The sequence below is a fragment of the Oncorhynchus keta genome, chromosome 7 (assembly GCF_023373465.1).
Source record: "Oncorhynchus keta strain PuntledgeMale-10-30-2019 chromosome 7, Oket_V2, whole genome shotgun sequence".
Classification (NCBI taxonomy): domain Eukaryota; kingdom Metazoa; phylum Chordata; class Actinopteri; order Salmoniformes; family Salmonidae; genus Oncorhynchus; species Oncorhynchus keta.
Window position 1 is genome coordinate 36,165,050 of NC_068427.1, and position 288,358 is coordinate 36,453,407.

Here is a 288,358-nt window from a genome sequence, read left to right on the forward strand (position 1 = left end):
GATGGCGCTCAGAGGTACACAACATTTCTCCGTCATGTTGGAATCAACAGAAATACAAAATTACATCATAAATATTAACTTACCTTTGATGATCTTTCATCAGAATGCAATGCCAGGAATCGTAGTTCTGCAATAAATCGTTGTTTTGTTCGATAATGTCCATTACTAGTGTCCAATTAGCTACTTTTGCTAGCACGTTTAGTTCACATGTCCAAACGCTGGCGCCAGCCCAGGTGAAATCGGAGGAAAACTTCAAAAAGTTATATTCCATATCTACTGTCTATTTTATATTATGACATTTCAACTAGATCTACTGTCTCTATTATATTATGACAGACCAGCTAGATCTACTGTCTTTATTATATTACAACAGACCAGCTGTATCTACTATCTCCATTTCACTTTGGCCATTGTTGTGGGCCTGCCCTCCCCTCAACTGCCTCAACATTACATTACATTTAAGTCATTTAGCAGACGCTCTTAAATAGGCTATTTCATGTGGGGGTGGGATGGGGTGAAGCGGCAGACACACGCATCTCGGCTATGCTCCCTCTAATCTACAATATGTATATATACACACACAAACCTAGGCAATGGGTCATAAACATACATACAAACATACCCCACCCATAATGTATAGCCAATGTGTACTTTACACATTTCATTACATTTTTATATATTGCCACTAAAAAAATAAAAAATCACAAATAATATTTTATATTATTAATTTCAAACAATGGCATTAGCATGAGAAGAACTTACCAGTCCAAAACGAAATCCTCTCAGTTCAAAAAAGATTTAAAAAATATACCTCCATTTGGGAATCGCTAAATGAATCGTCCTCCAACAATCTCTGTCTCACAATTTCTTCTAAAATTGTGTGTACATCTGTATATCTAGACTTAGATTTAGTTTTCCCTGACTTAGTCACCATACTGATTGATATATAAACAGCTGAAGACGCGCTTTACCAAAACAATGCTGTGCGTAACATGCGTGGCTCCTTCCGGTATGAATCTTCAATGGCGAACGACCCGCTTTACGCCGGAGTTCACTACATGGGTTGGACTTCCAAAACATAAACATTACATATTGCCATTTACCTCAGCTCATTGGCTATCTACCCAGCTAGATTTCAAGACGATCAGTGGTCATTGGGTTAAAATAAAGTCTATCAACGAAACAGCGGTAATATCATTGGTGCACAATGATGTCATTACTTGTTGTCTTCAAATCGGTTTCTTTCAGTCAATACGTCCCATCAGGTTTGGTTGTGTTACAAACAAACCAGTCGATTGCAATGAAACCAAACATGACTGGAAAAGTCACGTTTAGTGTGTGTATTTACATCGAATGTGTCGTCGAAAATGGATTGAGACGGAATTCACGGCACAAGCGGTTCACAAAATGTTTTGTGTTAGGTATAAAATGGATTTTAGCAAACAAAAAAACATTCATTGTGTAACAATGAGAATTGGGATTGCAAACAGAGGAAGATCGTCAAAGGTAAACCATTTATTTTATTGCAATTTGTGATGTTGTTACGCCTGTGCTGGTTGAAATAGTTTTTTTTATGGGGCTTTGTTCTCAGATCATTGCATCATATTCTTTCGCAGTAAATCCTTTTTTGAATCTAACAACGCAGTTGGATTAGCAAGATTCTAGGCTTTCGACCCATGTGAGACACTTGTATTTTCATGAATGTTTAATATGACTATTTATGTAGCGATCACCGTATGTTGTCGAATTTAATCCCGCTAACGGGTTCGGTGCGCAGAGGTTAAATCTTAATTGCAATGATAAACAAGGAATAATAAAGGTTTGATATCCTTTCCTAATCTGTCCAGAACTCTTATTAATTTTACCAGGGGTTTACATGTTATATTTTTTTAAAGCAAAATAATGATTCCTTTTCTCTCTCCCAAACCAAATCCATCCCTCTCCCCCACCACCAGCTGTTCTTCCCCCTTTATCCCACCCAAGCCAAGCTTATCCCCACCTCCCATCTTTACTCCCCCTTGCCCCTCAAGCCAAGCTTATCCCCACCTCCCATCTTTACTCCCCCTTGCCCCCCAAGCCAAGCTTATTCCCCACCTCCCATCTTTACTCCCCCTTTCCCCCCAAGCCAAGCTTATCCCCAGCTCCCATATTTACCCAACCTTGCCCCCCCTAGCTAAGCTTATAACCACCTCCCCCCCTTCGCCCGCTCAGGCCCTGTTTATCCCAATCTCCGTCTTTTCCCCTTCCCCTCTTCTCATACACATCTACACCCCTCTACACATCCACCTACTCATCCATTCACACACAACATACACTCCACGCTTCAGCACACCCATCTTCTCCCGCCCAACCCACCCTCCCACACACATCCCCATTTCACCTCCCTCACTCTCCACTCATATGCACAGACTCATAACCACACATACACTCACTCACAGCCTCTTGTCCACACACACACACACACACACACACACACACACACACACACACACACACACACACACACACACACACACACACACACACACACACACACACACACACATCCATAGAACAATCACTAAAAATGATTGACTTACATTCTATATTTGCTCTTTTATATTGTCCTTTCAGCGTCCATGTATCTCATTGGTATCGGCTAATTCTATTGTTACTTCCTAGAGAAGAACAGTTACTTGGGCACAGTAGAGATTGTATTGGAGGGACGGGGAAGGAATATTGTCTCAACTTACGATAAGCTGGTCTTAGGCAACACTATATGTAGCCTAGTGTGCTTCTCTGTTTTTTACGCTTCTGCCTCTCCTCAGGGCACTGGGCTCTCTTTCAACTGGAAAGGTTTCCTGCAGCCTGTTCAGGGCTTCATCGGAGCTTGTGAACTCCATTCTCTGTGTTCGCTTCCATACCCACAGTACTGCCGGGAATCGGAGTTGGATTTGATTCCTTTTTACTCAAGTGACTGTCCGATCGGAGTGAATTGCTGCCATTTTTTCCACAGTCTGGCAGACAGGTCCTGGACGAATCGAATTAACTGGCCCTGGACCTTGATCCCCTTCACCCCATGCCCTCAGAGTATTGTCTTGGTCAGACAGTTCCACAGCTTAACAATTACAGTGCAAAAGCATTTAGCATTCTCTGCTTCACATCAATCCAATGTCATTGCCTCAGATTCTCCCGCACCATGTCTCTGTCACTAACAAATACAGTCACGCTACAATTCACTCAAAAGCTTAAGCACCCTGATATATTCAAATAAGGTTTTACACTAAACAGTGTGTTAATTTAACCCTAGTTCCATTGTGCATATGGTCCCACTCTTTCAGTGTTGATTTAAAACGGGAAAATTTGCTGTGTAGCTCTGTATAGAGACTACTGATTTGTACCCTTCAACAGGAACGCCTTCCGTTCCATTGGACGATAGTCTAGCATAGCATTATGCTCACTCTGATAGATAGCATCTAATTTCATCTAATTAGCCCCTGAAGGCAACCTTTCTGATCTCATTAGATTTAATTAGGGAAACATTACTGTTCCTGTCCTGTGCCGTGAAACATATAACCTTAGCCCAGCTTGGTAAAAGGGGCTATACATTTCTAACAACCTTGAGCTGTTTGTATGTAGTGATGGTTATCTAGTATGGCGGTCAGCACATGAGATCAAGGGTACTGTGATAAAATAAAAGCCGGTTGGTTTGGGCCGTAGCTACCTCAACTCTCATCATATCATTGTGTCTGCTCAGTGTTGTACTGCTACCCCCTGGCTGCTGTGCTCAATGCAGGATGGCATGGACTGATTTAAGAAAAAGTACAATATCATAAAAAGGGTGCTTAAATACTGTATTGTACATTTCTCAAGCCGAATACTTACAGGGAAGTCCTTGGTTTTATTCTGAGGGAAACCATTAGCCAACAGTAATTTAAAATCAAAACTTAACACCCAAATGACTTTACCAGTATCTGCTATTTTGCCCAGGCATGCTGAAGGTCTATAAAATCCAAAATGTCATGTTATCTTGACTTCTTTATGAACAGGTTCCTCCATCTCTCCCATGAATAATTTGTTTCTACAGAAGTTCTACCAGACCAGTTCATAGTTTATTTTTAAGAAGCAACCTGGATTTCACTCTAGCTATTCTAATGGCCGTATCCAAATATATCTGATATCATCTGTGCGCATAATTAAGAAATAAGGCATGAGAACCCTGGTATTATCGCGTGATAACGCCTGACTAAGGGCTGTTCTTAGGCCCAAGGTGAAGCCCGCTTATCAACCAATCAGCATCCAGGATCCAAACAACCAGTTTTATAAGAAGATTTAATGTGCAGACCTGAAGAAAATGAACCTCTGTAGAAAAGGTGGTCAATATCGCATTTCTACAGAGTACTCAAATGTATGGTGAAATACATTAAATTCTCAGCAAAAACGTTTTAGATAAGCGTGTGAGTCAGACCTGGATTAAAATACTATTTAGGGTATTTCCAGTACATTCAAGATATATATGCATTTAGATACGTTTTATTTGAAAAGAAAAGTAGTTGGATTTGGAAATACACCTGGAAATCATTTGAAAATACTCAAATACTCTCTAACTCAAATACACTTCCATGCAACCCAGGTATTTGAAAATAGTATTTTAAATAACAGAGAAAATAAGTATTTAAATAACAAATAATGAAATCCGTGTGTGTGCGTGCGCGTCGCTCAGTTGGTAGGGTAGGGCACTTGCATCGCCAGGGTTGTGGGTTCGATTCTCATGGAGAGCAGTACAAATGAAAATCTATGGTATTGCCACTGTAAGTTGCTCTGGATAAGAGCATCTGCTAAATTATGTGTGTGTATACATGTGCTCAGATTGAATGTCTTTTTTTATTGAATTGTACAGAAATCCATGCCAAAATTAATGCGCACTTGAAACACCATGCGAACTTACAAAGCCTATAACACCAATTTCCTTACTTTGATTTGAGATGCCTGAGTCATAGCAGCAGCGCAATGCTGACAAAACACAAACTCAAGGCTCTCTTTGCATTTCAGGTGGTTTGTCTGAGCAGGAGGGCGTCCACCGGGAGTTGGAGCTTCAATTTAATCGTTTCATTTCAAAGACTAAAGTAAACATTGTTTCTCTCACCTTCTGTTATTACTGTAGTTTCCATGGTATTCACGCTCTGTTGGGTGTATTTGATTACGTGTTCTATATTTCTATTGCCTACCTCTCAACACAGCAACTAGAGCAACAAAGTAAAACATAAGATGAGCTGAAAGGTACATTTTATATCTTAGAGAGCATCAAAACGATCTTATTTATCAGCTGATTTATGGAAGGGGGGCATCCCAAATCCACTCTCCAATTAATTCACTTTCCACAATAATTTCCCAATTTATACCACTTCTGCACACACCCCATTTGTAACAACCCCACAAAGAAACGCAACATTTATGTAGGCTACTTCATGCCAATAAAAGGCGTCTGCTCTTGAAAAGTCTCATATCATGTTGAATAAACCGTGCGCGTGTCACTGCATCCCATGTTGCGGTTGTCACCTGCTGCATTCTACACCCTAAAACACAAGGCTCCACGGTCCACTCACAATATTCCATGAACTATGATCTAGTCTACTTATGCGTCTAAAATTCAGAGTAAATCCAGTATTAAGTTATATTACTTCATCATTCTGAATAGAAATACACCATACACAATTACAATCATTTTGACTAAATGAGTCCGGTGTCAAAAAATGGGGATGAATCCATTCCATTCACATTTGCACCTTCGCCAGAACCATAGTGGGCAATTTGTAAATTAGGCATCAATGATACTGACTAGCAAAGGGCGAATAAAGGGAACATTATGTTAAAATGTTATAATGGTAGATAACTGAATTATTCCGGTAGCATGCATCGGTAGCCTATGGGTAAAGCATGAACCAGGCAAGTTTGATCGGACTGCGCATCTCTTACGCCCCTGTCTCCCTGCTTCTCTTACCTTGCTCTGCATTAACGGCTGTCAGGGTCTTCACGCTCGAAAATAATCCCGATATGGTGAGAAAGGCGCTTATAAATTCGGACATCGTTGCGGAGTGTGGATTGAACAGCCACAGCACTTCTATCACGAGAGTCTGGGAGAGCCCCCTTAATCGAACGTCGTTCTTCTGGGATGCAAGAGGAATATGCAGAACGGATCAGCAACACTTCCTCACTCCGTACATTCACATAGATCTGTAGTTATCTGCTAGGTGTTCAGCTAAACAGACGTACGGGAGACAGTATATGAGAGAGAGGCAAATAATGGGAGGCGGGGGGTGGGAGTGTGGGAGGATACATAATGCTGCACGTCTTGGCTTATTTAAACACATAGTATTGTGTTAAATTACATAGAGGCGTTGGAAGATGGGAATCCGTTAAAGGTCCCGTGCACTCATTCCGATTCCCATGTAAAATAGCCCTTTGAGTGACTAAAATATAACCCATAATATTTTTCCATTATAAAAACGCTCAAAATTTGAGAAAAATCACTTTTCCTCTCATGTCAAATTACCAAGAAGTCTGGAAAGACAGACTGAGTGGATGGCTGGCTGGCTGGCTGGATGGATGGATGGATGGATGGATGGATGGATGGATGGATGGATGGAGAGCTCACCTTGACTGGCGGTTCTTTGACATCACCTATGTCAAGCAACATGGATGCAGTGGGCAGTGTTGCAGGGAAATCATCAACTCACAAAGCAACTTAAACACCGTACATCACATGGTTTCACAAATTATTTGTTTATCCTGTTTGGTTATTTTAACGTAATCAATATCGCCACGTTAGCTATTTAATTTAGCCCTAATAACGTTGTCAGCACTGTTTATCAAGCTAGCTAGATAAGTAATCTTAGATCATTTCAGTTTAAACTTTACAGGGTGAGGTCAGGGTACTTTTCATTAAATATACAGCTCAGGAAAAAATTAAGAGAACACTGCAAAATTATTAGTTTCTCTGGTTTTACTATTTATAGGTATGTGTTTGGGTAAATTACTTTTTCTGTTTTATTCTATAAAATACTGACAGTATTTCTCCAAAATTCAAAATAGAAATATAGTCAGTTAGAGCATTTATTTGCAGAAAATGACACCTGATCAAAATAAATAAAAATATGCTGTGTTGTCAGACCTCAAATAAGTGCTCTAACTGACTATATTTTTATTTTGAATTTGGGAGAAATATTGTAAGAAAATAAGATCCTATTAATTTTTAAACACAATACTAATGTTTTAACTTAGGTAGAGTTCAGAAATCAATATTTGGTGGAATAACCCTGATTTTCTATCACAGGTTTCATGCATTTGGGCATGCTCTCCACCAGTCTTTCACATTGATGTTAGGTGACTTTATACCACTCCTGGTGCAAAAATTCAAGCAGCTCGGCCTTGTTTGATGGCTTGTGACCATCCATCTTACTCTTGATCAAATTCCAGAGGATTTCAATGGGGTTCAGGTCTGGAGATTGGGTTTGCCATGACAGAGTCTTGATCTGGTGGTCCTCCAGCCACACCTTGATTGACCTGGCTGTGTGGCATGGAGCATTGTCCTGCTGGAAAAACCAATCCTCAGAGTTGGAGAACATTGTCAGAGTAAAAGGAAGCAAGTTTTCTTCCAGGACAACATTGTACGTGGCTTGATTCATGTGTACTTCATATAGACAAATCTGCCTGATTCCAGCCTTGCTGAAGCACCCCCAGCTCATCACCGATCCTCCACCAAATGTCACAGTGGGTGTAAGACACTGGCTTGTAGGCCTCTACAGGTCTCGCACCCATTGTGGAATTTGGTGGAGGATCGGTGATGATCTGTGGGTGCTTTAAAAAAAAATATTTAAAAAAATCTCCAGCAGGACAGTGCTCCATGCCTCACAGCCAGGTCAGTCAAGGTGTGGCTGGAGGACCACCCCAATCTCCAGACCTGAACCCCATTAAAAACCTCTGGAATGTGATCAAGAGGAAGATGGATGGTCACAATCCATCAAACAAAGCGGAGCTGTTTTTACTTTTTGTGCCAGGAGTGGCATAAAGTCACCCAACATCAATGTGAAAGACTGGTGGTGTCACGCCTTGGTCTTAGTATTTTGTGTTTTCTTTATATAGTTAGTCAGGCCAGGGTGTGACATGGGTTATTGTGGTGTGTTTTTTGTCTTGGGGTTTTAGACGTAGTCTATGGCTGCCTGAGGCGGTTCTCAATCAGAGTCAGGTGATTCTTGTTGTCTCTGATTGGGAACCATATTTAGGCAGCCATATTCTGTGAGTGTTTTCGTGGGGGATTGTTCCTGTCTCTGTGTAGTTGTTCACCAGACAGGCTGTATAGGTTTTCTCGTTCCGTTTGTTGTTTTGTAATATTATAAGTTATTTCATGTCTCGTTCACTTTCATTAAAGAACATGAGTAACCACCACGCTGCATTTTGGTCCGCTTCTCCTTCAACAGACGAACGCCATTACAGGTGGAGAACATGCCAAGACGCATGAAAGCTATGATTGTAAATCAGGGTTATTCCACCAAATATTGAACTCTGAACTCTTCCTAAGTTAAAACATTAGTATCGTGTTGTTTAAAAATGAATATAAACTGATTTTCTTTGCATTATTCGACGTCTGACAACACTGCATCTTTTTTGTTATTTTTCCAGTTGTTATTTTATGCAAATAAATGCTGAAAATGACTAGATTTTTTCATTTGGAATTTGGGAGAAATGTTGACAGTATTTTATAGAATAAAACAAAAGTGTTAATTTTACCCAAACACACAACTATAAATAGTAAAACCAGAGAAACTAATATTTTTGCAGTGGTCTCTTCATTTTTTTTCCAGAGCTGTCTATACTTATTAGACATTGTTTAAACATACATCTATCTATCTCTCTATCTCTCTGACTATCAATGACATCAAGAAAGCTGAATTAATTTTCCATTCGGTATGTCTGTGTATGTAATGACATGACAACTGCGTCAGCATTTAGGGTATCCCTTCCCCTACTTTTGTTCCATGCTGGCTGAAGACCCAGCTACCCAGTTACTAGCTCAAACAGACACATATGAAAGCAGAAACATATAAGAATCTTTGCCTTAGATCGGTTATTCCCAAACTGGGGTACGGGTACGCGCAATGCCGTCGGAATTATGCCAAATAAAAATGTGATTCACATTTTCAAACAGTCCGTTTAGATTTTCCAAAGGGGCTATACATTTGGGTGATGTTTTTTCTCACCTGAGTAGCCTCGTTTCACTGACAAAATCAAATGAAACCATATAGGGTTCACCGAAATAACAAAACAATAAAAAATACAGGTAGCCTAGTCAAATAATTAACATCCAATCACATTAATCGTTACTCTCTCGTGGGAAAGCTTCACTCTTGCGCAGACATGTAGAAATGAAACATGACCATTTGAAAAATAAGCCACAGAAGTTTTTTGAGTGAAAATGAATAAGACTTTTGAGCAGTAAGACGTGTAAAAGTATCAGATACCATTAATAAGAAAGGGTTAGAAGTGTCTTATATGGCTGAGGCTGAGACAATGCTGGGGGAATAGGACAAAAAAACTATACAGACAATCACTTCATCAAACAACATTGTTTCACAACGCATCATTGACATGGCAGGAGATGTTTTGAAACAATTACTGCTTCGCATACAAGCCAGTGAATTCTATGCATTACAGCTAGATGAGTCAACAGAGGTGGTGGGCCTGGCACAGCTCCTGGTATATGTCCGTTACGTTTATGGGGGGTCAATTAAGGAATACACCCTCTTCTCCAAACCACTGGAAACAATTATGGCAAAAAACAACATTTGAGAGTGTGCTGACCCTGGTGCTAGAGGGGGTATGCAGCTGGAGGTTTGAGAACCACTGCCTTAGATGAATAGGTGAAACAAATAATCTTTGTTGACACACTGCAGTCAAATTTTGGCACCAGTAGACAAGCTACCTAACTATTTAAACCACACCCCTTTGTTAACATGACTTCTGCGATACTGGTTACAAGGCAGTGCTTATTTTAATTAGGGAGGAGAATAAGACCTTACCATTGGTGTGTTCAAAAGTTGCTGTAACTTTACAATCAAACTTTACCAATACTGAAGCAAAAGTAATTTTCATACTTTGATCATCTTACTTTGATCTGGTTTCATCAAAATATCAAATTTCAAAAGAAAACATGACTTTGACTGTTCGGGACCTTTAATTTCTCATGGTTAGTAACTGTAAGACGTTTCTGTAATTTCAACAGTAAAACACTAGAATGCACAGCAGAATACAGTAAATGTGTTTTACATAATTCATGATGGTGCATTGTGGGAAAATATTGTGTGCGGAGAAAAAGTACCTGTCTAATTAACATATTCTAAGATGTGCCTTGTAAGAGGCTATATTTGTTGTACCCATGAGTGAGAATGTTTTACTACCACACAATACAGTAATATATTGTATTTTATGTATTCCACAAGCCTTGTCCTGAAAATCTAAAGAAACCTAATGGCCAATTGCTGCCAGTAATTCAAAAGAAAGAACCATACTTAATTTTTGGAGCACCAAAAACCATTTGAACACTAAAGGGGTTATCATGAATTTGACAATTTACAGCGTACTCAGTGGAAAGTAAAATTCCGTATTTAATATTACAGTACACCAACTGTAATATAAATACTGTGAAAAAGGTTGACCTGTTTTGCGTGTAATTCTATCATTAATTTGTGTCACATATCAGTTTAGCAAACAATGTAAAAAGAATAATCCTTGAGTTAAATAAAGCAACATACCAGATGGTGTCTTTCTTTGAGTAAGGTAGCTCCAAAATGCAGGTGTTTCAGCCTAGCTCAGTGCTTTCTGTGTTGGAGTGGCAGCCAGAGAAAGCACAGAACGTAGGTAATCTTTTTTGGTTGCACCGTGATTGGCTCAGGGTTCTGTCACTCATGGGGACACGACTTCACCACATCATTTACGGGAGAGCTAAGCAGGTCAAGCTCCCCTTGGGTGCTGTCAAACAGTGGAAGTGGTCGTTTACAGTAGAATTGCCCATCCAAAATGGCACAAGATCATTGGCCACAGATAAAATTACTTCAAATCATATTATACACTATATACTGTATACCAAAGTATGTGGACACCCCTTCAAATTCGTAGATCTGGCTATTTCAGCCACACACTTTGCTGACAGGTGTGTCAATTCGAGCAAACAGCTATGCAATCTCCATAGACAAACATTGGCAGTAGCATGGCCTTACTGAAGAGCTCAGTGACTTTCAACGTGGCACTGTCATAGGATGCCCACTTTCCAACAAATCAGTTTGTCAAAATTTTGACCTGCTAGAGCTGCCACAGTCAACTGTAAGTGCTGTTATTGTGAAGTGGAAACGTCTAGGAGCAACAATGGCTAAGCCGTGACGTGGTAGGCCACACAAGCTCACAGAGCTAGACCGCAGAGTGCTGAAGCGCATAGCGCATAAAAATCGTCTGTCCTCGGTTGCAACACTCACTACCGAGTTCCAAACTGCCTCTGGAAGCAAGGTCAGCACAATAACTTTTTGTCAGGAACTTCATGAAATTGGTTTCCAAGGCAGAGGAGCCGAACACAAGTCTAAGATCACCATGTGCAATGCCAAACGTTGACTAGAGTGGTGTAAAGTTAGCCAACATTGGACTCAGTGGAGCAGTGGAAACATGTTCTCTGGAGTGATGAATCATGATTCACAATCTGGCAGCCGGAATGACGAATCTGGATTTGCCAGATGCCAGGAAAACACTACCAATGCATAGTGCCAACTGTAAAGTTGGTGGATGAGTAATAATGTTCTGTGGCTGTTTTTTATGGGTTGGGCTAGGCCCCTTAGTTCCAGTGAATGGAAATCTTAACATTACAGCATACATTCTACACAATTCTGTGCTTCCAACTTTGTGGTAACAGTTTGGGACAGCATGACAATGCCCCATTGTGCACAATGTGAGGTCGATACAGAAGTGGTGTGTCAAGATTGGTGTGGAAGAACTTGACTGACCTGCACAGAGCCCTGACCTCAACACCATCAAACACCTTTGGGATGAATTGGAACGCTGACTGCGAGCCAGGCCTAATCGTCCAACATCAGTGCCCGACCTCACAAATGTTCTTGTGGCTGAATGGAAGCGATGTACTGATCATGTCAACATCATACTTTCAAGCTAGCTAGCTAGATAAGCAGTCATCATCCTGAATCATGTCATCAATCTACTGGCAAATCCATTCAATCCTTGTGATATGAAGAGAAGTTAGAGATAAAACATCTCGATGATCTTCCGTCATTGGACAAACATAACACAGAAAGTTGGAAATCGCAAATTAAACATTGAGTGATTTGGAAGGAAGCCGTGGCTAACTGTGAGCGTCGCAAATCAATCACTATTTTGCTTTCCCTGCCTGCTAGGTATTTTCAGGTGTATTTTTGAGACCATTCATGAAGGAGATGACAGACTACAAAGGCATTATGACGACCAACACCTTTGCGAGGGCAGCCTACATCAAGCATGATCCAAAACAAACACCCTTAAAATGATAAAAACCTTCACACGCAGCACCATGGACTAGAATAGGTTGAACGCATTGGCCATGATGTCAATCCAGCATGACTTCAAATTCATCCAGAGAATGCCAAAGTAATGCCAAAGTAATTGAGAATTTGTCCACAAGAAGGACCTTGGCTCCACCTTCCTGTTCAAGTGAGCACAGCTCAACAATGGTGAGTCAAAAAACATGTCTTCTATGCTGCTGCATGTGTTATGTAATTTGCCTGGGAGATTTGTATACTGCAAGCTGTGTCTCACCCTAACAATTTGGTCCTGGTACCCCTCAGAACATAACCTACTGTTCTGACTTGGTAGTGCACATGTCGCCTAGAGAAATGTCAACATCGAATATTGTAAGAGCTTTAATTGCCTGCTTATGTGCCCCCGTTTAATTGGCCTACTGTTCTGCCTTGCCTTGGTGTACAGGCAGAATACTGTGAGAATGGCCCATGTTCTGAATTCTGTTGTGGTCCATTTCAAAAGGGCTGAAGGAATAGGCGTATAGGCTACGTCCGTCTCAGCTCACTCATGTCTTATTCGAAATTACGGCTTGCCATTTATCCACTCATCGTTCACACCATAGTTTACATCTCCATTGTTAGAGTATATTGCTATCGCATTAGTATCTTATTCATAATTTTAGGCAATGTTAGATTGATGGTGATAATTGCTTACTTTTTGTATTACAGTTAGCTCATGTGCTTTTCTCCACAAGGAGCAGCTACTACAGTGCCCTCTGTAATTATTGGGATAGTGAAGCTTTTTTTAAATTATTTTGGCGCTATACACCAAGAGTTTGGATTTGAAATCAAATAATGACTATAGGGATAAAATGCAGACTGTCAGCTTTAATTTGAGGGTATTTCCATCCATATGGGGTGAATGATTTAGAAAATTACAACACTTATTGTACTTAGGCCCCCCATTTTAGGGGACCAAAATAATTGTGACAACTTCACTTATATGTATATTAAAGTAGTAAAAGTTAAGTATTTGGTCCCATATTTATAGCATGCAATGACTACATTAAGCGTGTTACTCTACACATGTTTTAATGCATTTGCTGTTTGTTTTGGTTGTGTTTCAGATGATGATAGAAATGAATGGTAAATAATGTATTGTCATTTTGGAGTCAATTTTATTGTAAATAAGCATATAATTTGTTTCAAAACACTTCTATATTAATGTCGGATAATCCTGAATAATGATGAGTGAGACGGCAAATATCATACCCCCAAGACATGCTAACCTCTCACCATTACAATAACAGGGCAGGTTAGCATTTTATATCATACTCCCAATACATGCTAACCTCTCACCATTACAATAACAGGGCAGGTTAGCATTTTATATCATACTCCCAATACATGCTAACCTCTCACCATTACAATAACAGGGCAGGTTAGCATTTTATATCATACCCCCAATACATGCTAACCTCTCACCATTACAATAACAGGGCAGGTTAGCATTTTATATCATACCCCCAATACATGCTAACCTCTCACCATTACAATAACAGGGCAGGTTAGCATTTTATATCATACTCCCAATACATGCTAACCTCTCACCATTACAATAACAGGGCAGGTTAGTTTTTTTTGTAATTTTGCGGGGTATGACATTTGTGCTTCTGTATCCTCTGGAATATAGAGTCAATAGTAGAAGAAAAGTGTCCCTGTCCCAATAATTACGGATGGCACTGTGTATAATGTTGTTGGGTCTGTAACCATGTTTGCCAGTGACAGTCTTCCCCTTAATATTTTTTTGTTACAGAAAAAGTTCAGTAATAGTTCATATTGTGAGGGTTGTTTTGTTTGCTCAATGTGCTGTCTGTGCGTCGGTATATTGTGGATCCTCGTAATTTTATTTTCCTTCCTTTGTTAGACCACATAATAAAATACTTCAAATTGAGGGCTGTCTCTCCCTCTCGCTTTCTCTCGCTTACCCTGTGGTGACTTAAAGAGAGGTAAAGATACAGCCTTTCTGAATTTATATGAACTAACATCGATCTGTGTTTCTGTCGCTTCTGCCGCTGTCCATTTTGAAAGTGCTGAACGAATGGGCCTATCTCATCGCAGCTCATTTGCTTGCACTTGCTTATACATAGAGCTAAGTGTTGATGATGTTTGAACAAACATGAATTTACAGAACATAAATGTAATAATGTTTGTGTATGGTTCAAAATGTTTTACATTGTATTGTACATCACATATAATATTATTTTTGTGCATTAATTTGTTTCCTGACAACTACATTTTCTAAAGACATGTTGTGCAAGTACTCTTTCCCAGCATTGACACTGGTGACCAGTGACCACCATTGAGAGACCCTCATTATTTCAGAGATCACCTCGTGCGTATTAATCATTTCCCTACTAGAGAAAACAGTGCAACGAACTCTATCTGCCTGTCGTGTCAGCCCTAGATCCTAATTACCAACACTGTAACACCTATAGAATCATGTCAGCTTAGACATAAATCCCTTATGCTAATAATGATGGCAGTCATGTCCTGGGAGAGCTTGCATCAGTCAATAAGTGTAAGGCAGGCAGGCAGGCAGGCAGACAGGCAGACAGACAGACATAAGCATACATGCACGACACACACAACACACACGCACGCATGCACTCACACACTGGACCTGGCGGCCTTGCTTTTAGAACTAGGCTTCAAGGACACAATAATCTTCCCCTCATGCATCACGTCACTCACTTGTCCTCCACCGACACACACAGGGAGATGCACACAATCATGCAAACAACATGCCCCAAGGTCATAAATGATGGGGTTCACATAGAGATTAGTTATGAGTGGTTTCCAGTGCCTTTCTCCGGTGTCTTGAGGAATGTGCTGTATGCCATACCAAGACAACAGAACTTATTTTATGTAATGCGAATACTCATCTAACCTCTCACCCTTACCCAATAGAGTAGGCTAAACATAATTTGAGTCAGCAAAGTAACTTACAACATGAGTAGCTATTTACCCTTGACCTCTCCTGTCCTGGTTGTCTCCTGGTCTGGTTCATCATTGCCAGATTGCTATTCAGCCCAATTCTGCTCTTTTAAAATAACTGGGGTTAAAAAAAATAGCATTTAAGTTTGCAGAACAAAAATGAACATAACATTTTTGAAATTGTTTCTTGTTTATGTTGACACACATTTGATGGAAGAGGAGAGCATGAAATGAATGGGCAAGCAGGGTTCCAACGGTACCAAGGCAAGTGTTGTTGTGCTGTGCACAACAGTCCTACTGTAGATGGCAAAAAGTCCAGCATCCCACAGAAACAGAGAGACCGAGAGAGACATAGCGAGAGTGTCCTGACCTCACTCATGTCAGATTGAAATTAATTGGTATTTTGTGGCCAATACAAAACAACAGAGCAGGGCCTGGTTGGCAACGCAAAAATGTTGAGAACAAAAGCAACGTCTCCATCGCCCTTTCAGTCATGCTTAAAAAATGCTTGTTTTTGTGTGTGTGTGTGTGTGTGTGTGTGTGTGTGTGTGTGTGTGTTTGTGTGTGTATGTGCGCACACGGTGGGGATAAGCCACTATCAAAATGATTTAAGGGTCTACACCCACACAGTCAGCCATAATTATATATATTTTTCATGTTCTCTCCAACATAGAAGTCTTGTTGAGGTGTCTTTGATTTTACAGTTTTGAAATGGAAAGCCGTCCACAGCAATCCATTTTGATACAATCATCATATTCAAAAAATACATAAATTAATTTGACAATTGCCTGACATTTTCCATTAATATTGTCATCAAAGGAATTACATATGATGACATTTTATTACAAAATACTAATCTAATTTGCATAATTTGCAAAGCCTGGTGCAGTTGTTTTAAAACACAAAGCAATCTCAAGTTAATTAGATTGGTTTTAACAGAATAAGATGACAACCTCTCAATTTATTCAGGGAATGAGCAATAATATGTGTTTGGCAAGCAGAGCATACAGTATAAAGGGTTTGCCATGAATGTGACCTTCATCTTACAGATTAATACTGTAATATCAGTATGGTATGAAAGCAAGCACTGTGTAATGACACACAGTACAATACCGAACAATTGACTGTATGAAACTGTAAAAACGTCAATGCTACCGTAATTGAATGAATGAATGAATGAATGAATGAATGAATGAAAGGATGAATGAATGAAATTCATTTAGGGGGTTTTGTATTTCACAGTATTTTACTGTAATTACAAGGGATTGGTGTAAGCATGTTGGCTTCTAGATGTTTACACATTACAGTATATTAATGAATATTGGATGATTTGATTAATATATCTTACATTTCCAAAGGCCTTAATAACAAAAGTTTCCAAACTAGAAGCAAGAGACAGAATGGACATGGCAAAATGCTCAACCATTAAAGATCCACCATAAATGTTATCATAATGGTAAACTATAACCACATTAAGTTAAATTGGTGCAGCATTCTCACTCACGGGTCCAACAAACATAGCCTCTTACAAAGCATGCTTCAAAATATGATAATGAGCCAGAAACAACAATACCATGCACCCACTAGAGGTCAAAGGGTTTTTGGCACTTCAAAGATACGGTTTGGTATTGTATTCTGTGGGTTGGAATTACAGTACCATTCCAAATACAGCAATTTCCCCGCAATGCACCATAATTTACAGTATGCTGCAGTAAAATATTTTACAGTATGCTGCAGATAATACCTAAGATTACTGTATAAATTACATTTTTCCATCACTGTAATGTAATATCAAACGACTGGAGCGCTACAGTACAACGGAACACCGTCTCGCTCTTCTGAGTTAAGCCTTCACCTTTGAATACTTAAGCAATACTGCCATGGCACATGCCCTCGATAAAAGATACGTACTGTACTACACGCATGCTTGTACTACACGCATGTGTGTGTTTGTGTGCGTGCATGCGTGTGCGTACGCATGTGTGTGTTTGTGTTCATAAACACACAGAAGCTCCAACACATGTGTACGCACACGCATGCACGCACACAAACACACACACACACACCACACACACACTTGTTGCATGATTGGAAATGCACTGTGATATGTTTAACTTACTACTGCGATCTAGAGAACAAGAGATTTGCTTATTTGCAGCTCCTTATAATTATTTTAACATTAATGGTGGGGAATAAATTATTGTGCTAACAATAACAGTGACCCCCACAATTTTTTTGTAATTTTGTATTTGATATATTTGGAAAATAGATGACCAAAGATAGAGTAACATATTGAATTACCCTATGGTATACTGTATGAAGTTTGTTTGACTCTGAAAAGACAACGACACATTGTTATACTTACTACCTACAGTATATCCACATGTTTTGAGAACAAAACCAATGACTCTTTCCCTGCCTGGCTGGATCAGTTTAGGTCCCTTTCCCTCTCTCTCTCCCTCTCCAATAAGCCACCTGGGTCCCAGAAGAGCAGAGAACCAGAGGAGCAGAGCTTGCACAGATGGAGCTTCAAATACAGCTCATTGTGGGGACACACTCTGACCAAATAATGAACACCATCTTAGCTCTGTCCTGCGGGGGTGGATGAGAGTTGGGAAGTGAGGGGGAGTGGAAGTGAGGGAGTGGATGGATCGGCCGCAGACACACACTGAGGCACATAGACACACGGACACACAGAAACAGACGCACCCAGCGCAAGCACACATACAGACAGGCACACACACACATACACACCCTGGGCGTTAGAGACCCTGCTGATTGACTTAAGAGAAGAGGAGTGATGCCGGGGGCTGAGAGGAGCAGGTTGCTGGAGTGATATCCTGGTAGGCAGGTTGCTCAGTGACCTCAGGGGGCCGTGATTGTGTGTGTGTGTGTGTGTGTGTGTGTGTGTGTGTGTGTGTGTGTGTGTGTGTGTGTGTGTGTGTGTGTGTGTGTGTGTGTGTGTGTGTGTGTGTGTGTGTGTGTGTGTGTTTACTGGGTCGAGACCAGAAGAGCAGATAGAAGAGGAGGGGAGTGTATAGCCTCTGGACACCTATCTTATGAGTAATGACCACTGAGTTGAGATTAAGCACTACTGATTGGCTTAGCTGGAGGTGTCAGCATCAGCACTGACAGTAAGTCAACCAACCAACCAACAAACCAACACTCCCCAGACCACAACCCTCTACACTGTTAAACCATGTAACATGTGACAGGTTTATAACCTAAACGTCAGTATTTAAAACATTAGGCGTTTAGATTTGCCAGTAAGTTTTCTCATCTTAAACACAGGTGTTTAGAATGCAAGATTAAACATGATAGTCCGTATAGTAATTAGAATTTGATGTGACTTTACATGCCTTTTATTCAGATCAGTGTTAGGAATGTCTGTCACCTTACATACATTTCAGCACAACTGAACAGGACATTTGATTCAAGAAATCTTTCAGTCGTGTGGTGTTGTTGGTCGACTGTGTTGAGTTCATTTCAACTCTGAGTGAAAAAGAAGCGTGAGGGGCCTCATATTTCCCAGCATGCTTTGTTGCAGGTTTCCTCATGCACATTGACTGATTAACTGATCGTATACTATACAAAGATAATTAACTTATCGGGTTTGGACCTCTTTTTACCAGTTTAGATGGTTTAGGTGATCTTGTTTGTTCAGTTCTTCACCCTATCAGACATTCATGGTGCAGATTGTGGGTGATAAAATATTGAAATGGTTGAATATGGTCCACCTGGCTGGATTCCGATAGGAATTATTAATAATTTTACAAACCAGCGTATTATGAATTGCAGGTCTGATGTGGCTAATGAGCTAGGTTTTTCAGACCACTGCAAGTTAAAATGTTCTGGTGTTTACAATCTTAACAATGTGACAATGCAATCATCAGTATAACATAATGTATTTTTCCGAAAATACCAGGTAGTTACTCAGGAAGTACGTGGTAAAAAGATAATGGCACATTAATAACCTACATGAACTACTTGTTTCTTTCTTTAGGAACAATTAAGTATTACCTGTCACATTATGCTGGCTTGTGAAGTAATGTGTAATCCCTATTGAAATCCAGTCTAGGTGGGAATATCTAACCTTCAGAATGTTTTATTATCCACAACCTGCATTGAGATAGTCTGCCAGGGTTTGCCCCCGGGCCAATGTATAGTATGGTTTCATGTGTTATTTGTTCATTTTCTCCAGTTAGGAGGCATCCACTGTCTCTATCTCTCACACACACACGTGTGCGCACACGCACACACACACACCATGTCCAACTCATACTGACAGACCTCCTTCATGGAGCTGCCTTTCAGAGGGTGTGGCAGACGGTCAATTCCAACACACGCAAACACACAGACACGCAAAAACACACACATACACGCGAGCGCAAACACACACACACACACACACACACACACACACACACACACACACACACACACACACACACACACACACACACACACACACACACACACACACACACACACACACACACGCACGCACGCACGCACACACACACACACACACACACAGGGCTCTTCACCAGCAACGAGGCTAGCTGTCTGGTTGAGATCTAAATAGGTAATTATCTGACTTGTGTGAGCCGGAGAGAGGCAGGAAGGCCCACGTGACCAGCCTTAAACTAAACCCTCCTCTCGGCACAGGAATATTAATTGCCTTTCCAAGTCAACAGCCGTTTTGAGAGTATAACATTTGTCCATACCCATTTTACCCTCAACAAGCCGCAATATTTTCTAGCAAATTAAATTTTGGATAGATACTTACTGCAGTCTACTTGTTGTAGAGAACACAGTCAGTAATGCCTAACTGAAATGCACAATTCACTGTCTGTGTCTCTTTGGAGGTTATGTGTTTGCAGTACTTGGAATTGTGCCATTCTGAGAGAGAAAGAGAAAGAGAGAGTTAAAGAGAGCTAAAGAAAGAGAAAGAGAGAGAAATATATAGAAAAGAGAAAGAGCTAATTGTATTAGGTTTTTCCAAAATTGTAGATTTTTTTCAACCAATCAAATCAGTTAATAATCAAGTTCAAATATTGTTTCAAACAATCTAAAGATTTTAAAAAATGCATTAACAAAATCTATCCTCATCATATGGCTGGCTTTATCATGTACGGTGTGAAAGGTCTGAAATTGTTTTTCCATGATCACTAAGAAGTAATTGTTTTTCCATGATCAAGTGCATATGTTAGATAGAGATCTGGCCATTTCTACCACACAGCAAATTCCCCAGAGTTAAATTAACACTGAATGTGTGGACCCGTATAGACACTGAACAGTCGTGAATTAACACATTACAATGTATTTCATAATGCCTTATATTGACAGCTTACACTCCAAAAAATACTGGGTTGTTTGGATGACCTAACTACTGGGTTGCAGGAATTTTTTTAAAGAGCAAGTTGTTGATGCTAGGTTATTGCGATAAGAGAGAAAAGATGACTGGAGGCTTGGTTAGCTAGGGACGTGGTGTAACGCCCTGACCATAGAGAGCCTTTGTTTCTCTATGGTGTAGTAGTCCCACTCCTAGGCAGGAGCCTTCCTCAGCGCCGGTGACCAGTCCAGGCATGGAGACCAGCCCAGCTCCAAGGCCGGAACCTCCCGCTGCACCGGTGCCCAGTTCAACCCAGTTCCAAGGCCGGAGCCCTTCTCTGTGCCGATACCCAGTACGGGCACGTCGTTCAGCCCAGCGCAATGGTTGGTCAGAAGGCTCTGGAGGTCCTTGTACCAGTCTGTCTCTGTAACGCCTGGAGTGAGACAGATAGAGGTAGTGGTGAGTGTGCTTGAAAGAGAAAGCCCTCACCCCTGACCCTCCACTAGTCCAGGGCCTCACAGTCTCTCTGGCAGGTAGTTACTGTTGGTTTTGTCTTATTAGTTTCACCTGTGTGTATTTTGGTTTAATTAGCTTCCCTATATGTAGTAGTTTGACCCGCCCTTGTTTTGTGCGGGATTGTCTTTATGTTACTTGTGTGCATGTTAGGTAGTGGGGTATTTTATTTTATTTACTTGACACCCTGTGGTTTTTGGGTGGTCTTGTATATGCGTCCTGTATTGTGTTGGGCCTATTATTTTGGTGTGCAAGAGTAAAGCACTTTACTCAGTTACTCTCTCTCTCTCTGCGTCTGATTCCTGCACCCACCTAGTCCCGCGTGACACCTAACCTAAACACACTGATAACCTTATACCTAACATTAAATTAAGACCAAAGCAAAAGTTTGTTTTCATTTCATTTTCATTGACCAATTTTGACTTTGTGGCTCTGGTAAATAGTGGAAACCCAACAGAGCTGACAAAAAAAATATGAACAACAAATTACATGGGATCCATGTGAATTTGTAGCTAAGCTATTATTTATATTAACGGCACCGTATATCATTTCACTAACAATTGCTACCTCGACTTACTCCATCATGACATCAGCGACATCATGCTCCTTATTTGACTGTATCAGATGCAGCCTGTGATTGAGCCAAACTGCTTCAAATAGGGTGATTAGCCTAGGTAGCTAGCTAGCTAAATGATAACCCTATTAATTCTAAAAGTATCGACTATTGTTTAATTCGAAAGTAGGCTTCACCTCTGAGTTACATCTGTACGTATTATCTTGCTAGATAGCTAACATGATCTAGCTACGGTGAGCTAGCTAGCCAACATGTATTGTATGCAATAATCCTGTTTACTTTACATCTGACAGATATTTAGCTACTGTAGCTACTAATAATGGTTTATGATAATTGCTATTAGTTTATTATCTAGCTAGCTAACTATACTGAACAAAAATAAAAACGCAACGTGTAAAGTGTTGGTCCCATGTTTCATGAGCTGAAAGAAAATCTCCCAGAAATGTTCCATATGCACAAAAAGCTGATTTCTCTCAAATGTTGTGCAAAAACTTGTTTACGTCCCTGTTAGTGAGCATTTCTCCTTTGCCAAGATAATCCATCCACCTGACAGGTGTGGTTTATCAAGAAGCTGATTAAACAGCATGGTCAGTACACAGGTGCACCTTGTGCTAGGGACAATACAAGGTCACACTAAAATGTGCAGTTTTGTCACACAACAAAATGCCACAGATGTCTCAAGTTTTGACGGGTCCCCAATATCCACCAGAGCTGTTGCCAGAAAATGTAATGTTTATTTCTCTACCACAAGCCACATTCAAGGTTGTTATAGAAAATTAGGCAGTAATTCCAACAGGCCTCACAACTGCAGACCATGTGTAACCACGACAAGTCAGGACCTACACATCTGGATTCTTCACCTGTAGATGTCTGATAATGAGGAGTAATTATGTCTGTAATAAAGCATTTTTGTAGGGAAAAACTCATTTTGATTGGCTAGGCCTGGCTCCCCAGAGAAGGCCCAAATTGTTGCATGTTGTATTTACATTTTTCTTCAGTATATATAGCTATGTGTAAAACGCAGCTAGCTAGCTAAACGACTAGGCAGTTATCAAAGACACTCACTCGGTAATATGCCGTACTTTTCTGACCAACTAGACATTACGACTCCTTCTTGCCTAATCCCATCTGTAGGTCTTCCAGTTTCAAAACAATATGGCTGCAGTCAGGTGCTTCATTGTCAAAATAAACCTACTCGTACACTGCCATCTGGTGCAGCCTGGCGGTCAATGACTCAGCTTTCCAAAAGTATTCACCTGAATCTAACCCTGTACAATGTTTTATTTAATATTTTTTATGGCGCACGTGCAGTATATAATAGAACATATCTCCGATTTACAATGTTGGATTGAAAAGAAAAGGTGACATATCAGATTCATACATACAGTTGAAGTTGGAAGTTTATATACACTTAGGTTGGAGTCATTAAAACTCGTTCGTCAACCGCTCCACAAATTTCTTGCTAACAAACTATAGTTTTGGCATCTCGGTTAGGACATCTACTTTGTGCATGACACAAGTAATTTTTCCAACAATTGTTAACATAAATATTATTTAACTTTTAATTCATTGTATCACAATTCTAGTGGGTCAGAAGTTTACATACAGATTGACTGATACATTGACTGTGCCTTTAAACAGCTTAGAAAATTCCAGAAAATGATGTCATGGCTTTAGAAGCTTTTGACATATTTTGAGTCAGTTGGAGGTGAACATGTGGATGTATTTCAAGGCTTACCTTCAAACTCAGGGCCTCTTTGCTGACATTATGGGAAAATCAAAAGAAATCAGCCAAGACCTCAGAAAAAAATAGTAGACCTCCAGAAGTCTGGTTTATCCTTGGGAGCAATTTCCAAACGCCTGAAGGTACCACGTTCATCTGTACAAACAATAGTACACAAGTTTAAACACCATGGTACCACGCAGCCATCAAACCGCTCAGAGATTAATGTACTTTGGTGCGAATAGTGCAAATCAATCCCAGAACAAAAGCAAAGGACGTTGTGAAGATGCTGGAGGAAACAGGTACAAAAGTATCTATAGCCACCGTAAAACAAGTCCAATATCGATATAACCTGAAAGGCTGCTCAGCAAGGACAAAGCCACTGCTCCAAAATCGCCATAAAAAAGCCAGACTACGGTTTGCAACTGCACATGGGGACAAAGATCATACTTTTTGGAGAAATGTCCTCTGATCTGATGAAACAAAAATAGAACTGTTTGACCATAATGACCATTATTATGTTTGGAGGAAAAAGGAGGGGGCTTACAAGCCGAACATCATCCCAACAGTGAAGCACGAGGGTGGCAGCATCATGTTGAGGGTGGCAGAAACATGTTGTGGGGGTGCTCTGCTACAGGAGGGACTGGTGCCCTTCACAAAATAGATGGCTTCATGAGGTAGGAAATTTATGTGGATATATTGAAGCAACATCTCAAGACATCAGTCAGGAAGTTAAAACTTGGTCACATATGAGTCTTCCAAATGGACAATGATGCCAAGCATATTTTCAAAGTTGTGGCAAAATGGCTTAAGGACAACAAAGTCAAGGTATTGGAGTGGCCATTACAAAACCCTGAACTCAATCCTACAGAAAATTTACGGGCAGAACTGAAAAAGTGTGTGTGAGCAAGGAGGCCTACAAATCTGACTCAGTTACACCAGCTCTGTCAGGAGGAATGGGCCACAATTCACCCAACTTATTGTGGGAAGCTTATGGAAGGCTACTCAAAATGTTTCACCCAAGTTTACCAATTTAAAGGCAATGCTACCAAATACTAATTGAGTGTATGTAAACTTCTGACCCACCGGGAATGTGCTGAAAGAAATAAAGCTGAAATAAAACATTCTCTCTAATATTATTCTGACATTTGACATTCTTAAAGTAAAGTGGTGATCCTAAATGACCTAAGACAGGCACTTTTTACTAGGATTAAGTGTCAGGAATTGTGAAAAACTGAGTTTAAATGTATTTGGCTAAGGTGTATGTAAACTGTATATACCATTTTTTCCAAAGAGAGGAACCACACAGAATCAAATAATATACATTTTATTTTTCTGCCTGCAAGCAGTGGATGTGACACTGTTTTGATCTCGATGTCGCTGTATTAATATGCAATGAGGGTTTACATTGATGACTGCTTGCAGCTAGCAATCAATTCTGAAATCAACTTCACCTAAACTACATTTTGGGAAATTGGTGTGTGTGTGTGTGTGTGTGTGTGTGTGTGTGTGTGTGTGTGTGTGTGTGTGTGTGTGTGTGTGTGTGTGTGTGTGTGTGTGTGTGTGTGTGTGTGTGTGTGTGTGTGTGTGTGTGTGTTTGCGTACTTGAGTCTGCATGGATGTGTGTGATCAAGCCGATAAATGCTGTAAAGCAAGATGAAAATAAGGGAAGGGAATGTATGAATACAGAGCATTTCCTTCACGTCCTCATTGCAGTCCCTGATAGACAAATATCCCTGATATACAAAGGAGCTTTCACCTGATCAGTAAATATACATCTTTTGATTTCACAGAACTTAGTTTTGAGCAAAATAGTCTGAGCATGATCCCACACTGGAGATACCACAATCCTGGCATGAAGAGTCAGTATTAGTACCACAGCCTGTGGTGTGAGTCGAGTCAGGGAGAGTCAATGTTTTTACATATAGGGCATGGCCACTGATTCTGCTTGCCAAATTTAGCTTGTCCATCAACTACTGTACTGTACCTACTGTACGGTAACACCGGCTCAGCCTTCCCAGCCTGCTCAATGTTCATCCCCTTCTTTCTTCTATCCACAGTTTATCTCCTGCTCATGAATAGGACAGATAGTGTTTACGTAACCTGACACTTTGTGGTCGTAGCGTGCCACCCCTCTCATCTCGATGGCCTGTTATGATGGATGGAGTGAGGTTACAGAGTGGACTGTTTTTCTTCTCCTCTGTCCCGGTCTCACCGTAAGCAGCAATAACTCTCCTACATACAGTGTGTAATGTTGTCGGCTCCAAAACAGCATTTGATGAATAATGTATTCCAGTATATGTTCAATTTTCCAGCCCAGTCAGACTTCAATGTTGCAGGAGAGGTTGGTTGTGTGTTACAGTATGTGTGTTTAAGCACACTGTAGAATCCATCATGTAGCATAACTGTACGTAAGAAAGGTAACCTGCAAGAATATAACTTTTCCTCAAAGATATTGCTCCCCTATCTCTTTCGGTTATCAACTAGTATATTCACAGTCCATAAACCTGATACTCTCCCTCCATCAGACTGTCAGGTAGGTAAACAAACACACACACATATTTTCCTTCTGTGTCAGTGTGGTGTAGAGACACTGACTGACTGGCAACAATTTATCCTGCTCCAGGCAGCTCAGCTCAGCTCACTGCAGCAGCAACACAGCTGAAATAGCCTGCAAACACCCAGTGGCAGCATGGCTGCTATTCAAATAGATTACTGTTCAGTTACAGTGGAGGGAGACAACTTTAAGATAGATTTCCTCTGTCATTCTCCACGCAGGCATAGTTTCCACTTCCAGCTTCCACTAGAAAAGGTTTCACTGTAACTGTAAGTTTGCTAATTAAGCATGTACTATATGCTGTTGTTGTCAAAGATGCTAGTGAGGCGGCATAACCACCTGTCTAACAGCTCACTGTGAATCTCTTCTTAGGTGTTGTTGGAACAGCATAATTAGCCAGCTAGAGTAAACAGTTGTGGCATTTGAAGTATGAAGTTCGTTGATGGGGAGGGGGAAGGGGGGGGAGTAGAAAATATTCATCCGATGTATTACTATTAGTATCACTGTAAAATGGCACATATTGTTATCATACTTTTTGTAACACAGTCCTTCATGAACAAGGGATGGGATATTTTCTTAGTGTTAAGAGCGATTTTCAATTCAGGTGCTGGTAGTCAGCGGTAGAAGTGCAGAGAGTGTTCCCACTAGTGGCATTTTAGCATGTAAATCTTGATGGGGCAAACTTCCCAAATTTTGGGGGATGCATGCCTGCAAAGCCACTACAAAACACTAAACAATACATTAATTGCACTATAACGGTGACAAACGGTGCCCAAAAACTGTTAGGGCCAGCAACAAGCTGTCCCAAAGGAGACATGGAGTGGATCCTTACCACCGCTACACCTGGCTAAGAAGAGCCTTGTCTGGCAGCGAAACAGTTCATTCAGCCTCATTTACTGCCTTTTAAAAAACATAGTTGATATGGCTGACTTTCTTAAACAAGTGTGGTTTATACTGACAATTAAAGATGTACAAACTATGGCATAAGGGGACGACGAACAGATAAGAGGCAATCTGTAATTTCGATTAAGACATTAATGAGCGAACTAGGACGGACATAGTCAATATAACTATTTCTTAATCACTTTTGAAATGTACAGTGACAGAATTCAGAACATGGGCAGTTCTTACAGTATTCTCCCTGTACACCAAGTCAGAACCGTAGGATAAATAAAATGGGCATATAAGCATTCAATGAAACCTGTTACAATATTCAATGATTACATTTCTCTAAAACAGGCACCACCAAGTCAGAACAGTAGGCTAAGTAATTAGAGTGGTAAAGGGACCAAATTATTAGGGCACATGGGCAACTAACAGCTCACTAAACAACATACACTTGGTATTACTTTCTTAGCTACAGTATACATACAGTGCCTTGCGAAAGTATTGGGCCCCCTTGAACTTTGCGACCTTTTGCCACATTTCAGGCTTCAAACATAAAGATATAAAACTGTATTTTTTGTGAGGAATCAACAACAAGTGGGACACAATCATGAAGTGGAACGACATTTATTGGATATTTCAAACTTTTTTAACAAATCAAAAACTGAAAAATTGTGCGTGCAAAATTAGTCAGCCCCCTTAAGTTAATACTTTGTAGCGCCACCTTTTGCTGCGATTACAGCTGTAAGTCGCTTGGGGTATGTCTCTATCACTTTTGCACATCGAGAGACTGACATTTTTTCCCATTCCTCCTTGAAAAACAGCTCGAGCTCAGTGAGGTTGGATGGAGAGCATTTGTGAACAGCAGTTTTCAGTTCTTTCCACAGATTCTCGATTGGATTCAGGTCTGGACTTTGACTTGGCCATTCTAACACCTGGATATGTTTATTTTTGAACCATTTCATTGTAGATTTTGCTTTATGTTTTGGATCATTGTCTTGTTGGAAGACAAATCTCCATCCCAGTCTCAGGTCTTTTGCAGACTCCATCAGGTTTTCTTCCAGAATGGTCCTGTATTTGGCTCCATCCATCTTCCCATCAATTTTAACCATCTTCCCTGTCCCTGCTGAAGAAAAGCAGGCCCAAACCATGATGCTGCCACTACCATGTTTGACAGTGGGGATGGTGTGTTCAGGGTGATGAGCTGTGTTGCTTTTACGCCAAACATAAAGTTTTGCATTGTTGCCAAAAAGTTCAATTTTGGTTTCATCTGACCAGAGCACCTTCTTCCACATGTTTGGTGTGTCTCCCTGGCTTGTGGCAAACTTTAAACAACACTTTAATGGATATCTTTAAGAAATGGCTTTCTTCTTGCCACTCTTCCATAAAGGCCAGATTTGTGCAATATACGACTGATTGTTGTCCTATGGACAGAGTCTCCCACCTCAGCTGTAGATCTCTGCAGTTCATCCAGAGTGATCATGGGCCTCTTGACTGCATCTCTGATCATTCTTCTCCTTGTATGAGCTGAAAGTTTAGAGGGACGGCCAGGTCTTGGTAGATTTGCAGTGGTCTGATACTCCTTCCATTTCAATATTATCGCTTGCACAGTGCTCCTTGGGATGTTTAAAGCTTGGGAAATCTTTTGTATCCAAATCCGGCTTTAAACTTCTTCACAACAGTATCTCGGACCTGCCTGGTGTGTTCCTTGTTCTTCATGATGCTCTCTGCGCTTTTAACGGACCTCTGAGACTATCACAGTGCAGGTGCATTTATACGGAGACTTGATTACACACAGGTGGATTGTATTTATCATCATTAGTCATTTAGGTCAACATTGGATCATTCAGAGATCCTCACTGAACTTCTGGAGAGAGTTTGCTGCACTGAAAGTAAAGGAGCTGAATAATTTTGCACGCCCAATTTTCAGTTTTTGATTTGTTAAAAAAGTTTGAAATATCCAATAAATGTCGTTCCACTTCATGATTGTGTCCCACTTGTTGTTGATTCTTCACAAAAAATACCGTTTTATATCTTTATGTTTGAAGCCTGAAATGTGGCAAAAGGTCGCAAAGTTCAAGGGGGCCGAATACTTTCCCAAGGCACTGTATCTCCCTGGCATATTACATTATTTTTTACAGCAGCATAGCAGACAATGTTGGACTCACCTTATCGAGCTGTGCTCACTTGAACAGGAATGTGGCTTCTTGTGGGCAAATTTTGTCATCAAAGTCTGGCATTGTCTGGATTTGTGGTGCTTTAAATCAGTGATTTTCAGGTCTGAGCTCTAGAAAGAGGCCAGAGATCCTGACTTGGAATTCCGAGTTGGATGACCGTTCAAAACGTATTTTCCCAGTTGTGTTGAACTCACTGAAGTCTGAGACATCCCAGTTCCGACTTTCCAGTTGTTGGATTGACAGCAGGGCCAATGTATTCAACCTTTTCTGGCCCACTGTGTTGAATGATTATCATTTTAAGCTTGGAAAAGTGACCCTTAAACCCAGACTTGGACCATACACCCACTCCACTGAATAGCAGGATAGTGATTGCTTTGCAACGCTCTCAGTTAGCCACTTATTCCTTCCAAACAAACCACTTATTGTTTAATTTACTATTTCCCACTTTTTGTGTAATGTTTATGTCCAATGGCCGATGAGCACCTATACGTTTTATCTATAATTTATCTTCATATGACAAGGAGTGAAAAGGATTTGCCAGTAGATTGTCGACTTGATTCATAATGATGCCTGGTTGTCTAGCTTTCTAGCTAAGATTTTAAAAGTATTATGTTGACATGATCAGTCCAATCAAAGCTACGGTAGACATAACGTTATTTGACAAAATTTTATCTGTGGCCAGTGAGCCTTCTTGGATGGGCACTTCTAATGTAACTCTAATGCAGCTTCCAAGGGGCTTGAATTTTCGAGCTCTCCCCGTAGATTTTGCGACGACGTAGTGTCCCCATGAGTGACACAACACTGAGGCAATCACGGAGCAACTAGAGAACATTACCAACCCCTACGCTCCATATTTTCCACTCGCTGCCACACCACCACAGAAAGCACTGAGCTAGGCTGACAAACCTGCATTCTGGAGCTGCTTTACTCAAGAAAGCAAAAGCGAGACCATATTTTTGTATACAGCTTTATTAACTCAAAGATGATACTTTTTTTTACATTGTTTGCAAACTGATGTGTGACACGTATTCCTGCCAAAATAACATTTTTTTGCTATACAAATTACTGAATGACGGGTCGCCACTGGTCCCCACAAGGAGAGAGACACCAGATAAGTACATCTCTGATGATTAAGAGCTGCATCTTTCCCCAGGTGACTCTCTCTGTCTTCAGAGACATCATCTTCCTGATCATTTCCAAGGTATTTTTAACACTGTTGCTGTTGACAGAGAGAGGGAGAGAGAGCGTGACAGGGAGAGAGTGACAGAGAGAGAGAGAGTGACAGAGAGAGAGGGAGAGAGAGAAAGGGAGAGAAAGAGAGAGAGAAAGAGACCAGGTATCTCTGGATGGATCTGGGGTTATTTATCTTATAGATGAGTCAATCCTAAAGCCTCTAGTCTAGATGTCTAACTGTGAAGAAGTAAGATGGAGGGAGCTGCTGAGGTACTGACAGGCAGCTTCAGCTTCATAGCCATGTTCTCTTCATAGCCCTGTTCGTGCACATACACTTAGTTCACAAAGACAGGTCCTCTACTGTCTACACCTTCTGTTTCCCTCTTGGCAATATTTTCAGCTTCACACCATTATGATGTATGATAAAGTGTGAGCTGTACTGTTGGGGTTTTCCAGTTGAATATAAAACAATTAAAATGAGGTTCAAACATTCTGGAGCTCTCTGGTGAACCACCTGTGCATTGTTTCATAATGAATTAGCTAATTCAATATTTTTTTTTAAAGAGAACCAGAGGCTTCCTGTAGTTTGATACTCCGAGGCATGTGTTGAAATCGCTAAGCAGTTAACTTCGAAGCTTGTATAACTGTATCAGAAGCACATGATCAATGACATCCAATGCTTTGTTCCGTTGAACAACCTGATTGTTTTGGTATTGGTTTTGGTAGAAGACAAAAAATCTACACTGTGCACGCACTAAGTGTGGGACATAATCTATAATAATTTGTTAGCTCTAAATTATTTTGACCAGCAGGTGCCACTAGTGTACAGTGTGTAGATCAAAGCCTCGAACAATGAACCTATTTTCACACTTATGGCTGGTAAACATTAATGCTTCAGGAAGCTGTTTCCCCATCACTAGTTTGTAAAACGAACTATCTGAGCTGTTGTTCCAGGCAAACCTTGGAACCACAAGACATAATTAAGAATGCATGCCGTAATTTTTTTTGTCAAAAAAATAATTTTGTACAAATATTAAAATCCTTTCCATTTGAGCTTGATCTTAGGCTCTCCACCAGGCCTGCAAAATGTGAATATGTCAGTATAGCCCTGGGACAGTTGTCAGAACAAAATGGTTTAATGTAAAATAGATGCATCCCCTATGGTTTTGTTTAAAATAGAGGCAAACACCATTACCACAGCAGCTAGGGTTCAGTTCAGGAGCCAAGCCAACCTAAGATCAAGGGAGTTAGCTAAGTTATCATCCATGCACTGACTGGCTGCATTCTCTCTGCATTAAATACACATGAGGCATGAACTAGCACTACCCAGTCCCATTGAAATACAGCATACTGAATAAAGGCAATTTGATGTGGACAAATTAAATATTGATTTGTCATTGAGATCCAGGTTGCCTGTGTTATTTCTGAGTTCTGCACGATGTAGGATGCAGACCTGGCATTCCAACTGATGATAAGCTACTAAAGCCAAAGACTTACCGCGCCACAGAGTTCTGATAATCACACACACCACTACAATCGACCATGTCCATTTGGTCTGTTTTACCCTGTAGTCACTGCCAGTTTGTAAGACTTTTTTAAGGCCTCTAGAAGTGGTGAGGTTCATTGGACTGAAAAGGGATGAATGCCACATAAATGTCTCTGTCACTAACATATACAATCGTGGGTGGAAACTAAAAAAAATACTCACAGACAAAGCACTCTGGGAAATATGTGAATAAGGTTTTACACCAGTGGTCACCAACCTTTTCTGAGTCAAGATCACTTTCTGATTCAAAATGCATGCTAAGATCTATCGCTCTGATTTTTTATTAACATGACTTAAAAAAGTAAGCCTATGCAACATTAACCAATTACAAACAGTACTGTAGCAAAGAGGTTTGTGCAGAAAGCTATATGCCCAGTACATTATCACCGCATCCTGGCTTTGCTTGAATATATCTGCCAATGCATTGTTGTTCGGGACATTTAAAAAAAAAATGATATTTCAAAATTTGAGGAGATACACTTTCCTACTATATGATCACACCGGTAATAGATCCATTGTAGTATTACTTGTGAGGCACGGCTGAGTGGGCATACCTTTAAATAAATAATTAGCTTTTTATTTTACTGGGCTGATGGTGCCTGCATCTGATGTTCAGTCTCAGCGGAGGGAGAGAGCAGCAGACTGAGGGTCGGTCACTCAACATCCCTCCACTCTCCCTTTCCTCCACTGACACTGACCAAAAAGGGACTCGAAACTCGAGTCGCACCGCATTATTTCTGCCTCATGCACAAATTCATGTTGTTACTCCTATGAACAGAGAAAGTGAAATATTCCTTGATATTAAAAAGAACCAAGCCGCTAATAATAACAACAATGCAATCCTAAAGATACACTTTCCTACTCATTCATTACTGCTGCACTGATTGTTGTTGTAGCGCTGAGTGGAAATAGGAGGAACGCACATTTTACGGCTTATAAAAGTGTTGAATACAAAGTGTTGAATACAAAGTGTTGACAGTGCTGAGTAAGAACTTAAACATGAACTCAGTCATAAAAGCATCAGTTCTTTGCTGTATCCATCTCTCTCTAGTCATGGATTTAAATGTTTTGAAATCTCACAGTATCAATTTTGCCATATCTTTCTTTTATGCTTGCTACGTTACAGCAGACTCAGTCATCTGAGCGATCTGATTGGCCAGCGGTAGAATAGTACACTTGATTACCTCTCCATGCCCACCGGAAAGGCCAAGTGTGTGCCTTCAGACAGATGGAATAGCAACAGTTTGCCTACCCGGCCCGCAGCACAGCTGGGCACCTGCCACCAACAGCCAGAGACTAATAAAAAAAAATAGGAATACAAGGATTTATCGTTGGGTTTTTTACAGAAATGTTTGGCAATCGACTAGAAATGCTTTGGAGATCGACAAGTTGATCGCGATCGACCGGTTGGTGACCACTGATTTACACTAAGCAGTGTGTTATTATAACACTGTTCCGGTGTCTATATTGGCCCACAGACTCAACACTTTCACTGTTGATTTAACACTCTGTGTTAAGAGTTTTTTTCACACTGGAGAATTTGCTGTGAATAATTTCCACCGAGCTGCCAGTAAGCTACTGTCAAATTCATGGTAACCCCTTTACAGTGCATTCATAGTACCTTTAATCATTATCAGGGTTGCTGAGACAGCAAATTATGCTGTGCTCATTAACACATGACATTGTCCTGATTTCTATCCTGATTCGCAGGGAATGCACATAGGTATGGCATTGGACCAGCCTCTTATAGCACATTGCAGTTCATCTATTCTACAAACAATATTTGATTTTCAACTACAGAATGCATTAAGGATCCCACCCACTCTAATTACTGTAAATACAATAATGAATTATAAAGAAAAATGTTGCAACTTAATGTATATAATTAGCTAACTGGAAGCACCTGCTTCCTTGTGTATGAAGAGGGGCCTTCAAGGTCAACAGCCTATATCACTTCTAATCCCAGAGTGACCCCTACAGCTACCCGTAAAGCACTTGAGGGATCTCACTACAATGGAAGCAATTTGTCATGTTCACGAAGTAACTCTACAATTACCCTGGTTACATATAGGTATTATGCATCATTGACTTCAAGAAACCAATGCAAGAACCTCACGGTCTCCAAAAATTACAAAATTCAGACTAGAGAAACACTGGGAATTTGACCTCAAATATGTAATTATTTATAGAAAGCCAATGAGGAATCAGGTGAGAACTACAAAGCTCAGGCAGGTGTACTCTCTCGCTTCATACCTAAAGCATATCCTTGATTATATTAAATAGTGCACTCAGCAACTTTATGATTATTCTCTTCATGTACAACAGTATTTTCATCCATTATTTGGTAATTCTGTAGGGTCAACAGAGAGCCTAGAGACAGCTTAAAGTGAGACAGACCATGATTGTGGTTGTCACAGTCTGCAAATACAGCTGACAACACTAGCCCAGCATGAACTCCTTACTGAACTATAAACTGGTGGCTTAGAAACAGGGAAAAATAATGAGAAAGAGAGAATGATGTACTTTACGTGTTAATCCTTTGACAATAAACTGTAGCAATTAAACGAAGTAGAAAAATCCACAGAAGCTTCCATTTATGCCTTCTCCCTCTCTCTCATCTCTCCCAGTTTCTAACATTTTGGCTCAGACCTGGGTTCAAATATTATTTGCTTTTTAGCATTTGCTTTTGCCTGCTTGAAGTGCCAGATGGGCAGGGTTTGCTATTGTGTGAATATTCTATTGGTTCCAGACAAGCTCAATCAATGTTTTCAAGTAGTGTTTGAACCCAGGACTGCTTTGGCTCTTCAACATTCATCACATCACACATCACCATGATATACACCATCAAGGTGTTCCTCTGTCCAGTGTCTGTGTTCTTTTGCCCATCTTAATATTTTATTTTTAATGGCCAGTCTGAGATATGGCTTTTTCCTTGCAACTCTTCCTAGAAGGCGAGCATCTCGGAATTGCCTCTTCACTGTTGACGTTGAGACTGGTGTTTTGCGGGTACTGTTGAATGTAGCTGCCAGTTGAGGACTGTGACGTGTCTGCTTCTCAAACTAGACACTCTAATGTACTTGTCCTCTTGCTCAGTTTTGCACTGGGGCCTCCCACTCCTTTTTCTATTCTGATTAGAGCCAGTTTGCTCTGTTCTGTGAAGGAGTAGTATACAACGTTGTACGAGATCTTCAGTTCCTTGGCAATTCCTCGCATGGAATAGCCTTAATTTCTCAGAACAAGAATAGACTGACCAGTTATTTGTTTCTGGCCATTTAGAGCCTGTAATCAAACCCACAAATGCTGATGCTCCAGATACTCAACTGGTCCAACGAAGGCCAGTTTAATTGCTTCTTTAATCAGAACAACAGTGTTCAGCTTTGCTAACATAATTGCAAAAGTTTTTTTAATGATAAATTAGCCTTTTAAAATGATTAACTTGAATTAGCTAACACAACATGCCATTGGAACAAAGGAGTGATGGTTGCTGATAATGAGCCTACATACTCCTATATAGATATTCCATTAAAAAGTCAACCGTTTCCAGGTACACTAGTAATTTACAATATTAACCATGTCTACACTGTATTTCTGATCAATTTGATGCTATTTTAATGGACAAAAAAATGTGCTTTTCTTTAAAAAAAATAAAAAACAAGGTTGTTTCTAAGTGAACTTTTTATCGGTAGTGTACAGTTGAAGTCGGAAGTTTACATACACCTTAGCCAAATACATTTAAACTCAGTTTTTCACAATTCCTGACATTTAATCTTAGAGAATTCCCGGTCTTAGGTCAGTTAGGATCCCCACTTATTTTAAGAATGTGAAATGTCAGAATAATAATAGAGAGAATGATTTATTTCAGGTTCTTTCTTTCATCACATTCCCAGTGGTCAGAAGTTGACATACACTCAATTAGTATCTGGTAGCATTGCCTTTAAATTGTTTAACTTGGGTCAAATGTTTCGGGCAGCCTTCCACAAGCTTCCCACAATAAGTTGGATGAATTTTGGCCCATTCCTTCAGACAGAGTTGCTGTAACTGAGTCAGGTTTGTAGGCCTCCTTGCCCTCACATGCATTTAACTTTCTGACTGTCTTGAGATGTTGCTTCAATATATCCACATCATTTTCCTTTCTCGATGCCATCTATTTTGTGAAGTGCACCAGTCCCTCCTGCAGCAGAGCACCCCCACAACATGATGCTGCCACCCTCGTGCTTCACGGTTGGGATGGTGTTCTTCAGCTTGCAAGCATCCCCCTTTTCCCTCCAAACATAATGATGGTCATTATGGCCAAACAGTTATATTTTTGTTTCATCAGACCAGAGGACATTTCTCCAAAAAGTATGATCTTTGTCCCCATGTGCAGTTGCAAACCATAGTCTGGCTTTTTATGGCGGTTTTGGAGCAGTTTCTTGCTGAGCAGCCTTTCAGGTTATGTCGATGTTGGACTCGTTTTACTGTGGATATAGATACTTTTGTACCTGTTTCCTCCAGTATCTTCACAAGGTCCTTTGCTGTTGTTCTGGGATTGGTTTTCACTTTTCGCAGTAAAGTTCGTTCATCTCTAGGAGACAGAACAAGTCTCCTTCCTGAGCGGTTTGACGACTGCGTGGTCCCACGGTGTTTGAACTTGCGTACTATTGTTTGTACAGATGAGCGTGGTACCTTCACACGTTTGGAAATTGGTCCCAAGGATGAAGCAGACTTGCAAAGGCCTACAATTGTTTTTCTGAGGTCTTTGCTGATTTGTTTTGATTTTCCCATGATGTCAAGCAAAGAGGCACTGAGTTTGAAGGTAGGCCTTGAAATAGATCCACAGGTACACCTCCAATTTACTCAAATTATATCAATTAGCCTAACAGAAGCTTCTAAAGCCATGACATCATTTTCTGGAATTTTCCAAGCTGTTTAAAGGCACAGTCAACTTAGTGTATGTAAACTTTTGACCCATGGAGTTGTGATACAGTGAATTATAAGTGAAGTAATCTAAACAATTGTTGGAAAAATTACTTGTCATGAACAAAGTAGATGTCCTAACTGACTTGCCAAAACTATAGTTTGTTATCAAGAAATTTGTGGAGTGGTTGAAACACTTAGGTTAGAGTCATTAAAACTTGTTTATGTAATCTTCCAATTTCAACTGTATGTCTAAAGTGGGAGGGCCCCAACTGCCCTTGTTGCCACATTGCTCAATGAAACACAGTCTCCATTTTCATCATTGTGTCTAAGTTCTTTGTTTTCCAGCCACGGTATTATCTCCCAAACAATGGCATATCCACAAATATTTCCACGGGTCTCGACTAGCGGGTGGGTGTTTGCATTTGCATGGATTGGATATAGTACCTGGCTGCAAACACAGGCTTAGCGTCTGTAAGATGATTCACAAGTTGGCCTGTAATTCAGATTGCTTTGTTTGTTGGTGATTTTTTAAAAATCCTGAAATGATATAACCGCTTTCTCGCTCTAGAAGAAAATGGCATGTTATTGATTCCAAGGTCTTGCATATGATGTAGCACATCTTGATAACATTTAAGAATATTTTACTAACAATCAGGCCTTTTAAATTGTATGCAATAAAAATCAACTACAACATATGACAGGTACAGGGGCAGACCTGGACCAGAAATCAGCCCCAGGCATTTGTAAAACACACAAAAAAACAAGTTAGACAGACCCACTGGGCTAAAAATGGACCAGCCCATCTAGCATTTGCACGAACTGCCAGATGGCCAGTCCGCCACTGGACAGGTTAGTGCAACTGAACAATATACTCTCCATCCAGTTCCAAGCCCCAGAAACCCACAATGACTATGCCCTTCCTTTTTGTATTGACAATGGTTATGCTGAATTTAATGCTAAAAGAAGAAGCTGACTTGATTTCAATTGCAAATGTTCAACAGATTGTTCTGAATGCATTCATTACAAAAACCGACTACTTTCTCTGAAAGGAATGGACTACATAAACCATTTTTTTTGTTGCAGTTACAGTGCATGTATTAAAACTTTTCTGAGGACAAACTCCCCGACAGCCTGTCTAGTAAAGTAAATAGATGACTTTAATCCTGACTTTACTCTGCATCACTTCACCATTATCTTGCTGAGACAACATCAACTTCAAAGAGAAACCATTGAACAATATGGATATGCATACTGTCAAGGACATGTATTTGTCTCTTCCTCCATGTAGGACTACAGACTTATCTCAATAGATGTTCAGGACTAAACAGTGTGACACCTCTCTCTCTAGCTCAGGGGTCTTGTTTTCTCCATGCACACTTCACAGGAGGGTACTTGTCTCCTTCCTGAAACACTTCCCAGGATGTGACACGGGCCCTTTCTCCAGGACAGGGAGCCAATCAGATCCACAGGGGGAGACTCACCCCGAGGCCGGATTTATAACAGACATCTCATGATGCAATGGTAATACTTCTATACAATATCCTCCTCCAGTGAAGTGAATGCTTCCATGGGCAGTAGTTTGTCAACAAAGACACTGTTCTTCAGCATTGTTATGGCAGGTGATGTTTGATTGAATCTAGCCCCTAGAGAGAATAGCTAGACCAAACATTTTGAAAAGGATAGAGGCATCTTTCCAAATAAATACATGTATTTTGACCACCTTATAACAACTGGCTCCTGGTGACCTTTATCTGGTCACACTAATAAATAGCCTAAAGTCAGAGTTAACCTTTCTGGATGAAAACATGACACGATTCAAATAGTTATATATTTCCCTAAATGGTGTCTGGGACACAGACAGATCTGTCCAAAGCTTTTCAGAGTTGACACTTTCTCTCGGGCACTGTGCGTTCGGTTGACAGTTTATCAAAATGCTGTCTGAGACAATACAATCCTCCTCTTTCAGACTTGTCAGAACATGGTAAGTCGACCCTGTCCTGTTCTGTGTTTTGTTTTATCTAAAGCCTTGATCTATTTTCAGAGGAGCTCAAAGCCTTGATTTTTCATCTCTGGACTGTCAAGATACTGAGGGAAAATCATTTCAGTTGATGTAAGTATTGCAGAAATAATTGGAAAGAAAAGTTGGATGAAGAATATCTTAGTTGAATAATAACTGCATTGAGCGTCTCCCCTCTCTTAGATGAACAATCCCACTCTCTACATAGGCTACTGCAGTTGCATAGTGTCATTTCTTTCAACAGGTGGGGCTATTGTCAACACAACACAGGCACTGCTTACAAATATTGCTAGCATACGCCCACATTTCCAAACGAAATAGCCTAACTCCTGTAATTATTCAACCTCAAAAGATATTGACTATACTCACAAGCATGTGGGAATGGATGTTAACAGAGGAAAACTGGTACCAGTTTCTATTTTAGCCAACATTAGTCAAGAGCTGTGCTGAAACAGCTGATGGCCTCGGCACTGAGATGAGTTGGTTGGGCCTTTGATTTCCAAAGGCAGGCAGGTTTTTTTCACGGGACCTCCTATGTGTGCACTTGCTTTCATGTTCACAATTTTTTAATGGGTGTAATAGTAAATAAAATAGGTATCTCATGAGTTTCAAGTTTGTGGAAGCTTACAATTTATCCTACCATTTTTACCGATCTGCATGCCAGTTACGAATATTTTTAAATGCGCATTTTGGAGGAACAGTTTTATTTTAATAATATTGTTTTTGTTCCTCAAAATCATTGTCATGTTGTTAGTTAATAATTGTACTTGAGATGTTATGACTATGCTATGTGGACACATTCATACACTGTGATCTATTGAAGGCTAAAGGAATGAGAGCTTAGAAATAAGAGATACCCTATAGGCCAATGCAGCAGTTGACTGGAGGAGTTGCTTAGTAGGGGTTTAGCTTTTTTTTTTTAAACATTTGGCCACCTGTGAGAGTAAATTTAATTCCAGTTCATGTTCTGTTGTATTGTCATTAGATGTTGAGTACTGAGATGTGTGTTTTATAATGCTTACACAAGTGTTAATGCATATCCCAATGTTGGGAGAGTTACTTTCTGTCCTGTTCCAACTGGCTGAATCAAAACATTCCAACGTGTGTTCTGTTCAACATTTACCCAAATTGGGTTGTTTTTATCCAAGCATTTTTTTTGTGTGAATACGTATTTCATCATGTTTAATTTTGAGGGCTTAGTTTTACGCAGTACAGGGGCCTAAAACTCACATCTCTTTTAACCAAAATCATGCCCATCATTATGATAGTTCCCAGCAGGCTCTTTAGCAGGTAGATCTTTTGAATTGTTTATTTCAATATCTATGTTTGTGCACATTGATTGATTCATTTTATGCTCCACTAAGGTAAATAGCATACATTTCTAATTTAATCCAATCAGTTAGATTTTATTGTTACTGAAATGTTTGTTCCGGTTTAAATGCCTTAGATCATTTTCATCCACACAGTTTATATTATAACTCCATTGTTATTCAATTTCCAAAGTCCTATGAAACAACAATGTTGCTATTGTAATAATCAAAGTTACTACACATGTGTAAGAACTTTATGTCAAGTGTTACTGCATTACCTTATGTCTCACTTATTACTATAATATATGTTTTATGTAATTTTGAAGCTGCGAAAGTGGTCTACTCTAATGTTGAGATGAGTCCACGTCCCTAGTATTTAATTTCAAATATCAAAGAAAATAGTTGCCTTTTAGTAAACTCTATATAAACTATATTCAACTACCTTGAGTATTTGAAAAGTTTACATTTTCAAATAAACTACAAAATACAACTATTTTCTGCCCAGGTCTACTAGGATGGGGCATAAACATGTTTAGTACTTTTTTTATTATGAACGTTGAACTTTTCTGAAATGTTGACCCTAAGCCTGCTGGATACGTTATTTATTGATTTGACGAATTCCTCCTTTTTAGAAAACAGTAAAACCGATCAACTTATGTTTAGAAATGACATGTCTCCTCCACAACCCCATAACACTAGCTGTTAGTGAAGGGATACAGTGGGTCACTACAGTATTAATGTTTGGATCACTGTCTACAAGGGTCTTGTTTTAGGGACAGCCACTTAATTCAAATTTTAGAGAGAAGTGTGAACGAAGTTAGTTGATTCTAAGCTAACTGAAGAACCGTTGAACATTTGAATATTTTACATATTTTGACCTCACCTTATAAGTACTGTATGTAAATTAAGTCATCCATAAAAGGCAACTCAGTAAGTAATCTTGAGAGCACAGAAAGCTAATCATAGTATCAAAAGATATACCTGGGGGGAGGGGAGCAGGTTGCGGGAGCGACATCCATATTTAATAGTGATTGTACAATATTTATTCATTCTGATAGAAGATTAAGATACTATTAACATGACAAGTGGTTAGCTGAAACAGCAAGATTATTTTCCGTCAAACATTGTTTTTAACTATGCTTTAGCAGAATGCATGAGACACTGATCTATTCCAGTTTGATTATTCTGAGTCATTCTCTGTCCTCTTCCTCTCTCTCTCTCTGTCACTCTCTATCTGTCAATATGAGTTGTGTCTTCTGAACTTCTCATCCTCATCGTAATGACCCCCTCAGGGACTTGCGGAGCTGTCTGTCTGTCTGTCTGTCTGTCTGTCTGTCTGTCTGTCTGTCTGTCTGTCTGTAATGCTGCTGGCCTGTTTGCTGGAGGAGGAGTTCACCACTTCATGTCGAACACTAAAGGATTGTAACATGGTGGAGTATGCTGACTGACCAGCCCCTTGTTAAAATCCCTGATCTCACAACAGAGACCTCCACATTAGGATACATTATTACAAAAACCCTGTACACTGGATGGATAGCAGGACACATATCTGACAGTACTGTTTCCACACTGTAAAATGTGTCTGGTTCACAACTTAAATATTTCAGTATTACAATTTTGGAATATATCATTAGTCACCAAAACCGAGGGAAGTCCAAGGGCACATGCACCATTCCACAGATGATAAAACAATAGACCTGATAAATATGCATTGTACACATCGAGCTTCAGCCTCTCTCGTTCTGAGCACACGTGAATCAAGAGGGACAATTTGTGACATGAAGCTTTTAGTTATCCAGCAGTCCTGAGAACCACTGTATCCTCCAGTAATGATATGTCACACACCACATGAGAGACACTTCTTGAGAGACAGATTATATTAAACACTGATGACTGAAACAGAACTGCATCCTACAGTTCCTCTCCTCTCCTCTCCTCTCCTCTCCTCTCCTCTCCTCTCCTCTCCTCTCCTCTCCTCTCCTCTACTCTCCTCTACTCTCCTCTACTCTCCTCTCCCCGCCCCTCTCCTCTCCTCTCCTCTCCTCTCCTCTCCTCTCCTCTACTCTCCTCTACTCTCCTCTACTCTCCTCTACTCTCCTCTCCCCCGTCCCTCTCCTCTCCTCTCCTCTCCTCTCCTCTCCTCTCCTCTCCTCTCCTCTCCTCTACTCTCCTCTCCCCGCCCCTCTCTTCTCCCCACCCCTCCCCTCTCCTCTCCTCTCTGTGGATTTCCATGTTGATTAAAACCACATCTAACAGAGTCATTGGAAACCATTAGAATAATGTCTGTCCTGTCATCTGTCTGCCTCTTGTAAACCCCCTCTGACATCCCTCCAGATTGGATAGTTTACATTATGGTAATAGAGTCATCTTGTTCAGTATAAGGTTATTACTAAAACTAGTCATTACTGTTCTATCAACAGAATCATGACATGGTATCATATTTTTGCTTTGAGATACAGATCCTGTCCACATAAGAGATAAATAAATACAGAGATAATACACAAGATGCTGTGGTATATGTATTGCAAATATTTAGCCTCATGCCAGGCAACTCCCCTAGCTATGACAGCATTCATGAAATACAGTACAACAGCCTTTTACTTCTTCTTTTTTTGAACCTTTATTTAACTAGGCAAGTCAGTGAAGAAGAAATTCTTATTTTACACTGACGGCCTACCCCGGCCAAACCCTTCCCTAATCCGGATGACCCTGGGCCAATTGTGTGCTGCCCTATGAGATTCCAGATCGCGGGCCGGTTGTGATACAGCCCAGGATCGAAAGAGGGTCTGTAGTGACGCCTCTATCACTGTAGTGCCTTAGACCGCTGCGCCACTCAGGAGTCTCAAGTGCATGCAGCCTCAATGTCCACTGTATTTTCATCACAGAAAGTGTAATTTTGCAATATAATTTTGATTGTTATGGGTCATTTTGTCTAGCAATATTGAATCAACGGCATATTCACTGTGGGTTTGATATTCACCACCAACTAACTTCACTATTCACTGTACCATTGGATCAACACCGTCTATATTTCAAGGTCATTACTATGGTAATACACCTGAACTTATGACTTTCATCCTATATTAGAGGATTCCTGCTTGGACAATTATTCCTCATAATTACCAGTGCATCTCTAGTATGCCTCTAGTGCACCACTATGGATAGATGAACAGGGCTGAGCTCCCAGAGCTGTAATCAGGATGTTACTCTCTTAGTTGTCCCAACAAAAGAGGACAGGATCATGAATATGCAGCAGTAGGATGAGAGAATCCCCTCCAGCCCAGAAAAAAGACACCATAAACTCTGATAATCTTTTTCTGCTCAGACCAATAGACAGACATAATCACATTATATAATATGTTCTATATCATCCCACATAAAAACATAGTAGATTTTACTATAGAATACTACAGTAATTACTATAGAATTTTGTAGTATACTGTAGAATACTGTACTACACACTGTAGTATCCCTCAATCATGTAGCGCTTACTATAAAGTGTTGTAGTATACTATAATAAATACACATTTTATCCGAGGGAAAAAACACTGTAGTAAATATTTCAGTAATGTCTGCCAAAACACTACAGTCTGTAAAAATACTACACATTTTTTAAATATTGTAAATACTACAGTATATCCTTGGGGTCCCATTCCAAGAAAACATGTCTGGGAGTGCCCACATAGAGTGCCTGGAGAAGGGGGGAAGGAAGCAAAGGAGGAGACACGCCCGGATCAACCATCAGAGTGTACCAGAGCTACATCCAGACGCTCTGAGTCTTCTATAATATGCTATATTGATGGCTAGTTAAGCTCTTTTTACTGACTCGGATCGTTTCGACTGGTTCAGTAAAAATAACAAATCTTTCAACTCACTTCGTTCATTTGACTCAGTAACGCCCAAAGCACGCAGGACCCCCTACCAGCAAACGATGAACTGAAAACTTGAGAGTCATGATTCTACAAGCCTCTTATTCACATGATATTCACCATGAGAGGCTTATTGGAGCTTTCATTTGTGACTGATACTTGTAAATGTGTTTTTTATACAATGTAGCCTACATGTCTTAATTGCTAGGCATACAAATGAGATTATTTCATGATACATTTGAAATGAGGTCTTGTCGTGGTCGCAACCAGACTAGATTGTGAATGACCTCTTGGCGGAATGCATGCTTGACTTCTGTGAGGGTGATAAGCACAATATCGTTCACCAATTGCATCACCCCAAATGATTAGTTTGAGTAAAAAAAAATTGAGCAGAGACTGAGTGTATGTTTTGATAATACAAAGCTGTGTCCATCATAACATTCAATAATCAATTGAATTGCATTTACTCTTGCACAATGCAATTCATCAATGAACAGTTGTAGAAATGTATTTTTCTTCTTTATGCTGTTAGTGGTTGGTCTGAGCACCTCTCTGGAGCCGCTGTGCCGGAGGAACCTGTACTAAAAGCCAATGTGGTTAGGAGGCTCAGTACAGAGGGTGTGGAGCCTCTGGAAACCTGCTGAGGCCAAATCGAGCACCGTACAATGTGCCGTGTGTAACAGTGTTGCTTCCGTCCCTCTCCTCGCCCCTACCTGGGCTCAAACCAGGGACACTGCACACATCGACCACCATCACCCTCGAAGCACCATTACCCATCGCTCAACAAAAGCTGAGGCTCTTGCAGAGCAAAGGAAACAACTACTTCAAGGTCTCAGAGCACGTGACATCACTGAATGAAATGCTAACTATTTCACACTTTACACTCACCCCGCTTTTGACCTCCTTTTCCGCAGCAACCAGTGATCCGGGTCAACAGCATCAATGTAACAGTCTTGCTTCCCTCTCCTCACCCCTACCTGGGCTCGAACCAGGGACCCTCTGCACACATCAACTGACACCCTCAAAGCATCAGTTACCTATTGTGCCACAAAAGCCACGGCCCTTGCAGAGTAAGGGAAACTACTTAGTCTCACAGCGAGTGACATCACCGAATGAAATACTATTAGCACACACCCCGCTAACTAGCTAGCCATTTCACACTGGCTACACATGCACCTCCCAAATTGTGTAACAACATGGAGGGCTCCGCATAGCTCCATATAGCTCTGCATTGACGATACAGTACATACTGTATAAACACAAACGCACTTCCTTGATATCAAACGTGGAGAATTTTGAGAAAAGGAAGAAATTCACAAAACATTTATGATACCTTGTGTAGGGATAAAGACACTCCTGGAAAAGAGATTGGGGCAGTAATGGGGATAGAAGAGGTAAAGAGGTCAATGGAATGCAAACCATGGGGGATAGAAGGATGATGGATTGAAGCACATTCAACTAATCTAATCTAACAATTGATGATTTCTAACAGGCCCACAATGTGGTTATTAAAATCCAATTCGGTATCAGGTATGACCCAGACACAGACAGTGTTGAAGAAACAAATGTTGATTTATAGTACATGGGCAGGAAAACAACAGGTCAAAGGCAGGCAGAGGTCAGTAATCCAGAGAGGTTGTAAAAGGTCCAGAACGGCAGGCAGTCTCAAGGTCAGGGCAGGCAGGGGTCAATAATCCAGTGAGGTGGGGTAAGGTATAGAACGGCAGGCCGGCTCAGGGCAGGCAGAACGGTCAAAACCGGGAAGGACTAGAAATCAGGAGCAGGGGCACAAACGCTGGAAGGAGTTACGAAACAAAACAAACTGGCAGACAAACCGAACCCAAGTGCAAATACACAGGGGATTATGGGGAGGATGGGTGACACCTGGGGGGGACAAGCACAGAGACAGGTGAAACAGATCAGGGCGTGACATTTGGGTACTGTTGGCTGTGTTCGCTGCATAACATTTCAAAGTTGTCTATTTGGAAATGTCAGGATTAGATGAGTGCTAAATGCTTACTCAAATCAAATTTCAAATCAAATCAAATGTATTTATATAGCCCTTCGTACATCAGCTGATATCTCAAAGTGCTGTACAGAAACCCAGCCCAAAACCCCAAACAGCAAGCAATGCAGGTGTTGAAGCACGTTGGCTAGGAAAAACTCTCTAGAAAGGCCAAAACCTAGGAAGAAACCTTGAGAGGAACCAGGCTATGAAGGGTGGCCAGTCCTCTTCTGGCTGTGCCGGTTGAAGATTATAACAGAACATGGCCAAGATGTTCAAATGTTCATAAATGACCAGCATGGTCAAATAATAATAATCACAGTGGGTGTCGAGGGTGCAGCAAGTCGGCACCTCAGGAGTAAATGTCAGTTGGCTTTTCATAGCCGATCATTAAGAGTATCTCTACTGCTCCTGCTGTCTCTAGATAGTTTAAATCAAATCAAATCAAATCAAATAAAAAAAACAGCAGGTCTGGGACAGGTAGCACGTCCGGTGAACAGGTCTCATTGCCGCAGGCAGAACAGTTGAAACTGGAGCAGCAGCATGGCCAGGTGGACTGGGGACAGCAAGGAGTCATCATGCCAGGTAGTCTTTTAGGCATGGCCCTGGGGCTCAGATCCTCAGAGAGAGAGAAAGAAAGAGAGAAAGAGAGAATTAGAGAGAGCATGCTTAAATTTACACAGGACACCGGATAAGACAGGAGAAGTACTCCAGATATAACAAACTGACCCTAGACCCCCGACACAAACTACTGCAGCATAAATACTGGAGGCTGAGACAGGAGGGGTAGGGAGATACAGTGGCCCCATCCGATGATACCCCCGGACAGGGCCAAACAGGAAGGATATAACCCCACCCACTTTGCCAAAGCACAGCCCCCACACCACCATGAACTGCCGTTCTTATACGTAAGCTGTTAGCATAGAGAAATCGGTGGTGGCAGTATAAGTAGTATTTAACTAAAGCAGATGATTGATGACGATGACATGAACATGTATTGGGGTTGACATCCATACAATCATTATACTCAGATTTTTACCTCAATAGTATGAAATACATTTAGGTAATTTATGTGAATTTGCTGGGGGGCAATGGGGTGATTAGGTAATTTATATGAATTTTGCTGGGGGGCAATGGGGAGATTTGGGATGGAGATGCCAGTAGGAAAATGGCACAGTCTTTTGACTTCTCTCTATCTTGGCTGAGCTCCTATGTTAAGCACCGGGAAATGGACTCAAACATCTCAGATGAGGTAAGGTCTTGTCTTTTAGTTTAGCCAGTTGCTTGTAGTTAGCTGGATGGTTATAGAGATTAGCCTTGAATCACTAGGAGGGGTACAGTGCAGGTCAATTTATTCAGCCTGGTCTCAGACTAGACGTGTCACGAACCGGCTCGAAGTTCGTAACAAAAAGGGAAAGAACGTGGCGATAAGGAATAACAAAATATATTTAATAACTGAAGTAAACTCAATACATTTCACAATGGTATGTGTACCCAGTAATCAGTAGTGTAAGTGAGTGTTTGCAAGCACAAATGTAATAATGAGGGGTGTTGAAAGGTGCCAAAGCAAAACAGCCACAAAAATGCCACAACCAAAATCTCTGCATGGAAAGTGTCTCCTCACTGAATGGGGAAGTGGTGCATTTATCCTGGGACATAACCGAGCCCAGGTGTGTCCCATTCCGCTGATGACCCTCCCAGCTCCGCCCACCGGCATCCTATTAAGGAAAAACAAGAGCAAAAAGAATTCGTCAGACAGAGTGGGAGGGTCGTCACCCCGCCATAAAACCGGGGACCAACAAGGACCCCAGAACATCATACCAGTCACAAACAAATTGACCCAGCTTCTGCGTCCCAAATTGATGGGATTACGTGTTCACACTTCCACTTGCCCCAGCCAACCTCGTCCTCCACAGACCTCAGCAACCTTTGCGCCCAGGAAGTAACCTATAAGAGGAAAGAAGAAAACGAGACCAGAAGGGAACAGACAGGAGATAGAACATACAATACCAAACACAAAATAACAGGGGTCAGTCACATGGACATTCAGGAACAGGGCACACGAGAGAGGGTCAGCAACGACATTATCAGTCCCCCGGATGTGCCGCACATCGAGATGGAATGGTAGTAAAAATAAAACACCATCTCTTTATCCTCTGGTTAGGACACATCATGGACCTTAAAAAAGGTGAGGGTTATGGTCGGTGTAGACCACAACAGGTACTACTGCCGACCCGACATACACCTTGAAGTGTTGAAGCACCCATATGAGTGCTAGAGCTTCTTTTTCAATGACCGAGTGGTTCAACTGATAATGGTTAAACTTTTTGGGAACGAAACAGGCCTCTCAACACCAGACACATCCGCACCTGCCCCCACATGACTAGCGTTCACCTGCAAAGTAAATGACAAATCCACACGAGGACTTGCCAGCACCGGAGTTGAGGTAAGAACCCTCCTTGCATCTTCAAAAGCCTGTTGACAATGAGAAAACCATACGTAAACAGCCTTAGCTTTCAGCAAATCTGTCAATTGAGCGACCACAGTAGAGAAGTTCCTATAAAACTACGGTAATAATAAATCATTACCAAGAAACGCACCAGTTCCTTTTTAGTAGTTGGTGGTGGAAAAGTATCAATAGCTTCCACCTTCACCCTGCCCAACCACCTTACCAAGGTATGTAATGGTCGCCTGAGCAAACTCACATTTAGCCAGATTGATCGTGAGGCGACCCGCAGCTAGGAGGTCAAACAAAGCTTGAATACAGAACATATGTTCCTCCCAAGTATCTGCATCACTACATAAACCAGATAAACAGCGCACCCGGCCAGACCGGAGACAACCCTGTTCATAAGTCGCTGAAAAATGTCAGCTGCATTATGCAGGCCGAAACTCATAACCGAATACGAGTACAGACCAGAGGGTGTAATAAAGACAGATTTCACATGCCCTACTCATCAGTGGCACCTGCCAAAACCCCTTTAAAGCCCCTTAGCGTGGAGATCCCGCTAGCCAGATCAAATTCGAAAACATCCGATGAAATCGGAGTGCGCCAAATTCAAAATCGTAATATTAAACATTCATGAAAATACAAGGGTCAATACATGATTCTTTAGCTTAGAATCTTAGTAAACGAACTGCATTGTCAATTTTCAAAAAGGCTTTAAGGCGAAAGCATAGCATTCGATTGTCTGAGGACAGCGCCTCACATTAGCATATTTTCCTAATATAGCACAGAAGTGTGGTCCTTCTGTAGCTCAGTTGGTAGAGCATGGCGCTTGTAACGCCAGGGTTGTGGGTTCGATCCCCGGGACCACCCATACGTAGAATGTATGCACACATGACTGTAAGTCGCTTTGGATAAAAGCGTCTGCTAAATGGCATATATTATTATTATATTATTATATTATTATTATTATTATTATTATTATTATTATTATTATTATATATTAAGTCAGGGAATAACAAATAGAGATAAAATAAATCACTTACTTTTGAATATCTTCATCTGTTTGCTATCCCAAGGGTCCCAGCTACACGGTGAATGTTTTTTTTTGTTCGATGAAGTCCTTTATATCCCAAAAATGCCGTTCAGTTGGCAACATTGAATTCAATAATCCAGTCATTCAACATGCATAGAAATTCCAAAAAGTTACCAGCAAAGTTCGTCCAAACGGGTCAATATTTTTTTATTCATCCTCATGTTGTCTAATATCTAAATAAGCGATAATATTTCAGACGGAGATTAGCAAAGGAAAAGAACGAAGAGAGCGCCCACATTCACACGTGCAAAAAGACTAGTTTTGACCTGGCGCTCAACTTGGAAAGCCTACAAATACTTCATTTAAAAATAGAAGCCTAAAACCTTGTATAAAGACTTGACATCTACTGGAAGCCGTAGAAACTGCAATCTGGGAGGCGGAAATTAGATCTTTCAATTGCATTGCAAGTCATTCGGAGCTCAAAAAAAGGGTTCTGGATCAATTTTCCTCGGGTTTTCACCTACTAGGTCAATTCTGTTAGACATTATTTTAACAGTTTTAGAAACTTCAGAGTGTTTTCTATCCAATTCTACCTATGCATATCCTAGCTTCTAGGCCTGAGTAACAGGCAGTTTACTTTGGGCACGTCAGACAGGAAATTCAGGAAACTAGCCTTACTTGCAGAGAGGTTAACTTCTCTAGGGCAGCATTTGGAATTTTGGATGAAATGCATGCCCAAATTCAAATTGCTATGCTTTATCTTGGCCAGGTCGCAGTTGCAAATGAGAACTTGTTCTCAACTAGCCTACCTGGTTAAATAAAGGTGAAATAAAATAAAATAAAATAAATTAACTGCCTGCTACTCATCCCCAGATGATAAGATATGCATATTATTAGTAGATTTGGTTAGAAAACACTGACGTTTCTTAAACTGTTTGAATCATGTCTGTGAGTATAACAGAACTTATGTAGCAGGCGGAACCCAGAGGGCAAACCATCCAGATTTTTTTTTTTTAGGTCACTCTTTTCAAAAGTTTTCATTGGGAATCCAGATTTCTAAGGGACTTGCTTGCAGTTCCTACCACTTCCACTGGATGTCACCAGTCTTTAGAAATTGGTTGAGATTTTTCCTTTGTGTAATGAAGTAGCCCTGTTCAAAACGAGGGTCACTTCATATGTACTGTTTGATAGAGGCGCATGAATAGAAACTAGCGTCAGTTTGTTTTCTTCCTGTATTGAACACATATCATCCCATCTTCAATTTTATCTATTATTTACTTTATAAAATACCTAAAGTTGTATTAGAAAAGTAGTTTGAAATGTTTTGGCAAAGATTCCAGGTAACTTTTGAGATATTTTGTAGTCATGTTGCACAAGTTGGAACCGGTGTTTTTCTGGATCAAACGCGCCAAATAAATGGACATTTTGGATATATATATATGGACAGAATTAATCGAACAAAAGGACCATTTGTGATCTTTATGGGACATATTGGCGTGCCAACAGAAGAAGCTCGTCAAAGGTAAGGCATGATTTATATTTTATTTCTGCGTTTTGTGTCGCGCCTGCAGGGTTGAAATATGTTTTCTCTCTTTTTTTTATGGAGGTGCTAGCCTCAGATAATAGCATTGTTTGCTTTTGCCGAAAAGCCTTTTTGAAATCTGCCATGTTGGCTGGATTCACAACACATGTAGCTTTAATTTGGTATCTTACATGTGTGATTTCATGTTTGATTTTTATAGAAATATATTTGAATTTGGCACTCTGCATTTTCTCTGGCTTTTGGCTAAGTGGGACGCTACCGTTCCACATATCCCAGATAGGTTAACAAGTCAAATTTGCTTACACTTCAGTTTTTGATTTGTTAAAAAAGTTTGAAATATCCAATAAATGTCGTTCCACTTCATGATTGTGTCCCACTTGTTGTTGATTCTTCACAAAAAAATACAGTTTTATATCTTTATGTTTGAAGCCTGAAATGTGGCAAAAGGTCGCAAAGTTCAAGGGGGCCGAATACTTTCGCAAGGCACTGTATGTAAGGCGCCATAGTCACAAGAAAATATACACTGCTCAAAAAAATAAAGGGAACACTAAAATAACACATCCTAGATCTAAATGAATGAAATATTCTTATTAAAAACTTTTTTCTTTACATAGTTGAATGTGCTGACAACAAAATCACACAAAAATTATCAATAGAAATCAAATGTCACAACCCATGGAGGTCTGGATTTGGAGTCACACTCAAAATTAAAGTGGATAACCACACTACAGGCTGATCCAACTTTGATGTAATGTCCTTAAAACAAGTCAAAATGAGGCTCAGTAGTGTGTGTGGCCTCCACGTGCCTGTATGACCTCCCTACAACGCCTGGGCATGCTCCTGATGAGGTGGGGGATGGTCTCCTGAGGAATCTCCTCCCAGACCTGGACTAAAGCATCCACCAACTCCTGGACAGTCTGTTGGTGGATGGAGCGAGACATGATGTCCCAGATGTGCTCAATTGGATTCAGTTCTGGGGAACGGGCGGGCCAGTCCATAGCATCAATGCCTTCCTCTTGCAGGAACTGCTGACACACTCCAGCCACATGAGGTTTTAGCATTGTCTTGCATTAGGGGGAACCCAGGGCCATCCGCACCAGCATATGGTCTCACAAGGGGTCTGAGGATCTCATCTCGGTACCTAATGGCAGCCAGGCTACCTCTGCCGAGCATATGGAGGGCTGTGCGGCCCCCCAAAGAAATGGCACCCCACACCATGACTGACCCACCACCAAACCGGTCATGCTGGAGGATGTTGCAGGCAGCACAACGTTCTCCACGGCGTCTCCAGACTCTATCACGTCTGTCACATGTGCTCAGTGTGAACCTGCTTTCATCTGTGAAGAGCACAGGTCACCAGTGGCGGATTTGCCAATCTTGGTGTTCTCTGGCAAATGCCAAACGTCCTGCACGGTGTTGGGCTGTAAGCACAACCCCCACCTGTGGACGTCGGGCTCGCATACCACCTTCATGGAGTCTGTTTCTGACCGTTTGAGCAGACACATGCACATTTGTGGCCTGCTGGAGGTCATTTTGCAGGGCTCAGGCAGTACTCCTCCTCCTTGCACAAAGGCAGAGGTAGCGGTCCTGCTCCTGGGTTGTTGCCCTCCTACGGCCTCCTCCACATCTCTTGATGTTCTGGCCTGTCTCCTGGTAGCTACACTGACAGACACAGCAAACCTTCTTGCCACAGCTCGCATTGATGTGCCATCCTGGATGAGCTGCACTTCCTGATCCACTTGTGTGGGTTGTAGACTCCGTCTCATGCTACCACTAGAGTGAAAGCACCGCCAGCATTCAAAAGTGACCAAAACATCAGCCAGGAAGCATAGGAACTGAGAAGTGGTCTGTGGTCACCACCTGCAGAACCACTCCTTTATTGGGGGTGTCTTGCTAATTGTCTTTAATTTCTACCTGTTGTCTATTCCATTTGCACAACAGCATGTGAAATGTAGTGTCAATCAGTGTTGCTTCCTAAGTGGATAGTTTGATTTCACAGAAGTGTGATTGACTTGGAGTTACATTGTGTTGTTTAAGTGTTCCCTTTATTTTTTTGAGCAGTGTATATATCTCGCTATTCCCCTCTGCTGAGCACACCAGACTGGACCACAACCAGAGAGAGATATGACAATCACACTGGGCACCATAGAAGAGAGATGAGATACATATGGAGCTTCCCCAAAACCTACAGTAACTCAATCCTAGTCTTTGTGCGGATTTGCGGTGGGTAATTATACACTGTAGCCCGCTGGCAAGGAAATAAACCACCTAGCACGCTGACAGATTTCCCCCAAGCCACGGATATGCCCCCGAGACAACTGCTCAGTCCACGGACACCACACAAAAATAACAAACAAAATAACCATGCCCAACGTATTCCAAAGTGAAACACATCACTAAGCCTAACAGGGGAAAAAGAAAGGCTATAGATCCAGGTAGTAAGTGTCACTACCCTACACAAATCTCCCAATGAGTTACACAGCCTATTGTACTCACCTCCTCAGACCAATGTCCCAACAGTGAGTAGGGCAAGAGTATCCAGCCTGGGCAGGGGCCTGGAAACTGAGCAATATACTCTCTCCAACACAGCACACAACAAACTATCCACTGCAGTGGCAAGTTTACCAAACAAACAAAGGCAACCAACACTGGGCACCAAACATTACAACTCAAACAAGGTGTAACAAAAGATGCGAACAAAGCACCTGGAGTTCTCAATCATGAACTCCACATTTTCTTTCAAACACAGTACCTTCAAGATCCCGGATGAGCCCCTACTTGTCACGAACCAGCTCAAAGTTCGTAACAAAAAGGGAAACAACATGGAGATAATGAATAACAAAATATATGTATTAACTGAAGGAAACTCAATACATTTAACAATGGTGTGTGTAGTCAGTAGTGTGAGTGTTTGCATGCACAAATGTCACAATGAGGAGTGTTGAAAGCCAAAGCAAATAAACAAACCAGCCCCAAAAAACAACAAAAAATGCCACAATTTTTTTTTTAATGCCACAATGAAAATCTATCAGTGCCTTCATGGAGAAAATCTCCTCAATTAATGGGAAAGTGGTGCATTTATCCCTGGACACACCCGAGCCCAGGTGTGTCCCATTTCGCTTACGGCCCTCCTGGCTCCGCCCACTGACATCCTATTAAACAAGAGCAAATATAAAGAATTTGGCAGACAGAGTGGGAGGGTCGTCACAGATGTAACATAGTACATGTAAATCCGGAACACTCAAATTAGTATGATATGTTACGTTTGGTATGGTTGCATAAGAAAGATGGTTACTTAAGGCAAAAATCTAAGTAGGGTGGATGGATGGGTGGGTGTATAACACGAATGTCTAGCAACCTAAAGGTTTTGAGTTCATATCTCATCATGAACAACTTTAGCTAATTATCTACTTTACAACTACTTAGCATGTTAGCTAACACCTCCCCTAACCCTCCAAGCTAACCTTAACCCTGTAACCTAACTCCTAAACTTAACCCTAACATTAACCCCTAGTCTATCCAACATTAGCCACCTACCTAGAATTTATAACATATCATACATTTTGCAAATCCGTAACACATTTAATGTTTTGCAAATTTGTAACATATTGTACATTTTGCAAATTTCAAAATGTAATTAGTAATTTATACACAATGGGTGATGGACATCCACAAATTAATACATACATACAATACAAAACATAACATATCATACTAAATGGATTGTCTCAGATTTACTTACAGAATAATACGAAATAGATTTATGTAGAGAATAATACAAAATGCTCTGAGACCAGGTTGATTGCATATGGATGCATATGACAGCTCCCCGAAGCCAAGCTATACCAGTCTGCTGTTCCCACATGCTTCAAGAGGGCCACCATTGTTCCTGTTCCCAAGAAAGCTAAGGTAACTGAGCTAAACGACTACCGCCCCGTAGCACTCACTTCCGTCATCATGAAGTGCTTTGAGAGACTAGTCAAGGACCATATCACCTCCACCCTACCTGACACCCTAGACCCACTCCAATTTGCTTACCGCCCAAATAGGTCCACAGACGATGCAATCTCAACCACACTGCACACTGCCCTAACCCACCTGGACAAGAGGAATACCTATGTGAGAATGCTGTTCATCGACTACAGCTCGGCATTCAACACCATAGTACCCTCCAAGCTTGTCATCAAGCTCGAGACCCTGGGTCTCGACCCCGCCCTGTGCAACTGGGTACTGGACTTCCTGACGGGCCGCCCCCAGGTGGTGAGGGTAGGCAACAACATCTCCTCCCCGCTGATCCTCAACACGGGGCCCCACAAGGGTGCGTTCTGAGCCCTCTCCTGTACTCCCTGTTCATCCACGACTGCGTGGCCACGCACGCCTCAACTCAATCATCAAGTTTGCGGACGACACAACAGTGGTAGGCTTGATTACCAACAACGACGAGACGGCCTACAGGGAGGAGGTGAGGGCCCTTGGAGTGTGGTGTCAGGAAAATAACCTCACACTCAACGTCAACAAAACTAAGGAGATGATTGTGGACTTCAGGAAACAGCAGAGGGAACACCCCCTATCCACAAATCGATGGAACAGTAGTGGAGAGGGTAGCAAGTTTTAAGTTCCTCGGCATACACATCACAGACAAACTGAATTGGTCCACTCACACTGACAGCGTCGTGAAGAAGGCGCAGCAGAGCCTCTTCAACCTCAGGAGGCTGAAGAAATTTGGCTTGTCACCAAAAGCACTCACAAACTTCTACAGATGCACAATCGAGAGCATCCTGGCGGGCTGTATCACCGCCTGGTACGGCAACTGCTCCGCCCTCAACCGTAAGGCTCTCCAGAGGGTAGTGAGGTCTGCACAACGCATCACCGGGGGCAAACTACCTGCCCTCCAGGACACCTACACCACCCGATGTTACAGGAAGGCCATAAAGATCATCAAGGACATCAACCACCCGAACCACTGCCTGTTCACCCCGCTATCATCCAGAAGGCGAGGTCAGTACAGGTGCATCAAAGCTGGGACCGAGAGACTGAAAAACAGCTTCTATCTCAAGGCTATCAGACTGTTAAACAGCCACCACTAATATTGAGTGGCTGCTGCCAACACACTGTCATTGACACTGACCCAACTCCAGTCACTTTAATAATGGGAATTGATGGGAAATGATGTAAATATATCACTAGCCACTTTAAACAATGCTACCTTATATAATGTTACTTACCCTACATTATTCATCTCATATGCATACGTATATACTGTACTCTACATCATCGACTGCATCCTTATGTAATACATGTATCACTAGCCACTTTAACTATGCCACTTTGTTTACTTTGTCTACATATTCATCTCATATGTATATACTGTACTCGATACCATCTACTGTATGCTGCTCTGTACCATCACTCATTCATATATCCTTATGTACATATTCTTTATCCCCTTACACTGTGTATAAGACAGTAGTTTTGGAATTGTTAGTTAGATTACTTGTTGGTTATCACTGCATTGTCGGAACTAGAAGCACAAGCATTTCGCTACACTCGCATTAACATCTGCTAACCATGTGTATGTGACAAATAAAATTGGATTTGATTTGATTTGAAGAAGCAAGAATGCTTTATGGCCACTGCAAATGTCAGATTGAGAGCCTTTACTCAGAAAAACGAATCATGACTGTCGAGGCAGTATAAGAGTCTTTCAAAAAGAACAAATTGTTTGCGAACTGCGCTAGTGTGCTACGCAAGCCTGGTGTAACTTGGGGAGGTCTCCTGTCAGAAGACCATTCAAAACCTTACCATCAAGATGGCATAAAGACTCCCCGTGTATACAAACACACACTACATACATTAACTTTCAGGACTGAGAACATTAGAGGAGAGGATGGCTGTTCTGGGGCGCAGATTTACCCTCATTGCGGTGGACAACCCATTTCTGAAGTCCATGATTCTGGAGGAACAGGCTGACCCACCCAGATTTTTATCCAGCAGCCCCTCTCCATGCTTCAGAAATATTGTGCAACACTTTCAAATCTATTTTAGAGTGGACATATGATACATTTTATTATGATTTATCCACTCTTATTCCTGCTGATATTTGATATATTTGATATATTTGGTTTTTAACCCCTGGACCTAACCTTTATACCCATTAAAACTCATCTGTCCAGTGCTCGGTTTCCAGATAGTGATGGAATTTAGGCTTAGTGTTTTAACAACGTATCTTTCCTACAACGGCCGAAGATGTAACTTGTGTTTTCCAAAATAACGAAGCAGAGAGAACATTCACTAAGTTTGTTGTCGAGGCATGTGTTGATACTGATAGGATCGAAAGAAAGGAATCACTGCACTTGGATCAGTGTTCTCCCTTTCCAGTCTTACCTTAACATTCGTATTATTCCACAAAATCTGCCCAAGAACAGCCAGAAGCAGGGCCAACCACTCTTAAATTGCACCTGGGCCAGCACAGGTTAAACACCTTCCCACTAACGAGATGGCAACCAGCACAGGTGTAATACATACTGACTAATGAGGTGACACCAATCGGTGCACCCTAGAGCTAACGTGCTATACGTGCTGAAGTCCAATCTCAAAAAATAGATGGAAAAACTAAAACAGTCACATTCATTCTGAAGTTATCGGTGGTCACAGAAAGAAAGATAATCATGTTGATTTTTGTGTATGGCAGAGAAAAAAGCATCTAACAACGTACTTGTCTGTTTTACGAGTGGTCTGAGGGAATCATTTAATAACGAGCATTCCTACATTTGAATATAAAAAAATATTTTATCAAACAAAACTATGCTACGTTTTGTCTCTGGGACCCTCAGGATGACAAATCAGAACAAGATTACTGAATGTAAGTACATGAGGATAGTACAGAGGTGAATGTATCAAACAAGGTTTGCTTTCTGCCCATATAAGACATTTCTTTGTCCCGGAATTGGCTGTTGTTTATAACGTCATTCTAGTCACCTTACCGCATATTGAGCAACAACTGTCCCGGTTTAGGGACACCGATCCCGTAGAGGATGATACAAACATAAAAAACATAAACAACAACAACAACAACAAGCATTCATCACACCACTCAAAAATGACAAACCACCACCCCCTTCCCAGTATCCTGACGAACAAGTTTCCATCCCCTACTCTACTTTACATTTTTAATTAAGTTATTTACTCCCTTCCCTTCCCTAACCCAAGCCCCTTACCCTAAACTGGGTATGTACCCTTTACCCAACCCCTCTTCCTCCATTTTATTTTGTATTCTCTTTACATGTTATAGAAAATGTGCTATTTTAATATACAGTGCATTTGGAAAAGTATTCAGACCCTTGACTTTTTCCATATTTGTTACATACAGCCTTATTCTAAACTTGATTCAATAAAAAAATGTCCTCATCAATCTATACACAACACCCCATAATGACAAAGGGAAAACATGTTTTTCACATTTTTTGCACGTTTAAAAAAAACAACAAAAATACCATATTTACATTACATGTACATATTCACATTTTGGGGCAGCAGGTAGCCTAGTGGTGAGAGCGTTGGGCCAGTAACTGAAAGGTTGCTAGATCGAATCCCTGAGTTGACAATATGTCATTCTGAACAAGGCAGTTAACCCACTGTTCCTATGCCGTCATGGTAAATAAGAATTTGTTCTTAACTTGCTTACTTAAATAAAGGTTAAATAAATAAAAAATCTAAATAATTATATTCTCAGGGCAAAAACCAAGCCATGATGTCAAAGGACTTGCCCGTTTGCCCAAAAAACTTGGAGTTTGCCAAAAGGCACCTAAAGGACTCTCAGAACATAAGAAACAAGATTCTCTGGTCTGATGAAACCAAGATTGAACTATTTAGCCAAGCATCACGTCTGAAGGAAACCTGGCTCCTAAGGTGAAGCATGGTGGTGGCAGCATCATGCTGTGGGGATGTAATTCAGCAGCAGTGCCTGGGAGACTAGTCAGGATCGAGTGGAAGATGAACGGAGCAAAGTACAGAGAGATCCTTGATGAAAACCTGCTCCAGAGTGCTCAGGACCTCAGACTGGGGTAAAGGTTCACCTTCCAACAGGACAACGACCCTAAGCACACAGCCAAGACAATGCAGCAATGGCTTTGGTGGGACAAGTCTCTGATGGGACAAGTCTCAATGTCCTTGAGGGGCCCAGCCAGAGCCCGGACTTGAAAACAATCAAACATCTCTGAAGTGACCTGAAAATTGCTGCGCAGCAACGCTCCCCATCTAACCTGACAGAGCTGGAGAGGATCTGCAGAGAAGAATGGGAGAAACTCCCCAAATACAGGTGTGCCAAGCTTGTAGCATCATACTCAAGAAGACTGGAGGCTGTAATCCCTGCCAAAGAAGGTTCTACAAATTACTAATTGAAGGGTCTGAATGCTTACAGTAGCAAGAACAAGTATATGCACCCTTTGGAAATACCTGGATTTCTGCATAAATTGGTCATAAAATTTGATCTTATCTTCATCTAGGTCACAACAATAGACAAACAGTCTGCTAAACTAATAACACACAAACAATTCTACATGTTTATGTCTTTAATGAACACACTGTTTAAACATTCACAGTGCAGGGTGGATGTGTACCCTTGGATTTAATATCTGGCAGCAATAACCTCAACCGAACGTTTTCTGAGGTTGCATTTTCAGATCAGACCTGCACAATGGTCAGGTGGAATTCCTCTTTACAAAACTGTTTCAGTTCAGCAATATTCTTGGGATGTCTGGTGTGAACTGCTCTCTTGAGGTCATGCCACAGCATCTCAATTGGGATGAGGTCAGGACTCTGACTGGGCCACTCCAGAAGGTATATTTTCCTTCTGTTGAAGCCATTCTGTTGATTTACTTCTGTGTTTTGGGTCACTGTCCTGTTGCATCACCCAACTTCTGTTGAGCTTCAATTGGTGGACAGATAGCCTAACATTCTCCTGCAAAGTGTATTGATAAACTTGGGAATCATTTTTCCATCCATGATAGCAAGCTGTCCAGGCCCTGAGGCAGCAAAGCAGCCCCAAACCATGATGCTCCCTCCACCATACTATACAGTTGGGATGAGGTTTTGATGTTGGTGTGCTGTGCCTTTTTTCTCCACACATAGTGTTGTGTGTACTTTACAAACAACTCAATTGTAGTTTCATCTGTCCATAACCTATTTTGCCAGTAGTGCTGTGGAACATCCAGGTGCACTTTTGCAAACTTCAGACATGCAACAATGTTTTTTTTGGACAGCAGTGTTTAGCTGACACGCTAGGATTCTTCCTTGCTGTCTCTGCCTGGCTGGTTCCCCTCTCTCCACTGGGATTCTCTGCCTCTAACCCTATTACAGGGGCTGAGTCACTGGCTTACTGGTGCTCTGTCATGCCGTCCTTAGGAGGGGTGCGTCACCCCCCCTTGGGTTGTGCCATGGCGGAGATCTTTGTGGGCTATACTCGGCCTTGTCTCAGGATGGTAAGATGGTGGTTGAAGATATCCCTTTAGTGGTGTGGGGGCTGTGCTTTGGCAAAGTGGGGGGGGGGTTATATCCTTCCTGTTTGGCCCTGTTCATCAGATGGGACCACAGTGTCTCCTGACCCCTCCTGTCTCAGCCTCCAGTATTTATGCTGCAGTAGTTTGTGTCGGGGGGCTAGGGTCAGTTTGTTATATCTGTACTTCTCCTGTCTTATCCGGTGTCCGGTGTGAATTTAAGTATGCTCTCTCTAATTCTATCTTTCTTTCTGTCTCTCTCTCGGAGGACCTGAGCCCTAGGACCATGCCTCAGGTCTACCTGGCATGATGACTCCTTGCTGTCCCCAATCCACCTGGCCGTGCTGCTGCTTCAGTTTCAACTGTTCTGCCTGCGGCTATGGAACCCTGACCTGTTCACCGGACATGCTACCTGCCCCAGACCTGCTGCTTTCAACTCTCTTGAGACAGCAGGAGCGGTAGAGATACTCTTAATGATCGGCTATGAAAAGCCAACTGACATTTACTCCTGATGTGCTGACCTGTTGCACCCTCGACAACTACTGTGATTATTATTATTTGACCATGCTGGTCATTTATGAACATTTGAACATCTTGGCCATGTTCTGTTATAATCTCCACCCAGTACAGCCAGAAGAGGACTGGCAACCCCTCATAGCCTGGTTCCTCTCTAGGTTTCTTCCTAGGTTTTGGCCTTTCTAGGAAGTTTTTCCTAGCCTTGTGCTTCTACACCTGCATTGCTTGCTGTTTGGGGTTTTAGGCTGGGTTTCTGTATAGCACTTTGAGATATCAGCTGATGTAAGAAGGGCTATATAAATACATTTGATTTTTATTTGTTATTTTATTTTTCACCTCATTGAGCATTCTGCGATGTGCTCATGCAGTCATCTTTGCAGGACGGCACTCCTAGGGAGAGTAGCAACAGTGCTTTCTCCATTTATAGACAATTTGTCTTACCGCTAACTGATGAATGTCAAAGCTTTAAAAGTTACTTTTCTAACCCTTTCCAGCTTTATGCCAGTCAACAATTCTTAATCTTAGGTCTTCTGAGATCTCTTTTGTTCTAGGCATGGTTCTCATCAGGCAATGCTTCTTGTGAATAGCAAACTCAGTGTGTGTTTGTGTTTTTTATAGGGCAAGGCAGCTCGACCCAACATCTCCAATCTCGTCTCATTGATTGGATTCCAGGTTAGCTGACTCCAACTAGCTTTTGGAGAAGTCATTAGCCTAGGGGTTCACATACTTTTTCCAGCCTACACTGAATGTTTAAATTATGTATTCAATAAAGACAAGAAAAATACAATAATTTTTGTTATTAGTTTAAGCACAATATGTTTGTCTATTGTTGTGACTTAGATGAAGATCAGTTTAAATTTGATGACCAATTTATGCAGAAAACCAGGTAATTCCAAAGGGTTCACATACTTCTTCTTGCCACTGTACGTAAATGTGATATTTCAGTTTGACATATTTGCAAAAAATTCAAAAAAACAGTTTTTGCTTTGTCATTATGGGGTATTGTGTGTGGATTGTTGAGGGGGGGAAACAATGTAATCAATTTTAGAATAAGGCTGTAAAGTAACAATATGTGGAAAAAGTCACATTTTGCACTATATCTCCATTAAGTTTCCTCAAGGAGAAGGCCAGCACCTCTATATTGAAGATGACTGTAACGGCTCTCGTTGGTAGAAGGAGACCAAGGCTCAGCGTGGTAGGCGTACATCGTAACTTTATGGATGACACCAAACAAAATAACAAAGTCAAAAAACTAAAGCGCACAGTTCTGTCAGGCTACAGAAACTAAACAGAAAACAAGATCCCACAACCTAATGGTGGGAAAAAGGGCTGCCTAAGTATGATCCCCAATCAGAGACAACGATAGACAGCTGCCTCTGATTGGGAACCACACTCGGCCAAAAACAAAGAAACAGAAGACAGAATTTCCCACCCGAGTCACACCCCGACCAAACCAAACATAGAGAATAATAAGGATCTCTAAGGTCAGGGCGTGACAATGACAAAACAAAAACACTACAATTACTACAGTAATGTCTGCAAAAACACTAGAGTAAATACTATAGTATATACTACAGTTCTTTTACTACAGTATTCATACTATAGTTAACTGTAAATACTACAGTATACTACAGTAAATACTATAGTATTCAGACTTTAATCTGCAAAAAACACCACAGTGAATGCTACAGTAAAGTCAGCAAAACACGACATTAAATACTATAGTATTTGTACTACAGTATAATGTAGTATGTTTTCATATGGGATTAGTTTCTATACAGGTTCTCTGGCTCTCTGAATCCTGGTAAAAAGTAGTGTATGATCATATTAATATATTACATTAAAGTGAAGCCATTATGAGTCCAAACAACTCACTAGACTAGACTGTTTGAAGACTGCATGAAGGCATACATTTGATCAGGTTCATGATATTTCAACTCTCTTATACTGTTGATGCCACTCCCATCATGCTGATACCCTGCCCTCAGGGGTCAGCAGAGGCAATGAGCAGAATCCAACATCTGAAATAGAGTCCCGGTGACTGGATGCAAGTCCCAACAGCAAACTGTGCCCCTGTCTCCCTCTGTGCATCCCAAATAGCACTCTATTACTTATGTAGTTCTCTACTTTTGACCAGAGCTCTGTGGGCACTATATAGGGAATAGGGTGCCATTTGGGACGCATCCCCTGTCTCAGGTGGGTGACAATCTTCTATCTGACTCCTCCCTATCTCCCAGTCTCATTCCCCTGCTGCTGTCTCCATCTCTGCTGCTATCAGTTAATGAAGCCCATGCTGGGGCTTTGCACCTGTGGAGCTCTGCTCAACCAATCTGGAGGATAGAGGGCACTATGTGGTCGACGGAGAAGGGATTTAGGATTTCGGCACCATGGACAAGGATTCAGCTCAGCTATCATTCAGAGCATCAGGCTTAGTGAAATCTTACATTATGCCCCAGGTGTGTGTCGAATTCAAATGGTAAATATTATGGAACTGTTGATGACATTAACCTTTTTGTTTATTAAGATTTGCTTAACCTTTTGACATCAGCATATGCTTTTTATAGCTTCAGCAATTCCTCTCTGGCTTCTCTTGACTTGCCAAATACATACTTTGAAAAACATTGAAGATGGCAGCCAGTCGACGCATTCCCTAAGGTGCAGTGTTCACAAAAACAGTAAGCAACAGGCTGACCTCTGTGGGCAAAAGGGCAGGCAGTTAGTTGACGATTGCCCATTCAGGGCTGTCCAGGATGGAGTCCCAAATGTCACCCTATTCCCTATATAGAGCACTACCTTTAACCTGCACTGTTAACCGTTTGTGTAATTTTATCAGTAACTTACTGTTTTAATTAACAGTATGATACTGTATAAACTGAATACAGTGGATTACCGTAGAATGTAAACTCCCATACATTTGTTTTACAGCTCCCTGTAAGACCTTTTTGTAATTTCAACAGTAAAACACTGTAGAATGCACAGTAAAATACCGTATTGTGTTTTACAGTATTAATTATGTTGTATTGTGGGAAAGTGTTGTGGGCAGGGAACGAGTCTCTGGCTCATTAACATATTTACTTGTAAGAGGCTATATTTGTTGCATCTGTGAGTGAGAATGCTGTATTCCCACAGAATATGGTAATATACTGTAATTTAGGAATTCTATAAACCTTGTCCTAAAACTCTATAGTAATTTACTGACCATTTGTTGCCAGTGATTTACTGTAATTCAGAATACAGTACCATAATGCAATTTTAGAGTGCCAAAAACCTTTAGAACATTAGTGGGTGCATGGTGTTGTTGTTTCTTAAACATTGAGCTCCCGAGTGGCGCAGCGATCTAAGGCACTGCATCTCAGTGCTAGAGGTGTCACTACAGACACCCTCGTTCAAATCCAAGCTGTATCACAACTGGCTGTGATTGGGTGTCTCATAGGGTGGCACCCAGTGTCGTCTGGGTTTGGCTTGTGTAGGCTGTCCTTGTAAATAATAATGTTTTTAACCAGGCAAGTCAATTAAGAACAAATTCTTATTTACAATGACTGCCTAGGATCAGTGGGTTAACTACCATGTTCAGGACGACAGATTTTTAGCTTGTCAGCTCGGGGATTCAATCTAGCAACCTTTCAGTTACTGGCGCAAAGCTCTAACCACTAGGCTACCTGCCACCCCTAAATGAATTAATGTATTTTGAGGCATGTCTTGTAAGCAGCTATATTTGTTGCAACTGTTATTGAGAGTGCTGTACCAATTTATTAAGTGATATGTGGTAGTAGTTCCATGACAAGTATATTTATACAGGAGACAGCTAAGTGTGGCAGCAAGTCGCAAACTGTCAATGGTTGTGTGTTTAACAATGTCATTTTCATCTGTTTTCCCCTGTAGTCACTGTCAATTTAGGAGCCTTTGTTACGCCCTAAAGGGAAGTGATATTAAACACCAATATGAGTTGGTATGCTGTAATATGTGATTTATATTTACCATGAGCAATTGCAGATGTCATTTTCAATACAATTCAGCAATAAAGTACTGAAACTATCTGCCGCCATTGTCGCAACCCCTATCACCAGCCTGTTCAACCTCTCTTTCATATCGTCTGAGATCCCCAAGGATTGGAAAGCTGCCGCAGTCATCCCCCTCTTCAAAGGAGGAGACACCCTGGACCCAAACTGCTATAGACCTATATCCATCCTGCCCTGCCTATCTAAGGTCTTCGAAAGCCAAGTCAACAAACAGGTCACTGACCATCTCGAATCCCACCGTACCTTCTCCGCTGTGCAATCTGGTTTCCGAGCCGGTCACGGGTGCACCTCAGCCACACTCAAGGTACTAAATGATATCATAACCGCCATCGATAAAAGACAGTACTGTGCAGCCGTCTTCATCGACCTCGCCAAGGCTTTCGACTCTGTCAATCACCAAATTCTTATCGGCAGACTCAACAGCCTCGGTTTTTCGGATGACTGCCTTGCCTGGTTCACCAATTACTTTGCAGACAGAGTTCAGTGTGTCAAATCAGAGGGCATGCTGTCCGGTCCTCTGGCAGTCTCTATGGGGGTGCCACAGGGTTCAATTCTCGGGCCGACTCTTTTCTCTGTATATATCAATGATGTTGCTCTTGCTGCGGGCGATTCCCTGATCCACCTCTACGCAGACGACACCATTCTATATACTTTCGGCCCGTCATTGGACACTGTGCTATCAAACCTCCAAACGAGCTTCAATGCCATACAGCACTCCTTCCGTGGCCTCCAACTGCTCTTAAACGCGAGTAAAACCAAATGCATGCTTTTCAACCGATCGCTGCCTGCACCTGCATGCCCGACTAGCATCACCACCCTGGATGGTTCCAACCTTGAATATGTGGACATCTATAAGTACCTAGGTGTCTGGCTAGACTGCAAACTCTCCTTCCAGACTCACATCAAACATCTCCAATCAAAAATCAAATCCAGAGTCGGCTTTCTATTCCGCAACAAAGCCTCCTTCACTCACGCTGCCAAGCTTACCCTAGTAAAACTGACTATCCTACCGATCCTCGACTTCGGCGATGTCATCTACAAAATGGCTTCCAACACTCTACTCAGCAAACTGGATGCAGTCTATCACAGTGCCATCCGTTTTGTCACTAAAGCACCTTATACCACCCACCACTGCGACTTGTATGCTCTAGTCGGCTGGCCCTCACTACATATTCGTCGCCAGACCCACTGGCTCCAGGTCATTTACAAGTCCATGCTAGGTAAAGCTCCGCCTTATCTCAGTTCACTGGTCACGATGGCAACACCCATCCGTAGCACGCGCTCCAGCAGGTGTATCTCACTGATCATCCCTAAAGCCAACACCTCATTTGGCCGCCTTTCGTTCCAGTACTCTGCTGCCTGTGACTGGAACGAATTGCAAAAATCGCTGAAGTTGGAGACTTTTATCTCCCTCACCAACTTCAAACATCAGCTATCCGAGCAGCTAACCGATCGCTGCAGCTGTACATAGTCTATAGGTAAATAGCTCACCCTTATTCACCTGCCTCATTCCCATACTGTTTTTATACTGTTTTTATTTATTTACTTTTCTGCTCTTTTGCACACCAATATCACCAATATCTCTACCTGTACATGCCCATCTGATCATTTATCACTCCAGTGTTAATCTGCAAAATTGTATTATTCGCCTACCTCCTCATGCCTTTTGCACACATTGTATATAGATTGCCCATTTTTTTCTACTGTGTTATTGACTAGTTAATTGTTTACTCCATGTGTAACTCTGTGTTGTCTGTTCACACTGCTATGCTTTATCTTGGCCAGGTCGCAGTTGCAAATGAGAACTTGTTCTCAACTAGCCTACCTGGTTAAATAAAGGTGAAATAAAAAAATAAAAAAAATAAAATTGCTGTTTTGCTATATATTTACTTAAGCATATTGTAAATGATGGTGCATTGTGGAGAAATATTGTGGGAGGTGAAAGAATCGCTGGCTTATTAACATATTTTAAGTTGTGCCTTTTAAGTGGATATTATATTTGTTGAATATCCTGTACCAATTTAAGTTATTTGTGGTAGTAGTTATCTAACAATTAAATGTATATAACAACCAGATTAGAGTGGTAGTGGGTCTTAAAACTTTCAAACCTTTCGACCCATGTCTGTTTTGCCCTGTAATCACAGCCAGTTTGAAAGTCTTTGTTTATGCCTCTAGAAGTACGAATGATATGAAACACAGAATATTTATTCATATGCTGTCATTTCCAAATGCATACATCCAATCGGCTTTCTCTTACCCCTTGTAATTCGCTCTGGCATCAAGTTGCTGTGAATATCTCAGTATTGTATTGGCCTTATCTAGAGATAAGATATCTTGTAATGACAATTATTTTGAAGACCAATGTGTCCTTAATAACTACAAGTAATGGTTACAGAAACGTTTTACTTGCTATGACTGTGCTGTGTTTTTTTGTATCAAACTAGCAATACATAAACTTCTACTGACATGGAGAGAAAATGGGGACATTTAAAGGGCTTTGTTTGTCATGATCTGTCCACGTAGATTTGTTACCATCAGACACATTGGACCTTGGCGTATCCAGGCTGGTGTCAAAGTACTGTATATCTATTTCACTTTGGAAAGGAGGGGTTTGATGGTAACGATTGGCATTTGGATCTATGGCACATTGTCATCCTCCTTGTCGACCACAAACTTTCTCCAGTTGCTACGGTCACTAGTGAGGTTTGTTATTTGATATAAGACACAAAGTAATTCATACTTAAAGTGGGACCGCTGATCCTGCACTCACAGTAGGCAACAACTTCAATGAGACTATTACATCATGGGAATCAGATAGGAGTGACATTTCAATGTTTTTCAAACCCCAACATGCACAACAATTCTGTACATACTGTAGTCACATAATCCTATGCCAGCAATACTGCATAAATAGAGCCACAGAGGACTTAATGTATTCCTGGTATACACGCACACGACTCCATACTCGCCGTAGTGAGGCTGTATAACTGGCAGGGTGGAGGAAAGGCGCGCACACACACACACACAAGGGGAGTAGCTAATCTAACATGAGGGAAAATGCCAAGTGTCTTATTAGTGGCTCAGTAGAGGTGGCTGGGAATCGATTGCTGACCTACTGGTCACAACCACAGCTCTCCCAGAGACTCAAATCATGGTTCTCACTCTCTACTATCCATCATAAAACACAATTATGTTCCTCTCCCCCTGAACTCAAAGACAGTTGCTGTTAAGTGATCCAAAGGAATGGGACAAGGATGTCCCCAATCTAGTTTGTTCCGTAGAGAGCTGTCCCCTTCTAATGCACGTCCTAGTACTAACTATAAGGAAGGAAGTTTTATGCATTAAGAAGACATGAATCCCCCCTTCTATATGAATCATTAGAGAGTCAATCAGCTGTGGGCTAATGAGGTTCCTGGGGATAGAGTGTGAATCTGCTTCCCTGACACCTGCAGACTGTTCAGGGTGCGTCCGAAATGCCACCCTATTCCTTAAATAGTGCACTACTTGTCACCTTTGCCCATACTATGTATGGAATAGGGTGCCATTTGGAAAGCACACTCAGTGTTTTTTGTAGTGCTTAGACATGGGTTAGCTTCATCATTACTTCTTGATTTGGCTTTGTCCATACCTGCACTGAGACAGAAAAGAAGCTCAGAGCTGCTCAGGCAAAGGCTGTGAAGTGCATTTAAAAAAAAGTGTTGTCTGTGGGTGAAATACCTGCCTATCAAAAGCTAAGCAGGATTCCAAGAATCCATCCCAAATGACACCATCATCCCTATTTCATTTTTTTTTTTTTTTTGTTACCTTTATTTAACCAGGCAAGTCAGTTAAGAACACATTCTTATTTTCAATGACGGCCTGGGAACAGTGGGTTAACTGCCTGTTCAGAGGCAGAGCGACAGATTTGTACCTTGTCAGCTCAGGGGTTTGAACTTGGTAGTAACTTAGTAACTTGGTTACTATTCCAACGCTCTAGCCACTAGGCTACGCTGCCACCCCATAGGGCTCTGGTAAAACAAAGTTCACCGTAGGGAATAGGGTGCCATTTGATAAGCAACCTAGTAGTATTCCCTATGAAGACAAAGATCCTGGCTGCGTCTGCCACTTCATGAGATATGAAGTGAGGAAAAATCCATGCACTTTTAGTGATCGTGTCTGTTCCAAATGGCACCCTGTTCCCTTTGTGGTGTACTGCGTGCCATTTGGGATGCACAGTGTACCCTGTCTTCAGAATGTCAGTTGGTTTGTTCATCTAAAATAATGCCAAATAGAAATAAAAGGAAATTAGGTTTGAGTACTTTTACATGCACACTAATAATTAGATTTTTAACTGATTGTCAGTGGGCCGAGTATGGAATTAGTCATGTAAACACCTTTCTCTGCTTATTTTAATCGGTGTATGATCATAATCGAAGTAAGCATATGGCGATTAAAAAACCTGGTTTTCTGATCAATCTTTCGAATTACTAGCATATGTAAACACCTTATCTGAGTTTAAGCTGTGTATTTCATCTGCACATGTGCAGCCGTGGGAGCCTCCCTCTTTAGGGCGAGTAAAGTGAGTTTGGAACACCTGAAAGTATGCAACTTAGAAGAAGTTTTCACATACAAACGTATCTATCTGATGGCAATTATATCCAAGAACAACTAATGGTATTATGACAAACATTTATACAGGTTCTTCTTTATGTTTTTTCCACAAAAACAAATTATATCTAATATCATCTAAATATAGTTTGTGTCTGGTATCCATATTTTCCTTTCCTCTGTCTGTCCAAATGTTAGTCTCAAACACAGTTATCTATTTAAAACTTGTCCATCACACTTGGGGTTTAATTGACAGGCTAGGATAGTGACAGGAAACTGTGACCGATAAAAGATTTGTGCGTGGATGTTTGAATTATGGTATTCTCAGCTACGCTGCAATGTTAGTGGTGCTGTGTGTAAAGTATTTTATTCTACACTAAATTTTATATTTACTTGTATTTATTTTCTAAGGAAATGAGTAGAGTACAAGGTGAGTAGTGAAGAGCAATGAAGGACTTATTGATTTAAAGGCAGTAGTGCACTACTTACTGTACTTTTGATCAGGCCCTACTACAGGGTTATTGTCAAACATGGTGCACTATATAGGGAATAGGGTGCCATTTGGGACACAGGCCAAGTGATCAGGTTGTGAGATGAGGCAGAATTGATCCTGTCTCCTAACTCACGTATGTTCACATGCCAGCTGTAAAAGCCACTACCTAAGTCTTCTGGGGCGGTGAGAGGACTTGTAACATTGAAGGATAGAGGGTCCTGCTCATAACTACAACTTAATTTCACTATATAATCAATACTCTGCAAACGGCCGTTTCCACTCTTCTGTTCTGGTAATATTTTAAGGCGCATTAAGCTTCTCCAATGCAAAGCCTTTGATCCTTTTCATGTTGGCTAAAGACATACATACAGTGGGACAGTCCCTGGCTTGTGTTAGTGTCTAAGCAAACCACTTCAGTTTTTGCTTTGTGTGGACATGTGACAGTAGAATAGCGGGAATCTATGTTGTACTCTGAAGCCAAAGGGACACTATGAATGGGGAGCTGTTGCACTCTCAAATATTGTTTTTTACTTTAATAATTGTTTCTAGATGAGAGCTTGCATGTCATATCTGTAGAAAAACATGAAAGCATTCATTTGTGTCTAAATGTCTGCCCCTTCATTTTGAGTCAATTGCCTTAAAGCAAAGCACCCTCTTGGACTCTAATTGCCAAGTGAGCAAGAAAGAAAACATATCTTTATTTTTCAAAATTCCCAGTAAATTAGTTGATGTTTCATTTTATTAAGTTGCTGTTCTATTCATTTTGGGCTTCATGTAGATATTAATGTTCAGTACCAATTGAAACTGACAATTGTTGGTTCATGTCTAGATAATGTCATCTTTAAATCAGGTAAGATTAAGTACCAGCATATTTTAAAGTAGCCATAGTCCTACCCATGTAGTTTCAAAGTATCTCTTACTTTTCAATATAACATTAGCTTTCTGTTTCTGTTTAACTTTAGCTGGCATCTGTCTCCCAAAATACAGAAAGTATATGAATCAGAACAATCTGCAACCATCATTCATTCAAAAGTGACCCTTCAACTCTAGCCTTGATCCATGATATATGATATCAATAGTAGCAGTACATCAATCAAGATCGAATCTCAAGTCCTGGTCCTTCTGTAGCTCAGTTGGTAGAGCATGGCGCTTGTAACGCCAGGGTAGTGGGTTCAATTCCCGGGACCACCCATATGTAGAATGTATGCACACATGACTGTAAGTCGCTTTGGATAAAAGCGTCTGCTAAATGGCATATATTATTATTATTATATATTATAAGTCTAATTGGCATACGCCATCCACTTATTTAATTTAATGTAGGCTTCATTCTTCCTCAAATAAGGTTATTTTTTAATAAACCTTCACCTCCGTCAGTCCAAATGCTTTTTAACTTGTCAAACGCCCACATTTCCTTAATTAGTGTTTTTCCAGATCGAATTAGGCATAAAGTAGTAACCGCTGTGTGTGTTGCTAATAGGCTATTTCCACTAAATGAGTAATTACAGACTATGATGTCAGAATAAAAAGAGCTGAATATACTTTCAGATAAGAGATTGCACTTTGACAAGTCATGACATGCACTGCTTCTGAGGAGAGTCATCATTGCCCCTGGCTAGGCTTGAATGACAGGTAGCAGATTGCCAGTGAGTGACCTTTTTTGCATCAATACCTTTTCAGCAGGCAGCCCAATGTTTTTTATTTTACTTTGATTTAATCAGGGGAGCCTGTTGAGACCATTTTCAATGGTGCCCTGAGGACAACAACACGGACGTTCCAAGAAAACATTTATAAAAAGAATACAGGTTACAATTTCAAAAACAAACATTTCAACACCACAATACATTTTTACATTGAAATCAAAACAAATGCAATTGTCATTTATCAAATGTAACAGCTCCTCAACTGCGCGCATGGCACCAGGACATCAACAATTAGGGAGTTCTGCAGGTTATTCCAGAAATGGGGGACATTGAAACTGAAGGTGGATTTACCTAATTTTGTGGAGGCCCAAGGAACCTCAAGAGTTAACCAACCCTGTGAACAGGTTAGGTATCCCAGGTTTTTTATGCTTCACTAACGAAGTTCGGTAAGTCGGAAGTTGTGTAGAAGGGCTTCGTAAACAAAAAGAGAAAAGTGAAGTGATCAATGGGACTTTAATGAGGACAAGACAATCTTTCGATACAGGATGCAGTGATGCGTATTAAAACTGTCACCTGTGAAAAAGAAAAGGGCTATGGTAGACGGCATCTAAAGGTTTTAAGAGTAGTGGCTGTTGCATTCTGGTAAATGGTGTCACCATACTCAAGAACTAGCAAGAAAGTTGACTGTACAATCTGCTTCCTCCTGTTAAGCACGATGTAAGATCTATTGTAAAAAAGAAGCCTACTTTAAATCTAAGGTTTTTAATTAACTCATCGGTATGTTTTTTAAACGTTAAATCGTTGTCAATCCAAATGTACAGATACTTATAGATGTGAATGTCAATGAATAAATATGCAGTCCATCTGAAAATATTTTGCGAGAATTAGAGAACTACAAACACTCCCAGTCAAAAGTTTGGACACATCAAGTCATTCAAGGGTTTTTCTTTATTTTCACTATTTTCTACATTGTAGAATAATTGTGAAGTCATCAAAACTATGAATTAACACATATGGAATCATGTAGTAAGAAAAAAAGTGTTAAGCAAATCAAAACATATTTTATATTTGAGATTCTTCAAATTAGCCACCCTTTGCATTGATGACAGCTTTGCACACTCTTGGCATTCTCTCAACCAGCTTCAAGAGGTAGTCACGGGTGTGTCTTGTTAAAAGATCATTTGAGGAATTTCTTTCCTATATAATGTGTTTGAGCCAATCAGTTGTGTTGTGACAAGGTAGGGGGGTATACAGAAGATAGTCCTATTTGATTTTTAAAAAAAACACCCATCTGGTGTGTCCAAACTTTTGACTGGTACTGTTTATTTAGTCTTGCCTACATTTAAGTACAAATATGAAACTAACCAGGGCTTTTTGTAAGGCAACAAATTCAGATAGCAGCTCAAACAGCACCTGGTCTGCAGTTGGGGCAGTGACATACCTAACAGTATCATCTACACACAGATTAATATTGCAAGTTTTAACTGAGAGACCAACAGTATTTATATAAATAGCAACGAGAAGAGGTCCCAATACCTACCAATTATACCTTTTGTAATTTCCAGGAAACTAGAGTTAACACCATCAGAAATCAAACATTATATCCTGTGTGACATAATTCTCAAACCACTTTCAAGAAGCCTGATCAGGCCTATTTCATTCAAGCTTTGAATGAGAATGTGATGGTCAACAGTGTCGAAGGCCTTGGAAACGTCTATAAATAAGGCAGCAAAAGTATTATTATGATCTAAGCAATTTAACACATCATCTAAAACAAGATGATTATCAGTGAATCTCTATCTGTGCATCTCCATACAATATGAAATACTGCACTATGATAACTTTCAATTGAAAAAAACAACAACAAACTCATTTTGGAGAGTAAAGCACGAACCAAAGGAGGAGTTTTTTTATAGTCTACATTACAGATGTAATTTTCCATGATAGATGTTAATATTATTTAAGTAACTGTATTGAATGTCTTCGTTATGTTATGCATGGTCCTTACTAATATAATTGCCTACCTTTCCGGGAAGAGTAAATGAATGCATATGTAAATATCCCTGGTTTCTCTCAGTCCATCGCTATACCCGTGTGCAAAAGGCCACACTACAGCAAAGCAAATGGAAATAGAATAGACTGCTTATTAGCGAGATAAAAAGTGATCTTGTATCAGGTCAAAGTCCTAACGCTATCCCCAAGGGTGCTACTGGCACTGTCTACACCTCAAAGCATATATACTGTATGCTTGGCCAGTCACAGAGAGGGAATCAGAATATCACTGCTTTACATGTCTTAAATAGGACATGCTGATGCATACATTTGAATGTAAATGTATCTTTGAATGTAACCAGTAATCTCCTTCACTGGATGTTACTAAACTCATCAAAAAAAGAAACGTCCCTTTTTCAGGACTCTGTCTTTCGAAGATAATTCATAAAAATCCAAATAACTTCCCAGATGTTCATTGTAAAGGGTTTAAACACTGTTTCCAATGCTTGTTCAATGAACCATAAACAAATAATGAACATGCACCTGTGGAACGGTCGTTAAGACACTAACAGCGTACAGATGGAGGGCAATTAAGGTCACAGTTCTGAAAACTTAGGACACTAAAGAGGCCCTTCTACTGACTCTGAAAACCACCAAAGAAAGATGCCCAGGTCCTTGCTCACCTCCGTGAAAGTACCTTAGGCATGCTGCAAGGAGGCATGAGGATGGCAGATGTGGCCAGGGCAATAAATTGTCATGTCTGTACTGTGAGACGCCTAAGACAATACTACAGGGAGATAGGACAGACAGCTGATTGTCCTCGCAGTGGCAGACCACGTGTAACAACACCTGTACAGGATCGGTACATCCAAACATCACACCTGCAGGACAGGTACAGGATGGCAACAACAACTGACCGAGTTACACCAGGAATGCACAAATCCACCATCAGTGCTCAGTCTGTCCGCAATAGGCTGAGAGGGGCTGGACTGGGGGCTTGTAGGCCTGTTGTAAGGGAAGTCATCACCAGACATCATCGGCAACAAATTTGCCTATGGGCACAAACTCACCGTTGCTGGACCAGACAGGACTGGCAAAAAGTGCTCTTCACTGACGAGTCGCGGTTTTGTCTCACCAGGGGTGATGGTCGGATTCGTGTTTATCGTCGAAGGAATGAGCATTACACCGAGGCCTGTACTCTGGGTCGATTTGGAGGTGGAGGGTCCGTTATGGTCTGGGGCGGTGTGTCACAGCATCATCGGACTGAGCTTGTTGTCATTGCAGGAAATCTCAACGCTATGAGTTACAGGGAAGACATCCTCCTCACTCATGTGGTACCCTTCCTACAGGCTCATCATTTACATTTACATTTACATTTAAGTCATTTAGCAGACGCTCTTATCCAGAGCGACTTACAAATTGGTGCATTCACCTTATGACATCCAGTGGAACAGCCACTTTACAATAGTGCATCTAAATCTTTTAGGGGGGTGAGAAGGATTAATTATCCTATCCTAGGTATTCCTTAAAGAGGTGGGGTTTCAGGTGTCTCCGGAAGGTGGTGATTGACTCCGCTGTCCTGGCGTCGTGAGGGAGTTTGTTCCACCATTGGGGGCCAGAGCAGCGAACAGTTTTGACTGGGCTGAGCGGGAACTGTACTTCCTCAGTGGTAGGGAGGCGAGCAGGCCAGAGGTGGATGAACGCAGTGCCCTTGTTTGGGTGTAGGGCCTGATCAGAGCCTGGAGGTACTGAGGTGCCGTTCCCCTCACAGCTCCGTAGGCAAGCACCATGGTCTTGTAGCGGATGCGAGCTTCAACTGGAAGCCAGTGGAGAGAGCGGAGGAGCGGGGTGATGTGCGAGAACTTGGGAAGGTTGAACACCAGACGGGCTGCGGCGTTCTGGATGAGTTGTAGGGGTTTAATGGCACAGGCAGGGAGCCCAGCCAACAGCGAGTTACAGTAATCCAGACGGGAGATGACAAGTGCCTGGATTAGGACCTGCGCCTCTTCCTGTGTGAGGCAGGGTCGTATTCTGCGGATGTTGTAGAGCATGAACCTACAGGAACGAGCCACCGCCTTGATGTTAGTTGAGAACGACAGGGTGTTGTCCAGGATCACGCCAAGGTTCTTAGCGCTCGAGGACACAATGGAGTTGTCAACCGTGATGGCGAGATCATGGAACGGGCAGTCCTTCCCCGGGAGGAAGAGCAGCTCCGTCTTGCCGAGGTTCAGCTTGAGGTGGTGATCCATCATCCACACTGATATGTCTGCCAGACATGCAGAGATGCGATTCGCCACCTGGTCATCAGAAGGGGGAAAGGAGAAGATTAATTCTGTGTCGTCTGCATAGCAATGATAGGAGAGACCATGTGAGGTTATGACAGAGCCAAGTGACTTGGTGTATAGCGAGAATAGGAGAGGGCCTAGAACAGAGCCCTGGGGGACACCAGTGGTGAGAGCGCGTGGTGAGGAGACAGATTCTCGACGCGCCACCTGGTAGGAGCGACCTGTCAGGTAGGACGCAATCCAAGCGTGGGCCGCGCCGGAGATGCCCAACTCGGAGAGGGTGGAGAGGAGGATCTGATGGTTCACAGTATCGAAGGCAGCCGATAGGTCTAGAAGGATGAGAGCAGAGGAGAGAGAGTTAGCTTTAGCAGTGCGGAGCGCCTCCGTGATGCAGATCGAGTGTAGGTTTTTTCAGAAGGGGTGCAACTCTCGCTCTCTTGAAGACGGAAGGGACGTAGCCAGCGGTCAGGGATAGGTTGATGAGCGAGGTGAGGTAAGGGAGAAGGTCTCCGGAAATGGTCTGGAGAAGAGAGGAGGGGATAGGGTCAAGCGGGCAGGTTGTTGGGCGGCCGGCCGTCACAAGACGCGAGATTTCATCTGGAGAGAGAGGGGAGAAAGAGGTCAGAGCACAGGGTAGGGCAGTGTGAGCAGAACCAGCGGTGTCGTTTGACTTAGCAAACGAGGATCGGATGTCGTCGACCTTCTTTTCAAAATGGTTGACGAAGTCATCTGCAGAGAGGTAGGAGGGGGGAGGGGGAGGAGGATTCAGGAGGGAGGAGAAGGTGGCAAAGAGCTTCCTAGGGTTAGAGGCAGATGCTTGGAATTTAGAGTGGTAGAAAGTGGCTTTAGCAGCAGAGACAGAGGAGGAAAATGTAGAGAGGAGGGAGTGAAAGGATGCCAGGTCCGCAGGGGCGGCGAGTTTTCCTCCATTTCCGCCGGCTGCCCGGGAGCCCTGTTCTGTGAGCTCGCAATGAGTCGTCGAGCCACGGAGCGGGAGGGGAGGACCGAGCCGGCCTGGAGGATAGGGGACATAGAGAGTCAAAGGATGCAGAAAGGGAGGAGAGGAGGGTTGAGGAGGCAGAATCAGGAGATAGGTTGGAGAAGGTTTGATCAGAGGGAAGAGATGATAGGATGGAAGAGGAGAGAGTAGCGGGGGAGAGAGAGCGAAGGTTGGGACGGCGCGATACCATCCGAGTAGGGGCAGTGTGGGAAGTGTTGGATGAGAGCGAGAGGGAAAAGGATACAAGGTAGTGTTCGGAGACTTGGAGGGGAGTTGCAATGGGGTTAGTGGAAGAACAGCATCTAGTAAAGATGAGGTTGAGCGTATTGCCTGCCTTGTGAGTAGGGGGGGAAGGTGAGAGGGTGAGGTCAAAAGAGGAGAGGAGTGGAAAGAAGGAGGCAGAGAGGAATGAGTCAAAGGTAGACGTGGGGAGGTTAAAGTCGCCCAGAACTGTGAGAGGTGAGCCGTCCTCAGGAAAGGAGCTTATCAAGGCATCAAGCTCATTGATGAACTCTCCGAGGGAACCTGGAGGGCGATAAATGATAAGGATGTTAAGCTTGAAAGGGCTGGTAACTGTGACAGCATGGAATTCAAAGGAGGCGATAGACAGATGGGTAAGGGGAGAAAGAGAGAATGACCACTTGGGAGAGATGAGGATCCCGGTGCCACCACCCCGCTGACCAGAAGCTCTCGGGGTGTGCGAGAACACGTGGGCGGACGAAGAGAGAGCAGTAGGAGTAGCAGTGTTATCTGTGGTGATCCATGTTTCCGTCAGTGCCAAGAAGTCGAGGGACTGGAGGGAGGCATAGGCTGAGATGAACTCTGCCTTGTTGGCCGCAGATCGGCAGTTCCAGAGGCTACCGGAGACCTGGAACTCCACGTGGGTCGTGTGCGCTGGGACCACCAGATTAGGGTGGCCGCGGCCACGCAGTGTGGAGCGTTTGTATGGTCTGTGCAGAGAGGAGAGAACAGGGATAGACAGACACATAGTTGACAGGCTACAGAAGAGGCTACGCAAATGCAAGGAGATTGGAATGACAAGTGGACTACACGTCTCGAATGTTCAGAAAGTTAAGCTTACGTAGCAAGAATCTTATTGACTAAAATGATTAAAATGATACAGTACTGCTGAAGTAGGCTAGCTGGCAGTGGCTGCGTTGTTGACACTACACTAATCAAGTCGTTCCGTTGAGTGTAATAGTTTCTACAGTGCAGCTATTCGGGGCTAGCTGGCTAGCTAGCAGTGTTGATTACGTTACGTTGCGTTAAAAGAACGACAATAGCTGGCTAGCTAACCTAGAAAATCGCTCTAGACTACACAATTATCTTTGATACAAGGACGGCTATGTAGCTAGCTATGTAGCTAGCTACGATCAAGCAAATCAAACCGTTGTGCTGTAATGAAATGAAATGAAAATGTGATACTACCTGTGGAGCGAAGCGGAATGCGACCGGGTTGTTGAGTGGGAAGTTAATTCGGTAGACGTTGGCTAGCTGTTAGCTGTTAGCTGTTAGCTAGCTAGCAGTGTCTCCTACGTTAAGGACGACAAATAGCTGGCTAGCTAACCTCGGTAAATTAAGATAATCACTCTAAGACTACACACTCTAAACTACACAATTATCTTGGATACGAAGACAGCAAAGACAACTATGTAGCTAGCTAACACTACACTAATCAAGTCGTTCAGTTGAGTGTAATAGTTTCTACGGTGCTGCTATACGGTGGACGTTAGCTATGTGGCTAGCTGCTGGGCAGTAGACTACGTTAGGACGACGAAATACGATAATTACACAAATATCTTTGATACAAAGACGGCTATGTAGCTAGCTAAGAAGAAATTGCTAAGATTAGACAAATCAAACCGTTGTACTATAATGAAATGTAATGAAAAGTAATGAAAAGTAATACTACCTGCGGACCGAAGTGCGAATGCGACCGCTCGCTCCAACCCGGAAGTACACCATCATGACATGACCCTCCAGCATGACAATGCCACCAGCCATACTGCTTGTTCTGTGCGTGATTTCCTGCAAGACAGGAATGTCAGTGTTCTGCCATGGCCAGTGAAGAGCCCGGATCTCAATCCCATTGAGCACGTCTGGGACCTGTTGGATCGGAGGGTGAGGGCTACGGCCATTCCCCCCAGAAATATCTGGGAACTTGCAGGTGCCTTGGTGGAAGAGTGGGGTAGCATCTCACAGCAAGAACTGGCAAATCTGGTGCAGTCCATGAGGAGGAGATGCACTGCAGTACTTAATGCAGCTTGTGGCCACACCAGATACTGACTGTTACTTTTGATTTTGACCCCCAATTTGATCAGGGACACATTATTCAATTTCTGTTAGTCACATGTCTGTGGAACATGTCTCAGTTGTTGAATCTAGTTATGTTCATACAAATATGTACACGTTAAGTTTTCTGAAAATAAGTGCAGCAGACAGTGAAAGGACGTGTTTTTGTTGTTGATGAGTTTATATACCACCAGCGTACTCTACAAGATCCTTCCTCAGTAAAATTATTAGTCAGTTGTTACGAATAGCAGATCAGAATCACAATCAATCATTTGTTTTGGCCACATCTCATCTTTATGTCCAAACACAATATTATTTCACCCTTTACTCATGTTGTTAGAGGATTTTCATCAATTCACCCCTCAATTCACTGCACTCTCTCTGGTTCATTCCCTACTTTATAGCTCCATCCAGACAAAGCACACTGAATTCCTGATGCAATCATTGCACACAGCTCATGCAGATCAATGCAGATAGTAGGATAGGATAGTATTCCTATGCCTCCTGACATTGTTCTCATTTTCACTGCCCTGCAGTCTACCATTACTTAGAGGTTTCCTCTCTCACCTCCCATGCTGAGTCCCTTCCATCACAAAGCCCTCTGATACTCAGGGTCAAATGCATAATCATAAATAAATTGTTGCCCTACACAAACATCCCGGCTACGTCCCAAATATCTCTCCTGCTGCCGAAAGTGTACGGAAAAAAAAGTTTACTTCCCTTCACTGATTTGAAAGTAAATTACTGGTATAAGGAATTTGATGAAAGCTTTTAGGTACGTGTACACTTAGGAGAAAGGAGATATTATTGGGACACACCCCTCATCTGATGACTATGTAAAAAGTAGGCTGTCATGGCCGAGTATGATTAGAAATGTAATTATGCTGTCAGGATAATTTTTTACACTTCACACATATAGATTATGCCTAATTAATGATAAATTAGGCCTAATACCTTGACAAGTGTGATCATGCTGTTTACTTTTTCTTTCTTTACCCTCTCTCTCCTCCAGGCTGTCCTTGTACTAAGTGTCCACAAAGATGATGTAATATATTGACAAGATAGCAAGTGACCGCTGAAACAACTGAAGTGCACGTCCTCAATGAGTGAACGCAAGCGAGGTCAAGTGGGACCATTCTAGCCGTGAACAACAGGCACAACTAAGCTGCTTTTCTCAAAATTGCTGGAATACCACATGCATCCATTTATATCAGTACATTTGTAACAGCCAAAACATTACAAAACTTCTATCTGATCAAATAAGCCTCACGTAATTCGACACTCTCTCATAGACCTCCATACAAAATAGGGTTTATCCCATGCGAACAGATTTTGGGCAGAGTAAATTCTCTCACCCCGCCTCTTCCTCTCTGGTGTTCATCAGTGTTCTACAAGCAGAGTGTCAGAGTCTATCTAAAGGATAGCAAAGGATTCAGGCGCAGGACACAGGTAAGAGTAAAAACCACTGTATTTACTCCATCCGAGAACGGAACAAATATCCCGTAATAAAGCAAATTCGGTGGAAGTCTTGACACAGAGGTTGTGGAAATAGGTCATGTCAGGTATGGTGATAAACATTACAGGTTCATGACCTTCAGCAGATCATGATGGTAAACACATAATAAAACTTTTACTCAGTGTACAAAACATCAGGAACACCTTCCTAATATTGAGTTGCACGCCCCTTTTCCCGAAGAACAGCATCAATTCGTCGGGGTATGGACATTACAAGGTGTCGAAAGCATTCCACAGGGATGCATGTTGACTCCAATGCTTCCCACATTTGTGTCAAGTTGGCTGGATGTAGATTGGGTGGTGGACCATTCTTGATACAAACGGGAAACTGTTGAGTGTGAAAAACCCAGCAGCATTGCAGTTCTTGACACACTCAAACCGGTGTGCCTGGCACCAACTACCATACCCTATTCAAGGGCACATCAATATTTTGTCTTCCCCATTCACCCTCTGAATGGCGCAAATAGACAATCCTATTGCCTCAAGGCTTAAACATCCTTCTTTAACACGTCTCCTCCCCTTCATCTACACTGATTGAAGTGGATTTAACAAGTGACATCAATAAGGGATCGTAGCTTTCAGCTAGATTCACCTGGTCAGTCTGTCATAGAAAGAGCAGGTGTTCCGTAATGTTTTGTACACTCAGTGTATATGAATTCTCTCTTCACTGCATCTGCAAAGTAGTGAAGCACTAGCTCTGATGAAAAAATATAGTTTGAACTCTGTACAGTATGTATGTATTGTTCTCTAGACCTACAGGGTTGTTGAACGGTGAAGCTAGATACTGTCTGGGGTGCTGTTTCATTTGAATCATTAAATGGCCCATTTAACATTTCCCAGTGCAGTGTACTCCCCTTGGCTCTGTTCAACCATTTAGAAAGACAATTTCACTGATATTTAAGGTGGCTTCTCTCTCTGGGTCATCTATTGTGATACAATGGAGACCTTTATAGTCCCAAATCCCCTCTCCCTGATGGCTACACAACAGGACAGCAATTATAATGGACTGGATTCACATTCCCAGATTAAGCCTACTCAAATCACATTTTATTCGTCACATGCTTCATAAACAACAGCTGTGGACTAACAGTGAAATGCTAACTTACGGCCTTTCTGTCACACCTTGGCCTTAGTTATCTTTGTTTTCTTTATTATTTTGGTTAGGTCAGGGTGTGACATGGGGGATTTATGTGTTTTGTCTGGTCTAGAGGTTTTGTATGTTTATGGGGTGTTTCTAGTCTAGGTGTTTATGGTTGCCTAGATTGGTTCTCAATTAGAGGCAGGTGTTTATCGTTGTCTCTGATTGGGAACCATATTTAGGCAGCCATGTTCTTTGGGTATTTTGTGGGTAATTGTCTTCTGTCTATGCACCAGATAGGACTGTTTTCGGTTTTTGTAAGTGTTCTCGTCTATATTAAACATGTTGAACACTAACCACGCTGCATTTTGGTCCTCCTCTCCTTCAACGGAAGAAAACCGTTACACATTCCCAACAATGCAGAGAGAAAACGAATAGAGAAATAAAGTAAAACATGTAATAATAGATACACAATGCATGACGATAACTTGGTAATTGAGGTAGATGTGTACATATACCTAGGAATAAAATGACAGATAGTAAACAGTAGCAGCAGCGTATGTGATGAGTTAAAAAGTTAGTACAGGTAGCTATTTGGTTTAATATTTAACTAACTATTTAGCAGTCTTATGGCTTGGGGGTAGAAGCTGTTCAGGTTCCTGTTGGTTCCAGACTTGGTGCATCAGTACTGCTTGCCATGAGAGAAGAGTCTATGACTTGGGTGGCTGGAGTCTTTGACCTTTTTTAGGACCTTCCTCTGACAAATCAAATCAAATTGTATTTGTCACATACACATGGTTAGCAGATGTTAATGCGAGTGTAGCGAAATGCTTGTGCTTCTAGTTCCGACAATTCAGTGATAACCAACAAGTAATCTAACTAACAATTCCAAAACTACTGTCTTATACACAGTGTAAGGGGATAAAGAATATGTACATAAGGATATATGAATGAGTGATGGTACAGAGCAGCATACAGTAGATGGTATCGAGTACAGTATATACATATGAGATGAGTATGTAGACAAAGTAAACAAAGTGGCATAGTTAAAGTGGCTAGTGATACATGTATTACATAAGGATGCAGTTGATGATGTAGAGTACAGTATATACGTATGCATATGAGATGAATAATGTAGGGTAAGTAACATTATATAAGGTAGCATTGTTTAAAGTGGCTAGTGATATATTTACATCATTTCCCATCAATTCCCATTATTAAAGTGGCTGGAGTTGGGTCAGTGTCAATGACAGTGTGTTGGCAGCAGCCACTCAATGTTAGTGGTGGCTGTTTAACAGTCTGATGGCCTTGAGATAGAAGCTGTTTTTCAGTCTCTCGGTCCCAGCTTTGATGCACCTGTACTGACCTCGCCTTCTGGATGATAGCGGGGTGAACAGGCAGTGGTTCGGGTGGTTGATGTCCTTGATGATCTTTATGGCCTTCCTTTAACATCGGGTGGTGTAGGTGTCCTGGAGGGCAGGTAGTTTGCCCCCAGTGATGCGTTGTGCAGACCTCACTACCCTCTGGAGAGCCTTACGGTTGAGGGCGGAGCAGTTGCCGTACCAGGCGGTGATACAGCCCGCCAGGATGCTCTCGATTGTGCATCTGTAGAAGTTTGTGAGTGCTTTTGGTGACAAGCCGAATTTCTTCAGCCTCCTGAGGTTGAAGAGGCGCTGCTGCGCCTTCTTCACGACGCTGTCAGTGTGAGTGGACCAATTCAGTCTGTCTGTGATGTGTATGCCGAGGAACTTAAAACTTGCTACCCTCTCCACTACTGTTCCATCGATGTGGATAGGGGGGTGTTCCCTCTGCTGTTTCCTGAAGTCCACAATCATCTCCTTAGTTTTGTTGACGTTGAGTGTGAGGTTATTTTCCTGACACCACACTCCGAGGGCCCTCACCTCCTCCCTGTAGGCCGTCTCGTCGTTGTTGGTAATCAAGCCTACCACTGTTGTGTCGTCCTCAAACTTGATGATTGAGTTGGAGGCGTGCGTGGCCACGCAGTCGTGGGTGAACAGGGAGTACAGGAGAGGGCTCAGAACGCACCCTTGTGGGGCCCCCGTGTTGAGGATCAGCGGGGAGGAGATGTTGTTGCCTACCCTCACCACCTGGGGGCGGCCGGTCAGGAAGTCCAGTACCCAGTTGCACAGGGCGGGGTCGAGACCCAGGTTCTCGAGCTTGATGACGAGCTTGGAGGGTACTATGGTGTTGAATGCCGAGCTGTAGTCGATGAACAGCATTCTCACATAGGTATTCCTCTTGTCCAGGTGGGTTAGGGCAGTGTGCAGTGTGGTTGAGATTGCATCGTCTGTGGACCTATTTGGGCGGTAAGCAAATTGGAGTGGGTCTAGGGTGTCAGGTAGGGTGGAGGTGATATGGTCCTTGACTAGTCTCTCAAAGCACTTCATGATGACGGAAGTGAGTGCTATGGGGCGGTAGTCGTTTAGCTCAGTTACCTTAGCTTTCTTGGAAACGGGAACAATGGTGGCCCTCTTGAAGCATGTGGGAACAGCAGACTGGTATAGGGATTGATTGAATATGTCCGTAAACACACCGGCCAGCTGGTCTGCGCATGCTCTGAGGGCGCGGCTGGGGATGCCGTCTGGGCCTGCAGCCCTGCGAGGGTTAACACGTTTAAATGTCTTACTCACCTCGGCTGCAGTGTAGGAGAGACCGCATGTTTTCGTTGTAGGCCGTGTCAGTGGCACTGTATTGTCCTCAAAGCGGGCAAAAAGTTATTTAGTCTGCCTGGGAGCAAGACATCCTGGTCCGTGACTGGGCTGGGTTTCTTCTTGTAGTCCGTTATTGACTGTAGACCCTGCCACATGCCTCTTGTGTCTGAGCCATTGAATTGAGATTCCACTTTGTCTCTGTACTGACGCTTAGCTTGTTTAATAGCCTTGCGGAGGGAATAGCTGCACTGTTTGTATTCGGTCATGTTGCCAGACACCTTGCCCTGATTAAAAGCAGTGGTTCGCGCTTTCAGTTTTATTTTTTTATTTTTTATTTCACCTTTATTTAACCAGGTAGGCTAGTTGAGAACAAGTTCTCATTTGCAACTGCGACCTGGCCAAGATAAAGCATAGCAGTGTGAACAGACAACACAGAGTTACACATGGAGTAAACAATTAGCAAGTCAATAACACAGTAGAAAAAAATGGGCAGTCTATATACAATGTGTGCAAAAGGCATGAGGAGGTAGGCGAATAATACAATTTTGCAGATTAACACTGGAGTGATAAATGATCAGATGGGCATGTACAGGTAGAGATATTGGTGTGCAAAAGAGCAGAAAAGTAAATAAATAAAAATAGTATAAAAACAGTATGGGAATGAGGTAGGTGAAAAAGGGTGAGCTATTTACCTATAGACTATGTACAGCTGCAGCGATCGGTTAGCTGCTCGGATAGCTGATGTTTGAAGTTGGTGAGGGAGATAAAAGTCTCCAACTTCAGCGATTTTTGCAATTCGTTCCAGTCACAGGCAGCAGAGTACTGGAACGAAAGGCGGCCAAATGAGGTGTTGGCTTTAGGGATGATCAGTGAGATACACCTGCTGGAGCGCGTGCTACGGATGGGTGTTGCCATCGTGACCAGTGAACTGAGATAAGGCGGAGCCTTACCTAGCATGGACTTGTAGATGACCTGGAGCCAGTGGGTCTGGCGACGAATATGTAGTGAGGGCCAGCCGACTAGAGCATACAAGTCGCAGTGGTGGGTGGTATAAGGTGCTTTAGTGACAAAACGGATGGCACTGTGATAAACTGCATCCAGTTTGCTGAGTAGAGTGTTGGAAGCCATTTTGTAGATGACATCGCCGAAGTCGAGGATCGGTAGGATAGTCAGTTTTACTAGGGTAAGCTTGGCAGCGTGAGTGAAGGAGGCTTTGTTGCGGAATAGAAAGCAGACTCTGGATTTGATTTTTGATTGGAGATGTTTGATGTGAGTCTGGAAGGAGAGTTTGCAGTCTAGCCAGACACCTAGGTACTTATAGATGTCCACATATTCAAGGTTGGAACCATCCAGGGTGGTGATGCTAGTCGGGCATGCGGGTGCAGGCAGCGATCGGTTGAAAAGCATGCATTTGGTTTTACTCGCGTTTAAGAGCAGTTGGAGGCCACGGAAGGAGTGCTGTATGGCATTGAAGCTCGTTTGGAGGTTTGATAGCACAGTGTCCAATGACGGGCCGAAAGTATATAGAATGGTGTCGTCTGCGTAGAGGTGGATCAGGGAATCGCCCGCAGCAAGAGCAACATCATTGATATATACAGAGAAAAGAGTCGGCCCGAGAATTGAACCCTGTGGCACCCCCATAGAGACTGCCAGAGGACCGGACAGCATGCCCTCTGATTTGACACACTGAACTCTGTCTGCAAAGTAATTGGTGAACCAGGCAAGGCAGTCATCCGAAAAACCGAGGCTGTTGAGTCTGCCGATAAGAATTTGGTGATTGACAGAGTCGAAAGCCTTGGCGAGGTCGATGAAGACGGCTGCACAGTACTGTCTTTTATCGATGGCGGTTATGATATCATTTAGTACCTTGAGTGTGGCTGAGGTGCACCCGTGACCGGCTCGGAAACCAGATTGCACAGCGGAGAAGGTACGGTGGGATTCGAGATGGTCAGTGACCTGTTTGTTGACTTGGCTTTCGAAGAGCTTAGATAGGCAGGGCAGGATGGATATAGGTCTATAGCAGTTTGGGTCCAGGGTGTCTCCCCTTTGAAGAGGGGGATGACTGCGGCAGCTTTCAATCCTTGGGGATCTCAGACGATATGAAAGAGAGGTTGAACAGGCTGGTAATAGGGGTTGCGACAATGGCGGCAGATAGTTTCAGAAATAGCGGGTCCAGATTGTCAAGCCCAGCTGATTTGTACGGGTCCAGGTTTTGCAGCTCTTTCAGAACATCTGCTATCTGGATTTGGGTAAAGGAGAACCTGGAGAGGCTTGGGTGAGGAACTACGGGGGGGGCGGAGCTGTTGGCCGAGGTTGGAGTAGCCAGGCGGAAGGCATGGCCAGCCGTTGAGAAGTGCTTATTGAAGTTTTCGATAATCATGGATTTATCGGTGGAGACCGTGTTTCCTAGCCTCAGTGCAGTGGGCAGCTGGGAGGAGGTGCTCTTGTTCTCCATGGACTTCACAGTGTCCCAGAACTTTTTGGAGTTGGAGCTAAAGGATGCTAACTTCTGCCTGAAGAAGCTGGCCTTAGCTTTCCTGACTGACTGCGTGTATTGGTTCCTGACTTCCCTGAACAGTTGCATATCACGGGGGCTATTCGATGCTATTGCAGTCCGCCACAGGATGTTTTTGTGCTGGTCGAGGGCAGTCAGGTCTGGAGTGAACCAAGGGCTGTATCTGTTCTTGGTTCTGCATTTTTTGAACGGAGCATGCTTATCTAAAATGGTGAGGAAGTTACTTTTAAAGAATGACCAGGCATCCTCAACTGACGGGATGAGGTCAATGTCCTTCCAGGATACACGGGCCAGGTCGATTAGAAAGGCCTGCTCACAGAAGTGTTTTAGGGAGCGTTTGACAGTGATGAGGGGTGGTCGTTTGACTGCGGCTCCGAGGCGGATACAGGCGATGAGGCAGTGATCGCTGAGATCCTGGTTGAAGACAGCGGAGGTATATTTGGAGGGCCAGTTGGTCAGGATGACGTCTATGAGGGTGCCCTTGTTTACAGAGTTAGGGTTGTACCTGGTGGGTTCCTTGATGATTTGAGTGAGATTGAGGGCATCTAGCTTAGATTGTAGGACTGCCGGGGTGTTAAGCATATCCCAGTTTAGGTCATCTAACAGAACAAACTCTGAAGCTAGATGGGGGGCGATCAATTCACAAATGGTGTCCAGGGCACAGCTGGGAGCTGACGGGGGGTCGGTAGCAGGCGGCAACAGTGAGAGACTTGTTTCTGGAGAGAGTAATTTTCAAAATTAGTAGTTCAAACTGTTTGGGTATGGACCTGGAAAGTATGACATTACTTTGCAGGCTATCTCTGCAGTAGACTGCGACTCCGCCCCCTTTGGCAGTTCTATCTTGACGGAAGATGTTATAGTTGGGTATGGAAATCTCTGAATTTTTGGTGGCCTTCCTGAGCCAGGATTCAGACACGGCAAGGACATCAGGGTTAGCAGAGTGTGCTAAAGCAGTGAGTAAAACAAACTTAGGGAGGAGGCTTCTGATGTTGACATGCATAAAACCAAGACTTTTTCGATCACAGAAGTCAACAAATGAGGGTACCTGGGGACATGCATGGCCTGGGTTTACCTCCACATCACCCGCGGAACAGAGAAGGAGTAGTATGAGGGTGCGGCTAAAGGCTATCAAAACTGGTCGCCTAGAGCGTTGGGGGCAGAGGATAAGAGGAGCAGGTTTCTGGGCATGGTAGAATATATTCAGGGCATAATGCGCAGACAGGGGTATGGTGGGGTGCGGGTACAGCGGAGGTAAGCCCAGGCACTGGGTGATGATGAGAGAGGTTGTATCTCTGGACATGCTGGTTGTAATGGGTGAGGTCACCGCATGTGTGGGGGTTGGGACAAAGGAGGTAACAGGGGTATGCAGAGTGGATCTAGGGGCTCCATTGTGAACTAAAACAATGATAACTAACCTGAACAACAGTATACAAGGCATATTGACATTTGGGAGAGACATACAGCGAGGCATACAGTAATCACAGGTGTTGAATTGGGAAAGCTAGCTAAAAACAGTAGGCGAGGCTAATCAGCTAGCACAACAAACAGCAGGTAAAATGGCGTTGACTAGACAACTGGGCCGACAGATAAACAAACAAGCAGAATGGGGTACCGTGATTAATGGACAGTCCAGCGTGCGTCAGCTATGTAGCCAAGAGATCAGTGTCCAGGGGGCAGCGGTGGATGGGCAGGGAAGCTGGGCTGGCGAGTGTTATCCAGGTTTAAAAAAAAAAAAAAAAACTAACAATGACTAAATAGCTTGTAGCTAGTTAGCTGGTTAGCGTCTGGAGGTTCTTGAGTGTGTCATAAAAATAAAATAAAAATTAAAAGTTTCACGCGAATGCTGCCATCAATCCACGGTTTCTGGTTAGGGAATGTTTTTATCGTTGCTATGGGAACGACATCTTTGACGCACGTTCTAATGAACTCGCACACCGAATCAGCGTATTCGTCAATATTTATATCTGACGCAATACGAAACATGTCCCAGTCCACGTGATGGAAGCAGTCTTGGAGTGTGGAGTCAGCTTGGTCTGACCAGCGTTGGACAGACCTCAGCGTGGGAGCCTCTTGTTTGAGTTTCTGCCTGTAGGCAGGGATCAGCAAAATGGAGTCGTGGTCAGCTTTTCCGAAAGGGGGGGCGGGGCAGGGCCTTATATGCGTCGCGGAAGTTAGAGTAACAATGATCCAAGGTTTTACCACCCCTGGTTGCGCAATCGATATGCTGATAAAATTTAGGGAGTCTTGTTTTCAGATTAGCTTTGTTAAAATCCCCAGCTACAATGAATGCAGCCTCCGGATAAATGGTTTCCAGTTTGCAAAGAGTTAAATAAAGTTCGTTCAGAGCCATCGATGTGTCTGCTTGGGGGGGGGATATATACGGCTTGGGGGGGGATATATACGGCTGTACCAGACACCGCCTGGTACAGAGGTCCTGGATGGCAGGGAGTTTTGCCCCAGTGATGTAATGGGCCATACACACTGCACTCTGTAGTGCCTTGCGGTCAGGTGCCAAGCAGTTGCCATATCCAAGCAGTGATGCAGCAAGTCAAGATGCTCTCAATGGTGCAGCTTTATAACTTTATGAGGATCTGAGGGCCATGCCACATTTTTTAGCCTCCTCTGGAGTAAGAGGCATTGTTGTGCCCTCTTCATGACTGTGTTGGTGTGTATGGACCATGATAGATCCTTAGTGATGTGGACACTGAGGAACTTGAACCTCTCGACCTGCTCCACTACAGCTCCATCGATGTGAATGGGGGCGTGCTCCGACCACCGTTTTCTGTTGTCCATGATCAGATCCTTTGTCTTGCTGATTTTGAGGAAGAGGTTGTTGTCCTGGCACCAAACTCCGGGACTACAAAACCAGCCATATAAGGTACTAAAATGATAGGCCCACTCTCAAGCAAGTTGTAGGATCTTAATTTGAGCCAATTTGCTGGAGTAGGAAAATAATCCTGCAGCAACAGGAAATGTGAATTATTATGTAGATTATAATTTATGGACATTTCTGTAGAGGTTTATACATTTTTCATAAGGAAAAATCTCATCTGAAATTTCAAAGTGAAAATTACAGACTTCTGAAGCCTTTTTAAAACTCAAATACACGCCAAGTTTTTAATTTCCTGCATTACAGGAAAGATCTCCTGGAAAGATCTCCTGCAACGGGGTGATAAAATTAAGATCCTACTTCTGTATATAAATCCTCACTTACTTAAACCTCTGCCACTTCGCTCATATCTCCTTTAGTCTATCCCATCTCACTATGTGGATCCAGGCCTTTACACAATGTGGGGTTTGTTTGCGTAGCAGATTTGGGGATCCACCATCCATCATCAGTCATCTACAAAGAGACAATTATTCAAATAGAAATTTGTCTTACTGACAAGAGTCTCTTGTACTGTGCAATCAAACATAATTTACTGGCTATATGAAAAGAGTGAATCAGTGGTATGGACACATCCATCCTATTATCAGGACTAGAAGAGAACATTGAATACAAACAGACATGCATAGCTATTACAGTTTTTCTCAATTGCTAAAACACAATTTCTGAAACCTTGCTCCATTTCCTGAAAACATTAAACACAAAACCTCATCTTCAAGCACTATTTACATAACCTCTGACTCCTCTCGCAAAATGAAACATTCGCCTCAAAACAGTTTTACCTGTGTTCAAAATCAAACACTGCTCAAAATCAAAATGATATACACTCTCAAGCAGTCAGTAAACAATACACCGAAAAATGGAAAACACATTGTTCAAAACATACAATTCTCAGGGAGAAGTACATTTTTAATCTAAAAAAATATTCATATTTTTCCGTCATTGTCTTTTGATGAACGAAAACATGTTCTATCATAGTAGGTCAAAATTGATCAGAAATTACTACTCTGCTTTGCTCCTTGTATTCCTATTTTTACAGTACTGTACCCTGCATCTCACAAACTTGTCCTTTGTCTCTGTGATACTGTAATTCTTGTTCATTGTTTATATGAACCTGCAACCAGTCAAAATCTATTGAGCAGTCAGTACTGTTAATAAATAACAAGAACAATGTCCAGGGCCATACAATTTGTCCATTGTACAGTATACAGCCTACAATGCACTGTACTACATTATACAATACTAAAAGGAACAAAAATCAAAGGAGTAAACATGTGATCAATGTGCTTCTTCTTGTCTTTGGGCTGGGTCAGGCCAGAGCACTTTGTCGACATCACAAGCAATATTGTCCCTCCTGAGGCAACGGGGGAAGAAGCCTCTTGTGTGCCATATCCAGCCCTGACATGATTCCTCACCTATATCACCACAGGCTAAAACCATGGCTTGCAGCAGATTTACTCTGGTGTAGGGTTGTCTATCATACACGTTCCATCTCCAAGAGGAGAAAAACTCCTCAATCGGATTCAGGAAAGGCGAGTATGGAGGGAGGTACAAGTTCATAAACTGCCCATTGATGTTAAACCATTTAGCTCTTGACCCTGCTGCTCTTGAACCTGCTGCTCAAATAAAATATCTCTTAGATTGGCAATAATTCTTAGAAGGTGCTGGGTGTTATATGGCCCGAGTGGAACATGGTGATGTAGAACACCATGGTTGCTGATAGCAGCACAGATTGTGACATTGCCACCTCGTTGACCAGGGACTTCAACAATGGCCGGCTGTCCAATCATGTTTCGGCCTCTCCTTCTCCTCTTCGTTAGATTCAAGCCTGCTTCACCGACAAAGATGAACTCATGGGGTCTGTCCAAGGATTCCAAGTCAAATATTGTCTGTGTAGAAATACAATATATTGACTGTAGGATTTTGTAAGTCGTACAGAGACAGTGCTATACTGTAGAGTACAATTAGGCTTCTGATTCACATACATTGTATGTACTGTCATTCACATAGTATGTGTTAGTAGACAATCTGGATTACAGTAAATGTTTCTGAATGTACACTTACTTGCACATAGTGAGCTCACAGTTTCTTTCACCCCTGGTGAGTTGTGCTCAAAAGGTACTCTGTATACTTACATTTACATTACATTTAAGTCATTTAGCAGACGCTCTTATCCAGAGCGACTTACAACTTACTTGTTTCATTCTTATCCTGTTACGATGGAGGACACGGTCAATGGTGGAAATGCTGAGACTGTCGATTCCCTGGAAGATTGTGTTGTCTTGTATCACTCGTTCCTGGATTTCTCTGAGTCGTATTGCATTATCTTGAAGGGCCATGCCAACTATAACGGCCTCTTGCTCCCGAGTAAATATAGCTGTCCTTCCACCCGCATGTGGCAGCCTTGCAATTCTACAAAAAGTAGTTGTGCAGTTACAAAACATACGGTGATTAACTTTACAAATGTCTGTTGAAACAGCTGCATATAGTATAGTACAGTAAATTTGCAATTACAAAAATACAGTAGTGTACTATACCTGTTCTCTTCTCTGAATGTCCTTACTATGGACACAAAAAAGTGGCTCAAATTGGGTTGCACTCTAAGTCCTGCTTCCCTCATTGTCAGTCCATGGACAAGAACATAGTCTATAACTGTTGCTCGAATTTTATCAGATATTTCCACTCTTTGTCTTCCTCTTTCTTGCCATCCTCCTCGTCGCCCACCTCGCATACACACTCATCTTCTCACATTGTTTCTTCTATCCATTCTCAGACTTTCTCCTTCCCACCTTCAACAACCTGTTTGCTCTCTGAACTGGCTTATATTGGTTGTGTCGCATCATTTGAAACAGGTTAAATCAATTTTGAGTGGTTGTGTTCAATCAATGACATGTATTCTCTATTTGTATTTGATTGTTGCCACTTGTGTTTACCAGTATGGATGACATGTGCATTAGAGTGCAGAATGTGTTTTGAGAATGAGAATGTGTGTAGAGTTTTGCTGAAAAGTCAAAGTGAGATCTGCAAATTGTGTTTTACCATGTGAAATGGTTTAAGGTATGACAACAGACTGCATAATTAGCTAAATGAGTCCAGGCAACTGAGAACTTTGTTCAGCCAATGGGTTTTAGTGTTTTGGCAATTGAGAAAAACTGTAATGGTGTGACCGCCACCTTGTGGCCAACAACTATACTCCTCCCCAACATCCAATAGTAGGCTGATAGTGCGATGCCCTAATGAAATGTCATTGTATGTCCATTAAATTTATGTTTTGTTCCAGAGCAATTACACTGAGTCTGTTTCTCTTTCTGTGTAGTAAAAGGACTGAGGGTGCTTTATCACTGACCATTACTCATCCCCAACATTAGCTCAAATATAACGAGGGTTATAGAGGACGAGCCACTCTGTGGAATGATAAAAGGCTTTGGAGTGTGTTGATGACACTGCATTGGTCATTAGCCTTCCTCAGTTTGCCCTTTTCATACATTTCTAAATAAGTAAGCTTTGAATTTAACATAACACCTAATCTGTGTGCTTAAGAGGGGCATAAGAAAATGATGTATCAGAGCTGAATGTCAGGGAGGGTAATAAGCCTAGAGCCACCTTAACTAATCAGCCACCAGACAATATGAAAATGCATTCTCAGTCAACTTACTTGGTAAAATAGAGGTTAAATAAAATAAACATTAGTCTACTGGTAATACCAGGTTTCACATTACCAGTGATGGGCAGTATTTATGTTACAAGTATTTGAAATGTGGATATGAATTACTTCTGGGAAATGTATTTTCACTCCAATGTATTTCGTTTTTTGTATTTTCAAAACACTGTAAATAGTATTTTCAAAATACCTTTCTATACCATTTTATCAAGATGTTCACATTTTGTGGCCTCCCTTTCACCCTACACTGGTATCAGCAGTCTGATCGCACTATGGAGTGATAAGAGCATCGGCTAAATTAACTATATATAAATGTAACATATTTTGATAAATACTTTGTTGGGGGAAAATGTACTTGATGTGATGTTGTTTCACCGAGCTAGTTTAAGATGAATGCACTAATTGTAAGTGGGAAACTCTTCTCTACGGTTTTAACCGCCAAATCACAAAACTCCCCTTCTAACTCACCCAAGCTCCCTTCAATCGCTTTAATTGTAAGAGCATTTGCTAAATGACTCAAATGTGAATGTAAAACATGTACAACTGCAAAGCATGCTGAGTATAATTCTAATGAGCTATGCCCAGAAAACAAGGCCAATAATAATACCCAGTGTATTTTGCAGTTCATTTTGGTATGTTCTTTTTCACATATAAATGTATATTTCGGTTATGTAGCAGACACGCTTATCCAGAGTGACTTGCTCAGCTACGGTAGTTGAACAACATCACAGTCATGGCAAGTAAAACATTTTTGTAACTGTTACTGAGAATGTTTTTTCTGTTCGGAAAATCTAAATCAGAAAATACAATATTTATTTTGTTTATTTTGATACTGTACATTGATCTTTATGGTATTGCTTTATTTTGTCCATCCCTGCTGAACAGCAGGATGAATCTGGATGTCTGATTTCAAAGAGAATAATATAAATATAATATATGCCATTTAGCTGACACTTTTATCCAAAGTGACTTACAGTCATGTGTGCATACATTCTACGTATGGGTGGTCCCGGGAAACGAACCCACTACCCTGGCGTTACAAGCACCATGCTCTACCAACTGAGCCACAGAAGGACCACTAGAAGAAAAGAAGAAAAGAAGCGTGAAAAGAAAAGAAAAGAGCGCTACTGGATGTATAGTATAGCCCTCATAAATAGGTCACATTTTTAACTAAACTAACCTGAACAAAATTATAAATGTAACATATAACTGAAATAAAAGATCCCAGAATTTCCATATGCACAAAAAGCTGATTTCTCTCACATTTTGTGCACCCATTTGTTTACATCCCTGTTAATGAGAATTTCTGCTTTGCCAAGATAATCCATCCACCTGACAGGTGTGGCATATCAAGAAGCTGATTAAACAGCATGATCATTATACCTTGTGCTGGGGACATTAAAAGGTCACTATAAAATGCACAGTTTTTTCACAACACAATGCCACAGATGTGTCAAGATCTGTACGCTCCGTACAATTGGCATGCTGACTGCAGGAATGTCCACCAGAGCTGTTGCCAGAGAATTGAATGTTAATTTCCCTACCATAACCTGCCTCCAACTTTATTTTAGAGAATTTGGCAGTACGTCCAACCGGCCTCACAACCGCAGACCATGTGTAACCACACCAGCTCAGGACCTTCACACCAGCTGGATTGTCTGAGACCAGCCAGCCGGACAGCTGATGAAACTGAGGAGCATTTCTGTCTGTAATAAAGCCCTTTGTGTGGAAATACTCATTCTGATTGGCTGGGCCTGGCTACCCAGTGGGTTGGCCTATGCCCTCCCAGTCCCACCCATTGCTGCGTCCCTGCCCAATCATGTGAACTCAATAGATTAGGGCCTAATAAATTGAGTTAATTAGGCTGATTTCTTTATATGAACTGTAATCCAGAACACCTTCCTAATATTGAGTTGCACCACACTCCCCTTTTGCCCTCGGAACAGCCTCAATCCATCGGGTCATGGACTCTACAAGGTGTCCAAAGCTTTCCGCAGGCATGCTGGCCCATGTTGACTCCAATATTTCCCACAGTTGTGTCAAGTTGGCTGGATTTCATTTGGGTGGTGGGCCATTCTTGATACACACTGGGAACTGTTGAGCGTGAAAAACCCAGCAACGTTGCAGTTCTTGACACACTCAAACTGGTGTGCCTGGCACCTACTATCATACCCGGTTCAAAGGCACTTGTCTTTTGTCTTACCCATTCGCCCTCTGAATGGCACACAAACACAATCCATGTCTCAATTGTCTCAAGGCTTAAAAATGGTAGTAGACATCAATAAAGATCATAGCTTTCACCTGGTGAAAGCAAGTCTATTGCAAGTCTATTGCAAGTCTATGTCATGGAAAGAGCAGGTGTTCTTAATGTTTTGTATACTCAGTGTGTATATAACCACCTCTTCCTCTCTTACTAACAATAAAACTGTTGTGTACGTTGCAATTTTATTCTTATGATATGCTTAGGAAAATTACCAAAGTCTAGCTAAGAAGTTTTGGGGTTCAAAGTCCAGTATTTATTATGTTTGAAATTACGGATGTAGCTAGCAAAACTCGTGTTTTCAAACCAGCTAGCTAGCCCACGAGTTGTCACGCTGTCCGGTCACTTTTTGGAGTCGGCAATGTGAGCGTGGAAGGCAAGAAGGAGCGCTATAACGCCTAGCCAGTTAACATTCTAGTGTTCAAAGTTTCATGGAAATATGCTCAGTTGTTACAATATTATCCACATGTTGTTACAATATTATCCACATGTGCATGGCTTACATATGAGGTTGAGAGGAAATATCCTTTTAACAGATCATCTGAGCAGCCCAAGCACCCGCTATTTTCCCAAATCCTCTCCTCCTTCGAATATGCCCAAAACTAGAACGTAATTTTTCAGGGAGCGAGCGGAATTTTTCAGGGAGCAAGCGAACTAGCCGGCAAGAGAAAGAAAAAAGATCCACACGGTCCCGAAATATTGGTAAAATTGAGAAGATACCGTATCTGATAAATGTTTGTTAAAACATCTCCCGAAATGAATGCACTTTTATTTACCAACATAATCATTAAAATGGATATCTATAAGCAAGCTAGCTTGCTAGACAGCCCGTGCCAGTTTAAAGCCAGCTATAAATAAAAATAAGTATTGGTTAATAAAAAATTCACCTGAAAATCTTAACAATATAACCATCAAAATCTAGATAGCTAGCTTGATATTCCAAGCAAGTCTATTAATATAGAGCTGTAAGGCAGTGGCCTGCAGTTTTAGGAGTATTGAGCTGTCAAGCCAAGGGCCTTAATAACTCTGTCTGTAATCTCCTGGACAATATCTTAGTAACATCTGTATGCTTTATGAATGTAATGAAACAAGCAACTATAAACTAACATAATAACATAAATGCTTAATGGCTACAATATTTTCAGCATTTAAAGATATTACTTGGTACTCTTGTATACTTTTTAGTCAGTAGTTCTGAAAGTAGCACTCACGAGACAAAAGTGGTCCCCGACAATTGCGGACTACGTCACATATGTGCAGAAATGTCCACCATGTCATTGGGCTCTCTGCTTTGTCCACTGAGCAGTTGGGCCCGCCCTACAACTTCATTGGGTAACACTGGGAAGGCCTCTTGCTAGCAGTCACTCAAATGCAAGAGGCTGAAGCTCATTGGCTCAAGCTTGTTGGCTTCCCCATGGGGGAAAATGTAGGGAAAACAGTCACTTTCAAACTAAGGATTCCATGGCTAATTGAGGCACAACAGTAATTCTGCTCATAAATTAAGCAAGAATGAAAAGAGGACACATTGACACATCCAGCCCAAAGTGGGAGGTTAAAAAATTACTTAGTCGACAAAGTACCGGAGCATGCCAGGGCTCTCTGGCCCTCGTTCCTGGAGCGCTACCCTCCTGTAGGTTTTCAACCTAACCCCAGTTGTAACTAACCGGATTCAGTTTATCAACCAGCTAATTATTCAAATCAGGTTTGCTAGATTAGGGTTGGAGTGAAATCCTACAGGACTGCAGGTCTAAAGGAACAGGGTTGGAGTGAAATCCAAAAGGACTGCAGGTCTAAAGGAACAGGGTTGGAGTGAAATCCTACAGGACTGCAGGTCTAAAGGAACAGGGTTGGAGTGAAATCCAAAAGGACTGCAGGTCTAAAGGAACAGGGTTGGAGTGAAATCCTACAGGACTGCAGGTCTAAAGGAACAGGGTTGGAGTGAAATCCTACAGGACTGCAGGTCTAAAGGAACAGGGTTGGAGTGAAATCCTACAGGACTGCAGGTCTAAAGGAACAGGGTTGGAGTGAAATCCTACAGGACTGCAGGTCTAAAGGAACAGGGTTGGAGTGAAATCCTACAGGACTGCAGGTCTAAAGGAACAGGGTTGGAGTGAAATCCTACAGGACTGCAGGTCTAAAGGAACAGGGTTGGAGTGAAATCCTACAGGACTGCAGGTCTAAAGGAACAGGGTTGGAGTGAAATCCTACAGGACTGCAGGTCTAAAGGAACAGGGTTGGAGTGAAATCCTACAGGACTGCAGGTCTAAAGGAACAGGGTTGGAGTGAAATCCTACAGGACTGCAGGTCTAAAGGAACAGGGTTGGAGTGAAATCCTACAGGACTGCAGGTCTAAAGGAACAGGGTTGGAGTGAAATCCTACAGGACTGCAGGTCTAAAGGAACAGGGTTGGAGTGAAATCCTACAGGACTGCAGGTCTAAAGGAACAGGGTTGGAGTGAAATCCTACAGGACTGCAGGTCTAAAGGAACAGGGTTGGAGTGAAATCCTACAGGACTGCAGGTCTAAAGGAACAGGGTTGGAGTGAAATCCTACAGGACTGCAGGTCTAAAGGAACAGGGTTGGAGTGAAATCCTACAGGACTGCAGGTCTAAAGGAACAGGGTTGGAGTGAAATCCAAAAGGACTGCAGGTCTAAAGGAACAGGGTTGGAGTGAAATCCAAAAGGACTGCAGGTCTAAAGGAACAGGGTTGGAGTGAAATCCTACAGGACTGCAGGTCTAAAGGAACAGGGTTGGAGTGAAATCCTACAGGACTGCAGGTCTAAAGGAACAGGGTTGGAGTGAAATCCAAAAGGACTGCAGGTCTAAAGGAACAGGGTTGGAGTGAAATCCTACAGGACTGCAGGTCTAAAGGAACAGAGTTGGAGTGAAATCCAAAAGGACTGCAGGTCTAAAGGAACAGGGTTGGAGTGAAATCCTACAGGACTGCAGGTCTAAAGGAACAGAGTTGGAGTGAAATCCAAAAGGACTGCAGGTCTAAAGGAACAGGGTTGGAGTGAAATCCTACAGGACTGCAGGTCTAAAGGAACAGAGTTGGAGTGAAATCCAAAAGGACTGCAGGTCTAAAGGAACAGGGTTGGAGTGAAATCCTACAGGACTGCAGGTCTAAAGGAACAGGGTTGGAGTGAAATCCTACAGGACTGCAGGTCTAAAGGAACAGGGTTGGAGTGAAATCCTACAGGACTGCAGGTCTAAAGGAACAGAGTTGGAGTGAAATCCTACAGGACTGCAGGTCTAAAGGAACAGGGTTGGAGTGAAATCCTACAGGACTGCAGGTCTAAAGGAACAGGGTTGGAGTGAAATCCTACAGGACTGCAGGTCTAAAGGAACAGAGTTGGAGTGAAATCCTACAGGACTGCAGGTCTAAAGGAACAGGGTTGGAGTGAAATCCTACAGGACTGCAGGTCTAAAGGAACAGGGTTGGAGTGAAATCCTACAGGACTGCAGGTCTAAAGGAACAGAGTTGGAGTGAAATCCTACAGGACTGCAGGTCTAAAGGAACAGGGTTGGAGTGAAATCCTACAGGACTGCAGGTCTAAAGGAACAGAGTTGGAGTGAAATCCTACAGGACTGCAGGTCTAAAGGAACAGGGTTGGAGTGAAATCCTACAGGACTGCAGGTCTAAAGGAACAGAGTTGGAGTGAAATCCAAAAGGACTGCAGGTCTAAAGGAACAGGGTTGGAGTGAAATCCTACAGGACTGCAGGTCTAAAGGAACAGAGTTGGAGTGAAATCCAAAAGGACTGCAGGTCTAAAGGAACAGGGTTGGAGTGAAATCCTACAGGACTGCAGGTCTAAAGGAACAGAGTTGGAGTGAAATCCAAAAGGACTGCAGGTCTAAAGGTGCCCTGTTTTTTTGTACCATCATAACACGTGACATGTATCCATCGAAATAACAGCAAATGACTAGCTAAGGACACCGTCTGGTATTTTTGCTTCCCTGGTCCATAACGACATGATGCAAACCATTACTTTACTTACACTAGGAGGGTAACTGTAGGCTACTGCACATGCATGCAATCAGAAACACAGTTGAGAGGTATATCAAGTACTGGAATACTAGTATGCATTTCCAAATATACATTTTAAAAAAGTACATCAAAAGGAAATAATGTCTACTTCCATTTGTTTGAATCAAATACATTTTACACACTATAGTGACAATTTTACTTTTGGAAGACCACGCCAATATTACAAAGAAAAAAGCATTTATTTGGCAACATTTTGAAGTCATTTTTTTGTTCAGAAGACAGTGAAAAACCTAGCAATAGTAGACTAGCTTTAAAACAACAGAAGAGGACACACATTTTTATAAAAGAGCAGAACAGTTAGGACAGTTGTTGGAAATATTACTTTACTGTTGTAGGGCAGAACAGAGTGACTGATCCAACAATAACAGCGAACAAACTGTGTCCCTCACCAGAGTGGCGTTCATTAGGGCACAATGTTTTTCAGCAAAAACAAAAAAGTCCCTTCCTGTTTCAGTCAATTTTCTTCCATTTGGTGCCAAATAACATGACCCAGGTTTCATTCACACGGACACAAAGGAACCAGAAGTATCAACTGTTGTCTGATGCACATACATTCACTCAGTTAATTAACAAACATTATTTATATAGAGATTAGTTGGTAGGTGATATCATGTTATCCTTGTGTTGATGGCACAAACTGCTTTAGCATTCTCTAGCATGGGAACTCTGAACAGTTATTTTTTTTAAGGTATTGGCAACAATGTAGTGCACTTTCTACAAAAAAAGCATTTGAATAAAACCAAAAATAAGTACAAATATTAATAATCCAAAACTGAAGGTGACTGGCTGATAGTTATGGTGCCAACACTTATGGTGCCAACTGACCCATATCGAAAGGACTTATGGATGTGGGGGCAGTTCCATTTCCAGTTCCTGTATTTACCAAGGAATGCCAGTAGGGGTCTCCAGAAACACTGCCTGTCCATTACCACAGGACCTCTGGTTAGTAAACTATTACAACTTCACACTTCAACATCCATCCTACTTAGACCAGGGCCAGGAGTTTTTCCTGACATGTGCTTTGAATCCTAAGACGATGAGCCTTCTTGATTGACAATTGCTTTATCCTATTGTAGAGGAAACAGTGACAAGTTCAGTCCTAGTCCCTTTTACTAACTGGTAAATATTTACTTTTTTAAATCATTAACAAACTAAGCTTAGTCTGATGTCCATACCACAAACAGACATCAGTGAAAAGCATTGAATAGAGTTTCGCTACATTTCTGTCCTTGACTGAACCTATCCCCATTCACAGATCCATTCCCATTCTAGATTAAAATCCCCATGCACGTTGTAGACTAAAATAAATGGCATGACCATCTGTTGATCTTAAAGGACAGACATATTGAGATAGACAGAACAAGATCCAAGCAGACTGAAGTTAGTGTTTGGGGCAGTTTGGTAATTGGTTTGTTGTTATCAGGGAAGAGGTCATGCATTGCAGTCCAAGTCACAGAACAGTGGTCACCTTCCATTAAAAAAAATAACCATCAGTGGTTGAGAATGTGGTAAACACCTGGGTTGGGAAAAAAATCCATTTCACTTCAACAAGTAAACTGAAATTCCAAATTCCAATTTTCTGTTTAAAAAGCAATGAGCAAAATTGCAATTGGAATATTAGTTAACTTCTGGAATTGACAGTTTAAATAGATCTGACCCCAAACCTGATAAACAACACTAAAAATATGGCCAGATTCAATACTAACAGACACATATTTCAACTCAACGTGAGGATGGATGCTCTGTGATTCTGGTCAAGTTGGTTCCTCAGCGTAACGATAGATTGTGGTGTTTTGTGTTGTAAAGGTCCGTGTTGCGTTCAGAGTAAACAGCATCGCTCTTTGAAACTCTTCTTGTTCTTATTCTTGTGCTTCCCCTTGCCGTTTTTGTCCTTGTTTTCTGACATCTTCTTTCCCCGCACCTCCCGCATCAGGTCAAAGAATACCTTGAGAATGAAAAGGAACCATGTTACCACACACATTTAGCTGAACAGACAATTACTCAAGTGATAGTCCACCACTATTTCTGAATTACTTTGAAAATTACCTTGAAAATTATGTATAGAAGATAATTGTCTACAATATGTAATTATAAACACACCCACCCACTCATACACACAGTACCTTGTCGACGTTGGCTCGCGTCTTGGCTGATGTCTCCACGTACTGCACCCCCCACTCCTCTGCCTTGGCTCGGGCCTCGTCTACAGACACATGTCTGCGGTCCTCCAAGTCAGACTTGTTCCCCACCACCAACAGAGGAATCTTATCCTCTTCCGCTTTCACACGCAGGATCTGCTCTCTAAAAAATACACATTATAAAGACTTATTAGGATTGTAGATCCACAAACAAGCATTTAAGGTACACAGGTCCTAGATGCATGCACCACACACACACACACACACACACACACACACACACACACACACACACACACACACACACACACACACACACACACACACACACACACACACACACACACATCACGGCTTGGGTCTTCTATCGTTACTGTTATCATTGTGACTCTCCAATCTGACTCACCGCCATATGACTGTCATCACTGCCATACATGCTAACTAATGAAGGATCACCAACCTGAACTCTGCTGTGGCTGTGAAAGACTCGTGTTCTGTGATGGAGAAGACTAGCAGGAAGCCCTCTCCACTCCTGAAGTAGTTGTCTCTGATAGCAGCATAGTCCTCCTGTCCAGCCGTGTCCAGGATATCGATCTGGACCTCCTCTCCATCCAGCACTACCTTCTTCCTGTAGCTGTCTGCCTTGGTGGGCTCGTAGTCCTCTACGAACTAGGAGGAGGAAACCACAGAACCGTCAGTATGTCTCCAACAGACAAGACTAAGTTAGGCAGATAGTATGTAGCTGTCTGCCTTGGTGTCTCGTAGTCCTCCACAAACTGGACAGAGGACCAAGACGAACACCTCAACCACAGTTATTGTGTCACAGTACTTAACGGGAAACAGTTTAACTTTGGGTAATGTGAACTTTTATTTAATTCGTGTCAAGTTGGATAACAGGGTTCAACACAATGTAACAATGATGTATGACAGGCTAGCAAACATGGAATGCTCAGTTTGTGTGAGCATAAACCGTGTCAATACTGCTGTAGCTATGCAATGAGTTGAGCTAAGTGTGTGTGTGTGTGTTCTCACCTCGTCGTACATGAACTGCAGTGTGAGTGCAGACTTGCCCACACCACCACTGCCTACCATGATGACCTTGTGCAGGGCCAGAGAACTCTGGGTCTTATTCTTACTGGCAGCCATCACTGGTCTCTGTCTCACACACACACACTCTGTCACTATGCTCAAAACACTCACTGACACCACCTGTGAACACAAGAGGGCACAACAGGTAGACAGTGAGTAAAGCACATTTTTATTATTATTATTTTCATCTTTATTTTACTAGGCAAGTCAGTTAAGAAATTCTTATTTTCAATGACAGCCTAGGAACAGTGGGTTAACTTCCTGTTCAGGGGCAGAACAACAGATTTGTACCTTGTCAGCTCAGGGATTTGAACTTGCAACCTTTCAGTTACTAGTCCAACGCTCTTACCACTAGGCTACCCTGCTGCCCCGATACAAACAAGCAATACTGATATTACACACAGTACTACACACAAGGCCCAGTCAACAGTCTACAAAGCTTGGGCGGTATATTGTATATACCGTATACTGTGGTATCTGGAAAAAGACACAGGATGGTTTTTCAATACCATCAAAACTATTTCTCTGGAGTTCTCCAATAAATGTCAATATTCGTAGCTATTTTTTAAGTTAATACCTGCAGTCAACTTGTGCAATACGTTAACAGAGAAAGTAGATTACGTTCTTCATTTCACCTGTCACATTATTTTACATTATGAAGCTTGCCGTAGTTCTGCAGAACAGTTGAGCCAGTCACGTGTTTGTAAATAGCACAACAAGAGAAAGCGGGAGCCGATGAGTCCATAACCTTCTATATCTATCGGCATGTCTCTGTTGTGCGGTGCACATGAGGTGATGAATGTACACTTTTATGCAATTTCCTACTAAATGTTTGCCATCAGATATATTATAATGGCTTTCTGCCAGATGTCAAATAGCTCTAGATGAGTTATATGTACAGTTGCCATTTTTTCCCTGTGCTTCCTAATAGTGTTTTATTCTCCGCCATTCTTCTCCCCTCTGCACATGCTGCTCTTCCTTCAGAAAAGCTTGCATCACAACTTTGTTCATTTGCGCAATTTCTCTCATTCACTTTCGTTTGTAAATGTCCACACTGTCCGAAAATGACATTCGGTAGCTACTGGCTATGCTTGTATAACTTTATAAACTGTATTTACCTGTCTTTGCAATTTAGTTTATTTTAGCTTTTGCTCGTTAGCATTTGTGTTTTCGCTATTAGTTTGTTATAATTGTGTTAGCATTCTGGTAATCTAGGCCCAATGGGCATTTCTTGCCTTTTTAGGTCCCCCTTGTATGCTATGCTGGTAATACTGTAAATCCCGGGATGAAAGACAGTATGATGATATGAAAATCTTTATGATGATATGAAGCCATCATGCCTACTCCTGTTGGGTGTCATTTTTAAATAGGATAAATCCCTCTTAAGAACAGCCTAACTCATAGAAAACCTCAGAAAGAGACAGACACCTTCAGGGCAGGGCAATAGCTTTGCATATACAGAACACTGTGCAGTTACTGTCAGGTGACTTTTAGTGCCAAGAGACATTATGTCAAAGTACTTCAGTGGGTGAAATTATAATATGCTCTGGGCAACTGATATCCCTTGACAAGGCTGTTTAATAACATATCGTCTGCCATATATTTTAACCATCATGGCCTTTGAGCTTCAGTGAGAGATGTTTCAGAAGTTCTTATAGCAGTGTCAAACTGGGAGTTATCAATAGAAAGAGTCATGGAAATAGTAGATTAAACTTTTTTGTAAAGTAATCTCCAAATGTTTCAACAACTACCCTCATACAGCATCATAGCCCCACCCCCTCAACAACACATTGTCTCATGTCCCCCGCCCTCCTCCCCCAGCAAGGGCATCATGTGGGTAGGCAACAACAACAAAAAGTACAAATAAAAGAAATCCAATCACAATTTAAAATTCAATGGCTGTTTACCGTAATGGCTAACTTTAGGACCATGCGGAGCATTGCTGCCAGCCTGTGCCCCTTTTAGAGGGCAGAGACAGTTCCATTTGATTTACTTGTCAGAGGTTTAGGCAGTGTGCCAATTGCTTTGAATTTGATGTCAGCATTTGAACTTGGCCTAGTAAACCTTGTTGTAATCTGGTAGCCAGGGGTTAATTTAATAGGGAAGTGGGGAGCCCTCCTTTTTGGTGACCATTCGAAACCAAACCCTGTTTTGTTTGCTATTAGCTGTGAGCCTAATTGTTATTATAATTTATTCACCCAACGGGCTACTGTAATTTTGGTTTCATCTAAGCCTATTGGTATGAAAATAAACTTAACAATTTAATATTTAGATCATTTCCCAAAAATACATGTCTTGTTTTTGGCTTCAAAGACAATAACAATTTTAGGCTATAACAAATGTGCATTCCCATGCAGTGACAGAATGATAATTGAGAATGCAAATACTGAATGATTACCTAACTTTTTTAACTTCTTGCTGTAGACCTACATCATCATCCCTACATGTACAGTGGCAAGATAAGTATGTGAACCCTTTGGAATTATCTGGATTTGCATACAGCCCCAACAGATCCACAGATGATGCAATCTCTATTGCATTCCACACTGTCCTTTCCCACCTTGACAAAAGGAACACCTATGTGAGAATGCTATTCATTGACTAAAGCTCAGCGTTCAACACCATAGTGCCCTCCAAGCTCATCAATAAGTTAAGGACCCTGGGACTAAACACCTCCCAACTGGATCCTGGACTTCCTGAGGGGCCGCCCCCATGGCAACTGCTCGGCCACAAGGCACTACAGAGGGTAGTGCGTACGGCCGAGTACATCACTGGGGCCAAGCTTCTTGCCATCCTAGACTCCAGCCACCCTAGTCATAGACTGTTCTCTCTGCTACCTCACGGCAAGTGGTACCGGAGCGCCAAGTCTAGGTCCAAGAGGCTTCTAAACAGCTTCTACCCCAGGCCATAAGACTCCTTCCTCCCAGTCAGTCCTGACCTCAACCCCATTGAGATGCTGTGGCATGACCTCAAGAGAGCAGTTCACACCAGACATCCCAAGAATATCGATGAACTGAAACTGAAATTAGTTTTGTAAAGAGGAATGGTCCACAATTCCTCCTGGCCGTTGTGCAGGTCTGATCCACAACTACAGAAAACATTTGGTTGAGGTTATTGTTGCCAAAGGAGGGTCAACCAGTTATAAATCCAAGGACTCACATACTTTTCCCACCCTGCACTGTGAAAGTTTAAACGGTGTGTTCAATATAGACATGAAAACACATCATCATTTGTGTGTTATTAGTTTAAGCAGACTGTGTTTGTCTATTGTTGTGACCTAGATGAAGACCAGATTTTATGACTAATTTATGCAGAATTCAAGGTATTTCAAAGGGTTCAATTTTTCTTGACACTGTATTAATACCTGCCTGCCTCTAGTATAATGCATTTCCACCTCTTAGTCTCGCTTGTCCATCTCCCTGAATTAAAATGAGATATTCTAACAGATTAATCTTGCTGGCAAATCGTCATTAAACATAATTTAGCTATAGTGTGGATTAGGGCTGTTTTTTGTATATAGTGAGCACCCAGATGCTGTGTAGGCAACACAATAATATCAGAAAGAGACAAGCTGCCTCTGCGTTGGCTACTATGTTGCAATATGAATATTCTCAGAGCAGTCTTGTTGATACAATGTTTCAATATTCTCAGAAACACTTTGTTCAATATTCACAGAATGTTTCCCTTTTCTAGTGAATAATGTAGACAGGAAAATACAAAAATGAACTGGGTGCACACATTATAATGAACATCTCTGAATGCAGAGCAACAATTTTGGTGGGAAGCGCACGAGACATTTACACTGTCATAGTAGACTGTGTGCACCGTTCCACAAGGGTGACTTCATATAGCAGGGGGTCTGCAACTTACAATTGATCCTACAATTTCTAAAGATATGTGTCCAGTCAGGGTTTTCATATGAATCATTGTAGGCTACTCAACTGTGCCCAGAAAATGTCTAATTGCCCACAAACTGAATAGCCTAATTCTTGCTGGGAACTAGACAGAGATACTGTCCATTCAGCCACAACCCACGGAGCTCCACTATGCCTACCTGTACAGAGGCGCTGTCCATTCAGCGGTACTGAATCACGGGTGTGGCCTTAATGTGTAGATTTGTCTTCATTCCTTGGTCGAGTTTGTTTGTCTTGTCGCTGTCAATTGTAGGCCTTAGTCATTCCTTTTGATGTATGCCTTATTTCAATGCATGTGTAGGATTTACCTGGCATAACTATTTTATGCTCTGGTTACTTTTACATTGACGTTGGTATTTGAAGTCAGCCTTGATAGCGAGTATTATGCATCTATTTCATGTTGCACTGTATGCACTGTTCCACAAGTAGGCTAAATTAGTCAATGTAGCCTATGTATAATGAGGTTTAGTAGTACATTGTTCACACCATTCCACAGACCTGTAAACCTAATATACTGTAAACCTAACCTTCCTGCGGCTATGTACAGAGTCACTGTAATGAGGATAAATTGGATCTGGAAAATTAACTGCGTCCTGTAACATACTGTAACAACTCCCTTCACACTGTTGTGAAGGCTTTGTCAAGGAAGGGACCAAGCCCTGTCCTTCCTGCTTCTGTGTAGCATAGCCTACTGACACGCATCTTCCTCTCTCCACTCTACCCCTCCCTCCCTCCAGGCATGGCCACAGCCAAGCTTAGCTGGTTACCATGACAACCTCCACCCCGCCCCAGTACAGGTTGTGTCTTGTTGACACATGCACATAACATAAATGGTTGTCGCATCTGTCGACCGACTGTGGGATGCAAGACTAATGAGGAACTTTGTTCCAGTACGCTGATTTTGTCACTGATAATTTCAAGGGGACATTTAGCCCATTGACTTGTCATAGACTTGCCCCAAACTGGCAGAACTTTTTCCGTTTAGAGGGGTGGCGACTTCACTATTCTCAGTATTACATTTTCTAACACATCTTCCCAAAGAATTTAATCGAACATCTGACACAATTATGCAAGACATTTTGTTCTGGGTATACAGGTAAACACATGAACTGTAACTGCTGTAAAATTGCTGCCCGGTTTACATTGTGACGCATTTCATTAGGCCGTACATCATCACAAATTCTTGCCCCGCTACTGAACGGACAAGTGTAGTGTTTGTAAAGCAAGATGGAAGCCATCTCCCGTCAGAGATCGCATTTATTTTGGGAGATTGCAAAATACGACCTTTTTATTCAAGACATGATATATAATAGATCGTTTCAGGTGATAATAAAACATGTTTTGTTAATTTTTCCTCAACTTTTTTTCTCTAGCTTACAGCAAGTCAAGCTAGCTTGCACTGCAGAGCAGCTAGCTACCTAAAAGCTAGCCTAGGTTGAAGATACCACTGTAGCTAACGACCTATATCTAATAATTATCATCAAAAACAAACATCATGGCCTCCTGAGTGGCGCAGAGGTCTAAGGCACTGCATCGCAGTGCTTGAAGCGTCCATACAGCCCTGGGATCGATCCCAGGCTGTGTCGCATCCAGCCATGACCGGGAGACCCATGAGGCAGCGCACAATTGGCCCAGTGTCGTCCAGGTTAGGGGAAGGTTTGGCCGGCCTGGATGTCCTTGTCCCATCGCGCTCGAGCGACTCCTTGTGGCGGGCAGGGCGCCTGCAAGCTAACTTCGGTCGCCAGTTGCACGGTGTTTCCTCTGACACATTGGTACAGCTGGCTTCCGGGTTAAGCGAGCAGTATGTCAAGAGCCAGCGCAGCTTGGCAGGGTCGTGATTCAGAGGACGCATGGTTCTCAACCTTAGCCTCTCCCGAGTCCGTACAGGAGTTGCAACGATGGGACAAGACTACCAATTGGATATTAGGGAGAAAAAAAAGTGAGGCAACAGTCATAATATAAGTGGCTTAGCAGCCAAAGTGTATTATTTAATACTACTATTAATATAGTACTCACTTGTAGCAATGGGTAATTATTAACAAGTTGCTAGCTATCCCATTAAAACTTCTTAGGGCTGCAATCCCGTTAACGGGATCGATATGACAATAGCCAGTGAAAGTGCAGGGTGCCAAATTCAAAACAACAGAAATCTCATAATTAAATTCCTCAAACATACATGTGTTTTATACCGTTTTAAAGGTAATCTTGTTGTTAATCAGTGTCCGGAAAAAAATCTCAGTATACATTGGCGTGTTACGTTCACTAGTTCCAAAAACATCCGGTGATATTGCAGAGAGCCACATCACTTTACAGAAACACTCATTATAAATGTTGATAAATACAATTGTTAGACATTGCAACCGCTGTGTCAGATTTCAAAAAAACTTTACGGAAAAAGCAAACCATGCAATAACCTGAGAAAAAAAAATATCAGCCATGTTGGAGTCAACAGAAATCAGAAATAACATTATAAATATTCCCTTACCTTTGATGATCTTCATCAGAATGCACTCCCAAGAATCCTTGTTCGATAATGTCCATTATTTATGTCCAAGTAGCTACTTTTGTTAGCACGTTTAGTACACAAATCTAAATGCTCGTGCAGGTCCAGCCGAACGTCGGATGAAAACTTCAAAAAGTTATATTACAGGTCGAAGAAACTTGTCAAACTAAGTATGGAATCAATCTTTAGGATGTTGTTATCATAAATCATCAATAACGTTCCAACCGGAGAATTCCATTGTCTGTAGAAATGCCATGGAACGCAGGTCGCTATCATGTGAAATGCGCATGACCAGGACTTGGCTCTTTGCCAGACCACTGACTCAAAGAGCTCTCATCTGGCCCCACAATACAGTAGAAGCCTCATTCAAGTTTCTAAAGACGGTCTAGTGGAAGCCTTAGGAAGTGCAACATAACCAATATCCCACTGTGTATTCAATAGGGGCTGGATTGAAAATCGAACACCCTCAGATTTCCCACTTCCTGTTTGGATTTCTTCTCCGGTTTTTGTTATACTCACAGACATCATTCAAACAGTTTTAGAAACTTCAGAGTGTTTTCTGTCGAATACTAATAATAATATGCATATATTAGCAACTGGGACTGAGGAACAGGCCGTTTACTCTGGGCACCTTTCATCCAAGCTTCTCAATACTGCCCCTGCAGCCATAAGAAGTTAAGCCTTCACCGAAAACCACATTTAAATCTTCTTCTGTGGTTTGGTAACTTCCTGTTCTTCGACAGACTCTGGCTGGACTGAAGACAACGTAAAGTTGTTTTTTTTGTTGAAATATATGGAGTCCGTCTTGCAACAGATCCTTTAAATGCAAGGGGGCATTGCAATTCCACTCGATTGTGGACGTCCCCAATTGAAATGCATGACATCCGGCGCAACGTTATTGAGTGCTTATGGGTAATGTGGAGGCTTGACATGACACTTTGCTACTTCAGCTTGGTTTCTGACTCAAGGCTCACACACATCGCACCGAATGTGGATCTAGCGTTCTTCTGCCGATTGTTCAGCGCTCTGTGTTTAGGGACCACCCGCTGCAGACTTGTTGGCTGACTGCCAAACATGATTCCACATGTAAAATCGGTGTCCACTCGGTTTGCAAATTACGTTCAGAGGTGCTAAGTACTCTTGGCCAGCAAATGCTATTGGTGTGTCTGAGCCCTAAAGACAGACATTTCCATTCAAAAACTGAGCACACTACCAGCACATGACAGACAAGAAAAGAACAACAGGAATCAATTCGTCATACAGTCAGCACACAGAGATAAGAAACAACTGTCCCTGTTAAGGCAGAGCATTAAGCCAGTCTTAAGTCTATTTCCGAAGCCTCTGCATGTCACCCAACTCACTTTGTCATATCTTTACCCCTCCCCATCCCCCCCTCTCTTTCCCTCTCTTCTCTGTCCTGCCTCAGGGGATTTCAGTCACATCTTTCCCAGGTTCATGTGAATGTCTCCAACAAACATGTCAGCGCAACATAAACAAACACAAACACTATTTCACTAAACTGTGCATATTACTGTTTGACTAGCTGCAAGTCAAATTAATGGGATCCGGGATAGAGAATTTTAAATCCAAATGGAGAAAATGACACAAAACAAATGTTTCATTACTATTGCGTATATTGATTAACATGCATCTGTTTTAATGCACACTTGCATAATTTACAGTAGAAAACTAATAACTCCATTAGGTTAGTTGATTATTGCCAACGTGATACATGAGAAACACTGACACACACAGGCTCCATAATAAATTGATTAGAGCAGATGTATTGCTGCCGGGCCTAGCCTATACTGCTGGGACATGTAGGCCTAATGTCAAGATAAAACTCCACTGACTCGGGGGCTAGGGCAGAAGTAGAGTTATTTTCAAATCTAATTTTATTTGACTGGTTGTAGTGTGTACGTACAGAACTGTTGGGACGAAGTCATCAATGCACTTATTGATGATGACTGATGTGGTGTACTCCTCAATGCCAGCGGAAGAATCCCGGAACATATTCCAGTCTGTGCTAGCAAAACAGTCCTGTATCTTATCATCTGTCTCATCTGACCATTTCACTGGTGTTTCCTTCTTGAGTTTTAAACTTGTAAGCAGGAATCAGGAGGATAGAAATATGGTCAGATTTGCTAAATGGAGAGCTTTCAGCCACGACTCTGTGAAACATAAGATATTACAGTTTTTAATGTCCTGTTGGTAGGATATTTGTGATTGTAGTGTGTCTATTTTGTTATCCAATTATTGTACGTTGGCTAATAGTACTGATGGTAGAGGCAGATTACACTCGCCATCAGATCCTTACAAGGCACCCCGAAGTGCGTCCCCGATATCTCAATCTCATCTGAATCACGGGGATTTGGGCCTTTTCGGGTGTCTGAAGTAAATCCTTCACGTCCAACTTGTTAAAGAAAAAATATTATTCCAGTATGAGGTGAGTAATCGCTGTCCTGATATCTAGAAGCTCTTTTTGTTCATAAGAGACGGTGGCAGAAACAATAAGTTACAAATAACGCAAAAAACACACAATAGCATAGTTGGTTAGGAGACCGTAAAGCTGCAACCATCTCCTACTGTGCCATTATTACATTTACGGGACGTAACTTATTTTACCCCCGTGTAACTTCCTGTCTTTGTTTCTAGTAACCATGGCAACATGGAGGCCGACTGACAGAGGCAGCCCTGAACTGACAGGAAGGACACACCGGCTGGCAGCAGTCATCAGGCCCTTCTGGCTGACTGCAGAACTCAGCACTTTTAAACAGGAGGTACATGTGTTACTAACTTCCATCCAACACACAATGAGACAGGGCAAGAGAAGCAGACCTGCTACACTACAACTCAACCTAGTTTATCACTCATTCACTTTCAGTTAGGTCTCAGTTTAAAATGTTGTACCAATACAATGCTACAGCCTAATCTACATTACAATACCTTAACAATATCATTACAGATAATGTCATTGTAGGCTCATTGAAGAACAAACCCTGAATCGAGTCATGGGATCCCTTCTTCGTGTCCTTTAACTTCACGGCCAAACGGTGACAGTCTCAGCTAAGTTTAAATGGAGGGTGGCCCCTCGTGCCAGGCCTCAGCAGAAATCACTGCCTTCTACTTGACCTATATAAACAGCCTAGTACAGTACAGGGCTGTAAGGATGTACTAGGCCTATCTAAATGGTCCGTCTGTGTCTGGCAGCTAGAGGCTGTGGAAATATAAATGACCGGAGCGTAAAGCCAGGCGAGAGGAATTCATTTGGATTCCCTCGACCAGGTATTCCCAAACTGGGGTATGCGCAATGCCATCAGGGATCCGCCAAATAAAAATGTGATTCACATTTTTTTTTTAAATTAGTATTCTCGTTTCACTGCCGAAGATAAAACTAAACCATCTAGTGTCCAGCAGTACTACACTGGCACCTGTCAACGACACAAGTTGTTCTGCTTCCATGAACACATCCAATGCTAGCATCAGTAATTCTACATTTGTTGTTAGCTCACCTAGCTCACCCCTTACCCAGGAAAGCACCAAACAACAGGCAGGGACAGTGGACCATCGACGAGGCGCAAATATGATGAGAACTACATTGATTTGGGGTTTACTTATATTGGTAGTGTCTTTCCTCAGCCAGTGTGTTTTTCAGTGGTTCCTTCCTCCTTCCACCCAGCGTCACAGCTTCATTGCTCCAGACCACCAGAAGGGGGAGTTAGAGCACTCATTATGCATTTGAGTCCCAAGGTTTTTATATGACCAATCATATCGAGTGGTTGACGAACAATGACGAATTTGACGCGGGAAACCAGTCCCTGGCAACTTTCTTCAGCAAAGATGGCTGACAAAACATTACAGTGGAAGCAAATGTAAGCAGTTATAACGTCAATATGAGTCAAGCAAAACATTTACAATTGACAGGAATATGTTAGTTAATGTAGAGATAAACAATTGTGCATATGTTTTTGTCATAAAGTTAATTTACGAAAACCGCTATTTAGCAAGTTAGCTGACTAGCTAACATTAGCTAGCTAGCTGGTGTTATGACATTAGTAGGAATTTGTAATTCGTGTTGTTTAATGTTTTAGGGACTCCTGAGAAAAACAGTAAACCAGGCTGTCGTCTTCTGAAACAGTGGATGAAAAGATTCTAGCAAGCTAAAGCATTTACTGTACAATTGTGTTAGCATGCCTTGCTTACATTTGCCATGCAATGCAGCTGAAGTAACATAGCTAGCTAACTATTTATTTGCTTATTGTGTAGTGGAGAATAAAAATAACTGTATGCCTATGTATGTGTAGCTAGCTACAGTATGTAGCCGATCTGTGTATGGACCCTAAAAATGTGGGTATGAATATTAGTTCAGAACCTATCTATGAACCTCAGCTATCATAGTTGTATCGACTTAAAATCTGAATGGCATTAATGAAGCCTATGGATTGAGTAGAATATAATAACTTTATTGTGCCAAGGATGCAAATCCTATATTCATGTATTGTAGTTATTACCACACAGGAGATCCACACATTGTAGCCTGTACATTAAATATATTCACTGATCATGTACTCTTTGACAAATAAAGGTGCGGTTCAGTTATGAATCTCTGAGACATTCTTTTTCAGTCATATCCAATACCAGGTGTATCAAACTACATTCTTTGAATGATGCTGTGTCTACATGTATGTATTACAGTTATACAATTCAACAGTGTTTACCACTCCTGCTCCTGGGAATCAATGATTCTACATTGTAACTTGTAAGACTGATGTAATCCTGCATTAATCTAAGGACACAGAATAGGTGTAGTATTCTAATGAGACACTTCATTTCAACCAGTGGAGAATGTGAAATGCTTTATTGAAAGTTCATTATCCAGGTGTTATAAATACATAATACATGCATTATAAATATTATAATTGTAAAAATCTAAATACAAGTTCAATCTGTACTTCAATGCACATATGGTGTGCATTATTATTTTTAAAAAAGAGGAAGAAAGGTGGGGAGAGAGGTGTAGAAGACAGAAAAGGAAAGAGGTAAAACAGAGAAGCAGGGAAGACAGCATATGATTAATGAATTACAGTGCTTCCCTAATATTCTCTCAGTTCATCACAATTACATAGTGTCTCTAGCGGTGTCTCCTAATCAGCCTTGGGCTCCCAGTCGGCCCGAATCTTAAGAGTGGGTGAGGTGGCGATGACGGAACTGGCTTCCTCTCTCACATCAAAACATACCTGTAGACGAGAGACAGATGGATAGAGATAGAGCGCATGATAAAAATATATTTTTTAATTATTCTAACACGGTCAGTCATCATAATCATCAGGAGGTGAAATGCAAAACTGACCTTGGATCATTAACTCTGGGACTATTACATCTCTATCTGTATTTCAATGTTTTTTATTTAGTCTTTTTTTTTCACCAGGTTGGCCAGTAGAGAACAAGTTCTCATTTACAACTGCAACCTGGCCAAGATAAAGCAAAGCAGTGCAACACAAACAACAACAGAGTTACACATGGAATAAATGAAACGTACAGTCAATACCACAATAGAAATGTCTATATACAGTGTGTGCAAATTAATTAAGATTAGGGAGGTAAGGCCATAAATAGGCCGAAGTGGCAAAATAATTACAATTTAGCAAATAAACACTGTAGTGATAGATGTGCAGAAGATGAATATGCAAGTAGAGATACTGGGATGCAAAGGAGCAAAAAATAAAAATAACAATATGGGGATAAGGTAGTTGGATGGGCTATTTACAGATGGGCTATTTACAGGTGCAATGATCTGTAAGCTGCTCTGATAGCTGATGCTTAAAGTGAGTGAGGGAGATATGAGTCTCCAGCTGCAGTGATTTTTGCAATTCGTTCCAGTCATTGGCAGCAGAGAACTGGAAGGAAAGGCGGCCAAAAGAGAAATTGTCTTTGGGGATGACCAGTGAAATACACATGCTGGAGCGCGTGCTACTGGTGGGTGCTGCTATGGTAACCAGTGAGCTGAGATAAGGTGGGGCTTTACCTACCAAAGACTTATAGATGACCTGGAGCCGATAGGTTTGGCGACGAATATGAAGCGAGGGCCAGCCAACGAAACAATACAGGTCGCAGTGGTGGGTAGTATATGGGGCTTTGGTGAGAAAACAGATGGCACTGTGAGACTGCATCCAATTTGCTGAGTAGAGTGTTGGAAGCTATTTTGTAAATGACATCGCCGAAGTCAAGGATCAGTAGGATAGTCAGTTTTACGAGGGTATGTCTGGCAGCATGAGTGAAGGATGCTTTATTGTGAAATAGGAAACCAATTCTATATTTAATTTATGATTGGAGTTTCTTAATATGCGTCTGGAAGGAGAGTTTACCGTCTAGCTAGACACCTAGGTATTTGTAGTTGTCCACATATTCTAAGTCAGAACCATTCAGAGTAGTGATGCTAGGCGGGCGGGCAGGTGCGTGCAACGATCGGGTTGAAGAGCATGCATTTAGTTTTACTTGCATTTAAGAGCAGTTGGAGGCCACGGAAGGAGAGTTGTATGGATGGCATTGAAGCTTGTCTGGAGGTTAGTTAACACAGTGTCCAAAGAAGGGACAGATTTGACACACAGAACTCTATCTTAGAAGAAGTTGGTGAACCAGGCGAGGCAGTCATTTGAGAAACCAAGGCTGTTGAGTCTGCTGATAAGAATGTGGTGATTGACAGAGTTGAAAGCCTTGGCCAGGTTGATGAATAAGGCTGCACAATATTGTCTTTTGTCGATGGCAGTTTTGATATCGTTTAGGACCTTGAGCGTGGCTGAGGTGCACCCATGACCAGCTCGGAAACCATATTGCATAGCGTAGAATGTACGGTGGGATTCGAAATGGTCGGTGATCTGTAAAGCATCTCTTTAATAATACTTCCTGTATAATATAAGTATAATATCACTTATAACAAATCATGATAACATTGGATAGATAGATGCATGTGTAGCATGTGACAATAGCAGAATCATATCAAGGATAGTGTCACAAATACATAAATATCACTTGAAGCTTGATGATGAGTTAATCATTTGAATCACAGCCAAGGCAAAAACAGGTCCAGTCCCCAGGACCAGGACTGAGAACCACTGCTTTTGGGACCTCTTCATCTGCAGACAGGCTTTCACAGCTCTCTGTATCTGAGGACAGAAAACCTCACAAGAAATAGAATACACAAAAGTACCTGCTCTATCTAGAATAGTCTACTCTCTCACTTTGACAGCTGGGCCTGCTATCCTTTCACCCTCCTCCAAAAAAATACAAATGTTTGCCATTATCAAGTGGCACTGGGGCGAAAACAATATCCTACATAGTGTGGGAGGACTGCACCTAAAAAGTGTCAGTGGTAGGGTTCACTTGACGTTGCAGCACAGCAAGATTCTCAGTAGACAGGGGGCATGGGATGTCAGGAACAATGACCCCATTGTCACTGTTTCCAGATTCCAGATTATCCTCCCAATAAAGCAGGTCCTCCGCTTGCTGAATCTGAAATGCTCAAGAGAAACAAATCTGTATTAGTGACGATAAATTTGGCAGCAACAGGGGCTTCATAGTCCAGGGACAATAATGTTTGTGGTGTAAATCTTAAAATTAGCAGCTGACATCTTAAGAGTTTTTTAATGAATGCATGTGAGACAGGTTCCATGTACAACAAGACAGGCAGAGAAAAACAACACAGAACAGTTTAATTACCTCTGGTTATGGACACTTTTGGCAGCAATAAAGCTTCCACAGCCTGTTCCTCGGACAGTGAACATCTGGCAATATCTACATTTTTGACCCCGTGATCAGCTCACACTCTGAAAGTAAATAAAATAGCTTATTTTTTTGTAGATATGAAAACAATAACTGAGATATGACTGTTCAGTCTAAAGCAGCGGATGTCATTTTCAGGATACGTCAACACAGCACAGAAAGACGTCTTACGAGGTTTGATGAGGAAGATGTCAAGGGTTTCTATACAGAAAGTAACTCCTCACAAGATGTTAGAAGAACATAATACAAGTAATTATTTTTTTCATTCTACTATAGCAATATTTACCTTGAAGGCCATCCATTGCTGTCGACTCCATCCATAAAGTATCCAAAAGCAGTTGCTGCTTTGTTATTGGCCGCAGTGTCCAGATAGAACATCCATACAAGAGTTAGCCTACGCTTAACACCAGACTGGTATTGTGGTTGTTCATTAGGTGATCGGAAATATGCAATATGCATACAAAATAATAACCGCTAAAGATGACAATGTTGTATCTTGAAAAAAAAGCATTGGAATTAAAAGTGAAATGTTTAACCTGCTTCATTATTATTATTTTTTTTTTTTAATTTAACAAGGCAAGTCAGTTAAGAACAAATTCTTATTTTCAATGACAGCCTAGGATCAGTGGGTTAACTGTCTGTTCAGGGGCAGAATGACAGATTTGTACCTTGTCAGCTCGGGGGTTTGAACTTGCCACCTTCCGATTACTAGTCCAACGCTCTAACCACTAGGCTACCCTGCCACCCCTTTTATTTAGTTGATGAAGATCAACTCCAGTACATCATTAAACATTTGTCTACAAATAAGTACGAATAAAAAAGTTTAAATAACTTCTTAGATTTTATGGAGACATTATACATCTTAGTACCTTATCAATTTATGATTTGTACCAATGTGGACGAGGGAGCAGGAAAAGAGCATCATTGCCGAGCAATGCAACGAAGCTGGATCATCCTGGCAATGATACCTACACGCTGCAGAGACTCCCTAACTCTTCGCCATTGTACACAATGGCCCATGGCTTTGAGACTTCCTTTGACCATTCTAAAGCCCCCATGGGGTATCTATTCCTTAATGTCCCTGACTTTCTGGTCTAACTCTTCATCTGACATATCAGAATAGGATTCCCTGACAGACATAGTGTTCTTTCATTCTTCTGTAATAAAAGCTAACCGTTACACTGTCATGAAATATGATTATATATCGACTATGAAACAAAATAGGACATAGCCTGCTTATGAGTTGCAAGAAAGTTAGATGAATTCAACTGAAAATGGCGAGAACAGGCATTCTTAGCTCAAAAGTTTTTGGATAGCTTGAGAATAATAATTGCATGATTTATCATTCTACGGTATGTATGTGTGTATGTGTGTATGTATGTATGTATGTATGTATGTATGTATGTATGTATGTATGTATGTATGTATGTATGTAATATAGTAGAATGTTATGAAACAACACTGAATCGTAAGAGCTAACTACTAGCTATGTAGAAGTTGGACAGAAGAACGCCTAGTGCTGCTTACCTGAGATGCCATCATCACACAGTCCTTCATAGGTGTCCGCTATGACTTCCTTTGTGTTGGTAAGAAAGGCTGAATAGTATTGGTTGTAGCCAAACCAACACTCAAAAAATGGCAAAAATGGAAAATGGTTTATAGCGAAATTAAATTGGAGTTTAAGTTAACAATTTAGCAACCGAAGATGCTGCCATATCCTGTCAGCACAGGCACAAGCGAGCCACTCTGGCGGAGAATGACACGTGGAAGAGGGCAAGGACAAGATGGGAGTAACAACAATTTGTTGCAAGTTGGGGAGGGGGGCTAATAGCTAAACAATAGACTATTCAACCTTACTAAAGAATAGTCTAAATAGCCGAGCTAGTTGAAAAACCCCTCTCCTATCACAGACCAGATTTGCCCTAACGACCAAGGGGGAGTTAGAGCACTGATGATGCTTTTGGGTCCCAATGCACTACTGTGTCTCTAACTGACAATTAATTGGAAATATAAACCAAATAATAAACTGATAGTTGTGCATGACTTGAAATGAAACAAGTAGGGAGCAGGTTTCAAACCCTCAACCTTCTTGCACGAAGTCCAGAAGCTCAAGCCGCAGAGTTGATAGAGTGCGTCCTCGCGGAAGCTTGCTGCTCAATGTAATAAAGTAATGACTTTTCAAACAAATTACCTTACACGTTATATTGGCTGACAATGTTAGCTATGTTGTCCTTACGAACCACGTAGCATATCATTACAGCAGTATGTTAGCCATCTACCTAACGTTAGTAGTTATGCATCAAACTTGACAGTATATTAACTATAGGATTATTCCCGTCATTCTTAGCTTAGCTAAATGGTATAGTCGTTAGGCGTTCTCAATGGACATTGGGGTGCTTTCGTAAATCTGCTCTGGCTATCTACTCCAATTTCAGAGCACTCTCCTCTGAGTGTACCAGAGAGCAGAATAATTCATTTATGAACACTCAACACCTGTTGAATATGGCCGGTGTCAGTAAACGTCACAAACACTCTGGTTAACACGAAAACTGCCTAACCAGCTGTGCTAACACGAGTAAAATGGTCAGATTGGTCTCATTTATGTCTGGAAGTAGCTAGCAAGCCAACGTTAGCTTGGCTTGCTAGGTCAGAATGGCCAGAATGCTCAAATCAACACTACTCCTCGGCTCGAACATCCAGTGTGCACTCCAAGAGCGAAACAGTCTTTTTTATTTTTTTATTTCACCTTTATTTAATAACCAGGTAGGCTAGTTGAGAACAAGTTCTCATTTGCAACTGCGACCTGGCCAAGATAAAGCATAGCAGTGTGAACAGACAACACAGAGTTACACATGGACTAAACAAACTAAGGAGATGATTGTGGACTTCAGGAAACAGCAGAAGGAACACCCCCCTATCCACATCGATGGAACAGTAGTGGAGAGGGTAGTAAGTTTTATGTTCCTTGGCATACACATCACAGACAAACTGAATTGGTCCACCCACACAGACAGCATCGTGAAGAAGGCGCAGCAGCGCCTCTTCAACCTCAGGATGCTGAAGAAATTCGGCTTGTCACCAAAAGCACTCACAAACTTCTACAGATGCACAATCGAGAGCATCCTGTCGGTCTGTATCACCGCCTGGTACGGCAACTGCTCCGCCCACAACCGTAAGGCTCTCCAGAGGGTAGTGAGGTCTGCACAACGCATCACCGGGGGCAAACTACCTGCCCTCCAGGACACCTACACCACCCGATGTCACAGGAAGGCCATAAAGATCATCAAGGACAGAAACCACCCAAGCCACTGCCTGTTCACCTCGCTATCATCCAGAAGGCGAGGTCAGTACAGGTGCATCAAAGCTGGGACCGAGAGACTGAAAAACAGCTTCTATCTTAAGGCCATCAGACTGTTAAACAGCCACCACTAACATTGAGTGGCTGCTGCCAACACACTGACTCAACTCCAGCCACTTTAATAATGGGAATTGATGGGAAATTATGTAAAATATATCACTAGCCACTTTAAACAATGCTACCTAATATAATGTTTACATACCCTACATTATTCATCTCATATGTATACGTATATACTGTACTCTATATCATCTACTGCATCCTTATGTAATACATGTATCACTAGTCACTTTAACTATGCCACTTTGTTTACATACTCATCTCATATGTATATACTGCACTCAATACCATCTACTGTATCTTGCCTATGCCGCTCTGTACCATCACTCATTCATATATCTTTATGTACATATTCTTTATCCCCTTACACTTGTGTCTATAAGGTAGTAGTTTTGGAATTGTTAGCTAGATTACTTGTTGGTTATTACTGCATTGTCGGAACTAGAAGCACAAGCATTTCGCTACACTCGCACTAACATCTGCTAACCATGTGTATGTGACAAATAAAATTTGATTTGATTTGAACAATTAACAAGTCAATAACACAGTAGAAAAAAAGGGGAGTCTATGTACATTGTGTGCAAAAGGCATGAGGAGGTAGGGGAATAATTACAATTTCGCAGATTAGCACTGGAGTGATAAATGATCAGATGGTCATGTACAGGTAGAGATATTGTTGTGCAAAAGAGCAGAAAAGTAAATAAATAAAAACAGTATGGGGATGAGGTAGGTAAAAATGGGTGTGCTATTTACCAATAGACTTTGTACAGCTGCAGCGATCGGTTAGCTGCTCAGATAGCAGATGTTTGAAGTTGATAAGGGAGATAAGTCTCCAACTTCAGCGATTTTTGCAATTCGTTCCAGTCACAGGCAGCAGAGAACTGGAACGAAAGGCGGCCAAATGAGGTGTTGGCTTTAGGGATGATCAGTGAGATACACCTGCTGGAGGGCGTGCTACGGATAGGTGTTGCCATCGTGACCAGTGAACTGAGATAAGGCGGAGCTTTACCTAGCATGGACTTGTAGATGACCTGGAGCCAGTGGGTCTGGCGACGAATATGTAGCGAGGGCCAGCCGACTAGAGCATACAGGTCGCAGTGGTGGGTGGTATAAGGTGCTTTAGTGACAAAACGGATGGCACTGTGATAAACTGCATCCAGTTTGCTGAGTAGAGTGTTTGAAGCAATTTTGTAGATGACATCGCCGAAGTCGAGGATCGGTAGGATAGTCAGTTTTACTAGGGTAAGTTTGGCGGCGTGAGTGAAGGAGGCTTTGTTGCGGAATAGAAAGCCGACTCTAGATTTGATTTTCGATTGGAGATGTTTGATATGAGTCTGGAAGGAGAGTTTACAGTCTAGCCAGACACCTAGGTACTTATAGATGTCCACATATTCAAGGTCGGAACCATCCAGGGTGGTGATGCTGGTCAGGCGTGCGGGTGCAGGCAGCATGCATTTGGTTTTACTAGCGTTTAAGAGCAGTTGGAGGCCACGGAAGGAGTGTTGTATGGCATTGAAGCTCGTTTGGAGGTTTGATAGCACAGTGTCCAATGACGGGCCGAAAGTATATAGAATGGTGTTGTCTGCGTAGAGGTGGATCAGGGAATCGCCCGCAGCAAGAGCAACATCATTGATATATACAGAGAAAAGAGTCGGCCCGAGGATTGAACCCTGTGGCACCCCCATAGAGACTGCCAGAGGACCGGACAGCATGCCCTCCGATTTGACACACTGAACTCTGTCTGCAAAGTAGTTGGTGAACCAGGCAAGGCAGTCATCCGAAAAACCGAGGCTACTGAGTCTGCCGATAAGAATATGGTGATTGACAGAGTCGAAAGTCTTGGCAAGGTCGATGAAGACGGCTGCACAGTACTGTCTTTTATCGATGGCGGTTATGATATCATTTAGTACCTTGAGCGTGGCTGAGGTGCACCCGTGACCGGCTCAGAAACCGGATCTGAATTTACAAACTGACAATGCTCTGAATTTATGAGCGCAGGCACGCCAGATTGAATTTAACTAGGCAAGTCAGTTAAGAACATATTCTTATTTACAAGGACCTTCCACCCCGTCGGAGAATTGAATCACGGTCTTCTGCGTGCCCTGCCTGCACGACACAGGGATTATTTAGCCAAATAGCCCAGTACTGTACTATGCCAACCCAGTACTGTACTATGCTACACAGTAGACTAATAAACAAATATGCAAAATGCGTTAAATGCTTTATTATCCAAAGTAAAAGCATATACTGCACAGTACTGTATTTCTTCACTAGCATCGTTATGCTTTCGTTAATAAAGTAATGATGAAAATACTCTTTCAAAATGCAGATGTTGATTTAGTCATGGATCCATAGCAAATTACTATGGGAATAAATATCACTGATTTACAGAAATATTGGAACAAAGTTGTCTAATGAATGCAAACAATTTAGAATCCCCCAATCTTCTTATGCTGTAGCCTACTCTTGACTGTCACACTGTACAGTGTCATATTATCCATTACATCCTAACGGAAACCCGGAGGGTTTTGTTTTTCTCGGAATAGAAACACCATAATATTAATCAAGCCAAATTTCTTAAAATCAATCCCATATACTATGCTATTACAAAAAAGGTTTTAAAATTATCTTGTAATGCCAATATGGAAGTCTATCAAATGCTTCTCAAAGATGCCCTCTGGTGGTCAAACTAGCTCTAACTGACATTAACAGAAGTATTGGCTGACAATTAGATAAAGTGCCTCAGAATGCTGCTGCAGCAGCCCGCAAGGTGTACTGCAGCATGACGCAACTTTTAAAGGAGCAACCACTGTCTGTGCAAAAGTACTATCTCACAACTTGATGAAACCGTCACTCTTGCACAGACATTTAGAAACAAAACCTGCCAATTTGAAATATAATCCACGTAAGTTTTTGGAGCGAGAATAAAGACGACTTTCGAGTAGTAAGACATGTATAAAAGCAACAGATATCATTAATAATAAGGGGCTAGAAGAGTGCCTCACCATAAGAATATGGTGAGCTACTGAGTGGCTAGGACAGGCAAACCCCATACTATTGGGAAGGACTTAATTTTTCCTGCTGCCGGATATGGCTGGGAAAATGATGGGGGAAAAGGCCCAAAAAAACTATACAGATGTCTTCATCAAACAAGACTGTTTCACGATGCATCAGTGACATGGCGGGAGATGTTTTGAAACAATTACTGCTTCGCATACAAGTCAGTGAATTCTATGCGTTTCACTTGTGTCACGACTTCCACCGAAGGTGTCTCCTCTCCCTGTTCGGGCGGCGCTCGGCGGTCGTCAACACCGGTCTTCTAGCTGCTACCGATCCCTTTTTCTTTTCTGTTGGTTTTGTCTTGATTGTTTTCACCTGTTGCTTATTTTGGTTCATCAATGTTCTATTTAAACTTCCAGTGCCCGGCTGATTTTGTGCGGGTTTATTTCTACTGTCAGTGGTGAAGTTGGTTTTCTTCTGTGTAATTTCTCTGTGCCTGGCTCTACACCCACCACTCCTAGAATTCCGTGACAACTTGTCTGACTGCTTGCATGATGACGAGTTTCTCACACGACTGTTGTCAGTAATGTTTTTTCCTCACCTGAATGATATGAATCTAGGATTACAGGGACTCTCCGCAATTACATTCAATGGGCTGGACAAAATTGAGGCTATGATTAAGAAGTTGGAGCTCTTCTCTGTCTGCATTAACAAGAACAACACACGGGTCTTTCCATCATTGTATAATTTTTGTCAAATGTGAAATAGCGAAGCACCTGAGTGAGTTGGGTGCACAATTACGCAGGTACTTTCCCGAAACGAATGACACAAACAACTGGATACGTTATCCCTTTTATGCCCTGCCTCCAGTCCACTTACCGATATCTGAACAAGAGAGCCTCATTGAAATTGCAACAAGCGGTTCTGTGAAAATGGAATTTAATCAGAAGCCACTGCTAGATTTCTGGATTGGGCTGTGCTCAGAGTATCCCGCTTTGGCAAATCGCGCTGTTAAGACGCCGATTCTCTTTGTAAACACATACATATGTGAGAGTGGATTCTCGGCCCTCACTAGCATTAAAACTAAATAAAGGCAGACTGTGTGGAACATTATTCAAGACTGAGACTCTCTCCAATACAACCCAAAACTGCAGAGTTATGTGCATCCTTTCAAGCACACCCTTCTCATTAACTTGTGGTGAGTTATTCACAATTTGATGAACAAATAAAGTTTTATATGTAAGATGGCAAAATAAAATAGCAAAATGATTGATTATTATTATTTGTGCCCTGGTCCTACAAGAGATCTTTGTCACTTCCCACGAGTTGGTTTGTGACAAACTCACACTCATTCCTATGTTTAATAAATGTACTGTATAGTGTGTGTGTGGCAGGCTTACAATGATGGCAAAAAACAGCATTTGAGAGTGCGCTGACCCTGGTGCTAGAGGGGGTACACAGCTGGAGGTTGAATGTTTGAAGGGGCACGGCACTAACAAGTTTGGGAACCACTGCCCTAGATGAAACAGTGAGTCCATATAGTAGTTAGAGAAAAGCCCATGTTGTCTACACAGATGATACAGTGAGCCCATACATCACAGCCTAGCGCAGGGCCAGGCAGCCAATGTTCCCCACTGCCTTCCCCCCTTCCACATCACATACATACAACAGATAGCACAGTGATATAGTAGCATAGAAGAGCCAGGTAGCCCATGTTCTCTACTACACGGTCTTCCTCCCTGACACCTGGAATAGCCTACCAGACAGTGAGACGCACATGTTCACTCTTCAACAGCGACAGGGGTTTCATACATTCAAAGCAGCGCGATGATTAATTAATCTGATATATTGAGTCAAGATGGGCCTACACACTAATGTACACAGGATTTACAGTCATGTCAGTCGACGACACACCTCACAATGGGGAAAGTCGTTATTAATCAAGCATGCCAAGGCAAAGTTCTTTTTAATCAATCAGAAAGTGAATAAATAAGTGAAATATGTAAAAATCCCAAGCCTAGCCATAGTTGTCCACAGCCAGTCCCTGTAGGCCTATTTATTAGTGTAATATGCAGAGTAGTATCAGCTTATAAAATATGTCTCAGTCAGCATTCATTTGCATGTGTACTACACTGTACACTATTTTTATTTTTTTATTTAACATATATTTAACTAGGCAAGTGAGTTAAAAACAAATTCTTATTTACAGTGGCGGCCTACCAAAAGGGAAAAGACCTCCTGCGGGGACGGGCCTGTGATTAAAAATAAATATATATAAATATAGGACAAACCACACATCATGACAAGAGAGACTACACAACATTACATAAAGAAATACAGTGGGGCAAAAACGTATTTAGTCAGCCACCAATTGTGCAAGTTCTCCCATTTAAAAAGATGAGAGAGGCCTGTAATTTTCATCATAGGTACACATCAACTATGACAGACAAAATGAGGGGAAAAAAATCCAGAAAATCACACTGTAGGATTTTTTATGAATTTAGTTGCAAATTATGGTGGAAAATAAGTATTTGGTCACGTACAAACAAGCAAGATTTCTGGCTCTCACAGACCTGTAACTTCTTCTTTAAGAGTATCCTCTGTCCTCCACTCGTTACCTGTATTAATGGCACCTGTTTGAACTTGTTATCAGTATAAAAGACACCTGTCCACAACCTCAAACAGTCACACTCCAAACTCCACTATGGCCAAGACCAAAGAGCTGCACCAGGTTGGGAAGACTGAATCTGCAATAGGTAAGCAGCTTGGTTTGAAGAAATCAACTGTGGGAGCAATTATTAGGAAATGGAAGACATACAAGACCACTGATTATCTCCCTCAATCTGGGGCTCCACGCAAGATCTCACCCTGTGGGGTCAAAAATTAACACAAGAACGGTGAGCAAAAATCCCAGAACCACACGGGGGGACCTAGTGAATGACCTGCAGAGAGCTGGGACCAAAGTAACAAAGCCTACCATCAGTAACACACTACGCCGCCAGGGACTCAAATCCTGCAGTGCCAGACGTGTCCCCCTGCTTAAGCCAGTACATGTCCAGGCCCATCTGAAGTTTTCTAGAGAGCATTTGGATGATACAGAAGAAGATTGGGAGAATGTCATATGGTCAGATGAAACCAAAATAGAACTTTTTGGTAAAAACTCAACTCGTCGTGTTTGGAGGACAAAGAATGCTGAGTTGCATCCAAAGAACACCATACCTACTGTGAAGCGTGGGGGTGGAAACATCATGCTTTGGGGCTGTTTTTCTGCAAAGGGACCAGGACGACTGATCCGTGTAAAGGAAAGAATGAATGGGGCCATGTATTGTGAGATTTTGAGTGAAAACCTCCTTCCATCAGCAAGGGCATTGAAGATGAAACGTGGCTGGGTCTTTCAGCATGACAATGATCCCAAACACACTGCCCGGGCAACGAAGGAGTGGCTTCGCAAGAAGCATTTCAAGGTCCTGGAGTGGCCTAGCCAGTCTCCAGATCTCAACCCCATAGAAAATATTTGGAGGGAGTTGAAAGACCATGTTGCCCAGCAACAGCCCCAAAACATCACTGCTCTGGAGGAGATCTGCATGGAGGAATGGGCCAAAATACCAGCAACAGTGTGTGAAAACCTTGTGAAGACTTACAGAAAACGTTTGACCTCTGTCATTGACAACAAAGGGTATATAACATGGTATTGAGATAAACTTTTGTTATTGACCAAATACTTATTTTCCACCATAATTTGCAAATACATGTGATAGCAGCACAAAACATGGTACAAACATTATTAGGCACAGTCAACAGCCCAAAAGGCAAGAAGGTAGAGGCAACAATACATCACTTAAAGCAGCCACAAGTGTCAGTAAGTGTGTCCATGATTGAGTCTTTGATTGAAGAGATAAAACTGTCCAGTTTGAGTGTTTGTTACAGCTCATTCCAGTTGCTAGCTGCAGTGAACTGAAAAGACGAGCGACCCAGGGATGTGTGTGCGTTGGGGACCTTTAACAGAATGTGACTGGCAGAACGGGTGTTGTATGTGGAGGATGAGGGCTGCAGTAGATATCTCAGATAGGTGGGAGTGAGTCCTAAGAGGATTTTATAAATAAGCATCAACCAGTGGGTCTTGCGACTGGTATACAGAAATGACCAGTTTACAGAGGAGTATAGAGTGCAGTGAGGTGTCCTATAAGGAGCAGTGGTGGCATTTCTAATGGCTGAATGGTAAAGAACATCTAGTCGCTCGAGAGCACCCTTACCTGCCGATCTATAAATTATGTCTCCGTAATCTAGCATGGGTATGATGGTAATCTGAATCAGGGTTAGTTTGGCAGCTGGGGTGAAAGAGGAGCAATTACAAAAGAAGAAACCAAGTCTAGATTTAACTTTAGCCTGCAGCTTTGATATGTGCTGAGGTGTTCAGAACCAGGTTAAGGGTAGAGAAAGCTTGTTGGAAACTAAGAAAACTTTGTCGTAAAGCATTTAACACAAAATCCAGGGAGGGGCCAGCTAAGTAGAAGACTATCATCTGCATATAAATGAATGAGAGAGCTTCCTACTGCCTGAGCTATGTTGTTGATGTAAATTGAGAAGAGTGTGGGGTCTAGGATCGAGCCTTGGGGTACACCCATGGTGACAGGCAGTGGCTGAGATAGCCGATGTTCTGACTTTATACACTGCACTCTTTGAGAGAGGTAGTTAGCAAACCATGCCAAAGACCCATCAGAGACACCAATACTACCACTACTAAATGCTTATCTCTGGATCTGTGCATGGTTGGATGAAAGGTCCTTGACGAGGGTGACCTCACACCCTCTCCATAGCAGAGAGGAGATAAGTGGGAGGGCTGGGGCCGATCAAGGCACATGTCAGGACAGGAGCTCAGCCCAGGACACGGGGGAGGGGAATGAGTGCAGGAAGAGGAGGAGCAGAGCAGGTGACTGCTGCTGGAGACATGACAAGTTCGATTGGTGAGGGTAAAGTCAGGCAACAGGCACCATGCTGTTTACTGGTTACTGCACTCATGACACATAGTTCAGTCTAGCAAGTGGCCCTAATGCTACTGTGGTATTTGATCCAAAATAAACAGCAGTCAACCGAATAGAACATTAAGTACTATATTTTAAAAACCAAACCCAATTGTAAATCTAAGCCCTGACAGTAGCACTATAGGTCCGGGGGTGTGTCAGAAATTATTTTAGCTATTTTCACAGCCGTTATTATGAGCACAATAGCTGGTGGTGGCGCGAAATTGTGTTTTTTTGATGAATAATCAAGTTTTAGGTGTGACAAGGGCTTGGACACTTACTGACCAATCAAGGCATTCCATGGCTTAATACTGCACGAGTTTGTCTCAAATTCTGTAGATTAACTCTAATTCAGCTGGGGGCACAGAATATTCTCGTCCTAGTCCATTGTGGACTGATACAGTATTTTATGTTACTTAATAAACTGTAGTAACAAGTGATAGCAACTGTAAAAAATGATAATAAATAACATCCAGTGTTTGCTCCATATGTTTGGAGTGTTGACAGTCAAAATTGGTGTAACTGGCTTTAATGAATATTAACCAGACAAGAGTCTCTCTTGAGAAATGGGGATGGGTACAAGCCCAATGGAGTATGTTCTGCAGGTAGGTCTATATGAATTGGGAATAATGCAAAAGCCTCATGAGTAGACCATTTAGAAATATTTTATGGATAGGATACTTGGGTAGTGCATGTCTAGGATAAGAAAGACACCAGACACATTGCTGTTGAACCAGCTTTTGTTATAGGCTACTGTAAGGGCTTGTTTTCTGATCAAACAAACAGAAAACAAGCAATTGTTAAAGGAAAATCTCTCGTTCCATAGCCTTCATGTATCTTTTTTTTAAAATGTTTAAAACGCACATCCAAAATAATAACAGGAGCTGGCTAAAATAATGTACTTGCCTACATAGATAAAATGGTGATGTCTACTCACTGTTTTGCTGTTGCCAAACTTGATCTTTTAATTAAGCTTATTTTCAAAGCAGTCTCAGGAGTCAAACCCTTTATTGATAGTCTTAACTACTTAGCAAATGCATTGGGCAGGGCCGAAAAAACTGCCTTCACTGAGAGAGGAGGCTATTTGTTTTTTATGTTTCTAAATACGAGGTTTACGGGCACAAAAAACACTCTTGTGCTTTTTGTGCATCATGGCTGGATAGGCTGCACTTCTGTGGAAAACAACTCCATGCAATAACCAACGCATTACCACTAAGACCAGTTTTCGGTTGGTCTTAAAATATCCCCACCAGTGCATACTGAAATTGGCACCTTGGAGCACGTTTAAGGAAACACCTGAGATATTGCCACTCCTCCCACCTCAGTGCAAGCGAGTTCATATAAGACAGGTATATTACCAGTCCTGGTGCTTGGGTTTGAAAATAGAAGAGAACGGGTTAATTATTTATGTCGGTTTGCATGGGAGGCACTAGTAATGTCTGCAGTTTTCGGTTTGGCTATTTGTTTCAAGTGTATTAGTCTAAAAATAAATATCTTAGTCTATAAATAAATATAAAATATTAGTCTAGAAATAAATATAAAATCCGTCATCTCTCCCATGTCTTATTCGACTAGTAGTTGTTTAATGTTAATTGCTTGCCTACATTTTACTTCCTCCTATGTTTAATATAACACACACACACACACACACACAATATTAAGTTAGGTTGCCTATCCTGGCGTGAAGTATGTTGCATAGAGAGTATTTGACTCAAGCCACAAAATTAAGGAAATTAGAGGGGGAGGGTCTTGCCGAAATCCCCCCCCCCTTCTAATTTCCTTAATTTTGTGGCTAGAGTCAAATACTTTCTGTGGCACACACTACTGGTGTGTGCCACCCTCTATAACCACTGTGATTATTATTATTTGACCCTGTTGGTCTTCTATAAACATTTGAACATCTTGGTCATGTTCTGTTATAATCTCCACCCGGCACAGCCAGAAGAGGACTGGCCACCCCTCATAGCCTGGTTCATCTAGGTTTCTTCCTAGGCTCTGTCCTTCCTGGGGAGTTGTTCCTCGCCACCGTGCTTCCACACCTACATTGCTTGCTGTTTGGGGTTTTAGTCTGGGTTTCTGTACAGCACTTTGTGACATCAGCTGATGTAAGAAGGACTTTATAAATAAATGTGATTGATTGATTGAAAGATGACAAATTTTGGCAAAGAGATTTATTTATAGCCTAATACACTTGAAACAAATAGCCAAACCGAAAACTGCAGACATTACTAGTGCCTCCCCTGTGATCAAACCGGGATACAAAAATAAAATTAAACGCAGCCTAACGTGGTCATAAAGCTCAACTAGCAAGCAAGTCGCAGCAATGAAGAATTGAGTGTGTGCGCGTTCACACGATAGGGGGTGGGGGAATTCTGTCAGGGGGAGATTTTTGGCACAACATCAGCTTTAACAGGTCGAAATTGCCAACTAGCATGCATTTGACAATTGTGCTGGCTCAACGCCAGCCGAAAAATAAAGCCCTATATAAAATGGTGATACATATTAATGTGAGGCTATGATGTCGTCAACAAATTTTGGGTCAGTCCGTCCTTCCTTCCTTTAACATAAATATGAGTTGAAGCTATAAAACCTGCTGAGTTTCAGAACATGAGCCGTGGTGGGACCAGTTTGTTAGCATACTGTAACTGATGTTCGATTTAAACATCAGCTCTGGTAAAGAGTTCAGAATGCAGTTGGCTGGCTAGATTCCAGTTATATAAATATGAGAGAGAGATATTTCTGTTCTAGATATGAGTAAGGAATCTACAGGAAACCAGATGACTCTCCCTGCCTTCACCTCAGAGGCCAGTTGGGGACTTCCTGAAAAATCTAGTTGGGAATTACAGGCCCAGAAAACATCCCCCAGCTAGGAGGCCTCTCTTCCCTTTCTGAAAACCCTGACTCTCACTCCAAGCTACAGTATGCATTTGCTCTGGGTGAGCTCACATCATTCCAGAAGAGTACCAGGACTAGCCGGTTCCTCATCACCCATTCAGTATACCATGTACTAGGGGCACAGGACTGTCAACCATGATACCTCACTGATGAGAGAGTTTCTTGTTCTCTTTTGTCCTATTTCAACACAGTGAATGGTACACGCAGGAAGTTCCCTTCTAGTCTTTCTCTACAATAAGTATCGTAGATAGCTTATGGACTAGTGTTGCATTGATTGTAGTCAAAGTGGACTACAGTTGAAGTCACAAGGCAGGTGTTACCTAAGCAGCACCCTGTACAGAGAGACTCTGGCTTTTTCCCCAATTATCTCCCCTTCCTTCCAAAGTGTACACTTCCCTGAGTTGAATGGGAATGACTGGTATAAGAAATATGGTGGAAATGTCCATGCTTTTAGATTTGTATAAAGTAGTGGATTAGTGCACACATCAGGAGAAGTAGGGCTCTCCTAAAAAGAGGGAGCCAGAGATCATATAGCCTAACCAGAAGAAAAGAACCTGTGACACTCCTCCCCACTGGCCTCTGCTGCTAGCCTTGTTAAGCTCCTGAAGTTAACGGTAGTACGTTACACAGTAGGTTGGTAACATTTTTTCCATTTGGAGCGCCAAGATTTTCATATGTATATTTTCGTGGAAGTTAAGTTTAATTTATAATAGTCTTCATATCTCAATGTCATGTGGTTAATAAAATTTTTATCTAAATGAAAATTATACAAATCTAAAAGTAACTTCTATTGCCATTGCCAATATGTAAATATAGCCTACATAAAGCCAACAAATAAAACATTGCAGCCCACAGGTAGAAAATATCCTGATAAAAATATATATCCTTTAAATCACATAGACCATGCATAGCCAGTCTGCAACGAACTTGAAACATTGTATCAACTATTAACTTGGTCCAGCCTGCTCATGCTAGCTAACTTACAACATTAAGTAAAATATTCTTGGACCTCATAGTTTCCTGCATCAGTGAGTTCCGGACAGACAAGCACAACTATTTTCGCAACGGATAAGAAGTAATCGGGTAATTTTATGACGTTTCGACAGGATCAGAGCATGACATTTTTTTTCCGCTTTCATGCAAAATCCTGGTCGACCAACAGCCTATCGACCAAACAAATCGACCAGTGGACTAAATGGCTTTAGGCCTAAGGAGAAGATGAACTATTATTGGGATACATCCCTTGTTTATGATCCTGGAGTAGGTATTAATAATGTAGGAGAGAAACGGGTTTTACTTTGACTTTAATTGCACATTTGTCAACGTTTACTTTCTTTAAAGATCATGTTTGAAACGGTACGTAAGGTTCATTCAGTTAAAATACAGAATCTGTAGCTAGTTTGTGATATAAGGCAGCTCCCCAATCTCAGCCGCCCGACACCCCACAATGCATACTAACCATCCCCAGCAGAGGGACACACAAAGGACTCTTTGACTAATTTTGGCAGCAGGATGCTAAACTCTGTCTCTCTTTCAAGCCTGAGCCAACCACCCTAAGTCGCTTAATAGTAGATTCACACTTCCGAATTCTTAACCCCCCTAATTCACTTCATTCATAAATTCACTTGTGAAGTGCCTTCCCTCGTATTTAAATTGAGGGAATAGATAAGGGCTGATCTAACACACTTGCACATATATGTATGTCTTAGAGCAGTGGTGAGCAACTCCAGTCCTCCAGGGCCTGATTGGTGTCACACTTTTTCTCCATCCCTAGCAAACACAGCTGATTCATCAAACTGCATTCAAAACTGAAGATCATGATTAGGTGATTATTAGAGTCACGTGTGTTAGCTGGGGCTGAGGCAAAACTGTGACACCAATCAGGCCCTCAAGGACTGGAATTGCCCACCCCTGTCTTAGAGGACGATATAGTAAATGCACAAAGTTCTGGAATATATAGAGCAAAAACACCATGTGATGACATCAGGGAGAGTAGTCTATCAGCTGGGGGCCAGTATTAGAGAAATGGCTCATCTGAGTCATCTGGAAATGATTAAGGGAGTTACTAATAGAGGGGATACAAGGAACCTCCCAATGACTAATACCCTCCTACATTCCCGAACACTCACCCCCACCCAATCCCAAAATACTGTCCCACACACTCATACTCCTAAGTAGGGATGGGCATTTGAAATTATTTTACCATTCGAATAATAGTACTTTTTTTTTCAAATTTCCCCCAACAAAAAAATTGTGCTTAAACTCTTGGCTAATCAGAATGACACAAATCCACATGGCAGAGGTAAACATCGGACACGCTGCTTGCTTTTCTCTGGTCATTTAGCCAACAGTAACAGCAAAAGAAATGTCTGATTTCCGCTATGATAGAACTGATTTTGGAATTGCTATTTGAACTGGGGAATAAACAATAGGGCTTAATGCACAGCCGTAGCTCCACGCACCGTTATAAAAACTACATCAAAAGTTTGTTTAATTAAATTAAGAATTGGTATATCCTTGTAGGTAAAAAATGTTGAATTGAGAAATCTTTTTCATTGTTAAAATAGGCCTACAATTTTTACTCTCCAAAAATGAACACTCAAATACTGACGTCCGTCCGGATGTATTCAATTAGCACTCTCTCTTTCCTTTCAATAGAGAGCCAGGATACATTTCTTGAGCTCTTGTACACATTTACAGCTCCCTCTCCATGATTTCCAACAAAGAAACTGCATCCTGAGTGTTCTCATGAGGCCAACACTCAGTCATGGCTCTAATCTGCTAACAGTTGTAGGACTAATCTGTAGACCCAATCTGTTGGCCCAATCCAACACACAAATGTTGCATAAAGCTTCATTAATCAATGTTTTACATTTTTTACTGTATTGAGGATAGCGTACACAGACATTTTGGCTTTACAGCCTTCAGTGTGTAAGTACAATTTTCTTTAATTCTAAACAGCATTTTTAAAGAATAACAGATGAGCTGAAAGTGCATCTAATCTGGGTTGCCACTCATCTGCAAATCAGGGACTACCTGAATACAAATTAGTCACAAAAAGATAGAATTATAGGATATGGGAGCAAATCAATCGCCCCAGGTGTCCGCTCACCTAAATACATCACATCAATTCATGTGAATTGCTGTCCTTTGTGGTGGGAGAAGACGTTCAGAAATATGTGGGGCCAACTCATAAACAATATGCTAAATCTGATATGGACAGTGTTCTTGTATAACAATCTAAACGTGGCTTATAGGAAGGAGGTGAAATCTAATTCTTCGTTTAAACACTGGAGATACAGAATTGAATGTATACACTACCGTTCAAAGGTTTGGGGTCACAGGGGCATCCCGAGTGGCACAAGGGTCTAAGGCAATGCATCACAATGCTAGCTGTGCCACTAGCGATTCTGAGTTTGAGTCCAGGCTCTGACCAGGAGACCCATGGGGCGGCGCAAAATTGGCCCAGCATCGCCCAAGTTAGGGGATGGTTTGGTCGGCAGAGATGTCCTTGTCCCATCGTGCACTAGTGACTCCTGTGGCGGGCCGGGCGCAGTGCACTTTGACACGGTCGCCAGGTGTACAGTGTTTCCTCCGACACATTGGTGCGGCTGGCTTCCGAGTTAAGTGGGCATTGTGTCAAGAAGCAGTGCGGCTTGGCTAGATCATGTTTCGGAGGACGTACGGCTCTCTGTCTTTGCCTCTCCCGAGTCCATAAGGGAGTTGCAGCGATGAGACAAGACTGTAACTACCGATTGGGATGTGGGATGTTGTCTTTGTTTGTTGGCACTATAGCCTTAAGCTTCACAGTTAGTTTTTGGATTGTTTATTGTTTTTGTCTGCGTCATATGAAATTAAGGAATATGTACGCTCACCACGGTGCACCTTGGTCCAGTTCTTTCAAAGGCCGTGACACAGTTGTATTGCTTCTTTAATCAGAACAACAGTTTTCAGCTGTGCTAACATTATTGCAAATGGGTTTTCTAATGATCAATAAGCTTTTTAAAATTATAAACTTGGATTAGCGAACACAATGTGCCATTGGAACACAGGAGTGATGGTTGCTGATAATGGGCCTCTGTACGCCTATGTAGATATTCCATAAAAAATCTGCTGTTTCCAGTTACAATAGTCATTAACAACATTAACAATGTCTATACTGTATTTCTGATCAATTTGATGTTATTTTAAAAATGGACAAAAAAAATGGCTTTTCTTTTAAAAACAAGGACATTTCTAAGGGACCCCAATCTTTTGAATGGTAGTGTATATCCACATGGCTTCTCTTTGGAGTAATTTGTTGTTAGTCACCTCCTCTACGTGGTGGTTGAACTTTTTCGATCCTGACGCAGCGCAATTAATTAATAGAATGATTTTGTTCTATAAATTGTCTCGCAACTGGCGACGGGTGATATCTTGACATCTAAAAGTGAATTTATGCTCTCCAAGACGTATGTTCAAGGCGCTGTTTTTCCCAATATTAAATCTTATTACAAGAATACTTTAACATATAAATAATTCTGTTAGTAGTGTAAGTTATACATGACTATCTCATAGGTCCTAGAAGTCTGAGGACATACAAAGTTACATTTCCTTGGGAAGCATCCTTTTATGAATGCCAGTTCTCTCTCTGACCACATCTGATTGTGACACTCAAATCTATCCCACACATCCCACTCACTCAGATGCTATGTGGCCATAGTGGCTTGAAATCAAACCATCCCAGTGAGAGCAATGGTGATGGAAACAGACATATCAGCCCCACATCCCACTGACACAGCCGGGGCTCTTATAGCACTGATCAGACTCCAGACCCCTGTCTCTCTGTCTGGACTCACATAGCAATGAGCAGACTCCAGACCCCTGTCTCTCTGTCCGGACTCCCATAGCAATGAGCAGACTCCAGACCCGTGGCTCTCTGTCTGGACTCCCATAGCAATGAGCAGACTCCGGACCCGTGGCTCTGTCTGTCTGTCTGTCTGTCTGTCTGTCTGTCTCCCACTACTGCTTTATAACACGTAGCTAGTGCAGCTCTGGCACCATAAACCACAGTTCCATTTCCATGATAGAGAGAGGGGCTGCTGGCGCTCGACATGACCGGGAGAATGTCACACATCTGCAGTGGCATGTACTGTAATCAGCCTGAGAGGCACTCAAGCAGCGTCCCCCGGCACAAGCAGGCACAGAGACATTGATACACAGCCAGAGTCAGTCAAATGGGATTCAGGCCAACTACCTCAATAGAGCACAGGCAGGCACAGAGACACTACCATACAAAGCAGGCACAAAGAGAGACAGTCTAACATATAAATGTGATTGAGGCCTACCTCAACAAAGCACACAGTCAGGGACAGATTGATGGCAGAGGACAGAGGAATGGCTCCCGTGTGGCTCACTTAGTAGAGCATAGCGCTTGCAACACCAGGGTTGTGGGTTCAATTCCCATGCTGGAAATGTATGCACTCACTACCATATGTCATTCTGGATAACAGCATCTGCTAAATGACTAAAATGTAAAGGTGGGCCTAGGCTATGAGACCATGGGACATTGCTGTTCATTGAGAAATTACAATGTAGCATGGTAAAGCTACAGATAACCATTGTTCTGAAACAAGGCTCTGTACTGACCTACAGCCCTTTTTACTTTTTAGTCATTTTGCTTGGTGATAAAATGAAAATAATCACAAAAAGGTTAAACACAGACTCCAAACATTGGATTCCATACCATTTAGGCCTAAGGAGGACACGACTGATTCTTGTCGAAGCCTGTTCTTATGGTAGTGAGCTTATGCTTAGACCTAACGTTCTGTGTTAGGAGCACTGGCTCAGGGGGACCAGCCACCTCCTAGGGCTTGCTGGGACAAGCAGTAAGAAAACAAGCATTTTGTGAATACATCCCCAGCTTCAGTGAGAGAGAGAGAGACATAATATGTATTAGAGGATGACCGATTAATCGGAATGGCCGATTTCAAGTTTTCATAACAATCGCAAATCTGTAATTTTGGACGACGATTTAAATAAATAAAAATGTACACCTTTATTTAATCTTTATTTAACTAGGCAAGTCAGTTAAGAACACATTCTTATTTTCAATGACGGCCTAGGAACAGTGGGTTAACTGCCTTGTTCAGGGGCAGAACGACAGATTTTTACCTTGTCAGCTCAGGGATTCAATCTTGCAACCTTACGGTTAACTAGTCCAATGTTCTAACCACCTGTCTCAAGAGGAGACTGCCTGTTACGTGAATGCAGTAAGAACCATAGGTAAGTTGCTAGCTAGCATTAAACTTAATCAATCATAATCACTAGTTATAACTACACATGGTTGATGATATTACTATTTTATCTAGTGTGTCCTGCGTTGCATATAATCGATGCAGTGCACATTCGCGAAAAAGGACTGTCGTTGCTCCAACGTGTACCTAACCATGAACACCAATGCCTTTCTTAAAATCAATACACAGAAGTATATATTTTTAAACCTGCAAATTTAAAAGAAATCCAGGTTAGCAGGAAATATTAACCAGGTGAAATTGTCACTTCTCTTGCGGTTCATTGCACCGAGAGTCAGGGTATATGCAACTGTTCTGGGCCGCCTGGCTCATTGTGAAATAATTTGCCAGAATTTTACGTAATTATGACATAACATTGAAGGTTGTGCAATGTAACAGGAATATTTAGACTTATGGATGCCACCCGTTAGATAAAATATGGAACGGTTCCGTATTTCACTGAAAGAATAAACCTCTTGTTTTCGAGATGATAGTTTCCAGATTCTACCATATTAATGACCTAAGGCTCGCATTTCTGTGTGTAATTATGTTATAATTAAGTCTATGATTTGATAGAGCAGTCTGACTGAGCAATGGTAGGCACCAGCAGGCTCATAAGCATTCATTCAAACAGCCCTTTCGGGCGTTTTGCCAACAGCTCTGCTGTTTATGACTTCAAGCATATCAACTCCCGAGATTAGGCTGGTTTAACGATGTGATGTGAAATGGCTAGCGAGTTAGCGGGGTGCGCACTAATAGCGTTTCAAACGTCACTCGCTCTGAGACTTGGAGTAGTTGTTCCCCTTGCTCGGCATGGGTAACAATGCTTCGAGGGTGGCTGTTGTCGTTGTGTTCCTGGTTCGAGCCCAGGTAGGAGCGAGGAGAGGTATGGAAGCTATACTGTTACACTGGCAATACTAAAGTGCCTATAAGAACATCCAATAGTCAAAGGTATATGAAATACAAATGGTATAGAGGGAAATAGTCCTATAATTCCCATAATAACTACAACCTAAAACTTCTTACCTGGGAATATTGAAGACTCATGTTAAAAGGAAGCACCAGCTTTCATATGTTCTCATGTTCTGAGCAAGGAACTTAAACGTTAGCTTTCTTACATGGCACATATTGCACTTTTACTTTCTTCTCCAACACTTTGGTTTTGCATTATTTAAACATGTTTCATTATTTATTTGAGGCTAAATTGATTTTACTGATGTGTTATATCAAGTTAAAATAAAAGTATTCATTCAGTATTGTTGTAATTGTCATTATTACACATAAATAAATACAAAAATTCAATTGGCCGATTAATCGGTATCAGCTTTTTTTTGGTCTACTATAAATCGGTTTCGGTGTTGAAAAATCATAATCGGTCAATCTCTAGTACCAACTAAGACCCAGACCTGGGGTCAATTTATATTTGAAATCATTAAAAACACTGAGTGTTTGCTTTAGTCTACCTGGAGGACCAAGCGGGCGGGGTTTGGTTACATTTCACCAAGCTCAAGTCCAATCGAGCACAGCTAATGTATTTTGAATTTCAAATATTACTGGCATCCAGGTGTAGATGGTACCCACAGGACCCCTATCTCTCCAGTAGGCACAAGGGGCAGCCAATAAGGCATTAATCACCAGGTCACTGATAGGAGCTGACACTCCTGCAGAGAGAATATACAGCATTCCCTCCCACCAGAGCAGTAGATGGCATAATGATTGGTCTCTTTCTGAATCAGTCTCAGAAAAATGGAGCTCATCCCAAGATGTCATAAAATACCTGTATATCAGTGCCAGTATAACCCAACCTTCAATGCCAAGACCATTAGCAGATGGTCTTCTAACTCTGACATTACATACCTTAAGGGAAGAATTCGGCAGTACCTGTATGGTTAGTGAGAAAGTCCATATTGCAAATGTACGGTCCCTTACTAGACGTCCGAAATCGTTTGTAAAATTCGCGGACGGCGTCGGGCCGAGCGGCAGGGCCGGACCTACCAGGAAGTCATCAAATGAACGTTGTCGGACATTCGGTTTCCGTTTTACAAAAATAATAAGATTTATGTCATTTTTCCCATGTCCCGGAAATTCCCACAAGAGGGCATAAGCAATCATATGGCTATTGCTACAAAACATCACGATTCACGACGGGGCCTTATCTCGAAAACTGAAAATATTTAGAAGCCGAAACTCGGTGAGCGTAGGGGCGGCATAATGGGCAGTTGGCCCCGAACAAGATGGCGTCTAGGCCTCAACGGTTTTTGAGTTATGGCCATTTATCTGGGATTAAAGGTCCAAAATGAAAATAGAGAAATTATTTTTCCACTTCACGTCAAAGTCAAGGAGCCTCCGGTGTCAATAAAAAAAGAACCAGCCATTTATCTATCGTTCATTTAAGAGAAATCGTACAACGACACCTTGGTGATGTTCACGGATAGGTGTTTTTTTTTTCAACGGTTACAGATCCAGTTGCAGGTTGTTCTTACGAATCTTTTTAAAGTGTGCTGCGGAGCTCTGCGAGATTTCTGTGATTTTCTATGATTTTCTGAAATAACACACACTCACTAAACCCTCCGTAAATAACTCAGTTCTTAACGTAAAGACTTAAAACTCGGGATTCTGTAAAGGCATACCCCAATCATGATATGAGTTTATTTATAGCTTCCTGTGCCAACCGGAAGTGCCTTTAATGGTGTCACAGTGGCAGTTTCCATGGGTTAAAAAGGTCAGATCTTTTCAAAACTTCATATGTGTGACTAGGTAACCCTCGTGAACTGTAAATCAGTCATTTCTCCCAACAGATGTCAAAGAAAATCTCTCACACGCACACACAGCAAGGATGGAGTGAAAAGTGCGGTTCTCAAAGACACAGAGAGCAGGCAATGGCATAAACATAATAATCTCTAGGCCGTGCCGAGTTCAACGAGATATCCCACTTGACCGTAGCTCGCTCGGTCTAAGCGCAGCGACCATTAGAAAATTAGGCCCAAAATGAAGCCTGCCCCACAACGTCATTTGCTTTTGGGTGACAGTGAGAGAACCGTTAGGGTGAGAAGCACAATTCGACCTCAGGTACGTTCCTAAGGTCCTTCCGATCCGTGCAAGCCTAACCTTGACCGTGTGGCATTAACCCTTAATAGTTAAAAGATGGTGTTTACTTCAAAAAGTTTGCATTGATTTCTCTCCCCATAGGAATACATTGCCTTTACCCCTAAATTCAACCTGAAGTCTATATGGGTTATGAATGCCGTATGAACCTGTCTTTGGTAACAGTCCATCAGGCCAGTATGAGGTCTACCTGTGTTGATTCTAAGCTTCCTGGACCAACCGGAAGTGGTTAAAATCACCCTAAAAGTGTTTTTCCATTACCTGCCTGCAGTTTGATAGACATAGTGCATTCAACCCTGTGTAAATCAGTCAATTCTTAACGTAAGGACTTAAAACTCAGGATTCTGTAAAAGCATAGCCCAGTGAGGATATGTGTTGACTTATAGCTTCCTGTGACAACCGGAAGTGCCTTAATTGGTGTCTCAGGGGCTGTTTCGAGGGGTTAAAAAGTCAGATCTGTCCAAAACTTCATATGTGTGATTAGGCAACCCCCATGAACTGTAAATCAGTCATTTTTCCCATAAAATTTCAAAGGAAAACTAAATCACACAGACACACAACTTGGAAGGAGGGACGTATTGGGGTTGTAGAGACAGACAGTGCCTCCAATAGTTAGCTTTGTTCGAGCTAAAAAGAACCGTCAGACCTAGAGTTCCGAAACTTTAGAAACCTGTTCTAGACCTCGGGTCGATAGTGCGTGGTGAGTTAGGTGGCTCTAGAAGGTTCTCGGACCGAGAAATAGCCTCGTACATTTGCAATGACTTCAATTCATTTTGACCATTACGAAAATGGCGACATTTAGAAAAGTCTCAGAGACACAAGACTAGGTGCATTGAAACCGGCTCGGGCCATAGAGACGGACCCCAACGTTTCGGTCCGATAGCTCATTCAAGGACCCCATAGCAAGGCATGGAAAAAGTGGATTTTCAGCACCAATTAGGGTTTTACTCGGGCACCGAAGGACCTATCGAGCCGAAACTCGGGATTCGGGGTCGCCTCACATAGGCCTTCACATAATGTCTGACCTGGACCCGCAGCTAGAACGTAACTATGTGTTTTACGTTTTTATTATGTTTTAAACTAATGGCGCTGTGAATTATGGGCCTGCTCTGACATATGTGATAGTTGGCTTCTAAATGAGTTGGAAAAAGTGGGTTTGGTGTCAATTGGTATCAGTTTGGTGTCAGAATGACATCTAATTGACTGGTGGACACTGACTTGCTAGTTGACTTTTGTACATTAGCAATATGTTTAAACGGAGAGGGACCATCACCAAAATGGCATTCTGAAATCAACACAAAAATGGCATCACCATAGTCTCCAGGCTGTGCAGAGTTCAACGAGACGCCCCGCTTGACCGTAGCTCGCTCTGAGTGCAGCGACCTTGAAAAAAAGAAGGCGCAAAAGGAAGGCTGGCCCTCAATGTCATTTGCTTTTGGGTGACAGTGAGAGAACCGTTAGGGTGAGAAGCACAATTCGACCTCGGGTACGTTCCTAAGGTCCTCCCGATCCGTGCAAGCCTAACCTTGACCCTGTGGCATTAACCCTTAACAGTTAAAAGAAGGTGTTTACATCAAAGAGTTTGCATTGACTTCTCTCCCCATAGGAATACATTGCCTGCACCTCTAAATTCAACCTGAAGCCTATGTGGGTTATGAATGCCTTATGAACCTGTCTTCTATGACAGTCCATCAGACCACTATGAGGTCTACCTGTGTCGATTCTAAGCTTCCTGGAGCAACCGGAAGTGGTTAGATTGACCCAAAAGGAGTTTTGATGTACATAACCTTCAAAGGTGAAAATGACTGCATTCAACACTGTGTAGATCATAGATCAGTCAATTCTTAACTTAAAGACTTAAAACTCAGGATTCTGTAAGTGTTTATGTGAATCAAGACATGTGTTTACTTATAGCTTCCTGTGCCAACCGGAAGTGCCTTTAATTGGGTCACACTGTCTGTTTTGAAGGGTTAGAAAAGTCACATCTCTCCAAAACTTCATATGTGTGACCAGGTAACCCTCCTAAACTGTAAATCAGTCATTTCTCCCAGCAGATGTCAAAGAAAAGCTCTCACACGCACACACAGCAAGGATGGAGTGAAAAAGTGTGGTTCTTAAAGACACAGAGAGCAGGCAATGGCATAAACATAATGTCTAGGCCGTGCCGAGTTCAACGAGATATCCCGCTTGACCGTAGCTCGCTCGGTCTGAGCGCAGCGACCATTAGAAAAGTAGGCCCAAAATGAAGCCTGCCCCACAACGTCATTTGCTTTTGGGTGACAGTGAGAGAACCGTTAGGGTGAGAAGCACAATTCGACCTCAGGTACGTTCCTAAGGTCCTTCCGATCCGTGCAAGCCTAACGTTGACCGTGTGGCATTAACCCTTAATAGTTAAAAGAAGGTGTTTACTTCAAATAGTTTGCATTGACTTCTCTCCCCATAGGAATACATTGCCTGCACCCCTAAATTCAACCTGAAGTCTATATGGGTTATGAATGCCGTATGAACCTGTCTTTGATAACAGTCCATCAGGCCAGTATGAGGTCTACCTGTGTTGATTCTAGGCTTCCTGGACCAACCGGAAGTGGTTAAAATCACCCTAAAAGTGTTTTTCCATTACCTGCCTGCAGTTTGATAGACATAGTGCATTCAACCCTGTGTAAATCAGTCAATTCTTAACGTAAGGACTTAAAACACAGGATTCTGTAAAAGCATAGCCCAGTGAGGATATGTGTTGACTTATAGCTTCCTGTGCCAACCGGAAGTGCCTTAATTGGTGTCTCAGGGGCTGTTTCGAGGGGTTAAAAAAGTCAGATCTGTCCAAAACTTCATATGTGTGATTAGGCAACCCCATGAACTGTAAATCAGTCATTTTTCCCATAAAATTTCAAAGGAAAACTAAATCACACAGACACACAACTTGGAAGGAGGGACGTATTGGGGGTTGTAGAGACAGACAGTGCCTCCAATAGTTAGCTTTGTTCGAGCTAAAAAGAACCGTCAGACCTAGAGTTCCGAAACTTTAGAAACCTGTTCTAGACCTCGGGTCGATAGTGCGTGGTGAGTTAGGTGGCTCTAGAAGGTTCTCGGACCGAGAAATAGCCTCGTACATTTGCAATGACTTCAATTCATTTTGACCATTACGAAAATGGCGACATTTAGAAAAGTCTCAGAGACACAAGACTAGGTGCATTGAAACCGGCTCGGGCCATAGAGACGGACCCCAACGTTTCGGTCCGATAGCTCATTCAAGGACCCCATAGCAAGGCATGGAAAAAGTGGATTTTCAGCACCAATTAGGGTTTTACTCGGGCACCGAAGGACCTATCGAGCCGAAACTCGGGATTCGGGGTCGCCTCACATAGGCCTTCACATAATGTCTGACCTGGACCCGCAGCTAGAACGTAACTATGTGTTTTACGTTTTTATTATGTTTTAAACTAAAGGCGCTGTGAATTATGGGCCTGCTCTGACATATATGATAGTTGGCTTCTAAATGAGTTGGAAAAAGTGGGTTTGGTGTCAATTGGTATCAGTTTGGTGTCAAAATGACATCTAATTGACTGATGGACACTGACTTGCTAGTTGACTTTTGTACATTAGCAATATGTTTAAACGGAGAGGGACCATCACCAAAAGTGACATTCTGAAATCAACCCTAACGAGCCATGGAGATGAACCAGAATCACTGCCCAGCTATCCCGAGTTCATCGGGCCAGTCAATTTCACATTCCTGCAGGATTTTTATAGCATGACAAATTCGTGATGGTACCTGCCCATTGAACCATATTGCAAATGCACAGTGACTTTGCAAAAGTGAGAAAACATAAACAAATGGACATGATGAAATCAACACAACAGGTGATGGAAATGTACAACTATCACTGCTCAGCCATCCTGTGTTCATCAGACCAGTCAATTTTGCATTTTTGAGCATGTCAAATTTCATATGGTAAATGCACATTGAAACATATTGCAAATGCGCGCGCACTTGCAATATGATTCTATAGTGTAAAAACATCACCTAATGGACATGATGAAATCAACACAACGAGTGATGGAAATGTACAACTATCACTGCCAGGCCATCCTGTGTTCCCATAGCGAGCATTAATATCAGAATGACCGGTAAATGCATTTACAACCATATTTTTATTTTTGGGTTACCAGTTGCACAACAATGCACGTGCATTTGCAATATGATTCTATAGTGAAAAAACATCACCTAATGGACATGATGAAATCAACACAACGAGTGATGGAAATGTACAACTATCACTGCTCGGCCATCCTGTGTCCATCAGACCAGTCAATTTTGCATTTTTGAGCATGTCAAATGTCATATGGTAAATGCACATTGAAACATATTGCAAATGCGCGCGCACTTGCAATATGATTCTATAGTGTAAAAACATCACCTAATGGACATGATGAAATCAACACAACGAGTGATGGAAATGTACAACTATCACTGCCCGGCCATCCTGTGTTCCCATAGCGAGCATTAATATCAGAATGACCGGTAAATGCATTTACAACCATATTTTTATTTTTGGGTTACCAGTTGCACAACAATGCACGTGCATTTGCAATATGATTCTATAGTGAAAAAACATCACCTAATGGACATGATGAAATCAACACAACGAGTGATGGAAATGTACAACTATCACTGCTCGGCCATCCTGTGTCCATCAGACCAGTCAATTTTGCATTTTTGAGCATGTCAAATTTCATATGGTAAATGCACATTGAAACATATTGCAAATGCGCACGCACTTGCAATATGATTCTATAGTGAAAAACATCACCTAATGGACATGATGAAATCAACACAACGAGTGATGGAAATGTACAACTATCACTGCTCGGCCATCCTGTGTCCATCAGACCAGTCAATTTTGCATTTTTGAGCATGTCAAATTTCATATGGTAAATGCACATTGAAACATATTGCAAATGCGCGCGCACTTGCAATATGATTCTATAGTGTAAAAACATCACCTAATGGACATGATGAAATCAACACAACGAGTGATGGAAATGTACAACTATCACTGCCCGGCCATCCTGTGTTCCCATAGCGAGCATTAATATCAGAATGACCGGTAAATGCATTTACAACCATATTTTTATTTTTGGGTTACCAGTTGCACAACAATGCACGTGCATTTGCAATATGATTCTATAGTGAAAAACATCACCTAATGGACATGATGAAATCAACACAACGAGTGATGGAAATGTACAACTATCACTGCTCGGCCATCCTGTGTCCATCAGACCAGTCAATTTTGCATTTTTGAGCATGTCAAATTTCATATGGTAAATGCACATTGAAACATATTGCAAATGCGCGCGCACTTGCAATATGATTCTATAGTGTAAAAACATCACCTAATGGACATGATGAAATCAACACAACGAGTGATGGAAATGTACAACTATCACTGCTCGGCCATCCTGTGTCCATCAGACCAGTCAATTTTGCATTTTTGAGCATGTCAAATTTCATATGGTAAATGCACATTGAAACATATTGCAAATGCGCGCGCACTTGCAATATGATTCTATAGTGTAAAAACATCACCTAATGGACATGATGAAATCAACACAACGAGTGATGGAAATGTACAACTATCACTGCCCGGCCATCCTGTGTTCCCATAGCGAGCATTAATATCAGAATGACCGGTAAATGCATTTACAACCATATTTTTATTTTTGGGTTACCAGTTGCACAACAATGCACGTGCATTTGCAATATGATTCTATAGTGAAAAAACATCACCTAATGGACATGATGAAATCAACACAACGAGTGATGGAAATGTACAACTATCACTGCTCGGCCATCCTGTGTCCATCAGACCAGTCAATTTTGCATTTTTGAGCATTTCAAATTTCATATGGTAAATGCACATTGAAACATATTGCAAATGCGCGCACTTGCAATATGATTCTATAGTGTAAAAACATCACCTAATGGACATGATGAAATCAACACAACGAGTGATGGAAATGTACAACTATCACTGCTCGGCCATCCTGTGTTCCCATAGCGGGCATTAATATCAGAATGACCGGTAAATGCATTCACAACCATATTTTCATTTTTGGGTTACCAGGTGCCTATTTTCAATCACCAGTTGCACAACATGCGTATCCATCAGAATATTTTAAACAGTCCATAAAGCACTCAGGACTGCCCCCATAGATAGAGGGCCGTAGTAGGGTACTCCCATAGCGGGCATGGATAATAGGAGTCCCGGTAAATGCATTTACAACCATATTTTAATTTTTGGGTTACCAGTTGCACAACAATGCACGTGCATTTGCAATATGATTCTATAGTGAAAAACATCACCTAATGGACATGATGAAATCAACACAACAAGTGATGGAAATGTACAACTATCACTGCTCGGCCATCCTGTGTTCATCAGACCAGTCAATTTCACATTCCTGCAGGATTTTTATAGCATGACAAATTCGTGATGGTACCTGCCCATTGAACCATATTGCAAATGCACAGTGACTTTGCAAAAGTGAGAAAACATAAACAAATGGACATGATGAAATCAACACAACAGGTGATGGAAATGTACAACTATCACTGCTCAGCCATCCTGTGTTCATCAGACCAGTCAATTTTGCATTTTTGAGCATGTCAAATTTCATATGGTAAATGCACATTGAAACATATTGCAAATGCGCGTGCACTTGCAATATGATTCTATAGTGAAAAAACATCACCTAATGGACATGATGAAATCAACACAACGAGTGATGGAAATGTACAACTATCACTGCTCGGCCATCCTGTGTCCATCAGACCAGTCAATTTTGCATTTTTGAGCATGTCAAATTTCATATGGTAAATGCACATTGAAACATATTGCAAATGCGCGCGCACTTGCAATATGATTCTATAGTGTAAAAACATCACCTAATGGACATGATGAAATCAACACAACGAGTGATGGAAATGTACAACTATCACTGCCCGGCCATCCCGAGTTCATCAGGCCAGTCAATTTTGCATTTCTGCAGGATTTTTGAGCATGTCAAATTTCTTACGTCATTTGGCCCACAAAAAAATCCTTATGCACAATTTAAAAAATATATAAAAAAATATGATAATAAAATTGGACAAAAGTATATTCATACAGTTCTTACACATGTGTAATTGACAAAAAAATTGAAAGAATTTCAAAAACGGTCCAGAAAGCACTTTTTTAAGGGTGTGTGAAGTTTTTACAAAATTTTGACATTTTTGACTTTTGACTTCCTATGAAATCATATTGGAATTGGACAAAACATATTCCTTATGCGCATGAAAAAAAAAAAAAAAAAAATTATGATAATAAAATTGGACAAAAGTATATTCATACAGTTCTTAAACATGTGTAATTGACAAAAAATCGAAAGAATTTCGAAAAACGGTCCAGAAAGCACTTTTTATGGGTGTGTGAAGTTTTTTACAAAATTTTGACATTTTTGACTTTTGACTTTTGACTTCCTATGAAATCATATTGGAATTGGACAAAACATATTCCTTATGCGCATATAAAAAAAATAAAAAAATTATGATAATAAAATTGGACAAAAGTATATTCATACAGTTCTTACACATGTGTAATTGACAAAAAATCGAAAGAATTTCGAAAACGGTCCAGAAAGCACTTTTTTAAGGGGTGATAAGTTTTTGAAAAAAAGTTCATTTTTTCAAAATTTTACTTTTGGACATTAATTTGGGTTACATCTCCAATATGAAAAACCCCGGTGGAGCGCATTTGCCCCCTGTTGAATTTTTTAAAGTGTTACAACTGGCAATTACCATATGGCATTTGCAATACACTTTGCATGAATCAACGCCGAATTGGGTGGTATTGGCCAATGTGTATATGGTTTGTCCGATGCCAATGACATGCCATTCATTTTTGTCCAATACAGGGGGTATTCCTTACATTCTGAATGACTTTTTAGAAAACAGGCCAGAGTAAGCCAGCTAAGGTCTCTAGGACCTTAGATGGCTTACCATGAGGTTCCTGGTCTCGAATCGGAGCTAACTGAACCGTGGTTAGGTTAAACTGGAAAGAAAGCACCCTGGACCCTGGAGGAAACCTATCGTTTTGGCTCTCCTGCTACTTGTATATCAGATAATAGTCCTCATATTCTTTCTGCTTTAACAGAAAGTAACCATAGGGATTACATTAGAAAGTAACATTCTAAATGAAAGAGCCTCGAGTAGCTCGGAGACAGTGAAAATAAACATCCAGTAACTGAGTTAGTGCCTTGGGGTCCCGGGGGGGAGAGAAGGAATTCAGGGCCAGTTGAGTCCCATTCTCAGGACCTTTCTCCACTTCTTAAAAACAGAGATAGAGCCAGTCCTTCACAAGCAGTCAGCGAAATAGAGCGGCTTCTCTGGGATAGAACAGCAGCAGAATGTCAAGTCCGAATTCTTGACAGTTTCTCTTCTGAAAAAGTAATTCCCAAGGCCATTACGGCAGGGTAGCCTAGTGGTTAGAGTGTTGAACTAGCAACCGAAAGGTTGCAAGTTCAAATCCCCGAGCTGAACAGGCAGTTAACCCACTGTTCCTAGGCCATCATTGAAAATAAGAATTTGTTCTTAACTGACGTGCCTAGTTAAATAAAGGTAAAATTACCAATTCACAATCCTTGTCATAAGACATTCATAACCCTTTAAATGTTTATTCAGGTAGGTACAAACAAACCTAGCACGAACACTCCAGCTGTGAGAATCTGAATGCCTTGTCAGACTGGTTGTCTGAAGTTACTCCAAAAGATGTGAATAAAGACTAGACACGACACTGCTGTAAAAATATGTGTCATCTTGTTAAGAGGACCTAAATGAGGATCTGATAGTGCAGCCTCTACACTCCGCCTTCAAAGACAGATGAATGCTCAGAATGCAACCTTATTTTGGGTGCTTTCTGAAACCTGGAGAACACAAGAAAGGGAACGCACAAGACGACACCAGCTGTACGAATATACTGAACAAAAATATAAAACGCAACATATAAAGTATTGATTCCATGTTTCATGAGCTGAAATAAAAGATCCCAGAAATGTTCCATATGCATAAAAAGCTTATTTCTCTCAAATGTTGTGCACAAATTTGTTTACATTCCCAGTTAGTGAGCATTTCTCCTTTGCCAAGATAATCCATCCACCTGACAGGTGTGGCATATCAAGTTGCTGATTAAACATGATCATTACACAGGTGCACCTTCTGCTGGGGACAATAAAAGGCCACTAAAATGTGCAATTTTGTCACACAACACAATGCCACAGATGTCTCAAGTTGAGGGAGCGTGCAATTGGCAAAATTGTTGAATGTTACGTTCAGTGTAGGCCTGTTTACATATGCAATATCTAGCCAGATACACTTCTTATTTCATTCATTTCATTGTGATTCCTTTCACTTCCTTGATTTTGTAATGATTATTTCCTACACTATTATTAGTATTAGTATTTTTTCTAGGCAAGTCAATTAAGAACACATTCTTATTTACAATGACAGCCTACCCCAGCCAAACCTGGACAACACTGGGCCAATTGTGTGCCACCCTATGGGACTCCCAATCACAGCCGGATGTGATGGAGCCTGGATTTGAACCAGCTACTGCAGTGACACCTCTTGCACTGAGAAGCAGTGTCTTTCCAGTTGAGAAGGTTCCTCAAGGAACCCCTCTGAAAAAGGTATTTGAGGAACACCTGTGTAAAGATTCATAGACGGAAGCTTTTTGTGATTGGAGGGATTAAATGTTTTACCTTTGTAATAATATATTGTAGAAGTGGCAGCCTATCATATTTGCGGTGTGGCTTATTGGAGGCGTGGCTTTGAGGTAATTATTTTTGTTCACCCATTAGCATTAATGCAATTCCCATTCATCATGTTAAGTTTGTAAGTCGCTCTGGATAAGAGCGTCTGCTAAATGACTTAAATGTAAAATGTTTGTACACTGCTAACTAAAAATGTTCCTTGAATATTTATGCATATTACAAATTCTAATATAATATTAATATTGCTGATTACATACAGTAATAGTGGTAAATATTCCATATTTGAGATTTGCATAGGCTCTTGAGGAACTCTGTTAGCCTCATTGAAGCTACAAAACTGTGTGTTCAAACTTAAGATCTTCTTCTTCAATGAGGTTTAACGGTAGTTGGCATCCGATGAATTAAATGTTGCATTACCACCACCAACTAGACTGGAGTATAACTCCCTTATACTTGTGATCAATATTGATGTATTATTATTTATCTTTTCACATCTAGGAACCTCCCTCCTACAGACTGCTGTCACATCCACATGAGCTTGACACCTGTAACAACAATGTGTTCGGCACAAAAGCTCGTACAGGATAGGTGAAATAGCCTAACATCCCTTTGTCTGGCAAAGAACCAACATCAAAACTCAAAAGAACAGACATTGACTCTTCTGTTTCACCGCTCACGACACCCTGTCTGCGTCGCACCAAACGACGATCATCACAAACACAGGGAATCTTCCCCTTCAGTTGGTCAGCTTTCACATTTACCGCTACCCCAGCTACCCCCTCCTTTAAATGGCGCCCTTTTCTTGAGAGCAAAACAAGTCACATCCCGTCCCCATTCGTTTGGCGCAGAGCGCCTGCTCCCTCTGACCAACAGAAACACAAACAATTATCACAGGACCATTTCGGGTTACCTTCTCTGATTCCACTGCACCGAATATTAACCCTGAAACCAAAAATGGATCAGCTAGCTGAAAGGCAGGGATCCAATTTCTCCAAAAATTGAGAGTTCCTCGAGTCACCACAAGAAAATGCAATCGTGTCAGCAAAACACATCACATGGGGATGATTTCTGTATTTTAAAAGTTACATATCTTGAAAACTTGATTGCTGACAGGCAAGATATTTTGACAAGCAAGAGATATATTTATATATAGAGAGAGACAGAGACAGAGACAGACAGAGAGAGAGAGAGAGAGAGAGTTTTTGGGGTGGAGTATCCTTTAAGGTTGCTGCGCTCCAGAGTCCAATGTGGCACGTGAGAGAACAGAGGAACATATAACCTAGTAAAAATGTCTGGGTCTTTTCCAGGCTGTATTCCTTCAGGGACCAAATTAAACTAGGACTTTCTCCACTTTGAGCCACAGAGAGCTTCATAGGGAATGTTCCAACTTCACAGCTCAGTGTCTTATATTACCATATCACAGTGTGTGTGTGTGTGTGTGTGTGTGTGTCTGCCCCTCTCACACCCTGGTGTGATGTTCCACACCATACGGTCCCTCAGACTGTCATGTCATGTGATAAAGGCACATGTAAAGGTTACACCCAACCCTAACAATAACAGTAACAGCCAGCCACAAAATAACTGATCAAAACACAACAAAAAAGCAATATTGAAGTCATTTCTAAACTTCCTAAAGGTTACATGACATGATTGTTAAGATGATTGCTAACATAATTAACCATTAGGACCATAAATACTCTGCATCGGTTTCAGTACCAAATTAAAATGTCATTACTTAAAGGGCCTAAGAAGCCTTGCTCTGTTGGCTTGGTGACATATTTTGACCAGGCAGTACACATCATTCCTTTTCAGAGAGCCAAGAAGCCATGATTATTAGGTGTGCCCTAACGTACAGACAAGATGAGCAAAATATAGTTTTGCTGACTGGTCAGATTTCACGAAACACACAAGCGTGCGAGCTACCTTGGGAGTGTCCACCTCATTAGACATGGGTAAAATCAATGTATGCATGATACAAACCATGTCGGCAGCACAGTGTTTACGTGCATAAGGCAAATAAGGAACAAGCTGTGAAGTGTCCACTTCTACAGATTCTCGGGTAGATGCAGTCAGAGTATTCCTAATTAAATGTTAACAGTGTTTACCTACAGCATGGTCTGTTAAAATCATCCATGGTAGACCCTAGGAGAGATGAATGAAACATTCTATCTGGGGAGGTCATCAGAGGAAGAATTGCCTAACACACTGTTACTGTATCTAATGTGTAGCCGAGTTAATAGGCCTACTGCATCTGTAACGTAGGCTATTTAAAAGGAACAAATATCAGTGACCTCTACAGGATGAAGGCTGTATTGGCCACTGAGAGCGTCACTGGGAAAGCATCAATCAACATAACATTTGTAGACTATGATTAATATGATTTGTTAGTTGAGGTTATTAAAACAGCTGACTACCAGAGCAACAATAAACATAAGAAAATAGTGCAGTGATAGAGTAGCCTACCCATCAATGATTGTTGTTTAGGCCTTGTTACAAGAGCAAAATTATAGCAATATTGTTTCGCTTTAGTCCATAATACCGCCGACTGCAACAATGTATCAAAATACAAGGACATACTGACTGTCCCCAAATGACAAATATACTCGTGCCACATATCCGTTACCGCCTGCCTCGAGGAGTGTGCTTTCAGTTGGATCAGTGCAACTGGGAAAGGCCCTACCACTATTTTTAATAATGGTATTTTCTTCGTTTCAAAGAGCAGTCACAAATACGGACATGTATTATATAGTCCGTAAATCAAAATATTTGCAGATTTCAATCTAGGCAGATCTTCCTTCCTTCCCTCTCACACTGTAAGTACAGAGAAGTAACGGCCAAAGCCTATGTCTAAATAAATATTCTGTAATAAATATATATATGAGATATTTATGAAAGCTTACCAAAGCAGGCCTCTCCCCTTTCTTGCTGCTATCTTGATAAGCGCGTTAATGGTGCATACCGAGGCATAGGGCTGCTAAGTACCACTGATTTAACACAGAATGACTAACTGTCCGCAACAACACAAAACCCCACCTTCCGGACGTGCACGGAGGAAGAAACGCGACAGGATATGATGTAGAGAGCCTATCGTCGTCGTTACCACAGTCACAAAGTAATAAACCCTGCCTATATTCACAATTTATCTTCTTAAAATGTGATTTTAAACCTAACCCTAACCTTAACTACACTGCTAAACTTAAGCCTAACCCTAACCTTAAATTGAGATCAAAAACGTAATTTTAGTTTTCTAGAATTTTTACCACATATCCAATTTTGTGGCTGTGGTAACTATTGGAAACCAGCTCTCAGGCGCTGGCGTTCTCCAAATCGGCCCGTTTCAATACAGTTGGATAAATCAAATCAAAATTCAATCAAATCATCCTCCCTTCCCTAATTACTTGATGTACGGTTATCTCTGATCTGGCGTGACATGGATGGGTCAAGGCTATGGGTTAAATCTCTCATTTCACCAATCTATCTATTTTATGGAAGTGAGGGTTGTGTTTGAAAACATTTGAATAGGCACACAGCACTCTGTTGTGTGAATATTGATATTAGTTATCTTTTGTGTGTGTATACCTAATTCTGCACATATTTTTGTGTGTTCATAAATTATCAGTTATATTTTGTCTGTCTTTCTTTATGGATTATTGTCTGGCAGACATATCAGTGTGGATGACGGATCACCACCTCAAGCTGAACCTCGGCAAGACGGAGCTGCTCTTCCTCCCGGGGAAGGACTGCCCGTTCCATGATCTCGCCATCACGGTTGACAACTCCATTGTGTCCTCCTCCCAGAGCGCTAAAAACCTTGGCGTGATCCTGGACAACACCCTGTCGTTCTCAACTAACATCAAGGCGGTGGCCCGTTCCTGTAGGTTCATGCTCTACAACATCCGCAGAGTACGACCCTGCCTCACACAGGAAGCGGCGCAGGTCCTAATCCAGGCACTTGTCATCTCCCGTCTGGATTACTGCAACTCGCTGTTGGCTGGGCTCCCTGCCTGTGCCATTAAACCCCTACAACTCATCCAGAACGCCGCAGCCCGTCTGGTGTTCAACCTTCCCAAGTTCTCTCACGTCACCCCGCTCCTCCGCTCTCTCCACTGGCTTCCAGTTGAAGCTCGCATCCGCTACAAGACCATGGTGCTTGCCTACGGAGCTGTGAGGGGAACGGCACCTCAGTACCTCCGGCTCTGATCAGGCCCTACACCCAAACAAGGGCACTGCATTCATCCACCTCTGGCCTGCTCGCCTCCCTACCACTGAGGAAGTACAGTTCCCGCTCAGCCCAGTCAAAACTGTTCGCTGCTCTGGCCCCCCAATGGTGGAACAAACTCCCTCACGACGCCAGGACAGCGGAGTCAATCACCACCTTCCGGAGACACCTGAAACCCCACCTCTTTAAGGAATACCTAGGATAGGATAAAGTAATCCTTCTCAGCCCCCCCCCCCTTAAAAGATTTAGATGCACTATTGTAAGTGGCTGTTCCACTGGATGTCATAAGGTGAATGCACCAATTTGTAAGTCGCTCTGGATAAGAGTGTCTGCTAAATGACTTAAATATAAATGTAAATGATTACATATGGTAGATGATTGAATAAGATGTGTAGGATGTCTCTGCTGAGATAGTCTAGGCAAGGGCTCTCCAACCCTGTTTCTGGAGAGCTACCCTCCTTTAGGTTTTGAAGGAGAGTTGGAGAGCCCTGGCCTAGGCCTATACGTTTGTATTATAGTGCCACCTGTTGATAAGAATAGAATAGGATCGAATCTTAGAATAGAATATTAGAATAGAATCTTAGAATAGAATAGAGTAGAATAGACTGACATGTCAAAGGAATTTAGACAAAAATGTCGTGACCTATTATGGGGAATAATACAAATAAATTATCACACTCTATCCCTCCAAGAAAAGAATGTGTTATAATTTATTTAACATTGCATTAAGCATCTCTTTGTCTCTAATTGGCATATTTACACAAAATGTAGGAGCAAAATAAACTGCATTGTTGGTTAGGGGCTTTCACTATTGTATTTGGTGCATGTGACTAATCAAATTTGATTTGAATTCAAATTATGGAGATGACAGATAAGATTTTTGATAGTTTTACAATGACAGAAGATATTCGACTGAAATTGGATTGAATGGTGATTTGATAAGGAGGATGAATCAGAGTAGCATAATTGTCATACAGTTATTTTTATAGTGTCAAGGACGATGTTGATTGGAATATTTCAGTATCGTAAATAATCACGCTATTCACAGTGTTTAAAGTCCAGATGGATTGGCTAAAAGCCTATGTTGTCTTTTATGTATTGGACATATTTTTACTATAGCCTATATAGAAATAAAGTGAATTACACTTACAGGCAACATTTCCATTTGACTATATGCAACGGTAAATTGTAGGCTATCACATGCTTTTTAGTGTTGGGCAATGGTTTCTCATATTCAATATAGACACTCACCCTTCCTGCTCAAACTACAACATGCCCCTCCTTCTGAAATGTTCTGAAAGCCTGGATGATCACAGAAGAGCAGCAAAACCTAACGAAGAGGAACAGATGGGATATCAAGTATCAAATCCGTAAGTATGCTCTCTAATATGTAACTTAAAACTAAAGTATCAATGTATAGGATATTCAACGATGCAGTAAGTGTGCTGCGTTCAGGGGATCTACGTGTTTGAGAGTGTGAGTTGGAAGCAGACGTTACAGTAGCCTAGGCTATGTCAAATGTAGCCTAAAATAAAATTGAATATGTTTTTATTAGGCTATTGCAATTGTGTTGTTTAGTTAACTAGTTTAAAATCATAATATATGACGACATTATAAGGCAAACATGATTGCAATGTAATGAGCAGGCAATGCAAATCATCTCTTGATCTCATCTTGAACTGTGAAACGTTTCTGGGACTCACACTGTTGCTCAACTTCAGTCACTTTTGTGTTTCACTTCGGTAAAATGCACTTACTATAATGTAGTATAGTAGCCTGTTGACAAAGGAGTTTTGTACAGTAAGTAGCCTAACCTTCATCTTGAGATTTTACTGACTAGGTTATAGTACTGATGTAGTAGGGAAATGTACACTGTATTGGAAAACATGTCAATTATATAGTCATTTTGGGTATTATCAACTATGAAATACTCTGAAACATTTTACTGCAGCATACTGTAAATTCTGGTGCATTGTGTGAAAATGTTGTGGGCGGGGGAAAGTAATTGCTGTATTTCAAATTGTACTATAATTCCAACCTACAAAATACAGTACCGTACCATATTGTTGGAGTGACAAAAACCTTTTGACCACTACTGTGTGCATGGTAGTGTTGTTTCTGTCACATTAACATATTTTGACGCCTGCCTTGTAAGAGGCTATATTTGTTGCACTCGTGAGTGAGAATGCCGCACCAATTTAACTCCTATGTGATTGTAGTTCACCATGTAAGCTGGACAGATTGGAGTGGCAGCAAGTCTTAAACCTTAAACGGTTGAACATTTTGCCATGTCCTTTTGGTCAGAGTGCCCCATGGTGGTGGGGTAATGATACGCTCAGGCATAAACTACGTAGAACGAACACAATTGCATTTTATTGATGGCAATATCAATTAACAGATACCTTGACGAGATCCTGAGGCCGATAGTCATGCTATTCATCTGCCGCCATCACCTCGTGTTTCAACATGATAATGCACAGCCCCCATGTCGCAAGGCTCTTTACACAATTCCTGGAAGCTGAAAATGTCCCAGTTCTTCCATGGCCTGCAAACTCGCCAGACTACAGCGTGTTCCAGTTCCCGACATTATCCAGCAACATCACACAGCCATTGAAGAGGAGTGGGACAACATTCCAGAGGCCAAAATCAACAGTCTGATCAACTCTATGCGAGGGTGATGTCGCATTGCATAAGGCAAGTAGTGGTCACATCAGATACTGACTGGTTTTCTGATTTACGCCCCTACTTAAAAATAAAAAAGGTATCTGTGACCAACAGATGCATATCTGTATTCCCAGTCATGTGAAATCCATAGATTAGGTCCTAATGGGTTTATTCAAATTGACTGATTTCCTTATATAAACTGTAACTCTGTAACAACTTTGAAATTGTTGAATGTTGCGTTTATATTTTTGTTCAGTGTAAATATCCATAGCCTTTTTTGTAAAGGGCAAGCCTTCACACAGGCATCGGGATGTGTTTATGCATCTCAATATAATCAGCTTCATATCTATGTAATGAATATGATAATTTACATATATATATATATATATATATATATATATATAGTACCCATCAAAAGTTTGGACACACCTCATAATTTAAGGGTTTTTCTTTATTTTTAGTATTTTCCACATTGTAGAATAATAGTGAATACATCAAAATGATGAAATAACACATATAAAATCATGTAGTAACCAGAAAAGTGTGAAACAAATCAAAATATATTTTACATTTAGATTCTTCAAAGTAGCCTCCCTTTGCCTTTAACTGCTTTGCACACTCTTGGCATTCTTTCAACGAGCTTCACGAGGTAGTCACCTGGAATGCATTTCAATTAACAGGTGTGCCTTGTTAAAAGTTAATTTGTGGAATTGCTTTCCTTCTTAATGTGTTTGAGCCAATCAGTTGTGTTGTGACAAGGTAGGGGTGGTATACAGAAGACAGCCCTATTTGGTAGTCAGTAAGTAAGTAAGTAAGTAACAATACTTCAAAGTACAACTTAAGTAATATTCTGGACTTTACTTTACTATTTATACTTTTACTTTTAGTTCACTGCAATCCTAAAGAAAATAATGTACTTTTTACTCCATAAATTTTCCCTGACACCCAAAAGTACTCGTTACATTCTGAATGCTTAGCAGGACAGAAAATGATTAAATTCACACATTTATCAAGAGAACATCCCTGGTCATGCAGACTCACTAAACACAAATGCCTTGTTTGTAAATTATGTCTGAGTGTTGGAGTGTGCCACTGGCTATCCGTACATTTTTCTAAACGAGAAAATTGTTCCGTCTGGTTTCCTTAATATAAGGAATTGTTTATTATTCATACTTTTACTTTTGATACTTAAGTATATTTTAGCAATTACATTGACTCACCCAGTAAAATACTCAACTAGTATTTTACTGGGTGACTTTCCCTTTCACTTTAGTCATTTTCTATTTAGATATCTTTACTTTTACTCAAGTATGACAATCGGGTACTTTTTCTACCACTGGTAAAAGTCGAAGTCCATATTATGGCAAGAACAGCTCAAACAAGCAAAGAGAAAAAACAGTCCATCATTACTTTAAGATATGAAGGTCAGTCAATCTGGAAAATTTCAAGAACTTTGAAAGTTTCTTCAAGTGCAGTCGCAAAAACCATCAAGCGCTATGATGTAACTGGCTCTCATGAGGATTGCCACAGGAAAAGAAGTTAACTCTGCTGCAGAGAATAAGTTCATTAGTGTTACCAGCCTCAGAAATTGCAGCCAATGCTTCAGAGTTAAAGTAACAGACACATCTCAACAAGAGGTCGACCAATTATGATTTTTCAACACCGATACCGATGATTGGAGGACCAAAAAGCCGATACCGATTAATCGGCCGATTTAAAAATAATAATTTTATTTGTAATAATGACAATTACAACAATACTGAATTAACACTTATTTTAACTTAATATAAAACATAAATAAAATCTATTTAGCCTCAAATAAATAATGAAACATGTTCAATTTGGTTTAAATAATGTAAAAACAAAGTGTTGGAGAAGAAAGTAATATGTGCATGTAAAAATGTGTGCCATGTAAAAAAGCTAACGTTTTAGTTCCTTGCTCAGAACATGAGAACATATGAAAGTTGGTGGTTCCTTTTAACATGAGACTTCAATATTCCACGGTATTGGGGGTTTTAGGTTGTAGTTAATATAGTATTTATAGGACTATTTCTCTCTATACCATTTGTATTTCATATACCTTTGACTATTTGATGTTCTTATAGGCACTATAGTATTGCCAGTGTAACAGTATAGCCTCCGTCCCCTCCTCGCCCCTACCTGGGCTCGAACCAGGAACACATCGACAACAGCCACACTCGAAGCATCATTACCCATCGCTCCACAAAAACCGTGGCCCTTGCAGCGCAAGGGGAATAACTACTCCAAATCTAAAAGCGAGTGAAGTTTGAAACAGTATTAGCGCACACCGAGCTAACTAGCTAGCCATTTCACATTGGTTACACCAGCCATTAGGCTGATAAGCTTGAAGTCATAAACAGCGCTGTGCTTGCGAAGAGCTTCTGGCAAAATGCACGAAAAGGGTGTTTTAATGAATGATTACGGGCCTGCTGCTGCTCAGTCAGACTGCTCTATCCAATCAGACTTAATTATAACATAATAACACACAAATACGAGCCTTTGGTCATTAATATGATCGATTCCGGAAACTATCATTTAGAAAACAAAACGTTTATTATTTAAGTGAAATACGGAACAGTTCGGTATTTTATATAACGGGTGGCATCCCTAAATCTAAATATTATTGTTACATTGCACAACCTTCAATGTATGTCATAATTACGTAAAATTCTGGCAAATTAGTTCGCAATGAGCCAGGCAGCCCAAACTGTTGCATATACCCTGACTCTGCGTGCAATGAACGCCAGAGAAATTATACAATTTCACCTGGTTAATATTGCCCGCTAAACTGGATTAGTAGTTATAACTAGTGATTATGATTGATTGTTTTTTATAAGATAAGTTTAATACTAGCTAGCAATTTATCTTGGCTTCTACTGCATTCGTGTAACAGGCAGGCTACTCGTGGAGTGCAATGGTTGGAGCGTTGAACTAGTTAACTGTGGGGTTGCAAGATTGAAACCCCTGAGCTGACAAGGTTAAAATCTGTCTTTCCGCCCCTGAACAAGGCAGTTAATCCACAGTTCCTAGGCAGTCATTGAAAATAAGAATGTGTTCTTTAACTAACTTGCCTAGTTAAATAAAAGGTATTAAAATGTATGTGTGAATCGGGCCTTCATGGTCAAAATTGCTGTAAAGAAACCACTACTAAAGGACACCAATATGAAGAAGAGACTTGCTTGGGCCAAGAAACACGAGCAATGGACATTAGACCGGTGGAAATCTGACCTTTGGTCTGATGAGTCCAAATGTGAGATTTTTGATTCTATCTCTTTGTGAGACGCAGAGTAGATGAACGGATGATTTTTCTTAATGCTTGTGGTTCCCACCGTGAAGCATTGGAGGAGGTGTGATGGTGTGGGGGTGCTTTGCTGGTGACAGTCAGGGATTTATTTAGAGTTGAAGGCACACTTAACCTGCTTGGCCACCAAAGCATTCTGCAGCGATACACCATCCCATCTGGTTTGTGCTAAGTGGGACTATGATTTGTTTTTGAACAGGACAATGACCCAACACACCTCCAGTCTGTGTAAGGTCTATTTGACCAAGAAGGAGAGTGAAAGGAGTGCTACATCAGATGATCTGGCCTCCACAATCGCCAGACCTCAACCCGATTGAGATGGTTTGAAATGAGTTGGACCGCAGAGTGAAGGAAAAGCAGCCAGCAAGTGCTCTGCATATGTGGGAACTCCTTCAAGACTGCTGGAAAGCATTCCAGGTGAAGCTGGTTGAGAGAATGCCATGAGTGTGAAAAGCTGTCATCAAGGCAAAAGAATCTAAAAATATATTTGGATTTCTTTAAACACTTTTCTGGTTACTACATGATTCCATGTGTTATTTCATAGTTTTGATGTCTTCACTATAATTCTACAATGTTGAAAATAGTAAAAATAAAGAAACTATTGAATGAGTGTGTCCAAACTTTTGACTGGTACTATATATATATATATACACACACAGTATATTCTGTATATGTGCAATTATTCTAGTTGCAGTTATCAAAATTGTCCATTCAAGATGACATTTCTCTGTTTATTTTCTTTCTTAGAACATATCATCAGTTTATCAAGGCAGGACAAAATCTGTTGCCTAAATGGTGTTACAGAAGTATTTACTCATATTACCAGTCTCATAATAAAGAAACCAAAGGTGCTCTGAAGGTGAGAAGATAGAAAGAAGTCATACTAAAAAAGCTTTGCTTTTTCCCTTAGAGTTCTGAAGGGTGATTCCTCACTAAACTAGAACCAAAGAGGACCATGATTTGGAGATTTTCGCGAAATGTTATCCATAGAAGGGTCCATTGGAGGAAGGATTGTTGACATTTTGACATTTGTATCTTAAAGCATAATTGATAAAAAATAAATTACCTAGGCCTCCTTTAATAATGTTTAATCTGTAGTGCTGCATTTAGACGGTATGCATTGCTATGGTGATTTTAGTAAACAAACAGTGGAAATCAACATCGGGAAGAAAACAATGCTACAGCAAAAGGCAAAATGAAAATTATTAAATTAATATTTGAACTCTGCCGGCAATTTACCGTCTACCGTGGCGGCGGGTGGCATTCACCGCCAGCCTCAATGGCATTTACCGTGATGCTCTCTTTCTAAATAATGACATCTGGTTTGCTGCCTACCGTCTACCTCGTACCATCTAAACGCAGCATATATCCTACCAAGAAAAAATTGGTGTCATAGGAAGCTTCACTGCTTCCTCTGTAATATGAGTAGTATTTTGCTTTCACTAACAATCCTCTGACATATATAGAAAATTATAAACCAGCAGAGGGTGACCAATTGTAATACATTTTTACATTAACTGCATTTGTAATGCTTACAAATTGGATGATGACTCAAAAACTAGCAGAGATCCCACTCTGGAACTTTGATATGCCAGTAGACTATATTATGTTCAACAATATATACAGATATATTTTTGGTATTGAAATCAAAATACTACTCATATTACAGAGCAAGCAGTAAAGCTTCATATGACACCAATTTGCCCTTTGTTGCACATACAGATGAAACATTATGGAGTCTTAAAGGAGGACAGGATAAGGCCAAAATGTCCAATTTCAATGAATTATTTCTCAATTGCTTTAAGGTACAAATGTCAAATATGTCAACAATCCTTCCTCCAAAAGACCCTTCTATGGATTCAGTTGAGTGAAAATCACAAAAATGATGGTCCTGTTTTGTTCTAGTTTCGCGAGGAATCGCCATAAGTGGTTTGTCCATTGTAATTTGGGAAAACAACTATTCTTTGGTGCCCGTTTTATCTTATAAGTCTATGGTACATGGCAAAAACTCACCACGGAAAAGGTCTTATTGGGCAGCTAACTATTGAAACATACTTGTATTCAGTGTGTCCCAGATATGTTTGTGCTGTCTATGTTTGGCCTGAGAATGACATACGACTTGGCAAGACAACAAAACAGAGCTAGGCTCAAGCCCGTATCGAGTCACAAGAGGAGTGAGAGGAGTTATAAATGATACCTTGATATGTTTTAATTGCCTGCAATTGCCTGACTTCCCCACTCAGTCAGGTGCTCCATGGTCAACTCAGAGTTAGGTGCTGTCAAGGTAAGCACCCAAAGGACACAAGCATACTTCAGCAGCAACAACAAATGCTGCCATGGCAACTGTGTCTTGTGTAGGACTGCCATACGTTGGCGACAAAATGGAGTGTGGTGGTGGCCGACTATTTGTGTCCTGACCAATGGTGTTGTTCGGGGCTGCAGTGCATTGTCTCTGATATCAGGTGTCTCTGATATCAGGTGTCTCTTCACACCGGTTTTATCACACCTAACGACAGAGTAGCCGTTCATAATCCAGGGAACTTTTCCATTCCCCTCTGAAAATGACATCAGAACCCCATAATAAATGGCTTACACAAGTGTGACTGCTGTACCTTTTTCATCATTAGTCACCAATGACATGCATACAGTAGTGGCTAGTGGCTGATAAAAAACCTCCGTTGTGTCTTCTTCATCCTCAGTTACCAGTCAGTGACCATTTTTCCTAAAGAGAGTCGCAGCCCAATGACAGCCGAGGTCGAGGATACTCTAGTATGAGTCGAAGGACCAGTAGCAGCCCAATGACAGCCGAGGTCGAGGATACTCTAGTATGAGTCGAAGGACCAGTAGCAGCCCAATGACAGCCGAGGTCGAGGATACTCTAGTATGAGTCGAAGGACCAGTAGCAGCCCATGCGACCGCAACAAGTACGCCTGCTGCTCCTACGGGGGCAACATGTTCGTTCTGGGAGGGAGAGCGTGCCACTCGCTTAGGGACTTCTGGAGGTATAGTGTCGGTAAGTAACTAGTCTCAGACTGTTAGTCTTGCGGGTATGTTGACCAGCTATATTTTCTTCTGGGTTCCTTCTGAGATAAGCAAGTGTCAGATCCACTATACTTTTTATTAATCTTAAGTATGAGTATAGACTGCTTCAGATATATGTGTATAAATATATATATATACAGTGGGGAGAACAAGTATTTGATACACTGCCGATTTTGCAGGTTTTCCTACTTACAAAGCATGTAGAGGTCTGTAATTTGTATCATAGGTACACTTCAACTGTGAAAGAAGGAATCTAAAACAAAAATCCAGAACAATGGTCATTATGGCCAAACAGTTCTATTTTTGTTTCATCAGACCAGAGGACATTTCTCCAAAAAGTATGTTCTTTGTCCCCATGTGCATTTGCAAACCGTAGTCTGTTTTTTTATGGCAGTTTTGGAGCAGTAGCTGCTGAGCTGCCTATCAGGTTATGTTGATATAGGACTTGTTTTACTGTTTATATAGATACTTGTGTACCTGTTTCCTCCAGCAGCTTCACAAAGTCCTTTGCTGTTGTTCTGGGAGTGATTTGCACTTTTCGCACCAAAGTACTTTTATCTTTAGGAGACAGAACGCTTCTCCATTCTGAGTGGTATGTCAGCAGCATGGTCCCATGGTGTTTATACTTGCGTACTATTGTTTGTCCAGATGAACATGGTAACTTCAGGCATTTGTAAATTGCCAGATTTGTGGAGGTCTACAATTTCCCCATGATGTCAAGCACAGAGGCACTGAGTTTGAAGGTAGGCCTTGAAATACATCCACCTGTACACTTCTAATTGACTCAAATTATGTCAATTAGCCAATCATAAGCTTATTAAGCCATGACATAATTTTCTGGAATTTTCCAAGCTGTTTAAAGGCAAAGTCAACTTAGGTTTTGTAAACTTCTGACCCATTTGAATTATGACACAATGAATAATAAGTGAAATAATCTGTCTGTTAAAACTCATTTTTAAACCAGCACAGATTTCTTGTTAACGAACTATAGTTTTGACAAGTCGGTTAGGACATCTACTTTGTGCATGACACAAGTAATTTTTCCAACAACTGTTAACCTGTTGAGTGTAGGGGGCAGTATTTTGATGTTTGGATGAAAAACGTACCCAAATGAAACTGCCTATTTCTCAGGCCCAGAATCTGAATATGCATATAATTGTCAGATTAGTATAGAAAACACTCTAACGTTTCCAAAACTGTCAAAAATATTGTCTGTGAGTATAACATAACTGATATTGCAGGAGGAAACCTGAGGAAAATCCAACCCGGAAGTGCTGTTTTAACTGAAAGCTCTCTGTTCCATAGCCTGCCTTTGCTCCATTTAAAGGGATATCAACCAGATTAATTTTCCTATGGCTTCCCCATGGTGTGAACAGTCTTTAGATATAGTTTCAGGCTTTTATTTTGAAAAATTAGCAAGAAAGATCACATCACATTTGGATGGCTGGGTGCCAGCAGCGTTTTGCATGCGCAACAGCTTGGAGCAGACATTTTCTCTCTCTCTCCTATTGAAGAAGCTACAGTCCCGGTTTTTCGAATATTATCGATTATATATTGTAAAAACAACCTGAGGATTGACTATATTATTATATTATTGACATGTTTCTACGAACATTACGGATACTATTTGGAATTTTAGCTTGCCCGGACTTGACCGCTGGAGCCTGTGGATTTCTCAACATAATGCACCAACCAAATGGAGGTATTTTGGATATAAAAATAATCTTTATGCAACAAAATGAACATTTATTGTGTAACTGTGAGTCTCTTGAGTGCAAAAATCTGAAGATCATCAAAGGTAAGTGATTCATTTTATTGCTTTTCTGACTTTCGTGACCAATCTACTTGGCTGCTAGCTGTTTGTTTCATTTTCCGGTCGATTTCTCAGCCAAACGTGAAGAACAAACGGAGCTATTTCGCCTACAAAAATAATATTTTTGGAAAAAAGGAACATTTGCTATCTAACTGGGAGTCTCGTGAGTGAAACTATCCAAAGTTCTTCAAAGGTAAATTATTTAATTTGATTGCTTTTCTTATTTTCGTGAAAATGTTGCCTGCTGCTAGCAGGGCATAATGCTATGCTAGGCTATGACAAACTTACACAAATGCTTGTCTAGCTTTGGCTGTAAAGAATATTTTGAACGTCTGAGATGACAGGGTGATTAACAAAAGGCTAAGCTGTGTTCCAATATATTTCACTTGTGATTTTCATGAATATGAATATTTTTCTTATGTCCGTTGCGTTATGCGAATTAGTTATTTATGGAATTTCTACATAGGAGGCCCATTTTCAGCAACCATCAATCCTGTGTTCCAATGGCACCTTGTGTTAGCTAATCCAAGTTTATCATTTTAAGAGGCTAATTGATCATTAGATAACCCTTTTGCTATTATCTTAGCACAGCTGAAAACTGTTTTCTGATTAAAGATGCAATAAAACTGGCCTTTAGACTAGTGGGTTCGATTACAGGCTCAAATATTTTTAGAAACAGAACTTTCTTCTGAAACTAGACAATATATTCTTGTTCTGAGAAATTAAGGCTATTCCATGCGAGAAATTGCCAAGAAACGGAAGATCCCGTGCTGTGTACTACTCCCTTCACAGAACAGCGCAAACTGTCTCTAACCAGAATAGAAAGAGGAGTGGGAGGCTCCGGTGCAGTCATTTACAACACTAAACAATGTCTACACTGTATTTCTGATCAATTTGATGTTATTTTAATGGACAAAAAATGTGCTTATCTTTCAAAAACACGGTTATGTCTAAGTGACCCCAAACGTTTTAACGGTAGTGTATATACTGAATAAAAGTATAAACGCAATGTAAAGTGTTGGTTCCATTTTTATGAGCTTAAATAAAAGATCCCAGAAATGTTCCATACGCACAAAATGCTGATTTCTCTCAAATTTCATTCTCAAAGTTGGAAGCACAGAATTGTCTAGTATGTCATTGTATGTTGCAGCGTCAAGATTTCCCTTCACTGGAACTAAGGGGTCTAGCCCGAACCATGAAAAACAGCCCCAGACCATTATTTCTCCTCCACCAAACTTTACAGTTGGCACTATGCATTGGGGCAGGTAGCGTTCTCCTGACATCCACCAAACCCAGATTGTATTCCATCAGACTGCAAGACGGTGAAGCGTGATTCCTCACTCCAGAGAACGCATTTCCTCTGCTCCAGAGTCCAATGGCGGTGAGTTTTACACCACTCCAGCCGATGCATGGCATTGCGCATGGTGATCTTAGGCTTGTGTGTGGCCACACACAAACCCATTTCATGAAGTTCCCGACAAAGAGTTATTGTGCTGACGTTGCTTCCAGATGCAGTTTGGAACTCGGTAGTGAGTGTTGCAATGGAAAACAGATCATTTTTATGCGCTGCGCTCGTTAGCACTCAGCGGTCTCATTCTGTGAGCTTGTGTGGCCTACCACTTTGCGGCTGAGCCTTTGTTGCTCCTATATGTCTCCACTTCACAATAACAGCACTTACAGTTTATCGTGGAAGCTCTAGCATGGCAGAAATTTGACAAACTGACTTGTTGAAAAGGTGGCATCATATGTTTATGTATGTATATATTGTGTAAGGTTAATTTGAGCTTGTACACATCCACAGCTGAAAGCTGAATGACATTATACACATTATACACTATACAGACAAAAATAAAATGTAAAATATGTACATTTATGTGGAAATTAAGAGTTGATTGAAGAGTTGATTGGAGTGGAGGGAGCATCGTTAGTCTCTGAGCAGAGGGAGCTAGACCTGGGCAGAAAATACTTGTATTTTGCTGTTTATTTGAAAATAGCAACTTTTCAAATACTCAAGGTAGTCGAATATAGTTTCTATAGAGTTTTAAATAAAATGCAACAATTTTCATTGACATTCAAATACCAGTCTCAGAAAAAATGTAATTTTTTAAAAGTATTTTGAATATCTTTCAGAAAACCAAATAATATTTGAAGATATTTCAATATATATGCAAGTTATTTGAAAATAGAAACATTTTAGTTCAATTGTCAATATATTATTATATTATTATATTATTATATTATATGATCATAAGCACATGGTTTGGAGGACTCTGAGATATTTATCTTAATATAGCCTATAGCTAGAATTAAATACAAGGGACATGAACTCATCTCAACATTGGAGTAGACCACTTTCGCAGCTTCAAAAGGAAGTAACCCATATATTTTTGTAATAAGTGAGACACAAGGTAATGCAGTAACACTTGACATCAACTTCCGACACATAAGTAGTAACTTTGATTATTACAATAGCAACATAGTTGTTACATAGGACTTTGAGGAAATACATGTATTTATACTTATCTGTAGAAGATATGATTGGTTTACTTAGTTTGACTTGATTATGTACATCTAGGGCAATGGACATTCGGGAGAATGGACATATACAGAATGTTCAGATATAAAAGTTGCTTTCTGAGGCCTGTATTCAAATAGTTTCCCCAGAACAAATAGTTCCTTTCCATAAGCATAGTTACAACGATCGTTATCTCAGATCTGGAGGGAGCATAACTCTGTTAGTCTTGAAATGGTCTGCTACAATCTGTTTATGTCAGCCATGCAGACTGTGATTCAATCATGTTATTATAAGAATGTTATACAGTGATGTTATTACGCATTAGGACTGTAAGTATGGCCCTAACCGCTGTGTGTGTGTCTGTAGTGCACAATGAGTGGACAGAGTTGGACTGTAGCTGTGAGGTGTTCTGGGTGTTTGATATTGCTAAGTTCCACTGTGGGAAAAATGCAACTCAATAACTACTGTATGACACAAACATAATGATCCAACAACAATCCAAAACTCTTCTACACCTCACAAGAGAGGTGTTAATAACACATGTTCAAACTTGCATCTGACATTTAAAATAGGGAGTGACGTCAAAGAATGGCTGCCATTCAGCCTCTGTTTCTCTGTGAGTCCTGCACGGTTTCAGTGTCCTTTCTCTTATCTCTTGCAGTGAAAGAGCAGTGGGTGTATTGGCAGGGGAAAGGGAACAAGCCTCAGGCATGTACTGTAATGGAACGCACCACATACCAGGGAAATTGAGAGTGTTAACATGTAAACACATAATCATGCTTCCTCTCTCAACAATGCTTCCTCTCTTTTGCACAACTAGCTCCCATTCATACAAAGGCACCACTGTAAGCATTCTTAAAAGAACATTACATATACATTTTTATAAACTTGGTGGTTCGAGCCCTGAGTGCTGATTGGCTGACAGCGGTGGTATATCAGACCGTATACCACGGGTATGACAAAACATTTATTTGTACTGCTCTAATTACATTGGTAGCCAGTTTATAATATCAATAAGGCACCTCGGGGGTTTGTGATATATGGCCATTATATCACAGCTAAGGGCTGTGTTCATGTACTCTGCGTTGCGTTGTGCATAAGAACAGCCCTTAGCCGTGGTATATTGGCCATATACCACACCTCCTTGGGCAATATTGCTTAAGTACACCCTCATATATCAAGAATATCAAGTATAACTGAAATGAATGAAAAACTAAATAAATTGTTTAACTAAATGCAACCACAGCATATGCCAGCTCTATAAATTGGCCCATAGCATGATCAATAGTGGAATCTGTTTAGGTAGGGTTTCCATGTCTTGTTACTGTAATTGATGACAACCCTTCATGGCAGTCCATTTGTTAAAAATGTTCCCAGAACCAGGTGCCAGTCAACAGGAAGGGCCAAAGTGCCGTGGTGTTTGGCTCTGCTATGTACATCTACGGGGGATACATTGACATGATAGGCTCATCACAGGAGTTTTGGAAGTTCGATTTTGGTGAGTTAGAAGTTTTGGTCGCACTTTATTTGAAGTGCATCTTATGAAGGCTTCATAAAGTATGAATTAAGGCTTTATAAGCACTATCTACATGGGTCAGAAATCATCTGTGACCTTATTTCATGCTGAGGATAAATGCATAATGTGGCATAACTGTCTGACATAACCATCAATACATTTTTTCACATGTATTAATTATTTATAGAGCATGAAATACAGTTATATTTGATTTGTGACCCATTTATGTCGAGGTTTTAAAACCTATGAATGCTTTATGAAGCCTTTATGAGCTGTATTTCAAATAAAGTGGGACCAAAGTTTTCCATGGGTCTATCCTTTTTAATTTTCGTGACTATCACTTCAAAAACAATGCTGATGTCATGACTGGAATATGTTTTGAATTGACCGACACTTCCCCTAACAGTGTGTGTGTGTGCGTGTGTGCGCGTGTGTGTGTGTGTGTGTGTGTGTGTGTGTGTGTGTGTGTGTGTGTGTGTGTGTGTGTGTGTGTGTGTGTGTGTGTGTGTGTGTGTGTGTGTGTGTGTGTGTGTGTGTGTGTGTGTGTGTGTGTGTGTGTGTGCGTGCGTGCGTCCTTCCATGTATGTGTGTCAGACACCAAGTTGTGGACCCTGCTGGACTGCATCCAGATGGAGGTGGGTCCTGGACCCAGACACAGCCACTCTGCCATGACCGTCCTGGACTGCATGTACCTGTTTGGGGGTCTGAGGGAGCAGAGGGACCTGTGGAGGTGGAACTCCACATGTCACTCCTGGAGCTGTCTCAGGGCCGACAGACTAGTTCCTTCCTCTCCCCCCTCCACATTCCTCTTCCATTTTTGCGGTAATGCTGCAATTAGTTGGTTGTAATTTTGGGTAGAGCAGAAATGTCCATATATTTTTGTTAGCTGCATGTGTGACATAACTCCACCAGTCCTATTTATGATATCATTTACGAAGATTTATTTTTATTTTTATTATTACTTTTTTTTTAAATCTAGTATATTTGAGTTTAACCACAATATTTGTTGTATTATTTGTTCTGTTTTGGTGGCGCCACCATGGGGCAGTCTGTTTACAACATTGACATCAGCAAACCTCTCACCCACAAGACGCCATACACGCTGTCTGCCATCTAGCCAGTACAGTTGACACCGGGATTCATCTATGAAGAGCACACTTCTCCAGCATGCCATTGGCAATCGCAGGTGAGCATTTGCCCACTGAAGACGGTTACGACACCGAATTGCAGTCAGGTCAAGACCCTGGTGAGGACGACAAGCATGCAAATGAGCTTCCCTGAGACGGTTTCTGACAGTTTGTACAGATATTCTTTGCTTGTGCAAAATCACAGTTTCATCAGCTGTCCGGGTGGCTGGTCTCAGACGATCCCGCAGGTGCAGAAGCCAGATGTGAAGGTCCTGGGCTGGCGTGGTTACGCATGTTCAGCGGTTGTGAGGCCTGTTCGGAGTACTGCCAAATTCTCTAAAATGACGTTGGAGGTGGCTTATGATAGAGAAATTAACATTCAATTCTCTGGCAACCGCTCTGGTAGACATTCCATTCTCTCAAAACTTGAAACATCTTTGGCATTGTGTTGTGTGACAAAACTACACATTTTAGAGTGGCCTGTTTTAATCAGCTTCCTGATAAGCCACACCTGTCAGGTGGATGGATTATCTTGGCAAAAGATAAATGCTCACTAACAGGGATGTAAACAAATTTGTGCACAAAATATGAGAGAAATAAGCTTTTTGTGCGTATGGAAAATTTCTGGGATCTTTTATTTCAGCTCGTGAAACATGGGACCAACATGCTACATGCTATGTTTATATTTTTGTTCTGTAAATCAGTCAGAATTAAGAGAAAGATCTAGAGTGTGTTTGCTGAAGCAAGTTACAATAAATATATGATATAATAATATAATGTATGCCATTTAGCAGATGCCTTTTCTCCACAAGTACAGCTTCACCACCCGGACCTGGGTGAAGCTTGCCGTGCTACTCAGCTCCAACCCTCCACCCCACAGGATCTACCACTGTTGTGCTGGCCTAGGCCCCAGCTACCAGCCTGTCGTGACCACCACCACCATCACCAGCACCACCCTGACCCCCAGCATCACCATCAGAAACAGTCTGGACAGCAATCTACAGTCATTCAAAAACAAATGCTTCCCTTCCTCCTCAGAGTTAGAGGGCACTATAGAGCTGGAGACGTTAAGTAGCTCAGAGAAGCTATTGACTGAACTGGGGGACTATTGTAATGGTCTAAGTGGGAACTATGCTTAGCGCTTTGGGAACTGTCTGACTTTTTAAAAGAATTGTTATACTTTTTTCATCAAACCCACAACAGTGGCGCTACAAGTGTAATATATAATTAAATATTCACTATTAGCAATTAATGATTTTATTTTCAATACAATTCAACAATAAATTATTGTATTTCTGTTTTGCTATATATTTACATGCATTTCATTTGTAAAAGCTGTCAAAAGGGTGGAGGGAACCAAATGTACTCTTGATGGTGTTGGGAAGGCTTTCAATGCAGGCTGCAGAGTTTGCTTCCCACCAGCAGGATCCGTGGAGGTTACGTGTAAAGTTTTTTATAGTAATGGTGATCAATGTCATGCTAAAGTGGAGGGAAAGTCCATGAAGATGGACATTATTGTGGATGCGGCAGAGTGGTTCCTGGGGCTAAAATATTTCTCAAGAAAGGGATTACATGAGGCTCTGTCACAAGCAGTGATACCCTCTCAGGCCCCAGAGTGTGGGGAGGGAGCTATTGAAGAAATGAGGGAGTGTGATATAGGTTTTGTTAAGTCATTTTTTTGTATGGCATTTCCTTTTTACCCTTAAGGAGTTTCATTTTCCCCCTGTACAGATGGTGGCAACATAAATATAGTATGACGACCGCCTTTAAACTTCACCGATGAAGAAGTTCACAAAAGATCATGAACAGTCAAAATCATGTTTGTCTTGAAATTGGATAATATTTGGATGAAACAAGATAAAGTTGAATCATAAAGTTACTGATCCCGTCCCCCATGTCAAACACTTTGATTCTGAAGGTGGGATTTTTAAGGGGATAGGGCAACATCACACTAACTCTTATTTTAATACACTATTGGTAACATGATATTATATTCCCTAGCTTAAATAAGTAACGCCTTGTAAGCAACATCAGAGAAGGCGTGTTTGCAGAGGGGTCGTAGTTTATAAAGCTAGATAGCTACTCTACTGGTGCCAAAATTGGACTGTATGGTGTCAGCAAATGTAATTAAAAGTTGACACTTCACCTATGGCAAAGATACTAATATGTTTCCCCTTTCATCTGTGTCTGGTATTAGCTAGTTAATGGCTAGCTAGATCTTCATCTGTGTCTGGTATTAGCTAGTTAATGGCTAGCTAGGTCTTCATCTGTGTCTGGTATTAGCTAGTTAATGGCTAGCTAGGTCTTCATCTGTGTCTGGTATTAGCTAGTTAATGGCTAGCTAGGTCTTCATCTGTGTCTGGTATTAGCTAGTTAATGGCTAGCTAGGTCTTCAGCCAGCATGGAACAAAAGGGTTGTTGAAAACTCTGACGCAGTTGTCATGTCAACACATCTGTCAGTGCTGCTGTGAACTGCGTCAATAAAAGACATGCCAAAGGGGAGATGTGTATATATAGATTTTCCTTAATTGATGCAATTTCAATGTTTGTTGCTTTGCTTATTTCCAATTTGTCTTTATACGTTTTTAACTGAAACACTGTCAGTCAAGGCGAGCTCATGATTATTGGCTCCCCGCTCACTTAGCCTCCTTTGAAAAATGTTTGAGCATTTCTATCCCCCCAAAATATTATGGGTGATATTTTAATTGCTCAAAATACTATTTTACATGGGAATCAGAATGATTGTTTGGGACCTTTTAGTGGTTGAATATTTACCCATGTCCATTTGATCTGTTTCGCACAGTAATCACATCCAGATGAGAAGCCTTTGTTTAGGCATCTAGAAGTGAAAGTGATATATAACACCTAGTATTTATTAATATGCTGTAATATGCAAATGCCTACAACTAACCTGCTTGGTATAATCTCTTGTAATTACAGTAAAATACAGTAGAAATAATTTTCTTACAGTTTAATAGGAGCATTTACTGTACTGTGTTTCATTGCCCCGGCATCATCGTGAATATCTCAGTATTGTATTGACACTATCCAGAGATATATCATAAGATTTCTATAGATCCATTACACTTTACGATACGAAATGGGAAAGGGGAACCGTAAAAATATACAGTTGAAGTCGGAAGTCTACATACACCCTAGACAAGTACATTTAAACTCAGTTTTCACAATTCCTGACATTTAATCCTAGTAAAAATTCCCCGTCTTAGGTCAGTTAGGATCACCACTTTATTTTAAGAATGTGAAATGTCAGAATAATAGTAGAGAGAATGATTTATTTCAGCTTTTATTTCTTTCATCACATTCCCAGTGGGTCAGAAGTTTACATACACTCAATTAGTATTTGGTAGCATTGCCTTTTAAATTGTTTAACTTGGGTCAAACATTTCGGGTAGCCTTCATCAAGCTTCCCACAATAAATTGGGTGAATTTTGGCTCATTCCTCCATGACAGAGCTGGTGTAACTGAGTCAGGTTTGTAGACCTCCTTGCTCGCACACGCTTTTTCAGTTCTGCCCACACATATTCTATAGGATTGAGGTCAGGGCTTTGTGATGGCCACTCCAATACCTTGACTTTGTTGTCCTTAAGCCATATTGCCACAACTTCCTGAAGTATGCTTGGGGTCATTGTCCATTTGGAGGACACATTTGCGACCAAGTTTCAACCTCATGACTGATGTCTTGAGATGTTGCTTCAACATATCCACAAAACTTTCCTACCTCATGATGCCATCTATTTTGTGAATTGCACCAGTCCCTCCTGCAGCAAAGCACCCCCACAATATGATGCTGTCACCGCCCACCCTTCAAGGTTGGGATGGTATTCTTTGGCAAACCTCCCTCCCCCTTTTCCCTCCAAACATAATGATGGTCCTTATGGCCAAACAGCTTTATTTCTGTTTCATTAGAACAGAGGACATTTCTCAAAAAAGTTTGGTCTTTGTCCCCATGTGCAGTTGCAAACCGTAGTCTGGCTTTTATATGGCGGTTTTGGAGCAGTGGCTTCTTCCTTGCTGAGCGGCCTTTCAGGTTATGTCTTTCTAGGACTCGTTTTACTGTGGATATAGATACTTTTGTACCTTTTTGCTCCAGCATCTTCACAAGGTCCTTTGTTGTTGTTCTGGGATTGATTTGCACTTTTCGCACCAAAGTATGTTCACCTCTAGGAGACAGAACACGTCTTCTTCCTGACCTGTATGATGGCTGCGTGGTCCCATGTTCTTTATACTTGCGTACTATTGTTTGTATAGATTAACGTGATACCTTCAAGCGTTTGGAAATTGCTCCCAAGAATGAACCAGACTTTTTCTGAGGTCTTGGCTGATTTCTTTTGATTTTCCCATGATGTCAAGCAAAAAGGCACTGAGTTTGAAGGTAGGCCTTGAAATGCATCCACAGGTACACCTCCAATTGACTTAAACTATCAGAGGCATTGAAAGCCATGACATCATTTTCAGGAATTTTACAAGCTGTTTAAAGGCACAGTCAACTTAGTGTATGTAAACTTTTGACCCACAGGAATTGTGATACAGTGAATTATAGGTAAAATAATCTGTCTGTAAACAATTTTTGGAAAAATTACTTGTGTCATGCACAAAGTAGATGTCCTAATTGACTTGCCAAATTAACAAGACATTTGTGGAGTGGTTGAAAACCGAGTTTTAATGACTCCAACCTAAGTGTATGTAAACTTCCGACTTGAACTGTATATATACAGTACCAGTCAAATGATTTGGACAGGGTTTTTCTTTATTTTTACTATTTTTTACATTGTAGAATAATAATGAAGACATCAAAACAATGAAACACATATGGAATCACGTTGTAACCAAGAAAGTGTTTAACAAATCAAAATATATTCTATATTTGAGATTCTTCAAAGTAGCCACCATTTGCCTTGCTGACAGCTTTGCGCACTCTTAGCATTCTCTCAACTAGCTTCACCTGGAATACTTTTCCAATAGTCTTGAAGGAGTTCCCACATAGGTTGAACACTTGTTGGCTGCTTTTCCTTCACTCTGCGGTCCATCACCTTATTCCACTACTTAAACCCTATCTGATCCTTCCCCAGGCCAAAAGACTGAGAGGATGTGACACCACCACTTAACACATGCTGTAACTCTTCTGAAGTCAAATCTCATACCCCCAAGCAATGTTCCCTTCATTTTTTTTTCCGGCACTGAGCAAATTCCAGGTCTGCTGAGCTCAAACTTCTGTGCAACTCTGTGCTATTCTGTGCAACTTCTTGCATGCGCTTATTGTGAACACTGAGGCTGTAACCACTTTAAGTTACAGTTATAACAGTGGCCAAGTAGACAACTGTGGCTACTTGATCATAATGTACAGTGCATTCTTAAAGTATTCAGACACCTTGACTTTATCCACATTTTATTACGTTAAAACGTTATTCTAAAATTGATAATTGTATTTTTCATCAATCTACACACAATACCCCATACTGACAAAGCAAAACTGTTTTTTAGAAATGTTTGCAAAATTATAAAACATTAACAAGAAAAGGATATTGCATTTACATAAGTTTTCAGAACATTTACTCAGTAGTTTGTTGAAAGACATTTGGCAGCGATTACTACCTCAAGGCTTCTTGGGTATGATGCTACAAGCTTGGCACACCTGTACTTAAGGAGTTCCTCCCATTCTTCTCTGCAGATCCTCTCAAGCTCTGTCAGGTTCGATGTGGAGCATTGGTGCACATCTTTTTTCAGGTATCTACAGAGATGTTCGATAGGGTTCAAGTCCAGGCTCTGACTGGGCCACTCATGGACATTCAGAGACTTGTCCTTTATGCGTTGCCTTGGTTGTGTGCTCAGGGCCGTTGTCTTGCTGGAAGGTGAACCTTTGCCTCAATCTGAGGTCCGGAGCAAGTTTTCATCAAGGATCTCTCTGTACTTTGCTCCATCGATCCTTACTAGTCTCCCAGTCCGTGCCCCTGAAAAACATCCCCAAAGCATGATGTTGCCACCACGATGCTTCACCATAGGGATGGTGCCAGGTTTCATCCAGACGTGACATTTAGCATTCAAGGCAAAGTTCAATCTTCTTTCTCATGGTCTGAGAGTCCTTTAGATTCCTTTTGGCAAACTCCAAGCGGGCTGTCAAATGCCTTTTACTGAGGAGTGACAATTTCTTTGGCCTCACGAATTTGTTTTTGCTCTGACATGCACTGTCAACTGTGGGATCTTAAATAGACAAATCATGCCCAATCAATTGAATTTACCACAGGTGGATCCAATCAAGTTATAGAAACATCTCAAGGATGATACATGGAAACAAAATGCACCTGAGCTCAATTTCGAATCATAGCAAAGGGTCTGAATACTTATGTAAATAAGGTATTTCAATTTTTATTTGTAATTCATTTGTAAACTTTTCTAAAAACCTGTTTTCACTTTGTCATTATGGGGTATTGTGTGTAGATTGATGAGGAAATGGTTCCATTTAATCCATTTTAGAATAAAGCTGTAACGTAACAACATTAGGAAAAGGTCAAGGGGTCTGAAGACTTTCCGAATGCACTCTAGGTCTATCAGAGTGGCCTACCATCAAAAACAATAGAGAAAATGCATCCCATAACATTTAACATGGAAATAGCTGTTCTATCATTCAGCCCACAGTAGCAACCAATGTGTGATGTTCAATGTAGGCCTGCATTCCATGAGACTTTAGGAAAAAATATGCAGGGCTTGACAATAAGCTGTTTATCCACTTGTCCTTCAGACAAGGAGGTGATTGAAAATGTGTTGTTTGATCCAAGAAACCACTTCATTATTATTCCCATACCATTATTATTGAGAATCAGACTAATGTGGCTACCCTCTGCCTATTGGCTACTTAGCTTATTCAAGCCTGTCTCAAAAATCAACAATTTAAGACAGAGAAATTATGTTCTTTACCTGACGCGCTTTTCAAAGATGGCTAGAAATGCTCACGTTTGTGCTGTTGTAGGAAGCAACCACTCCCCCAAGGTTGACTAGAAATTAGCTATAACTAACTTACTCGGAAATAATGGGGTGATAGGTAGCCTAGTGGTTAGAGCATTTGGGGATCGCAATCCCCAAACGGACAAGGTAAAAATCTGTTGTTCTGCCTCTGAACAAGGTATTAACCCACTGTTCCTAGGCCGTCACTGAAAATAATGTGTTCTTAACTGACTTGCCTAGTTAAATAAATGTAAAATAAAATATGAACAAATGTGCACATATGGCTACATGTAGCTCTCACTTTGATCTCAAAACAAGAGCATCTACTCATGACCACTCATGCTGTAAACACAGTCCAGTTCAAAGTGAATGGCATATCTATTTGTATATATATATATTTTTTTAATTTTACCTTTATTTTACTAGGCAAGTCAGTTAAGAACAAATTCTTATTTTCAATGACGGCCTAGGAACAGTGGGTTAACTGCCTGTTCAAGGGCAGAACGACAGATTTTGTACCTTGTCAGCTCAGGGATTTGAACTTGCAACCTTTCGGTTACTAGTCCAATGCTCTAACCACTAGGCTACCCTATACATTGTAGGGATATTAAAGCTCTGATTGGTTAAGCTGCACCGGAGTCTATAGAGTACAGGCTGAGTCATGCCTGTCAATGCAATAGGATCCTACTCCTGTTGTAAGAACCGACGCTGGAGATGAGAAGCAGGTTCAGGGAGTTGAACATTTAATGAACAGACAAGTGCCAGAACAAGACCATTGTCCGTACAGGGGGGACAAAGCGACAATAATGTTGAAGCGGGGAACAACCTCGGGAACAGACAGATATAGGGGAGGTAATGAAAGCAGGTGATTGAGTCCAGGTGAGTCCAATGAATCGCTGATGCGCGTGACAAGGGAAACAGGTGTGCGTAATGATGGTGGCAGGAGTGTGTAGTGCTGGGCAGCCTGGCGCCCTCGAGTGCCAGGGAGGAAGAGCAGGAGCAGTCATGACAAATGTGCATTCTGCCTACAAGAAAATCTCTTGCATAGTTAGTTTTGCATCTAAGTCTTGCATAGTTGGTTTTGTTTCGGTATGTTACATTGAAAGTGGCCAATATAGGCAATTCCCACAGTAGAAGGAAACGTTGATAGTGTTAATTAAAGGGGAAAACTAGAATGTTGAATGAAGTTCAATCTCATGCTTCTCTGCGTGGGCTGATATTTCTTCTGCTGCTGCAGTCCCAGGGGAGCTGCACAGCTTAAAGGGAACATTTCCCCCAAGTACTTCTCTGCAGCTGCCACCACAACATTTATTTCCTGTGACTCACGTTCCATCTCTGCGGAACAGTTGATAACCATTGCTATGAAGCCAACCTTACTGAAACATACACTGAGTGTACAAAACATCAAGGACACCTTCCTAATATTAAGTTGCACCCTCCTTTGATCTCAGAATAGCCTCAATTAGTTGGGGCATGGACTCTACAAGATGCCAAACGCATTCCACAGGGATGCTGGCCCATATTGACTCTAATGCTTCCCACAGCTGTGTCAAGTTGGCTGGATGTTCTTTGGGTGGTGGACAATTCTTTATACACACAGGAAACTGTTGAGCATGAAAAATGTAGCACTGTTGCAGTTGTTGACACAAACCAGTGCGCCTGGTACCTACTACCATACCCCTTTCAAAGGCACTTAAATCATTTGTCTTGCCCATTCTCACTATGAATGGTACACATACACAATCCATGTCTCACAATCTGGTCAGTCTATATCACGGAAAGAGAAGTTGTTCTTAATGTTTTGTCCATTCTGTATATCACTCATTGGCCTATCCCTCTGTTCTGGCACAGATCTACTATTCATCACAGGGATCCTCTCAGAATCCCTCACCCTTCATCTACCTTCTTCACTGCCTCAACATACGACACCTTCTGCACTACTCTGACCCTGGCCACCTCAACCTGCCTCTCTCGCACTGGACACCTGTGATCCAAAGATACATGAGCACCCTACAGTTGACATACACCATTTTTTCCACTGAACTAGTCCTCTGTCCCATGTCCTTCTGCACACTTCCCACATTTTGGAATCTCCCTCCTCCACACTGCTGCAACATGCCCATAAACGTGACACCTAGAACACCACAATGGATTCGGACACAAACGCTCTAACAGTATAACTCATATATAATAACATTACTTTGGCAGGAAAATGCTAAAAAGAAGCTGAAAAGAACAGACTGCGCCAACTCTGTTTCACCACGCTTTCCACTGGGTCTGCGTTGCACCAAACGGCGGGTATCACAAACACCAGGAATCTTCAACTTCAATTGCTCCACCTCCACACTTAACACTACCCCAGAAATCACTCCCTTCAATGGTGCCCTGTTCCTAAGCGCAAAGCACGATACAGGTCTTTCCCCCAAGTTGTGTCGCACAGAGCGCATGATTTGAAGAAACACAAACAAACATCACAAGTCCACTTCGGGTTATCTTCACCGACGCAACAGCACCCACCATCTTTTCCACCCAACCTGAAACCACCCATTGATCAGCCAAAAGGCCTGGTTCCACCCTCTTCAAAAATCTCACTCCCACTGGACCAAACCTATCTTTATTATAACCATGTCCATCAATGCAAGGCTGTAATTATGCTACAACAACATTTTCAGTAATGGTTACAGAAACGTTTTACTTGCTATGACTGTGCTGTGTTTTTTGTATATATTTTTTTAGCAACATTGGTTGAATGCACTGATTGTAAGTTGCTAAGGACAAGAGCACCGCTAAATGACCAACATCTAAATATAAAAATGAAAACTTGCATGGGTAATTCCGGTAATACACTGTAAATTAGATTAACAAAGTACTGAGCAAAGGGTCTGAATACTTATGTAAATGTGATATTTCAGTTTCTTTATGTTTTATAAATTTGTTCAAATTTATAAAAAACTGTTTTTGCTTTGTCATTATGGGGTATTGTGTGGGAAATAAACAATTGAATCAATTTTAGAATAAGTCTGTAATATAACAAAATGTGAAAAACGTCAAGGGGTCTGAATACTTTCTGAATGCACTGTATATTTTTGTTCAGTATATATAAATTACTATCAACTTACTATTACTATTAACTCTCTCTCTCTTAACTATTTCTCTCTCTCTCTCGCGTCCTTATGTGACTAACATAGGTCGTGCCTAGTCCACGACCACGCTTGACCGTTGGCTAATGCGCCATTTCACTTGTCCTACTAACCTACATCAAGGTATCGGAAGGTGTTGGTGTTTTTTGACAAACTGTTGCATGCAGACACTTTACTCAGAAATAATTAACCGAGTTTTCAGATGAATGGGCCAATAGTGTAGTGAAGGTGTTTCAACAAAGGATGGCGCTGTTTGTTTACTTTTTTCTTGTGCGTAAAAACGCACGGATGGCACGAGTTTCCGGGAATTTGTCTTTCAATTCCAAGTTATCGACAAAACCGAGTCGTTCACCGACTGTCGGAACTTGTGAATACCTTACAAAAAATATGATGGTGAAACACATTGGAATAGAATTTTTAAAAATGACTATGTTCAATCAACCCCGAAAACTACAGTGAAGTGTGTTTAGGGTATGAGGAATCTTGTAGATATAGCTCCATCTTTATCAACATTACAATATTTTTTAGGCCTATAATAAACTATATTGTTTATGAGGTAATTTAGTGTAAAATTATAATAGAGAAATTGATATTCGGGGATAATAGGTGTCACTTGTATTCTCTCCATCCTGCGCTGCGCTTTTCTCCCAGCAGCACTATCCCTTGCGCGCTGTTGGTGGAACTCCCCACGTGGTTTCAACTCCTGTATAAAAACTTTCGGTGTTAGGTGGCTCCGTGTCGTGATTGCAAAGGAGAAAACTGTAAAGATAACAGCATCTCTTACTGGGCGCTGAGACGTCCTATAGCCAACTCACCAACAGACAGAGAAGACTGTGATCAAGGGATCAGTTGGTTATGAAATGGATTGCAATTTAGTTGGATTCCTAAAGTTGCGCTTATATGATTGAATTGAATGTAAAGAGCAGTGCTAACCTTATATTTGGAACTTCACATCAGACGTTTCGAATACAAAGCCAGCGTACCGGTGAGATACGTTTGATAACTATGAGTGGTTTGCAAAGGATATGGACTGTAATAATTCGTTTTGATACGTTTGAAAACGCGGTAGAGCCATTCATTTAGTGATCATTTCAAATTCGCCGGTCAAGACCAAAACCTCTGGAATTGTGTTTTAGATGAGAAATGGACTAATAGTGAGTTGACAAAAATGACCCAAGCCTAACAGGGCTGGAGATTAAGCAAATAACATAATATCTGCAATAATCATTAGCTCTTGACAGCAACATCTTTTGGAATGCAAAAACTACATGGACTGTTTTGGATTACCGTAATTTGTGCATCAATCATCGTCCCATGTGTATTCCCAGTGGCGCATAGTAGGATCATTACCGTGATACTTGTGAAGTAGCCTAACCCTCTAATTTTGCGCTCTGTATTCAGGAACCACAATTCCTTTCCAGCGTGCTTTGGAATTACAGTCTCAAAAATAGAAAATGAGAAGATATAATCTCACACTGGCTTGTTTAATGGCTTGCATACTTTCAATCCGCGGTACCTTGGGGACAACGCGGGCGCGCATAACTGGGGCAGAGAGTCAAACCGTCACCCAGGAGTCGTGCGCATCGTGTGGGTTGCCGGAGGCGTCAGAACGGGTGGACATAGACCTTCTGGAGGCAGTTAAGAGGCACATATTGAACAGGTTACAAATGAGAGAAAGACCCAACATCACTCATCCTATTCCCAAGGCTGCAATGGTTACAGCGCTGAGGAGGCTTCACGCCGGTAAGGTACGGGAAGACGGGAGGGTTGAGATCCCCAACCTTGATGGACAAGCTTCCTACAGTAACGAGGTGCAAGGGGAGACGTCGGAGATAATCAGTTTTGCAGAATCGGGTAATTATCGATAATCGTATGATTCATATCACTAATTTGATCACCCCTTTTATCTCCCTTTATTTCTAAGTTATGTTTCATTCAGTGACACACAGTACATTACTGTAAAATTCTCTATATTAAACTGTAAAAAGTAAATGCTACCATTATCGGAATGAATTACATTAATTGAGTGGGGGGGGGGGGTTGTATTTGACATGATTTTACTGTAATTACAAGGTTTTTGTTTGCCAGGTAAAGTGTTTCAACATTACAACATATTAATTAATAGTTGGTATTTTATATCACTTGCGCTTCTAGAGGTCTTAACAAAAGGCTTCCAAACTGGCAGCAACTACAGTGCAAAACAGACCAAAACAACATGGCAAAATGCTTAACCATTTAAGGTTTAAGACTTGATGCCACTCGAATGTTTTCTATATATTTTAAATTCATTGGACACTATAACCACATAGGAGTTCAATTGGAACAGCATTCTGACTCAGAGGTGCAACAAATATAGCCTCTTACAATGCACACCTCAAAATATGTTAATAAGCAGACACAACACTACCATGCATCCACTAGAGGTCAAAACGTTTTTGGCACTCCAAAGATATGGTATGGTACTGTATTCTGCAACAAGCTCTCACATTCTCACGTCAGAATTAGACATTCATCCACGTTTCTCAAATGTAAAATGTAAGATTAAGTTTAAGCATTAAACTCTGAATGGTTAAGGTAAGGGTTAAGGTTTGGGATATAAAACAAAAATCTAAAAAACAACTTTCTGTCACTGAATGTACAACCTTTTGCATGAGAGGCTTACGCCTATCCTCCATCCCTGTCCATAATACCCAAACAGAACTGAAAGCTACTTGAAGGTAACAGCACGCACTGTTACCCCTAGTGGCCAGTTGATGTCCTCAGACATGGATGAACTTCTAATACTGACTTGTGTCACGGGTGACCTTCTTTGGGGTGGAATTACAGTACCATTGATGCCACCATACAACAATTCTTTCCCTGCCCATAACATTTCCCAAAATGCACTATCATTTGCAGTATACTGCAGTAAAATGTTTCAGAGTATTTTTCTGTTGATAATACCCCGAAATTACTGGATAAATTACAGTTTTCCTTTACAGTGTAGACAATCAGCACGTTTTTCTGTACTCAGATATATTGAGTGCAATGGGTTTCCTCAAAACTTTTGTATAATAACAGCACATTGGGGATTACAGTGGACTCACACACAAGGTCAGATTAGCAAATCATAGATGGTTGTGCATCAGCAGTTTTTCTCTTGTTATGTCAATCACTGACAGTAACTCAATTAGCCATGTCAGTTATCAATTTCTTGATTGGTAAGTTAGTCTAGCCAGCTATCTAAACATGTAGTAATCATGGCCGAATACCGACCAGGCACGCAGGGCACGTTTTACGGGCCCTGACCCCCAGGGGGCCCCAATTAATTGTGTTTGTTACTTTCACTCAGATATCATTAACATGCCATAAGTCATGGCAGAATGTGTAGAATCACAGGTAATTATCATTAAAACTGTAAAAATTACACACATACCCTATGATAAATAATTAAAATTGCAGATATCTTGCTTTAAAACTGCAATATTTTCTCTACGTTACCCAACCAAGGCAGGGCCCCCTAGTTATCATGTGGGCCCTCCATTTCCTCTCCTCCCCCATCTGATGATTATCAGTGCGGCAGCAGCAGGCCGTCTACACTTATTGAGAGCGGGCTCCTGAGTCCTCCTGTGGTTGGCGTTAGCATTTTTTTAAATATAAAAAATATATATACTACATATATAAAATACAGTAAACTGTCTATTTAGTTTTTAAATTCTTTATTTTGTTTCCTACTGGGCACCCTACGGGCCTTGGCCCCAGCCCCCGTAAGCCCCTTTATTAACCCAGCCCTGTACACACACACTGTGAGCTCTAATCTATCATCAGTTAGATAACTGAAATCAATAATTGGCAGGTTAGTGAGGTGAGAACGTCCTATTTAACTGTTTTTTAAAAATATAAAAAAATAGCAGAGGAAGCATAGATGCCGTTCCCACAGTACGACGCTGCAGCACAAACAGTACAATCAGCTTGGATGGATTCCTAGCTGTTGCCTTCGAATAGGAATGTTTTTATTTGATTTAACTAGGCAAATCAGTTGAGAACAAATTATTATGTACAACGACGACCTACCCCGGCCAAACCCTAACGACGCTGGGCCTATTGTGCGCCGCCCTATGGGACTTCCATACATTTGGTATGTTACATAAGATAGGTTACGCGAACGTATAGCAACCCAAAAGTTGCGTTTGAATCGCATCATGGTCAACTTTAGCATCTTAACTAATTAGCATCTTTGCAACTACTTACTACTTTTTATCTTCTTTGCAACTACTTAGCATGTTAGCTAACCCTAATCTTAACCCTTTAACCTAACCCCCAACACTAACCTTAACCCCAACCTTAACCCCTTACCCATAACCCCTTTAGCTAACATTAGCCACCTAACTAACATTAGTGTTAGCGACCTAGCTAATGTTAGCCACAACAAATTGGAATTCGTAACATATCATACATTTCGCAAATTCATAACATATTGTAGGAATTGTAATTTGTAACAAATTGTACGAATTGCAAATGAATACATACCATATGAAACGTAACATACTAATTGGAGTGTGCCAGAATTGCATTTTACTATAATACATCTACCTCTGAGTCCATGTTACGCAAGGCAATTATTAGGAGAGCGCCCCCGGTTGTGGGTTCGGGTGATAGAGAGGTGGAGGAGGAGGGTGCATGGTGAGCCCATATCACAGTTTTCTAAAGAATGTTTTTGTCATATAATGGTTCACCAACCAGGCCTCTTTGCTTTTGCCATTATTCACGACACCTTTGAGCCTTTGTGCAGCATTGTGCCATGGAACTGGCTTTGCTCCCTGTTCTGTAGACCCCCTCTGCCTTCAAGCCAGCTGGCACTCACCCCCAGAGCCCAGAGTCCAGGCTGCCAGCCAGGGCATGGAGAGAGGGACAAGGCCCCTAGAGAGACCTGGAGAGAGGCAGCTAGACCAGGCCCAGGCACAGGCCGGGTGATGTCACAGTCAAAGATCAAGGTGTCCTGCTAGGGGCCGAGGGAAGTTTGTGCTGGGCATTACTGGATGACTGATAGGGGCAGAGGGAAGTTTGTGCTGGGCATTACTGGATGACTGAGGGGCAGAGGGAAGTTTGTGCTGGGCATTACTGGATGACTGATAGGGGCCGAGGGAAGTTTGTGCTGGGCATTACTGGATGACTGATAGGGGCTGAGGGAAGTTTGTGCTGGGCATTACTGGATGACTGATAGGGGCAGAGGGAAGTTTGTGCTGGGCATTACTGGATGACTGAGGGGCAGAGGGAAGTTTGTGCTGGGCATTACTGGATGACTGATAGGGGCCGAGGGAAGTTTGTGCTGGGCATTACTGGATGACTGATAGGGGCTGAGGGAAGTTTGTGCTGGGCATTACTGGATGACTGATAGGGGCAGAGGGAAGTTTGTGCTGGGCATTACTGGATGACTGATAGGGGCAGAGGAAGTTTGTGCTGGGCATTACTGGATGACTGATAGGGGCAGAGGGAAGTTTGTGCTGGGCATTACTGGATGACTGCGAAGTATCAGGCCAAAGTATTTTGTGAGGTGTGTGGGGCGCTGTCCTGTCTTATTCACATAGTTTTAACTGCATTGTTTTCAGCCAGCTAGGAGCTAGGAGGCAGCTATTGCTCTCAGTCACCAATCAGTCTTATACTGCATAGCGGAGCAGAGGCTGAGACTGAGCTCACTGCCAACGTTCCAGGTAAGGAACAGTGCCAACCGCCTGTCTCTTATGACACGGTCCCGCGGGCCCTCGCTTTGGTGGCGGGATTCGGTGTCCCGTAACCACGGGAGCGAAGCGGAGGGCAGGGGGAGATGTGAGCATCTCGATTGTCGTTGGTATAGCCGTTTGGACCGGTTGAACTCCCTGTGACTCCGGTCCAAGTAACGGAATTAAGACTTCATTATTGGATGTCATTAACTCTGGCCCAGTCCCCGTGGTGTATCCCAAATGGCACCCTATTCCCTATATAGTGCACTACTTTTGACCAGAGCCATATGGGCCCTGGTAAAAAATGTGTGCACTATAGAGGGAATAGGGTGCCATTTGGGATGCATCCTTGCAGGGCTATAGGGCTGGCTTCTGGGTTTACTCTGGGACACAGCCTTTCATGAAGAAACATCAATCATGCCCTGTCTGGAGCCGCTCCAGGCATTTTCCACATCACACTCAATCCATGCACCCCCCCCTCCAACCCCCTCCCTGTGTGTCATTTCTCCACCACTACCACCAAAGCAGCTTACTAACTGCTGGCCAAATGGAGCTCACCCTGACCTGCTGTGATCTTTCCCCCTCTCCTATTTCCCTGTGTGGAATTCCTGGAGTGCAGAGCTGAGCGCTCTGCTCCAGCAGCCTAAGGGATGCCTGTCAGAGCCGTGTGTGTGTGTCACTGCGAGGCGAGGCTCCTGTCAAAGCAGCAGTGCTCCGCAATGTGCGGTCTCTGTTGACACAGACTTTGAGTAATGAGCATAGCACCCTGCTACATAGACCCTGCCCTATGTTGCGCACATGCACACACATATACACACACACTGACTGCTGGCGCATCTGCCTCCCTGCCTTCCTGATTTTTGTCTGCCTGATTTCCCACCTGCTTACATACCTGTCTGCCTGATTTCCCACCTGCTTACCTAACTGTCTGCCTGATTACCCACCTGCTTACCTACCTGTCTGCCTGATTACCCACCTGCTTACCTACCTGTCTGCCTGATTTCCCACCTGCTTACCTACCTGTCTGCCTGATTTCCCACCTGCTTACCTACCTGTCTGCCTGATTTCCCGCCTGTTTACCTACCTGTCTGCCTGTCGGTATGCCTTGTTGTTGTGTTGATAGCGCAGGTGGGGACACGCTGAGGCAGCTGTAGCTCCAGCAGTGCTAGCTCCACCAGAGAGAGAGAGGCCCACCCAGATTTCACCCTCCCTTCACCTGCCCTGCCCTAACCATGCCTGGCCCAGGAGCACATTGACTCCAGGCACACTCCAAGTCAGGCAGCACACCTCCTGGTTTAACTGGTCTCCTCCCTAACCTCCTTCCTCACCTCACTTCCCCCCTCACCCTCCCACAGCCTGCAGTCAGTGCCTACCAGGGTTAAAGCACCTGGCTATGTGTTTTTGTGGTATTTTAGAAAAGAAAAGCTAAATAGTTGAAGAGTTTTCTAGAAGGATGATTCTCAATCCACTTCAGCATCCATTTTAACGTGGCCACCCACTGGGCACATACTGGTTGAATCAATGTTGTTTCCACATCTTTTCAATGAAATTGTACCAACGTGGAATAGATGTTGAATTTACATCTGTGGCCAGTGGGCAGTCTCAGATACCCTAACTTGAGGATCATTAAAAATGTATGTTATTTTTTTCCCCAGATGGGATATGAAGCTTCAGATACACTCGACCACTTCGTTGTTTTTACAAGATCATATGACCATGCTTCAGACTGGAGTATCTTTGTAGTCAGAGATTCAGACTGCCATCTTTCCCCACCCATCACTTCATTGCCTCACATACACTGTCACTCAGGGTACAGATAGAGAAACGCCCTGGCCTAGAAGCTCCCCTGTTGATCACTGGGAGCTGTTGAGGCAAGCAGCAAGGCATGGTAGTAAATGAGGCGAGGTTAGATACTCCTTACCTCGGGCCATGACAGCAGTTAAAACAGGGGAAAACTGTTATTGAGTCAATGCCTTTAGATCTACACTTCTGATGCATTTCCATACATACAGTTCTTCTTACGTACTTGATACTGCACCCTGAGGGTTCGATGTCGATGTTGCTGAAATGCATGCACCTTGTGCTTTTGTTGTTGCCACAGGGATGTGTTTGTTTGCGTGTGTGTGTGTTACTTTGGCTCCCAGCTGACATACTGTAGCGGGAGGCAGAACTAGTCTGAACAGGACTGTGTGAAATGAATGTAAAAATCACTGTTACTGGAGTAGGTTGTAAACGTAGGATTGCTTTAAAAGGACCATCTTTGGTGGTCAGCTGTTGACACCAACTCACGCTAATCAGTGTGTAAACAAAGACATTTGGCCGCTTCAACATGTGCTCAGCTGAAGCCGATCCTGGCTAACCCCCAGACAGAACCCTCTCGGTTTTCACAGTAATTTGGAAGACATAATTAGGCTTCAAAAAAGATACGGCAGACTCCAAACTCCATTATACCTTAGACATTTGGAATCTCTTCATTGTGTCATTTTAGAAAGTGGCCAATGTCATGCAAATGTATTTTATTTTTGCCTCATCATGCTATTGGTTAGTTGGGCCACGCGCTCAATGCCAGGCAGTAGCGAGGCTGTCTCCTAATACCTCAATGGAGTCTTTATGCTGTCAGTCTCAGAGGCTCCGGGGAGCTCAAGGGGTTTCACAGCAGTGCCTCACACACACACACACACAATTAACCCCCTGGGGCCCGGGCCTTGTCCACCCCCCTCCTCCACTCTCATAGTGTTCACAATCAGACCTGAGGCCAACTGGGCCTGCTCCCAGAACTGGGCTGTCAGGAGGAACAGACTATAAGGAACTAGGCTAACGGCATGTGATGTATGAGAAAGAGAGTGGTGATGGAGGAGAGGAGAGACAGAAGTGACTAAAGTACTCTCTTTCTGGCTCCCTGCTAGGGACTCCCTGTGAATGTTTGTCCACTTTTTTTCCCTCCTACAAATGACACTCATATGTAGTGTGTGACATAACGTTAATTCAGAGACAAAAGTTGTAAAACTGTGTGGATTTCATCCTCCTGTCTTGTTTTACTTTGTGAATCTTGTCAGCTTTTCTAACTTGCCCTTTGAAACGGTCAGTTTATTCTCTTGACGGTACGGTATATATCACTAAACCCACATTTATCTCTCTTCTCGATCAGATGAGCTGGCTTCATCTCAAGCCTCGAAGTCCAGCCTCCACTTCCTCATCTCCAGTGAAGGGAACCAGAACCTGCATGTGTCTCAGGCCAACCTGTGGCTCTACTTCAGGCTGCTGCCCACCGGCTCCGAGAAAGGGCCTCGACGGAAAGTCACAGTTAAAATCCACTACCATGAGGCAGGAACTGGAGCTTCAGGTGGAGCCAGGGGAGGAACAGGGCCAGGGGCAGGGGGAGGAGGTCGGTGGACCCTACTGGAGAAGCGTGTGGACCTAAAGCGCAGCGGCTGGCACACCTTCCCTCTGTCAGAGGCAGTGAGGGCCCTGTTTGGTAAGGGCGGCCGGCGGCAGGACCTGGAGGTGCGTTGTGAGGGCTGTGAGGCATTCAACGTGGTTCCTATCTTAGTTGACCCAGCAGAACCCTCACACAGGCCCTTTCTGGTGGTCCGGGCACGACAGGTGGAAGGGAACCACCGCATCAGGAAGAGGGGGCTGGAGTGTGACGGGAGCAGTGGAGGCCTGTGCTGCAGACGACAGTTCTACATAGACTTTCGCCTTATTGGCTGGAACGACTGGATCATCGCACCCGCGGGTTACTACGGTAACTACTGCGAGGGAAGCTGTCCGGCGTACATGGCGGGGGTACCGGGGTCGGCGTCATCGTTCCACACGGCGGTGGTCAACCAGTACCGGATGAGGGGCATGAGCCCCGGCTCGGTCAACTCCTGTTGTATCCCCACCAAGCTCAGTACCATGTCTATGCTGTACTTCGACGATGAGTACAACATAGTAAAACGAGACGTGCCCAATATGATAGTGGAAGAGTGTGGCTGTGCCTGAGTGTCTGTGACTTCTTAAACTTTGAAAGTTAAATCAAACGACGATAGTCAAAATGTCTTGTACAAAAATACCTTTTTGTATGACACACATATAAATATATAGTTATATGGAAGCACACCAACAGGTACACACAAACAAGATGTATTTATGGTTTGTTGTATTTATCTGGCTGAGCGAGGCCAGACTCTGTCCATTCCATATTAAGAACTTAAGAACGGTTCCAGAGTTTTGGGAAGAGAGGGAAATGGTTGATCACCAAATGATAAAACTTTTCTAGTTTGCCATTTCTAGAGGAAAAATAATGGTCCTTCATCTCTTCTCTGATGAAGATGGAAAGAAAAGCGCTTAAGGAAGCAGCACACCAGGACATTGACAAAACAAAAGCACTGACAATGACAATTCATCAGCTTCTATAATTCAGAAACACCAGCACTTCCATAAACAATGTCATAAAGACACTGTGACTGTCTGATCCTGTGGAATTATAACATAAACTGTATCAGCAAGCGCTTATTATTGAATAAAGCTTTTCCAGGACTACACTCCTGTCCAAGTGAGGTAATGACACAACATTGACATATTGTTGTTGACATTGGACCACGTTCCTTCCTCCTGCTTGTGTAAGTGTCTGTCTGTCTGTCTGTCTGTCTGTCTGTCTGTCTGTCTGTCTGTCTGTCTCTGTCTGTCTGTCTGTGACCATGCTGCAAGCAATCGCTCAATGAGTTCAAAGGTGAAGATGGACCTTTGTGCAAACTGCACAACATACACTTAATCCTGAGAACAGAGAGTCCCCACTGCCCCTACTTGTTCTGATAAAGTGGACCTCTAAGTGGTGATGAGTTTTTTGTTTTGGCCCAACAGGGCATGATGTTGCAGTACAGCACTTGCAGACTAAACTCTAAATGCACACTCCCACTCCTAATAGCACTTGCATATTGAAATGCCTTCAAAGTGGTACTGAGTGTCCTGTCATAAATAAGTGCCACATGATCTATGCAATGTATAGTAACCCACCCATGCCCACCCATACAACTGAACATACCAGACTGAACTGAACTTTCTCCTCCTATGCTAATGTAACTCCTATCAAATACTTGAAATGTGATCTTTCGCTTCCGTTTTTTCAAAGCGAATGATTTTTATGACATTTGCACTGAAAAGTCGCGGGATTAGTTAATAAACAAACTGCCATTGAAAAGTTATTTTTATAGAAGTAAATTGACATTTTTTGTTTAATAAAGTAATTTACCTACACAGCAAATTCTCCAGTGTTAAATCCACACTGAGAGTGTTGAATTCACACTGACTGTGTTGGTCCATATCGGCACTGGAACCGTGTTAAATTAACACACTGATAGGTGTAAAGCCTAATTTCCCAGAATCCCTTGCCTTTTGAGTGAATTATAGAATTACCACACCTGACTGTCTTTGTTAGTTGACAGAGACATGTTTGTTGCATTCATCCATTTTCAGTCTCATGGACTTCAGCAAGTGAGATCCTGAGGGAATATTTTATTAAAATTGTATTATTTAACACAATACAAGAAGTATTTCATAAGGCCTTATTTTCAGGGACTACACTCTAAACATAACAATTAACTCTATACATGTTGAATTAACACTTATTGGTTTAAAATAACACCCAGTGTTGGTGTTAATAACCAGAGTTTTATCAAAACTATGCTCATCATTATTATATTTCCCAGCATGGTCTATTGCAGGTTCATTTTAATAATTGTTTGTTTCAATATCTATGTTTTCGCATGTACATTAATTGATTGATTAATCCTTTGCTTCTCAAATATAAATGAGATACATTTTCTAAACTAATTCAATATTTTACTTGGATTTGTTTCACCTGTTACTGAAATGGTTGTTCCAGTTTAGATGCTTTAGGTAGTGTCCTATTTCAGTCTTCCCAACCCTGGTAGCATATGATAAAAAATTCAGAATGTTGGATATCCCCACTCTGGCTAGAGTTCAATCAGAATTACACAGCATTATACAAGCCAGCATAATGTGACAGGATGCATGAATAAGGCAACAATGATGGGTTGTTTGGATTACCCAACATGGGTTAATTTAACCATGAATTTAGTTTTTATTCACCTTCATGCTGGGTTGACCAAACCGCTCTGTCTTTTTTAATGTAATCTATCAGGTATTTTCAGGAGGCGGGACTTATTAAGGGCATGGCTTTTAGAAAGTTATTTTTGGCCATGTGAGATCAAATGTAATTCCTGTTGATAATGTAAGTCTGTACACTGCAATGTAACATTTCTATAAATATTATTGTACATTACATATTCTAATACAAAAATATTAACATTATGAATTACATATAGCAAGAAAGTGTTAACTATCCTATTGGGGAAATCACATTTCTTTACGCTTCATTAAAGCTACCAAAGTGTTAGTGTTCAACCATAACATGCAATAACAATTCAACAGAACAGATTAACTGGAATTACATTTACTCTCATGGGTGGCCAAAAATAACTTGCTGAACGTCACGCCCCTAAAAAGCCAAGCCTCCATGTCTTGTGATCTGACCTGCTGGGTCATATCTCAATAAACAAGTGTCAATAAACCAACCTTGGTCTTAATTTTTTTAATAAAATAACTAAGTGACCCAATGCCTGCAACCCTGCCATTGGTTCATGCAAACAACCCAGTATTCTTTTGTTTATGTCCTCAAAATAAGGCCTCATAAAATACATATTGTATTTTTTAAATAATTATATTTTAATGGTGGTATTTTAATTTAGGAGTTCACTTGGTTAAGACCACAGGACTGTAGGTGAATGAATGCAACAAGTTTGTCTGTCACTAACAAATTCAGTCATGGGTGGTAACTCCACAATTCACTCAAAATGCTAAGCACTCTGGGAAATATGCAAATCAAGCTTTACACTAAGCAGTGTGTTAATTCAACACTGCTCAGTGTCTATACGGGTCCACACTTTCAGTGTTAATTTAACTCTGGGGAATTTGCTGTGTAATAATGGAACCAAAGAGGCCAAGATTATTTTAGCTTGATCATAAGAGGCCTAATCTACGTATCAGGGTACACTATGATGATTCCATTTCTTAGTTCTATTATTTCCTTTCTATATCTATTTTGTACAATAAACATGTGGAACACTTAATTTTTCATCTTTAATTCTATTTTTTCAGTTTTTCTATTTAATAAAAATATATTTTTAGTTCCTGTTTCCGAAATAATTTAGTCATGTAAATGTCATCTGTACAGTTTGTCAAATAAAATGTGTTTCCTTAAAATATTTTGTAACTTTAAAATAAATTCTTACTCTGCATTATTATTGTATTCTTGTAAGGGTTTTCGGACCAAAGCGCAGCGTGGTTATTTTGATTCATGTTTTAATAAATCACTTCACATGAACAAACTAACGAAAACAAGAACCGTGAAAACCCAAAACAGCCCTATCTGGTGCAAAGACAGAGACAGGAACAATCACCCACAAACACACAGTGAAACCCAGGCTACCTAAGTATGATTCTCAATCAGAGACAACTAATGACACCTGCCTCTGATTGAGAACCATACTAGGCCGAAACATAGAAATACCCCAAAACATAGAAAAACAAACATAGACTGCCCACCCAACTCACGCCCTGACCATACTAAATAATGACAAAACAAAGGAAATAATGGTCAGAACGTGACAATTCTCCTGTGTTGTGGTCGAAATCCTTTTAGGGAGTCCTTTCAGGCACTCAACATTCAGCAGCTTCTAGATGTGGAAAGAAAACAAAGGCACTTCAATAGCAATCTGCATCTATACTGCTCCATATGTAAAACATCTCACTGTCAGTGTCAGGATTGCACCCCTTGCTTACTAGCTGTACTATTCCTCATCATTTGCTGAAGTGGTGAAAAAGCTAACTGGTACGAATGTAACTGTCTGTCAGAACAGTACTAGTTGTACCTAGCTTTCCGTCATGTGCTGAATGTAATACAGCTGAGAGACAGACTGTCACATATCATCTTAATTCCTGATGCTCCACGATCAGTGTTGTGCTGGTGGGTTGGGTAGGTTTCATTTGGGAAACAGTACAGATTTGAGAGATCCTAGGGGCAGCAGCGTGTAGCCACATGGCCTTATTACATTACAGCCAATGGGTTCCCCTGAAATAGTCTTACTTGACTGTTGCTGTTTATCAGAGCCACAGGCTAAGGTTGCCAGAATGACAGTTGTAAGCTATGTGTACAGATGTAGGATCTTAATTCGAGCCAGTTTGCTACAGCAGGAAAATAATTCTGCAGTAACAGTAAATGTACATTATTATGTGGATTTTAATTAATGGACATTTTTGGAGTGGTTGAAAAAACATTTGTCATGGAAAATCGAGTCTGAAATTTCAAAGTGGATTTGACAAACTTTAGAAGCCTTTTTAAACTTTAGATACACTACAAGTTTTAAATGTCTTGCATTGCAGGATTGTGCAACAGGGTGATCAAATTGAGATCCTTTATCTCTAAATACCATGTGCAAACAGAATGGGCCTGCACACCTACTAACCCGTCTAGTGTTTCCGCAATGCATCGATCTTCTTGAAACACAAGCAACACATACACAAGCACAAACCACGCGTTTGCAAAGACATTGCTTGAAATGTGTCCATGTGGATGTGCCAAGTGGATGAGATAGATATCTACACCTGACGCCAGACTGTAGGGTGAATAACAAGTTTGGGACTGGGAGGGAGGGACAGTTCAATTGAACACTTTGCTTGAACTGAATGCGTCAGCACAAAAGAGCGAGAGAGCGAGAGAGAGAGAGAGGGAGAGAGGGAGAGAGAGAGAGAGGGAGAGAGAGAGAGAGAGGGAGAGAGAGAGGGAGAGAGGGAGAGAGAGAGGGAGAGGGAGAGAGGGAGAGAGGAAGAGAGAAAAGTAGAATCAATGTGAATGTGATGAGTAACAGATCTGTCACTCCTGTGCCACATTAAGGGACAGTTGAAATAGACTACATGGCACTACAGTGTGTGGACACCCTTTCAAATTAGTGGATTTGGCTATTTCAGCCACACCCGTTGCTGATAGGTGTATATGATCGAGCACACAGCCATGCCATCTCCACAGACAAACATTGGCTATAGAATGGCCTGTACTGAAGGGTTCAGTGACTTTCAACGTGGCATAGGATGCCACCTTCATCAAATGTAGGCCCTGCTAGAGCTGCCCTGGTCAACTCTAAGTGCTGTTATTGTGAAGTGAAAACGTTTTGGAGCAACAACAGCTCAGCCGCGAAGTGGTAGGCCACACAAGCTCACAGAACGCCATGATTGATTGAATACTTAGTGAATGTGTTTCTGTACAGCAGCAAGCTGCAGGGAAAGAGCTATAGCTGTTAGCTGTCTTGTCAGGCACCTCAATATTAGCGGAGCCGCCACAACAGGAATGTTAATGACACCAGTGGAGTGCTCCGGGCCATGTAGAACTGCACACACACACAGTCGCAAGTACACACACACACACACACACACACACACACACACACACACACACACACACACACACACACACACACACACACACACACACACACACACACACACACACACCTCATACCTTCCACAATCAGCTAAAAAAATATTATCCCTGCCAACTTTCACTCCAACAACACAACCCTGCAGTGCTCATGACAGATGCCTTGTTGACAAGCTCATTGTCGGGAAGAAAACATGATTCTTCAGAATGACTCTGACAACATTTTTCACCAATAAATGAATGACTATCCATTGCCTGGAATAGGCTGGAATAGGAGGCATACCATTCCCCAGCTGTGTAGAGATCAGAGCATTCATTTTGTTGTTGATGAAGTCATCTAAAAAGCATTTTATGTTATTCAAGTTTTATGTTGATCAAGTTGCCTGCCTGTAAGAAACATGTTTTATCAGCGTTGGCTTTTTGTCAAATATTCAACAGATAATCTCCAGTGAAAATACAGTAACCATGCTCAGCCCGTTCACCAACGTGTTTGATCTTAGGATAACTATATAGAGCTGATCTTCTCACAACTGATTCTTCTTAGGCCTACTGTAATATCCGGGCTTGTTAGCTGTGTAGCTGTGTGATGGACATATGTACTTTAGATACCCTTTAAATAAACTGTTTGTTTCTTCTTAAGAACACAGACATGAACAAACAGTCTTAAGCCGAAACCACACAGGTGTCAAAATTTGCATGAGAGAGTAGAGAGCGTCAATTCACATACACTGCGTAGCGTATGCAAACTTAATTCTCATGAGAATCCATAACAAACAGTTGTATTTGTTATGTTCACTATGTAGCCCATATGAATTATTGTTGTGTGTTCCTTTTGACTCACCTTATATGTCCTACAGGAGCCACCATACCTGCCTCCTGTTATGTTGGCTCACAAACTTGAGGAGAGTTGTAGCTAATACACCCTAGCAGTTTATAACAAATTGAACTAGTCTCGTTCTTTCTACACAAAAGTATTCTCTCTTGAATGGAGTTCCTCAAGTTTCTCAGCCGTAGCCTGCCTTAGCTACATGCCTGTGTTTGAAATCAACAAAGGTAGGCATAAAGTTATTGTTTTCAAACATGTATTATTGACACTGGCGGCTAAACTTATCAACACTAAATATATACTTTTTAACTATACGTAACAATGCACCAAGAATCTATATTCTGGCAATTTATCCACTCACTTTACCAGCATTGCTTCGCAAACAGGCGAGAAAATAGACTTGCTTTCTAATTTGAAGCCCATGACGCCGTTGATGCTCTTGGCGCTAGCGGCCCGTCTGTTTAATCTCATTCACTACAGTGCAATTCCAGTGTGAGCACACTTGTTCACGCACATTTGTTTGATTTGGGCTTCAGGGCCATAGGATCAACCTCAAGGCTTATTCTTCCCTTGATTAACTCACCTTCCAACTCAGGGTGACATTGTGACCTTTGGAGCGACCTGCACTAAAAGCCACGAGCACACTCTCACAGGGGGATTAAAGCGGAGTAAAAGAGACTTGAAAGCATATTTGCAAGTGGCTAATGAGCAGAAAGTTCATTAATCAAATCCATCTTACTGGCTGCGCTGCCAGCGCTCCCTTCTTACATCCCCTTCTTCAACCATGTTAATGGAGGAAACAAAAAACAATATATACACTGCACTCCAGGTCAGTACGCCACAGTTGCTGACCTCCTGAGACCTACAGGTGTAGACAGTGAACGAACCACCTTGCCAGGTCAGCAGTACCATGATACACTATATATACAAAAGTATGGGGACACCCCTTCAAATTAGTAGATTCGGCTATTTCAGCCATACCCGTTGCTGACAGTTGTATAAAATCGAGCACACAGCCATGCAATCTCCATAGCCAAACATTGGCCTTACTAAAGAGCTCAGTGACTTTCAACGTAGCACCGTCAGAGGATGCCACCTTTCCAACAGGTCAGTTCGTCAAAGTTCTGCCCTGATCAACTGTAAGTGCTGTTATTGTGAAGTGCAAATGTCTAGGAGCAACAACGGCTCAGCCACGAAGTGGTAGAATACACAAGCTCACAGAATGGGGCGCGTAGCATATAAAAATAGTCTGTCCTCGGTTTCAACACTCACTACCGAATTCATGAAAGCTTCATAAAATGGATTTCCATGGCCGAGCTGCCCCACACAAGCCTAAGATCACAATGCCAAGAGTCAGCTGGAGTGGTGTAAAACTCGCCGCCATTGGACTCTGGAGCAGCGGAAACCCGTTCTCTGGAGTGATGAATTACACTTCAGGATCTGGCAGACCAACGGATGAATCTGGGTTTGGCAGATGCCAGGAGAACGCTACCTGCCCCAATGCATAGTGGCAACTATAATGTTTGGTGGAGGAGGAATAATTGTCTGGGGAGGTTTTTCATGGTTCGGGCCCCTTAGTTTCAGTGAAGGGAAATGTTAACACTACAGCATACAATGACATTCTAGACGACAACTTTGTGGCATCAGTTTGGGGAAGGTCCTTTCCTGTTTCAGCATGACAATGCCCCCGTGCACAAAGCGAGGTCCATACAGAAATGTTTTTTTGAGATCGGTGTGGAAGAACCTGACTGGCCTGCACAGAGCCCTGACCTCAACCCCATTGAACACCTTTGGGATGAATTGGAATGCTGACTGCAAGCCAGGCCTAATCGCCCAACATCAGTGTCCGACCTCACTAATGCTCTTGTGGCTGAATGGAAGCAAGTCCGGGTAGCAATGTTCAAGAAGAGTGGCAGCAAAGGGGGGACCCACTCCATATTAATGCCCAGGATTTTGGAATAAGATGTTCGACGAGCAGGTGTCCACATACTTTTGGTCATGTAGTGTATCATCAGGAATGTTATTTTCTTGAAGGGGGAGTTGACAGAGTGAATCAATAACGTCAAGGTTCTTCCCTCTGTAGGAAAACAACTAGAGCCTTGTCACTAACCACCCCCCCCCCTAGCTCTTAAACTCTCACCCCCTCCTTCCTCCATCTTGACCTCCTGACTCCCAGACCACTGAGGTACACTCAGGGCCACAAAGCCTTCGTTTGTGTGTCGTTCAGTGGCTAGCCTAGCTCAGCGCCAGCCAGCTCAGGGATCACCTCCACCCTCCACAGGAGCCCCTCGACCACAGCACAGGCCATGGCTGTGAAAGAGCTGATAGTCCAATATGCCACATAGACAGGGACTTAGGGTTAGACAGGGGGTTAGGGTTAGACAGGGGGTTAGGGTTAGACAGGGGGTTAGGGTTAGACAGGGGTTAGGGTTAGACAGGGAATTAGGGTTAGACAGGGGGTTAGGGTTAGACAGGGGGTTAGGGTTAGACAGGGAATTAGGGTTAGACAGAGAATTAGGGTTAGACAGGGGGTTAGGGTTAGACAGGGGGTTAGGGTTAGACAGGGTGTTAGGGTTAGACAGGGGGTTAGGGTTAGACAGGGGTTAGGGTAAGACAGGGACTTAGGGTTAGACAGGGGGTTAGGGTAAGACAGGGAATTAGGGTTAGACCCCCTGTTAGGGGTCTGTTAGAATTAGGGGGTTAGGGTTAGACAGGGGTTAGGGTTAGACAGGGGTTAGGGTTAGACAGGGAATTAGGGTTAGACAGGGGTTAGGGTTAGACAGGGGTTAGGGTAAGACAGGGACTTAGGGTTAGACAGGGGGTTAGAATTAGACAGGGAATTGGGGTTAGACAGGGGGTTAGGGTTAGACAGGGGTTAGGGTTAGACCCCCTGTTAGGGTTAGGCAGGGGGTTAGGGTTAGACAGGGAATTAGGGTTAGACAGGGGGTTAGGGTTAGACAGGGGGTTAGGGTTAGACAGGGAATTAGGGTTAGACAGGGGTTAGGGTTAGACAGGGGGTTAGGGTTAGACAGGGGGTTAGGGTTAGACAGGGAATTAGGGTTAGACAGGGGGTTAGGGTTAGACATGGAATTAGGGTTAGACAGGGGGTTAGGGTTAGACAGGGAATTAGGGTTAGACAGGGGGTTAGGGTTAAACAGGGGGTTAGGGTTAGACAGGGGGTTAGGGTTAGACAGGGGGTTAGGGTTAGACAGGGACTTAGGGTTAGACAGGGGGTTAGGGTTAGACAGGGGGTTAGGGTTAGACAGGGGTTAGGGTTAGACAGGGACTTAGGGTTAGACAGGGAATTAGGGTTAGACAGGGAATTAGGGTTAGACAGGGGTTAGGGTTAGACAGGGGGTTAGGGTTAGACAGGGAATTAGGGTTAGACAGGGTTAGGGTTAGACAGGGGGTTAGGGTTAGACAGGGAATTAGGGTTAGACAGGGGGTTAGGGTTAGACAGGGGTTAGGGTTAGACAGGGAATTAGGGTTAGACAGGGGGTTAGGGTTAGACAGGGGGTTAGGGTTAGACAGGGAATTAGGGTTAGACAGGGGGTTAGGGTTAGACAGGGAATTAGGGTTAGACAGGGGGTTAGGGTTAGACAGGGGGTTAGGGTTAGACAGGGACTTAGGGTTAGACAGGGGGTTAGAGTTAGACAGGGGGTTAGGGTTAGACAGGAATTAGGGTTAGACAGGGGGTTAGGGTTAGACAGGGGGTTAGGGTTAGACAGGGAATTAGGGTTAGACAGAGAATTAGGGTTAGACAGGGGGTTAGGGTTAGACAGGGGGTTAGGGTTAGACAGGGTGTTAGGGTTAGACAGGGAATTAGGGTTAGACAGGGGGTTAGGGTTAGACAGGGGTTAGGGTAAGACAGGGACTTAGGGTTAGACAGGGGGTTAGGGTAAGACAGGGAATTAGGGTTAGACCCCCTGTTAGGGGGGTCTGTTAGAATTAGGGGGTTAGGGTTAGACAGGGGGTTAGGGTTAGACAGGGGGTTAGGGTTAGACAGGGAATTAGGGTTAGACAGGGGGTTAGGGTTAGACAGGGGTTAGGGTAAGACAGGGACTTAGGGTTAGACAGGGGGTTAGAATTAGACAGGGAATTGGGGTTAGACAGGGGGTTAGGGTTAGACAGGGGTTAGGGTAAGACAGGGACTTAGGGTTAGACAGGGGGTTAGGGTTAGACCCCCTGTTAGGGTTAGGCAGGGGGTTAGGGTTAGACAGGGAATTAGGGTTAGACAGGGGGTTAGGGTTAGACAGGGGGTTAGGGTTAGACAGGGGGTTAGGGTTAGACAGGGAATTAGGGTTAGACAGGGGTTAGGGTTAGACAGGGGGTTAGGGTTAGACAGGGAATTAGGGTTAGACAGGGAATTAGGGTTAGACAGGGGGTTAGGGTTAGACAGGGGGTTAGGGTTAGACAGGAATTAGGGTTAGACAGGGGGTTAGGGTTAGACATGGAATTAGGGTTAGACAGGGGGTTAGGGTTAGACAGGGAATTAGGGTTAGACAGGGGGTTAGGGTTAAACAGGGGTTAGGGTTAGACAGGGGTTAGGGTTAGACAGGGGTTAGGGTTAGACAGGGACTTAGGGTTAGACAGGGGGTTAGGGTTAGACAGGGGGTTAGGGTTAGACAGGGACTTAGGGTTAGACAGGGGGTTAGGGTTAGACAGGGAATTAGGGTTAGACAGGGAAATAGGGTTAGACAGGGGGTTAGGGTTAGACAGGGGTTAGGGTTAGACAGGGGATTAGGGTTAAACGGGGTTAGGGTTAGACAGGGGTTAGGGTTAGACAGGGAATTAGGGTTAGACAGGGGGTTAGGGTTAGACAGGGGGTTAGGGTTAGACAGGGAATTGGGGTTAGACAGGGGGTTAGGGTTAGACAGGGGATTAGGGTTAGACAGGGGTTAGGGTTAGACAGGGACTTAGGGTTAGACAGGGGTTAGGGTTAGACAGGGGTTAGGGTTAGACAGGGACTTAGGGTTAGACAGGGGTTAGGGTTAGACAGGGAATTAGGGTTAGACAGGAAATAGGGTTAGACAGGGGTTAGGGTTAGACAGGGGTTAGGGTTAGACAGGAATTAGGGTTAAACGGGGTTAGGGTTAGACAGGGGGTTAGGGTTAGACAGGGAATTAGGGTTAGACAGGGGTTAGGGTTAGACAGGGGTTAGGGTTAGACAGGGAACTGGGGTTAGACAGGGGGTTAGGGTTAGACAGGGGATTAGGGTTAGACAGGGGGTTAGGGTTAGACAGGGAATTAGGGTTAGACAGGGGGTTAGGGTTAGACAGGGGGTTAGGGTTAGACAGGGACTTAGGGTTAGACAGGGGGTTAGGGTTAGACAGGGAATTAGGGTTAGACAGGGGGTTAGGGTTAGACAGGGGGTTAGGGTTAGACAGGGAATTAGGGTTAGACAGGGGTTAGGGTTAGACAGGGGGTTAGGGTTAGACAGGGGGTTAGGGTTAGACAGGGGGTTAGGGTTAGACAGGGACTTAGGGTTAGACAGGGAATTAGGGTTAGACAGGGGATTAGGGTTAGACAGGGACTTAGTGTTAGACAGGGGGTTAGGGTTAGACATGGAATTAGGGTTAGACAGGGGGTTAGGGTTAGACAGGGGGTTAGGGTTAGACAGGGGGTTAGGGTTAGACAGGGACTTAGGGTTAGACAGGGAATTAGGGTTAGACAGGGGTTAGGGTTAGACAGGGACTTAGGGTTAGACAGGGACTTAGGGTTAGACAGGGACTTAGGGTTAGACAGGGAATTAGGGTTAGACAGGGGGTTAGGGTTAGACAGGGGGTTAGGGTTAGACAGGGGGTTAGGGTTAGACAGGGACTTAGGGTTAGACGGGGAATTAGGGTTAGACAGGGGTTAGGGTTAGACATGGAATTAGGGTTAGACAGGGGTTAGGGTTAGACAGGGAATTAGGGTTAGACGGGGTTAGGGTTAGACAGGGGTTAGGGTTAGACAGGGGTTAGGGTTAGACAGGGACTTAGGGTTAGACAGGGATTAGGGTTAGACAGGGACTTAGGGTTAGACAGGGGTTAGGGTTAGACATGGAATTAGGGTTAGACAGGGGTTAGGGTTAGACAGGGACTTAGGGTTAGACGGGGAAATAGGGTTAGACAGGGGGTTAGGGTTAGACATGGAATTAGGGTTAGACAGGGGGTTAGGGTTAGACAGGGAATTAGGGTTAGACGGGGTTAGGGTTAGACAGGGGGTTAGGGTTAGACAGGGGGTTAGGGTTAGACAGGGATTTAGGGTTAGACAGGGGATTAGGGTTAGACAGGGACTTAGGGTTAGACAGGGGGTTAGGGTTAGACATGGAATTAGGGTTAGACAGGGGGTTAGGGTTAGACAGGGGGTTAGGGTTAGACAGGGGGTTAGGGTTAGACAGGGATTTAGGGTTAGACAGGGAATTAGGGTTAGACAGGGGGTTAGGGTTAGACAGGGACTTAGGGTTAGACAGGGACTTAGGGTTAGACAGGGAATTAGGGTTAGACAGGGGGTTAGGGTTAGACAGGGAATTAGGGTTAGACAGGGGTTAGGGTTAGACAGGGGGTTAGGGTTAGACAGGGACTTAGGGTTAGACGGGGAATTAGGGTTAGACAGGGGGTTAGGGTTAGACATGGAATTAGGGTTAGACAGGGGGTTAGGGTTAGACAGGGAATTAGGGTTAGACGGGGTTAGGGTTAGACAGGGGGTTAGGGTTAGACAGGGGGTTAGGGTTAGACAGGGACTTAGGGTTAGACAGGGAATTAGGGTTAGACAGGGGGTTAGGGTTAGACAGGGACTTAGGGTTAGACAGGGAATTAGGGTTAGACAGGGACTTAGGGTTAGACAGGGAATTAGGGTTAGACAGGGGTTAGGGTTAGACAGGGACTTAGGGTTAGACAGGGGTTAGGGTTAGACAGGGGTTAGGGTTAGACAGGGAATTAGGGTTAGACAGGGGTTAGGGTTCGACAGGGACTTGGGATTAGACAGGGAATTAGGGTTAGACAGGGGTTAGGGTTAGACAGGAATTAGGGTTAGACAGGGGTTAGGGTTAGACAGGGAATTAGGGTTAGACAGGGAATTAGGGTTAGACAGGGGTTAGGGTTAGACAGGGGTTAGACAGGGGTTAGGGTTAGACAGGGATTTAGGGTTAGACAGGAATTAGGGTTAGACAGGGGTTAGGGTTAGACAGGGACTTAGGGTTAGACAGGGGTTAGGGTTAGACAGGGAATTAGGGTTAGACAGGGGGTTAGGGTTAGACAGGGACTTAGGATTAGACAGGGACTTAGGGTTAGACAGGGGTTAGGGTTAGACAGGGACTTAGGGTTAGACAGGGAATTAGGGTTAGACAGGGGTTAGGGTTAGACAGGGAATTAGGGTTAGACAGGGGTTAGGGTTAGACAGGGAATTAGGGTTAGACAGGGGTTAGGGTTAGACAGGGACTTGGGGTTAGACAGGGGTTAGGATTAGACAGGGAATTGGGGTTAGACAGGGGGTTAGGGTTAGACAGGGAATTAGGGTTAGACAGGGGGTTAGGGTTAGACAGGGAATTAGGGTTAGACAGGGAATTAGGGTTAGACAGGGGGTTAGGGTTAGACAGGGACTTAGGGTTAGACAGGGATTTAGGGTTAGACAGGGGTTAGGGTTAGACAGGGGGTTAGGGTTAGACAGGGAATTAGGGTTAGACAGGGGGTTAGGGTTAGACAGGGAATTAGGGTTAGACAGGGAATTAGGGTTAGACAGGGGGTTAGGGTTAGACAGGGACTTAGGGTTAGACAGGGGGTTAGGGTTAGACAGGGAATTAGGGTTAGACAGGGGGTTAGGGTTAGACAGGGACTTAGGGTTAGACAGGGATTTAGGGTTAGACAGGGGGTTAGGGTTAGACAGGGATTTAGGGTTAGACAGGGAATTAGGGTTAGACAGGGGGTTAGGGTTAGACAGGGACTTAGGGTTAGACAGGGAATTAGGGTTAGACAGGGGGTTAGGGTTAGACAGGGAATTAGGGTTAGACAGGGGGTTAGGGTTAGACAGGGAATTAGGGTTAGACAGGGGGTTAGGGTTAGACAGGGACTTGGGGTTAGACAGGGGGTTAGGGTTAGACAGGGAATTAGGGTTAGACAGGGGGTTAGGGTTAGACAGGGACTTGGGGTTAGACAGGGGTTAGGATTAGACAGGGAATTGGGGTTAGACAGGGGTTAGGGGTAGACAGTGAATTAGGGTTAGACAGGGGTTAGGGTTAGACAGGGAATTAGGGTTAGACAGGAATTAGGGTTAGACAGGGGTTAGGGTTAGACAGGGACTTAGGGTTAGACAGGGACTTAGGGTTAGACAGGGACTTAGGGTTAGACAGGGAATTAGGGTTAGACAGGGGTTAGGGTTAGACAGGGGTTAGGGTTAGACAGGGGTTAGGGTTAGACAGGGACTTAGGGTTAGACGGGGAATTAGGGTTAGACAGGGGTTAGGGTTAGACATGGAATTAGGGTTAGACAGGGGGTTAGGGTTAGACAGGGGGTTAGGGTTAGACAGGGGGTTAGGGTTAGACAGGGACTTAGGGTTAGACAGGGGATTAGGGTTAGACAGGGACTTAGGGTTAGACAGGGGGTTAGGGTTAGACATGGAATTAGGGTTAGACAGGGGGTTAGGGTTAGACAGGGACTTAGGGTTAGACGGGGAAATAGGGTTAGACAGGGGTTAGGGTTAGACATGGAATTAGGGTTAGACAGGGGTTAGGGTTAGACAGGGAATTAGGGTTAGACGGGGTTAGGGTTAGACAGGGGTTAGGGTTAGACAGGGGTTAGGGTTAGACAGGGATTTAGGGTTAGACAGGGATTAGGGTTAGACAGGAACTTAGGGTTAGACAGGGGTTAGGGTTAGACATGGAATTAGGGTTAGACAGGGGTTAGGGTTAGACAGGGGTTAGGGTTAGACAGGGGTTAGGGTTAGACAGGGATTTAGGGTTAGACAGGGAATTAGGGTTAGACAGGGGTTAGGGTTAGACAGGGACTTAGGGTTAGACAGGGACTTAGGGTTAGACAGGGAATTAGGGTTAGACAGGGGTTAGGGTTAGACAGGGGTTAGGGTTAGACAGGGGTTAGGGTTAGACAGGGACTTAGGGTTAGACGGGAATTAGGGTTAGACAGGGGTTAGGGTTAGACATGGAATTAGGGTTAGACAGGGGTTAGGGTTAGACAGGGAATTAGGGTTAGACGGGGTTAGGGTTAGACAGGGGGTTAGGGTTAGACAGGGGGTTAGGGTTAGACAGGGACTTAGGGTTAGACAGGGAATTAGGGTTAGACAGGGGGTTAGGGTTAGACAGGGACTTAGGGTTAGACAGGGAATTAGGGTTAGACAGGGACTTAGGGTTAGACAGGGAATTAGGGTTAGACAGGGGGTTAGGGTTAGACAGGGACTTAGGGTTAGACAGGGGGTTAGGGTTAGACAGGGGGTTAGGGTTAGACAGGGAATTAGGGTTAGACAGGGGGTTAGGGTTCGACAGGGACTTGGGATTAGACAGGGAATTAGGGTTAGACAGGGGGTTAGGGTTAGACAGGGAATTAGGGTTAGACAGGGGGTTAGGGTTAGACAGGGAATTAGGGTTAGACAGGGAATTAGGGTTAGACAGGGGGTTAGGGTTAGACAGGGGGTTAGACAGGGGTTAGGGTTAGACAGGGATTTAGGGTTAGACAGGGAATTAGGGTTAGACAGGGGGTTAGGGTTAGACAGGGACTTAGGGTTAGACAGGGGGTTAGGGTTAGACAGGGAATTAGGGTTAGACAGGGGGTTAGGGTTAGACAGGGACTTAGGATTAGACAGGGACTTAGGGTTAGACAGGGGGTTAGGGTTAGACAGGGACTTAGGGTTAGACAGGGAATTAGGGTTAGACAGGGGGTTAGGGTTAGACAGGGAATTAGGGTTAGACAGGGGGTTAGGGTTAGACAGGGAATTAGGGTTAGACAGGGGGTTAGGGTTAGACAGGGACTTGGGGTTAGACAGGGGGTTAGGATTAGACAGGGAATTGGGGTTAGACAGGGGGTTAGGGTTAGACAGGGAATTAGGGTTAGACAGGGGGTTAGGGTTAGACAGGGAATTAGGGTTAGACAGGGAATTAGGGTTAGACAGGGGGTTAGGGTTAGACAGGGACTTAGGGTTAGACAGGGATTTAGGGTTAGACAGGGGTTAGGGTTAGACAGGGGTTAGGGTTAGACAGGGAATTAGGGTTAGACAGGGGTTAGGGTTAGACAGGGAATTAGGGTTAGACAGGAATTAGGGTTAGACAGGGGTTAGGGTTAGACAGGGACTTAGGGTTAGACAGGGGTTAGGGTTAGACAGGGAATTAGGGTTAGACAGGGGTTAGGGTTAGACAGGGACTTAGGGTTAGACAGGGATTTAGGGTTAGACAGGGGTTAGGGTTAGACAGGGATTTAGGGTTAGACAGGGAATTAGGGTTAGACAGGGGTCAGGGTTAGACAGGGACTTAGGGTTAGACAGGAATTAGGGTTAGACAGGGGTTAGGGTTAGACAGGGAATTAGGGTTAGACAGGGGTTAGGGTTAGACAGGGAATTAGGGTTAGACAGGGGGTTAGGGTTAGACAGGGACTTGGGGTTAGACAGGGGGTTAGGGTTAGACAGGGAATTAGGGTTAGACAGGGGGTTAGGGTTAGACAGGGACTTGGGGTTAGACAGGGGTTAGGATTAGACAGGGAATTGGGGTTAGACAGGGGGTTAGGGGTAGACAGGGAATTAGGGTTAGACAGGGGGTTAGGGTTAGACAGGGAATTAGGGTTAGACAGGGAATTAGGGTTAGACAGGGGGTTAGGGTTAGACAGGGACTTAGGGTTAGACAGGGGGTTAGGGTTAGACAGGGGGTTAGGGTTAGACAGGGACTTAGGGTTAGACAGGGAATTAGGGTTAGACAGGGGGTTAGGGTTAGACAGGGACTTAGGGTTAGACAGGGGGTTAGGGTTAGACAGGGAATTAGGGTTAGACAGGGGGTTAGGGTTAGACAGGGACTTAGGGTTAGACAGGGGGTTAGGGTTAGACAGGGATTTAGGGTTAGACAGGGAATTAGGGTTAGACAGGGGGTCAGGGTTAGACAGGGACTTAGGGTTAGACAGGGAATTAGGGTTAGACAGGGGGTTAGGGTTAGACAGGGAATTAGGGTTAGACAGGGGGTTAGGGTTAGACAGGGGGTTAGGGTTAGACAGGGACTTAGGGTTAGACAGGGGGTTAGGGTTAGACAGGGGGTTAGGGTTAGACAGGGACTTAGGGTTAGACAGGGGGTTAGGGTTAGACAGGGACTTAGGGTTAGACAGTGACTCAGGGTTAGACAGGGGGTTAGGGTTAGACAGGGAATTAGGGTTAGACAGGGGGTTAGGGTTAGACAGGGGGTTAAGGGTTAGACAGGGATTTAGGGTTAGATGGGGATTTAGGGTTAGAAGGGGGTTAGGGTTAGACATGGGGGTTAGGGTTAGACAGGGGGTTAGGGTTAGACAGGGGGTTAGGGTTAGACAGGGGTTAGGGTTAGACAGGGGGTTAGGGTTAGATGGGGAGGACTGATTCCTTCACTGTGACTCTGAGCCCCCATGGAGCCCGGGAGCCGCTCCACTCTCCCTCACCCCTCGGCCCTATCTTCCCGTCACTCCTCTGGCACCCCTCACTCCTTCAATTTGATCCACGTGTCTGGATATCTTGCTCTTGTTAGCCTGAGACCTGTTTACCAGCCAGGGTACATTTAAAAGTGAAAATCCTTCTTGGTGACTCGCTCATTCGCTGGCAGTTAAAAGTAGATGCAGGAAGTTAACAGTCTGTCTTTTGTTCACTCTTGAACTGAACATAGTTTCTGTACGACATTCAAGTGAGGCGGTGCATGTGATAGAAAGCTGATAGCTGGAAGTGCAACAAGCTCTCACAGCCTCAACGTCAGAATTAGACGTTCATTCATTTTCTCAAACGTCAAATTTCTAAGTTGTTCCAAACATCAAACTTCTAAGTATTTAAGGTTAAGTTTAGGTATTAACTCTGAATGGTTAATGTAAGGGTTAAGGTTTGGAATAGGCTCAAAAAATATATATAAAAACTACTTTGCTGTATTCAAACATGCAACCTTTAGAAACTAAAGGCAGATGCTTATGCCGATCAGCCATCCCCATTAAACAACACCCTAGCAAACGAAACCTACATGAACAGCCCTGTTCCCCCTCGTGGCCGGTTTACACATCCTCTCCCGACATTCTCAGGCGTGGATGGCCGTCGAATGCTGATTTGCATCACTGGTGACTTGCCTGGGTAGCGATAGTGACACGGACAACACGTGTGAATGAACATGCTCAGACCCTGTCTCTCTCTAGCGCCAATGAATGGCCCGGCTGCCTAAAGACAAATACAGTTTCTCCCTTTGTGAAGATACCAGTATACGGCAAAGGGGAAGCATGAAGCGTTGGTGTGGGTGGGTGTGAGAGGGGGAATTCCATCCAGGCAGATGTAAGGTAAATTGTGGTGGAGGATAATCTCTGGCCACTTTAAAGAGAGCCAGCTGTCTGTGTGTGTGTGTGTGTGTGTGTGTGTGTGTGTGTGTGTGTGTGTGTGTGTGTGTGTGTGTGTGTGTGTGTGTGTGTGTGTGTGTGTGTGTGTGTGTGTGTGTGTGTGTGTGTGTGTGTGTGTGTGTGTGTGTGTGGTGAGAGATTCCTCAGCCAAGCCATCTGCATATGTGTACAGTCTGAGTGCTCATTATTGTGCAGGTGCTCCATTGTTCTGTCCTTGTGGCGCTTTTCATCCTCACCCATCTCCACAACACAACCTAACTTTCACCCTCACCCCTCTCCAAAAACAACCTAACTTTCATCCTCACCACTCTCCAAAACACAACCTAAGTTTCATCCTCACCCCTCAAAAAACAACCTAACTTTCATCCTCAACTCTCTCCAAAACACAACCTTACTTTCACCCTCACCCATCTCTAAAACACAACACAACATTACTTTCACCCTCACCCCTCTCCAAAACACAACCTTTCTTTCACCCTCAACCTTCTCCAAAACACAACACAACCTTACTTTCACCTTCACCCCTCTCCAAAACACAACACAACCTTAATTTCACCTTCACCCCTCTCCAAAACACAACACAACCTTACTTTCACCCTCACCCCTCTCCAAAACACAACACAACCTTACTTTCACGCTCACCCATCTCCAAAACACAACCTAACTTTCACCCTCACCCCTCTCCAAAACACAACCTAACTTTCACCCTCACCCCTCTCCAAAACACAACCTAACTTTCATCCTCACCACTCTCCAAAACACAACCTAACTTTCATCCTCAACTCTCTCCAAAACACAACCTTACTTTCACCCTCACCCATCTCTAAAACACAACACAACATTACTTTCACCCTCACCCCTCTCCAAAACACAACCTTACTTTCACCCTCACCCCTCACCAAAACACAACACAACCTTACTTTCACCCTCACCACTCTCCAAAACACAACCTAACTTTCACCCTCACCCCTCTCCAAAACACAACCTAACTTTCACCCTCACCCTCACCCCTCTCCAAAACACAACCTAACTTTCATCCTCACTGCTCTCCAAAACACAACCTTACTTTCACCTTCACCCTTCTCCAAAACACAACACAACCTTACTTTCACCTTCACCCCTCTCCAAAACACAACACAACCTTACTTTCACCTTCACCCCTCTCCAAAACACAACACAACCTTACTTTCACCCTCACCCATCTCCAAAACACAACACAACCTTACTTTCACCCCCACCCCTCTCCAAAACACATCACAACCTTACTTTCACCCTCACCCCACAACACAATCTAACTTTCATCATCACTCCTCTCCAAAAAAACAACACAACCTTACGTTCATCCTGACTGATTTCCAAAACACAACACAACTTTCATCACCCCTCTCCTAAACACAACCTAACTTTCATCCTCACCCCTCTCCAAAACACAACGCAACTTTGAAAGGTGGGACTGAGTCAGGCCAGTCAAGATGCACCAAAACTCCCATCAAAAGAAGGGGGAAAAATACACTAGGCCTACCAGTCAGTAGGAATGTCTGGTGAGATAAAAATGTAAACGGTAGAGAGAGTTGGGATGTTGTATGTGGTTCTGTAGTCATACACATACAAAGGCAGGGACATTCTGAGCTGGACAATTTTCTCACATTGGGTGGAGAATGAGAAAGAGAGAGAAAGAGACAGACAGAGAGATACGTAAAAAGTATGCACACATGACTGTAAGGCGCTTTGGATAAAAGCATCTGCTAAATAGCATATATGTTGTTATTATTATTAATATAATATTAGCGAAGGAGCGAGATAAAGAGAGAGCATAATAGTATTAAACAGGGCGTCAGGGTTCATCATTTGCCCTGTGAGAGCAAAATAGGTTCAGTGTGTCAGACCGAGAGACAGGGGAGTCACCATTCCTTTGCACTTCACTCATTGTTTACTTGTCTACTTGTCCTTTTTAATGGAAGGGAACGATTGGACTATACAACCATGATTATCAAAACATGTCTATGTCCCAAGATAATTCCAGCCAACAGCAGTATCAACAACACAGCACTGATCTGATGTGGAGAGGAGAGCTGTGGTGTTGTTCTGCTGATAGCTGGTGTATGGATGACCTTATGGTGAAGTCCTCCTATTGGTCCTTCAGCACAGCCTATGGCATGCAGTCACTTATGAATGAGGTATTGGCTGATAGAATATAATAATATAAATCTTATGCCCTCATATGCTAGACTCTCATAACAGATGTTAATAGCAGGAGATTTGATCCTGGGTGCCATGATTACTCAAATACCAATATTATACTGTACAAACCGCAGCTCCTTGAGTTGGTTTGAGTTTTTCTGGCTAGAACAGAAGTCTCTCTCTCTCTTTTTCTCTCTCTCTCGCTCTTTCTCCGGCGACAGTAGGTAAATTCCAACAGTGCTCTTCAAACACATGACTGCCTTCTGCTAGGAGGAAAGATAGAGAGAAAAAACAAATCCTCTGTATCTGAAAGATGAATAATGACGGAGGAACATTTACTTGTGATCTGTATCTGATGGTAGATAGCTCCACAGGGAGAGTATACATACAGTTTGATTTTCCATATTCATTTACTAGGCATTGTGAGACATTACCGAACAGGACATGGAATCAAAGCACACAGGGAGGGGGGCTGTCTGGCAGGCTGACTGGAGTGGTTTCCCTTTGGGTGTGGACAAGAGTCCAGAGTTTGTTGTGGTTATCATTTGATCGCGACCAGGGGAAGAGAGTGAGTGCCATGCCACACACTGTCTCTGATTCTCTGATGATTTCTGAGACGATGTAAAGGCTGCGATACCATCTTGAGAAGACATGCCCACACTCTACCACCGGGCAAGAGCAGAGCACACAACAAAAGCATCTCTTGTAAAAAGCAGCCATTGTGTGGGATTTTATGTCTTCTAAATACTTTGATTGTTGACATTCTCAGGTGCATTCTGAACATTCCTTGATTCCATGCCAGCAACCAAAGCACAGGTAATTGTTAAAGAAGGAAGAAGAAGGAAGCATAGGCTCCAAGAGGGTGTGAGAGAGATTCAAGATAGATTAGCCACCACAGTATGACTGTATCAGTAAAACTGCAACATGTAAAGGTGACATTGTTTTCCTAAAGAAGATGGTTATCACTGGCTATTTAAAGAATCATCGAGCAGGAACAAAGGACCCCATTTCAAAGAGATGTTTTCATGTTTTCTGTGTGTGTGTGTGTGTGTGTGTGTGTGTGTGTGTGTGTGTGTGTGTTGGTCCTAGACAAGACCCAGATGAAGTAAAGTCATTTGCAGGCTGTATGTTGGATTCAGTCTTTTACGATTATCATCTCGCACTGTGCGATGTTACCAAATAAAAATCTGGCCAGATTGCACTATATGCTTCATTTCCCCCATCACATTCTGCGATTGGCTTGCGAGGCTACGTCAACCCGACGTAGGCTATGTCAACTGCAGCGGTGTATTTCATCTGCGTAGGTGCCAGCACCAGCAGTGCAAAACTCCCTCTATGCTTATGTGCCAGTGAAGTGAGTTTTGAAAGTATGCACTTCAGAAATTGTTTTCAAATACAAACTTTACACGTCTGAATTCAGAATCAAATAAGCTTCCCCAAAATAACATGGTTGCTGTAGTATAATATTTATTTTGATTGGCTATTTTGTGCTTTTCTCCCATCAGGTAGCCTGATTTCAATGTGTCATGTAAACAAGATTATTATGGAAATCGTTCTTGCAAAGCATGTACGCGTTTAAATCGAACTATACTGGAAGAAAATATAAACGCAAACCTGCAACAACTTCAAATATTTTACTGAGTTACAGTTCATACAAGGACATCAGTACATTTCAATTAATTACTTAGGTCCTAATCAATGGATTTTACATTACTGGGAATACAGATATGCAGGTAGGGGCATGGATCAGAAAACCAGTCAGTATCTGGTGTGACCATCAATTGCCTCATGCAGCACGATCTCCTTCCCATAGAGTTGATCAGGCTGTTTATTGTGGCCTGTGGAATGTTGTCCCACTGTGCGAGTTTGCTGGATATTGGCGGGAACTGGAACACTTGGTCGTACACATCAATTCAGACCATCCCAAACATGCTAAATAGGTGACATGTCTGGTGAGTATGCAGGCCATGGAAGAACTGGGACATTTTCAGCTTCCAGGAAATGCAACATGCGGCTAACCAGGTAGGCCAGTTGAGAACAAGTTGTCATTTACAACTGCGACCTGGCCAAGACAAAGCAAAGCACTGCGACAAAAACAACACAGAGTTAAACATGAGATAAACAAATGTACAGTCCAAACACAATAGAAAAATCTACGTACAGTGTGTGCAAATATAATAAGGTTAGGGAGGTAAGGGAATAGATAAGCCATAGTGGCGAAATAATTACAATTTTGCTTTAACACTGGAATGATGGATGTGCAGATGATGATGTGCAAGTAGAGATACTGGGGTGCAAAATATATTTTTTTAAATAACAAAACGAGGATGAGGTAGTTGGGTGTGCTATTTACAGATGGGCTGTGTACAGGTACAGTAGGTAAGCTGATCTGACAGTTGATGCTTGAAGTTAGTGAGGGAGATATAAGTCTTCAGCTTCAGTGATTTTTGCAAGGCAGCCAAAGGAGGTGTTGGCTTTGGGGATCGCCAGTGAAATATACCTGCTGAAGCGCGTGTTATGGGTGGGTGTTGCTATGGAGACCAGTGAGCTGAGATAAGGCAAGGCTACACCTAGCAAAGACTTATAGTTGACCTGGAGCCAGTGGGCTTGGCGACAAATATGTAGCGAGGGCCAGTCAACGAGAGCATACAGGTCGCAGTGGTGGGTAATATATGGGGCTTTGGTGACAAAACGGATGGTATTGTAATAGACTACATCGAATTTGCTGAGTAGAGTGTTGGAGGCTATTTTGTAAATGACATCGCCGAAGTCAAGGATCAGTAGGATAGTCAGTTTTACGAGGGTATGTTTGGTAGCATGAGTGAAGGAGGATTTGTTGCGAAATAGGAAGCCGATTCTAGATTTAATTTTGGATTGGAGATGCTTAATGTGAGTCTGGAAGGAGAGTTTACAGTCTTACCAGACACTTAGTGTATTTGTAGTTGTCCACAAGTCAGAACCGTCCAGAGTAGTGATTCTAGGCAGGTGGGCAGGTGCGGACAGCAATCGGTTGAAGGGCATGCATTTAGTTTAACTTGCATTTAAGAGCAAATGGAGGCCACGGAAGGAGTGTTGTATGGCATTGAAGCTCCTTTGGAAGTTTGTTAACACAGTGTCCAAGGAAGGGCCAGATGTATACAGAATGGTGTAGTCTGCATAGAGGTGGATTAGAGAATCACCAGCAGCAAGAGCAATATCATTGATGTATACTGAGAAAAGAGTTGAACCGAATTTAACCCTGTGGCACCCCCATAGAGACTGCCAGAGGTCCAGACTACAGGCCCTCCGATTTGACACACTGAACTCTATCTGAGAAGTAGTTGATGAACCAGGCTAGGCAGTCATTTGAGAAACCAAGGCTATTGAGTCTGCCAATAAGAATGCAGTGATTGAAAGAGTCGAAAGCCTTGGCCAGTTCGACGAAAACGGCTGCACAGTACAGTCTTTTATCTACGGCGGTTATGATATTGTTTAGGACCTTGAGCATGGCTAAGGTGCACCCATGGCCAGCTCGGAAATCAGATTGCATAGTGGAGAAGGTACGGTGGGATACGGTGGGATTCGGTGGTCGGTGATCTGTTTGCTAACTTGGCTTTCAAAGACTTTAGAAATACAGGGCAGGATGGATATAGGTCTGTAACAGTTTGGGTCTAGAGTGTCTCCCCCTTTTGAGGGGTATGGTAGGATGTGAGTACAGTGGGGGTAAGCCTAGGCATTGAGTGACGATGAGAGAGCTTGCATCTCTGGGGACACCAGCTAAACCAGGTGAGTTCTCCCCGTGTGTGGAGTCCAATGAGCAGCAATAGGTGAGTCTGGGAGCCATTCGGTAGTCGCTACTATGTTGGTGAGTGGGAGGCACGGCATTCAGAAAGCTAGTAGGCCGGGGCTAGCAGATGGGTCTTCGGTGACAACGCAATGGAAACGTCTGTTTAAACCACATTGGATGATTATGTTGGCAGACCAGTCATGATTGATTGGCAGGGCTCCGTATCGGCAATAAAGGATCTAGGCCAATTGGCAAAAGAGGTGTTGTAGCCCACGTATTAGCTGGTCTACCTCTTCGGCTAGCCGTAGATGGGCCTAGCTCGAGGCTAGCTCAAGGCTAACTGGTGCTTGCTTCGGGACAGAGGCATAGCCAGGGGTAGCCACTCGATTGCAGCTAGCTAGCTGCGATGATCCGGCGTAATGGCCAAGGACTTGCGGTAGGAGTCCAGTGATGTGGTGGAGGAAAGCAGTCCGATATCGTACTGTGCAGACTGGCATGTATTGGCCAAGCTAAAGCTGGCTGGTGACCTAGCTAAAGGTGAAGACTGCTAGCCGTGGCTAATAGTGACTACTAGCTAGTAGCTAGTTAGCTGGCTAGCTTCTGATGGAGGTTCCAGTTATGTATAAAAATAGAAGATCTGTACCTCATTGGGTGGGGAGGGTTGCAGGACTGTATATTTAGATTGTAGGTGGAAAGTGGGATTAAAATATAAAAATATATACTAAAAAAAGATGAGACCGACTATTTACATGGGACAAGACGGGACAAGACAAACACACGTCTGACTGCTACGCCATCTTGGATAACAGATCTGAAACATGAGTTGATGGCGGCAGGTGAATGGTGTGTCAATGAGCCTCAGGATCTCAAATCAAAATCAAATCAAATTGTATTTGTCACATGTGCCGAATACAACAGGTATACCTTAGAGTGAAATGTTTACTTACAAGCCCTTAACCAACAATGTGCAGGGGCTTCGGTGTAGAGGTAATTGAGGTAATATGTACATGTAGGTAGAGTTACTAGTGACTACGCATAGATAATAACGGAGAGTAGAAGGGGGGTCGTGAGGGGGGCAATGGAAATAGTCTGGGTAGCCATGTGGTTAGCTGTTCAGGAGTCTTAAGGCTTGGGGTAGAAGCTGTTTAGAAGCCTCTTGGACCCAGATTTGGCGCTCCGGTACTGCTTGCCGTGTGGTAGCAGAGAGAACAGTCTATGACTAGGGTGGCTGGAGTCTTTGACAGTTTTTAGGGCCTTCCTCTGACACTACCTGGTATAGAGGTCCTGGATGGCAGAAAGCTTGGCTCCGGTGATGTCCTGGGCGGTACGCATTACCCTCTGTAGTGCCTTGGAAGCAGTTGCCATACCAGGCAGCAACAAGTCAGGATGCAGGACCTTTGGAGGATCTGAGGACCCATGCCAAATCTTTTCAGTCTCCTGAGTGGGAACAGGTTTTGTCGTGTCCTCTTCACAACTGTCTTGGTGTGCTTGGACCACATTAGTTTGTTGGTGATGTTGATGCCAAGGAACTTGAAGCTCTCAACCTGCTCCACTACAGCCCAGTCCATGAGAATGGGGGCGTGCTCGGTCCTCCATTTCCTGTAGTCCACAATCATCTCATTTGTCTTGATCACGTTGAGGGAGAGGCTGGCACCACATGGTCAGGGCTCTGACCTCCTCCCTATAGGCTGTCTCATTGTTGTTGGTGATCAGGCCTACCACTGTTGTGTCATCAGCTAACTTAATGATAGTGTTGGAGTCATGCCTGGCAGTGCAGTCATGAGTGAACAGGGAGTACAGGAAGGAACTGAGCATGCACCCCTGAGGGGCCCCTGTGTTAAGGATCAGCGTGGCAGATGTGTTGCTACCTACCCTCACCACCTGGGGGCGTCCCGTCAGGAAGTCCAGGATCCAGTTGCAGAGGGAGGTGTTTAGTCCCAGAGTCCTTAGTTTAGTAATGATCTTTGAGGGCACTATGGTGTTGAACGCTGAGCTGTAGTCAATGAATAGCATTCTCACATAGGTGTTTCTTTTGTCCAGGTGTGAAAGGGCAGTGTGGAGTGCAATAGAGATTGCATCATCTGTGGATCTGTCGGTGCGGTATGCAAATTGGAGTGGGTCTAGGGCTTCTTGGATAATGGTGTTGATGTGAGCCATGACCAGCCTTTCAAAGCATTTCATGGCTCCAGACGTGAGTACTACAGGTCGGTGGTCATTTCGGCAGGTTACCTTAGTGTTCTTGGGCACAGGGACTATGGTGGTCTGCTTGAAACATGTTGGTATTACACACTCAGACAGGGAGTGGTTGAAAATGTCAGTGAAGACACTTGCCAGTTGGTCAGCGCATGCTCAGAGTACACGTTACTGGTAATCTGTCTGACCCTGCAGCCTTGTGAATGTTGACCTGTTTAAAGGTCTTACTCACAGTGGCTACGGAGAGCGTGATCACACAGTTATCTGGAACATCTTATGTTCTCATGCATGTTTCAGTGTTGCTTGCCTCGAAGCAAGCATAGAAGTTATTTAGCTCGTATAGTAGACTTGTGTCACTGGGCTGCTCTCAGCTGTGCTTCCCTTTGCACGTTCCCTAAAAACATAAGACATCTGTGGCGTTGTGTGACAAAACTGCACATTTTAGAGTGGCCTTTTTATGCGTATTGAAATGTTCTGGGATATTTTATTTCAACTCACAAAACATGGGACTAACACTATACATGTTCTGTTTATATTTTTGTTCAGTGTATTATATTAATTAGACAATTTACAATAATCATGTTATTGTGTGTATACTCGGCCATGTTCCTATTAGTCAGTCACTGGTAAAATAGTGTTTTATGCTTGATCCGGCAATGCGGTGCAGAGGCTCCATATGGAATGTGTGGGGCAATTGCAGAGCCTCTGGACAAGCTTGTGAAGCAAAAAAAAAAAGAACTGTTGAAGTGGGGATGCAGGTGGGACAACGGTGCCTTCTTTTTAATGCATGCTATCTTGACTGTAATTAGCTGTCTGGCTGTAGAGATTAGCTCTGAATCACTACCAGTTGTAGTGAGGTGCGCACTGGCCGCAGAGAAGTCAGGAGCAGGAGAGCAAAACTGATTTACAAAGGTGTCATTTAATATCCATAAACCACCATCAACAGAACAATACAATAAATGGGTCAAACAAAACCCTGTAAATACCTGCTTACCGTGCATAGGCACTACAAGAAACAATTACCCACAAGGACATGAGGGGGAACAGAGGGTTAAATACACAACATGTAATTGATGGAATTGGAACCTGGTGTGATGGAAGACAAGACAAAACCACTGGAAACTGAAAAGTAGATCAGTGATGGCTAGAAGGTCAGTGACTTCGAACGCCGCCCGAACAAGGAGACCAACTTCAGCGGAAGTCGTGACACCAGTAGTGTGTTTTAAGTGGTGAAGACCAATGTTGTGGATGTGTATGACACACTGAGCTCTACTCCGTGACCCAAAGCGCAAGAAGTATGAATACTCTTGACTTGTGTAGGCGGATTCTCGCTCTACAGCCACTTGCAGGATTGACCATAAATCTTCTTTTAAACCAGCCACACTACACGATAAAGGCTAAATATTACTGACACTGATAGAACTACTACCGCACGTAGTGGTACATAAAATGTCAGACCTAAGAATTTGCCCACAATGTGGACATTTTGTCTGAGATGGCAAAATCATGGCATAATACGGCTAAAATTGTACAGTCTGTGGGGGGTTTAATGGTCTATAGATTCCTCTTCTCTTACCTCATCAATCTTGCTGCTGCTGTACAAAGTAATGCCTCAATTATCTCAGACACTCACTCACTTCCTGCCTGCCATTGACCACATGCGTATCAGCTGAGGTAATGCTGCCCGTAAGGCCCTGGAGTATCCATCTGTATAAGGCTGAGTAGCCAGAACCTGGCTGGGCTGAGCTAGGTATCGGGCTAGTGCCCAGATTAGATTCGAGCTCTGGTCTTTCTGAGGACCATGGAGGGTTCACCAGTTTAGCCCAGAAGTCAGTGCATAAACACTCAGGAGTGATGATGCAGTATGTGCCTGTCTCTCCTCATCAGGTTCAGCCCCTGTTTACTAGACCCACGGCGGCGGCTCCCTAATGTGTGTTGTGTGTGTGTTTTAGGGCCTGCTAGATCTGGATTATCATCCATGATGAGTCATAAAGGCTCTCAAAGGGAAAGATTGAGATGCTTCAGATGCTTTCTCAACACCGCAGGGATCAGTCAGCAGATCATTCCTGCTGCAATACAGTGGTTGTGATGCATGAGTAACTTGGGAGTCCCAGACATAACAACGGGATGGTGTTCAGGATGAATAGAGAAGTAGGTCAGGTTATTCTGGAAGAATTACAGGTTTCATCAAAATGTTTACCATAAATTGCAGTAGTGATTTATTGATTTATTGTTTCCATTTTGTAATGTAGCCCATTGTTAATATTTCAGTAATTAATTAACGCATAATTAATCAACATCATTATGCGTTTGTTCATATAGTGGTTGTGGTGAGTAAGTGGAGTTCCAGACAGTCACAGCAGGGTGATTTGAGTTCATCTTGGAGTGGAACAGGAAGGAACATGTTTCATCAACATGTTTAATTAGCAGTTGTTACCTATTTAATTTTCAGTAGTGCTGAATTTATTGACACACTAGTGTTTCCATATTGTGTTGAATTGTTCAGATGAGTTGATTCACACTATGGGGTTGCCATATTGTGTTGAATTGTTCAGATGAGTTGATTCACACTATGGGGTTGCCATATTGTGTTGAATTGTTCAGATGAGTTGATTCACACTATGGGGTTGCCATATTGTCTTGTAACCTATTGTTATTATGTTGTTATTCGACAGTCGTCATCCAATCTCAACACCTTAGGCTACACTATCTGACAGGCAATATAACTGAATGTCTGTGTAGACCTACAAATGACAATATTATTAGATATCAATCACAAGGGTTGATAATTGAGAGTTAGTAGACATAGCACATTGTTGCTTGATTCTGACTTGTAAAGTATAGCTAGACAGACAGCTCTGTCTAGTAATCCCAGGAGCAGACTGCAGGTCAGTCTGTGTGTGAGTCTGTGTGTCTGTGAGTCAGACTGCAGGCTGTGCTGGACAGAAGGATTTGAATCAAATCAAATCAAATGTATTTATATAGCCCTTCTTACATCAGCTGATATCTCAAAGTGCTGTACAGAAACCCAGACTAAAACCCCAAATAGCAAGCAATGCAGGTGTTAAAGCACATTGGCTAGGGAAAACTCCCTAGAAAGGACAAAACCAAGGAAAAAACCTAGCGAGGAACCAGGCTATCTTCTAGCTTGTCCTCTTCTGGCTGTGCCGGGTGGAGATTATAACAGAACATGGCCAAGATGTTCAAATGTTCATTAATGGTCAAATAATAGGTCTGGGACAGGTAGCACGTCTGGTGAACAGGTCAGGATTCCATAGCCGCAGGCAGAACAGTTGAAACTGGAACAGGAGCACGGCCAGGTGGACTGGGGACAGCAAGGAGTCATCATGCCAGGTAGTCCTGAGGCATGGTCCTAGGGCTCAGGTCCTCCGAGAGAGAGAAAGAAAGAGAGAATTATAGAGAGCACACTTAAATTCACACAGAACACTGGATAAGACAGGGGAAGGAATCCAGATATAACAAACTGACCCTAGCCCCCTGACACATAAACTACTGCAGCATAAATACAGGAGGGGTCAGGAGACACTGTGGCCCCATCCGATGATACCCCCTGACAGGGACAAACAGGAAGGATATAACCCCACCCACTTTGCCAAAGCACAGCCCCCACACCACTAGAGGGATATCTTCAACCACCAACTTACCATCCTGAGACAAGGCCAAGTATAGCCCACAAAGATCTCCGCCACGGCACAACCCACAACCATCAGTGACTCAGCCCACTCAAGTGATGCACCCCTCCTAGGCACGGCATGAAAGAGCACCAGTAAGCCAGTGACTCAGCCCCTGTAATAGGGTTAGAGGCAGAGAATCCCAGTGGAGAGAGGGGAACCGGCCAGGCAAAGACAGCAAGGGCGGTTCGTTGCTCCAGAGCCTTTCAGTTCACCTTCACACTCCTGGGCCAGACTACACTCAATCATATGGCCCACTGAAGAGATGAGTCTTCAGTAAAGACTTAAAGGTTGAGACCAAGTCTGCGTCTCCCACATGGGTAGGCAGACCATTCCATAAAAATAGAGCTCTATAGGAGAAAGCCCTGCCTCCAGCTGTTTGCTTAGAAATTCTAGGGACAATTAGGAGGCCTGCATCTTGTGACCGTAGCGTACGTGTAGGTATGTACGGCAGGACCAAATCAGAGAGATAGGTAGGAGCAAGCCCATGTAATGCTTTGTAGGTTGGCAGTAAAACCTTGAAATCAGCCCTTGCCTTGACAGGAAGCCAGTGTAGGGAGGCTAGCACTGGAGTAATATGATCAAATATTTTGGTTCTAGTCAGGATTCTAGCAGCTGTATTTAGCACTAACTGAAGTTTATTTGAAGCCATGTCAGATGTTCTGCTGTCTGTCAGCTGCACTGAGGGTTTTACACACAGACACACACGCAACAACCACTACTGAGCTCAAACCACTGGCAGATAAGGAGACTGAAGCAGAGAGGGATTTGAAAGCCCCATGACTCAAATATACATAGACAGGTATACGTCACATCTCTTGCTTGCATGCAGGGCTTGACTGGCTGGACCACAGACAGACGTACGTTTAACATCTAACCACGTGACCACTGGCTAGCCCAGAGCTGAGAGTATACAGAGGACAGGGCACAGCCAGGTGTGCCCCCTTTGGCATTGGCTGTATGGACATGAGCTGTCTAGGTGTGACTGGTACACTGTCTGGTGATCAGCTTAATACTCTTGAAAAAGGAGGGAGGAGAAGGAGTAGAGAAGAAGATGAAGATGAAGTGGCGTGTATATATGGATGCCAATGGAGGTGTCGCCAAACAATTGACAAAATAATAATAATGGTAATTAATCTTTCGTCTCTGTGTTTCCTAATATTCCTTTCAATTCGCAAGCGGCTGAATGTATCTCATGGAGAAAGCGTCCGAGTGAGCCACTCAGCGCCCCACTGTCTCTGTATGTGTGGGCCATCTATCTGATGCTGTCTGGTCAATGCAAAGGAAGCCAGTGAGAATTTGGCCTCTCTTGATTAAAAAATGAATAAAATAATAGCCAATCAGCTTTGAACTAAACTGAGTGAGCTCAGATGTGAATGGTCCTGGCGCACCAAAACAAAGTGTCAAGGGAAGCCCGATTGGATTTGGCTTTGCTCCATTCAAATCACATCGAGAGCCAAACGTCATTGGCAGAAATAACTTGAATTAACTCATTTAATTGTTACATCTCGTTGTGTTGTTGTTCTCCGGTGAATAGCGAGCTAGCTAACATTGGCACATTCCTAAATTAGCCACATATGGAGATAGGGATTTGTGGTTTTATTTAATTCTCCATACTGGCTAATGATTATAATGGTGATTTTGATGCAACTATAAATTCATACATTGTGCCCCTGGCCCGAGAAGTTAAATATGTAGTTCAATATGTAGATAAATGTAGAAGACTAATGTTAACTAGCTGGCTCATCGTTGCCCATTAAAGCAAGTTAAGCTAATGAGCAAGCATTTTAATTAGGTAGCCTAGGACAACAAAAAATAAAAGTGTGGACTTTATGGCAGAGTCATAGACCGTTTTGTCAACATGAAAGACAGGAGGATGGTATTGGAATTTCTCTACAAGTAGGGTAAGTCAACATGTTGTTTCTACTTGCACCAACGAACGCACGTATATTTCAACTCGAACTGGCTAGCTAAGAAGATCCCTGCTAGCTAACATTAACTAGCTAGCCAATTTATTTCAACTCGGATAGAGATATTGATATATAACCCGCAAGGTAGCTAGCTACATTTATGAGAACAGGTCTGTTGTTTGGGTTAGCACTTGCTCTTGATAACTCAACTCAGGCCCTGGCAGTATTCTGCCTTTACTGTAATGGAACTGGGAGTCATGATCAAGGGATAGGTTAGAACTATTTAGCATTCAGGGGCTTCATCTACTACTAGTGTTAACCTGTTTGGGATAGGGGGCAGCATTTTCACGTTCGGATGAAAACCGTGCCCAGAGTAAACTTCCTTCTACTCAGGCCCAGAAGCTAATATATGCATAGTAGTAGTAGTATTGGATAGAAAACACGCTGAAGTTTCTAAAACTGTCTGAATGATGTCTGTGAGTATAACAGAACTCATATGGCAGGCGAAAACCTGAGAAAAATAATAGGTCTGGCTGGTAGACCTTTTATCAAAGTTTATTATGAGTATTTCTGTAAATAGGCACAACATTACTGACCATAAAGTGCCAATGTAAACTAAGGTTTTTGGATATAAAACAAAACATACATGTAGTTTTTACATGTAGACAGACAGAACCTCACCCAGAGAGCTGTGTATGTCAGTGTGTGGTTAGACAGACAGAACCTCACCCAGAGAGCTGTGTATGTCAGTGTGTGGTTAGACAGACAGAACCTCACCCAGAAAGCTGTGCATGTCAGTGTGTGGTTATGTAACAGATGTGAAACGGCTAGCTTAGTTAGCGGTGCGCGCTAAATAGCGTTTCAATCGGTTACGTCACTTGCTCCGAGACCTTGAAGTAGTAGTTCCTCTTGCCCTGCAAGAGCCGCGGCTTTTGTGGAGCGATGGGTAACGATGCTTCGAGGGTGACTGTTGTCGATGTGTGCAGAAGGTCCCTGGTTCGCGCCCGGGTATGGGCGAGGGGACGGTTTAAAATTATACTGTTACAGTTAGACAGACAGAACCTCACCCAGAGAGCTGTGCATGTCCGTGTGCGGTTAGACAGACAGAACCTCACCCAGAGAGCTGTGTATGTCCGTGTGTGGTTAGATAGACAGAACCTCACCCAGAGAGCTGTGCATGTCCGTGTGTGGTTAGACAGACAGAACCTCACCCAGAGAGCTGTGCATGTCAGTGTGCGGTTAGACAGACAGAACCTCACCCAGAGAGCTGTGCATGTCCGTGTGCGGTTAGACAGACAGAACCTCACCCAGAGAGCTGTGCATGTCCGTGTGCGGTTAGACAGACAGAACCTCACCCAGAGAGCTGTGCATGTCAGTGTGTGGTTAGACAGACAGAACCTCACCCAGAGAGCTGTGCATGTCCGTGTGTGGTTAGACAGACAAAACCTCACCCAGAGAGCTGTGCATGTCCGTGTGTGGTTAGACAGACAGAACCTCACCCAGAGAGCTGTGCATGTCCGTGTGCGGTTAGACAGACAGAACCTCACCCAGAGAACTGTGTATGTCAGTGTGTGGTTAGACAGACAGAACCTCACCCAGAGAGCTGTGCATGTCCGTGTGCGGTTAGACAGACAGAACCTCACCCAGAGAGCTGTGTATGTCAGTGTGTGGTTAGACAACCAAATCCTTAGAATAGATTATAGAAATAGAACTGAATGCCATGCTAGTTCTGCTCCTTGTTCTATCTGTGGGTATACTCTACACACAATTTAATTTGATAGGTAAAGTGTAGGCATACTTTCTTTATAAGTGAATCAATATGATCATGCCTATTTACAGCAGGAAATGTTTTGTCTTTGTTACACAAACACACCCATCAATTTTAAATATATCTGCACTCAAGCTAGCTAAGCTATGTTTGAGCAATGTCCACACATAGCCTACATCTGTAGGGATATTAGTTATGGGATTTGTCCCCCAGGAAAGTTCTAACAGAGGATATAAGGAGAGATTTGGTGAGACATTAATATTGTGTTGACCTCATGAGCTGACTTAAGATCGGGCATTCAACTTGCAGTTGTTCATCTATCTACATGATGTGATAAAACATAAATTTGCAAGCTACTTTCATATCAAGGTGTTGTAGAACGAGTGTCTCGTGTCTCATTCCAGACACTGGTACTTCTTGCTATCTTGGCATAACTGTGATTTGACAGAGAAATATCAGCTAGCTCGATAGGCTAGTCAGCTGTAGCTATCCCCAAGCTATGCTAGCTAGTTATCTGCTCTCAGGTTGGCTAAACACATAGAACTGAATTAGCAGATCATCTTGAGATGGCAAATCAGTCAGGAGGGGAGAAGTCCTCAACTTCAAAACTTCTCTCTGTAGCAAAGATAGCTTAGCTTACCTCGCTGTCACTAAGTTACTCACTACTGCCCTTATTTGTTTGTTACTGGCAAAGAAACACCCACATTAAACCACACCCGAAAGACAACACTTGTTTGGGCTTCAGTAATGGCCGCTGCAAAGGGCTCGGGTAAGGCGAAAAGTGGAGTCAAGCTTAACCCAAAAGCCAGCTGCACCCAGCCTGCCAAAATGAGTCAAGTAAAGCCCCACCGGCCAAACCCTCCCCTAACCCGGACGACGCTGGACCAATTGTGCACTGTATTGGACTCACAGCCGATTGTGGCACAGTCCGGAAATTAACCCGGGTCTGTAGTAGCACCTCTAGCACTGAGATGCAATGCCTTGGACCTTTGCACCACTCGGGAGGCTGGCCGCATTTCGTAATGAGCACCCGAAGAAACATTATGAGAAATAGGTGAGTGCAGTTCACCTTTAACACTGAAAGTGTGGACCCGTTTAGACACTGATCAGTGTTGAATTAGCACACTGATTAGTGTAAAGCTTTATTTGTATATTTCCTTGAGTGCCTTGCCTTTTTTGAGTTACCACTCATGACTAAATTTGTTAGTGGCAGAGACATGCTTGTTGCATTCATCCATTTTCAGTCCTATTGACTTCACCAAGTGAGATGCTAAACTCAGCAAAAAAAAAGAAACGTCCTCTCACTGTCAACTGTGTTAATTTTCAGCAAACGTAACATGTGTAAATATTTGTATGAACATAACAAGATTAAACAACTGAGTCATAAACTGAACAAGTTCCACAGTCATGTGACTAACATAAATGGAATAATGTGTCCCTGAACAAAGGGGGTCAAAATTAAAAGTAACAGTCAGTATCTGGTGTGACCACCAGCTGCATTAAGTACCACCAGATACATTAAGTATCTCCTCCTCATGGACTGGACCAGATTTGCCCGTTCTTGCTGTGAGATGTTACCCCACTCTTCCACCAAGGCACCTGCAAGTTCCCGAACATTTCTGGAAGGAATGGCCCTAGCCTTGACCCATCCGATCCAACATGTCCCAGACGTGCTCAATGGGATTGAGATCGGGGCTCTTCGCTGGCCACGGTAGAACACTGACATTCCTGTCTTGCAGGAAATGCACAGAACGAGCAGTATGGCTGGTGGCATTGTCATGCTGGAGGGTCTTGTCAGGATGAGCCTGCAGGAAGTGTACCACATGACTGAGGTGGATATCACCATATTCTGTGGGGGTACAGCATTCTCACTCACGGGTGCAACAAATATAGCCTCTTACAAGGCAAGCCTTAAAATATGTTAATGAGCCAGAGACTCTTTCCCCGCCCACACCATTTTCCCACAATGCACCATAATTAATCATGTAAAACACGTTTACGGTATTTTGCTGCGCATTCTAAAGTATTTTACTGTTGAAATTACAGAAAGGTCTTACAGTGTGCTGTAAAACAAATGTAAGGTAGTTTACTGTATATTCTACAGTAATGTACTGTATTCAGTTTATACAGTATCATACTGATGATTAATACAGTAAACTACTGGTACAATTGTAGAAACCTCTAACAGTGTGACCTAATGTAATTAAATGTGTATTGTTTTATGACAATAATGATAATATAGTTGTTCAGGATCTCACTTATGGAAGTCCACAGGACTGAAAATGGATAAATGCAACAACCATGTTTCTGTCACCAACAAATACAATCATGGGTGGTAACTAAAATTCACTCAAAAGAAACATTCTGGGAAACAAGGCTTTACACTAAACAGAGTGTTAGTTTAAATGTGATATTTGAAGGAAAACCAAATGAAAGTATGATGACCAAAGTATGAAAAATGATTTTTGCTTCCGCATTTTGATCAAGTTTGATCATAAAGTTGCTGGTCCCCTCCCCCATGTCAAACACATGGATTAATTATTAACAGGACAAGGTGACATCACCTTAACTCTAATTGTAACACACTGATGGTCACATGATATTATTTTACCTCATTTAAATATGTACCAGACTGTAACCAACTTTGGAGAAGGCGTGTTTGCAGAGAGGCTTAGTTTATAAAGCTAGACAGCTTGCTATGGGTGCCAAAATGTGACTAGGCTGTCAGCAAATATAATGAAAAGTTATATTCAACTATGGCAAAGATACTTATATGTTTCCCCTTTTATCTGTGTCTGGTGTTAACTAGTTACTGGCTAGCTAGATCTTCATCTGTGTCTGGTGTTAGCTAGTTACCGGATATGTCTTCAACAAGCATAGAACAACAGGGGGGGAAGGGTTGTCCAAAACTCCAAAGCAGTTGTCAAGTCAACACATCCATCAGTGCTGCTGTGACCCACATCACAAGAGACATGCCAAGCAGGAGATGTATAATTATAAAGTATATCGTTGAGGCGGTTTCCATGTTTGAGTTGCTTGGAGTATCACTGAATTTGCTTGAGATGGTTTTATTGCAACACTGCATCCAAGTTGCTTGACATAGGTGTTTCAATAAGATGTCAGTCAAGGTGAGCTCATGAATATAAGCTCTCCACCCACTCAGTAATTTGAGTGTGGTGTAAATTGTAGCTGTTTGCGTAGTGGAGGGTGTACTAGAGCTAACATTATTAGAGGTTGCATTACGCTGCAAGGCCGTGTTTGTGTTGCCCAGGGTGTATTAGTGAGCTGAGGTCAAGGAGTCAGCCTGCCTGGTGTTTGTGTAGCCCAGGGTGTATTAGTGAGCTGAGGTCAGGGAGTCAGCCTGCCTGGTGTTTGTGTAGCCCAGGGTGTATTAGTGAGCTGAGGTCAGGGAGTCAGCCTGCCTGGTGTTTGTGTAGCCCAGGGTGTATTAGTGAGCTGAGGTCAGGAGTCAGCCTGCCTGGTGTTTGTATATTAGTGAGCTGAGGTCAGGAGTCAGCCTGCCTGGTGTTTGTGTAGCCCAGGGTGTATTAGTGAGCTGAGGTCAGGAGTCAGCCTGCCTGGTGTTTGTATATTAGTGAGCTGAAGTCAGGAGTCAGCCTGCCTGGTGTTTGTGTAGCCCAGGGTGTATTAGTGAGCTGAGGTCAGGAGTCAGCCTGCCTGGTGTTTGTATATTAGTGAGCTGAGGTCAGGAGTCAGCCTGCCTGGTGTTTGTGTAGCCCAGGGTGTATTAGTGAGCTGAGGTCAGGAGTCAGCCTGCCTGGTGTTTGTATATTAGTGAGCTGAGGTCAGGGAGTCAGCCTGCCTGGTGTTTGTGTAGCCCAGGGTGTATTAGTGAGCTGAGGTCAGGAGTCAGCCTGCCTGGTGTTTGTATATTAGTGAGCTGAGGTCAGGGAGTCAGCCTGCCTGGTGTTTGTGTAGCCCAGGGTGTATTAGTGAGCTGAGGTCAGGGAGTCAGCCTGCCTGGTGTTTGTGTAGCCCAGGGTGTATTAGTGAGCTGAGGTCAGGAGTCAGCCTGCCTGGTGTTTGTATATTAGTGAGCTGAGGTCAGGAGTCAGCCTGCCTGGTGTTTGTGTAGCCCAGGGTGTATTAGTGAGCTGAGGTCAGGGAGTCAGCCTGCCTGGTGTTTGTATATTAGTGAGCTGAGGTCAGGAGTCAGCCTGCCTGGTGTTTGTGTAGCCCAGGGTGTATTAGTGAGCTGAGGTCAGGGAGTCAGCCTGCCTGGTGTTTGTGTAGCCCAGGGTGTATTAGTGAGCTGAGGTCAGGGAGTCAGCCTGCCTGGTGTTTGTGTAGCCCAGGGTGTATTAGTGAGCTGAGGTCAGGGAGTCAGCCTGCCTGGTGTTTGTGTAGCCCAGGGTGCATTAGTGAGCTGAGGTCAGGGAGTCAGCCTGCCTGGTGTTTGTATATTAGTGAGCTGAGGTCAGGAGTCAGCCTGCCTGGTGTTTGTGTAGCCCAGGGTGTATTAGTGAGCTGAGGTCAGGAGTCAGCCTGCCTGGTGTTTGTGTAGCCCAGGGTGTATTAGTGAGCTGAGGTCAGGGAGTCAGCCTGCCTGGTGTTTGTGTAGCCCAGGGTGTATTAGTGAGCTGAGGTCAGGGAGTCAGCCTGCCTGGTGTTTGTATATTAGTGAGCTGAGGTCAGGGAGTCAGCCTGCCTGGTGTTTGTATATTAGTGAGCTGAGGTCAGGGAGTCAGCCTGCCTGGTGTTTGTATATTTGTGAGCTGAGGTCAGGGAGTCAGCCTGCCTGGTGTTTGTATATTTGTGAGCTGAGGTCAGAGAGTCAGCCTGCCTGGTGTTTGTGTAGCCCAGGGTGTATTAGTGAGCTGAGGTCAGGAGTCAGCCTGCCTGGTGTTTGTATATTAGTGAGCTGAGGTCAGGAGTCAGCCTGCCTGGTGTTTGTGTAGCCCAGGGTGTATTAGTGAGCTGAGGTCAGGGAGTCAGCCTGCCTGGTGTTTGTGTAGCCCAGGGTGTATTAGTGAGCTGAGGTCAGGGAGTCAGCCTGCCTGGTGTTTGTATATTAGTGAGCTGAGGTCAGGAGTCAGCCTGCCTGGTGTTTGTATATTAGTGAGCTGAGGTCAGGGAGTCAGCCTGCCTGGTGTTTGTATATTTGTGAGCTGAGGTCAGGGAGTCAGCCTGCCTGGTGTTTGTATATTTGTGAGCTGAGGTCAGAGAGTCAGCCTGCCTGGTGTTTGTGTAGCCCAGGGTGTATTAGTGAGCTGAGGTCAGGGAGTCAGCCTGCCTGGTGTTTGTATATTAGTGAGCTGAGGTCAGGGAGTCAGCCTGCCTGGTGTTTGTGTAGCCCAGGGTGTATTAGTGAGCTGAGGTCAGGGAGTCAGCCTGCCTGGTGTTTGTGTAGCCCAGGGTGTATTAGTGAGCTGAGGTCAGGGAGTCAGCCTGCCTGGTGTTTGTATATTAGTGAGCTGAGGTCAGGGAGTCAGCCTGCCTGGTGTTTGTGTAGCCCAGGGTGTATTAGTGAGCTGAGGTCAGGGAGTCAGCCTGCCTGGTGTTTGTATATTTGTGAGCTGAGGTCAGGGAGTCAGCCTGCCTGGTGTTTGTGTAGCCCAGGGTGTATTAGTGAGCTGAGGTCAAGGAGTCAGCCTGCCTGGTGTTTGTGTAGCCCAGGGTGTATTAGTGAGCTGAGGTCAAGGAGTCAGCCTGCCTGGTGTTTGTGTAGCCCAGGGTGTATTAGTGAGCTGAGGTCAGGGAGTCAGCCTGCCTGGTGTTTGTGTTGTCCAGGGTGTATTAGTGAGCTGAGGTCAGGGAGTCAGCCTGCCTGGTGTTTGTATATTAGTGAGCTGAGGTCCAGCCTGCCTGGTGTTTGTGTAGCCCAGGGTGTATTAGTGAGGTGAGGTCAGGGAGTCAGCCTGCCTGGTGTTTGTGTAGCCCAGGGTGTATTAGTGAGCTGAGGTCAGGAGTCAGCCTGCCTGGTGTTTGTATATTAGTGAGCTGAGGTCAGGGAGTCAGCCTGCCTGGTGTTTGTGTAGCCCAGGGTGTATTAGTGAGCTGAGGTCAGGGAGTCAGCCTGCCTGGTGTTTGTGTAGCCCAGGGTGTATTAGTGAGCTGAGGTCAGGGAGTCAGCCTGCCTGGTGTTTGTATATTAGTGAGCTGAGGTCAGGAGTCAGCCTGCCTGGTGTTTGTGTAGCCCAGGGTGTATTAGTGAGCTGAGGTCAGGAGTCAGCCTGCCTGGTGTTTGTATATTAGTGAGCTGAGGTCAGGAGTCAGCCTGCCTGGTGTTTGTGTAGCCCAGGGTGTATTAGTGAGCTGAGGTCAGGAGTCAGCCTGCCTGGTGTTTGTGTAGCCCAGGGTGTATTAGTGAGCTGAGGTCAGGGAGTCAGCCTGCCTGGTGTTTGTGTAGCCCAGGGTGCATTAGTGAGCTGAGGTCAGGGAGTCAGCCTGCCTGGTGTTTGTATATTAGTGAGCTGAGGTCAGGGAGTCAGCCTGCCTGGTGTTTGTGTAGCCCAGGGTGTATTAGTGAGCTGAGGTCAGGGAGTCAGCCTGCCTGGTGTTTGTGTAGCCCAGGGTGTATTAGTGAGCTGAGGTCAGGGAGTCAGCCTGCCTGGTGTTTGTGTAGCCCAGGGTGTATTAGTGAGCTGAGGTCAGGGAGTCAGCCTGCCTGGTGTTTGTGTAGCCCAGGGTGTATTAGTGAGCTGAGGTCAGGGAGTCAGCCTGCCTGGTGTTTGTATATTAGTGAGCTGAGGTCAGGAGTCAGCCTGCCTGGTGTTTGTGTAGCCCAGGGTGTATTAGTGAGCTGAGGTCAGGGAGTCAGCCTGCCTGGTGTTTGTGTAGCCCAGGGTGTATTAGTGAGCTGAGGTCAGGGAGTCAGCCTGCCTGGTGTTTGTATATTAGTGAGCTGAGGTCAGGGAGTCAGCCTGCCTGGTGTTTGTGTAGCCCAGGGTGTATTAGTGAGCTGAGGTCAGGGAGTCAGCCTGCCTGGTGTTTGTGTAGCCCAGGGTGTATTAGTGAGCTGAGGTCAGGGAGTCAGCCTGCCTGGTGTTTGTATATTAGTGAGCTGAGGTCAGGGAGTCAGCCTGCCTGGTGTTTGTGTAGCCCAGGGTGTATTAGTGAGCTGAGGTCAGGGAGTCAGCCTGCCTGGTGTTTGTATATTTGTGAGCTGAGGTCAGGGAGTCAGCCTGCCTGGTGTTTGTGTAGCCCAGGGTGTATTAGTGAGCTGAGGTCAAGGAGTCAGCCTGCCTGGTGTTTGTGTAGCCCAGGGTGTATTAGTGAGCTGAGGTCAGGAGTCAGCCTGCCTGGTGTTTGTGTAGCCCAGGGTGTATTAGTGAGCTGAGGTCAGGGAGTCAGCCTGCCTGGTGTTTGTGTAGCCCAGGGTGTATTAGTGAGCTGAGGTCAGGGAGTCAGCCTGCCTGGTGTTTGTATATTAGTGAGCTGAGGTCAGGAGTCAGCCTGCCTGGTGTTTGTGTAGCCCAGGGTGTATTAGTGAGGTGAGGTCAGGGAGTCAGCCTGCCTGGTGTTTGTGTAGCCCAGGGTGTATTAGTGAGCTGAGGTCAGGGAGTCAGCCTGCCTGGTGTTTGTATATTAGTGAGCTGAGGTCAGGGAGTCAGCCTGCCTGGTGTTTGTGTAGCCCAGGGTGTATTAGTGAGCTGAGGTCAGGGAGTCAGCCTGCCTGGTGTTTGTATATTAGTGAGCTGAGGTCAGGAGTCAGCCTGCCTGGTGTTTGTGTAGCCCAGGGTGTATTAGTGAGCTGAGGTCAGGGAGTCAGCCTGCCTGGTGTTTGTGTAGCCCAGGGTGTATTAGTGAGCTGAGGTCAGGGAGTCAGCCTGCCTGGTGTTTGTGTAGCCCAGGGTGTATTAGTGAGCTGAGGTCAGGGAGTCAGCCTGCCTGGTGTTTGTGTAGCCCAGGGTGTATTAGTGAGCTGAGGTCAGGGAGTCAGCCTGCCTGGTGTTTGTGTAGCCCAGGGTGTATTAGTGAGCTGAGGTCAGGGAGTCAGCCTGCCTGGTGTTTGTATATTTGTGAGCTGAGGTCAGGGAGTCAGCCTGCCTGGTGTTTGTGTAGCCCAGGGTGTATTAGTGAGCTGAGGTCAGGGAGTCAGCCTGCCTGGTGTTTGTGTAGCCCAGGGTGCATTAGTGAGCTGAGGTCAGGGAGTCAGCCTGCCTGGTGTTTGTATATTAGTGAGCTGAGGTCAGGGAGTCAGCCTGCCTGGTGTTTGTGTAGCCCAGGGTGTATTAGTGAGCTGAGGTCAGGAGTCAGCCTGCCTGGTGTTTGTGTAGCCCAGGGTGTATTAGTGAGCTGAGGTCAGGAGTCAGCCTGCCTGGTGTTTGTATATTTGTGAGCTGAGGTCAGGGAGTCGGCCTGCCTGGTGTTTGTGTAGCCCAGGGTGTATTAGTGAGCTGAGGTCAGGGAGTCAGCCTGCCTGGTGTTTGTGTAGCCCAGGGTGCATTAGTGAGCTGAGGTCAGGAGTCAGCCTGCCTGGTGTTTGTATATTAGTGAGCTGAGGTCAGGAGTCAGCCTGCCTGGTGTTTGTGTAGCCCAGGGTGTATTAGTGAGCTGAGGTCAGGGAGTCAGCCTGCCTGGTGTTTGTGTAGCCCAGGGTGTATTAGTGAGCTGAGGTCAGGAGTCAGCCTGCCTGGTGTTTGTGTAGCCCAGGGTGTATTAGTGAGCTGAGGTCAGGGAGTCAGCCTGCCTGGTGTTTGTATATTAGTGAGCTGAGGTCAGGGAGTCAGCCTGCCTGGTGTTTGTATATTTGTGAGCTGAGGTCAGGGAGTCAGCCTGCCTGGTGTTTGTGTAGCCCAGGGTGCATTAGTGAGCTGAGGTCAGGGAGTCAGCCTGCCTGGTGTTTGTGTAGCCCAGGGTGCATTAGTGAGCTGAGGTCAGGGAGTCAGCCTGCCTTGCTGCCTGGGAGAGGGGCGGTGGGGAGAGATGCTCCAAGAGCACCTGAAGATTAGATTCAGCATTCCTGTCCTGTTGGGTGACTGGCTGTGGCAGGCATATGACGGAGGAGACACACACAAACAGACAGGGGCGGAGGGCAGGCCATGGGGTGGGATGGGGAGAGGAGGTGTACTAGGCTACATACCACTGCATGTTTATAACGGGCACATCACAGAACACCACTGCCATTCCCAGGTCAAGGCCCCTGTGCAGATCCCTAATCTGCTGGTATGAGTGACTATGTCTACGTCCCAAAAGGCATTCCCTACCAAAGTGCACCATGGGCTCTGGCCAAAAGTAGTGCACTATATAGGGAAGAGGGTGCCATTTGGGACACACCCTGAGCAGCATTATCATTAAAGGGCTTACAACAAACCCTAACCCATGGTGGGAATGTGAATGCCTTTGCAGGATTACCACAGATCACCCAGCTTGTTTAAAGGTGTAAGTCTCTAAAGCTGACTGCTTAGAGACCTTTCAGATAAGAATGTCAGAGACTGTGAGTATGACCACAATAGGTCATGATCACACTGATGTCCATGAAATTACAGTGCAGAGAGTTTAACAAATCAGGTGTAATGTACTTCCACTTTATTAGACATTGGACTTGACTGTCACACACAACATGTTGTAACGGGGTGCTGGATGTTTATTCACATGTTTATTTCTCTTATCCATATCTCCTCTATCTTGACGTGTAATCGCTATAAGCTGGTCTTCCAGAACTCGCCCTAGTTTACAAGATTAAGATTTCTAAACATCGTCTGTCTAGGCTCCATGGATTCTCCTGTCTTTACAGAGCAGAATGTCATCTCAGATCCTTTTGTATTGTAAATGGTTTATTCGGCAAAGTAGCGGAAGAGTCTTGTCCACCATCAGGCATCTCTCAGCTCTCTCTAACCCGGACCAATGTTTGTTTATTTGTGGCTGATCTGAGGGCTGAGGTTGGGCCTGGTGTGTGTCAACACAAGCTGCTGTATGTCTGCTGTCCCCGGGTGTGATCCGGCCCGGGCTGCCTCCGATGCCCCTAACAAGAACTAAGACACACACAGACAAACATTCACACACGCTAACAAGAACACACACACTAACGAGAACGCCAGCTAGGACGGATTAGAGGAGACACATTTAATCGTCTCACTTCCAGAACCCACCCCCCAACACAATTCATGCACAATATAACATGATCCCTCCTTAACCAGTTGTGTCATTTGTTCAGAAAGGTCAAAGAGGTAAGGAATTAATTATGTTACGGTGTCGGTTCTCTTAGGTGAAACAGTCAAACTTCTAGCCCTAGAATCTAGAAAACTAGGGTAGCAAAACAATCCACACTAAAGATAAAGGACTGAATATTGTTAACCTTTGCAATGTATAATTACTATGCCAATGTATAGTCATCCAGTGAGATCTGAGTTGATGCTTATGGGCAGGCTAAGGTTTCTTAAAGTAAGTTTTGGCATCTGGAAATGAAGAACAGCTCTATTGTACCCTTGGGGGGACAGAAACCTGAAAAGCACCTCTCATCTAAACGCTCATTCAAATGGGTACACTTGACATGCATGGTACAATTCCACAGGCTCAGAGTGAAAAGGTGCTGGCCAGCAGAGCAACGCACAGAGAGAGAGAGCAAGAGGAACAGAGAGAGAGAGGATAGAAAGAGCAAGAGAGCAAAGTAAAGAGCGAGGGAGTGCATTAGCAAGAGTATAAGAGAGAGAGAACAAGACAGTGTGAGCAATAGAGAGCGAGAGAGAGAGAAAGAGAACAAGCAAAAGAGAGACAAATGTGGATTAAGTCTCAAGGAAGAGCAAAGAGAGAAAAAGTAGGTTCATTTCATTCCAATGCCAGATTAGTTTTTAGAAATATTCTCTCCTCCCCTCTTATATTATATATCTGAATAAGTGCTTCTTCCATTCAGAGTTGACTGATGGACAGATGAAGTTAGAGCGAGGGGTCGGGGGTCAGGGAAGGCGTGGACTGGGAGAGGACGGGGGTGGAATGTATAGGATAGACGGTAAGCGAGAAAGAGAGATACAGAGAATGCGATTGAGAGACTGAGAGAGACAGGCGGCGAGCTGGAATCCTAAAAGCACATCCTCCAGAGCCCAAAGAAGGGTGGCGGCGCGAGGGGAATACCAAGCTCGGAGGACAATGAGGAGAGGGCAGAGTCACCCCGGCCACGGCATGGCACGGCCACCAGGCTTTCACAGAAGCAAAGCACAGCACAGCAGCCCCACACTAAGGCCCAGGGCAACCGACAGTGAGAGTTCACTCTGAAGCCCACCCCACACTGAAAGGCAACCAACAGGCATGGAAAGCTGAGTCTGTACAGCACAGCACAGCAACCCCAAAGTCAGGGCAACCGGTAGGCATGAGTTCTCTTTGCAGAGAAGCCCAAAACCTCCACACTACAAGGCAACCAACAGGCAGGGGATAGTTGTTCTGTTGGCTCTCTGTCATATTGTCATGGTCCGTTTTAAAGGCCAAATCCTGAATTCCTCAGTCATGTCAATTGAGGAAAGCCTGAACAAAATCATTTGATGGAAAAGTAAATGTTAACTGTTGAAAATAAATTAATTTGAGACTAAATAAATATCTCAGCTTTTCCGCAGGGAGGACCTTGCCTTGACGTAGAAAATAACTATAATTATTTTTCAGTCAAACATTTTTTTATTGAGGTTGTTGTTGTTATAATGGTAATGGCAAAAGTTATGACTATTGCATTTGTTGACAGCTTGCAGTACAATCTATCAAGATCAAATAACTTAATGGACTGAGCAACTTGGTGAGACTGAGCAACTTGGTGAGACTGAGCAACTTGGTGAGACTGAGCAACTTGGTGAGACTGAGCAACTTGGTGAGACGAGACACATCTTGTTGTGATGGAAACGTTCCCCTTCTCTATTTGTCTTCCTGTTTCAGGGGAATTTTGTCAGTAAATCATAGCTTTTCTTGGTATCCTCTAGTAGCCTATGCCCGGTTCATCCCTTTATCCAATTATAAATGATTGATTACTATATTTTGGCCGTCATATTGTCATGCACCAAAATATTTGTGAGTAAAATTGACACTCACTGAATCTCATGCATACATACAGGATCTCTGTGCCTCTGACCTATGTTCTGAAGGCTGATTAGAACGTCACCTGCCCTCACTTCCCAGTGCATATTACGTAGATCTACACAGTGTATTTACGAAGGCCTACACAGTGTATTTACGAAGGCCTACACAGTGTATTTACGAAGGCCTACACAGTGTAATTACGAAGGCCTACACAGTGTATCTACGAAGGCCTGCACAGTGTATCTACGAAGGCCTGCACAGTGTATCTACGAAGGCCTACACCAGGTCACAGAGACTCATCAAAACCTCACTTCAAAGAGCCGGTTGTTTAAACAGCTATTTACAGCTATGTGTAATGTATTTTTGTTTTGTTTGTGGTTAACTCCTCAAAGACTCAACCACTTCTACGGTTTGTACTTAAATTACTGTAATTGCTTCCCAACATTAAAAGCTTATGGTTTCCTCGGCATTAAGAGAAGAACATGTATTGTAAGACAACCCGCTTGATCTTGACACATTTTAAAAAGCAGGCCCCTAGGATGTTGACAATAAGGCTCATTGACAGCAAGGCGTGTTTGTGGGTTGTGCTCTGTGTGTGTGTGTGTGTGTGTGTGTGTGTGTGTGTGTGTGTGTGTGTGTGTGTGTGTGTGTGTGTGTGTGTGTGTGTGTGTGTGTGTGTGTGTGTGTGTGTGTGTGTGTGTGTGTGTGTGTGTGTGTGTGTGTGTGTGTGTGTGTGTACACATTTTACTATACTTGTGAGTACCAGAAGTCCTCTCAAGAATAGTAACCCAACTAAAATTCAGAGAAGTGATGACATTTTGCAAGTCCTCACTTAAAAGAAAGGCTTTTTTAGCCTTAGGGGTTAAAATTAGGGTTAGGGGTTAGGGTCAGGAGGTAGGGTTAAGGGTTAAGGTTAGGGTAAGGGTAAGAGCAAGGGTTAGGATACGGGTTAGGGTTAAAGCAGATCATTGTTTTCTTTGTATACGTGACCCCATTAGTCTTTGTTGTTTGAGCCTTCTTAGAGGAATTTGTGAAGGCAAAGATAACTGAACTAAATGACTACCGCTGTAGCACTCACTTCTGTCATCATGAAGTGCTTTGAGAGAGTAGTCAAGGATCACATCACCTTCACCTTACCAGCCACCTTAGACCCACTTCAGGTTGCATACTGCCCCAAAAGGTCCATAGACGATGGAATCGCCATCACACTGCACACTGCCCTATCCCATCTGGACAAGAGGAATACCTACAGTTGAAGTCGGAAGTTTACATACACTTAGGTCGGAGTCATTAAAACTAATTTTTCAACCACTCCACAAAGTTCTTGTTACAATCTATGGTTTTGGCAAGTCGGTTAGGAAATATACTTTGTGCATGACACAAGTCATTGTTCCAACAATTGTTCACTTATAATTAAATGTATCACAATTCCAGTGGGTCAGAAGTTTACATACACTAAGTTGACTTTGCCTTTAAACAACCTGGAAAATTCCAGGAAATTATGTCATGGTTTTAGAAGCTTCTGATAGGCTAATTTACATCATTTGAGTCAATTGGAGGTGTATCTGTGGATGTATTTCAAGGCCTACTTTCAAACTCAGTGCCTCTGTCCTTGACATCATGGGAAAAATAAAAATAAATCAGCCAAGACCTCCACAAGGCTGGTTCATCCTTGGGAGCAATTTCCAAACGCCTGAAGGTACAAAGTTCATCTGTACAAACAATAGTATGCGTGTATAAACACCATGGGACCACACAGCCGCCATACCTCTAAGGAAGGAGACGTATTTTGTCTATAGAGATGAACGAACTTTGGTGCGAAAATTGCAAATCAACAGCAAAGGACCTTGTGAAGATACTGGAGGAAACAGGTACAAAAGTATCTATATCCACAGTAAAACGAGTCCTATATCGACATAACCTGAAAGGCCGCTCAGCAAGGAAGAAGCCACTGCTCCAAAACCGCCATAGAAAAGCCAGACTACGGTTTGCAACTGCACATGGGGACAAAGATCATACTTTTTGGAGAAATGTCCTCTGGTCTGATGAAACAAAAATAGAACTGTTTGGACATAATGACCATCATTATGTTTGAAGGAAAAAAGGGGATGCTTGCAAGCCGAAGAACACCATCCCAACCGTGAAGCATGGGGGTGGCAGCATCATGTTTTGGGGGTGCTTTGCTGCAGGAAGGACTGGAGCACTTCACAAAATATATGGCATCATGAAGATGGAAAATTATGTGGATATATTGAAGCAACATCTCAAGACATCAGTCAGGAAGTTAAAACTTGGTTGCAAATGGGTCTTCCAAATGGACAATGACCCCAAGCATACTTTCAAAAGTTGTTGCAAAATGTCAACAAAGTCTAGGTATTGGAGTGGCCATCACAAAGCCCTGATCTCCATCCTATAGAACATTTGTGGGCAGAAATGAAGAGGCGCGTGCGAGCAAGGAGGCCTACAAACCTGACTCAGTTACACCAGCTCTGTCAGGAGGAATGGGCCAAAATTCACCCAACTTATTGTGGTAAGGTTGTGGAAGGCTACCTGAAAACGTTTGACCCAAGTTAAACAATTTAAAGGCAATGCTACCAAATACTAATTGAGTGTATGTAAACTTCTGACCCACTGGGAATGTGATGAAAGAAATAGAAGCTGAAATAAATAATTCTCTCTGCTATTATTCTGACATTTCACATTCTTAAAATAAAGTGGTGATCCTAACTGTAACGGTTTTCCTCCTCCTCTTCGTCTGAGGAGGAGAAGCGAGAAGGATCGGAGGACCAAGATGCGGCGTGGTAAGTGTTCATGATGTTTATTTTAAAGACAAACTGAACACAAATATAAAAACAATAAACCTAATGTGAATAACCGAAACCGAAAACAGTACCGTGTGGTGAACAAACACAGACACGGACCAACAAACAGTGAAACCCAGGCTACCTAAGTATGATTCTCAATCAGAGACAACTAATGACACCTGCCTCTGATTGAGAACCATACTAAGCCGAAACATAGAAATACCAAAATCATAGAAAAGCAAACATAGACTGCCCACCCCAACTCACGGCCTGACCATACTAAATAACGACAAAACAAAGGAAATAAAGGTCAGAACGTGACACTAACTGACCTAAGACAGGGAATTTTTACTAGGATTCAATCTCAGGAATTGTGGAAAACTGATTTTAAATGTACTTGGCTAAGGTGTATGTAAACTTCTGACTTTGTTGGGGAATTGTTAGATTCCTTGTTAGATATTACTGCATTGTCGGAACTAGAAGCACAAGCATTTCCCTACACTCACATTAACATCTGCTTACCATGTGTATGTGACCATTAACATCTGCTTACCATGTGTATGTGACCATTAACATCTGCTTACCATGTGTATGTGACCATTAACATCTGCTTACCATGTGTATGTGACCATTAACATCTGCTTACCATGTGTATGTGACCATTAACATCTGCTTACCATGTGTATGTGATCATTAACATCTGCTTATGTGTGTATGTGACCATTAACATCTGCTTACCATGTGTATGTGACCATTAACATCTGCTTACCATGTGTATGTGACCATTAACATCTGCTTACCATGTGTATGTGACCATTAACATCTGCTTACCATGTGTATGTGACCATTAACATCTGCTTACCATGTGTATGTGACCATTAACATCTGCTTACCATGTGTATGTGACCATTAACATCTGCTAACCATGTGTATGTGACCATTAACATCTGCTTACCATGTGTATGTGACCATTAACATCTGCTTACCATGTGTATGTGACCATTAACATCTGCTTACCATGTGTATGTGACCATTAACATCTGCTTACCATGTGTATGTGACCATTAACATCTGCTTACCATGTGTATGTGACCATTAACATCTGCTTACCATGTGTATGTGACCATTAACATCTGCTAACCATGTGTATGTGACCATTAACATCTGCTTACCATGTGTATGTGACCATTAACATCTGCTTACCATGTGTATGTGACCATTAACATCTGCTTACCATGTGTATGTGACCATTAACATCTGCTTACCATGTGTATGTGACCATTAACATCTGCTTACCATGTGTATGTGACCATTAACATCTGCTTACCATGTGTATGTGACCATTAACATCTGCTAACCATGTGTATGTGACCATTAACATCTGCTTACCATGTACCATGTATGTGACCATTAACATCTGCTTACCATGTGTATGTGACCATTAACATCTGCTTACCATGTGTATGTGACCATTAACATCTGCTTACCATGTGTATGTGACCATTAACATCTGCTTACCATGTGTATGTGACCATTAACATCTGCTTACCATGTGTATGTGACCATTAACATCTGCTAACCATGTGTATGTGACCATTAACATCTGCTTACCATGTGTATGTGACCATTAACATCTGCTTACCATGTGTATGTGACCATTAACATCTGCTTACCATGTGTATGTGACCATTAACATCTGCTTACCATGTGTATGTGACCATTAACATCTGCTTACCATGTGTATGTGACCATTAACATCTGCTTACCATGTGTATGTGACCATTAACATCTGCTTACCATGTGTATGTGACCATTAACATCTGCTTACCATGTGTATGTGACCATTAACATCTGCTTACCATGTGTATGTGACCATTAACATCTGCTTACCATGTGTATGTGACCATTAACATCTGCTTACCATGTGTATGTGACCATTAACATCTGCTTACCATGTGTATGTGACCATTAACATCTGCTTACCATGTGTATGTGACCATTAACATATGCTTACCATGTGTATGTGACCATTAACATCTGCTTACCATGTGTATGTGACCATTAACATCTGCTTACCATGTGTATGTGACCATTAACATCTGCTTACCATGTGTATGTGACCATTAACATCTGCTTACCATGTGTATGTGACCATTAACATCTGCTTACCATGTGTATGTGACCATTAACATCTGCTTACCATGTGTATGTGACCATTAACATCTGCTTACCATGTGTATGTGACCATTAACATCTGCTTACCATGTGTATGTGACCATTAACATCTGCTTACCATGTGTATGTGACCATTAACATCTGCTTACCATGTGTATGTGACCATTAACATCTGTTTACCACGTGTATGTGACCATTAACATCTGCTTACCATGTGTATGTGACCATTAACATCTGTTTACCATGTGTATGTGACCATTAACATCTGCTTACCATGTGTATGTGACCAATAAAATGTGATTTGATGTACAGTTCTCGTCCCTGTTCACATGGTATATTGTTACATCCATGTTTGGACTTTTCAATTAATCATTTAGCCATTGATGTTTTTAAAATTGTAGATTTATATATAATATATATATATATATGTATAAACTGTATTCTATCCTATTCTATTGTATCTTAGTCTATGCCGCTCTGACATTGCTCTTCCAAATATTTATATATTCTTAATTCCATTCCTTTACTTTAGATTGTGTGTATTGTTAGATATTTCTTGTTAGATATTACTGCACAGTCGTAATATATTACTGCACTGTCGTAACCGGCCGCGACCGGGAGATCCGTGGGGTGACGCACATTTGGCCTAGCGTCGTCCAGGTTCAGGGAGGGGTAGGGATATCCTTGTATCATCACGCACCAGCAACTCCTGTGGCGGGCCGGGCACAGTGCGCACCAACCAAGGTTGCCAGGTGCACGGTGTTTCCTCCGACACATTGGTGCGGGCTTCCGGGTTGGATGCACACTGTGTTAAGAAGCAGTGCGGCTTGGTTGGGTTGTGTATCGGAGGATTGGATACCACGAAATTGTGGAGAAAACGGTGTAATTTAAAAATAATAATAATAATAATCTCCTAACTCTGGCTTGATTCAAATAGAAATAACATATCACATTGCAAGCCAGCATAATGTGACTTGCAGGCCTTATGTGGCCTGTAAATCAGGAGATTCACCACTCAAAGAAAGGCCTTATGATATATGTATTGTTTTAAATAGAACCCTCCAAAGACAAAAGGGTTCTCGGTAGAACAGTTCTAGGAAGATCCTTTTAGATTATAAAGTAGTTAGAACCATATACATGGGGTTCTTTGAAGAACCATACACAGAGGGTTCTAGATATAAATCTCTGCAAAGGGTTCTATCCAGCACCAAAAAGGGTTCCCCTATGGGGACAAACCGAAGGATGGTTCTACTTATTATCTTTTTTTCAACGAGTGTAAACACATTGAATATAAGAGAAAACATGTCAATCCAGTAACATGTCAATCCAATTTCACAACTATCATCACCCCCCAGTCAAGTCCCCATATAGTCAAAATCTAATGAAGCATATGGGTACAAACAAACAAAATGTGCGTGTGTGTGTGCGTGCATGCGCCTGCTCACTTGTTCGTTTGTTGATTTCCCTGAGAAGAAGAGCCAAGCAAAAGCCATCCTGCAGCGATTGTCTCAAGCTAAGCAGCTGTCAGTTCCTCTATGAACATTATCCATGCTACATTTCGCTATACTCATTTCATTCCTGGTGGGGGTAATTTCGGGACAATAAGCACTCCAGTGGGTAACAGAACTCCCTTTGTGTCACGCCCCGCCCTCCCCTCCCTGGGGACTTTCATCTCTGCCAAGGCTAACAATGAAGTAGCGTTCTGCCAGGATTACACCAGCGCCCGCTGGTGCTAGTAATACAGTGTGAGGTACACACACACACAGGTTTGAGCACATGTACGTACAGGCACTCACACATCTATAGGCCCTCTACACCTTCCCTGACCCACCCTGCCAAAAGCAAGCAGCACCTCGTTCAGAGACATGCCTGTATATTGATGAATCAGGATATCAGTAGTACCTACCCAGGAATCTCATCTACAGAGCATTGGTTTAGACAGAGCAATGAGAGAGGGATGTTAAAACAAGACCGAGGTTGAGGACAGTGAATTACAATTCCCCTGATTCATGGTCAGCTTCAACAGAGAGCATGTGAAATGCAGTGGGCACTTCTCAAATTTACATGTTGTGGATTATGGATTTCATGGCATGTCTCATCACTTGGCACTAGGAAATGGTCAAATTATCCTCACAATTAATCTCCCTCTGTCCAAACTGGGAGATGCGTCGTGCTGTGGAAGAGGGAGAGAAGTTATCTGTCATGGCTGTTTCCACTGTGAGACGCATTCCAGGGGTCAGCGGTGAGCCCGTGACACACACACACACACACGCACACACACATATACAGCCCCTGGCTGGCTGACACAACCTTGACCACTGAGAGCTGAGTGACACAGTAATAAACAGGGTAATAGCCTGGGATGGCCGATGTCAACACAGGTCAATGACAAACACCACCAGCCTCCAGTTCACTGAGTTTAAGTTGATCTTATTAGGAAGAGGAGAAGGTTTTTGAACCCACAGAAATAGAATGACTGCAATGGACATTCCCATTCAAGTCAACATTTTATGCTTTGTGGACCAACAGCCATATTGGATGTTCCCATTGAATAAACACAAAAATGATCATGGACTGAGGGGATTTTTCCACTCCAGTTACTCTATTTCTATTGTTGAAGCAGCCCAGCCATATCATTCATCAAATTTGTTTTCTTCTGAAATGCAATTGGGCCACCTAATAAGTAGCACCTTGTGTCATTTGATAGTGTTTAAAAGCATTATTCATAAAAGTCATAACATGACTAGGTTACAGTCCAAAAGCATTTAGCCCCGAGCCAGAACAATTAGATCTCTTGACACGTTCTTCAGGGAAAATAAAGTGGTTTCTTCTCACGCATCATCTTATCGTATCATATCATATCATCAAGCATGTTCTAGCTAGGGCAATTTCACATTCACATGTTCCCAAACAGAACTGGGCAATATTTTTGTTATATGTATTTGAAATACATATTTTAATATGTAAAATTTTTAAAAATTCTGAATATTTTGTCATTTGAAATACACTGGCTTGAACTACATTTCAATATAAATATTGTATTTTCAAAATACTGTCATTTGTATTTTCAAAATTATTTTCTATAAAAATCATTTTAATACCAGTGCACATTTTGTGGCCCCCCCTTTCACTCTGCATTGGTAACAGAAGGCTGATAGCACTATGGTGTGATAAGAACATCTGCTAAATTAACTATACTGAACGCAAATATAAATGCAACGTGTAAAGTGTTGGTCCCCTGTTTTATGAGCTGAAATAAAAATCCCAACATAATCCATCCACCTGACAGGTGTGGCATATCAAGAAGAAGATTAAACATGTACAGTTTTGTCACACAACACAACGCCACAGATGTCTCAATGTTTGAGGGAGCGTGCATTTGGCATGCTGACTGCAGGAATGTCCACCAGAGCTATTGCCAGATAATTTAATGTTAATTTCTCTACCATAAGCCGTCACCAACGCCATTTTAGAGAATTTGGCAGTAGATCCAACCGGCCTCACAACCGCAGACCACGTGTAACCATGTCAAACCAGGACCTCCACATCCCGCTTCTTCGCCTGAGGGATCATCTGAGGAGGGGGTGATGGGATGGTAAGGAGTATTTCTGTCTGTAATAAAGCGCATTTGTGCAGAAAAACTCATTCCAATTGGCTGGGCCCGGCTCTGCAGTGGGTGGGCCTATGCCCTCCCAGGTCCCCAATGGCTGTACCCCTGCCTAGTCATGTGAAATCCATAAAATAGGGCATAATGAATTAATTTCAATTAACTGATTTCCTTCTTTGAATTGTAACTCAGTAAAATCGTTTAAATTGCTGCATGTTGTGTTTTATATTTTTGTTTAATATAAATGACTGATAGTAACAATTGCAAAGCATGCTGAGTATTACTCTAATGAGTTCTGCTCCTGTATGTTAAGTTTCACATATACAGTACATTTACATTTGGGTAATTTAGCAGACATTCTTATCCAGAGTGACTTGCTCAACTAATGTAGTTAAACAACAACATATCACAGTCATGGCAAGTAAAACATTTTGTGTAACCCTTACTGAGAATTCTGTTGCTGTTTAATTAAATACGTTACAAGTATTTTGTAGTTTATTTTGATAGATTGTATTTTGTATGTGTATTTTGTAATGGTATTTTGTACATTTTGCCCATCCCTTTTCCCTTGTAAGCTTAAACCACACACCCTAAAGCCCATCTCCCCCTCCAAAAAGGTCAGGATTGGTGTATGTTAAATGCACTATTTACTCAACCATCAGTATGACAGCAGAGAGGCTATAACAATGCCAGACGTCACTGACTGTGCTCCTAGAAGTGATACTGAGGACCTATGGCTAATAAAGATTGGTTTATGGGAGGGAGACCCGGCAAAGGCAAAACCAAGATGGATATGACTGACAGACAGCAGCATTTGCCTGGTCCCAGATCTGTTTTGCCAACACCTATGGTCTTTGTAAAGCCAAACCAGGCTAGAGTTTGCCTACAGGCTGACATTCCCATAAGTTCAAAGATATTTAGTCATCTTGTCAAGCATTTACAAAATACATTTTTGTTTCTATGGAGAATGGGTGAGAGGAAGATTCAGTCAGGAAAGGTTGTTTACAGTAATGCATGTGTCACACTGTTGTGGACACTAAACTCTTTATTTGCAGCCCTCAAGGCTCATCACTAAGCTAAGGAGCCTGGGACTAAACACCTTAATCTGCAACTGGATCCTGGACTTAATGACGGGCCGCCCCCCAGGTGGTAAGGGTAGGCAACAACACATCTGCCACGCTGACGGGGGCACCTCAGCGGTGCGTGCTCAGTCCCCTCATGTACTCCCTGTTCCCCCACAACTGCTTGGCCAAGCACGACTCCAACACCATCATTAAGTTTGCCGACGACACAGTTGTGGTAGGCCTGATCACAGACTACGATGAGACAGTCTATAGCGAGGTGGTCAGGGACCTGGCAGTGTGGTGAAAGGACAACAACCTCTCCCTCAACGTGATCAGGACAAAGGAGATGATCGTGGACTACAGGAAAAGGAGGGCCAAGCACGCCCCCATTCTCATCGACGGGGCAAGGTGGAGCAGTGGAGAGTGGCAAGGTGGAGTAGTGGAGCAGGTTGAGAGCTTCAAGTTCCTTGGTGTCCACATTACCAACAAACTGTCATGGTCCAAACACACCAAGACAGTCGTGAAGACAGCTCGACAACACCTATTCTCCCTCAGGAGACTGAAAAGATATGACATGGGTGACAAAGATCCTCAAAAAGTTCTATAGCTGCACCATCATGGTTTCATCACTGCCTGGCATGGCAACTGCTCGGCATCTGACCACAAGGCGCTACAGATTGTAATGCGCACGACCCAGTACATCACTGGGGCCAAGCTTCCTGCCATACAGGACATACAATGACGTTGTAGACAATTCTGTGCTTCCAACTTTGTGGCAACAATTTGGGGAAGGCCATCTTCAGTTTCAGCATGACAAAGCCCCTTTGCACAAAGCAAGATCCATACAGAAATGGTTTGTCAAGATCGGTGTGGAAGAACTTGACTGGCCTGCACAGAGCCTTGATCTCATCCCCATGGAACACATTTAGTATGAATTGGAACGTCGACTGCGAGCCAGGCCTAATCGCCCAACATCAGTGTCCAATCTCACTAATGCTCTTGTGGCTGAATGGAAGCAAGTCCCACACCAATATTCCAACATCTAGTGGAAAGCCTTCCCAAAATAGTGGAGGCTGTTATAGCAGCAAAGGTGTGACCATCTCCATATTAATGCCCTTGATTTTGGAATGAGATGTTCGACAAGCCACATACTTTTGGTCATGTATTGTATATATGTGTTCCTGTGGAAACTGTTCATCAATTGATAGTAATGGCATAAACGTGGCTGAATGGCACACGAATGAGCATAATAGCAATTACCTTTTATACGACAAAGCATCTATTTGGAAAACGCCCTTCCCACTGTTCAGATTCATAATCTCCCTCCTCCATTACATGTCTGTTCCTGTGCTGTGTACAATAGCCAAACATAACAGGCGTGAACCATATTAATTCTCTGACATCTTCATTGTGAAAAGATGAGATCAGTTACATGTGTACAACAGAAAACCTCTTAATATTGAGGAAATCCATGCACTCTTATAAAAAAGGGTTCTATGTGGAAGGATAGGGTTCTACCAAGAACTGTTTTGATCTGAAGAACACTCTTTGTAAGGCAAAGGGTTCTACCTAGAACTTTTTATTCTGAGAACCGTTTAACCTCTTGGAACACTAGGGGCAGTATTTCATTTTTGGATGAAAAAACGTTCCCGTTTTAAACAAGATATTTTGTCACGAAAAGATGCTCGACTATGCATATAATTGACAGCTTTGGAAAGAAAGCACTCCAAAACTGCAAAGATATTATCTGTGAGTGCCACAGAACTGATGCTACAGGCGAAACCAAGATGAAACTTCAAACAGGAAATGAGCAAAATTTTTGAGGCGCTGTTTTCCATTGTCTCCTTATATGGCTGTGAATGCGCCCTGAAGGAGCCTACCCGTTCTGCCGTTTCCCCAAGGTGTATGCAGCCTTGTGACGTGTTTGTAGGCATATCATTGGAAGATTGGCCATAAGAGACTACATTTACCAGGTGTCCGCCCGGTGTCCTTTGTCGAAATTGGTGCGTAATCTCCAAGCTGCACGCATTCATCCATGTGATTCAGGGGAGAGAGGAGACTTCCACGAACGATATATCATCGAAGAGATATGTGAAAAACACCTTGAGGATTGATTCTAAACAACGTTTACCATGTTTCAGTCGATATTATGGAGTTAATTTGGAAAGCAAGTTCTGCGTTTTGATGACTGAATTTTCGTTTTCTTTTGGTAGCCAAATGTGAAGAACAAAAAGGAGCGATTTCTCCTACACGAAGAATCTTTCAGGAAAAACTGAACATTTGCTATCTAACTCAGAGTCTCCTCATTGAAAACATCTGAAGTTCTTCAAAGGTAAATTAATTTATTTGAATGCTTTTCTTGTTTTTGTGAAAATGTTGCATGCTAAATGCTACGCTAGCTATCAATAATCTTACACAAATGCTTGTTTTGCTAAGGTTGAAAAGCATATTTTGAAAATCTGAGATGACAGTGTTGTTAACAAAAGGCTAAGCTTGAGAGCTAGCATATTTATTTCATTTCATTTGCGATTTTCATGAATAGTTAACGTTGCGTTATGGTAATGAGCTTGAGGCTGTATTCACGATCCCGGATCCGGGATGGCTAGAATCAAGAGGGAAAAAAGTGTTCTTTGATGATTCTTTGGAAGGTAAGAAGGATTCTACATAGAGGCACATATTTATTTCCCAGCATGCTCTATTGCAGGGTAATTCTTAATATTGTTTGTTTTAATCTGTATTTTTGCATGTATGTTGATTGCTTGATGGTTTTAATGGTACATAATAATAAATAGCATACATTTTCTAAACTAATCCAATCTGTTAGCAGTTAGCATTATTGGGATGATTGTTGCAATTGAGATGATTGTGGTAGTCTCAGTATTCCATTTTCCTTACCCTGTTAGTAATTTTGAATGAAGGTTATACAACATTTCACTTGTTGGTTCATAACTCTGGCTGGATTCCATTAGGAATTACACATCACTTTACAAGCCAGCATAATCTGACTTGCAGGCTTGATGTGGCCTGTAAACCAGGAGTTTCCTTACGGTATAACTAGTGATGGGGAAACAAAGCTTCCTGAAGGAATGAGCTTTCCATCCAATTGTGTCTATTAGATTCATTACTTAGAGACTCTGTCCGGCGCCGACAGAGATGGCGCCGGACAGAGATGGCCGCCTCGCTTTGCGTTCCTAGGTGACTATGCAGTTTTTTGTTTTTTTACGTGTTATTTCTTACATTAGTACCCCAGGTCATCTTAGGTTTCATTACATACAGTCGAGAAGAACTACTGAATATAAGATCAGCGTCAACTCACCATCAGTACGACCAAGAATATGTTTTTCGCGACGCGGATCCTGTGTTCTGCCTTACAAACAGGACAACGGAATGGATTGCATGCAGCGACCCAAAAAAACGACTCCGAAAAAGAGGGAAACGAGGCGGTCTTCTGGTCAGACTCCGGAGACGGGCACACCGTGCACCACTCCCTAGCATTCTTCTTGCCAATGTCCAGTCTCTAGACAACAAGGTTGATGAAATCCGAGCAAGGGTAGCATTCCAGAGGGACATCAGAGACTGTAACGTTCTGTGCTTCACGGAAACATGGCTCACCGGAGAGACGCTATCCGAAGCGGTGCAGCCAACAGGTTTCTCCACGCATCGCGCAGACAGAAACAAACACCTTTCTGGTAAGAAGAGGGGCGGCGGCGTATGCCTTATGACTAACGAGACATGGTGTGATGAAAGAAACATACAGGAACTCAAATCCTTCTGTTCACCTGATTTAGAATTCCTCACAATCAAATGTAGACCGCATTATCTACCAAGAGAATTCTCTTCGAATATAATCACAGCCCCCCAAGCAGACACATCGATGGCTCTGAACAAACTTTATTTAACTCTTTGCAAACTGGAAACCATTTATCCGGAGGCTGCATTCATTGTAGCGGTGGATTTTAACAAGGCTTATCTGAAAACAAGACTCCCTAAATTTGATCAGCATATCGATTGCGCAACCAGGGGTGGAAAAACCTTGGATCATTGTTACTCTAACTTCTGCGACGCATATAAGGCCCTGCCCCGCCCCCCTTTCTGAAAAGCTGACCACGACTCCATTTTGCTGATCCCTGCCTACAGACAGAAACTAAAACTAGAGGCTCCCACGCTGAGGTCTGTCCAACGCTGGTCCGACCAAGCTGACTCCACACTCCAAGACTGCTTCCAGCACGTGGACTGGAATATGTTTCGTATTGCGTCAGATAACAACATTGACGAATACGCTGATTCGGTGTGCGAGTTCATTAGAACGTGCGTTGAAGATGTCGTTCCCATAGCAACGATTAAAACATTCCCTAACCAGAAACCGTGGATTGATGGCAGCATTCGCGTGAAACTGAAAGCGCGAACCACTGCTTTTAATCAGGGCAAGGTGTCTGGTAACATGACCGAATACAAACAGTGCAGCTATTCCCTCCGCAAGGCTATCAAACAAGCTAAGCGTCAGTACAGAGACAAAGTAGAATCTCAATTCAACGGCTCAGACACAAGAGGCATGTGGCAGGGTCTACAGTCAATCACGGACTACAGGAAGAAATCCAGCCCAGTCACGGACCAGGATGTCCTGCTCCCAGGCAGACTAAATAACTTTTTTTGCCCGCTTTGAGGACAATACAGTGCCACTGACACGGCCTGCAACAAAAACTTGCGGTCTCTCCTTCACTGCAGCCGAGGTGAGTAAGACATTTAAACGTGTTAACCCTCGCAAGGCTGCTGGCCCAGACGGCATCCCCAGCCGCGCCCTCAGAGCATGCGCAGACCAGCTGGCCGGTGTGTTTACGGACATATTCAATCAATCCCTATACCAGTCTGCTGTTCCCACATGCTTCAAGAGGGCCACCATTGTTCCTGTTCCCAAGAAAGCTAAGGTAACTGAGCTAAACGACTACCGTCCCGTAGCACTCACTTCCGTCATCATGAAGTGCTTTGAGAGACTAGTCAAGGACCATATCACCTCCACCCTACCTGACACCCTAGACCCACTCCAATTTGCTTACCGCCCAAATAGGTCCACAGACGATGCAATCTCAACCACACTGCACACTGCTCTAACCCATCTGGACAAGAGGAATACCTATGTGAGAATGCTGTTCATCGACTACAGCTCGGCATTCAACACCATAGTAGCCTCCAAGCTCGTCATCAAGCTCGAGACCCTGGGTCTCGACCCCGCCCTGTGCAACTGGGTACTGGACTTCCTGACGGGCCGCCCCCAGGTGGTGAGGGTAGGTAACAACATCTCCTCCCCTCTGATCCTCAACACTGGGGCCCCACAAGGGTGCGTTCTGAGCCCTCTCCTGTACTCCCTGTTCACCCACGACTGCGTGGCCACGCACGCCTCCAACTCAATCATCAAGTTTGCGGACGACACAACAGTGGTAGGCTTGATTACCAACAACGATGAGACGGCCTACAGGGAGGAGGTGAGGGCCCTCAGAGTGTGGTGTCAGGAAAATAACCTCACACTCAACGTCAACAAAACTAAGGAGATGATTGTGGACTTCAGGAAACAGCAGAGGGAACACCCCCCTATCCACATCGATGGAACAGTAGTGGAGAGGGTAGCAAGTTTTAAGTTCCTCGGCATACACATCACAGACAAACTGAATTGGTCCACTCACACAGACAGCGTCGTGAAGAAGGCGCAGCAGCGCCTCTTCAACCTCAGGAGGCTGAAGAAATTCGGCTTGTCACCAAAAGCACTCACAAACTTCTACAGATGCATAATCGAGAGCATCCTGGCGGGCTGTATCACCGCCTGGTACGGCAACTGCTCCGCCCTCAACCATAAGGCTCTCCAGAGGGTAGTGAGGTCTGCACAACGCATCACCGGGGGCAAACTACCTGCCCTCCAGGACACCTACACCACCCGATGTTACAGGAAGGCCATAAAGATTATCAAGGACATCAACCACCCGAGCCACTGCCTGTTCACCCCGCTATCATCCAGAAGGCGAGGTCAGTACAGGTGCATCAAAGCTGGGACCGAGAGACTGAAAAACAGCTTCTATCTCAAGGCCATCAAACTGTTAAACAGCCACCACTAACACTAACCCAACTCCAGCCACTTTAGTAATGGGAATTGATGGGAAATGATGTAAATATATCACTAGCCACTTTAAACAATGCTACCGTATATAATGTTACTTACCCTACATTATTCATCTCATATGCATACGTATATACTGTACTCTATCATCGACTGCATCCTTATGTAATACATGTATCACTAGCCACTTTAACTATGCCACTTTGTTTACATACTCATCTTATATGTATATACTGTACTCGATACCATCTGCTGTATCTTGCCTATGCTGCTCTGTACCATCACTCATTCATATATCCTTATGTACATATTCTTTATCTCCTTACACTGTGTATAAGACAGTAGTTTAGGAATTGTTAGTTAGATTACTTGTTGGTTATTACTGCATTGTCGGAACTAGAAGCACAAGCATTTCGCTACACTTGCATTAACATCTTTTAACCATGTGTATGTGACAAATAAATTTGATTTGATTTGGTCAAAATAATTTAGAGTAGCCAAATTATTATAGAATACGTCCCACACACTGTAGAGCTTGCGCAGAGTAGCCTTTTTGTCTTCTACCAAAACCAATACCAAATCAGGTCATTGTTTGATGAAACGAAGCTTCAGACGTCATTGATCACATGCTTCTGATAAAGCGATACAGGCATCGAAACACTGCTTCAAAATAAACTGCTTAGCAAGTTTGGCGCATGTCTCGGTGCTCCATTATCAAACGTAACATCATTAGGTATAACTAGGCCATCAAAGGCCTTATGATATATGTAATTATTGTCATAAAGAATTACATTTTAAAGGCTTATAAGGCTGGAGGAACCGTTCATAGACGGTTCTAGGAAGAACCATCCAAAGATAAAATGGTTCTTGGTAGAACCCTTCATCGAAATAATACATTTACATAAGTATTCAGACCCTTTACTCAGTACTTTGTTGAAGCACCTTTGGCAGCAATTACAGCATGGCACACCTGTATTTGGGGAGTTTCTCCCATTCTTCTCTGCAGATCCTCTCAAGCTCTGTCCGGTTGGATGGGGAGTGTTGCTGCACAGCTATTTTTAGGTCTCTCCAGAGATGTTTGATCGAGTTCAAGTCTGGGCTCTGGCTCGGCCACTCATGGTTATTCAGAGACTTCTCCCCGAAGCCACTCCTGCGTTGTCTTGGCTGTGTGCTTAGGGTCCTTGTCCAGTTAGAAGGTGAACCAGTCTCAGGTCCTGAGCGCTCTGGAGCAGGTTTTCATCAAGGATCTCTTTGTACTTGCTCCGTTCGTCTTTGCCACGATCCCGATTGGTGATTAATTGATCCTGACTTTTTTTTTTTTTTTTTTTTTTTTTTACCTTTAGGCAAGCCAGTTAAGAACATATTCTTATTTTCAATGACAGCCTGGGAACAGTGGGTTAACTGCCTGTTCAAGGGCAGAACGACAGATTTGTACCTTGTCAGCTCGGGGGTTTGAACTCGCAACCTTCCGGTTACTAGTCCAACGCTCTAACCACTAGGCTACGCTGCCGCTCCTGAATGGTGGAGTGCTGGAAGGTTCTCCCATCTCCACAGAGGAACTCTAGAGCTCTGTCAGAGTGACCATCTGGTTCTTGATCACCTCCCTGACCAAGGCCCTTCGCCCTCGATTGCTCAGTCTTGGTGGTTACAAACGACTTCCATTTAAGAATGATGGAGGCCACTGTGTTCTGAGAGATCTTCAATGCTGCAGAAATGTTTTGGTACCCTTCCCTAGACCTGTTCCTCGACACAATCCTGTCTCAGAGCTCTACGGACAATTCATTTGACCTCATGGCTTGGTTTTTGCTCTGACATGCACTGTCAACTGTGGAACCTTATATAGACAGGTGTGTACCTTTCCAAATCATGTCCAATGAATTGTATTTACCACAGGTGGACTCCAATCAAGTTGGAGAAACAACTTAAGGATGATCAATGGAAACATGATGCACCTGAGCTCAATTTTGAGTCTTATACCCAAGGGTCTGAATACTTTTGTATTTCTGTTTTTAGACTTTTAATACATTTGCAAAAATGTCATAAAACTGTTTTCGCTTTGTCATTATTAGGTTTTCTGTGTAGATGGCTGAGAAAAAAATTATATTGAATCCATTTTAGAACAAGGCTGTAACCTAACGAAGAAAGTAAAGTGGTCTAAATACTTTCCGAAGGCACTGTAATTATTCTTACACTGCACGAATATAAAACATGATTCACCTCTTCATAGTGATTCAACATAATTCAACCCATAATTCGGCATAATTGGTAACTAAATGTCTCCCATTTCCTCCAAAAGAGGCATACTCTGTTTCACTATCATACCCCCAAACAAGCATGAACAAGGCCTTATCTCATACATTCAAAACATAAACACACACATATTTAATTTGATATATTTTCCAGTGAAAGAAAGTAAAAAACTGAAATAGGAACATTTGTTATATGCCCTCAGTTATCAGGGACAATAACGACACTGGCATTCTTTACAGAGACAGAGAAATCATCTGTGACTCATAATCCACTGCTTTACATGATCCCAAACTTGTTAACCCCACATGAACTTAATCAGTACACATCAGGGGCACAACTTTCACTGTGTACGGTGGGGACGGGGTCATGTCCATGTCCCCCCCACCCGCACCCCACCACCCCACCCCACATTCTGCAATTGCATTTTTGTTCTCCCCCAATTTTATCATTACAATGTGATACAAAAAGTGGTAATCGGTGTGCTTTAGGACCATGCGGATGACTCCAAGCGGTCGGGGTTGCTGCTTGGAGTGTTCAGGCGGCTAGATTTATGACCTAACGAACACCACATAGTGGGCTGACAGGCTGTGTGAAGGTGAAGCTTCTGGAAGGCTGGCTGGACCAGCATGGGAGAGCATAGTTACATTTGACATTGTAGTCATTTAGCAGACGCTCTTATCCAGAGCGACTTCCCCCATGGGAACCCGTAGATCAATGTGTATGTGGCTACTATTTAGTTGACTGATGTAGCTGGCAAGGTAGCTGCTGTTTAAGTAATAGTAAAAAACGAAACTAGTGTTTATTAGCAGTGCTGAGCTAGTATTTTAACTGACATGCAACGTTAGCTGATGTTTCTTCCCCTCTCGACTGAGGTGAATGAATAAGCTATGCTAGCTAGTAGCTACCACAGCCAGGTTAGCTCTAGCCTCTAGTTATCTGATAGATATGAAGTGGCTATTGTTAATATCTAACAACAGTTGTTTTATATGTAAATGTATTGTAGCCTTTGTTTTGTCCCATTTCAGAAGTAAATGAACTTGGCTAGCTTTAGCCAGTTGATGTACCGAGAGAGAGCTGGCCAAAAGTTGGCTAATGTCAGCTATTCCTTTTGCCTCAATCACACTAGACCTGAATCAAACGATTAAACCATCGGCCAAACAATTCAATATTCATAGGCTGAAGTGTTTTCAGTGCAATGTGAGATTCATTAATCAGTATGTCAATGTAACGTTATTGATCTGTTAGTTTCCCAAGCTAATTCCCTACTTTTCACACTGACACTAATAAACAGCTCTAACTTTACAGGCTTCAATGTCATGGTGCACAGTAGAGGTCTGCGCTGGACCGATTTCTTCATTCCGCTCAAACCCGCACCCGCTGGAGTTCTGTCCAACTCCCACCTGCTACGGCAAAAACTGCTCCCAAACCCAACCTCAGTCCCACAATGTTATTTTAGCCATATGTGGCGCAGCTTACTTGACATCCATGGTCCCAGCAGTTTTGCCCACTATAGGCAATATCAAATGCACAAAAATAACTTAAGAAATATGTTAAATTACCAGAGATTCCTACGTGGCCCTTACATTGTATTACTGGGCTATATCAGCCAATATGTTAGAAGTAGTTTGAAGAGAGCAGAGTTGGAGAGAACAGAGAAATACAGGCAATCAATATTTAGTCCTATTACTAGGCAATGTAGTAAACTGTAGCCTAACCATAGCCTACCTTTTAGGAGGACGATTTACAGGCACAGACAAATAAATGGGTAAACAATACTTATGAAAATGAAAAGGTGTTTATTAGCAATGCTCGCTCACCATAATAGTCTAACCTATGTGCGTGTTGTGCCTTTTCCTTTTCAATGATGATCAAATATTTTGATTGTACTTCGACTCCCGTTGGTTGAGCTCCCTTTATTTACAGACACTGTAGTAAACTACAGTCTAATCATATTGAAGTTAATTTCGTATTCAAGTTAACTGCCATGTTATTCTCCGCCCATGTAGGCAGCCTACTCTATTTCAATGAGACCACCTGTGACGATTTTAGCATGTAAATCTTGGTGGGGCAAACCCCATTTTTTTGTTGTTGATGCATGCCAGCAAAGCCACAGCACTAAACTATACATTAATTGCAGTATAATGGCTACAAACAGTGCCCACAAACGGTTGGGGCCTACATAAAGCTGTCTCGACAGCAGAGCTTTATTTTCAGCACCATGGAGTGAATCCTTACCACTGCTACACCTGGCTATCAGAGGAGCCTTGTTTGGCAGCGAAACAGTTCATTCAGCCTCATTTGCTACCTTTTTAAAGCATAGCTGATATGGATGACTTGCTTAAACAAATGTGGTTACTACTGATTCCTTGTGTAAGTCGATTTGTGTAAGTCGATAAGAACCACATTGTCCTTCAGTAATAACGAACGGCAACATGAGTTTTGACTTTTGACTCATACACAAACATTATTACATTTATGTTCAGTAAATTCATAATGTTTGTTCTTATATCATTAACACTTAGCACTAAGTATAGGCTAGTGCAAGCAAATGAGGTGCGACGAGGTAGGCCTATTCCTTCAGCATTTTCAAAATGGACACTGACAGAAATTCAGATAGATGTTACTTCAGACATATTCATCAAAATGATCTGCCCTTAACTTTACTCTTCTTTAAGTCACCACACACAGAAATCGAGAGAGAGAGAGAGAGAGAGAGAGAGAGACGTGGTTAGCCTACCATTTGAAGTATTTTATTAGGCCTACAGTATGTGGTCTTAAAAGGAAGGAAAATGCAATCACGAGGATCCACTTTCTATAGACAATATACCGAAGCTCAGACAGCACATTTCGCAAGCAAAACAACTCTCGCAATATCAACTGGAATGATCTATTACTGAACTTTTTGTTGAAAACAAATATTTGAATGGGAAGAGACTGTCACTGGCAAACATGGTTACAGAACCAACAACATGATATAGTATCTCCTCTTTGTGAAGAAAAGCACATGAGCTCATTTATGCAGCATCACACAATACATTTTTTGGATTGAAAAAGTATTTTCCCAGTCGGAGCTAGTTTTTTTTTACAGAGTTTACAGTTGTCTTGAACTCACTGAAGTCTGAGATTTCCCAGTTCAGAGTTTCCAAGTGTTTTGAACACAGCAGAAGACATTCTGGATTGACAGCATGGACAATGTATTCAACCTTTTCAGGCCCATGGGGTTGTGAGTGAATGTTTATCCTTTTAAGCTTGGAAAAAATACCATTTCAGACAGATGTTTTAAATCCTCAAACCCAGACTTGGACCACACACCTTGTCCACCGAATAGCAGGCAGGGGAAGCAAAATAGTGATTGCTTTGCAACGCTTGCAGTTAGCCACTGATTCCTTCCAAACCACTCACTGTTGAATTTGCGTTTTCTGACTTGTGTAATGTTTATGTCCAATGGTCGATGAGCACGATACCTTTTATCTATAATTTATCTTCATACAGTATGACAAGGATTGAAAAGGATTTGCCAGTAGACTGTCGACGTGATTCATGATGATGACCGCTTTTCTAGCTCGCTAGTCCAATCAAAGCTACAGTAGATTTGACATCATTTTATCTGTGGCCAATGACCTTATGCCTTCTTGGAGGGGCACTTCTAATGTAAATCTAAGGCAGCACACAAGGGGGATTGAGCTGAAAGAGACTATGTTTGTGTGCGGCAAACTGATATGTGACATAAATTAATGCCAGATTAATGCCAAAATATGTGTGTGAATAATGTGAAAATGATGTGTTTTTAAAACCTTGGGAAAGAGAAGAATAATGACAGGTTGAAATAAGAAGGCCCTTTGGATGATTCTTTTTTATTGGCAGATGACAAAGTAATGAATAGAATAAAAACAGAGGACAAGAAATATAGCTGTATTTCAATTGACCCCAGAGTTGTTCTGTGTTGGTTAACCACGTGACACAATAGCCAAACCACATGTGAGGGAATGTATCAACGCGACGGTCATTAATCAAACAACACTCCTCCAGCTTTGTGCTTGCTGAGGTTTGCGGCTGCAGCTTCAAATGACAGGAGAGATCACTGAGCCCAGGGAGCCATGGCTAGCATGAGAAACAGCGATATGGGTAAAGCAACAAAGTGAAATAATAAGTAGACCATTGTGTCATGAAGTGTCACCACAAACCAACGTGTCATGTATCTTTAATTCTTAGAACAGAATATAATTATAGATTATATTGTTTGTATATCGGTATATACACTTGTTTTTGCTGGTCACAGAACTTTCAGATCTGGAAATATCTAAGAGCTGGGAATCTGGTGAGAACTAGGCATTGTACGTTATTCACAATTAGTGGTCATTTTTACAGCTATGTTTATCCCTATGTACCTAGGGATGAAGGGGATGAAGTCATCAAGATTGATGCAATATATTGTAATGTTTCACAGTGACATTACTTGAAACAAAACCCTTTTAGAGTGAGGACTGGACTAGTCTCTCTCACGCGCACACCCTCTCCTCTCGTCCTATTGGTGAGCTGTGATGTGTGAACGATGCTGGCGTGATCATGGGGGAAGCCCCTCCCCCTACCTGTGGGTTCAGTGTTGATGGGATATGGCAAACAACTTTGAAACAGCACTTTACCTATAAGGATTTCGAGACACTCCCTCAGGTATCTCTCTCTGTGTAACGGGGGGGACAAAAAGCAACTCTGACTGTGACTAGAGCATAGCTAAATGCTGAAGTGGTGTGAGTTGGCAGAGATTGGTCAAATACCTGAACTGAGTGAAGGTAATGCAACATGAGGCATTTATCCATTGCAGTTTGGGCTGCTGTTGTAATGTGGCATGGGGAAAAGATATGGAAGCTCTAAGTCAATCAGACACAGTATAACTTTCTGTAACAGAAAGATAACATGATCAATTCTTAATACATTCAGTAGCTTAAATGAGTTTTTCAATGATTGCTTGGTTGTAACAGAGCAATAAAGTTTATTGTGGATGTGGAGTGACAATTTTTTGTTGTTAAAAGAAATAAGTAGGTCACACACATGATTTCCTGGACTATAGCAGACATTAATAATTAATCATTAATTCAAAGCCAAAATGACTGGTGGAGATAAACATTTATTTTTGTGTGTGACAAACTCAGAGATTGTTTTGTGCTTCTAAACAAAGACAAGATCCTTGTTTTTTAAGTAAGGGGGAAAGCCCCATTGGAGTGATGTTGACTCGTTGTTTTGTAAACTCATATTTAGGATTGAACTGCACTTGATTGCACGTGGAACTGAAACATGAGACACATTAGCTACTCTGTTGATCTCGCTTATAACCTTGTTTTGGTTTGGTCAAACAAAACAACCATTGTAACTTTTATGACATATCACCACATAACAGACATGAGTCAACTAAAACAGTACATTGTCTGTCCTTATTCTCCTGAGATGAAACAGCACAAACCGCTTCAGTTTCAGAGTGAGTTTCAGATCAGGTAGACAGAATAAGATTTTCCATGTGAGGATTAGCAGTAATGTCAGAGTCTGGACACATGGTGTAAATGTCTATCGTCAGTGTCTCTTACGTCTTCCCCATGTAGGTATTTTTAAGCTGTACCCTACGATCATACAGCCATGTGTGATTAGGAGTTCTACGTGTGGAGGTAGTAAGACAACAACCAGGATTACAGAGAAACAACGTCACAGTGTGTGTCAGCTACAGAATCTGTTACATCATCAGTCTGTTTTGTTATTGTGCAGTTTCTACACAGGCATTGACTATGGTCTCAAGACCTTCAATGAAACAAAAGCCTTTTTCATTATTTTGTCATTTGAGCAAACCTAATTTTCTACAGAGCCTACGTATCTCCATAAACCTTGTGAGAGGAAGGTGACAGGACTTTACAGAAGGGGAACCCCCTATGGGAGAATAGAAACAGGACTTTACAGAAGGGGAACCCCCTATGGGAGAATAGAAACAGGACTTTACAGAAGGGGAACCCCCTATGGGAGAATAGAAACAGGACTTTACAGAAGGGGAACCCCCTATGGGAGAATAGAAACAGGACTTTACAGAAGGGGAACCCCCTATGGGAGAATAGAGACAGAACTTTACAGAACGGGAACCCCCTATGGGAGAATAGAAACAGGACTTTACAGAAGGGGAACCCCCTATGGGAGAATAGAAACAGGACTTTACAGAAGGGGAACCCCCTATGGGAGAATAGAAACAGGACTTTACAGAAGGGGAACCCCCTACGGGAGAATAGAAACAGGACTTTACAGAAGGGGAACCCCCTATGGGAGAATAGAAACAGGACTTTACAGAAGGGGAACCCCCTATGGGAGAATAGAAACAGGACTTTACAGAAGGGGAACCCCCTATGGGAGAATAGAAACATTACTTTACAGAAGGGGAACCCCCTATGGGAGAATAGAGACAGAACTTTACAGAAGGGGAACCCCTATGGGAGAATAGAAACAGGACTTTACAGAAGGGGAACCCCTATGGGAGAATAGCAACAGGACTTTACAGAAGGGGAACCCCCTATGGGAGAATAGAAACAGGACTTTACAGAAGGGGAACCCCCTATGGGAGAATAGAAACATTACTTTACAGAAGGGGAACCCCCTATGGGAGAATAGAGACAGAACTTTACAGAAGGGGAACCCCTATGGGAGAATAGAAACAGGACTTTACAGAAGGGGAACCCCCTATGGGAGAATAGCAACAGGACTTTACAGAAGGGGAACCCCCTATGGGAGAATAGAAACAGGACTTTACAGAAGGGGAACCCCCTATGGGAGAATAGAGACAGAACTTTACAGAAGGGGAACCCCCTATGGGAGAATAGAAACAGGATGTCACGTTCTGACCATAGTTCTTTTGTGTTTTCCTTGTTTTAGGATTGGTCAGAACCCCCTTGGGTTGTGCCGTGGCGGAGATCTTTGTGGGCTATACTCAGCCTCGTCTCAGGATGGTAAGTTGGTGGTTGAAGATATCCCTCTAGTGGTGTGGGGGCTGTGCTTTGGCAAAGTGGGTGGGGTAAAATCCTTCCTGTTTGGCCCTGTCCGGGGTGTCCTCGGATGGGGCCACAGTGTCTCCTGACCCCTCCTGTCTCAGCCTCCAGTATTTATGCTGCAGTAAATCAAATCAAATCAAATTTTATTTGTCACATACACATGGTTAGCAGATGTTAATGTGAGTGTAGCGAAATGCTTGTGCTTCTAGTTCCGACAATGCATTAATAACAAACAAGTAATCTAACTAACAATTCCAAAACTACTGTCTTTAACACAGTGTAAGGGGATAAAGAATATGTACATAAAGATATATGAATGAGTGATGGTACAGAGCAGCATAGGCAAGATACAGTAGATGGTATCGAGTACAGTATATACATATGAGATGAGTATGTAAACAAAGTGGCATAGTTAAAGTGGCTAGTGATACATGTATTACTTAAGGATGCAGTAGATGATATAGAGTACAGTATATACGTATGCATATGAGATGAATAATGTAGGGTATGTAACATTATATTAGGTAGCATTGTATAAAGTGGCTAGTGATATATTTTACATCCTTTCCCATCAATTCCCATTATTAAAGTGGCTGGAGTTGGGTCAGTGTCAGTATGTTGGCAGTAGCCACTCAGTGTTAGTGGTGGCTGTTTAACAGTTTGATGGCCTTGAGATAGAAGCTGTTTTTCAGTCTCTCGATCCCAGCTTTGATCCCAGCTTTGCTGACCTCGCCTTCTGGATGATAGCGGGGTGAACAGGCAGTGGCTCGGGTGGTTGTTGTCCTTGATGATCTTTATGGCCTTCCTGTGACATCGGGTGGTGTAGGTGTCCTGGAGGGCAAGTAGTTTGCCCCCGGTGATGCGTTGTGCAGACCTCACTACCCTCTGGAGAGCCTTACGGTTGTGGGCGGAGCACATGCCGTACCAGGCGGTGATACAGCCCGCCAGGATGCTCTCGATTGTGCATCTGTAGAAGTTTGTGAGTGCTTTTGGTGACAAGCCGAATTTCTTCAGCCTCCTGAGGTTGAAGAGGCGCTGCTGCGCCTTCTTCACGATGCTGTGTGTGTGAGTGGACCAATACAGTTTGTCTGTGATGTGTATGCCGAGGAACTTAACTTACTACCCTCTCCACTACTGTTCCATCGATGTGGATAGGGGGGTGTTCCCTCTGCTGTTTCCTGAAGTCCACAATCATCTCCTTAGTTTTGTTGACGTTGAGTGTGAGGTTATTTTCCTGACACCACACTCCGAGGGCCCTCACCCCCTCCCTGTAGGCCGTCTCGTCGTTGTTGGTAATCAAGCCTACCACTGTTGTGTCGTCCGCAAACTTGATGATTGAGTTGGAGGTGTGCGTGGCCACGCAGTCGTGGGTGAACAGGGTGTACAGGAGAGGGCTCAGAACGCACCCTTGTGGGGCCCCAGTGTTGAGGATCAGCGGGGTGGAGATGTTGTTGCCTACACTCACCACCTGGGGGCGGCCCGTCCAGAAGTCCAGTACCCAGTTGCACAGGGCGGGGTCGAGACCCAGGGTCGACGAGCTTGGAGGGTACTATGGTGTTGAATGCCGAGCTGTAGTCGATGAACAGCATTCTCACATAGGTATTCCTCTTGTCCAGATGGGTTAGGGCAGTGTGCAGTGTGGTTGAGATTGCATCGTCTGTGGACCTATTTGGGCGGTAAGCAAATTGGAGTGGGTCTAGGGTGTCAGGTAGGGTGGAGGTGATATGGTCCTTGACTAGTCTCTCAAAGCACTTCATGATGACGCAAGTGAGTGCTACGGGGCGGTAGTCGGTTAGCTCAGTTACCTTAGCTTTCTTGGGAACAGGAACAATGGTGGCCCTCTTGAAGCATGTGGGGACAGCAGACTGGTATAGGGATTGATTGAATATGTCCGTAAACACACCGGCCAGCTGGTCTGCGCATGCTCTGAGGGCGCGGCTGGGGATGCCGTCTGGGCCTGCAGCCTTGCGAGGGTTAACACGTTTAAATGTCTTACTCTCCTCGGCTGCAGTGAAGGAGAGTCCGCATGTTTTCGTTGCAGGCCGTGTCAGTGGCACTGTATTGTCCTCAAAGCGGGCAAAAAAGTTATGTAGTTTGCCTGGGAGCAAGACATCCTGGTCCGTGACTGGGCTGGTTTTCTTCTTGTAGTCCGTGATTGACTGTAGACCCTGCCACATACCTCTTGTGTCTGAGCCGTTGAATTGAGATTCTACTTTGTCTCTATACTGACGCTCAGCTTGTTTGATAGCCTTGCGGAGGGAATAGCTGCACTGTTTGTATTCGCACTGTTTGTATTCGGTCATGTTACCAGTCACCTTGCCCTGATTAAAAGCAGTGGTTCGCGCTTTCAGTTTCACGCGAATGCTGTCATCAATCCACGGTTTCTGGTTAGGGAATGTTTTAATCGTTGCTATGGGAACGACATCTTCAACGCACGTTCTAATGAACTGGCACACCGAATCAGCGTATTCGTCAATGTTGTTATTTGACGCAATACGAAACATATCCCAGTCCACGTGATGGAAGCAGTTTTGGAGTGTGGAGTCAGCTTGGTCGGACCAGCGTTGGACAGACCTCAGCGTGGGAGCCTCTTGTTTTAGTTTCTGTCTGTAGGCAGGGATCAACAAAATTATATGCCTTATATGCGTTGCGGAAGTTAGAGTAACAATGATCCAAGGTTTTTTCACCCCTGGTTGCGCAATCGATATGCTGATAAAATTTAGGGAGTCTTGTTTTCAGATTAGCCTTGTTAAAATCCCCAGCTACAATGAATGCAGCCTCCGGATAAATGGATTCCAGTTTGCAAAGAGTCAAATAAAGTTTGTTCAGAGCCATCGATGTGTCTGCTTGGGGGGGAATATATACGGCTGTGATTATAATCGAAGAGAATTCTCTTGGTAGATAATGCGGTCGACATTTGATTGTGAGGAATTCTAAATCAGGTGAACAGAAGGATTTGAGTTCCTGTATGTTTCTTTCATCACACCATGTCTCATTAGCCATAAGGCATACGCCCCCGCCCCTCTTCTTACCAGAAAGATGTTTGTTTCTGTCAGCGCGATGCATGGAGAAACCCGCTGGCTGCACCGCCTCCGATAGATAGCGTCTCTCCAGTGAGCCATGTTTCCGTGAAGCAAAGAACGTTACAGTCTCTGATGTCCCTCTGGAATGCTAATCCTGCTCGGATTTCATCAACCTTGTTGTCAAGAGACTGGACATTGGCGAGAAGAATGCTAGGGAGTGGTGCACGATGTGCCCGTCTCCGGAGTCTGACCAGACGACCGCCTCGTTTCACTCTTTTACGGAGTCGTTTTTTTGGGTCGCCGCATGGGATCCATTCCGTTGTCCTGGTTGAAAGGCAGAACACAGGATCCGCGTCGCGAAAATCATATTCTTGGTCGTACTGATGGTGAGTTGACGCTGATCTTATATTCAGTAGTTCTTCTCGACTGTATGTAATGAAACCTAAGATGACCTGGGGTACTAATGTAAGAAATAACACGTAAAAAAAACAAAAAACTGCACAGTTTTCTAGTAACGCGAAGCGAGGCGGCCATCTCTGTCGGTGCCGGAAGTAATCTTGGCCATGTTCTGTTATAGTTTATGTGTCGGGGGCTAGGGTCAGTTTGTTATATCTGGAGTACTTCTCCTGTCCTATTCGTTGTCCTGTGTGAATTTAAGTGTGCTCTCTCTAATTCTCTCTTTCTTTCTCTCTCTCGGAGGACCTGAGCCCTAGGACCATGCCTCAGGACTACCTGACATGATGACTCCTTGCTGTCCCCAGTCCACCTGGCCGTGCTGCTGCTCCAGTTTCAACTGTTCTGCCGTATTATTATTGGACCATGCTGGTCATTTATGAACATTTGAACATCTTGGCCATGTTCTGTTATAATCTCCACCCAGCACAGCCAGAAGAGGACTGGCCACCCCACATAGCCTGGTTCCTCTCTAGGTTTCTTCCTAGGTTTTGGCCATTCTAGGGAGTTTTAGCCACCGTGCTTCTACACCTGCATTGCTTGCTGTTTGGGGTTTTCGGCTGGTTTTCTGTACAGCACTTTGAGATATCAGCTGATGTACGAAGGGCTATATACATCTATTTGATTTGATTTATTTCTATGTTTGGCCTGATATGGTTCTCAATCAGAGGCAGGTGTTAGGCATTGTCTCTGATTGGGAACCATATTTAGGTAGCCTGTTTTGTGTTGGGTTTTGTGGGTGGTTGTTCCCTGTCTTTGTGAGCCGCCAGTCAGCCAGGATCTTCCAGAGCCGCCAGTCAGCCAGGATCTTCCAGAGCCGCCAGTCAGCCAGGATCCGCCAGCGCCACCATTCAGCCAGGATCTGTTAGAGTCGTCAGCCAGTCCGGAGCTGCCCCTCAGTCCAGAGCTGCCCTTCGGTCCAGAGCTGCCCCTCAGTCCAGAGCTGCCCTTCGGTCCAGAGCTGCCCCTCAGTCCAGAGCTGCCCTTCGGTCCAGAGCTGCCCCTCAGTCCCGAGCTGCCCCTCAGTCCAGTGGGGCCATTTAGCAAGACTTTACAGAGCCAAGCTTTGTTTTTGACACTCTGAGAGCAAACCTTTGGTATTCAGACTATGGGAGGTGCACAGTACTACATACAGTGCCTTGTGAAAGTATTCAGCCCCCTTGAACTTTGCGACCTTTTGCCACATTTCAGGCTTCAAACATAAAGATATAAAACGGTATTTTTTTATGAAGAATCAACAACAAGTGGGACACAATCATGAAGTGGAACGACATTTATCAAACTTTTTTAACAAATCAAAAACTGAAAAATTGGGTGTGCAAAATTATTCAGCCCCTTTACTTTCAGTGCAGCAAACTCTCTCCAGAAGTTCAGTGAGGATCTCTGAATGATCCAATGTTGACATAAATGACTAATGATGATAAATACAATCCACCTGTGTGTAATCAAGTCTCCGTATAAATGCACCTGCACTGTGATAGTCTCAGAGGTCCGTTAAAATCGCAGAGAGCATCATGAAGAACAAGGAACACACCAGGCAGGTCAGAGATACTGTTGTGAAGAAGTTTAAAGCCGGATTTGGATACAAAAAGATTTCCCAAGCTTTAAACATCCCAAGGAGCACTGTGCAAGCGATAATATTGAAATGGAAGGAGTATCAGACCACTGCAAATCTACCAAGACCTGGCCGTCCCTCTAAACTTTCAGCTCATACAAGGAGAAGACTGATCAGAGATGCAGCCAAGAGGCCCATGATCACTCTGGATGAACTGCAGAGATCTACAGCTGAGGTGGGAGACTCTGTCCATAGGACAACAATCAGTCGTATATTGCACAAATCTGGCCTTTATGGAAGAGTGGCAAGAAGAAAGCCATTTCTTAAAGATATCCATAAAAAGTGTTGTTTAAAGTTTGCCACAAGCCACCTGGGAGACACACCAAACATGTGGAAGAAGGTGCTCTGGTCAGATGAAACCAAAATTGAACTTTTTGGCAACAATGCAAAAAGTTATGTTTGGCGTAAAAGCAACACAGCTCATCACCCTGAACACACCATCCGCACTGTCAAACATGGTGGTGGCAGCATCATGGTTTGGGCCTGCTTTTCTTCAGCAGGGACAGGGAAGATGGTTAAAATTGATGGGAAGATGGATGGAGCCAAATACAGGACCATTCTGGAAGAAAACCTGATGGAGTCTGCAAAAGACCTGAGACTGGGACGGAGATTTGTCTTCCAACAAGACAATGATCCAAAACATAAAGCAAAATCTACAATGGAATGGTTCAAAAATAAACATATCCAGGTGTTAGAATGGCCAAGTCAAAGTCCAGACCTGAATCCAATCGAGAATCTGTGGAAAGAACTGAAAACTGCTGTTCACAAATGCTCTCCATCCAACCTCACTGAGCTCGAGCTGTTTTGCAAGGAGGAATGGGAAAAAATGTTCAGTCTCTCGATGTGCAAAACTGATAGAGACATACCCAAAGCGACTTACAGCTGTAATCGCAGCAAAAGGTGGCGCTACAAAGTATTAACTTAAGGGGGCTGAATAATTTTGCACGCCCAATTTTTCAGTTTTTGATTTGTTAAAAAAGTTTGAAATATCCAATAAATGTCGTTCCACTTCATGATTGTGTCCCACTTGTTGTTGATTCTTCACAAAAAAATACAGTTTTATATTTTTATGTTTGAAGCCTGAAATGTGGCAAAAGGTCGCAAAGTTCAAGGGGGCCGAATACTTTCGCAAGGCACTGTAGATAGAGTCAAGTACTACATGGAACTATTCCACATCAAGTAACTGATGCAAGCAGTAAAATAAAATAAAAATAAAAATACAAATACACCTTATGGAACAGCTGGGACTACAAAGAGACATAAACACAGGCACAGACTTGCATACACACACACACGATAACATATGCTCTATACACACACGTGCACATGGATTTTGTGTTGTAGATATGTGGTATTATAGTAGTGGCCTGAGGGCAGACACTTAATGTGTTGTGAAATCTGTTGTGAATATATTGTAATGTTTTAAAAATTGTATAATAGCCTTAATTTTGCTGGACTGCAGGAAGAGTAGCTGCTGCTTTGCCAGGAACTAATGGGGATTCATTATAAATACAATTACATACACAAATTCAGAGTAAAACTTTATTGTATCATTCCATACAGCAAATACGATAAAAAATCTAGCAGCTAATAACTAGAACCTCTGACTCATTGCAAAGAAAGCCAATTCAAGGTTCATTTGGTGGAAAATAAACCAAATTAAAGGGTGAGTTTTGCATACAGTTTGCATACAGATAAGTGTTTTTACCACCCTCTTCCCTCTGTGTCTGTGTGTCAATCTTGTGGCTACTTAAACACTATTATGAAATGACCTTCTATAACCCAAACACCCCAGACTGTAATTTAAACAAATAGAGAAGCGGACTGGGGACAAACTCTAGGGGCTGAGCTGGCTGTTGCATGATAACCAATGGTAGACATGATAAGAGTCCTGCTCCAACCCAAAAATTGACCCATAACTATAAATGGTGTCAGACAACAATGTCAAACATAATACAAAATAATAATGTGGAATGTAGACTACACTAAGGCTCAGTTTCATGATAATTGTCAAGCCCAGGCTTTCTCCAGACAGAGTACAACCAAACACATCATATCACAGGGCCACTAGAGTAACTCTGATAAAGAGGAGCACTAGGCACACTAAAGACCTGCTAAAGTCACATATGTTAACATTGAAAATAACACTTGTATGGTTGCGACTGGAAGGTTGAACTTCTGATTTCCATTGGGGCCCATAGAGTGCTCATTTCCTAACTTACAAGCTGTTTTCCGTAAACACACACAATTGCATGGAGCTGATTTCCCTGAGCAGTGTTCCCACATGTGAGGAGGAGTGTAACCTGACCTTGATCCCCATTTGAACCTCGTCCTGAGCAGCTATAGCTCTGAGGGGCCCGTGTCCACGATCACTCCCTCCAGAATTTGACATTACATTTGCACAGGAACTGTTGAGGAGGAAATGAGAATTAACTAACTCACCAGAGGTAAACATTCTTTAACCAACCCACATCCCCTCTGCCCCTCTGTCCTCCTAGTGATGAGGAGGGGTGGGTTTCTCCTGTCTATGGTTAAACTATGTCAGAGAGATGGGGGGGGGAGAGGGAATAACAGAGAGACGGGGAAAAGAGGGAATAACAGAGAGATGGGGGGAAGAGGGAATAACGGAGAGATGGGGGGGGAAGAGGGAATAACGGAGAGATGGGGGAAAGAGGGAATAACAGAGAGACGGGGGGGAAGAGGGAATAACGGAGAGATGGGGGGAACGAGGGAATAACAGAGAGATGGGGGAAAGAGGGAATAACAGAGAGATGGGGGAATGAGGGAATAACAGAGAGACGGGGAAAAGAGGGAATAACAGAGAGATGGGGGAAGAGGGAATAACAGAGATATGGAAGAAAGAGGGAATAACAGAGAGATGGGGGAACGAGGGAATAACAGAGAGATGGGGGAAAGAGGGAATAACAGAGAGATGGGGGAATGAGGGAATAACAGAGAGATGGGGGAATGAGGGAATAACAGAGAGATGGGAGAAAGAGGGAATAACAGAGAGATGGGGGAATGAGGGAATAACAGAGAGATGGGGGAATGAGGGAATAACAGAGAGATGGGGGAAAGAGGGAATAACAGAAATATGGGGGAACGAGGGAATAACAGAGAGATGGGGGAAAGAGGGAATAACAGAGAGATGGGGGAAAGAGGGAATAACAGAGAGATGGGTGAATGACGGAATTTGGTCACCGTCATCATCACATACCATACCTCTATCATATCATATACCTCGATCGTCACATATATATATGCCATTTAGCAGACGCTTTTATCCAAAGCGACTTACAGTCATGTGTGCATACATTCTACGTATGGGTGGTCCCGGGAATCGAACCCACTACCCTGGCGTTACAAGCGCCATGCTCTACCAACTGAGCTACAGAAGAACCACACATGACATACTTCTGTCTTTGTTTTATCATTTCAAAAGACTGCCTCCTACCACATGAAACCCCAGCTACCCCACTGGTTAATTCAGCTAAAATAGATACTCTAGTTCATGCCATTTGGTGGTCCAACAACATAAACATGCATAGGAAAACCTAGTGTAATAGGATGCAGTCTGGTTCTGTAATCTTTGATCTGATACCTACAGTATGTCATTACTTGTTGATACTAGTTTTGAAGTTTCGGCTCACCAAACCAACTTAGAGACAGTATGGTGTCAACAAAAAGTACCATCTTCCCCCGGAGTTTCCCTGAAGAACAGCGATGGTGTTGTTCAGACAGTAATTCACTTTGAATACCAACTTTGATATGATGTGATGTGACTGTTGACTGTTTTACCTCTCTCCACTGAATGGGAGCTATTATTGGTGAAAGAACAAAGAACAAAAGAAGGAAGAAATCTACAGGACGAAGCGAGAGAGAAGAGGGACAAGGAGGGACTGACGAAGCGAGAGGGAAGAGGGACAAGGAGGGACTGACGAAGAGAGAGAGAAGAGGGACAAGGAGGGACTGACGAAGCGAGAGAGAAGAGGGACAAGGAGGGACTGACGAAGCGAGAGAGAAGAGGGACAAGGAGGGACTGACGAAGCGAGAGAGAAGAGGGACAAGGAGGGACTGACGAAGCGAGAGAGAAGAGGGACAAGGAGGGACTGACGAAGCGAGAGAGAAGAGGGACAAGGAGGGACTGACGAAGCGAGAGAGATGAGGGACAAGGAGGGACTGACGAAGCGAGAGAGAAGAGGGACAAGGAGGGACTGACGAAGCGAGAGAGAAGAGGGACAAGGAGCGACTGACGAACCGAAAGAGAAGAGGGACAAGGAGGGACTGACAAAGCGAGAGAGAAGAGGGACAAGGAGGGACTGACGAAGCGAGAGAGAAGAGGGACAAGGAGGGACTGACGAAGCGAGAGAGAAGAGGGACAAGGAGGGACTGCCTCAACCAACAGGTGACCAAAATACCCTCTTCTCTTTTACGGTAATACAGACTTCAAACTGAAAAGTCAAATCCAAAATCTGAACTACAGTCTCAATAAATACACCAAATATCACAGGCATTTCTTTCTCCAGCAGTGGTTGGTCAGTGTTACTTTGGATTATAGGTTTACTCCATTAATTCTCACTGACTATGTCAGAGTGTTGGTCTGTGTTGGGCTGTGAAGAGAACACAGGAAGCGCCACAGTATTCCTTATGAGTTCTCCCTGGTCTATCCCTATCTCAGAGCCTAATCCGATGAGCTCAAACGTAGCATGTTCACTCGTGAGTTCTGCATGACTTATGGAAATAAAGGAGGAGAGGAATGGGGTGCCAGCCTGCCCTCTTGGAAGGGGGAGGGAGGGTGTGGAGGAGGGGGAGAGAGGGGGGACCTCCCACTCTTGGACACTGACCTCTTAGTACGGTTTATATTAGAACTCTAGCTGTGGAAGTGACCCAGACCACTAATCCCTTGACCTCCAGCATGTTAAAGTGGCCGTTAGTGGACATGTAAGGCCAGTCTGTCACTCCACTCCTCCACTCCGCTCTGGACCCCCAGTGGATAGGACAGAGGGGGGACTGGTAGGGGTAGAGGGGTGTGGAGGTTGGGTTATTGTGCATGTGGTGATTTTGGGGGGTGTTGGGGTGTCCACAGAAGTCAAGGCAAGGCATGGTCAATGCCCAATGTGAGGGTCTATGATAGATTTAGTTTGGGTTTGAGTGGTGTCCTCATGTGTCCTATTTAACATGTTTTGCATAGCGAGCTGGCTTGAGGCTTGTGTCGTAGCTGTGAATGCTAGTTGGGAAATACTTTATTAATTTGACATATATACTGAACAAAGATATAAACGCAACATAAAAGTTCATAAAAGGAAATCCGTCAATTGAAATAAATTCATTAGGCCCTAATCTAATCGATTTCACATGACTGAGCAGGGGTGCAACCATGGAGCCAGGCCCAGCCAATCAGAATGAGTTTTTCCCACAAAAGAGCTTTATTACCGACAGAAATACTCCTCAGCATCCCCCCTCAGACGATCCTGCAGGTGAAGAAGCCGGATGTGGAGGTCCTGGGCAGGCGTGGTTATATGTGTTCTGCGTTTGTGAGGCCGGTTGGACGTACTGCCAAATTCTCTAAAACAACGTGGGAGGCAGCTTATGGTAGAAAATTTAATTAAATTATCTGGCAACAGTTCTGGCGGACATCCCAATTGCATGCACCCTCAAAACTTGAGACATCTGTGGCATTGTGCTGTGTGACAAAACTGCACATTTTAGAGTGGCCTTTTATTGTCCCCAGCAGAAGGTGCACCTGTGTAATGATCATGCTTTAATCATCTTCTTGATATGCCACACCTGTCAGGTGGATGGATTATCTTGTCAAAGGAGAAATGCTCACTAATAAGGATGTAACAAATTTGTGCACAACATTTGAGATAAATAAGTGGTGTCTGGTAGGTCATGTTTGTAGGGTGTCTGGTAGGTCATGTTTGTAGGGTGTCTGGTAGGTCATGTTTGTAGGGTGTCTGGTAGGTCATGTTTGTAGGTGGTTTGGTAGGTAATGTTTGTAGAGTGTCTGGTAGGTCATGTTTGTAGGGTGTCTGGTAGGTCATGTTTGTAGGGTGTCTGGTAGGTCATGTTTGTAGAGTGTCTGGTAGGTCATGTTTGTAGGGTGTCTGGTAGGTCATGTTTGTAGAGTGTCTGGTAGGTCATGTTTGTAGGGTGTCTGGTAGGTCATGTTTGTAGGGTGTCTGGTAGGTCATGTTTGTAGGGTGTCTGGTAGGTCATGTTTGTAGGGTGTCTGGTAGGTCATGTTTGTAGGGTGTTTGGTAGGTAATGTTTGTAGGGTGTCTGGTAGGTAATGTTTGTAGGGTGTCTGGTAGGTCATGTTTGCAGATGGTTTGGTAGGTCATGTTTGTAAGTGGTTTGGTAGATAATGTTTGTAGGGTGTCTGGTAGGTAATGTTTGTAGGGTGTCTGGTAGGTCATGTTTGTAGGGTGTCTGGTAGGTCATGTTTGTAGGGTGTTTGGTAGGTAATGTTTGTAGGGTGTCTGGTAGGTCATGTTTGTAGGGTGTCTGGTAGGTCATGTTTGTAGGGTGTCTGGTAGGTCATGTTTGTAGGGTGTCTGGTAGGTCATGTTTGTAGGGTGTTTGGTAGGTCATGTTTGTAGGTGGTTTTGTAGGTAATGTTTGTAGGGTGTCTGGTAGGTAATGTTTGTAGGGTGTCTGGTAGGTCATGTTTGTAGGGTGTCTGTGTAACAGATGTGAAACGGCTAGCTTAGTTAGCGGTGTGAGCTAAATAGTGTTTCAATCGGTTACGTCACTTGCTCTGAGACCTTGAAGTGTAATTCGCTCTGCAAAGCGATGGGTAACGATGCTTCGAGGGTGACTTTGTAGTTGTGCGCAGAAGGTCCCTGGTTCGCGCCCGGGTATGGGCGAGGGGACGGTTTAAAAGTATACTGTTACATTGATGCTGTGCTTACTGGTTGAGAGGAAGGTCAAAGGGGGGTGAGTGTAACTGTGAAGTAGTAATTCCCCACTTGCTCTGAGACCTTGAAGTAGTAATTCCCCTTGCTCTGCAAGGGCCGCGGCTTTTGTGGAGCGATGGGTAACGATGCTTCGAGGGTGACTGTTGTCGTTGTGCGCAGAAGGTCCCTGGTTCGCGCCCGGGTATGGGCGAGGGGACGGTTTAAAAGTATACTGTTACATCTGGTAGGTCATGTTTGTAGGGTGTCTGGTAGGTCATGTTTGTAGGGTGTCTGGTACGTCATGTTTGTAGGGTGTTTGGTAGGTCATGTTTGTAGGTGGTTTGGTAGGTAATGTTTGTAGGGTGTCTGGTAGGTCATGTTTGTAGGTGGTTTGGTAGGTCATGTTTGTAGGGTGTTTGAATATAGGCAATATTCCATGACTGATTTCCTCACCTCAAAGCACAGGTTTGTTGTCTCTGGCATCTGTGCTCATCCTCACAGAGCTCTTAGGGACACTTTATGTAGCAATAAAAAGTTACAATAAATAAATAAAAGCACATTTCATCCTCCGGAAGATCTTCTGGCGGTGAGGTCATTGTTAAATATTGTATCGAGATGGAGCCCCCTCCTTTCAAAGGGAATTAGATCAGGGTCAGGTGCATTCAGACCTAAATTAATTGTCGTTGACATAATGTTCGACAATTTTGTTGCAGCCCAGGAGCAGTAACACTTACTAAGGGCCCTGAGCAAAGAGGTCATGCGGGGTCGACCTGGTCAACATGGAAGACATACCACCCTGCATTTGGTCCAATGGCTGCAGAGTTGACTTTTTATGAAATAATTTTTAAAAATCGATTACTGTGCACTGAGAGGACTAAAATGAGAGGTGAACCAATATTGATAAAAGGATGATATACATATCCAATAAAGTATTTGTTTACTTACTTCATATCTAATGACTATAGGGCCAAACTGTTCCCTTGTTCCACCAGACCATAAAGCCCACCTGGCCAGGCATACTCATCTAATCTACAACTTCCATAAAAACCCTGTTGCTTTAACCGTCTGTCTGACGCAGGTCCTCAGGGCAGACAGCCAGCCACTGTACATTCCCACAGATTTGACTTACTTTGTATCTTCAGACAGATACACAAATGAATAACTAGCAATAAAAAGGCAAATGCCATCCCATTATTTCAAGTTTGTGTGTGAAAAATGGTTGAGTTTGCAGTTACTACTATAACATGTAAGTAGAAGTTGGAGAGCTATTGGAGTGTGGAGGGATTTGTATCAGTTTGTTTTCTACTACAGTATGAGATACATGACACACAGTCAAAACAGCCCTTCTGCAGGTGTCCAGATATACAGTAGGCCTATGGCTTTCAAGGTTATGCACAGTTGCACACATTGCAGATGTCTCCTGAAAGTACTCTAAACACATGTTATGAAATATCTGCTATCTCAAAACCAAAGGACACTTAAGTCTCACTTGTCCGTATTGATTCCATAAACACATTTTTTAAAGTGTATTCAACATACTCTTTTGTCTTTGGAACACAATCCCCAGTACATTTACATTTGCCTACTATATAATGTTATGATATTGCCAGATAAATTGGAGTGAATAGAAGAGAATTGACCTTTAAGATTACTTTATTGGTCAATTGCACACAAGGTCTTCCTATTGAAGCGGTTTAACCTAATTAAACAACCATTATATCAATTTTAGTAACATTTATATCAATGTTATTAACCATTACATTAATGTACTGTTCCATCTCTGTTCTGTATAGAAGGAATAGGGAGCTGGTGGTCAAGATTGGGTTTTTGGCCCCAGGGGAGGAGTGGGAAAGGATTAAGGAAAGGGAGGATGGTAAAGCCATGTAATTATAGTGCAATAACACATATTCTAAACGGCTCTCAGCCATCTATGACCTGCATGAAGATATCAGGGACTATTTCATGGAGATTTTCTACCTCTCAAAATCATGATTATTTGTATTATATAATGTCTCATAGCTCTTTCTTTAAAAAACTGTATAAAAAACTGCTCTTAATATGATCTGAATTGACACAAGTCAATGGCTAGAGAGACATTGAATATGAAAATGATTGAATTACTCATTGAGTATAGAAGTAAATAGATACCAACACAGTGTCTTTGCATGGCATTTTCCCCAACATTACCTCACTGACCATGTCACCGTGCCTGTGTCTCAAATAGCACCATATTCCCTATAAAGTGTACTAGTTTTGAGCAGAGCCATTTGGTACTGCACTATAGGGAATAGGGTGCCATTTGGGACCTGACCCATGTGTCTCCATGGGGGCTGCGCTGGCATTGTCTGGGCTGGCATGAGAGAGGGGCCATCAACACCATCTCTTCACACTTCATATCGGCAATATAATTCATCATACTGACATGTCACTTATCAGAAGCTTTTATTAACTTACAGTACAGTGAGCTGAGTCAGTAGGTGCTCTTCAACTAACTACAGTCTGTCTCCAAGCCATCATTGTTTTTCATGGAGTCAAACGAGCCGACCTAAAAGTTGGCATGTAGTTTGGGTTTGAGTCAGTCGACCCTATTAGAGAAATCAGAGGATCAAAATGATGAATGATGAAATGAACGCTTGTTTCAACCTTGTAATGACAGGAGGAGAGGGGAGAACAGTTGTAAATTCTACAGTGGAGTCGTGTGGAAATCCATATACATAAATAGCAGTCATTAAAGCCCCCATCCGTCTGAGGAGGAAAACATTTTCCACAATTTAAATGACAAAAGTGCTAAACACGTACAGTTAATGTGTTAACACGTTAATGCTGCTCTAGAAGCTGCTTTATGAGGATGCCTGAGTTTTACATGACGAAAGGAAACGCCACACAATGAAATAATGCACAAGTACTGGGGCTGCATTCATGGAGCCGTCGCCCCTTTTCCATCTCCCCAAATAACAAGAAGAGAGGCTCTTTGACTACCTCCCTCGTAAATCTATCACTGAGTCTGTTTAGTGTTTCTAAAATAAGCGTGGTCGTTTGTTTGTTTTTTGTTTTACAATGTTAGGCGAACTTTAGCGAGCAGTGATTTAAAAATGATTTAATGGACTCCGGCCCTGCAAGGTTTTATTGCAATAGTGCAATAAAACAGTGGAACAAACTATGGAATGATTAATAATCTACTCGGTATTAATGAATTATTTTCGGGATTTTATTTTTTGTTAAAACGTTTGGGGTAATATCATGTTTCACTTCACTTTCTTTCCCCCTTCGAGTGCAAGAGCCAAGACAAAGTAGAGCGAAAAAGAGAATGATTACATTGCTTGGCAGTTGAGGCAATGAAATGTTTGTTGGTTAAAATCCTTATTTTGACCATTTTAACACTTATCAGTAAAATCAGCCTAGGTAAAACTGTGGCTAGACAAGTAATGCTGCAGCATGTAAATAAAATGAAATATCTGTAAATTGGGACTGCATGTCTGTTGGATTTTGGCCTTGGCGAATGCGGGCAATGATTCATTATTCTGATCTAAAAGTTTAAATAAAGTTCGGAAGTTACAAATTCAGAGTTCCAAGGGATGCAGTAAGCGAACGTCTGTGGTGTCACATTGTGCTGCCAACCTCTCTAACCATTACCTCACAGTCACCCACTAACACAGATCATCCCTGAAAGGCCTGGTTACCCTGGTTGCAGAACACGGACAGAACAGTGAGTCAGACCCCCTGTCTCCATGGTGAGGCTTCATGGTGCATCACACTAGAGAAAGACAAAACAGAGAGATGAGAGGGGGTGAGGAAAAGAAAAAGAAAGAGTGACACAGAAGTAGACAAAGAGATGAGAAAGAGATAGAGAGGAAAAGGGCAGGAGTGAGGAAAGAGAAAGCGAGAGATTGAGCACTCAGTCTAATAGTGCTTTGGACCGTCCCAGTTCCCTCTCTCTATTCACAGCAACAGAGGAAGCATGCATAGCTAACGGGAAGCTGTGTGAGGCCTTGTGTACCCTCTGACTGCAGCGTGCTACTAAATGTTTCCGAGACACTTTATGGACTAGGCCTCGCTACAAATTGGACCCTTCCGATTCAAAGTGATGTAGCAACAATACAGAGGCTGCATGTATTTTTAGTAACCACTGACTTGCTTATAGAACCACACTGGTACCAACTAAGTCCAACAGGAGAACACTGAGCAACACAGGACCATCTTTAGGCCCACCCATCTCCATGGCCCCTTCCTGAGATTCATGAACAGAAAGTAATTTAGATATCAGGCCCTACATGACAGGTAGGTCTTCATAGTGTAGATTTGGATCTCTCCACTCTACTGTTGTTTCACACTTTAACATGTCAGATCAGCGTCAGACTCTCTGCTCTCTATATGAAGGAAAGGTAAAGGAATGCAGGGGCCTATTTTTCCTTAAGGTTTTCTTTCATAAAAGAGGTAAGCTCTGACACATTCTTATTTTCAATGACAGCCTAGGAACTGCCTGCTCAGGGGCAGAACGACAGATTTGTACCTTGTCAGCCAAGGGACTTGAACTTGTAACCTTTCAGTTAGTAGTCAGTTAGTAGTCCAACACTCTAACCACTATGCTACCCTTATGAGCTGCTGGGTTTTAATCTCGCCCTGATTTTAATAGGTGGGCAGTGATAGCAGTGCCCATTGATAAGCTGCAGGGGAAGCATTCAATCCTATTGTGAGGGTGGGGTTTTGCACAATGTGTTGGGTGAATAGCTAGCAAGTGTGTCCGTGCCCCCCAGTGCCCTTGGTGGTGTGGGAAAGTGGGTACAAAAAGCACCAGCAGCATCTTCACACAGGATCACACAGTACGGCATTTAGACCCCTCAAACAACCCATATGACACTAAGTGGCTAGAAGTGTCACACAAACACTCCTCATGTCTGTGAGCTTTGTGGCAGGGTTTTGAAATGGAGCCAATTCACACTGAAATAGTTGTATAGTACACACACTAACACAGAGAGAGACACACATACAGAACATGTACACACACGCAATTATGATATGGATCTCCAAGGATATGACTGTATATAGAAGAGAGAGAGAGCGAGAGAGAGAGAGAGACCTCACTTGCTTTGGCAATGTTAACACGTTTCCCATGCCAATAAAGCCCCTTGAATTGAATTGAATTGAGAGAGTGAGTGAGAGCGTAAGAGAGAGAGGTAGGGGGGCAGGGAGAGAGAGAAGGAGAGAGAGGAGAGAGAGAAAGAGAGAGAGAAACGCACACACACCACAGTAAACACACCCAGACACCATCTGTTGTGTAAGTGCAAAGATAACCCATACATAAACATATATTTACACTCCAAGCTATGTACCTTCTTGATGTTATACAGCATATCTATAGAGCTCAGTTACAGAGATAGAGAGTTACCTCCTCCCTATCAGAGCCACGAGAGGAATGAAATGCCTTCATGACTCATTTAAAAAGAAAATAAACCATCAATCATTCTCTAATTTATTGCAAAGTGTCACATGTGATGTGTTTGTGTTGCAATGCTGTCATTCCAGGCATTCCTTTGGAGACTATAAATAGGAGGACCCCATGAAACAGGGCTGAACACAGGAAAACACAGCAGGATTCCTGAGACAAGTATGAACAAATAATAGAGCTGCATTAGGTAAGCAAACCGTCACATGGAATATATAATAATGTGGCTCAGAAGACATGGCTTTAGGGGCGTGGCTTTCAAATGGTTATTTTTAGCCACACATGAGAGTTAAATGCCATTCCTGTTCATCTGTTCTGTTGAACAGTTTTCACATATTAAGATCTAACATTTAAATTGTTGTAGTTTCAATGAGGCTAAAAGCATATGTAAATCGGCCTCAACCCCAGGCGAAGAGTCCCCCACAACACCCAAGATCCCGGCGGACACGGCCTGACAGTGCTGCGGCGCTTAGGGCGATGCGCCTAGGGGAGGGATCTCCTCTGGGCCCCGAAGGACAGGACGGTTATTCATTCGGAAGAGCAGGAGAAAACGAGTTTGATAAGGACTCACCCCGTTCCTGTACAAAGGACTGAAGACAGCTTTTTAACAAAGTGACTTTTAACATGTTTTCATATCTTAAAAATGTTTTTACTTTTGTTAAATCATTTGTACACATTTTAAATGGCTTTTACAGATTGGATGTTTTACAAGAAAAAGTACTTTTATTCATGGTTGTTTATATTATTTTTAACAACGTACTTTTTAAGAAATTTAAATGTAATATTCAAATGCTGTGTTTTGTGCTTTTATGCCATTTTTATGTGTATAAAATGACATGCAAAAATATATGACAGCTGTTTTAAAGGAAATGCAAAAATAAAATGAATTACTTAAAAATCATACAATGTGATTTTCTGGATTTTTGTTTTAGATTCCGTCTCTCACAGTTGAAGTGTACCTATGATTTTTTTTTTTAAATACAGACCTCTACATGCTTTGTAAGTAGGAAAACCTGCAAAATCGGCAGTGTATCAAATACTTGTTCTCCCCACTGTATGTTTGGGTAATCCCAACAACCCAACTTGTTGGGTTATTTAAACAACCCAGTGTGTGTTCTGTCTAAGTATTTGCCCAAAGATGGGTTACCAAAAAGGCCAAATTGGGTCGTTTTTAGCCCAGCATTTTACATTTGAGTAATTTAGCAGATGCTCTTATCCAGAGTGATTTTCAGTGCCTTCAGAAAGTATTCAGACCCCTTGACTTTTTCCACATTTTGTTACGTTACAGCCATATTCTAAAATGTATTAAAAAGATATTTTCCCTCATCAATCTACACACAATAAACCCATAATGACAAAGCAAAAACGTTTTATTTTTTTATTTTAGCAAATGTATAAAAAAAAACATTAAAAAAAAAACATTTCCATAAGTATTCAGACCCTTTACTCAGTACTTCGTTGAACCACCTTTGGCAGCAATTACAGCCTTGAGTCTTCTTGGGTATGACGCTAGAAGCTTGGCACACCTGTATTTGGGGAGTTTCTCCCATTCTTCTCTGCAGATCCTCTCAAGTTCTGTCAGGTTGGATGGGGAGCGTTGCTACACAGCTATTTTCAGGTTTCTCCAGAGATGTTCGATCGAGTTCAAGTCCAAGCTCTGGCTGGGCCACTCAAGGAAATTCAGAGACTTGTCCCGAAGCCACTCCTGCATTGTCATGGCTGTGTGCTTAGTGTCGTTGTCTTGTTGGAAGATGACCCTTCCACCCAGTCTGAGGTCCGGAGCAGGTTTTCATCAAGGACCTCTTTGTACTTTGCGCCGTTCATCTTTGCCTCGATCCTTGCTAGTCTCCCAGACCCTGCCACTGAAAAATATCCCCACAGCATGATGCTGCCACCACCATACTTCACCGTAGGGATGGTGCCAGGTTTAATCCAGACGTGACGCTTGGCATTCAGGCCAAAGAGTTCAATCTTGGTATCATCAGACCAGAGAATCTTGTTTCTCATGGTCTGACATTCTTTAGGTGCCTTTTGGCAAACTCCAAGCAGAATGTAATGAGGAGTGGCTTCCGTCTGGCCACTCTACCATGAAGTCCTGATTGGTGGAGTGCTGCAGAGATAGTTGTTCTTCTGGAAGGTTCTCCCATCTCTACAGAGGTTCTCTAGAGCTCTGTCGGAGTGACCATTGGGTTCTTGGTTACCTCCCCGACCAAGGCCCTTCTCCTCTGATTGCTCTGTTTGGCTGGGCGGCCAGCTCTAGGAAGAGTCTTGGTGGTTCCAAACGACTTTCATTTAAGAATGATGGATGCCACTGTGTTCTTGGTGACATTCAATGCTGCAGACATTTTTGGTACCCTTCGCCAGATCTGTGCCTCGACACAATCCCGCCTCGGAGCTCTATGGACAAATTCTTGGACCTCATTCTGCTCTGAGATGCACTGTCAACTGTGGGACCTTATATAGACAGGTGTTTGGCTTTCCAAATCATGTCCAATCAATACAATTTACCGCCGGTGGACTCCAATCAAGTTGTAGAAACATCTCAAGAATGATCGATGGAAACCAAATGCACCAGACCTCAATTTCATGGTTTGAATTCTTATGTAAATAAGGAGAGAAGAAAACGGTTTTGCTTTGTCATTATGGGGTATTGTGTGAAGATTGCTAAGGATTTTTATTTATGTAACACATTTTAGAAAAAGGCTGTAACGTAACAAAATGTGGAAAAAGTCAAGGGGTCTGAATACTTCCCGAAGGCACCGTGCAGTAGAAAATAGGGTTAAGTGACTTGCTCAAGGGCTCATTGACTTATTTTATTACCTCAGAGATTCAAGACTGGACTAGAGGACAGGTTTTAAGATACAGGGCATACTGACTAAACAACCTGTGTTAGGATAGACTTGAAGTTAGGGTTAGGTTTAAGGTAAGGATTAGGATTACTGATCAGCTAGAGTTAGGGTTGGAGCTAGGGTTCGGGTTAGGTTGGAGCTAGGGTTAGGGTTTGGGTTAGGTTGGAGTTAGGGTTTGGGTCAGGTTGGAGCTAGGGTTAGGGTTAGGTTGGAGCTAGGTTTAGGGTTTGGGTTAGGTTGGAGCTAGGGTTAGGGTTAGGTTGGAACTAGGGTTAGGGTTAAGTTGGAGCTAGGGTTAGGGTTAGGTTGGAGCTAGGATTAGGGTTAGGTTGGAGTTAGGGTTAGGGCTAGGTTGGAGCTAGGGTTAGGGTTTGGGTTAGGTTGGAGCTAGGGTTAGGGTTAGGTTGGAGCTAGGGTTAGGGTTAGGTTGGAGCTAGGGTTAGGGTTAAGTTGGAGCTAGGGTTAGGGTTAGGGTTAGGTTGGAGCTAGCGTTAGGGTTTGGGTTAGGTTGGAGCTAGGGTTAGGGTTAGAGTTGGAGTTAGGGTTAGGTTGGAGCTAGGGTTAGGGTTAGAGTTGGAGTTAGGGTTAGGTTGGAGCTAGGGTTAGGGTTAGGTTTGAGTTAGTGTTAGGGTTAGGTTGGAGCTAGGGTTAGAGTTGGAGCTAGGGTTAGGTTGGATCTAGGGTTAGAGTTGGAGCTAGGGTTAGGGTTAGGTTGGAGTTAGTGTTAGGGTTAGGTTGGAGCTAGGGTTAGGGTTAGGTTGGAGTTAGTGTTAGGGTTAGGTTGGAGCTAGGGTTAGTGTTAGGTTGGAGTTAGTGTTTGGGTTAGGTTGGAGCTAGGGTTAGGGTTAGGTTGGAGCTAGGGTTAGGGTTAGGTTGGAGTTAGTGTTAGGGTTAGGTTGGAGCTAGGGTTAGGGTTAGGTTGGAGTTAGTGTTTGGGTTAGGTTGGAGCTAGGGTTAGTGTTCGGTTGGAGGTAGTGTTTGTGTTAGGTTGGAGCTAGGGTTAGGGTTAGGTTGGAGCTAGGGTTAGGGTTAGGTTGGAGTTAGTGTTAGGGTTAGGTTGGAGCTAGGGTTAGGGTTAGGGTTAGGTTGGAGCTAGGGTTAGGGTTAGGTTGGAGTTAGTGTTAGGGTTAGGTTGGAGCTAGGGTTAGGGTTAGGTTGGAGTTAGTGTTAGGGTTAGGTTGGAGCTAGGGTTAGGGTTAGGGTTAGGTTGGAGCTAGGGTTAGGGTTAGGTTGGAGTTAGTGTTAGGGTTAGGTTGGAGCTAGAGTGAAGGCAAAAAATATTTTACATTTGACCCCATGACCAAACTTTAGTTTTTTTTGTGAGATAAAGCTACTGACCAGCGCCTCTCCTTTGACTGAACCCATTCTACACAAGACAACAACCATAACTGAGAGCTTGCTGTCTGGAGCCCAGTAGTAGTCTTATGCTACAATGTGTCTGTTGTTCAAGCCCCTGTGGATTACTGTTAATAACTGGCCACTTCTGCTGCTGCATGGAATTAATGACTGAACAGTGGCTAAAGCCTTCAGCAGGGAAGCTTCCTAGCCAGTGGTAGGGCACTTAATTGGTTATGGAAGGGCAGTCTTTAGCCCTTAGCTCATAAAAGAGCAGAACAACGCTGTAGTGGGAGAGCAAATCTTATGATGGTGGATTATGCAAAGTCATTATTACGTAGCTAGCCTAATCTTACTGTGCAGAATAAGTTGTAAGATACGCTAGTCAATGTTGTTGCTCTGTCTTTATGCTAAGCTCTAAGTCTTGAAGTGGTTGAATTGACATCATTACAACCATTTTGCGACCAGAATGACATCACTTCAACCAGCTTTGCCTGCTGGGAACTTTCTGATTTCTGTGGAACCACGACACTGGGGTTTTTAAGTTTGAAGTGTAGCCTAGAAGTTGCCAACACCCCGTTTATAATTCTGACAAATTATATATCACAAGTAGCCTACAGTCCCTTCATGAATGAAACACTATCTTCGTAAAAGGATAATCATAAAGCCTTTCATGTTAGTGTGGGCACATGTTGTGACATATTAAAATAAATCTATCTTTGGGATGAAATAGCAAGATATCCGTAGGGGCTTTTTAGGACAGAGTCTTGTTAACACATGTCCAAGCTGGAAGACAAGTAGGAGTGTGTGGTGATGGGGGGTGGAGAGGGACATAGGAAACCATCTGTTGACCACAGCTTTTGGGAAGAAGAACACTAATATGGATTTAGGATATTATTATTTGGGGAATGGTATAAAGTACTCCTTGGGTTTCTCTAAAGGGCAGTTAAGGAGATGAGGAGAGGAGAGGAGAGGAGAGGAGAGGAGAGGAGAGGAGAGGAGAGGAGAGGAGAGGAGAGGAGAGGAGAGGAGAGGAGAGGAGAGGAGAGGAGAGGAGAGGAGGGAAGGGGGGGACAAGAATGAACAAAGGTTAATTATTGAGCTGTTCCTAATCCCTTCCCTCTATTCATAACCAAGAGCCAGGTATGAGGCTCAACTCAAACCACCCTAAAAAATCAACAACAAAAAAATCTAAGTTCACTGCACATAACTATCCACAGAGCATTCCATTCGACATTCCACAAAACAACAACAGTTATGAATGGTTAGGCCGGGGTTTGGTTGGGTTTTGTATGAATTGAGACCCTATAGTCAGCTATTGTTAGCTGAGGCTGACCCTTAGCAGTAGATCTAGTGGCAGTAGATCTAGTGGTTGGGTTTATTCCTGCAGCAGACGTCTTGTCCTGGCTTAGGGGTGGTTTCCCCCATTTGCTTACTTGTTTGTTTATCAGGCTTGTGCGGAGCTTTAAGCTGCTTTCACTGTCTCACTGGGACTTAGAGCAGAGCAGCTGCTCTTACCTGCAGCACTCCGACTGGTTGGCTGGCCCATACAGGACACAGCATATCAATCCGCACATAGATTTACATTTACACTGCTTAACTATATTTATTTGTTAAAGAGACAAATGTCTCTTAAAGACAAGCAGGTAAAGTAGTCCTTGTCCTCCTGCCCCAATGATTGTTGACCTATAAAAACATGCTACAGATGTACATAAAGAAAAGAGGCCTTTTTGCAGAGCAGTCTCAGTTCTGTCCCAAATTAGGTGGATGTCCATGGATGATGAGAAGCTCCTGAAACTGTAGCTCTTTTCCGGCTCGGCTCCCGGCAAATTACACTCTCCCATGAATCCTGCCCTGAATCCCCGGCCTCCCCGGCACCAGACCTTCTTCCTTCCCAATTGAAGCTAACGAGGGAGCGATCTGATATTCCAGGACATTTTTGTGGCATGGTTGTTGACCTGTCAGATTGGGTGGAAACATGCCACAGGATTGGGATTGAGATTCAACATTGAGTTCAGTATGAGAGGGGAGGGGGAACATATGTGGGGGACGGGGGTGGGCTTTCCTTGACCCCTTTCTGTTATCTTAGATATGTAGACCTTTAGGTCAAGTAACCACACTCCAGGCGGACTACATGAGCACATTTTAAATATACAGCACTACCAAAATTGTGAAAATTAATGAGTGGAAACGTATTTGTTTGTTTGGTCAGTTGGTTGTTTCTGTTTTCACTAAAGGGTTATGCTTGTTTGTTGCCCTCTCTTGTATTTAAAAGGTTCAGACTGGGCACCCCTGCCCGCTTGTATTTAAAAGGTTCAGACTGGGCACCCCTGCCCGCTTGTAATTTAAAAGGTTCAGACTGGGCACCCCTGCCCGCTTGTATTTAAAAGGTTCAGACTGGGCACCCCTGCCCACTTGTAATTTAAAAGGTTCAGACTGGGCACCCCTGCCCGCTTGTATTTAAAAGGTTCAGACTGGGCACCCCTGCCCGCTTGTAATTTAAAAGGTTCAGACTGGGCACCCCCGCCCGCTTGTATTTAAAAGGTTCAGACTGGGCACCCCTGCCCACTTGTAATTTAAAAGGTTCAGACTGGGCACCCCTGCCCGCTTGTATTTAAAAGGTTCAGACTGGGCACCCCTGCCCACTTGTAATTTAAAAGGTTCAGACTGGGCACCCCTGCCCGCTTGTAATTTAAAAGGTTCAGACTGGGCACCCCTGCCCACTTGTAATTTAAAAGGTTCAGACTGGGCACCCCTGCCCGCTTGTAATTTAAAAGGTTCAGACTGGGCACCCCTGCCCGCTTGTAGTTTAAAAGGTTCAGACTGGGCACCCCTGCCCGCTTGTAATTTAAAAGCATTAAAGATTAATTGATTAATTAGGACAAACACACACACACCAACTCAGTTACCCCTCACCCCGTACCATCCACACAAAACTGCTCAAAACATTGCCCCCCACACTGGCTACAGTCAGAGCAGGGAAAATGCTCTTGGCTTACAATAGATTAATTGCCACAATATTAAGCCATTCAAATCTCATCTCCGCCAAATTATTTGAAGGGGAAGGGAAGGGGTCTTGGAATTTATTAATGCTTAATAAAAAGGGTCTAAAGCCCTGATTAGTGGACTTGAGCCTCTGCCCGTTAGACGTTAGATAGGATTCCGGATTGAGGTTTGAGAATCTGTGCATTTACACGCACACACACACATGCGAGCACTGACAGACGCGAAGCCTCAGCCCACTTAAGGGGTTCCACAGATTGGCTGATTAGTTGTGGTCCTTCCTGATGCTGTTGGATCTTTTCCTGTAAAGCACAGCTCTCTCTCTCTCTCTCACACACACACACACACACACACACACACACACACACACACACACACACACACACACACACACACACACACACACACACACACACACACACACACACACACACACACACACACACACACACACACACACACACACCACACACACACACACACACACACACACACACACACACATACCACACACAGTTAGATAACTAACACTAACTAGACTGGACAGCTTAAACTTTTCCTCAAGACCTGTTTCCATAAACACTAGGTTCAATTGGATATTGGCAAATTGGCAAATCACCAGATCACACATTGGAAACCTCTGTTGTTCGTCTGGATTAAAGAATATCAAAGTCAAATATGAAATGCATAACCAGAAGGGGGAGGTTGTTTATCAGAAGCATATGTAATCCTACAGCTACACCCATACAACCGACCAGCTCGTTCCAGTTTAGTGCTACAGACAAGGAAATACAATCGCTCACTGTAATTAAAGATAATACTTGTTTCCCCTCTCTCAGAAGTTGTTTAATTGTTTGCAGATAGGTTATATGGGTGAATTGAATGGAATCGTATAGCAATCAGTTATACGTAGTTCTGGTTGATTGGAAACGTATAGCTGTCAGTTATACATGGCATTAACCAAACACACGTTGTGTTGAGGAAACAGAAAAAGGAATATCCTACCTGATCTGTCAGTCATCTGAATAGTAAATTGTTTGATTTAGTAGTTGGCATGTTTGATATGTTGATTATGAACTGATTCTTTGTAATGGCTTGGCCAATCGATTGTCAATCAGTTGTCAGACTGATCAATACATTGATTTATACTGGCAAAGCCGTACACCGTACCATGCTGTATCCCTTCAGTATCGCCTCATGAGTATACAGGCTTACTTTACCTGCAATAGTTCATCCTGAGAAATATGATAATGATGGGCATGATTTTGGTTCAAATAGATGTGTATGAGTTTTAGGCCCCTGTATCAGTGTAAAACTAGCCCCTCAAAATGAGGCCTTATGAAATGGTATTG

General features: G+C 42.7%; 2 protein-coding genes and 2 long non-coding RNA genes across 12 annotated transcripts in view; 2 read left to right on the forward strand and 2 right to left on the reverse strand.

Annotated features, from left to right (window-relative positions):
- Positions 1-100,249: 100,249 nt before the first annotated feature.
- Positions 100,250-154,090, reverse strand: LOC118386332 (ras-related protein Ral-B-like). Its single transcript, XM_035774009.2, has 5 exons — positions 153,934-154,090; positions 103,260-103,436; positions 102,688-102,896; positions 102,213-102,390; positions 100,250-102,034 (listed from the first exon to the last, which is right to left on the reverse strand). Exons 2-5 carry the CDS (start codon positions 103,371-103,373, stop codon positions 101,909-101,911), a joined length of 627 nt encoding a protein of 208 aa, XP_035629902.1. The 5' UTR covers positions 103,374-103,436; positions 153,934-154,090; the 3' UTR covers positions 100,250-101,908.
- Positions 154,091-156,526: 2,436 nt separating this feature from the next.
- Positions 156,527-228,246, forward strand: LOC118386334 (uncharacterized). 9 transcript variants are annotated; one of them, XR_008139897.1, is made up of 6 exons: positions 156,527-156,622; positions 161,438-161,655; positions 163,938-163,992; positions 164,049-164,251; positions 164,966-170,106; positions 170,719-172,557. It is a non-coding gene; the product is annotated as an uncharacterized LOC118386334 (long non-coding RNA). The 9 variants fall into 9 exon arrangements; XR_008139894.1 differs by lacking the exon at positions 161,438-161,655 and adding an exon at positions 228,228-228,246 and having other exon boundaries at positions 163,938-164,251; positions 170,719-173,639; XR_008139892.1 differs by having other exon boundaries at positions 163,938-164,251.
- On the forward strand, positions 182,087-192,060 carry LOC118386333 (inhibin beta B chain-like). The gene is made up of 2 exons (XM_035774010.2): positions 182,087-183,205; positions 190,199-192,060. The coding sequence occupies exons 1-2, from the start codon at positions 182,806-182,808 to the stop codon at positions 191,032-191,034; spliced, it is 1,236 nt and encodes a 411-aa protein (XP_035629903.1). The 5' UTR covers positions 182,087-182,805; the 3' UTR covers positions 191,035-192,060.
- A 30,958-nt stretch (positions 228,247-259,204) lies between the features above and the next one.
- Positions 259,205-288,358, reverse strand: part of LOC127931137 (uncharacterized) — a 34,790-nt gene continuing 5,636 nt past the window's right edge. The window contains exons 2-3 of the long non-coding RNA XR_008139901.1: positions 269,786-269,885; positions 259,205-262,502 (exon numbers count right to left, since the gene is read on the reverse strand). This is a non-coding gene — a long non-coding RNA (uncharacterized LOC127931137). The remainder of the gene's footprint in view (positions 262,503-269,785; positions 269,886-288,358) is intronic.

Excerpts from the sequence above, each read along its gene's own strand:
- LOC118386332 (XM_035774009.2), bottom strand. The coding sequence starts at position 103,373 with ATGGCTGCCAGTAAGAATAAGACCCAGAGTTCTCTGGCCCTGCACAAG. Across the intron at positions 102,897-103,259 it reads TGCAGTTCATGTACGACGAG|TTCGTAGAGGACTACGAGCC; the intron begins GTGAGAACACAC and ends TCCTCCTCCTAG. Across the intron at positions 102,035-102,212 it reads CGCGAGCCAACGTCGACAAG|GTATTCTTTGACCTGATGCG; the intron begins GTACTGTGTGTA and ends TTCATTCTCAAG.
- LOC118386333 (XM_035774010.2), top strand. The coding sequence starts at position 182,806 with ATGAGAAGATATAATCTCACACTGGCTTGTTTAATGGCTTGCATACTT. Across the intron at positions 183,206-190,198 it reads AATCAGTTTTGCAGAATCGG|ATGAGCTGGCTTCATCTCAA; the intron begins GTAATTATCGAT and ends CTTCTCGATCAG.